At 41.7% G+C, this 288,358-nt stretch overlaps 4 long non-coding RNA genes across 4 annotated transcripts; 2 read left to right on the top strand and 2 right to left on the bottom strand.

The window, feature by feature from the left end:
* Positions 1 to 149,740: 149,740 nt before the first annotated feature.
* Positions 149,741 to 237,634, bottom strand: LOC115650063. Its single transcript, XR_003999995.1, has 3 exons — positions 237,495 to 237,634; positions 171,842 to 171,905; positions 149,741 to 150,492 (listed from the first exon to the last, which is right to left on the bottom strand). It is a non-coding gene; the product is annotated as an uncharacterized LOC115650063 (long non-coding RNA).
* A 2,485-nt stretch (positions 237,635 to 240,119) lies between these two features.
* LOC115650061 lies at positions 240,120 to 254,384 on the top strand. The gene is made up of 2 exons (XR_003999993.1): positions 240,120 to 240,291; positions 253,796 to 254,384. It is a non-coding gene; the product is annotated as an uncharacterized LOC115650061 (long non-coding RNA).
* Positions 253,925 to 268,378, bottom strand: LOC115650062. The gene is made up of 2 exons (XR_003999994.1): positions 265,820 to 268,378; positions 253,925 to 254,798 (listed from the first exon to the last, which is right to left on the bottom strand). It is a non-coding gene; the product is annotated as an uncharacterized LOC115650062 (long non-coding RNA).
* LOC115650060 lies at positions 258,238 to 270,151 on the top strand. Its single transcript, XR_003999992.1, has 3 exons — positions 258,238 to 258,629; positions 260,987 to 261,054; positions 269,647 to 270,151. It is a non-coding gene; the product is annotated as an uncharacterized LOC115650060 (long non-coding RNA).
* Positions 270,152 to 288,358: the final 18,207 nt, after the last annotated feature.

The following is a 288,358-nucleotide window of genomic DNA, read 5'->3' as shown; positions in this document are numbered from 1 at the left end:
ATTTGGTGGTTAGCCCCTCCAACCACTTGCACTGTTAGTGGCTACATTCTATTCTTAGCGTGCTAGCTCTGATTGAGCTAATGTGGATATGTCTCAAGGGAGAAACCCACAAAAGACAGAAGCAGAAAGTGAGACACAGACTGAATAAGCACTGATTTATGTCTGGAGTGGTATATAAACTAGGAAGCCATCATATGGAGTTGTTTGAGCAGTCTACTTGCTTGAAGCTGCTCCACACCTTACTTTGCTGTGGACCCAAAACTCTGGCTTCTGACCCTGGTTCATCCATGACTTTGCTACTTGCCTCCAGCCTGAAATTTGGTGCCTGACCCTGACTTCCTGGTATCTTGACCCAGTTTAGCCCTGACTCAGCTACTTGTGTCCCAATCATGAGTTGTTAATTGACTAGTGCATACAGGCTGCCTTTGACCTGGTCCTGACAGGGCTTCTAGATTTGGCATTGGCTAAAAGAGTTTTGGGGCTCAGAGCAAGGAAACTGTGTCCTTTTGTTTGATTCTTCTTGTGTTCAGGAAAACAGGACTTGGTACATTCTTTGTAAATAAGATTACAGCAAAAATATCTGTATGATCAATTTCTCCTCCTGACTGGAACAACCTGCAAGACTGAATTTTTGCTGCTCACGTCAAAAGGAGTAACAATATATAGATATATATGGTTCACGTATCTGCCTCTAGAAGTTCAACGAACGGTATCTACCCTCAGCCCACATACACATTCCCATGCTGTCCACATAAGGCACCTCAGAATAGCATGAGCTGCCACCATTCAGAGCTTGTCTACACTAGAAAGTTTTACCTCTAACTATACCATTATAGTTAAAGCAGTAACCGCCACCCCTAATTTAGATGGAGTCATACTGTTTTAAAAGTACCCATGGTTGGCCCTAGACCAAATGGCACCCCAGCCAAGAAGTGTCTACAGTGCCCCCATTTGTCAAAAATTCAAATATCTTATTTTTTTGCATTTGTAGCCCATTTCACAACTTTGATGCATGATTTGCATGCAAGTTATCTCTGTCATATAAGACAATAATTTGCATGCTAGTATCTGTAAATCTGTATTTATTCATGCCATATATAAGCAAATAAAAAGCTTCATTTCCTCTAAGCTTATAGAAATGTTTTAAGAATAACTGAAATATACTAACATCAAGAAATTGAACTATGCACCAACAGTGAATGGATAATTATTAAATAGTATTACAAGTAAATGACAGTCTTAAAATGTTAACCCTAGTCCTTTGGTTCAAAAAGTCATTTTTCTCATCTTTGGGATCACAAACTGAAACACAGCATCAGAGAGATCCAAAGATTGGCTAATGGCATTTTCAAACTATAAAATAGCAAGTGATGTCAGTCTCTCATTGGCCATCATCGACTGAAGATATATGTTAATGAGCCTGAGTGTTGAAAAACTATGCTCACCATTTGCAACTGTGACCAACAGCATGAACAGAATCCTCAAAGCTAGCCACACATTAGGAAAAGTGTCCTTCCACTCTGCATTATGAATGAATTGGATAGTGCTTCCTGTTGTGCAAAATGTGACAGATGTTGTCCAATTTGTCCAATTTGACATAGAGGTCTTTATCATTGATACCTGAACGTTCTCCATGTCAGCATCTGGTGAAGGTCTGTACAATTGTTCAAGAGTGTCTTCCGGTCCACTGGCAGCTTACTAAGGTCATACAAAATCCCGTGGGTCTTTTCATGGTATTTCATTTGTCCAAATATTTCTCTGATAGACACTCGAGCAGTGTCAACAAGCAAGCAAAAAAACTCCCTCTTGAATTTTTCTTCCAAACTTCCCATCACGTCAGCTCTGCCCTTGTTACCAAACTGTCTCTTCTCTTACTTTTGAAATAGAAAACAGAAAAAAGAAGTGGAAATCATTCAACTGTCTTGAGTATTTTATTGTATATCTCAAAGAAGGGCTATGCACTTCGCACTCCATTTTCTCTAAGTTTAAAGAGACTATAGAAGACATGATATGTCTCTGAAGGCCAAACTTGGCCCATGGTCTGATATAGATTATAGTTCTCAATCTGTAAAATTCGGGGCTTTGCCAATTTTGTAGTCTGTGAAGAAGAAAAACACACTCAAGTGTTCATATAACGTCATTGTGTAATCATAGTTAATATAAATTGGCATGCCACTGAGGATTATGAAACTACCAGTAAATATGTCTATCAATGTTGTTTTTTATCATTTTTGATACAATAGAACATTTTTCATCTGTCACCAGTGGGGAAATATTTATAGCTTGTATGTTAGAAAAATTAGACAGTGTTACCAGCACTCAATATCTTCCTAACCAGCCAATTTTGAACCATTTCTATTATTGTCTTTGTAGTCACTCTCAGACATCTGTTAATGTAGGATAGTTACCAAGGTTTATTCTTATGAAATATATAGAATGCAACTTCAAAGAAAAAGTTCATTTATGTGATATATTACTTATTTAGAAGATGGGCTGGGAAAGGACCCAAGCCAAAAAAAAAAAAAAAAAGAAAAAAAGCTTTTCAAACCCGATTATTATAAAGGCCTGATAGCATGCTACACACTAATCCTCCTCACAGGACAAACACAAATCCTTAATGATGACTAGAGCTGGTGAGAAAAATTTGAATGAAAAATGTTCTTTTTTATTATAATTTGCCAGTTTGGTGAAATCACAATCTTTCGCTGAGATGGTTCAATTTTGCCAAAGTTTCAACCGAATGTAGGCAACCAAGTAGACTGCCACCTGGACTCCTTGGGAGTAAGGAAGCACAGGGCTTCCAGGATGGACAGCTCTAGGGCAGCTGGCCAGGTGGACTGCCCTGGAGCCAGGACTCTATCCCCTTTTGTTGAGAATTTCTAAATTTTGGGGTTTTGTTCAAAGTCAGAATGAAATGATTGAAATCCTGTACTAAATGGAATTATCCCTCTCTGACCATCTCTAATTACAACTTCATGTTTCCTTCACAACCACCTAACACACCACACACACACCCTGTTCAGATAGGTTAGTGCTGAATATTTGTTCAAATTGCCGAGGTTGTATTTAGTAGTGGGGTCATACTGTAAGGAGGATTGTGTATTGTGTGTTTCCTTATTCTTTGGAGACCTGAGGAAGATCTCAGTGCACAATTTATCACTGGCACTGGAAAAGTGCTGTGTGGGCAGGGTAAGGTTAGGAGGAATCCCATAGTTTGGTGGTTTTGTTTTTGTTTGTTTGCTTTTAATGGTTTGCATTAGGTTTATGTTATACTTAATGATCCTTAACTCCTTCATAAGGTAGTGTTTGTGAGAGCAAGAGGGGGAAAGGGCCGCAAACATTGTTCTACAAATGTGTGTGCTTCCTCAGGTTTAATAAGAGTTCTTACTTAAGATACCTGCAAATTTTTCAAGGCTTTAGGATAGATACCTTGAGCCAAGAGAAATTCCTTTTTCGGTTATGTTCTATACCACATCATTAGGGTGATCCTTTACTTTCTGTTGTTTCCTTGGTAGTGCATGCTCTATTAATGTGGCATAATCTAACTGGCATGCATTATATCTGGGTTTTTTCCATACCTAGATCAAGAGGTGACAGTTACTCTCCTTATACTGTTCCCACATACTACTTAAAATTATATCTTTTCTACACTATGTTGCTCCTCTATTCTGATCACTGTTTTATGATGTACAGGCATTCTGAGAAAATAGTTTCACTGCTGTTAGAAGACTGTCTCTTGGCCTTCTGACTGAAGAATAGGAAAGCAAATAAAAATGTTACAATCCTCCTGAGTGAAATTACTAGCATTAAACTTCTGTGAGTTTTTAATGTCTTTACATGTGAATTCAAGGGGGAATAATCTCTAAATAAATAATATGTTTATTGTTGAAAGAAAAAAATTAAACTAAATTTCAAGACTCTTTGATGACAACCAATATGTTGTTAATATAATCCAGAAACAGCTCTGGTGGCATTGGCTGATGAACACTACCTGGGGATGGAGGAATCTGGGTGACTATGCTGAAGATCTCTCTGCCGTTATTTTCTTAGTTGTTTAAAATAATGCCTGTATTGTTAAATTAGGATATGCCCCTTGCCATAACATTCATTGAGTGGAGTGATGATTCACTGAAGTGGAATATCTTGTCTGTTATACATATGATGACTGCTTATGAATTTTTGGGCAACTAACCTACAGCTCAGTCAGTTGGAGAGATGGGTTCTTGGGAATTGACCATGAGGTGGCATTGATGAATCTGCAGACCCTGAAAGGAGTCTTTATGAAAAAGTCCTGTAGAATTTAAAAGAAAATGATAATCTTGCTGTAGTAATTTTAAAAATCCATACTGTAACATTTAAAAGAAAATTAAATCATTGCATTAAAATTTTATAGGATGGTTCAAAATAAACCTACAGAATGGAGGTCATTCTCTATTAAATTGTGCCTCAAATTTTCAAATGCAGGTACCTACACTTAGAGTCCTAAATCAAAATTGGGGTTCCTAAATAAATCTGGCCTAATTTTCAAAGGTGCTGCCCTAAGTTCCTGCTGAAGTCCTGCTCACTTATAAGTTTTACTATATGTTTCTAAAATGAAATAGCTTGTGTCTGTCACATATAATGACTGCTTATGAATTTGTGGGCGATGAACCCACAGCTCAGTCAATGGGAGTGGAAAATTCTCAGTGCCTCTCAGGTTCTCAGACTCCTCTTTTCATTCTTAACAGCTTTAGTCTACTATGTTTTCTTAGAGAGTTCACTACCACCATTTTCATTTTTAAACATGTGTACAGTACCTTCATACTGGTAAACAGAGGAGTTATTGAAATATTCCAGGTAAAATCATCCTTGTTAATTCTGTTCTTTTTGTTTGAAAGAATGTCATGGAAGTTCAATACAGCTTTTGAAAATTTCTTTAGGCTGTATTGGAATCCATGTCCTTTTGCTATGCTTAAAAAACAAAACAAAACAGGGCATTAGTATGAAGGGTTTTGTGCTATTTGGACATCTGAAACATCTGATATGCCCATGTTATTGTAATTAACACTATTACTCAACAGTGACCCATTGTAACTGGTCACAGGATCTCATTCAAGTGAGTACCTCTTCTGAGGCATATTGAAATCTACAGTTCTAAGCAAAACTAAAGTGCTTGCTCTTTTAAAGGATGTTTACAGTCTAGTGTACTCTGTACTATTACATTCTGACCAGTAGTCTGAGTTCCTCTCATAAAACAACTCATTTGAAAAAGCGAAATATTTGTGAAACACGCTGATCTTGTTTTGGGATTTTTTTTTCTAACATAATAAATTGCAACAGTGTTTTGGTTGATTTTCATGTTTCCTTGCTGTATGACTAAGTATTCGCAAAATTTCTTTTTCATTATCAAATGATACTTTTATATTTCAAGAACCTCCCACTATTGTGGTCCCCAGAGCTCTGCAACCAGTCTTACTCAGAGGACATTCCAAACCTTTCACTACACAGCTGCTGTTGACAGATAGCCACCCACACAGGGCCTGTGCCAAAACATCATTTCGCTGGCCCCCTGAACAGTGCATTGGAGCACTGGTTAATATTGTGACATCTGAATAACTGCTAAATATTTTTTGGCCTGATAATGGATTCACTTGCTTTGGTTTAACAGATCAACACCACTGGGTTTCATGGAGCTACTCTTGATTTCTACTGGTGAAACTTAGCTCAGAATCCGCCACAGATGGCTATTTATCATGCACCTTTGACCACCTGACTTGCACTCTGCTCGCTAATTCATTTCAGCTGGGGCTCCTAATAGTCCAGATCTTTGAACATCCACCATTTAAAGGAAGAAAAGAAAGATGGGGGAAATAAAAAAGAAATCTGCCCAAGAGAGTTTACTTCCTCTCCATACTCCTAGATATGGAATTTCTCCCTGCCATGAATGTCAGGAGGGATTTGATTATGGTCCTGGTAGGTCACAAACTATCAGACTTGGAAACTGTGATATTGTTATCCATGGAAAAGCTATTTTAGGTCACTTTTTGGAAGTTTCAAACATTGATTGATTCATTATAATTTTTTTCTTCCTCCAGAGCTTGATTTCAATGGGACTTAAACACATATTCAGAGTTCAGCATTGGTTTGAGTGCTTTTCTACATCAGGGTACATGGCTGATTTGGGGCACTCTGTGAATAAGGGAGTAATTCAGTCTTTTGTTTCAGTGTTATGTCTCTCCACCCTTACTCAGAGAGGGCCCCAGCTTTGTTCTTAGGTTTTGGAATCAGAATATATTTCTTTAGGCCATAATCTTACTAACTTTTTAGGAGGGAAACATGATTTCACGTATATTAAATTTTTTAAATGACTGTATATTGCAAAATTTACCACACTGCCAGAGATTAGCTCCCATATCTTTTAATGGGATGAGAATGAGGCTTTTTTCAAACAACTAACAAAATCATCCAAAGCCCAAGATTTGGTGGTGATGGGGGACTTCAACTATCCAGATATATGTTGGGAAAATAACACCGCGGGGCACAGACTATCCAATAAGTTCCTGGACTGCATTGCAGACAACTTTTTATTTCAGAAAGTTGAAAAAGCTACTAGGGGGGAAGCTATTCTAGACTTGATTTTAACCAATAGGGAGGAACTTGTTGAGAATTTGAAAGTAGAAGGAAGCTTGGGTGAAAGTGATCATGAAATCATAGAATTTGCAATTATAAGGAAAGGTAGAAGGGAGTACAGCAGAATAGAGACAATGGATTTCAGGAAGGCGGATTTTGGTAAGCTCAGAGAGCTGATAGGCAAGGTCCCATGGGAATTAAGACTGAGGGGAAAAACAACTGAGGAAAGTTGGCAGTTTTTCAAAGGGACGCTATTAAGGGCCCAAAAGCAAGTTATTCCGATGGTTAGGAAAGATAGAAAATGTGGCAAAAGACCACCTTGGCTTACCCTTGAGATCTTGCATGACCTACAAAATAAAAAGGCGTCATATAAAAAATGGAAACTAGGTCAGATCACGAAGGATGAATATAGGCAAATAACACAGGAATGCAGAGGCAAGATTAGAAAAGCAAAGGCACAAAATGAACTCAAACTAGCTATGGGAATAAAGGGAAACAAGAAGACTTTTTATCAATACATTAGAAGCAAGAGGAAGCCTAAGGACAGGGTAGGCCCACTGCTCAATGAGGAGGGGGAAACAGTAACGGGAGACTTGGAAATGGCAGAGATGCTTAATGACTTCTTTGTTTCGGTCTTCACCGAGAAGTCTGAAGGAATGTCTAATATAGTGAATGCTTACAGGAAGAGGGTAGGTTTAGAAGAGAAAATAAGGAAGAAGTAAAAAATCACTTAGAAAAGTTAGATGCCTGCAAGTCACCAGGGCCTGATGAAATGCATCCTAGAATACTCAAGGAGTTAATGGAAGAGGTATCTGAGCCTCTAGCTATTACCTTTGGGAAATCATGGGAGACGGGGGATATTCCAGAAGACTGGAAGGGGGCAAATATAGTGCCCATCTATAAAAAGGGAAATAAAAACAACCCAGGAAACTACAGACCAGTTAGTTTAACTTCTGTGCCAGGGAAGATAATGGAGCAGGTAATCAAAGAAATCATCTGCAAACACTTGGAAGGTGGTAAGGTGATAGGGAATAGCCAGCATGGATTTGTAAAGAATAAATCATGTCAAACTAATCTGATAGCGTTCTTTGATAGGATAACGAGCCTTGTGGATAAGGGAGAAGCGGTGGATGTGATATACCTAGACTTTAGTAAGGCATTTGATACAGTCTCGCATGACATTCTTATAGATAAACTAGGAAAGTACAATTTAGATGAGGCTACTATAAGGGGGGTGCATAACTGGCGGGATAACCGTACTCAGAGAGTAGTTGTTAATGGCTCCCAATCCTGCTGGAAAGGTATAACAAGTGGGGTTCCGCAGGGGTCTGTTTTGGGACCGGCTCTGTTCAATATCTTCATCAACGATTTAGATGTTGGCATAGAAAGTACGCTTATTAAGTTTGCGGACGATACCAAACTGGGAGGGATTGCAACTGCTTTGGAGGACAGGGTCAAAATTCAAAATGATCTGGACAAGTTGGAGAAATGGTCTGAGGTAAACAGGATGAAGTTCAGTAAAGATAAATGCAAAGTGCTCCACTTAGGAAGGAACAATCAGTTTCACACATACAGAATGGGAAGAGACTGTCTAGGAAGGAGTATGGCAGAAAGAGATCTAGGGGTCATAGTGGACCACAAGTTAATATGAGTCAACAGTGTGATACTGTTGCAAAAAAAGCAAACGTGATTCTGGGATGCATTAACAGGTGTGTTGTAAACAAGACACGAGAAGTCATTCTTCCTCTTTACTCTGCGCTGGTTAGGCCTCAACTGGAGTATTGTGTCCAGTTCTGGGCACCGCATTTCAAGAAAGATGTGGAGAAATTGGAGAGGGTCCAGAGAAGAGCAACAAGAATAATTAAAGGTCTTGAGAACATGACCTATGAAGGAAGGCTGAAGGAATTGGGTTTGTTTAGTTTGGAAAAGAGAAGACTGAGAGGGGACATGATAGCAGTTTTCAGGTATCTAAAAGGGTGTCATCAGGAGGAGGGAGAAAACTTGTTCACCTTAGCCTCCAATGATAGAACAAGAAGCAATGGGCTTAAACTGCAGCAAGGGAGATTTAGGTTGGACATTAGGAAAAAGTTCCTAACTGTCAGGGTAGTTAAACATTGGAATAGATTGCCTAGGGAAGTTGTGGAATCTCCATCGCTGGAGATATTTAAGAGTAGGTTAGATAAATGTCTATCAGGGATGGTCTAGGCAGTATTTGGTCCTGCTATGAGGGCAGGGGACTGGACTCGATGACCTCTCGAGGTCCCTTCCAGTCCTAGAGTCTATGAGTCTATAAATATTAAATATTTTCAGGTGTATTTTATTTGCAGTTGTTTAATATCTCTGATGTTGCTTTTAATCTAAACCAGTAGGGTTCCTCATAAATATTACAGTTGGCAGGCAAAGAACCAAAATGCAAAGATGAGGCATGAAATCCTCATCTACTTGGCGTTAATAGAAGTTTTGCCATTGCCTTCAGTAGGTCCAGCTTTCACTCAAGCTGTCTGTTTAACTTCTAGGGCTATTTCAATTTTTTGGCATGAAGCACCGTATTGTTCATTCAGAAATTTATGAAAACTACTTAAAACTTACCTGATAGAATCATAGACGTTTAGGGTTGGAAGAGACCTCAGGAGGTCATCTAGTCCAACCCTCTGCTCAAAGCAGAACCAACCCCCAAAAAATCATCCTAGCCAGGGCAAGCTGGGCCTGTCATAAACAGATAGTTAAGGGTTAATGTCTCTTTTACCTGTAAAGGGTTAACAAACAGGGACCCAAACACCTGACCAGAGGACCAATCAGGAAACAAGATACTTTCAAATCTGGGTGGAGAGAAGCCTTTGTTTATGAGTTTTGGGTTTGTACGTTGTTCTCTCTGAGTCCTGGACAGGACTAGAGGTGCAACCGGGTTTCTGCCAATGTCCCTGCTACAGTCTCTTATCTATTCAGAATAGTGAGTAAGAAAAAAAGGCGGTTATAGTCTTTTAATTTGCTTTTCTTATTTGCAGATGTGTACTTGCTGGAAGTAGCTTAAATTGTGTTTCTGCTGGAGAAAGCTTCTTTCTATTGTCTATAAGCTATAAAAACCCTGTATATTTACCATCTTGATTACAGAGACAAGTTTTATGTTCTTTCTTCTTTTATTAAAGTTTTCCTCTTTTTTAGATTCTAATTTATTTTTTGGTTATCTTTTGTAAAACTCCAGGGAAGGGAGTCTGCCCTCACCAGGGAATTGGTGGGAGAAAGGAAAGGGAGGAGGGAAGAAAAACCTGCTCTCTGCGTTTATCTCTGTATCTGTCTCCAGGGAAGAAGGGAGGGGAAAGGGGTGATTCAAGGAGTTGAATCACAGTGGTCTCCTAGTGTACCCAGGGCGGGAAAGAGCTGGGAGGAAGAAAGGGGGGGGGAGGGAAATGGTTTATTCCCCTTTGTTGTGAGACTCAGGGAATCTGGGTCTTGGGGGTCCCCAGGGAAGGGTTGGAGACTAGAGTCTATCAGGTGCCCTACCTAAGTCCTGATTGGTGGCAGCCTATCAGATCTAAGCTGGTAATTAAGCTTAGGAAAATTTGGGAATTATACTATGACAGGGCCTTAAAAACCTCTAAGGATGGAGATTCTACCATCTCCCTAGGTAACCCATTCCAGTGCTTCACCACCTTTCTAGTGAAATAGTTTTTCCTAATATCCAACCTAGACCTCCCCCACTGCAACCTGAGACCATTGCTACTTGTTCTGTCATCTGCCACCACTTTGAACAGCTTAGCTCCATCTTCTTTGGAATCCTCCTTCAGGTATTTGAAGGCTGCTGTTAAATCCCCCCCAAACACTCTTCTTTTCTGCAGACTAAATAAGCCCAATTCCCTCAGCCTCTCCTCATAAGTCATGTACCCCAGCTCCTAATCATTTTCATTGTCCTTTACTGGACTATCTCCAATTTGTCCACATCTTTTCTGTAGTGGGAGGTCCAAAATTGGATGCAATACTCCAGATGTGGCCTCACCAGTGCTGAATAGAGGGGAATAATCACTTACCTTGATCTGCTGGCAATGCTCCTACTAATGCAATATGACAATAGCTTTCTTGGCAACAAGGGCACACTGCTGACTCTTAGCCAGCTTCTCATCCACTGTAATCCCCAGGTCCTTTTCTGCAGAACTGATGCTTAGCCAGTTGGTCCCCAATCAGTAGCAGTGCATGAGATTCTTCCATCCTAAGTGCAGTCCTTGTTGAATCTCATCAGATTTACTTTGGCTCAATCATCCAGTTTGTCTGGGTCACTCTGAACTCTATCCCTACCCTCCAGCATATCTACCTCTCCCCCCCAGGGATAAGGGCTGTGTACTGGGTCTCAGGTTTCAATAGATCTTCATTCCCATTCCAACTGTGCACTGAACCGTTTTCTTCTTGAGCCTTACCAATGAATAAAGGTGCCCGTCCCTCGCTGTTTTCATCAGCAGTAGTGAGCTCTGCTGCCTGCATCAGAATAGTTTTCTGCTGCACTCTTTGCAAATTAATATAGGTGAATGTGGATCCTGCTCTGAGAACAGTTGCCTGGCCCGCCATCTGTGCCCAGGTGCTGAACAATATGTGGTCAAAGTACACCATCTCCACAACTTCCCCAGGAGCAACAAGAACATACCCCTGCAGCAGGAAATTTCACAGACACTGGAGCAGGTGGGCATTAAGTGGGAACTCATCAAGTGCTGGGAACTCATCAAGCACTTGAGGCTCCTGTATGAGAGGGCAAAAGGCTCCAACAGTTGCTCTGGGAGGGCTCATCGTACATGCCCTTTCTATGAAGAGCTTGACTGGGGGCTGTCCATGGATCCCAGTACAATGCCTAAATTGGTTCATGATCCCTTCGGCAAGCCCACCTGCCACTGTCCAATGGGATGCTGATCAAAGCCAAGGTGAGGAGGCAGCAGGGCCTGTGGAGGATGTCCTGGAAGATCTGGAAGACAAGAAGCATGTGATTCTACATCTCGATGTACAGGAGACAGTTGAGAAAGTGCCCCATGACAAATCTAAGGAGAACCACCCCGCCCAATCCCTCCCTGCCAATATCCCCTCTTGCTCTGGAACTAAATTCCTGCTGTTAAGATCCAGGGTGTTTGAAGTACTGTGCACTGACTTATCCTTTCCCATGCCACACATTGCTATGTCTCTGTGAGTTTGATCTGCAGTGCTGAAGCCAGGGCACTATCGCACCCCCACCCCTTTTCTCCCTCCATCCAGCTTCCATTCCACTGCTCCCCAAGCAAGACAGTTACAAATCAATAACTTTATTGATTTCTAGTGAACCACTATTATGCTACTATGTCTAACATAGATTATGAATGAAAAATCATTGTGCCCCTGCATCTGTGCAGTTCTTAACCAGCAGTCAGGCAGCAATGATCCTGGAGCTGTGCAGACTGGAGGAATTAAGAGGGCAGGTTGGAAAGATCCAGGTTTGGGTGGGATCATTGTAGAAAACTTACAACATTTAAAAATTGTTACTATCCCTGTGCCTGGAGTTTGGCCGCTTCTCACACTGAGCCATGCTTTACAAACAGGTGAGAGGAGGATACAGTCTGGTGGTTGAATAAACACTCTGCAGTGTCCCTTTGTCGAAGAGCGGCAAGGGACGTGTGTCGCTGATCTGAAACTTAAGGGAACCATATCCAATTGTGATGTGTCTCTTTCTTTCCCTGTCCATTTCACCATTGTTAGGCAGGCACAGGGCAGGATTTTCTGGCGAAGCAAGGGATGGGATGTAAGGGGCAGTGTTCATGGTTTGCATCTCCCTTTGCAAGGAAACTTCGTCAGATTGCTGAGAATACAATGAGTTTCCAGCTGAATTACCTCCCAGTCCTGTAAGCATATTTCAGCAAATTTCTAGTGTAGAAGAAACTTGAGCTGGGTCTTGAGTTTCAGCAGCAGTGCAAATCTGCTTGGTCTACTTTCAGAGACAGCCAAACCCCTCCATTCAACAATATGTAGAAGGTTAATCATTAGCAGAAACATCTCTCTGGCATAGATTGGCAGATTTCCTCCACAGGAATGGAAAGCCAGTTCTCTTTTCCATTCTAGTACCTTGAAAACTGTTCTGTTCTCCAAATTTTGGCCAGACTTCAAAAAGAAAAAATTGTGAACTGGTCATAGTCCCTCAGAGGAACTGCCACTCCTCCCATCCCTTCAGATACTATGGTCATTTAAAAATTTTACAAACCTTAGTACATTTTTTCATACCATCTAGCCTCTGTGCCTTCCTCATGGGCTGCAGTAAAGTTATGTTATATGTGAGGAATTATCACCTTCTTCCAAAGCAATATATATATAATGCTCCTATAGTGAAGCGGACAGGCCTCCCCCCTCCGGGGTTAGTGAAGGAGTTTTACAAGCCCCTTGGAGAGTGGAATCTAGGCTGCCCCACCCTCTTTACCAGAAGGACAGGGGTGTGGCTGGCAGTATAAAAGACCAGACCTGAAGCCCATTATAGGAAAAGCCTGCAGAGGGGAAGGATGTCCCGCTGGTTCCGGAGTAGCATGGAGCAGATTCCCCACCTGGCTCGGCCCACACTCTGGATGCGAATGACAACTGGCCCGGAGTCCCTGCTGCCGCTTACTCGGAGGAGCTAGACAACAACTGAATGTCAGAGGTAACCACCCCAGGGGAGGTAGGAAGTGGCTCAGGGTTAGCCTCCATAGGGCTGGCTGCAAAGCCCAGAGCACCGGCGTCGGCGTGTTGTGGACGGAACCCCGCCGACCCCAGGCCAGCTGATTCTGTCCCTGCCAGGGCCCTGGGTTGCGACGTGGTGAAGTAGGGAGGGCCCGCGTTCCCCTGCTTCCCCCTAACCCCCGAGTGGCTGACCCTCCTTCCTCTGCAAGGGCGTCTCGCTCTGAAGAGGAGTGGCCCCGGCTCTTTAAAACTGTTGTTTGCTGGCTGCCTGAGCACTGCAAGCCTGGCCCCCAGCCTACCTTTGAGACTGTAGTACTTGCTGGCTGCCTGTGCCCTGCCCAGGCAGGGCTGGCTTTAGTCTGATTCCCCGGAATTGGGCCCCGTGCCTAAGAGGGCCCTGTGCCTAAGAGGTCCCCATGCCTTAGGTGCCTTTTTAATTTTTTTTACATACCTGGCAGCGGTCCAGGTCTTCAGCAGCACTTCGGTGGCAGGGGGTCTTTTACTCGCTCCAGGTCTTCAGTGGCATTTTGATGGCAGGGGCTCCAGAGCGAGTGAAGGACCCTCGCTGTCGAAGTGCCACAGAAACCTAGACTGCCTCCGGGTATTCGAATCGGGCCCTGCAGTTCCTAAAGCTGGCCCTGCATCCAGGCTATAGCCAGCCCCTTAAGACTGTTGTTTACTGGCTGCCTGAGCCCTGCATGCCCAAGCCCTAGTTAAACTGAGACAAGCCTGAAGGTGGGCTACCGCCAGCCCTTCAGTGACCTCCCTCCTCTGAGGTGAGTGAGGCAGTGTTACAGCTACATAGTTGTCTTTGTGTTGGTAGGACTTTTGGCTCTCGAGAGGGTAATCATTCTACCAGGAGGGCTGGAGCAGCATCCCAGAGACAGCAGAGGCAGGCAGATAAGGACACTGGAAGAGCTATGTTACAAGGATGGGCAGGAGATACCAAGAGCACTTTGATTTCCTGTGACAGGAGGAGCAGGCAATTCAGCATGAAGAGACACTGATGAACCAGTTCATGGAGCAGGAGGTACGCCATGAGGAGTGGGAGCATTCCCTAATGGAGATGCTCACTGAACTGGTGGCCATACAAGTGCAGGGTCAGCCTGCTGCCAAGATAACTGACCCCGTCCATGATCCACAATACCTCCTCCTCTGGCTGCCACCTAGGGTGCTGCCTAGCTGAAGGATCTGCTTTCAAGGACATCCCCCAACCGCTCACATCCAGAGTGACTGGGAGAAGAACAAGGGACCTTCAGGACTCCTGGGACTTCACCCTCCACTGGCACCTGAAACTCCTTGCAGAAAAACCATCCTGAGCCTGAAGAGGATCCTTCCGGGTGTCTAGGAGGTGAATGATGAGCCTGAGGGAGTCCTGGAACCCCACTACAGGAGAAAACCCCGGTTTTCCCCAAGAATAATTTCCCCCATCATTTTCCCCTTGCCTGGTGGAGGACTAGAAGATGGGTGCAGATTCAGTAATATTTAACTAATGTCCCTAGTTTTATTCCCTTACTGTGTTAAAGATTTTTAGTTGACTTTTCTTTTAAACAAATATTTCAATTACATATGCCATCTAGTACTGTTTCTTTGCCTGCTGTATGGCCTCTCCCTCCTCTGAATGATGAACTGAAGATGTTTTCAGTTTGGGGTTTAGGCCCCACAATTCACAGCACATGAAATGAAATGGTGTATAACTGTCTGGTGCCATGATACTGCAAACACTTTTCTGTTTCTCCCCTCTCCTTCATGCAAATCTTCATAAGCTCTATAAGAGAGAGTTTTTCTACCCTTTGGTGTGGAACTCTTCCATGAGCAGCCTAAGATTACTTTCACTACCTGGGTTGGGCTGGAAATGCCATAAGATTATCTTCTTTTACAGTATTTGCCAACCCAAGCCAGAAAATACAGAAGCAAATAAATGTGGAAAATGAAAAGAAAAATAATTTTGTCCCTCTCGCAAAAAAAAAAAAGAAAAAGGGTGGCTGGTTTTATTCAATTTGAGTTTTGGGAAAATATCTGTGTCATTTTTTATTTAGAAGATCTGATATACTCTTCCCTCCTGGAAATGCTATGACATACTCGGAATTTAGAAAGTGAACAATTTCTTTACCACCCCGTTGTAAAATTTTTTTTTCCCTGTGGGACTGGCTTTTGTTTGTCAAACACAACCTCTGAATCTATGATTAAATATGCAAACTTTACCTATTTATTAAGTGACTCAGCTAGAAAAGAATCTATGCTGAAGGGCCTGCCAGTTAAGTGACATTTTACAGCTGCGATGATGTTTTTGAATTCTGACTTCAAGTCCGAAGTGCAACAGATGTTCGCTAAGATTCCTACTGTGATGAATTTTTATGGCATCATTTACATCCGCAAAGATTTCAAGTGAAATGAGCCCCCAAATCTCACTGTAGAGTGTTATGTACAGCCACAAGTTATTACTTGTTTTTAAGGAAAATTATACAGATCTACTAAAGTTGCTTTCTCCTTATTCCAAACTAATAGAATCTGATGAGATTCCTTTAGACCATTTCCAAAGCTAGCACTTAACTTCCATTAGATACCTATTAATAAGTTCAGAAAAGAGATGTTCCTTGTATCTTTGGTGAAGTAAATGCTATGACCCTTATTGATTAGCTTATTAGGAAAAAAAGGAGAAAAATTTTTCTTAACTGTCCTTTGGCTGGATTTAATTTATAGGGACTGGGACACAGAATTGTAGAAGGAAATCTATTTGAATAACCCAAGTAACTTGGTCACTATCAGCAAAATATTGTTGAAGTTACAAAGCAGTATTCAGCAGTCCTGCTTTATGCCAGGAAGTTACTGTACATCACTGCAGCAGGTGGAGAAGGGAATTAATTGATTTTATATTGTCAGTGCTTTCATTTGTGATAGCAGCAGCAAACAATTTGTTAGTAAAATCCACAAGAGACTCGGTGCTGGCTGGAACAAGGCAGCCTTCAAGGCAGCCCAGTATATGTAGATATGTGGCAGATGAAGTGCTGTTGTCTGCATTCAAATGTCTAAACAAATGGGCTGGAATAAAGTTCAAGCAAGTAAAATCTGAAAAATAAAGTAAGCAGGAAATTTAAGATGAGAATCTAGGGGATCAATATTTTTTCTGAATGGCCCTATTCCGTTTGTGGGTCCTCGAAATTAAATGGAAGAGTTAAACCTATAAATACAGAAAAAAAGAAGGATGGAACATAGTTGCTAGCAACTGGGCTATGAAAAGCTAAAGAATGAGAAAATTGAGACAATTAATTATTACTGCCAGCAAATGTTTACCAACACCTTTTCCCCAAGGGTTCCTGAAGAACTTTTTAGCTCTTGACAAACTGATGTACAAACTCTACAGAGAAGAGCCCAAGCCAGATCTCCAGATCCAAATACCCACACATTTGGGAAAGTGCATATCTAGCAACTGGTTCCTCTCTCTGTAATAGCCTAAACCACAACACTGGACCCGAACATGCCCCAAACTTTAGAGAAGATGAAATCTAGCTCCAGACCCAAACTTTGTGGCTCAGACCTCCTTCTAATGTATAGGGATAACTTTATTCTCTGCTTGTATGCAGCCGCCTTTAAGTTATGTATCTTCTGCAGTAGCAGTTCACAAGGATGGGCAAACGTTATGAAGCTTGAGGTTTTGCAGACCTCATAAACTATTTTGGGTTTTTTAAGGTAAGGAAACTGATTCAGATATTTTCTCTTCTAATTTAAACTCTTGTTTCTTTTGTGGGTGATTCAGTTGTTTGTTTAGTGCTATGTGAAAGCCTGTATTAGTCTTTGGGAATGGAAGAATAGAAGAACATCCCACAAAAGCTGCACTAGAACAAGAAGGTGTCCTACATAAGGGTTATATTTGAGGCACATTCTGCCCTCAGTTAATCATGGGTGTCTTAATTAAAGATAACATCAGCACATACCGGGTCAGAACTGTGGTCCACCAAGTTCAGAATCCTGTTTCTGATAGTGGCCAAAACTAGATACATCAGAGGAAAATGCAAGGAAAATGTGGGGGTAATCTGCCCATGATAAATGTCTCATCTTGAGTTCTAACAGTTAGAGTTCATTTTAAGCCATGGAATATGAGGTTTTATTTCCCTTCCAATACTCTCTGTTTGTTAGTATTAACTATTGTAACTCAGGATATTCATGTTAGCCACATAATCCATTTTGAAGCTTGCTAAAGTCTTTACCCAATGACATCTTGTGGCATTGAGCTCCACCGCCTAAGTATATGCTATTTGAATCAATATTGCCTTTTATCAGTTCGGTGTTTGTAACCTTTCAGTTTCAATTTCATGGAATGTCCCCTCTTTCTTGTATTATCCGACAGAGAAAACAGAAGGTCCTGCATTATCTTGTCTATATCAGTAATTATTTTATATACTTTTATCATGGTGCCTCTTCTTCATTTTCGTTCTGAGACAAACAATCCCAATTTGTTTTCAAGCTCTCTAGAAAGAGGTGTTTTTCCATGCCCATTCTTGCCACCTTTCTTTGACACTCCTCTAATGTTTCAATATGCTATGTGAGATGAGGTACCAGTACTGCACACAAAATTCCAGATGAAGCTATAGCATTCGTTTATATAATGTCATTACAATTTTTCTTATTAATCTACATTCCATTTCTTATTCATTCTAATATCTTGTCTCATTTTTTAACCACAGCTGTATGTTGCACAGAGATCTTCATTGAGCTGTCCACAATAATACCCAGGTTTCTTTCCTGAGATGATAGAGTTAAAATCTTGCAGAAGTTTGCAGGCCTACTCTAGCTATATTTCATTAGAATTTTAATATCTTGCCCCCTTCTCTGCTCCTTCTACATGATCATTCACAAATGCTGCAAGAAACCAACTGTTATTCGTGTTTTAGTTGAACTGTTGAACCTATGAAGTTTGAGAGGATTCCAAATTAGACAAAACAAGTTTGCTCATCTTTATTTGTAATATAGTTAATGTGTAATTAATGTGTAATGTGTAGTTCTTCTGTATGTTGTGTGCTGGGATACTGTTACCTGGGCATATAGAAATAGTCATATTAACATAGACACAGAGGGCCAGATTCTAATACACTTGTTATACTGGTGTGACTTCATTTCTTTCAGTGGAGTTATTCCTGAGTTACAATGGGGTGAGATCTGAAGCAGGCAAAGATATTTCATTTGAGTAATTTCAAACTTTTTCTGCAGCTGTATTTATTAAGGAATGAATCGTTGACATTAGGGGCACAGAGAATAAGGGGAGACATAGTTTCCCTGTGTCCCTGGTTCAGACACTAATACCCTTTACTAAATTCTTACTGATGCAAACTCCAATGAAAGCCAATAGCCAGTTTCCATAGGGAAAGGATATGCAGTATAAGATGTGCTGGATAATAAAAAATAGAAGCAAGTTCTGCTCTTTCATTATATCCCTAAAGAAAAGCTAGGTCAGGCACCTAGCACTGGATTATATAACATTTGGGAATTGAACCTTAAGCACAAATTAAGGCTGCATAAAGTTTGGTAAAGGAATCCTGACTGTGTGTATAAGATGCTTCCCTGATGAGTAGTTAGCAGCTTTGGTTTGTGTTTAAATTCCTCCTTCAGAACTCATACATCTATGAAACTAGTCTGGGAAAGATTCATTCTTATCACTAACTGATTATCTGGAACATGTAGGAGCACATTCACTTTGGAGAAATTCACTTCAAGAAGGAGCAGACAGTGGTGCCACATGGGGGAGACATCTGTAGATTATGAGAGTCTCCACAGTAAAACTGCCAGTGAAAGATGCAAAGGGGCCACATTAAATCAGCATAACAGTTGGGTGCTGTGGCCACATCACATCCTCGTCATACAGGTTGCACTCATTTTGCAGACAGATCCGTTGGATGCCAGATTTTTGCATATTATGCTACTTTATCACTTAGTCCTGTATCTTGACTCACTAACACCCCACAAGTAAGTCATAGTTACTAACCTAACTGATTAATTTAGCCTAGAGTTTTATGAGTTGTTCTTACTTAGATCACACCTGAGGACTAGATTATGCTGTCAGTCTTTAAATTGGACTGCCCACTGAAATGAATAGCCAAATCTGCTCTGAATATAATGTCACAGAATGGCTATGAATTTGGTCTAATTCCTCTGCACTGGTGTATCTGACAGCAGATCTTGGCCTATTGCATGGTTTATTTTAAAAATGAGTGGCATGTTGTATGAGAAAATTGTTAATAATTTGTGTTGCAGTGAACTCATTTAAGAACTGAAGTTTACTTCTTATTAGTTTAGGGAATGGGGTAATGTTTTAAATTCAGATTTGCCAATATGCAAGTTAATTATTGGGCAATGTTTATTACATCGGCCTGTGAGACAATAAATATTTTGGGGGGAGTTATTAAATACCTAGTGAACTAAGGCATTTGACTGAAAGTTGTTTTTACTGGAGTTGTGGACTACAACAAATTCCTTGAATCCACAGAAAGCATTAGTCATTGACATCTAAAGAGACATGTAATAAAAATATTACAGCTGTTTATTTGGGGGGCAGAGTAAAATGCCATGGAAATTATTTGTATTAAGCAACATGAAAAAGAATCTTCAACAAACCACAGGAACAGAGAGAACATTTTGCTTGTAGTGTAAGCCTTGAGAAGGTCTGTGCTGCTGCTCTCTTGGGGATCAGATCATCCATTCCATGTGATGTCCTCCAGGCAGGAAAAAGCTCCTGGAAAAAGAGTGACAGTGGGAAGCACAAAAACAACACCTTGTTCTTCTTTCCAGGGAAGGAGGGAGAAGTGAAAATTGGAGTGCAGGGAGCATGCCATAGAACTGCTGCTCTTCATCCCCACACTCAGGAATAACGGACATCAGAATTAGATGCTAACTTTTTATAAATAATGTGCTGAGGATTAAATACACATTACCTATTAACCCTCAACAAATATAATTGTAATACGTGACATTTCAATACAATATTTATCCCTTTGAGTAATACAGTTACTGTATGTTAATTAAATACCAGTGTGCTTTTGAAACCATGTGCAGATGTTTTCAGTAACTGTTGTTTAGCATACAGTTAGGGGGACCACCTATATTTCTAGGAAATAAAGACCAAAAGTACAGAAAATTCAGGACAAAGCTTTTTTTCTTTTTAATTTTTCCCCCCGAATACATATATTTATATTATGTAGCCTTTGAGCAGAGAGAAGGAAAAACATTGCCATATTTTAAATTACACAGAAGTCAGTGCTTGATTTGAAATGAAAGAGGTGCCTGGGCTCAAGCAGTTAGGTGCTGGGGATCAAGCAATATTTTTACATTCAGAACTGATGCAGCAAGTCCAGAAGTTCCAGGGCTACGAACAGGCAAGCCTAGAGGGGCCAGGGCTCAACCCTGGCAAGCCTTGGCACAAAGTAAGCACTGATAGGACAATTTCTAGAGCAAGATCTGATACAAGAAGAGAAATGTAACGTCCATCAAGTCAATTAATTCCATATCTTGCTAGATCAAAAGTCTGTACTTCACAGGCATATCTGCATTTTTAATAACATGCTCATGTTAACTTTTTAGGAAGTTTTTTCAAAATCAGTAAATGAAAACACGTGAGGCTTTTATACTATGGAAGAATTATTAACTCTTCCCCATTTTTTAATAATTCAGAAACAGTGTGAAGCTTTCATTTCTACCCATAAAAAGTTAGAGGGTAAATATAACACATCCCAGCATCCTCTTTGATAGTTAGATCAATAAATAAAAATAACCAATTCCCTATGTCTCTTTCTAGCCTGCCAAAGTAAATAGTTATTAGAATAGTACATCTCAAGTTAAAAGTAATGGAGCATTTTATTATCCTAATGGTATGGTCAATGTTACTGCAGTCATTAAGGATCTACTAACTAATCACAAAGTCCCTATAATCAGAGATTCTTCACTGGGTGAGAAAAAATCGGTAGGAGATGAGACTTGAAATATGTGGTTTCATGCCAAGAGTATATTCTTTCAAAACACTAGTTGTTCAAAATCTGGCGCAAGAGAAAGAAAAAAGAATTAATTGTATCATGCTGAATGAGAAAACTCACCAGTAGCAAAACAATCGCTAAAATATTTACTGCCTCTGTATCTGAAAAAAAAACCAAGATGAATTTTTTACTAGTGATCAAAAGTCATTGCTATGTAATGACCATTATGTCCAGACTGGGGTCCCAAATTAGGCATTTATTTAGGTGCCTAAATCTAATATGGATATAGATGATCCCTCCAGGTCAGTTTTGAGGCACAATTGGGGGCATAGTATAAGGGAAGAATATATTGTTCTTGTCCATGTTGTACTACTTCTGTGATTAAGCAGAAGTCTCAGTGTCAAGGACTATTACCTTTTATGAGCTCTAGTTGTGTTAACCAACAAATGTGTTAAAATATGTAGCTGAGTTAAGAACAATTCTCGTCTCTGGCATCTTACTAATGCTTTTTACTGTTTTGAGTAAACAATTCCTTCAGCTGAGTCATTTTGCCAGAAGTGTGATTCTGTTTTAAATATTTCCTGAAATGTTTTGAGTCATAGAGTTTTATGCCAGAAGGGACTACCAGATCATCCAATCTGACCTCTTGTATATCACAGGCCACTAAACACTACCCATCCACCCCCAACACCAACAGTTAGACCAAAGGTCTATAGGTCTCAGGAAACTAAACTACTGTGTATCACATGGAGAGACGGAGGTGTATCAGCATCTGAGGTTCCTACAATGGGGGGGGGGGCTGGAAAAACATTATTTCACATGAATTTTTAAAATAGTGAGTCCAAACCTTTAAAAACTGCATTTTTTCCCCTCTAACTGAATTTCATCCAACCCATCTGAAGTTTAACCAAGCAGTACATAATATATATTGCCTTTGGATGAATTGGCCCCTTTGAAATCAATGGAAGTTTTGCAATTGACATCAGTGGAGCAGGATTTCACCAAGGGTATCTGCCAAATGGGGCACAGGACTTCTATGTCCTGATGCCAGAGTAAAGAGAATATCTGGATGCCTATTAAGAAAGTGTTCATAAGTTTTTGTTTGAATAAAAATATGAAAATTCATTTCAAAGTGTATTCAGAACTCCTTTTTATTAGTTTTTGGTAAACAGTCACACAAGTGAAGTTTTGTTCACAAAAACATCCCCAGAAGGAGAAAATGTTGAAATACACACATAAATGTGTTTGCATGAGTCTGCATATCTGTTTGTGTAGCCATCTTGAAAGCTTTTTTCAATTCTGGGAGTAAAATGATTCATGGGATTTAGGTGTCCAATCATATTGTAAAATGACAAATACCTGATGCAATAGTTATGGTGAACAGTGGACACTCAGTCCAGAGGCTGCTATATATGTATGCATAGACCATTCATCAATCACTTTTTAATAATCTGTTAATAGAATCTGTATCTCAGGCCTGCACAACATACATATCAGGCCTGCGTGGGCTCATTGTGCGGCCTGCAGGGGGTGAGTAGGCAAGCGGTGGTGTGGGGCAAGCCAATGGCGGGCTGGCAGGCTGGCCTGCCAATGGGTGGGCGGGGTGACGAAGAGGCCAGTGGCAGGATGGGGAGTGTGGGTGAGCCAGCGGCAGGGAGCGGAGGCAGCAGCAGAAGGTAAGAGGCCAGCAGTGGGCAGGCAGACGAGCTGGCGGGGGGGGAGCAGGCAAGCTGGCAGTAGACAGGCAGGTGAGCTGGCAGCGTCAGTGAGAGAGGGGGGCTGAGTAGGCGAGCGGGTGGCGGGGGGTGAATAGGCAAACCGCCAGTGGGGGAGGGGGGATGACGAGCCAAGCAAGCGGGAAGTGGCGGGGGGCTTTATACTGGGGGGAGGGGTGAGGAGGCGAGTGGCAAGTCGGTGGCTGATCTGTTCTACTGATCTTGTCTCTCATAAAAAATTGGTCCTTTTTGCTGCTTTTCTCTGAGCTGGGGGTTGTCCCAATGCTGCAAAGAGGGTGTTCCCAAAGGAAGGTGCTTCCTTCTAACCCTCTAGGCCATCAGTATGACTGCTCTTCTTTAGTCAGCCCACTTGACAAGTTTGATTGTCCATGGTCTGGCATCCAGCCCCTCTCCACAGGTTGCAGCTCTCTGGAGGTGCCTGCCTTCCACGCTTTCCTCATTCACACCTCATTCATTCAACAGGGAAATTGATTACAAAGTAGGGGGAAGATCTTATTCTACTTCTAGCAAAAAGACATTTTTCTTTTACCTTAATTATACTACCTTAGGGGCCTGCTATAACATATTACCAAGGTTCAATACTGCTGTTTTGGTGGGGCAGCGCTAGGGAAGGAGGGTTTGTTTCCACGGGGCAGGCGGTGCTGGAGGCGGGGAGTTTTTTATGCAGGGCTGGGCAGCACTGGGGGAGGGGTGTTTTGGGGGGGATTGGAGGTGCTGGGGGGTGTTTCGGGGGGGCGGTGGGTTTCGGCCCTCAGCTGTTTTCTTTGGAGTAATATGGCCCTTGCTGCTTTACGAGTTGTGCAGGCCTACTGTATCTGTTTAGTAGCTAATTTTCAAACACAAATAAGGACTGAATTCATTAAACAAACTATTCTTTGAAAGTCATTTACCCAGTTTGTGGGGAGTCCTGAATAATGGAGAAACACTGTGTTTGGGATATGCATTGTAGATGGTACAGTAGCTGCCACAAGGTGCTGAGCACTCTAGCTCAACCCTGCATGGCACTTAAACATATGCTGCATTATAAGCCTATAAGTCGTCCCATTAAAGTGAATGGGACGATTCATGTGTTTACGGTGTAGCATGTACTTAAGTATTTTGCTGGACGAAGCCAGCATGCTCAGTATTTTACAGGCTCAAGCTGTAAGTGAGCTGGAGGGAGGAAGCTGCTTGAACCAGAGCCCTGAAGATCCAAGGTGCATTCATTTGAGCAGTTCTGAATATGTGTATTTTAATGGATTACCTAGAAAACTCAGTCATATCTCTAATTGCTACCATACTCTAATGCAAACAAACTGTCTTAAAATACTTAAAATACTCAGGGATTATTTTTCTGGTTAACATTTTATCAAACCAAACTCAGATTCTGAGTAGACCACGGACTGATGAACCCAAAAGCAAATTGTTAGCCTCTTGTAGCTATTGTACATAGTCTTGAATATAAACAACTGCTTACCAGATATTTGACTATGAGCATCACAAAGTTGCTCTTTAAACTGATGGTTTTTTATTATCCTGATCTGCCTCCCATGAGATGGTTCTAGAGGGTACCAAACCCCTCATTGTTACCAATGCTATATCGGTATTGACTTGTTTTCAGGATGTGATTTTGTGAATCACAGGAATATTGCAATACATTAAAGTTGCCAGGGAAAGGAATACCAGAGCCTTTGGCAGAAGAGACAATGAATAGGAGAGAATGTTAATTTTTATATAATTTGCAAATAAGAAATGATGACAGATATGCAAATATCAGTGGCTGGTTAGCAGAGTTTAGGGTCTTTGAAAACAAATACCCATCTATCTAAATAGCTAAAAGACATCTGTTTGCTTTGAAAGAGTCAAAGTTCCTTTACTAAAGCTGACACATGCAATTGTTGTCTTGTGCCTATAGCCAGTAGTTTTCCCACTGAATAAATGTTGAAGGCATTCCTCACATTCCTGGAGAGATGCTACTGGTGAGGATCCATCTATTGTGAACCTAGGCCACATCAATTATGTAATGACTCTCTCCTTCTTTCTGCAGAGTTTCATCAGAGAGTTGAGCTCTGACTTTGACATTACACAAGAGCACTTTCATGCCACTATTCAATGCTATTATTTGAACACAGACTCCATTCTCTCCCAAGCCCTAGGTAGGATTAGAATGCATTTAAACTTCATTTGCTGGGCTTTTAATGATGTAATCCTATGTACTCTAAATTTGGCAGCTACCCTTCCTGATTGTTTTGTCATTATTGTTTTTGTTGTAGCTGTCACACTGTCTGAAGTGGCTCAAGACCCTGAGTGCCTACCTCAGGGTAGACACCCCAAATTGGTGGTATGTTCTATAATTGGATTTCACTGACCCAATAACAAATGTGAACTCCTGGATCACTGTAACAATCTCACCATGGAGTCAGACAAACACCTTAGACTCTCTAGTCTATCTTGCCATCCAGGCAGACTGGACTTAGTGATGACTGGTCACTTACAGCATATTCAGGTTGCTTCCAGTCCCAAGAGACCAGTTGCATATCCCAGATCAATTGGTAGCCTACATCTTACACCAAAGACAACACCTGTAGCCAAGCCAGTAATAAACTGTCTAAAGATTTATTAACTAGGAAAAGGGTATAAGAAAGTTATTTAGAGCTTAAGGCAAGCAAACATATACACACATATGATTTACGATCTAAATCTTAAGAGTGACAGAGTTGTAGTTGTCTGTCAATTCAAAGTGTCTTCTGGGTGGACCCAGGAGGTAACCCCTGGGGAGCTCTGGCTTCAGTTTGGTTTCTCTGGCCCTGTGCGAGTTCAGACAGCAAAGAAATGAAAAGTCTTCACATCAACTATTTTGATTTCCCTCTTCCAGCGTTCAAAGCAATGGGAGGAGGTCTTCTGCACGTACTTCTCCATGTGGCAATTAACAAAGCTTTTATCTTATAATGGCCCATTTAAATGTTAATATTCTCCTGGACTGGGTGAGGGGGAAGATGATTCCCATGCCTGGGTTCACAAGTTCAGAGCAAACATTTTCAAAGTTGTAAAGCAAAACTTACATTTCATTATAGCATGGAATACAGATTTTACAAGTGATATTAATGCACACAGCAACTTATTTCATGGAGTCTAAACTCTGAATAGATTCTTGTAAGACTAATACCTATTTTGAGCAAAGCTAACATATAGAAGAACTGGTCTGGTCTTCAGCTATGAGTTTGTCAGTCCTTAGCTAATACTTGCAGTCTTGCCAAGAGCTGGCACCTGATTTGCCAGTGTCATGGTTGTTTTTTAATTAAGATGGAAGTTATTTCAAGCTGCTAAGAATTTCAGAAGTTTAAAGTTTTTCTCAGAAGCATAAACTATTAATATATATGGCTTTAGAAAGATGTCAAAGGACCATGATACAATTTACTTTAAAATATAATTTTTTATACAGAAAACATTTCACAGCAAATAAAGATGTCTAGCTTCTGCATGCTCAGTTAAAAAATTATTAATAATGTTGCTTAGTACTTTAATTTATTTTCAACTTCAAGGTGCTTCTTTACAAATACAACTTAACAGCATCAGGCTTTGATCCTGCATTTGGAGCCTGGTGGCCCTGTGGAGCGCTACTGATTTAAATAAAGGTTCTGAACAGGCATAAGGGCCTATTCATATGGATCCAATGGTATACTAATGCAGATAGGGCTTTCTAATTCCATGAAACCAATAAGGGAGTTGGGGGGCGGGGCAGAGGGGTGAGGGCTACAGCTGAGGGTATGAGCTCTGGATTGGGGCCAGGGATGAGGTTTTTGGGGTGAAGGAGCAGACTCAGGGATGGGGTGTGGTGGGATGCAGGCTCCGGGAAGGGATGCTGGGCTGGGGCACAGAGTTGGGGGGCCTGAGGGGGTGCGGGCTCTGGGAGGAAGTTTGAGTGCGGGAGGGGGACTGTGGGCTGGGGCAGGGAATTGAGGTTCAGGGTCCTGGCAGTGCTAACCGCTAACCGTGGCTCCCAGGAAACAGCCACCAGGTGCATGGGTGGCCAGTGAGGCACCTCGTGCTACCTTTGCATCTGCAGGTGCCGCCCCTGCAGCTCCCATTGGTTGTAGTTCCTGGCCAATCGGAGCTGCTTAGCTGGGATACAGGGCAGGGGCATTGCACTGAGCCTCCCTGGCTGCCCATATGGCTAGGGGCTGCAGGGACCAAGTGGCCACTTCTGGGAGCTGCGTGGAGCTAAGACAGGCAGGGAGCTTGCCTTAACCCTAAGCCCCCGCTGCACTGCCAACTGAATTTTTAATGGCCCAGTTGGCAGTGCCGACTGGAGCCACCAGGATGCCTTTTCAATCAGGCGTTCCAGTAGAAGACCAGACTCCTGGCAACCCTAAATATAGATGTTGTCTATTGTAACTTAGAAAATTTTAAGTTTAACCACAAACTTGCTTTAGCATTAGGTGTCGTGTATGATTATGAGCTAAAGGCATTAATATGTTAACCTATAGGATAAGTGCGCCACAATATTATGAGGGTGGAGGAGTTAGATTTGGACAAGGAAGGCTGGGCCTCTGAATGAATTTATAGAGCTGGTTCTTGTTCATAGACTGAAAAGGAAGATCTAACAGACCCTCACTAGTCAGACTGGACCATCACTGGTACAGCTCCTCTATCACCAGCACATTGCAGTTCTCAATACAAACTTCTATAGAAAAACATAGTCACTTCCTGGATCTCTGCAGTGCCAGCTCTCCGACACACACCAGGCAGCTGGAAACAGTGAATCTCCTGATGGCCCACAGGCTTCCTCACCAACCAAAGACATATCTCACTGTCATGCAGCTGGATGAAAAAGGCCTGAATCAGACTTCTCTACACCTACACCAAGTGCCCCAGAAGCCCATACATTTCAGTATAAATGAGATGATCAAACAGGATGCAGAGCAATCCTTTCTTTCAGGAATTTTAACCCAACACCAGCACCTGAAAATCTGAGTCTTAGAGCCCAAGGCAGAGAGCAAACTCTTCTCTGCTTGCACAGATTCCTCTTCTCTGAAGTTGCCTTGCTCAGCCCAAAAACTAACACCACAGCCTGTCTTCCTAAGAGTCAAAATTTGCTTCTGCACTCAGAAAATAATCTGGAAGACTGTGGGTAACAGCAACACCTGCTGATGCCTGCCATAACAATACTATTCATAATCAATAGTCCCTCCAGCTTTACATCCGCTACAGATGCTTTATTGAAGAAAATCCTGTTCTGTTTTAATGGAAGCGCAGCTGCACCTGAATAAAACTGCAATCACTGAACAGTTTTCCCTTTGTTCCTGTTTTCTTTTTGTCTAAGGTGAATATATAACAGGGAGAATCAATGAATGGCAGACAAGTAGGTAATATTTTGTAGACAAACATGCTAATACTGTGCCTTCATCTGCTTCCAAAATCAATAAAAGGGTCAATATTTTTGGGGTAAATGACCATTTTCTGTTCCTCAAATGGTTCATAATAGGGCTGTCGATTAATCGCAGTTAACTCACACAATTAACTCCAAAAAAATAATTGTGATTAAAAAAAGTAATCGGAGTTTTAATTGCACTGTTGAATAATAGAATATCAATTGAAATGTATTAAATATTTTTGGATGTTTTTCTACATTTTCAAATATATTGCTTAAAATTACAATACAGAATACAAAGTGTATAGTGCTCCCTTTAGATTATTTTTTTTATTACAAATATTTGCACTGTAAAAATGATAAAAGAAATAGTATTTTTCAGTTCACCTCATACAAGTACTGTAGTGCAATCTCTTTATCGTGGAAGTGCAACTTACAAATGTAGATTTTTTTTTGTTACATAACTGCACTCAAACACAAAACAATGTCAAACTTCAGATCCTACAAGTTCACTCAGTCCTACTTTTTCTTCCGCCAATCTCGAAGACAAATAGGTTTGTTTACATTTACGGGCGATAATGTTGCCAGCTTCTTATTTACAATGTTACCTGAAAGTGAGAACTGCTCTTTTGTAGCCAGCATTGCAAGGTATTTACCTGTCAGATATGCTAAACATTTATATGCTCCTTCATGCTTTGGCCACCATTCTAGAGGACATGCTTCCATGCTGATGATGCTCGTTAAAAAAATAATACGTTAATTAAATTTTGACTGAACTCTTTTGGGGAGAATAGTATGTCTCCTGCTCTGTTTTACCCTAATTCTGCCATGTATTTCATATTATAGCAGTCTCGGATGATGACCCAGCACATGTTTGTTTTAAGAACACTTTCACTGCAGATTTCACAAAAAGCAAAAAAGGTACCAATGTAAGATTTCTAAAGATAGCTACAGCACTTGACCCAGGGTTTAAGACTCTGAAATGCCTTCCAAAATCTCAGAGAGACAAGGTGTGGAACATGCTTTCAGAAGTCTTAAAAGAACAACACTCTCATGTGGAAACTACAGAACCCGAACCAACAAAAAAAAAATCAGCCTTCTGCTGGTGGCATCTGACTCAGATGGTTAAAATGAACATGGATCAGTCTGCACTGCTTTGGATCGTTATCGAGCAGAACCCATCATCAACATGGACACATGTTCTCTGGAATGGTGGTTGAAGATGAAGGGACATATGAATCTTTAGCGCACGGGTAGGCAATCTATGGCACGTGTGCCAAAGACAGCACACGAGCTGATTTTCAGTGGCACTCACACTGCCTGGGTCCTGGACACCAGTCCAGGGGGCTCTGCATTTTAATTTAATTTTAAATGAAGCTTCTTAAACATTTTAAAAAGCTTATTAACTTTACATACAACAATAGTTTAGTTATATATTATAGACTTAGGGAAAGAGACCTTCTAAAAACATTCAAATGTATTACTGGCACGCAAAACCTTAAATTCGAGTGAATAAATGAAGACTCAGCACAGCACTTCTGAAAGGTGGCCAACCTCTGCTTTAGCGCATCTGACACATAAATATCTTGTGACGCCGGCTACAACAGTGCCATGCAAATGCCTGTTCTCACTTTTACTTCTTGTAAACAAGAAGTGGGCAGCATTATCTCCTGCAAATGTAAACAAATTTGTTTGTCTGAGTGACTGGCTGAACAAGAAGTAGGACTGAGTGGACTTGTAGGTTCTAAAGTTTTACGTTGTTTTATTTTTGAATGCAGGTGGGTTTTTTTGTACATAATTCTACATTTGTAAGTTCAACTTTCATGATAAAGAGATTGCACTACAGTACTTGTATTATGTGAATTGAAAAATACAATTTCTTTTGTTTTTATAGCACAAATATTTGTAATAAAAATAAATATAAAGTGAGCACTGTACACTTTGTATTCAGTGTGGTAACTGAAATTAATATATTTGAAAATGTAGAAAACACCAACAATATTTAAATAAATGTTATTCTATTATTGTTTAATAGTGCGATTAATTGCCTGATTAATTGAGATTAATTTTTTTAATCGCTTAAGAACCCCAAGTTTATAAACTCTCCTAAGTTTTCATTCCTGTAACAACTCTGCCAAAGCATTAAGAAAGGCGAGCAGTGAGACTGTGAAATGAACGTTGGTTTGCTTACTGGCCTTTATGTCATTTGAGACATCAAGACAGCATTTAGGAGAGATTTTAAGCATACTGTCTCCACACAGAGAACTTGATTGTTTTGCCACATCTCATATATTATCATGTCATCCCGCATTATATGTAACATAAGAATGATTTTCACACTGTTTCTATAAGATGTAAGGCTGTGGAATTTGAATAAATTACCTTGAGCAAAAGCAAGCATTTCTACCCATCCCCACATTTCATTCTATGTGAAAGTTTACAATAGATAACATGCTGATGGGAAGATCTTCCAGAGTGTACTCAGGGGTGAATAATGAAAAGTTCCTGCAGGGGCCACCTTGCAATAATGAACTCCATAGAGCGGAAATTCTCTTTAGAGATGAGAGAAAACTTCAAAGATACTTACCCCCAAACAGCATAAATTGATTCAGTTACTGATTCTTATAACTAGACATAAGCAGTTATCTTTATAGTTCAGCTGACATATTTTCTATATACATTTCCACTACTACAGTTTTATTTATACTCTCTGTATTTCTTCATTTGAATGTTCCTGTGATTACTTTACTTTTCATCTTTATGTCCCACCAGCTGTGGGCATCCAGTGATACCATGCTATATGTCAGTTTCAAAGTACTTTGAAGTACTATACTGATTCATCAGAGAATGTATCCACAGTTGTAAAGGCAGCTGTAAATCCTGTAACATCTTGCCTCCTTCTGAGACAGACTAGTTTATAATTCTTTGTTAATGGTTTTTATGTTACAAACAGCCATTTCCATAGACCGAGACCAAAATATTCCTCTCTGATCTGATCTGTCTTTCTGAAGTCAATAGTATTCCAATTCTGAACATACAATATGCATTACAGATTTCCAGTACAGATAACTGCTGATCATAGAGGAGAACTGTAATAGTAAACCCCACAACTGAGCATTTTTAATAGTACTTTGACTGGAATGATTGTATGTTGCAAATGAATTTACTCCTAGAGATGTCCACAGTTTTCATAAAATCTTAAACCAGATGAAACTCTGCACTCAGTTCCACTGCAAAACTGAAAACTCAGACTGGGATCATGGAGGTATTTTCTGCAAGTCTTTAAAGTGTGCCTGATTTGAGTGTCAGGTCAGTACTGGCTGCAGGGCCGGTGCAAGGATGTTTCACGCCCTAGGCGAAACTTCCACCTTGCACCCTCCCCCGTCCCCGAGCCCCCACCCTGAGGTGCCTTCCCTCCCATGGCAGCTCCCCCCCTCCGCCCTCAGGCTCTCCTCCAGTGGCAACTCCCCATCCTCCGCCCTGAGGCATCACCCCACCCCAGCTCACCCCTGCTCCCCTTCCTCCCCGAGCATGCCCTGGCTGCTTCACTTCTCCCACCTCCCAGGCTTGCGGCACCTAAACTGATTGGCACCGCAAGCCTGGGAGGCTGGAGAAGTGAAGCTGCTCACCCCTGCCCCGCCTCCTCCCCAGCACGCTGTCGCTGCTTCACTTCTCCCGCCTCCCAGGCTTGCGGTGCCAATCAGTTTAGGTGCCGCAAGCCTGGGAGGCGGGAGAAGTGAAGCAGCCACGGCATGCTCAGGGAGGAGGCAGGATACAGGTGAGCTGGGGCGGGGAGTTCCCCTGCGTACCTCCCCCCACTTACTTGCTACAGGCGGCCCTCCCCACGCTCTCCTGCCCCAGCTCCCTCCTTCTAAATGCCAGCGGCGACTGGGGTGGCCAAAGATCCGGCCACCATGGTCACTGCCGAAGAAAATGCCACCTAGGTCACCTAAATGGTTGCATCGGCCCTGACTGGCTGTATTTTGACTGATCCTAGGCTGATTTTTGGTTTCAAGTGGATATTTAAAACTTGCTAGTTTTGCATACAACAACTTTCTAGGAGGCAGAGGTTCCCTATGAATTTTTCAGTAAATCTGAACCTAAAATTCAAAAGTTCAAACCTGTGCAAAGTGAAATAGAAAGTATAAGATTCTCATGGAGTGCTGCAAATGCAAACCACCACATTTCAATGACTTTCATAATTCCATCTTTTTTTCCTCTTTTTCTAAATGTTTATTTTTTAAAACAATGTGGACTATATAGTAAGTTCCTAGAAAAGGAACATACATACATACATACATAGTGTGTCTTTGGAAGTGGGAGAGGGCATGTGATGGGGTGTTCACCCCACACTTGCCCAGAAAGGGTTAATTTAGAAGCTGTGGCACTGAGCAGTGAATGGGAAGATGGCCTAAGAGTGCTGAAGGAAGACTTTGGTACCCTGGAAGGGGAAAATGCATACAGTGACCTGCCCAGAGGGCTGAGTCATGAAGATGCAGCAGCAGCTTGTGGCACAAGAGAGGGTCTTCAGACCGAAAGAGAGAGAGAGGCAGAGAGACGGCATGCAACTGTGGGAAGGGGCATTGGCCTCATGAAGCTAATCCCCAGAATGGCCAGGAGGAGGTGCCATCCTAGCTATGATTATAGCACCCGGTCACAGGGCAAAACTGTGAAAGAATAATATATAAAAGTGGAATCACTTCCCATACAATGGGTGCACTTTGAAAAGTCATTCTAGATCTAGAGATTACTAGTTTTTCTTTACAATCTCCAAAACCTATAACATTTCCACAGCTGGAATAATTATCTTTTTAAGTGTGCCCACTGTCCCTGCATATTAAACCAGATCTTGCAACAGGCCAAACTCCTAAATTACAAGGGGAATTGAGGGTGCTTCACACCACCAACAATCAGGCCCATACAGTCATTTATTCATTAAGTAGAATGTGGAAGGCCAAAGCCAATTCAAATATCCTTATCAACAGGATACGTCACTATATGTTAGATAGCTGAAACTGGAGGGCTCTTTAATTTAGCAATCAAAGGCATAACAAAATCCAGTGGCTAGAATTTGAAGCTAGCAAAGTCAAAATTGGCAATAAGACATCAGTTGTTAATAGTGAAGGTACATAGCCATTGGCTCAAGTTATCAAGGATAAACTATCCTTCATTTAGTGTCTTCAAAATCAAGATTGCATGACTTACTTAATAATAGGCTTTAGTTCAATCGCAAGTTTATTGGGTTTGATGCAGGAATCACTGGAAGAATTTTTATAGCATGTGTTATGCAGGAGGTTGGACTTGATCATAATGGCCCCTTCTGGCAATGAAATCTATGAAAACAAATATAAATGCACGGTGTGCTGTACAAAACATTTATTTAGGACTTTGGGTTCAATACTTGAAACCTAATTTACTTTTCCCCTTCAAATTCTTAAGGTCATTTACATCAGGCCAACTTCTCATGATTACATATATTTATAGTTTGACTGCGTGGTTGTCACTGGTCACATTTTCTAGGCTTTGCATTACTTTTTAAATCCCCCAGAGTCGTATTCATATTCATGTTTAACAACCTCTTCCTTCCGTTATGAGAATTTTCCATGAACCTGAAATTAAAAATATCCCCTCCTTCTCTCCACTGAAATGTCACAACCACAAATCATCCATCACAACTTCAGTTCGCCCCTTGAAAATTTTTTCTCTGCTCCTTTGTAGATGATGCAGTTTCAAACAAGCAGTTCAAACTTCATTTCTCCCCATTTCCCAGGAGAGGTAGAAAAACTCACCCCTCATACAAGAATTTCATTTACATTTTCTTTTCTTGCTTCAGAAGCTATGCAGAAAATGAGAACTCCTGCCCCCCCTCACACAGTTTAGCTCCTCTTCAATCATTTTTCACTGAGCTGTTTTTGAGCTATTTGTTTCTTTGAGAACAAGCTATGCTGCAGCCATACTCCCCTTCAATCTCTCTCTCTCTCTCTCATCACAGCATAGTTCACCTGCCATTTTAAGTTTCAAAACCTCTTTGTTTGCTTCTCTTTGTTCCCAAAGACAAGGAGCAGGCCTCTTGGGAACGGATGGAAACAATATGAGACCAGACTGACATATGAAGAAATACTGTGTAATGGCATTGTATTTAAAATGTAGTTTGTTAGCAATTTAATATCACGTTCCATGCTCATATTTACACTGTGCTCCAGGCTTACCTTCCTGAAGGCAGAGATACAGTGAAGTTCATCCCAAATTTTATATATCTATAATCTCAGTCCTAGAGGAGATTTATTATTTTGAAATATACTGTTTTTTCCCTTTATTACACTCATTTAGGGCCTGATCCTAGAAATACTTACTGATGTGACCAGTCTTAATGGCATCAGTGGGATGACTCACATATTTAATCTCTATAAATATAAGCAGGGCTTGCAGATCAGTGCTGTGGTTTCTATATCTCATATGCCTACTGCAGTTTGGGCTCTAATCCGACAGAGTTTTACTAAATTACATTCTGTAAGAAGCAAATATGTGATGACTGGGAGGTGATAAGAGAGGTTTTTTCCAAATGTTTGGGAAGATCACATTACTCACAGTTCTACCAAAGCATAGCATGCAGTTCTTTTCTAACAATAAGTATTTATTTTATGTTGAATGTGTTTCCACACAGCCCTCAGCCAAAGCATTCAGCATACTGTATAACTGCATAATGACAAAATATAATACAATCAAAATATAATAGTCAAATAATAATAATACTATAATATAAATACAGTGTCTTAAAATTCAAATGAAAGATACAAACAAAGGATCTCAATGAAAGAAGCAGCCTGGGAAGGGATAGTGGTAAAGAAAATAAACAGAGGGCCAAAATTGATGGCAATAGAAAATTACCTTGATATGAAAAAGTCTTGATATGTTTCTTAAAAATGCGAAAAGATTAACTGAGATGGATCCTGGGTTGGGAAAGCAAGTGCCACACTCCGGGGTCTGCAGGAAGAAGAATGATTCCCTCTCAGCCTAAAGCACAATGATGGGAACCTTAAAAGTCAGAGGTGTTAGAGTGCAGAAACCCATCAGAAAGAGGTCCAAGGAGGTGGCATTAAAATATTAGAATGTCTTCTCACACAATCCCATGCTTTGTATATACCAAATATGATCAGTTTTGTTTGCTATTTCTCCATTTTTATTCTTGCTCTATTTTCCTCTGAATGTTATGGCAAAATGGTTTCCATATTAACTGAGTCTGAATGGACCTGAGCAATACAATAGCTACAATGTAAGATTAAGGGGTGAGATTTCACTTCACTGATGTAGCGGGACTGTAAACACCATGTAAATGGCTGGAGAAGAATTCCTCTGGAGCTGACACAGTACAGAGTTGCAATCAGAGGTCCTGTGAGGGTTCCCTCACAAGTCCTGGCATAGAAAACATGTCTCGGGTAGGAGTGGAGCCCTTGTAGTGCATTCTGCTATTGGAATTCTGGGTTGCTGCAGGCTGCAGAACAGCCCATATTCAGTAAATCAGAGCAGCTACGGATTGCTCTACTTAACCCCAGGGGCTGCTTCCACCCCTGCTGCAGCCAGAATCAGGAGGGCATAAAGGTGGCTTTAAAGCCTCTTTTGCCCCTGTTTCGCTTGACTTGCCCAGCCTATGTATCTAAATGGTTGCTTGTGATGACTATACACATGGTGTAAAATAAGTTCAGGTATTAGCAACGAGCTCAAGCTGGAAAGTACAGTTCCATAGTCAAACTTCCTCAAAATTTAGGGTGTGTCGGTGGGTTTAGTCTCGACTCATTTCTGATAGGCAGAATCTACTAGTTCTGAGTCTTTGCTTCAATTGTTATCATTATTACTATCACTACAATATGAAGTCATTATGACAGGGTCATGTGGTCCAGCCCAAACATTTCTCATTTCAGTTACTTATCCTGGGCACAGACACAAAGAGAGAGGTCCTTGCCTATGTCATTTGCTTTCTGCCAACTCCTTTTTTGGTTTTGTTGTTTAGTAGAGCTGCTTGAGAATTGGAATTTTCATCCTACGAGACATTCCAGTAATCCAAAATCTGTTTTCATCCTGAATAAGGATAAAATATAAAAAATAAACCAGAATGTTCTGAAAAAATATAATTTCAAAATGTCAAAATAGTTCACTCAATATTTTTGATTGAAAGAAAACATTCAACATTCCCAAATCCAAATGAAATGAAATATCAATTTGTGTAACTCTGAGCTGTCGCATTGCTTCCTGAAAGATATAGTTTGGGTGCATCATGCTCCCATTCTCCTCTGTGGGCCAGGCTCCCAGCTAGCCTATATTTCACATGATGCACAGTGTTCACATGACTCCCAGGATGCACTACTGTGGCTCAAAAAGAGGGAAGATTGTGGTACCTCATGGAAGATGCAGTCCAGCTAAGGAGCCTAAACCATTGCAGAAAATGGGGGCATTAGACACCCTATCTATAACACACATAAGGCACCAATGTAGCTCAGGCAGACAGAATAATGTTGACATGAATCATAATATTTTGTTTTGATTCTCCTGACTGAAATTTGAAAAAAAAATTTTTGCACAAACTATTTTCCACTGATTTTTTTTTAAACAGGCAATTCCCAATGAACTCCATTGTTTCATTTTAAAATTTTATCCATTTATAGTTGATTAATCTTTTTACAGAAATAATTTTTTTCAGGAAAAATTGCTGACAACTACTGAATCTTTTCATTTTCCACAATATTTTTTAATCTTTGAAATGATCAATTATTTTTTTTACTGAAAAATTTAGTTTGCAGTAAACAAAACATTTGAAAATGATTTTCATTAACATTCTGTTTAAAAATGTGGTTCATTTTGATCCATATAAAATGGAAGCAACTTTACATTTTTTTTCCAGTGTTTTTACATGGTTCACAGTATGCACCAGTAATGAAGTAACCTATAGAACGTCTTGGTAAAAGAAGAAATAAAAGCTGATGGGCTGTGTCATGTCGATAAGCTTAGAGGAGGTGTCTAGGTTGAGCATATGTTACTGGTCCTCCTCCTTTCTTCATTCCAAAGCTGCACAATGTACAGGTCTGTCGCATCTTACTCGCATTTAACATGCGCGATTTCAGCTTTATGCAGTCAGCAAAAACCAAAAAAAAAAAAGAGAAAAATAAAAATTTGAATACTGTACCTGTAGTGTGGGTGATTCCGCCCGCCATTCAACTCAGTGTAATTTTGACTATATGCGGTTTTCACTTTATGCGCTAACCACGGAACGGAACCCCCACGTAAGATGAGACTCGCCTGTAGCAAGATTTTCTATTTTATGAGGTTTCTGTCCAGGCACTCATACCAAGAGTATGAAGTTACAAACTTCCAGTTTGTGAAAGAACAGCTCAGATGCTGGAATCAGGAGCAATCATCCATTTTAGGGAAGCTTGGATTCTGGAGCACATGGTGAAACCACCAAGGAAAAGTACCAGCTCATCAACCCACTGCAGGCCAACCAATCCAATGTGATTTAGTTAGGTGCAGAGCTGGATAGCTGTGATGAGTGGGTCCCTTAGGATTTGCAGGAATGAGGGAGGAGGAATGTTATTATTTCCAGGCAAATAAGCCAACTTTCAGATCCAGCCTCTGAGAACATTTACAAGAATTTTCTACAGGTTTCACCTCTGGGTTGTCGTCTGAACTCTGCTATGAGCCACATCACCTCTTCATTATCTTAACAGGAGCATAAAGAACACTCCCTTTATACTAACTTCCCCTCTTCACAAAAAATATGTGGTGGAAGCATAGTATACTCACAATAGCCTTTTAATGAGAGAGAAGTGTGGTTGTGTAATCTTATAGATTTTATTAAAATGTGCTTAAAGGTGCATTCACTTTGTTGAATCAAATTATGGCAGCGATTCCTGTCTGAGGATTGTTTATATGTCCCAAAGCATCCATAACTCACTGGGTTCAGCCATCTACAAGTGTTTAATTACAGACTGTCTGTTTCATGTAAAGAGTGCTTGCCAGCAGTCTTTTGGCAGAATATAGAATGAACTTTGTAAAGAAAAACTCAGCAGCAGCAGCAGCAGTGGGGAAAAGAATATCCCCAGGGTTCTTCATAGGTTTCCAGTTACCAGATCCAGCAGAATTAATATTTACAGGACAAAAGCATGTTAGGAACTGTGGAGATGTTGAACTGAAAGGCATAACGTGTTTTCCACTTCCATACCTAGTAATGCCTTACCATTTTGCAACACAGGGGCACGGAGCAAGGCAAAAAGAGGGAGAGAGAATACCTGGTCATTGTGCTTTTTAAAAATAAACAAAGCATCAACTTATTGGTAAAGCAAAGGTGCACCTCACACTTTACAGATGCTAAGAATCAAAGTAGAATGTGCTGAGTATCCCACACTAGAGGCTCAAGCTTGTCTGGGAAATGTAGATTTTTCACACAGTTGTTTAAATTGAACTGATCTATAGAAAATTTTGACTCTTTGATGAAAAAAGGAGAACCAGATTTTTTTAGATGAAAACTTTCAACAGAGAGCTGAACATTTTGATTTGGAAAAAAACAGTTGTGCCTTATGGGATTTGTAGTTTGGATGCCTCATGTCGTCCCCCTCCCCCATTCTCCTTTATGGGATGGGGTCCCAGGCTAGACTATCTCTCCCATTGCATGCCCAATTTTCCATCCAAAAAACGTTTTGAGAGAACGTTTTCTACAAGCCTTACCTCACACCCTTAACTCAACAGTTCAAAAATCTCTTTACTATTACCATGAACTGCTGGATGCTGCATTCCAACTCCCCAGCACCACCACTGCCTGAAATGGTGCTCTCACTTATAGGTCTGACCTTACTGATGTCACTAAATGAAAGCTCCTACTCATATGTTGACAGGAGCTAAATCCACCAAAATAAGTGGAAGCTTATTTTAAGAGTAAGCGATGCTGTCTTATCTCTGTCAGAAAGAGGGAGCACAAATCTGACATTTACAAAGACAGGGACTGAAAGAGGAAGCATGTTATTTCAATGCTTAGTAGCTTTAATTGAAGGCTGGACTAGAACATTTGACATGCTTTAAAGGGAAGGTTTGTTTGAAGGCTAAGGAGAGGAAGTTTACCAAGCCTGTAACTGCAAAGTTAGTTGTAATAAATCAGGATGTGAGGATATGTGCTATTTCAATCATTTTTTCCCTTCAACATATGAAAATTGGTTTCCCCTCTCACCTCCTTATATATATTTCCGACTTCTGGATCCAGGTTCCTCAAGGGCCACAAATAGAGCCAGAATGTGTCATTAAGATAAAGGCTCATTGTAGGGAGGAGTAAAGACCCTTACTCCCCCAGAGGAATCTCAAGAAGACACAGACTGCTGGAGCTCTGGGGTGCTTAATACGATTGAGAGGGTACAGTGTATAATCCCAGCTGTAGTGTGCGGAGAAGGAGGGGTAGATCCATAGCTTCACCTCTTTCCTGATCCCCTCTGTCTCTTCTGGGGTGGCTAGTGCCTTCATGTAATAGCATGAAGCAGTCCTTGCAGTCAGGATAGTGTAGGGACTGCAACTGTGACTCACCCGTAGGCAGAAAAGAGCTGGAGAAAGGGTGAGGATATCTCCTCAGACTCTCTAAGTCTTATGCACCCACACAAGGACAAAGCATAAATATGTTTCACAGAAATTAACAAGTAAATACAATATAACATGTGGGGGAATAGGGCTCTGAGTCCGCTGCTGCTAGGTCTTATAGAAATAAATACCAACCTAAAGTGTAGGGAAGAGTCAAATTGAAGTCAATGGACTCGTACTAAGAAAAGATGTTGTCACTCAGAAGAGATGTTGATTAAAGGCATGGTGCAACTAACAAGAGTTATACGAGCATCCCATACTCTGTCTGTGGAAGAAAAGCAAAGAAAACTTACTTAATAAGTATTTTTTAAGGCCAGATGCAATTAAATCTCTGGCTGGCAAGCTGAAAGAATGAAGATGGCCTTTTCATGTTCTCATTAAAAAGACATTAGAAAGGGTTGGGGATGAGTAATTATATTGAAGTTTACCACATCACTGATGTTCTCTACTGGAGGTTTCCATGAGCTCATCTGATTTCAGTTGGTGGTTTTGCTGAGTTCCCACCAGTAATATCTTAAGGATAACATAGCCCCTTACAGCACAATTCACCTGTTGGCACTTATGTTCCAGAATAAAATAAGTCAATGGTACAGAAAATGGGCAAAACACATGCAAAATTCACAAGATGTGGCTGCTAATAAACTCACTATATTACTGAATGCTTGGAGGATATGCAAAATCATCTTAGTATATGAAATGTATAGAATATAACTCTAAAATACGACCTTTGAAGGCTGTTTTTTGGAGAGCTAGCTAGCTGTTAGAGAGAGAGCTAGTTGTCTCAAGTATTGATATGGCCCCCATTACTACAGGATCTGAGTACCTGATCATCTTTAATGTATTTATCCTCACAGCACCACCTTGAGGTAGGGAAAGGCTATTATCTCCAGAGGCACAGAGCAGCTAAGCAACTTGCCCAAGGACACAGAGCAAGTCTGTGGTGAAGCATGGACTCAAACCCAGGTTTCCCAAGTTCTAGGCTTATGTCCCAACACTGAATCACCCTTCCACAAAGAAAGCAGTGCTGCCAGAGGACAAATATATGTGCCAAAGTATAGATTTGTCCAGTGCCATGACACAATTTTTACACTCCCGCTGAGAAGAAGGCCACCAGTCAAAGGGGCATTATCTTGTAAACTGGGTGTGTGGGTTTTTTTTCACAGGGTTCAAAGAGCCCAGAGAGAGCCTTGCAGATATTGGTACTGGATGAGAAATGCTCAGATTGGCATATATTTGAAATTACCAACACAGAAAATAGTTATCATTTTCTAAGACCAGTCAGTCTATGGTTAGAAGTACAGTAAAATCAGCTTGAGATGACGAAACCAAGGCAAGCAATAGATTAATTATCTGTCAGGCCTGACGAAAAGCATATATGAATAATTTTCCAAGGACATTTTTTTTAATGTATAATGTTAGACCCTTTATTCTCTTGTAATAGTACCATCCTGTATGCCAGGTGACTTGTGGCTTTGCAACAAATTAACATTGTATATGGATGGATGCAAAATGGAAGATTCTCCTCAGGACGATTTGGTCTCCAGAACCTAATGAGAAGTGAACTTGGCATTATAGGTAATACCACTTTCTTTGTGTCACATTATGGCCAGCAGTATATGCTCAAGCAGCAGAGGAAAGGATCATTTGGCTCCCTCTTTGTCCATTATGCAAGCTGCCTTCATCATGGGTTGTAGCATAGGGAGCGTGGAGCAGGAGCAAAAAGAACACTCCATGAGGCCACTGCTCCCCTCCTGAGCATATGGACAGGGAATACTTGACTCTCTTCTCCCCCTGCCACCCACAATGTGTCAGCCAGTGCAGCTGAGCCTGTATAGAGGAGGAAGTAAGAAGTGCCAGGCACAGGGCTGTGGCAGATCACTTCCCTCCTGGAGTATGGCCAGCCATGGTGCTGTAGATGCTGAACTGTGGTTCTCCAAGTCACAGTTTGGCCTCTGGTGTGCTTCTAGGACAGTGAAACTACACACAACCCCAGACACAGTGCTTGTGCTAACTCCAAAATCTAGCCTTATTTAATATAATTCTTAATAATTAATACAGTGTTGTTAGGTGTAAATGGCACATTATACTTTCTTACACTTACATTTTGTATTCTATTCAAGAACCAAAAGAGAGCTAAGACTTTTCATTACATGGTTGCTAAAATATTTGCCATTCATATCCTAAAATGTTATTAAACCATATTTTAAATGTCTCTTATTGTTTATTAACAAATATAGACTGTTGCATGCTTTGTGCGTGTGTCTTCTGGTGATAATTTTAGACTTTGACATGTCTGACATTGTCTTGTAATCAACACGTACATTATGGTAGGTTTATCTTTCTAGTGCCAGAAATGTAGGCAATCGATTCTGATGATACATTTTCATAGTTTCCTCTTGTGAGGTTGTTTTTTTTAATATTGTTTTTATAATAGTATCTTTTATACTCGAAACACTTCCCTCAATTCGTCCTTAGTATCCTGAAGATAAAAATGTGGAAGCTATAGCCAGCTGGACTGGAAAACATTGATATAGACTTTAAAGTGAAAGAAATATGGGCGCTATAGCTATGTATACACAACACAATTCATGGGCTGTGTGTGTATCCACAGTCACCAGAGGTGCTTTCATCACAAACTATTCTCAGGCTAATTTAATGCAGGCAAAAATTCATCTGTCACACCATTTGCAGGGTTGGCAATGGCCAGAGTGGGAAGTGGACTGATTATATTGCTCAATATCCTGCCATCAAAATTTAAGGCATGCAATAGGATGAGCACTGTCTGATGTCCAAGTCTTCCAACCTGGTGCATTGTCTTTCAGTCTCTTTTTGTGTGTGTTACTAAATGTATGGGTGTGCTTCTGACATCTAGATGCACTTAACGACAGCAAGCTTTGAAAAGTATTCACTTTCATCTGCAATTCAAGGCACTCATACTGATCAATGAGCTCTGAATAAATCCCCTTAATTAAGTCAATGGTACTCTTTCTACTGACTTTTGTGGGTTTTGGATCGGACCCTAAATATCATGGCTTAGGTTATAGCAACCTGAAAGGCCAATTCTCATGCCCTGTACCATCATGAAAGTTGAGATCAGGTGATTAGCTTTTGCTCACAGTCTCTAGACCTGAACATGGAAGACAGGACACTTTCAGCAGAGAGCCCTCATGTATGGAATTCATGTTCCCTTCTCGTCTGTGACAGCCTGACTCTGTTGACTTACAGGGCACAATGTAAATCCCATTTGTTTATTTAGGTTTTGTATGTGGTGAGAGATGGTTGTGAGGAGTCATCCCTGAACTAGAACCTGATTAAGTCATATGCAGGGATGAGTCATTCCTATGTGATCTGTAGGGGGACTTATCCAAATGGAACCAACTTTTGAATATTATAAGTCTCTGCCATCACTAATAATTATTGGACTTACAAATAATGTGGAAGAATGTATGTCTTCCTGGTCTGACATGATTAGCAAAGCAGTGTGGTGCAATAGTAGGGCACAGGCTTAGGCTGCAGGAGACCTGAGTACTAATCCCATTTTTGCCACTGACCAGCTATGTGATTTTTGGGCAAGTCATTTTCCCCTCCCCCACTCTTTTTCTGTGTTGGCCATCTAGACTGTAAGCTATTTGGGACAATTTGTGCCTCTCACTATTAGGCTTTCCTAATACTGATTTCAGGCTAGGCAGTTCTATATGGAAGTGTGAAATTTGGGCCTAGCAACAATCAGTTTTTAGACCACCAGCTTACAGTAATGTGAGTTTCAGGACTCTGTTTTAGGGAGAAGCTTGCCTTGTCTCACTCTGGTTTTGTTCTTATGGTGTTAAAGTTATGGCTGTTAAGAAATAAACTAGTGTTACATTACAACCTCCTATGCAGAATAGTCTGTCTTTTAGCTAACTTCTCTGTGTGTGTATATCATGAACGTAACAGCTATGTTTTGTACAATGAATAGCACAATGTAGTCCTGATCTTGGATGGGATTTCTAGGTCCTCTTGTAATACACACAATAAATAATGATCTTTCTCATTAACAAAGGAATGTAACAGAAAACAAAGAACACATTCTAGACGCTTGCCTGAAGGAGAGGAAGTGTTAATGCTGCCTTTGCGGTAGGCTGTGGTTGAACCCATTATGGAGATGCTAAGATACAATGTCTGAGTCATGTATTTGTACATCATCAAATGTAAACTGTTACTAAATAAATCTTATTTTCTCAGAGTCCCTTGGCTGATGAGGTAAGATTGTGGTGTCTGAGCAAAGTTTTTTGTTTTGGGCTGCCTGTGATTTTCATTTGGACCAATTCCACCCGCAACATTTTACTTATTTCACAGACTATGCCGTCACTGACAGAGGCCATTAAACAGAAATAAGGATGAATTCCATTTGGACAATATATTACACAACACAGAAGTACTGAATGCCTTCTGGGAAGTTTTAGCTATGAGGGTATGTAAAAGAGAATGGGAGTGACTTCCAGTTCATAAACAACACAAGACAAGAAGTCTGTTTTCTAACTGGTTCAAAAACTTTTGGTCATATATTTAGTACTTCTAGAACTAAAAGTGCTAAAATGTAACATGACTAAAACGGCAAGGCAAGCAATAAAAATTCCAATTTGACTCTAGGGATTGGTTCAGAAACATTGTGGTCAGAAATTTCTCTTTATCTGAGTTGCAAAAGGAGAATATACTTTGTTCTGAATGCATTTGGGAGAAATCTATTACCATTTTAAATTGGATTCAAGAAGAACATTTATAAGTTTTGAATCCTATTTAGGTTAGAGGCAGTTTAAATTTACCTTCCTTTAAGATCATGAGGATGGCTGAGCTGTAAGAGCTTTATGCAGTGTAGTTGTAGCCATGTCAGTCCCAGGATATTACAAAGACAAGGCAGATGAAGTAATCTCTTTTGCTGGACCAACATCCGTTGTCCAAACTATCTCTCATCCATAGAAGTTGGTCCAATAAAAAAAGGTTACCTCACCCACTTTGTCTCTGTAACAGCTTTGTCATTTTCCTGTAGGCTACTAGATGTTTTTACCTCTGCTCAGTAAAAATTCAAGGAATGATGCTAGCTTTTGGGATCTAGGAAAATAACTGCTGAAGCAGAAGCCTTGATTAATGGGGGTTGATGATCAAATAAGAATTATGAGCTGTTTCTGCCCCTGTAGTCAGTGGAGTACTTACCTACTCTCACTGCTCTGTGAAAAGAGCCAGGCATTTTTTTTTCTCATTCTGTCTTCCACCAGAAGACCCTTATGGATTAAATGGCCTTAACAATAAGGACTGTGCTGAAGGGAGTAGCCAACTAGGATCCCATGAACATCTGAGAAGTAGAGCAGGTGAAAGGTATTTCTTTCCAGGAGGACGTAATAGGACCACTGGACCCACTCCAGAAAATAAGTTGAGGGGACCTGAAATCTGGCTGTTAAAAGCAGCTTTGGGACAGTTCTATGAGACTTAGATCTCCAAGGAAACCTGTAAGAGTTGGCTCCTTGTGAATGGACCCTCCAGGGTCAGTTTGTGAACTGCATGTGAACTGAATCCTTCAGAGTTGGAACAGATCTAGCTTGTGCTGCCCAAATGCATTGATCAACACCCTGCTGGTTCTACTAACTCTTAGGCAGAGCTAACTGACAAATGTAATATAATCCCTCCTGAACCATGTGAAAAAAGATGCCACCTTTTGTCTTCCCCCCCAACCAGTGAAAGAAGAGTAAAGCAAAGTTCCACTGAACCCTCCCAAATACAGTATAAGGGAAGGGGAAGAGAATTTCCATCATCTTTCAGCTATGCAGTGGGGTGAGGGAGAGAGTGAGTGGAGGAAAGGGGATAAGTTAATTAAAGGGGGGGAGATAAAGGGGTATTGTGGGAAGAAAGAAAAGACTGAGATTCCTCTTTTCCAGCACATCAAAAACAAAAAACAAAACAAAACAAAAACTTACACACACCTTGCTGAAGCACCCAGAACCATTTGGACCTTATTCTCTTCTGACTTGCACCAGTTACATTTGTGCAGCTCCATTGACTTCAGTGGAGCTAGTCCTAATTTACACTGGTGTAATTAAAAGGCCCATAATACTCATGCTGCATAATAACTGCCATGTCAGATCAGAACAAAGGATCATCTAGTCCAGGATCCTGTTTTCAGCAACGGCACCTCCTGTTGCTTCTGAGGAAGGCCAACAATCCTATAACGCCCCTACTTACCTGTACAACGGTGTATATCTGGAATGGTAGAGAGGGGGAAATTCCCTGTTTGCCCTCCTCCTCAGCCCCCACAAGCAATCATTTTGCATCCTGATGTGTGAGGTAAGGTTCAGTTATCAATATCATTACTTTAATTTACATACTAAAAATTTTGTCAATGGTTGACAAATTTTGCAATCTGTTTTTAAAATGGGGCCACAGCACTTGTCTCAATGACTTCCTGTGGCTGTGAATGCCACAAGTTAATTATATCCTGCATAAGTCTTTCCTTTTATTGGCTATAAATGTACCCCCTTTGATTTAATAAGAACAACTTTAGAAAAGTGAGCCTGACAGACCAGGGTGTTGATAACAGGAAATGTAGCTCTCTTCAGTTTCTCAGTCTGAGTCTGACACAGGTCAATTAGAAATAACTACCACCATCATATGACTCTTTGTGGCCCTCATTAAATCTATTTCCTAGTTGACTACAATGGCAGTTGGATCAGACCCTAATAAAACTTCCTTCTTCACTGTACCTGTACCAAAAGAACATAAAATGCAAGTGTAGCTCATAGGCCAATTAACAGGGCATCAAGTGCAAATATTTGAATTTGTTAGCCAGCAGCAATACATTTGATGGGAAATTGGATCACAAAGAGAACATGCATTCGTTGGCACTACAACTGATTTAGTGATTAAGCCAAATTCACTGTTTCCATTCCTCCTCCTGTTGCTGTGAGTCACTATAGGATTCTCCAGCCTCTTCCTACACTGGGGTTTCACTGCTTTGGATGGAATTACATAAGCACAGGTGTTGCAAATTGTTTAGTTTTCGCAATCTCTGCAGCAGCCTTGCTTTGTTACAGTTTGTTCTGAATGGGAAAGGGCACAGAGGGTGAGAATCCAGCCCTAGTGCTGCTCAGTACTGTTCTGTAAACACAGGGAATTCTGTGATTAAATGACATATTTTTCTCGTGATACTTAGAATTCTATCTCACTAAAATGCATGATTTGTATTGGAATGGCATAGAATTCTAATAGTTAAAGATGGGAAGTGGCTGTTAGGCTAGATTTACATTTCCAGTTTGTCCATGAAATTCTGATAAATGCACATGAAAATCTGTATAAAGAGCTAGTTTTTGATCCTTGGTGCATGTTGTTGCAATAATTGCATGCATAAAGGTGGTGCTCATTTGATTACTTAACGTATTTGAAAATCCAGCCCATTACATAACCTAATCCAGCCCACTGCCAATGTGTGAGTATTCCTTGTAGGGTATTTTCCAGTGTTTTGTCTATGCCAATTTTTAGAATTGCAAGAAATGCAGCTTTTGATGCTTGGGAGACAAGTCATTATCTCACCTGTTCTTCACTGATTGTAGAAATGCATTCAAAGTACAAAGTTCACCTCTGAATTGGAGCTTTTGCAAAGAATGCTCACACTCAAAGTTCCAGTCACGGCCTATTACAGGGAGACACCACTAGGGTTGGCTCAAGTTTTGACTCCTACCATACTCAAAGTTAAGGTCGGGGGGTGGGAGGAATGATCTGGGTCTGAGGTTCCTGATCAGACACATCTCTAATTTACGGAACCTTTTAGCACATCTAATACCCACCATTCTTTCCTCAGTCCTCTCTAATGTGAGAAGTGTTACTGAATGACCTGTATATGTGTTAGACATTCTACTTCTCACTTAGTCATGGAGAAGGAAAGAATGCTCGTGTGACTCAGAGACAGGGAGGGGAAAGTAAGAGTCAGACTTCTGGATCAGGCACTCAGCCTGATAGGGAGGAGGATTATTAGTGCCGGTGAACATGGATTACTTTATCCTTTGCCTGATGCAATAAGAGTGGGTGGGTGGGTGGGTGACTTCCCCCTTGTACCTGCCTTCCCCCACAAAAACAAAAAATTCTGGCTCTGGCTATTATTGGCTCACAAACAGCACTTTGAACAGCTGCTTTGAGATATGGCTTTGCTAATCTAGTTACTATGCCACTGAAAAGGAGCATCAGGCAGAGAGAGAATAGAAATGAGTCAGCCCCATGCACAGTCAGGGATCCTCACGTGTGTGCTTTTCTTTGCTTTTATCTTATCCCTTTCATGCTGTATTGATGAATGGCATGCTCTAGTTGTTCCTGTCCTGTATGGTCTGGGAACTCACCATAGAAATCTAGACTTTCTCAGGAACTAGACAGATCAGGTTGACAATTACTGCTTTGATTTGATGTGGCTGTACCTAATGCACTGACCATCACATTAATGTGAAATGCATTTGACCGATAAGCATCATGAGGCAACTAGGTTTGATGGTCTTTCCTTACTACTTTGATCCTTCTAAAAAAGTGAACATGCCAACATCAGTATTATTTGTACTGATTTACACTTCATCTCAGGACAAAGTGCCAGATCCTCTGATGGTATAAATCAGTTTAGCTCCATTTGGCTTCAATTTGCTTATTCCAGTTTTACAGCTAATGACAATGTGGCCCGAAGTATAAAGGCACCAAGAACTTATTATTTTGAAATGCTGTGTATACTGTAAAATTCCACATCAGAACCCCACAAATGATATAATAGTATCAGAGGGGTAGCCGTGTTAGTCTGGATCTGTAAAAGCGGCAAAAAGTCCTGTGGCACGTTATAGACTAACAGCAGTATTGGAGCATGAGCTTTCAAGGGTGAATACCCATGAAATGCATCCAACGAAGTGGGTATTCACACATGAAAGCTCATGCTCTAATACATCTGTTATTCTATAAGGTGCCACAGAACTCTTTGCTGGTATAATAGTAGTTACAGCTAAAATTAATGGATTTTTAAACCAGAAGGGACTGTTATGATCTAGTCTGACCTACTACCTGAAAATGGACACAGATTTAATTAAAGAGTGTTACGTTTGAATCAAGCTTCTCAAATCAACTACTTCAGCATGGCAACCTTATGGAACGCCAGTCAAAAGCAAAAGGAAAATATCTCAATGTTAGTTGTAACTAGTGTATTTCATACACTTCCTGCTGGAAAACCACATTTCTTTTGCACAATTTGAATCAACACAGTGATATAACTTGCTATAGAAGATAAAATCCTTCAGAATAGTAGTCAAATCATTCCAAAATCTGGTTAAAGGTAAATTCTTTCAAAGTCTTCATGAAAATGTAAGTGGATTTTGTTTTTCTTTCCATATGTATTTTACATTAGTGGTTCTCAACCAGCAGTCCCAGGGCCTCTTGGGGGAGCCGTGAGCAGGTTTCAGGGTGTTCACCAAGCATGGCTGGCATTAGACTTGCTAGGGCCAAGAGCAGAAAGCCAAAGCCTTGCCATGCAGGACTGCAACCTGGAGCTCCGAGCCCCACCACCTGAGGCTGAAGTCAAAGCCTGAGCAAATTAGCTTTGTGATGCCCCTTATGTAATGGGACCCCGGACAATTGCCCTGCTTGCTCCCCATTAATGCTGGCCCTGGCTTTTATATGCAGAAAAAAGGTTGTGGCACAGCTGGGCTCCGGAGTTTTTATAGCATGCTGGGGGCCTTCTGAAAGAAAAAGGTTAAGAATCCCTGTTTTACATAATGTTCTAGCTTTACTAAGATGTTCTCCAAATTAAAAAAAAATCTTAAGAATAATGAAACACATTCATGAAGCATAATATTGAATCAACAAGAAATACTGCAAGCATTCTTTAGATTCTTCCAGAGACCTTTTTTTCCCCCTCTTGGGTGTGAAAAAGTGGGAAAATACTCTACCTAGAAGCCATAAAGTATGCAAATAATTCTTTAATAGGTTATTGGGCTGCACCTGCACACTCAGATTATTTAAAGTTCCAGTTACAGCAGAGCAGATTTCTTTTAATTGAAGATGTCTCTGCATTTTTAATATGTAGACTCTTGTAGTGGATTTCAGGCATAATTCCACCCTTTGTTAGTGAAAGCAATAACAACAACATAATAATTAACCCCTCAAAGTTCAGCTGGATTCAACACAATTTGACTTGTCCCTTGGTACCAAATAGATCTGTTTGCAGATGGTCTTTATTAGAAAAATTGATGGTGAGATTATTTCACAGCACTAATAATGTCTGGCCAATATCCTATAGGTCTTAATATTTACAGTAAATATTAAAGATGAATGTTCTCTTTAGGATCATCTGCCTGCATGCAAAAAAAAAATAATCAAGATACATGTACAAAAGGAGAAATAGTCAAAGTAGCTGCTGGGCAAATTAATAATTCTTTTTCCTTCTTAGATGTATTCTTGGAAAATTGCAAGGTTTTATTTCTGCATGCTAATAACCAGTATCTCACCAGGACAACTGGTTTATTCTATATAGCTAAGATTAATTGTATATTGTAGAACTGAATTTCTGTTGTGGACAAAATTGCTCTATCTGAAAGAATGTATTTGCCCCAAATACCACCACAGTACCATGGACAGACTGATAATTAGGTATTTTGCCACCCCAAGCACGGCAGGAAGGCTGCCTTTGGCAGTTTGCCTATGGGAGGTCCCCAGTCCCGCGGATTTGGCGGCAGCCTGCGGGAGGTCCGCTGAAGCTGTGGGACCAATGGACCCTCCTCAGGCATGCCGCCGAAGGCAACCTGCCTGCCACCCTCGCGGCAACTGGCAGAGCGCCCCCTGTGGTTTGCCGCCCCAGGCATGCACTTGACATGCTGGTGCCTGGAGCCACCCCTGATTAGGCATACAGTTATTGAACTTGCATGTATAATTTGACAGCCTGTTCACCTGAGCTCTTCAGTAAATTAGTGGATTTGCAGGTTCAATGGGTACATGCATATTTTGGTGAATGCACAGTTGTGGCTATATTTGAAAATCTGGCTGATCTTCATAATCAGAAGGTCAGCAGAAAAGCTGGGCAGAAAAATGTCAAGAATGTTCATGACAAATTCAAAAAGCTTGGTTTTTCTCTACTTTTTTTATTTTTTCAATGAGAAATCAAAATGTGTTATGTTTTTAAAACCAAATGTTTTCCAGTTTCTGACTTTTCAGTTATTTTTTTCCTTTCTTCCTCTCCCTTTATCTTTCCTCCTCTCCTTTTCTCTTTGTCCAGCTTGCCACATTTTTCCTTTTCCCATGTTGCCGCTGAAATAGGATTAAAAACAGAAAAGGGAGACGAGAAAGGAGGAGTGAAAAAACTGACTCAAAACCAGAAGTAACTTTCATTGATATGACAGTAGTCTATTAAAGAGATGTCTGTCTGTAAATATGCCAGTAGATGGAGCTCAAGAATATGCAGCATAGTTCATAACACACTAGGACCTACCTTATTTAATTGATCACAAATATTATAACTGCTCAGCAAAGTGTCAGCTCTAACTGTGCAGGGTGGGACCTGGTCCTGACTGTCCTCCTCTAAAGACAACAGTGCTTCATTACACGACATATAAAAGTTAATGTTTCCTTTTGGCTTACAGTTCTGGCTGCTTGCAATTTGTGACCTGATTCTGCAAGTACATATTTTTCAAATATCTGTAACACAATGCCAAGAAAAGAAATTCTATTTGGGGTTGCAAAGGCAAAGAACCAAAGGGAGTAATGTCTCCAAGTCTGGGTTTATACTATTTCCACGCTTCAAGCATCACTCATTTTGTTTCCCCTTCAACAGCTGCCGGAACTCCCCTTCAATGGACTGGGAACAGAGAAGATTTTTTTTCGCCATCTGTCCCAATTTGGGTTGGGTGCTTAAACTGTGAACTGTCCTGAGATTTAAGAACAGAAAAGTATTCTCAACTTCAGATTCTGTGCTTTGAGAAATGGAAACAGAAAAGCTCTGAGTACTTTCAAAACAGGTTGACTTGTAATCACAATCTAATCACCATAGTCTCTGAGAGATTTTTCTCTTTTGTTTGCAGTCCAGAGTCCAGGGTTCTCCTTCAAACTTTGATCATTACCAGCATGTTTCAGCTGGAATTTTGCTTTGCAGCTCACGTCACAGGCACATATCTATTCCATTACAGGTTAAATATTGACATCTGGAGACTCCCTCACAGAAATGCCCATGGAACAGGGCTCTGCAGGAGGTATGGAGTTACAGGGGAAGGGAGGGAAGAGACTGTCCCTGTAGACTGGGCAGTGATTTTTGCTTTAAATTCTGCAGATCCTATGTTATACTGATACACTTAATATAACAGAAACATAGGTTTTAAAGCCAAGCCTCTAGATCTAAATCCCAAGATAAAGGCTTTAATATATTGGAACCAGGCTTCAGGTTTGTATTCAGTTTTATCTTAGCACATCAAAAGAGCATAATTCTATGCCTTTGAAGCACAATTTGTTTTGCTGTACTATCATGCAAACCTTTGCCCAAATTCTGAGTGCATGATCTGTCAGCAGATGACCCTATAGTCATAAGCAGAAGGTTGCTTATTGAGATTCAGGGCAAACTTGTCCCCCGAGTACTACTAAAGCAATGTCCCCCCAGAGCCAGCTGACCAAAAATCTATTCCTTAAAGCCCCAAAAGATTATAAATCATTAGCGATTATCTTTGAGAACTCATGAAGGACAGGTGAGGTCCCAGAGGACTGCAGGAGAGCAAACATAATACACATCTTGAAAAATGGGGAAGGGGGAATGCTGACTCACCTATAATTCCTCAGGTCCTCTAACTTAGATATTTGAAAAGATACTGAGACAAAGTATTAAACAATCAATTTATAAGCACTGTAATACCGGAAAGCCAGAGAGCAGTGGTAGAGGGGAAATATATAAACCCTAGGCTAATTAAGGCATAGTTCCCTGTGGACTAGGGAGGGTGGCTACAGGTTAATTGGAGCTCCTGCAGTCAATTAAGGCCCTATCAGGAACCTAATAACCCTCCCTCCCCTCCCCGCTTCAGGTCCTTAAGGAGGAGGAGGAAGGTGAGGAGATTGGAGTCTGGAGGTGTGTTGTGACATTTGAAAGACCAGAGAACTGAAGTAAGAGACTCTCTTCCCCACTGTCTAAGGACTGAAGATACTCCACCCAAGGGGGAAAAGGTTAAGAACCTGCAGGGACTGAGAGGGGCTGGGGCTTAGAGTGAGGAGCAAACCTACTTTCCTCCTCTGCTATCTTCCTGGGCCACTAATGGGGCCCGTGGTGCCCTAAGAGCAGGTGCAAGGGGTGGCATTGTAGCCCCCTGCCAGGAAAAGTGCAGGACCCACCATACTAACACTGGCCATCTTGTCACCTAGAAGCTAATAGGGGTGCAAGAAATAGCCAACATGAGTTTGTCAAGAATAAATCATGCCAAACCAACCTCATTTCATTCTTTGACAGGATTACTGGCCTAGTGGATTGAGAGTAAACTGTAGACATAATACACCTTCATTTTTATTAAGGCTCTTGATGCAATCCCAAGTGATGTCATAAGCAAACTAGAGAAATATGGTGTAGATAACATTACTCAAAGGTAACACTGGACAACTGGAAAGATCATAGAGTAGTTTCAACAATTTCCTGTCAAATTGAGGAGATGTTTCTCATAGGGTCCCACTGGGTTCTGTCCTGGGTCAGTTACTCATTAATATTTTCATTAATCACTTGATAGTGGAGTGGTGAGTGTGCTTATACAACTTGCAGATAAGACAATGCTGGAAGGGGTTGAAAGTACTTCAGAGGACAGGATTGGAATTCAAAGTGACCTTGGCATCATGGATCTGAAATCAAGAAGATGACACTCAATGAAGACAAGTGTAAAGTACTATGCATAGGAAGGAACAAATCAAATGAACAACTACAAAATCTAGAACAGATGAGGCTGTAGTACCCTTGAAAAGGAGCTGGTGGTTATAGTGGATAAAAAATTGTATGAGTGAACAATGTGAGCACTTGTTCAAAAGGCTAATCACTCTGGGGTGTATTAACAGGAGTATCACATGTAATAGGAGTGCCACACTTTAGCAAAGACATGGCCAAACTGAAGAATCCAATGGAGAGCAACAAATGTGATAAAAGTTGTTAAGGGCAGTCATAAAGAAGATGGTGATCAATAATCTGCAGCAATAGATTTAGGTTGGATAGTTAAGCACTAGAACAGGTTTCCAAGGAAGGTTGTAGAATCCCCATCATTGGAGATTTTTAAGAACAAGATGGCCTAGATTTTCTTGGTCCTGCCTCAGCACAGGGGGATGGACTAGGTGACTTTGTAAAGTCCTTCCAGACCTAGATTTCTATGATTAGTAGTAAGTCTTTCAATTCTGATTTGATGGATGCTTACTGATCTGGATTCTTGGTTTTAATCTATCATGTACCTACTGGGATATCAATGGAGATATGGTGAAACATATGATGGACAGTCTCTTGGCTATTATTTAGTCAGCTTCACACTCTATCTATGAAATCAGTAACTCAAATATTTTCTCTTAAGTCATTTAATCTTTTAGAGTGAACCAGTGCAACTAGGTTTAAATATACCCCAAAGAACATTGAGGTTTTTATAATTAATGAAATGTCATTTGAAGGCAAGGACAGATGGGGATTTAGTTGAACTAAACATGGTTTGAATCAGCTCAAGTTGGTATGGGATTCAGCCAAAAATTGTTACCCAATATGATTGGGTTTTGATGGCCTATGTGAAATGAGTTGGTGATTTCAGTGTGAGTCACAGTGGATTGGTGTCCATATCGCCTTCAAAAACCCATAATTGGCACCTTTGTTGGCAGTGCTGGTTGAGAGACCAGGGCTAGATTCTGAACTGTATCTCAGTAAATCTGAGAAAGTGGGAGGCAGCATACAAACACATTTTCCTTCCCAATCTCCAGGATTACTGGGGCTTTATCTAACTCATCCCTGACCTGGGGGGAGTGGAAGGATGGTACAGAACCAGCTACACGGGGCCTCAATCAGGTGAATCCCAAGTTGCCCTAATTTACCATCCCTTTGCCTCTCTAGGATGGAGAAAAGGGAACGGCTTCAATAATGAAAACTGGCCTGGAGAATGAATTCAACTCTTATCCCTACTCTCTCGCCTTTATGTCAGAGTTGAGGCAAATTGGTAGGATAATAGGAAGATGACACTGCTGCTGCCCATGCAGTACCTTTTCTGCGTCTTCAATTTCCAGGAATGCGTGCCTGGAATATTTTTCAAGCACCACATCACTACTAAGAGAATATAAATATACTAAGAAAAGCAGCTGCAAGTACAATCTTCATCCTCTTTTATTCCTGGCCTGAATTTAATCAACTTCAGTATAAACTAGAGAATTTTCAGAGCTGAGAGAGAATAAGTACAAATTAGGGGATGAATTAGTGCTCTAAGTCTCAGTACTGTCTCAGGTTAAGCAGTCAGAGTGCTTTGCAGAGTAGCATTAAGGATGGGACAACTTAGTTTGCTTTATTTTGAAGCTGCTTGAGCAGTATTAGACTGAAAGGTTTATTAAAACTGAAACACCATTTGGTTATGTCTTACTAGGAGTGAAAAGGAGGGGAAGGTGAATGAAAATAATTTCTAATGAAAAAATAAGGTTAATACAGACTGAGAAAGCAGAGAAATACTTTCTAATGAAAAAATAAAAACATTACTTGTCACATCCTTGACAGAGTGTGTGTATAGATTACAGTGGTTCTCAAACTTTTTGGGGCTCAGGACCGATTTGTAAATGTTTATGGCCTGCCACGACCCAGTAAATAGTGTAGGTGGTGGAGATCAAGGAGCAGAGCTGTAACTAGGCATTTTAGCACTGGGGCCAGCATGGATATTTGCGCCCCCTGCCAGAATCAATGTGGGGGGCACACAGGGTCACGTGCCCCCCAGATTTATTGCACATGCCCAACCTAGACACCTCAGGTGGCTCACTGAGGTAATTCAGGGGGTGGGGATGGTCCCTCCCCAAGACCTGTGGCTCCTGCAGTTCCTGTGCTATGGGGTTTTGGCTCTTCCTGGCTGGGCTTGGCTCTTTACTCCAGAAGTTGCAACCTATGGGCTTGCAGCACCATTCAGGTTTGGCCCCTAGCCCCATGACCAGACCAAATTTGTGTGAGTGGAGTTGTGACCTGGCTCATGGTGTTGCAGCGACACTCAAATTAGGCCTACCCATAGTCCTGTCATCATGACGGCTGAGCAAATCTGAGTGATGCTGGGACCCCAGAGGTTGCAGTGCCAGAAACAGGGAATGAGCTCAGCCAGCCCCATGGGACAGGAGCTGCCACAGAGCCTTTGAAACATTCTGGCAACTCAGTTTTGGGTCCTGACTCATGGGTTGAGAAACCCTGGACTAGTAATCAGTTTAATTTGCAACACTGGAGATTTATATTATAGTTAGAAAGCTTTTTTCTAATATCTAAGGAGCAGGTTACCTAGGGAGCTTATGGAATCCCAATCACTGGAGGTTTTTAAGAACAGATTAGGCAAATAAGGATGGTCCTAGGTATAATTAATCCTGCCTTAGCACTCATAGACTTAAGGATCCTTCCAGCCCTTCATTTCTATGATGGCATGAAGGTGTTCTTTTATCCCTCATATGCAGTCCAGACTTCACTATAACTAGAAAAGATGTGTTTTGTGTGCCTTAAACTGAATAAACCATGGGAAAAATATAATTTTAAGGTACAGGAAAAACTTTCACAAATGTAACCTACAATAGTTTGGGAGTTTCATCAAATCTTGAACTATACAGTTCACCCATCCCTTGCAGCATGTTTTCAGATCTCTAAAGGTCCTGAAATGAATACAAATTGCATCGTTTTTCCATCTGGCAGTATCAAGAAATAAATGGAGTTCCTCAAGGTATACTTTGTGTATGTCTACACAGTTCCAAGTCAGGTTGAAAGTTGAGCACCGAAGCCTAGGAAGAGGGGTAGGTCCAACCTCCAGCCCAAGCCATAACTTCAAAGCATAGTCTATACAGCTACTTTTAGAGTGCTAACATGAGCCCTGCAAGATCAAGTCTGCCAACCCAGGCTGTGTAGTGTGCTTGTGTGGGCTGTATAGATATTCTTGGAGGTTCCAGCACTTAAGGACACCAGTGACCCAAACTCCAGAGTGCTACGTAATAATGCAGGCTCTGGGAACTCACTCTTTCATTTTTAATGTAAATGATGGGCACCACTTACCAATAATGATTCCATGCCATTGCTCTGGCAGTTCACTCAATTATGTTTTAATCTCCTCCCCACATCTAACTATTTCTATGAAAACATTATGGTCATAAAAGGTGAGGCTGGCTTGTTTCTTGTAGCAGCAAATGAAATTGACAAACATGCCAAATGCAAAAGATCAAACTGATAAATGGGATGAGCACTGTTGAAATGGATGCTGAAATCCATGGAGGTATTCTAGACTTACACTGCTGAAACTATGATCAGCCTTTGTCCCACTGTGTTCATTTTGAGGTGAGAATGTGGTGCCCTATCTCTTGAACATGCTTTATCAAACGACATGACAGAATGAATGAAATACAAATCACAAACTGAATGCTGCCTTTTTTGTAAGTTTCATTTTGCACTTTTCATCCTTGAATCATATTGAAAACCTAGGAATATTCCTGGATTCCCATCTGACTTTACACCAGTTTTATAGAGGTGTAATGCCACTGTCTTTAAAGGACTTGCTTCTGATTCATTCTGGATAGGTGAGAGGAGAATCAGGCCTATTAAATGCTACAGGGATAACTAGATACAGGATTTTCTTTTCACTAACTAGAACTGTTGGATAATGGCTCCCCTCAGAGGTAGCATAGAAAGCATGCACCAATTCAAAACCTGCCCTGTGCTAGATGTCAAACCAGGAGGGAAATTTTGTCCCATATCTGGTACTGGAAAAAATACTTACACCATTACAGGATGGAATTTTAAGAGACACTCTTACATAGTCTCTTCTCTTTATGGATGAGTGACTAACTATATAAAATCTGTCACAATTAGCCATGGAAAAGCACGTAGGATGCTAGAAAGGCAAAACCAGTACTGAAGTTTAATCTTTGTTTAGCAAAATATAATTGCTGACTTTAAAAGTGTAATGTCTGATGCTTATCTGATGCCTGATATTTCAACTGGCTTCATAAAACTAAACCTGAAACAAATCAAAATAGCCAATAAAAACTTAAATTGAATTAAAAGACCATTACTTGCAAGCTAGAAATTTTAACATTTTGACTAAGCCAATGTTTGTATTGGCTGAAGTCCAGTCTTGGCTATATTGTGTCTCTATAGAGCCCTGTCCGATCCCTTTAAGCTTATTAACTAATTTTCTTGCCTCAGATTCAGTGGTTAGGAAAAAAATCACATCTTTTACTCTACATCTGTTCAAGGGCCTCAAGTGGAGATCAGAGATCTTGCTTCCATTGTTCTCTTTGCGCATTTGAGCTGCACAAAAATGTTTTCAAACAATTTTTCTGAAAAATTACAGCTCAGGTGTTTTTAATTGCTCATGGCTTCAGCATAATGACTACTGTGGAATTTAGTCTTTGGATTCTAATTAGCCTATCTTATAGTATCCCAAGCAATATTCATTACATTAAGGTTCACAACTGTGTACAAAATTTGAATCTGTTAAATAGGTAACTGAGTGTCCATGGGTTTGTCAGAACATGCAATTATCCATTTTGTGTGTAAACATGGGCAAAAGGAGCATATGCCAATTTTACATGCTCATTTTCTTTGAAAATAAGACTGCATGTGTAAGTATTTTACTTTAACATGTTTACAGTTGTGTATATGCAACAAAAGTGTCAGCCATTTTGAAACCTACGAGAATTGGCTTGTGACCTAAGCTTTGTGCTGATTGCATAAGCTCTGGATAAACCTGTCACAGGTAATTTGGCATAATAGCCTGCCTGCCTCTACTTAGAGAAGTCTGAATAGCAAATGAAATGTACTTACCCTTGAAGACAATCCAAGTTTAAGAATATTTCTTGTCAGTGTGCTGGTACCTTTCATCGGAGGATTGAAAAACACTTACATTAAACATAACAAGAGTGTTTTGAGAGTGAAGGCAGGAGTATTTTGAATCAATTTCATGGCTATGTAAGGTGAAGCACAGAAGCTGGTATGGTGGAGGTGCTGCGCACCCACAGCTTCCACTCAGAAGGGTACGCTTATCCTCTCCACCCCACACACAGCAGGTTTGTCGGGGTTATTGCCATTCCCATGTGCTGCCATGGGGGATGTGGAACCTATGTGCAATGTGATCAGTGGAGGACAACAGGAGTTTTGCTTAAGAGTGTAAGCATTTTAACCTTAACTAGTTAGATGAAGGGATTTGCATAGTCTTCCAGTATATAAAGCTTTTAAAAATCAATGGGGTAAACTGTTCTCTGGTATAACTCTATTCTCCTGGGATGGTTTTGGTTCAAGGTGTCCAGGAGCTGTCACTAATCAAAATATAACCTATAAATTCCTTTGCTTTAAGCTTAATATTTTCATTCCTCTTACACAGTTCTTCAATCTCCTCTAAAACTTCTAGCAATGGTGGTTCAACCAAAAATTTGGGAAGCTATAGAGTGTGGATCTATATCTTAATTCAAATTTTCCTGAAAGCCACAGCCAAACATATCCCCTAAGCAAATGTTTTTTATGAACTAGCAAATAAGTCCTAGTAGCTCTCTAAAGACCTTAATATTGCTCACTTGATTTGGTTCACTTGGACAATTATTGTAATTAGTTTCTTTGCAATGAGAGCTGGTATAAAGTCTTACTGTAGTAATTCATGTGCTACAATCCTTGCAACACTTGCTTACAGGTATATCCAAAGCCTCCATTCTTCCTGGAGAGCAGAACTTGGCTTGGAACTGTGCAGACTCCTCAACTATAATTTAAGATGTTTTCCTCTATTCTAGATAACCTAGGGTGAACTATGCAGAAGGACACCACAAGGGGGCTCTAGCACTAGAGCTGGGTAGGAACAGGGTTTTGATCTCATGGGAAATTCTGTGATTTTTGTTTAAACAAGTATGCTAATTTGGGGTTATCTGAAACATTTCATTTTGATGAAATTGAAATATTTGCTCTGATATTGATCTTTTCCAAGCTTTCTGTCTAAAAAGCATTTACAAACAATTTTTGGTTTGAAAATCAGTTTGATACAAAGAACTGAAACCTTTCATTCCAAAAATGTTATAACTAGATGACTTTGACAAAAACAGCTTTTGAAAAACAAAACAAAACCATTTCGATGAAAAACTTTGGACTGGCTTTATATATCATCAAAATCCCAAGATTGATTTGGCTGTTGCCAAACTGGTTTCTAAAATCACACCACAAAGGGGAAAAACCTGCTCTTTGCTCAATGTCTTTCAGTCCACAGTCTTGCATTATTGTCAACCTACCTGCACGCAAAGATAGGTACCTGGCTGTAAAATGTAGCTAGACATCAGATTTTTGGCTTTCAATCCCCCCAGAAAAAAAGCCGCCTAGTAGCACAGTAAGAAAACCTTCCTCTGTAAATGCAACACAACCCTCTCCAGTCATTCTCGGTTATCTTTATCTCCTCTTTCTCAGATGTTTAATGTCCACAATAATAAATAATAGAATAAACTAATGGAACTGGAAAAAGGCATACTTTTTTTATTCCATGATGCAGCTTGTTTAGTCTTCATAAATACTATAAGGGCCACATAAACTGTCTGATTCTTATGAGTGTTTAGTGATGGGGAGAGGGCAAAAGATTCCCCTCCCGCCACTAACAGCTCTCACAGCTAACATTGGGTACAGGCAGAGTTGTAGTCCCTGTAGTCATTGGAGAAAAGGGACACTCCAGCCTTACTCCCCTGGGAATACAGGTCTCCCAGAAAAAGATAGAAAGAGACTGACAGGTGTCAGGATATGGACCTGCCTTCTCCATGTGGTGCCCAATACAGAAGAGTAAATGGTCCTACCTTACAGGATGTAGCAACAATTGTACCACTCTGTGCACATGGGAACTCCAGAAGGCATTGTGCATCCCTGACGCAAAATGCCTCCAGCTGATCCCCCTGAGCTAGTGCAGCCTGGCACCATGCCAGTACAGGGCTTTACCAAACAGGCAGTCTGGCCCTAATTCAACCGTCTGTCATCATAGAATTGTGTTCTAGAAGAAGAATCCGTGGCAAATGCAAAAATTTTACTTAGCTCCAGCACCAGACAATTTAATTTGTAAACTTTACCCAAGACCCAATTTTTCAAACCTGAGTGCCTAAAATTGGGCAGGAAACTTATTTAGGCTTCTAGAAAAAAAAGAGCCACTTCTATTTAGAAGTGTGGGAGGCACATCTGAAGCCAATGGTTGCTGTAAGTGCTTAGCACCTCTGAAATATCAGACCATGCCTATGCAAGTGATTCAGTATGGATTTATGAACCTAACTTTATGCATCTGGGTTTGAAAATATTGGTCTGGAACTTCTGGGTAAAATTTTCAAAAGCAGTTTAGTCCTATATATGCTTTTGAATATTTAAAGTTTGTCTGGCCAAAAGCTGGTTTGCCTTGTCTGAATTTCTGCATCCGAATTGTTTAGCTCAACAAGGCCCCAGTCGAGCAAAGCACTTAGCGCACATGATTAACTCTTGGCACAACAGCAGACCTATTGACTTGATTGCGACTACTCATATGCTTAAGTTACACATGCTTTGATGGATCATGACTCAGTTCCTGCATCCTCATTAAAGGTGTCAATGGCAATTAAGAGCTCTCAGCACCCCTCAGAAGGAGCTGAGTACCCTGAAGAAGCAGCCCCCACTAGTCCATGAAGGCAGCTCTGTCAAGAGATGCTCTCCTGTATTGCTATAGTAGTCTCAGACACACCAGCCACATACAAATAAACTGTATGCACCAGAACTCCTCAGAGCGCCCATGAGTCTTAAGAAAATTTGAACATGAATTTGCTTCACCATCCAATTTATATTTCACATCCAACTCATGAAATAAGTTAAACAAATGATTAAAAGGGTCTACAAACGTCTTTAAAATATATGTAGGATTCTTCTGTTTTTTAAAGATATATTTACAAACTTTCCAGCTAGCTTTACAGGCAACGAACGCAAGAAAGACAAGTAGATCAGAAATAAAGATAACCAGGAGAGCTTAATCTGTCACCCTCACATACAAAAGTTACTTAACCCGTACTAGTTTATCACTTTCAGTAGCTGTTTTGCATCTTTCCAGGACACTTTTAAAGGGCCAGATTCTGGCAAACTCTGCATACGCCCACATCAGAAAAACTAGTCAGGATTGTGAGGGCAGGGAGAGACTGGATTCTGTCTTTCCTGAGAAGTAGAGAAGAGACTACTCTACAAGCTTCCATCATGAAGTCTAATGTGGCATGAGCAAGTGATCAGGGAATGTAGTCTGTATGTTTAGGTATATAAGCAACTGTGGCCACAAGATCTTTGACAGCCTTACGGAAAGGAGAATACAAGTAAACTAACTCTTTACAAATGGCATGAAAAGTAAGGAAATATGAACAGAATAGTGACAAACTAAAATAATTTTAATTTAAGCAGAGTAGATCAGAGACACTTTGAAAGTAATCCACGTCATCAACTGGAATTCAACCAATCCTTCAATGTGTTTGGGTTTTTTGGGGGGATCCTTTTTTTTTTACTACATAATATGTATTGCCTGATTAAAATTAGTTTTGGCTCCGTTGCTATTTAAATTACATCCTCAAGAAATATTTAGGAATCTTTACATTTTATAAATTAAACCTATGGATGGGTAGCTAATTTCTTTGACTGCAGTCACATTTTCAGTTAAAATACAGGGCAAGATTTTCATTCTTCATGCTTTCTTTTTAGAAGCCATTATTTTAATACGGAAAAGTACAAAATGTATAGAACATGCATCCATTACAACTCTGAATTCTACAGAAACATTACAGAGCTAGTTGAGGGGGAAGCACATGCTGCAGTCAGCAATGGCCACTCAGGCCCACTCTCCTGGAGGCATATGGGACAAATTCCAGGCATAACACCAATGAAGTCAATGAATTTGCCCTATTATGACTAAATCAGTTTGAATGCCTCTGGGAGGGGCTGCTTTTGTGGCTCCTCCTCAGTGAAGCAGCACTTTACAAAGCAATAATCTTTCCCATAACATACACATATATAGGATCCAGTCCAATTCCCACTGACTTCAGTGGAAGCTGAATCTAGTCCATAGGGAAGATTAACTCCCCCAAACCCAATGAAAATAATTAAACCAATTACAAATCTTACTCCATTAGAGCTCAATCCTGCATTATCTTAAATGGGATTACACACATGCTTAAAGGTAATCATGTGCTTAAGTGCTTTGCTGGATCAGACACGGAGGCCTGGATCTACAAAAGGACTTAGCATCACAATGCCTAACTTTTAGGCACCTAGAAAATGACAGGAATAGTGCTGCAATTCACAAAGCCTGAGTTAGACAGCTAGGCTCCCTAGGCAATGAATGGGAAGGGAAAGGCACCTTACCATGCAATCCACACAAGTTACCATGCTAGGTAAGGAGCTGCCTAAACTAGCTAATGGGATATGCCAACAGAAGTGGTGTGTGCTAAGCCCTGCCCCTCTCCTGGAGATAGGTGCCTGAGTTCATAGAATATCAGGGTTGGAAGGGACCTCAGGAGAGCATTTAATCCAACCCTCTGCAGACAGTTGTGGGTTGTTGTTTTTTTTACCCCAGTTCCCTAAATGGGCCCCTCAAGGATTGAACTCACAATGCTGGGTTTAGCAGGCTAATGCTGATGTAGGGAGGCCTCTATCTCTGTTTAGCAATCCATGAACAGAAAGGTGTCTCCTGGAGTCAGGTGGCTTAGAGCCCTTAGTTAGGTGTCTGCTTCACTCCATGCAAAGTGGCCAGAGGAGGAGGAGCAGGTAGTGCTGGCATTCGCTTTATAACCAAGAGGTTAGACTCTTAGCTGGGATGTGGAAAACTCAGGTTCAATTCCTTCCTCTGCTTGTGTGGGAGAAAAAATTGAAATAGGGGTTTTCTGCCTCTCAGAGTGCTCTAACCACTGAGATACAGAATATTTCTGAGGTGGGGCTCTCTCAGTCTCTCCTGAAACTGTCCCACTTTAGATAAATAATGGAAGTGATTGGAGGAGCAGGACTGATCCCTGCACTTCCCACGTGCTGGCCCTCATCACTAGACTACAGAGTCATTCTCTCTCTGCCCCACTGACTATTTAAGTCCTTATCCATAGCAGAACAGTCACTGGATGCAGGAGAGAGTATTTTAAATTTCAAAGTGTTATTAATATTGGAGTCATTAAGATCACATTAATAAAAAATGGCAGTGTTTGTACATGCAAATCAGCCTTTTGTGAGCATTCAGGGCCAGATCTTCAGATGGTGTAAACTATCTTAGCTCCAGGGAAGTCATTATTCAGTGTCCTCAGTTTTTTGGTGGCCAAAATGAATTTGTGTGCTATATTTTAGGTGCAAATTTAAAGACTAGAATGAGTCAGTCCCAAAAAGCTGTTCTTGCTTAATAGTAATGTAGGCAAAACTTGCTGTTTAGGGACAATTATCTTTTAAATTCAAGACATCCAGATATATTTCTCTTCCCTCATTTATTAAGAATAGATGCATAAATCCTCTATTTCTTATAAAATCTGCTTTATACTGTTTCATTCCCACTTAAATCCTGATCCTTTGTGGCACTAATAATTTCCCCAGCAGCTAACTGTGAAGTCTCATGAGGGCTTGGCAACACTCTCACACTTCAAAACGCTGCCGCGGCAGCGCTTTGAAGTTTTGTGTGGTCGCAGCGCCAGCGCTGGGAGAGAGCTCTCCCAGTGCTGCACGTACTCCACCTTCTCATGGGGATTAGCTTGCAGCACTGGGAGGTGCGCTCCCAGCGCTGCAGCACTGTTTACACTGGCGCTTTACAGCACTGTATCTTGCAGCGCTCAGGGGGGTGTTTTTTTCACACCCCTGAGCAAGAAAGTTGCAGCGCTGTAAAGCGCCAGTGTAGCCAAGGAAGAATTAGAATGTCAGGTAGGAAAGAGCACAAAGGAACAGATTAAAAACTCTTAGAAAGCAGGGATCATGTTCTCAGGTGTATGTATATATATGCTGAGTAATAAAAACAAGCAAGAGAAATCTAGTATATACTGTAAGTAGGAGTGAATTATAAACAAATAACTCTCTAAGGGCTTGGCTACACTGGAGAGTTGCAGCGCTGGTGGTGGGTTTACAGCGCTGCAACTTACTCACCGTCCACACTTGCAAGGCACATACAGCGCTGCATCTCCCTGGCTGCAGCGCTGGCTGTACTCCTGCTCTGCCTGGGGTATAACGATTGCAGCGCTGGTGATGCAGCGCTGCTCCGCCAGTGTGGCCACCAAAAGCGCTGTAATTGGCCTCCAGAGTATTCGGGGGTATCCCAGAATGCCTGTTCAGCCACTCTGCTCATCAGTTTGCACTCTACTGCCCTGGCCTCAGGTGACCTGCCCTTTAAATGCCTCGGGAATTTTTAAAATCCCCTTCCTGTTTGCTCAGCCAGGTGTGGAGTGCAATCAGAATCTTTCCAGGTGACCATGCCTCCACATGCCAAACTAGCCCCAGCATGGAGCAATGGCGAGTCGCTGGACCTCATCAGTGTTTGGGGTGAGGAAGCTGTGCAGTCACAGCTGCGCTCCAGCCATAGGAATTACGATACCTATGGGCAGATCTCAAGGGCCATGCTGGAAAGGGGTCATGACCAGGACGCAGTGCAGTGCAGGGTTAAAGTGAAGGAGCTGCGGAGTGCCTATTGCAAAGCCTGTGAGAGAAACTGCTGCTCTGCTGCTGCCCCCACGACCTGCCGTTTTTACAAGGAGCTGGACACGATACTTGGGGGTGACCCCACTGCCAATCTGACGACCACAATGGACACTTCAGAGCGGGGAGGGGGGGAGAGGCAGGAGGAGGGGGGAGGAAACCGAGACTGAGGGTACTGGGGTTGGGGGAGATACCCCGGAGTCCCAGGCAGCATGCAGCCAGGAGCTCTTCTCAAGCCAGGAGGAAGGTAGCCAGTCGCAGCAGCCGGTACTTGGTGAAGGACAAACAGAGGAGCAGGTTCCCAGTAAGCGGCTTTTATTTTCAGGATGGAAATGTTTCGGGAGAGGAGGGGGGGTTAGGGCTGCATGCATGCATGCATGCCTAGATGTGGAATAGCCCATTGATGTGATCTATCATGTCACAGTAATCGGCCTCGGTAATCTCTTCAAAAGTTTCAGCCAGAGCATGGGCAATGCACTTGCGCAAGTTTATAGGGAGAGCCACCGTGGTCCTTGTCTCAGTCAGGCTAACGCATCCGCGCCACTGTGCCGCGAGGGGTGGGGGGACCATTGCTGCACACAGGCAAGCTGCATAGGAGCCAGGGTGGAATCTGCATTGCTGTAGAAGACCCTCCCACTCTTCCCAGGTGACCCGCAGCAGCGAGATATCTTCCAGGATTAACTCCTGTGGAAAATGTTGGGAGACTGTTCAGTGTAGAAGCCCCCTGCAGCAGTTTGCTTTCGCCAATGCACAGAAACCCCTGCACATCCCTGAAGCAATCAGTCCCCCTTACTCACCATTTCGGGCTCCTGTGGGTTATGTGCGCTCTGTTTGGTATGGGAAAAGTATGCTAAAGTGAAGACTGTAAACTCCTTCACTGTGTGGGAATAACTGTCTGGGTGAGATTATAAACAATGCTGCCTCTGTTAACTGTTGCCATTTTTGCCTTTCGAAAAGTATCCTTGACTACTCGACTGCCCATATCATCAACTGCTCAGAGGCTACAAAACCTCAGGAAGAAGCCACGAAAAAGCAAAGAAGACATGCTGAAAGCAGTTATGGATCACTCTGCAGGATTGGAGGAAAAAACTGCAGGACTGGAGGGAAAGGGAAAGTAGGATCAGCCAGAGAAACGCAGCGGCTAAGAAGAAAAGCACAAAGCAGTTGATAAGCATCCTGGCACGCCAAGAGGACTCTATCCAGTCACTCATAGCCATGCAGGCAGAGCACTACCGTGCCGGCCCCTGCCCCCATCCCAAAGGTCTTTCCCTTGTGCCCCAATGTCAGCTCCAAACCCCCTTCCCCAGCATCCAGGTTCTTACCACCACCAGCTGCCTCCAACACCTGTACATTCACCAACCAGCCCTGAGAACTACGACCCTTACCCTCTGCACTCAACCCCCATCACCATGCAGTATTTTCATCCTGAAGTGCAGCAGTCATTGCACAGCACTCCAGACAGGACATATTCAAACCTGTGACTGTACAGTTCACCACCCCACCCCCCTGCCCTTTTAGGTTCCCAAAATGTTGTGTGTCTGTCAAGAAAGTTATTTTCTTTTCAATAAATGAATTCTTGGCTTTGAAAACAGTCTTTATTATTGCAGAAAGTGAAAGATACTGTAGCCTAGGAAAGAAACAGGCACTGCAAATCAGCTTAGGAAAAACAGATTCCTACTAACATTGTAACCACTGCACTTCACTCCCGTGCAAGGCACCAAACATTAGTGTTGATTTTCAGCCTCAAATTCCTCCCTCAAGGCATCCCTAATCCTTGTAGCCTTGTGCTGGGCCTCTCTAGTAGCCCTGCTCTCTGGCTGTGCAAATTCAGCCTCCAGGCGTTGAACCTCGGAGGTCCATTCCTGACTGAATGTTTCACCCTTACCTTCACAAATATTATGGCGGGTACAGCACGCAGATATAATCGCAGGGATGCTGCTTTCCCCCAGGTCTAGCTTCCCAGACAGAGATCGCCAGCGCCCTTTTAAACAGCCAAAAGCACACTCCACAGTCATGTGGCACCGGCTCAGCCTGTAGTTGAACCGGTCCTTGCTCCTGTCAAGCTTCCCTGTATATGGTTTCATAAGCCAAGGCATTAACGGGTAAGCGGGGTCTCCAAGGATCATAATGGGCATTTCGACGTCCCCTACTGTGATCTTCCAGTCTGGGAAAAAAGTCCCAGCCTGCAGCTTCCTGAACAGGCCAGTGTTCTGAAAGATGCTTGCATCATGCACCTTTCCAGGCCAGCCTGCGTTAATGAAATGAAATGCCCACGGTGATCCACAAGCGCCTGGAGAACCATAGAGAAATACCCCTTTCGATTAATGTACTCGGATGCTAGGTGGGGTGGTGCTAGAATAGGAATATGTGTCCCATCTATCGCCCCTCCACAGTTAGGGAAACCCATTTGTGCAAATGTCCTGCACGTTCCCCAGAGTCACGGTTCTTCTTAGCAGGATGCGATTAACGGCCCTGCAAACTTGCATCAACACGATTCTAACGGTTGACTTTCCCATTCCAAACTGGTTCACGACTGATCGGTAGCTGTCTGGAGTTGCCAGCTTCCAGATTGAAATAGCCACCCGCTTCTCCACTGACAGGGCAGCTCTCAATCTCGTGTCCTTGCACCGCAGGGTAGGGGCGAGCTCAGCACACAGTCCCATGAAAGTGGCTTTTCTCATTCAAAAGTTCTGCAGCCACTGCTTGTCATCCCAGACTTCCATGATGATGTGATCCCACCACTCAGTGCTTGTTTCCCGAGCCCAAAAGCGGCGTTTCATGGTGCTGAGCATTTCTGTGAATGCCACAAGCAATTTAGTGTCATACGCGTCAGGTGACTTGATATCATCGTCGGACTCCTCACTGTCACTTTGGAGCTGAAGGAATAGCTCAACTGCCAAACGTGATGTGCTGGCGAGACTCATCAGCATACTCCTCAGCAGCTCGGGCTCCATTTCCCACAGAAATTGCGCTGCATAGAAACCGTTGGGAGAGTCACAATGGCGCCAAACATGGATGGAAAAACAGTGACTGCTGGGATGTGAAGCGATGCATCACGGGGCGTTGGGACAGGAAGCGGAATGGCCTGCACCCTTCCGTCCCCTTCCCACAACCCATGGCACCAAAATGGGATGAGGTGCTCTGTGGGATAGCTGCCCATAATGCACCACTCCCAACAGCGCTGCAAATGGCTGCAAATGTGGCCACACTGCAGCACTGGTAGCTGTCAGTGTGGCCATACTGCAGCGCTTTCCCTACGCAGCTGTACGAAGACAGCTGTAACTCCCAGCGCTGTACAGCTGCAAGTGTAGCCATACCCTAAATAGAGGTCTATGCTATCCTTAAAGCACGTGTAATGGAAGTTATGTGTGTGCATTAGGGGAGGAAATAGCATCTCAAAAATGTTTTCCATCATCAGCTCTTTGAGGTGGAACCTCAAATTGATAATCAGAAGGAACAGAGAAAGGAAGCAGTTTAAAAAATATAGAACCCTTGGAGCAAAAATATAGCTTATTTGATTTAATCTTACTACTGAATGCTTAAAAACTGGTGATGGAAGTTCAATCTAGAGAGAGAAAATTGAAGAGTAAGGCAAATACACAACTAAACGTCATCTGGAAAAGGGTATCATTTTCCCATTGTCTAATCTGGAGTGAAGCTAGACCACGCTCTCTTCTTCAAGGCACAGGTAGAGAAAACAAAAGACAAAGTTAGCACCCAGAACAACATACCGGAAGCCATAGACGACTCATAGAAGATCTCTCAAAGGCTAGAGACTGGGTCAAATCATGTGCCCAACACTGGACAAAACTATGACTGGTAGAAGGAAATGAGGAAAAGACTGGGGACTTCCATATCTTTATGGAAAGAGTGGGTCATGAGGGCTCTGACAACACATGCCCAGTCTGCGGTACTATTTTTTTCTAGTTGCTGGGAGTTTTTCTAGAGGACTTCTTCCAGCAAAATAAATATTGATCTTCTTTTTCCTTTTCAATCTTTCCATTTAGAAATGAATCTGAGGTTGAACGCTGTATCTGAAGTTTGAGAATTTAATGTTTGGATTTGCAATGTTAGATCTGAATCAGCCAGATTCAAAATGCAGAAGAAAACAATTTCCGCTTGTAGACTTGGAAATAAAAACCAGGCCCAGGGCTGAGCCTCCATGTTCCTAGCACCTTTCCTTTGCCAGGGGCCCCATTCACCACTAATGTCTTCTTGGAGGGAGGTCCACAGATTTCTACTCCTCTCCAAGGTTTTTCAGGGAGACACTGAATGACTGCTCCCACATTGCCCCTTTGAAGGAATGGAGCTGTCAGAACAAGTCACTGGCCTTTCATTTAGCAAGGTGGTAGTAGGTAGCTGGATCTTCTAGTCACCCCACAAGGGCTAGTCAGAGGCCGAGAGGAGGCAAATTCATATGCTGACAGGGTGAACAAGAGGAAGCATGATCTCTCTCTTGCACTGGGGAGCTCTGACTCAAGAAGCCAAATTTCCTCTTAGTCTGTCACAGAGCTCTCCTGGATAGGGTGGGTCTCACTTTTCCAAGCCAGAACACTTCCTATAAGACACAAGTGATCCTTATAAGAACTGTGTAGGGACCAAGTTCTCTTACTACTTCTGTAAATATTATAGGAGTTAATAATAAATTAAGCAAATATTTATGGCATTATAGCATGTGTACTCCCTTAGTTACCATTCAAAATGTTTTAACATTGTTGATGGAAATACTTTTACAACATCCAAAACATCTCAGTAATGACAAACATGCAGTTTATATTAGAGAACCTAAAAAAGGCCACATTGCAGTCAACATTCTCTAGGCACGGGTGATACAACAGCTTGGTGACGTGCACATTTAAGTATGGTTTGTAACAATCTGTGTAATTTGGTAAACAAGATAATCTTTCTCAGAGCTGCAGCAAGTAAGCAACTTACAGCACGAAAGCCCTGGATCAAACAGAAGGAAATGCCTTAACTCACTGAAATCTAGATACAGTGGATGAAATCTCCAGCCTATTGACATTGATGCAGGATTTCACCTGTACATGTAAGGATCTGATCTTGCAAACACTTACTTGTCTGAGCTAGAGGATCAGGCCCTATATCATGAAAAATTAGATAGCTGGAGATGAGGAAGTAAGACGTGTCTTCTAGTGGTTATAGCACAGGACTGTGACCTGCCCCAGGCACTCTGGGGTGGGCATCCTGCTCACAGCTTTATGATTATGAATCCTGCTTGCAGCATTTTCCCTAATTAATGTTGGCTGACTTCTCTCCGTTCATTAAAAGTTTCTTTTCTACACTCAGACTCTGTGCTTGCAAGTGGGGAAGTATTGCCTCTCAGAGGCACCCAGGGGTTGTACGTGATTTTCCCAGGTTGCTGGGTGGGGACTCAAAATGGTTCTGTGCTGTATTGTTGGAAAAGAACCCCTGGATATTGAACCCAGCCCTGGTTGCTGCCAGCTCCACCTGGCAGACGAGTTACATGAGAAATAAGTAGTTTTTATTGCCTCATTTGGGGTTTTACTGCACAGAAGGAAAGATTCCTTTTCAATAATAGTGCTCTCAAAGCCTCCTGCTATTCCCACTCACCTCTGCCTCTACCCAGGCTCCTATGGTGTGTGCACACAGCTTGTCCATGTACAACCTCACAGCTGCACTTTCAGGTACAAACATCTATGTACATTCTAGAACTTGTGCATATGCAAACATTGGTATTTTTACCCAGCCACATTCATTGGTCCTTAATAGCAATAGCTGGGGCATATGGGACCGAAGGGAGGCAGTGCCATGTTTTCACCCTTAATGGATATAGGAGCAGGAACACTCCCTTTGTGAGGCAGGAAACTCCAAGAAGCAGGTCGACTCATGAGAGGAAGAGTTTATAGAATCCAGCCCTAAGAGTGGAAACAGACAATCCACTCAGGAGCAGATTGTGACTTTGCATATTTGTATTGGCACAGGAACAGACCAGGAAATGAATTGTGACTGAGACTGGGACTCCACTTTGAGCCAATTTTTCATCCTGACATTAATATGCAGAGTCTGATGTATTGGATTTATTCAGTAAAATGCTATTATTTGAAAAATAGAGTAAAATTCACTAAACTAACACAATGGATCCAGTGTAGCACCTTAAAGTTAAATTTTACAGGTGATAATTGTTACTTTTCACTGAGCTGAGGTTGCAGATTCAGCAGAGCTCAAAAATGTGTTGGTGGGTTTTTTTTAAATGCAGATACAGTGTAGCTGATTCCCCTTTCAATTCATGACCACTTTCCTGACACCTTATACCCCTTCCCTCACCCTTTACTCTGTAGGATGTAAGCTTTTCAGGGTCAGGATATTTTTGCATAGCACCTAGCACATTTTGTAGGCTACTGCTTTGTTAATTTTCATTACTGTGAGTGGCATCGCAGAATGTTTTACCTGTAGTGTATTTTCCAGTGCTCTGACTCCAGTGACAGGACTTTGTCCACTTTCATTGGTTTGCACATCATTGCTGTATTGTTCATCAATTCAGATTAATTGACACCCCCTTTTGGCAGCCACAGCAGAGAGGGTAAGAGTTGAATGGACATGACCAGTGAACTACCTGCTCAGCTGTAGAGATACAACTGACAGGACTGAAGCTAATTGATGGTACCTATAAGACAGAACTGAATCTTATATTATTACTGCTCATATAGTGCCTTCTTCTGTGATTAGAGGACTTCAGTCTACAAGGCTGCCAATGCAGCATCTTTAACAGGCATATCTAAACAAAAAATCTATTTTAAATTAGAAAGGAAAAAATCATACTCCAATGTATTTTTATTGGTTGAATTTCATTATTCTTAAATTAGGGTTAAAGCAGACACGGAAAAGCCAGAAAAAAGGTCAAAATAAATATTGATGTCCAAGTTATAAACCCTTGAATATAGTGGTTTATAGTGGAATAACTGATAGATAAACCCAGGTAATATCATTTCATCTCCAAACCTTTGACACATTCTGTGGTTTTGGAATAGCAATAGAAAGAGCTCTCCTCTTCATTGGATTAATGGAAAATAAATATTGTGTTTTATAGTTTGTGTTACAAAACTGTGAAATGGTATGTTAGGGCTACTCTGCAGATCAGTGTTATCTGATGGAGAAAACCAGAACGTAAACAAGCTGACTGTTGCTCTGTGCTGTCAATCTGTTGGACTATAAATTTCTACAAGACTGTCTTCCCCATTCTTACAAACATCTATGATGGAAAAGAAAAGCCTCCTTTTGCATAATGGTTTTTATGTAAATAGTTCAGCAGTATTTAAAAAAAACCAAAAGTTAAGCAAGAGCTATTCAGTTTCAAATTCAATTCAATAAATGTCTAAGAAACCAGTGCCCATAACATGCTCTGAGCTTATGTCTAAGACATTGGGGATCAGCATTCCACCAGTTCATCATTAAAGTGCAAAAGGGTGCAAGCGTGGCTGCCACCAACACAGAACTATAATGTAGATAGCCACTGGTATTTAGATCCAAGCATGCACAGACACACACAGAGCAAAAACTTGGTTACCATGCACACGAAATTCATTTTAAGCAGTGAGTTATCTAAAAATAAGCTCCTGTTCTAATGTAAGAGTTTCCTTTGTTATATTTTATTAAGGTTAAAAAAACAAAATCCCACTTTTAATCTGAAAAAATTGTTTCAACTTCTGTAGTGACGTCAGAAAGCCAGCTTCTCCTGTGAACACATATCACATTCTTCTAAAGAACTGATCAGTTTCAAAAGGAAAAAATATATATTTTTGAAAATATCCTTCAGTGATTTTTGCCAGCTGCAGTATACAGAACATCTGCCCTCAAAGAGAATGCAGTGGTTTTTGGCAGCATCTACAAGTCAGTCTGGTTTTTCCAACCCAGAAGTGTTTTCCCTGCCTGATATTCACCTGAAATAGTGTCCTCAGACAGAAAATGCATGTTCAGTGTGTTTCTCACTCAGATATCATAAGAGGCCCATAAGAAAAAGATTCTGAGGTATCAGGGCCCCTGTGCCCCGAGTAGATAGACACAGGAGGGGAGATCAGGAAGGACAAGGATTCCCCACAATCTGGGAGTGATAGTGGAACGTGGGGCAGTAAGCATGGAACCCATGCATCATGGGTTGGGACAGTAAAGAGGGGGGGCAGTGAACAAACAGTAGGTTTGATGGTTGGCCTTTGGAGGATAGTACCCTGAGGTTCTCTCACAAGCCTTATTCCTTATCCCTGTAGAAACTGATTAGTTTTCTAAGGTGTCGAAAGTTTTAAAGCTTGTAAAAGGTGTTCAGATACCACAGTGATAATTTAACAGTGTAAAAGCCTAAGATAGATACAAGTTTAATGGCATTGTTACAACATTGTGATGACTACTATAATCTTCAGGGCCAACTGCTTTTACCTGGAAAGACTCCCCTTTCTAGACTCATAACACCTTGGCATTTCTTTTTTCCTCCTTAAGTGAGAAGACTCACAAAGTCGATACATATTTGCTGACATTAAATATACTTATTTTCTACTGATTGTTTCCTCAAATTACTTCTTGAATTTAATGAGCTCTACTAATATTTCCTTCTCCAAAAAATATTTTTGAAAATAGATTGTGGGGTTTTGTTTGGAGGTTTTTTGTCTTGTTCACCTAACTGCTCTCAAGGTCTTACTGTTTAATATAAACTGTCAGTGTAGTATTCATACACACCAATTAGGCCACAAACCTTAAGTTACAGTTTTATGGTGAGGGCTACTACTTCAGAATTTGTTTTTAATTTAAATTATTTTCAAAGCGGATGAGCTTTTGTGTGTCTTTTCCTCTGTAAAAATAACTGAGTGGAATTTTGTGGACTGTGCTATACAGGAGGGCAGACTGGATCAGTGATTTTCAACCTTTCCAGACTACTTTCAGGACTCTGATTTGTCTTGTGTACCCCAAGTTTCACCTCACTTAAAAACTACTTGCTTACAAAACCAGACATAAAAATACAAAAGTGCCACAGTGCACTATTACTGAAAAAGTTCTTCTTTCTCATTTTTACCCTATCATTATAAAATAAATCAATTGGAATATAAATATTGTACTTACATTTCAGTGTGATACTTGAGTCTGTTTTTCACTTGTGAGCCTTGTCTGATGCCGGAGCCCCGAGTTTATCAACCCCCAGTTGATAAACATTGATCTAAATGAGTCAAGTACCCCCTGCAAGACCTCTATGTAACCCCAGGGGCACACTTATCCCTGATGAGAACCACTGGTAGATGATCAGATGGTCCCTTCAGGCCTTAAAGTCTATGAATAGTTCCTAGAGACCATAACTAAGAGGAATAAGAGCAGAGGTGGACAACCTGTGGCTCCGGAGCCACATGCAGCTCTTCAGACGTTAATATGTGGCTCCTTGTATAGGCACCGACTCTGGGGCTGGAGCTACAGGTGCCAACTTTCCAATGTGCTGTGGCGTGCTCACTGCTCAACCCCTGACTCTGCCACAGGCTCTGCCCCCACTCCACCCTTTCCTGCCCCCTCGCCTGAGCCTGCCATGCCCCCCCTCCTCCCCAGAGCCTCCTGCATGCCATGAAACAGCTGACTGGAAGGAGGGGGAGGTGCTGATCGGCAGGGCTGCCAGTGGGCGGGAGACACTGGGAGCAGGATTGGGGAGCTGATGGGGGAGCTGCTGATGTATTACTGTGGCTCTTTGGCAATGTACATTAGTAAATTCTGTCTCCTTCTCCGGCTCAGGTTAGCCATCCCTGTATAAGAGGATTACAATATTTACTCTTCAATGAGTTAAACACCTACCTGTGAGCTGTGTTTCTGATATGAAACCTTTTAAGGCAATATCATCACATTCTTGAGTGAATTGTGTGTTGTTACATTAAGGTTATATTTTCATCCAATGATGATGGTAATTTCCAGACATCAATTACTATGCTAAAACAATAAAAAGGTTGAATTTGAGGTTTTAATAGCACCATTTCTCTCAGATTCCTTTAAAGAAAATGTTTGTCAAGTTCATTCACTTCCTGCAAACGTTCCTGCAGCAGAAGTTTTGTTCATAAGAATGCTTATGGAAAGCAACATTTTTGCAAATACTCAGGTGACTATATATTTGCTGAATGTTTCTGGTGCAAATAATGTGCAGTTATCTTAAAGCTCTGTGGATTTGGGAGTCACCCAGTCAAGGAGTAGAAATAATATCATTTGACTTACAATACACTACATGAATAGCAAACTGAGAATAGCAAATATCTGAAGCAAAATTCATGGTGAAGCACTTGCAAGCAATCTATAGGCTGAAATGTGTGAGAAGGAACCATTTGTCAATAAATTCCAGGAAAGGGACTACAGTTGTTAGACTACTTGTAATGAACAATTTATTTGTGACAGTGACATGATCTTTGTTATCTTAAAGGATGGATATTTTTTAGCATCCTGGGTTAGTAATTGGGGTGGGGGAGGGAGAGGGGAACGAAAGAAACAGTAAAGTTAAACCAGCAAAAGGGAATGAACACTTCCTCTTCTGGTGATCAACCAGATTTTGTCTTTTGTTTAATTTCTCTTTAGGCTCCAGCACTTGGATAATGTTTTGTTTGTGGAAAGTTTTTTTAAGTTTGCTTACCAGGCCATTTTTCTAGCTACTCATCAATATATGCCTTATTTATATGGTTCTATGTGCTGCAATACTTTTATCATAAAGGAAAATGTAAGTCAGATTTACTAAATAAACAGAATATTTTACATTGACAGTGAAAATGCTCAGTAGATCTCCTATTTCTTTTGTGCAGTGAAAGACACAAGTGTTATAATCTAATGTTAGTCCCACCGATAGCAATGGGGAAAAAGGGGTTAGCTAGTGGGTGACAACAAACTTATTGTATGTCTCTATACAAAAGCCTTCCCTCTGTATTGTTTTATGTTAAAATAGCAAGCCTCTCTAAATATATTTCATAGCTGATAGGGTTTTTTAAAGACTAAGTTTTGAACTTTTTAAAATTAGAATTGTAAAGAGATCAAGGCAAGATACCTTTTGATGAATGTCATCAATCAGTAAATGTAGGCCTTTGGACCCAGACTATCCATTCTTCCCAAAATGAGCTTGGCACAGAAATAGAGGGAACTGGCCAGATGTAGCTTTTAAGCAGCCTGGCTAGTAAGTAGCTCCAAGAGGATCACTGCAGCTGGGTGCATTCTGGAGCAGCCCCTGGAATCAGGGAGACAATCAGTTCCTTTGGGTCCCCTTACCCCTATCTGCTGTATCCAGCAGAGTCTGGGCACAGCAAAGGATTCAGCCTGGGAGTTTGAGGTTTTAGGCGTTGATCCTGCAAATAATTTGCATGTTGTGAGGCGGCTCATTGAAGTCAATGAGCCATCTCACAGTGCTTAAAGTTAAGCACGTATATAACTCTTTGCAGGACTAGGGCCTTGGTTTTAACCTTATAGGCCTAATGGACCAGGTGCCACATATCTCAAAACTTTTCTGACAGCCTGTGTACCTTCTCTCCTCTGGCTGGTGGAACTTTAGGTTTCCTGGACAAATCAAGGCAGATAGGGGCTGACCATATTTTTTGCCTCTGCTATACATGGGACCAAATCACTTTCAGTTTTTCCAGAGGAGGCCTGTAGAATTGGTGGCCTTTAGGAAAGGTGCTGAATATTTCTCTTGTCCCAAGTTCTGTGCACACACTAGTGATACAATAATGTTTATTATTGTTACATAGGATTCAAGAGGAGAAAGATGGAATAATTAATGAAATTAATAGTGTAATTATGAATAAAATGGCCAAATACTGATTTCTGAATATACTACACATGTAAAGGATTAAAATAGGAGACAAAATGCAGCATTTTTAGATGTTCAAGTTGTCAGCAGTAATTCATTTTAATGTAAATGAGAAAAAAGTAATTGAGAGGTAGGAACAGCATCTGCACTTTAAATGTGGAAGATTTACTAACTCTATGGCATGTGGACAGTTACAGTAAAGGGCTGTCCTAATTTGCCAAAGCCAGCATTTATTGCTTTTAAAGAGATGGGCTCTGTGGTGGTCAGCCCTATCAGATGGTCCCTGTCATATTGCAATGCAGGCAAAATCAATGACCAAAGGGAGGCATAAGCTCATTTATTTCAATAAAAGATACAGCAATGTCCGGGGAGGAAATACTGATAGGGTGATGTTTTAAGAAGTTAGGAGTTGCATTGTATAGTTGTTTTTACAAAGTCTAATTCTAAATGAGTGACCTGAACTGCCCTAGTTCTCTTAATATGCTTTCAATTAGAAACCTCTGAGGCTTCTAGTCCGTTGGAAAGTATTGCTAAGACATTCTTCAGTCCTACCTCTCCATATAATCAAGTTTTGTATGACTTTACTCAAAAGTGTTTAGCATTAGACAATTTGTCTTTTTCTGTACGTTGGAACATCTAATAACAAGTCTAGCTTAGCTCAAATACATGTGTGTAATGTGCTCTGCGTCTGTGTGGTTTCCAAGTCTCTGATAAGTTTGTGGCTGTTAGCATATTACAAATGAGTGTGGCAGTCACATAAATGTAATGGCAACTACAATGTCACATTAATGTTGCAGCTGTAACACTTGACAATACACAGTCCTTTGTATTAACTCCTTGAGTACCATACTGCAAGAAGAGGAAAAGAAATGATAATGTGCAGAGTGATGCACACAGAAGTGCAATGGAAGCCATAGAACAAGTTATCACAGATGTGGTGTCATGGATTGTACTATATATATGATAAATGTTAAACAAAAATGTGACTAAATGTGATCACAGGATGCCATATTCAGAGGGAACTTTAACCCAAATATCTGCTGGTAACAAATGCAGCCAAAGATGGTTTTTCAGTGACAGTTCCTAAGTTACACATGACAAATTCTTTTTTACATAAAGAAGAAATAAAACAAGAGAAAATGCAACTTTGGAAATACTTTTTAATTTCACTAACAAAAAGGAACTAACCAAGAAGATCAGAGTAATAGGGAAGTTTAGTGACCATGAGCTACTTTAATTCATTGTTTTGTTGAATGATGGCATGCTGCTTCATGGGAAACTGCAATTCATATGCCAGATGTCCCCATTCTCTCCTATTGGCTGGGCTGGCCAGCTACACTACATCTCCCCTGATACAATGCATTCTCCCCTCTTGGCAGGGTGCATCATGGCAGTCGCATGGCTACAAGTGTGTCATGGGAGATGTAGTTCAGCTAGGGAGCCCAGCCCATAAGGCAGAGCGGGGCAGCAGGCACCCAGACTATAACCCCCAGAAGACAATGTGCCACCCTAGGAAAATGCAGTTCAATGTTGAACTGACTTGAAACAAAATGTTTAGGATCCATTCAACAAACCAAAATGAAATATTTTGATTCAAGAATATTGAAATGTTTCACTTTGATGAAAAATGCCAATACAAAACAATTCACCACTTCTGAATCCAATTTCTTCTCAACTTTTGGTTCCATGAAAAAATTGATATTTTAACTTTTCATCCTGATTTTCATCCTCTAGTTGGAAATTCTGATTTTTGTCAGCTCTAGAAAATGCATATGCCTGGTGCAAGGAAACCTTTACTTCTAACAGGCAGAAGTTAGTCTTATAAGCTATAGAGGCCCTTTGTGGCAACTTGTTTTGTTAGTTTTATAGCAGAGACAATATTCCGAGTCCTGAAACCACTCAGTGACTTGAAACTAATAAAGGGAATGCAGTGGCAAAAAAACAAACAAACCTGTGTTGTGCAATTATTCTTTTGTACTGGCCAAAAAAACAATTGTTTTTTGGCATAGCAGGAATTGTGATAGTCTTCACATCTAAGTAAAAAATAGCTGCCTGAATAGCATTGTTTGTTCAGGTGTCACCAACTCCAAAATCATATAAAATATGCTTTCAATGACTCCTAGATCAGTAGTTATCAACCAGAAGTCCAGGGGCCCCTGGGTGGCCACAAGCAGGTTTGAGGGGGTCCACCAAGCAGGGTCAGAGTTAGACTCACTGTAGCCCTGGGCAGAAAGCTAAAGCCCCACTGTGCAGAGCTGAAGCCCGGGGACTGGAGCTCTGCCACCTTGGGCTAAAGTTGAAGTCTAACCAACTTAGCTTTGTGGGGCCTGCTGTGGTGTGGGGCCCCAGGCAATTGCCCTGCTTGCTACCCCCTAATGATGGCCCTGGATTTTATATGCAGAAAAACAGTTGTGGTGGGACAGGTGGGGAGGGCCTCAAAAAAATATGTTAGAACCCCTGTTCTAGATTGCTTCAAGCTCCAGATAGTGCCCAGTATAGATGAACATAGTCTTCTTGTTGGTTTTTGTAAGGGGAAGAGCATGACTTCTGAGCATACTTGAAGATAAGAATGTACATTTAAGATAGGAGGGAGCATCTAGAAGGTTTTACAGATCTCCCAATAGTCCTGGGTTTTGTGGAACTGCCCCACATTGATACACACAATCCCCTGTTGTCATAAACAGATAGCTAAGGGTTAATGTCTCTTTCACCTGAAAAAAAAAAAGTAACCTGAAGCACCTGACCAGAGGACCAATCAGGAAACAGGATTTTTTCGACTCTGGGTGGAGGGAAGTTTGTGTGTGAGTCCTTTGTTCTTGGGTCTTCGGTCTGCCTGTATGCTCTCTCGGCTATGAGGAGTGATTTCTATTTCCTGCTTTCTAATCTTCTGTTTCCAAGTTGTGAGTACAAAGATCAGATAGTGATTTCTATATTTTCTTTTGTATTTACATAGGTATAGTTGCTGGAGTGCTTTGAATTGTATTCTTTTTGAATAAGGCTATTTATTCAATATTCTTTTAAGCAAATGACATTGTATGTGTCACCTTAATACAGAGAGACCATTTTTATGTATTTTTCTTTCTTTTTATATAAAGCTTTCTTTTTAAGACCTGTTGGAGTTTTTCTTTAGTTGGGAATTCCAGGGAATTGAGTCTGTACTCACCAGGGAATTAGTGGGAGGAAGAAGTCAGGGGGAAATCTGTGTGTGTTAGATTTACTAGCCTGACTTTGGATTCCCTCTGGGTGAAGAGGGAAGTAATTCTGTTTTCCAGGACTGGGAACGGGGAGGGTGGAGTCCCTCTGTTTAGACTCACGAAGTTTGCTTCTGTGTATCTCTCCAGGAACACCTGGAGGGGGGAAGGGAAAAGGTTTATTTCCCTTTGTTGTGAGACTCAAGGGATTTGGGTCTTGGGGTCCCCAGGGAAGGTTTTTGTGGGGACCAGAGTGCCCCAAAACACTCTAATTTTTTGGCTGGTGGCAGTTTTACCAGGTCCAAGCTGGTAACTAAGCTTAGAGGTTTTCATGCTAACCCCCATATTTTGGACGCTAAGGTCCAAATCTGGGACTAGGTTTTGACTTGAGTGGCAGTGGTGGGATAGAATCCAGAAGCCAGTAGGAATATTATATTTTTCTTTTCTCTGCTAGGGGCTTTTTAGCAGAGAGAAACAGTTTGGTTTTAAAAAGGAACCAGAGAGAATTTTTTTTCTGCTCTCTCTGGCAGTTGTGGCTTGCATATTAAGCAAGAAACCATTAAGGAGCTGTTAAGGGTCTTTTGTCACACAATAGCACTCCTATTAGGAGGCAGATACCAGCACTATACTCATGCAAATAAAGTGGTTTTTCTGGTTTACTTTACATTGAAAAAATTAGCTAGAGAAAGAAAGGGAAAAAGACACTGTTGCTAGGCAGACCCCAGGAGGCAACAGAGAACCTGCAGTTCAGAAGATAAACACCGGAGGGCACTCCAACACAAGAAAACAGGAACCATGCCTAACAAGACAAAAATGGAGGCCGAAGAACAAATTACAGATGCCGAGCACAGGTGAGAGATGGAAAAAACCAAACAGGAACTAAAAATAAAACAAAAAGAAATGGAAATAAAAGAAAGAGAAGAACAGATCAAACAGGCAGCCCATAAAAGAGAACAAGAAGCCAAAAATGCAGCCCACCACAAAAAACTAGAAGAAGAAGAGGTGGCCCACCGCTGAGACATGGAAAAACAACAAAAAGAAATGAAAAAACAACAAAAAGAAAATGAAGAGAAGGAAAAACAGACAAAACATGAACTGGACTTAGCGCAAGCTGGACTGCATGCACCAGCCAATCCTAACAACCCTTCGCCAATTATGGTTCCACATCACAGGAAATTTCCCACCTACAAGGCAGGTGATGACACTGAGGCCTTCTTGGAAAATTTTGAAAGAGCCTGTCCTGGGTACCGCATCTCTGAAGACCAGTACATGGTAGAATTGAGGCCACAGCTCAGTGAACCTTGAGCAGAGGTGGCAGCTGAAATGCCTAAGAAGAACATGAACGACTATAAACTTTTTCAAACCAAGGCTAGATACAGAATGGGGATAACCCTGGATCATGCCCGTCGCCATTTCAGAACCCAAAAGTGGAAACCAGATGTGTAATTTCCCAAACACGCCTACTACGTTGGGAAAAATTATGAGGCCTGGATATCAGGACACAATGTTAAAACCTTGGAAGAACTGCACCTCCTCATACAAATGAAGCAGTTCTTGGATGGTGTTCCTGAGGACATCACACAGTACATACAAGATGGAAAACCCAAAAATCTCGCTGAGGCGGGGGAGATTGGAGCCAGATGGATGAAAGTGGCAGAAAGCAAGAAAGCTACGGTCAAGGGGAATGAATACCTCAGGGGGCACACCGACCATAAACCCTACAACCGAGGACAGCCAAAGACCCCACATACAACCCAAGTAAAGCCACAGATGCCCTATTCTTCCACCTCACCAGTCTCCAGTAACTCACCTCGGCCCAGTGACCCATCAGATGGAAGATGCTTTAAGTGTAATGAACTGGGACATATCAAGGCCAACTGTCCAAAGAACGCCATCCGAGTGCAGTTCATTACACCACCATCACACCAAAGATCCCCAGGCCCGGATGCCTCTCAAATACCCTTGGAGCGAAGGGAAAATTTGAGAGTGGGCGGAAAGAAGGTTACTGCGTGGAGAGACACGGGGGCACAAGTGTCAGCTATCCACCAATCCTTCGTTGACCCCAAATTCATCAACCCAAAGGCCAAAGTGACAATTTACCCCTTCATGTCACAAGCTGTAGACTTGCCTACAGCTCAACTGCCTGTCCAGTACAAAGGCTGGTCAGGAATGTGGACTTTTGCAGTCTATGACAATTATCCTATCCCCATGCTACTGGGGGAAGACTTGGCCAACCAGGTGAAGCGGGCCAAGAGAGTGGGAATGGTTACACATAGCCAAACCAGGCAAGCTTCCAGATCCATTCCTGTTCCTGAGCCGTCCACAGAGGCCCCGTCTGTGTTACCAGAGACCCAAACAGAGGTAGTGGACCCGAATTCCATGCCAACCCCTAAAACAGCCACAGCACCTTCAGACCCAGACCCAGACCCAGAACTGGAACAGCAACCAGCACCAGCAATTGCAACCACATCTTCAAACTCAACGCCAGAGGGCGCCAGCGAGCCAGAACTGGCAGAAGCAACAGACTGCCATACCCAAAAGGCTCAGCCAGAGCCTGAAATACCCTCAGGTGCACCAGCGGAGAGTGGTTCACCAGCAACGGAAACAACCCCATCACCTACATCGCTTCCAGAGGGACCAAGCCCAAGTCCACAGTCTGAGGAAGAACTGGTGACTCCAGCCTCAAGGGAACAGTTCCAGACCGAGCAGGAAGCAGATGACAGCCTTCAGAAAGCTTGGGCGGCAGCACGGAGCACCCCACCACCTCTCAGCTCTTCTAATCGATCCCGGTTTGTTATAAACCAAGGACTTTTATACAAGGAAATTCTTTCTGGTGGACACCGGGAAGAATGGCAGCCACAAAAACAGTTAGTGGTTCCAACTAAGTACCGGGGGAAGCTCTTAAGCTTAGCCCATGATCATCCCAGTGGCCATGCTGGGGTGAACAGAACCAAGGACCGGTTGGGAAAGTCCTTCCACTGAGAGGGGATGGGCAAGGATGTTGCCAAGTATGTCCGGTCTTGTGAGGTATGCCAAAGAGTGGGAAAGCCTCAAGACCAGGTCAAGGCCCCTCTCCAGCCACTCCCCATAATTGAGGTCCCATTTCAGCGAGTAGCTGTGGATATTCTGGGTCCTTTCCCAAAAAAGACACCCAGAGGAAAGCAGTACGTACTGACTTTAGTGGACTTTGCTACCCGATGGTCGGAAGCAGTAGCTCTAGGCAACACCAGGGCTAACTCTGTGTGCCTGGCCCTAACAGACATTTTTGCCAGCGTAGGTTGGCCCTCTGACATCCTTACAGATTCAGGATCTAATTTCCTGGCAGGGACCATGCAAAAACTGTGGGACACGCATGGGGCCCACTTGGTTGCCAACCCATACCACCATCAAACCAATGGCCTGGTGGAAAGGTTTAATGGAACTTTGGGGGCCATGATAAGTAAATTCGTCAATGAATACTCCAATAATTGGGACCTAGTGTTGCAGCAGTTGCTGTTTGCCTACAGGGCTGTACCACATCCCAGTTTAGAGTTTTCACCGTTTGAACTTGTGTATGGTCACGAGGTTAAGGGGCCATTACCGTTGGTGAAGCAGCAATGGGAGGGGTTTACGCCTTCTCCAGGGACTAACATTCTGGACTTCGTAAGCAACCTACAAAGCACCCTCCGACACTCCTTAGCCCTTGCTAAAGAGAACTTCAAGGATGCTCAGGAAGAGCAAAAGGCCTGGTATGACAGACATGCTAAAGAACGTTCCTTCAAGGTAGGAGACCAGGTTATGGTCTTGAAGGCGCAACAGGCCCATAAGATGGAAGCATCATGGAAAGGGCCATTCACGGTCCAAGAGCGCCTGGGAACTGTAAACTACCTCATAGCATTTCCCAATTCCTCACTAAAGCCCAGAGTGTACCATGTTAATTCTCTCAAGCCTTTCTATTCCAGAGACTTACAGGTTTGTCAGTTTACAGTCCAGGGAGATAATGCTGAATGGCCTGACGGTGTCTACTACGACGAAAAAAAAGATGGTGGCGTGGAAGAGGTGAACCTCTCAACCACCCTGGAACGTCTGCAGCAGCGACAAATCAAGGAGCTGTGCACTAGCTTCGCCCCATTGTTCTCAGCCACCCCAGGACGGACTGAACGGGCATACCACTCCATTGACACAGGTAATGCTCACCCCATTAGAACCCCACCGTACCGGGTGTCTCCTCATGCCCAAGCTGCTATAAAACGGGAGATCCAGAACATGCTACAGATGGGTATAATCCGTTCATCTACCAGTGCATGGGCATCTCCAGTGGTTCTGGTCCCCAAACCAAATGGGGAAATACGCTTTTGCGTGGACTACCGTAAGCTAAATGAGGTAACTCGTCCGGACAACTATCCAATGCCACGCACCAATAAGCTATTGAAGAAGTTGGGATGTGCCCAGTTCATCTCTACAATAGACTTAACCAAGGGGTACTGGCAAGTACCGCTAAATAAACCTGCCAAGGAAAGGTCAGCATTCGTCACCCATGCGCGGGTGTATGAATTTAATGTCCTTCCTTTCGGCCTTCGAAATGCACCCACCACCTTCCAGAGGCTGGTAGATGGTCTACTGGCAGGACTGGGAAAATATGCAGTTGCCTACCTCGATGATGTGGCCATTTTTTCAGACTCCTGGCCCGAACACCTACTACACCTGGAAAAGGTCTTTCAGCGCATCAGGCAGGCCAAACTAACTGTTAAGGCCAAAAAGTGTCAAATAGGCCTGTAGAGGGAAAGGGAAAAGGTTTATTTCCCTTTGTTGTGAGACTCAAGGGATTTGGGTCTTGGGGTCCCCAGGGAAGGTTTTTGTGGGGACCAGAGTGCCCCAAAACACTCTAATTTTTTGGGTGGTGGCAGTTTTACCAGGTCCAAGCTGGTAACTAAGCTTAGAGGTTTTCATGCTAACCCCCATATTTTGGACGCTAAGGTCCAAATCTGGGACTAGGTTTTGACACCTGTCCTGGCTGAAGTGGCTCCTGTCCTGTGGGGCTAGCTGGGCTCAACTCCCCACTCCAGGCATTGTGACCTGGCCTCTGGCACGCAAGGTCACAGCTCAGGTTTGGCCCTACCCCCTGCAACAGGCAGTTATCCAGGGCAAATATGAGTAAGTCATTTTGCAACTCCAGGCTTTCAGCACTACTCCATCAAATTTGGCCAAGCCACCCCCCATAAGGAGGACCGGGCCAAACCAGAGCAGTGCTACAACGCTATGTGAGGGAGGCCAGGTTGCAATGCCTGGAGAGGGGAGCCAAAACCAGCCAGCCCTGGGGCACAGGAGCTGCAGCAGTCACTGCTGCAGGACGAGTGTTGGGTGGGCTCACTCTGGCCTTCCATCCCTGGGGGCGTCCCACTTTAGCTACTGGAAATGTTGGGAAATATGGTTTTATTTAACTTGTTTTTTAAGATTGGAATCCAGCTCTGTAGAAACCTTTTTGTGACTTGCTGGAATAAGTCTTTAGTTAAATTCATAACAGCTGTGCTCTTTTTTCATTACACTAAACAGTATCTGCCACAAAGTTCAAGGGAAAATTGTCCATTTAGTGCATTGGGGTTTTTTGAGTAGGAGAAACCTGCTGAAATGCATCCTAAAACAATAATGATCCACTTTGGAAGGTCTTGATCAGTCAATGAATGGAAAATCATGACCCATCCGTTGTGGATTCAGATGACCCTCTTGCAGCCAAAGTGCAGCAGTTCAGCTGTACTAGTTGAGAGAGAAGTCAGGGTTTGCTGAGGCGAAATAAAAGGTGTACTCCGTCTGCATGGTGAGGAGCATTAAGGGCAGAACAAAGTGGGCTGGAGGAGAGGGAGGGCAAGAACTGACGGCTAAGGATACATCACTAGGTATAGTTGTAGAGTCTGTGGTACCTTGTCTACATGAGAAAGTTGTACCAGTTTAAATTGGTTTAAAATCACACTTATTTAGTTAAACCAGTGCAAACCCCTGTGTTGATGCTCTCATTTATCTTAAGAATAGTTTATTTTGGGTTACCTTTTGTTGATTACAAATCAGTTTAAGCTAAATTGATATAAACCACTCTTAAACCCAAATAAGGTTGTCTACACAGGGATTTTCATCAGTCTGACTGTTACGTCTTCACTGCAGAGTTAATTTGAGCTACCTACCCTTGAGTTATTTTCTTGAGTTAGCCTTACTCAAGTGATTGTGGCCATACTGCAAAATAACACGAGCTGCTGTGTCCGGATTGGCCCTGCACTCTTGTGTGTTGCGCTAAGACTTCAGGGGTCACATCCCATGGTTCTTAGTGCTGCAGTAAGCTGAGCTGCTCCATGAATTTTTTCCCAGTGAATTGTGAGAGAACTCAGCTTTCCTCACTGGCTACTCAGGGGAAATTGTGGAAAGAAGTGGTACATGAATGGCAATAGCTTGTTTCCACACTACAGAATGCTCATGTTAGCAGCTGATGAGTTGTGCCTAAGCAGGTTATAGCCTATGCCCGCTCTTGGGCCAGTCCATTTGAATTAAAAGCACCACTGCACTCAAGGGTTTTTGTGTGTGGATAGAACTCAAGTTATGGACAACACTGACATAATTAATTTTAACTTTTCAGTGAGGACAAGCTCTAAACCAGTTTAAAAACAGTTTTAAATTAACCCAACCCAACTTTCTCATCGGGACAAGCTTTGGCTGAAATAGCTGCTGTGAACAGCTCCTTTGCTGCTCCTGCCATTGCAGATCACTCCAGGCCAAGTCAAAAGTCAAGCTGAGTGCATATGAGATCACATTTACCCCTACAGTGTTCATCTGTAGGTAGTAAAGTGAGATTTAGAAGGCAAAGATTAAACCTTTCAAATTTTATTTTACCATCTGTATACAAGAACTGAGCAAATAGACTCAATGGCAAAAACATGAGTAGCTTATGTGTTAGGTTTCTCAACTGAATAATTTCCTTTAAATGCATGAAATTATAATCCAAAACAATCTCATTTTAGTATCACCAAAGCACAAAGAATGTAACATTAATGCAATGATAAGTGGAGATGGACAAAGGAAGATGTGTTTGGGGCAGGATTTGGGATCAGAGACTGATCGAGGGCCAAGATTTGGGTTTGGATTCAACATTGCTAAAAATCAAGTTAGTTAATCTTGTGAGACTTCTGACTCACAATGCTGGAGATTTCCCAAATCACGAGCAGCTTGCATAGCTATGAAAAGATCAACTCCAGCAGCCATTACTCAGAGAAAGATCATGTTGTTTTCAAATGGAACTTTTCCTAAGGACTGAGGATTTAGCCCTAAGTGCAAAATTGTTTTAGAATATTAACAGGGGCCAGATATGCAAGTGCAGCATGGGAAGGACTGTGAAAGACACCATCTGACACTTGCTGAGTGTGCCTTGGTAGCTGTGGACCAAAGGACATTTTCCCCCTTTCGCTCTTTTTTTTTTGTGGGGGGGCGGGCAGGGAGAATTCAGTCTTCTCAGTGTGGAAATAACCGCCATAAAGAAGTGAAATTCTTCCACTGGTGTAATTCTTCCCTATTCCCACAGAAGAGTCTGGGGTTTCTACCACCACCAAAACCACTGCTCCCCATAGAGTTATCCGCACAAATCTTAAGAAAGTTCTACAGGCAAGGGGCCTCCTGGCTGCTTGCCACTTCTGAATGATAAAGTACTTACAGAAGCCATGCTGCTAGGTTAGGTTAGGTTAGGTTAGGTCTCAAGCTGTTGGTTGGACAATGAAGAGGGCACCCAATGTATTATATACCTCTATGATGTTCCATCCTGAGCCAAATCTGGGGCATAACAGGGCAGGATCCCTGTGAGAGACAGGTGTCTGATGCTGTCCGGCCATCATGTTTTAAGTATTCCAGGGGGTCTCTTCCATTCTGCATTCACTGGGTCAAAGCTGAAGACAATTCTTGCAGGGAAATTGTTAGGTGACCATACCACCATAGAGAGCTTTGGGTGACTGTTTGTTTGAGAGAGCAGGATATGGTTAGTTAGAAAATGAATCTCTGCCAGGGGCTTCCCAAATCTTCTTTGTTGTAGATTCCACATTCCAGGCATCTAAGAAACTGCTGAGTGGGAAATAAATACACTACTGCGGACCATGTCACTTTTTTGCACTTGATAGGTTGGAACTGTATAAAATCTAATTTTATTCATACTCAAGATACCTCACTACTTTACTGTACATTATAGTGAGGTACTGGTAGCATAGTAATCATGCAAGCAAATGGAGTAGTCATTGGAGTAGTCATTAGAGTTTGGCCATAATTAACATATGGCATGTTATGGAGCCTATATACCTCATGCTGGTGCCGCAGACAAAGGGTTAACAATGTAACTGCCTACCTGTTTAGCAGCTTAGCTTACTGGTAGCCCCACAGCAGCTGTGAGGATAAAAGAGCTGCAAGGCAGTGGAGTGAGCTGCTACAGAGACTGGGGGACTGCTGAAAGAGGATCTCTTCAGCAGTCTGGTGAGAAGCTACCGAATGAACCAGCCCCCTAAAGAAAGAAGAGCAGGGCAAGAAGCTGGATGAAGACTACAGGGGTAGGAAGTAGCTCAGGGAAGAGCAAGGAGGACCAGTTCTGACTGTTCCAAACAAAGAACAATGTTTATGATAATTTTGTCTTGTACTGCAGTGTTGGGTATGACCCTAGAGATGAGTGCTACTGAGTTACACTGATACCTAGCAGGATATGTGACATCAACAGATCCACCTTCCTGGCTACAATAGCCAGCATCTTTCAAAACAGCTACCTCAAATACTCCAGAAAATCTAGCACCCTCATTGACTATTCCTGTTTGCCACTGCATATTTCAGAACAGCCTGGATCAATGATTTCACAGTCACAGAAGTCATCTACTAGAAGGAATGGCAAGATCAATTTGGCAAGATTAATCTTAAATGTCCTTTTGTTGCTGGTTATTACTGGTTGTTATGGATATGCTAGTTGTTTGACGGGGATTACAGAAGTGGTCGCTTAGACTGGGCCGGCTCCAGGCACCAGCTCAGCAAGCAGGTGCTTGGGGCGGCCAAGAGGAAGGGGCGGCATGTTGGGCTCTTTGGCAGCAATTCGGCGGCGGGTCTCTCGGTCCCTCTTGGAGGGAAGGACCTGCCGCCAAAGTTCTGTCGAAGAAGAAAGCAACGCGGTGGAGCTGCCGCCGATCGCGATCGCTTTTTTTTTTCTTCCACCACTTGGAACAGCAAGAAACCTGGAGCTGGCCCTGCTCTTAGAGTTGTGTAACTGAAGAATTGTCAAGGAATGTCTTTCTAATGGATATGTGCATGCAACTTAGCAAAGGAAAAAGGAGTAAGTCACAAACAAAACAGCACAGACACAAAAACACCTATATCCAATAAATCAATGCAATAATTTTCAGAAATGTAACACCATCTTTTAACCCCATCCCAACCACCTTTGATTATCTGAGGGCATTATTCCAATAAATACTCTGTAAAGTGATTTTCTTTTTAGACAACACTGAGGGAAGCAGTTGCAATGCCAAAAGCACTTAATTCTTTTTCACGATTAGCTAAATACCCTGGAGCAAATTTTATATCCAGAAAATTTCTCAAAGATTATTGTGGAAATGGTAGGTGAGCCATTACTATAAAAGTGCCAGTGACTTGTAACATGGTGGGTAGTGTTGTGCCATTCAGACATAGAACCGCATTGGCGGAGGTGTGGAGTCACCCCACCCCAGCATTGTCACAATTCCTTCTAGAGCTCCCTGGTGCCCAAAAAGCCATTCATTGGGCTACCCCTTACTAAGCTGGAGTGTACATTTCTTCTGACGTGCTCTGCTGAAGCTGAGTGCAGAGCCATGGCCTACTCTTCTCCATCCATTCTACATCCCCTAAAGGAGATTATCTCGGAGCAGTCTCTGTGCTCAGGAGACTAGCAAAACTGCAGTTGTGGCTGAAATCTTTGCTGGGAGGGAGCAACAGAGAAAAGACTCCACATTCCCTTTGCTTTGCACACCCAAGCGAAGGCCATCCACAGTCTGGGTCTTTTGGTAGAGAGAGTAGATAGACTCACTTCAAAGGCTAAACCTCCTGTGATCTTTCTGCACTGGGCCAATTTTTCTTTCACAGCTTTACTTACATACATTCTTATGCATATACAATTTTTGTATAATAGAGCCATGTGTTGACAGGGTTACACCAACTACTTCTGAGGTTCCATTTAACTTCACACTGCAACAAGAATCCTGGGCAACAAAACAAGGGGAAATGAGGACAGGCGGTCAAAAGCAAGACTCCTACAACTGCTGCCTTTCCAAGTTATGTGTGATATTGTTTATGAAGCAGCATGAGGATACTCATTTTCTGGCTTCTTTCATCCTGTCTGGCCTATGAAATTTGATCTAAATAACATTAGGCAAAAATATTATATTCTGATGACACTTTGCACCCCATCAAGGGAGAAAGGACTAGGAAACTTCTATTTTTGTCAAGTGTTTCTAAATTTAAAATCAATTGAATCATTTGTATGCCTGCTCAATCAAGAATTTTTTTTTAAAAATCACACTTTGTGGAGAACCACACAAAGCTAGAAGATCTTGGACTCTGATGGTTCAAAAAAATAAAAATAAAATAGCAGCAGCAATAACGCTCCCTGTAGCAGCACAGAGCTACCCCAGATTCAAAATATAATAAATACATCTTTGTTGTGCATCTAGGGATATGACTACACTGCAAAGAAAAATAGGCAAGGTTCAAAGCCTGGATCAATTGACTGGGGCTCATTGGGATTGGCTGGTGGAGCTAAAAATAACAGTGAAGACCGTGGCTCTCAACCTATGGCCTATGAGCTGCTTGTGGCCTAATCAGCACACAACTATGGACAATGTGACCATAGGTACTGGAACTAGAGGTGCTGGAGGTGCTGCCACATCCCCTGGCTTGAAGTAGTTTCCACCATATACAGGGTTTACAGTTGGTTCAATGGAGCTCAACACCCCCACCATACAAATTGTTCCAGCACCACTGCATGTGACTTCCTCAGGGCCATACAGGTAGTGTATATCCATATTGTGTGTGGATGAGGCCCGCACATAAAATAGAGAGCTGCATATGTGGCCCACACTGGTAAATAGGTTGAGAACCACTGGCGTAGACATTTCCTGCTCAGACTGGAACCTGGACTCAATGAGCTGATTAGAATTCTGAGTTGCAGCTGGAGGGATTAGAGTTAACTGTTCAGAGATCTGAGCTGAGTTGTAGCTGATTACAGTCAAAGAATTAATTAACAGTACAAAGAAGCCTTTTTTGTTGGTTATTTATTGTATAAAGGTAGCTCCCAAAGTACCCAGTAAAGCTTTGCACTATATACTGTACAAATGCAAAGAAAGATGTAGCCTCTGCCCAAATGCTTACAGTCTAAACCAATGGTTCTCAAACTTATTTGATCAGGCCTCCCTTCTTTGTGTCGTTTACCACTCCCCCACCCTCAAGTACATATATTGCCACTCAGCTCTGGAGGCAGAAAGGAGAACAGCAGTGGCTGCTGGCCGGGTGTCCAGCTTTGAAGGCAGCAGCACAAAAAGGTGGCAATGTGAAAAGTGATATTTGACTTAGTGCCCCATTGTACTCTTACTTCTATCCTGCTGTTGCCACCCTGGGGCTAACAGTCAGAGTCCCTCTGCCTCCAAGTGAGGGAGGAGAGCACAAGCCTAGACTGCCTGCCAGTGAGGGTGTCAAGTATAATTCCCAATTCTGGACCTTAGCGTCCAAAATATGGGTACTAGCATGAATTCCCCTAAGCTTAATTACCCGCTTAGATCTGATAGGCTGCCACCAATCAGGAATTCTTAGGGCCTGATACCCTCTGGTCCCCCCAAAACCTTCCCAGGGGACCCCAAGACCCAGATTCCTTGAATCTCACAACAAAGGGAAATAAGCCATTCCCTCCCCCCCTCCCTTCTTCCTCCCAGCTCCTTCCCGCCCTGGGAACACTAGGAGATCGCCTGATTCAACTTTTTGAATCACCACACCGAGAGGAGTGTTACCTTCCCCCTCACCCAGAGGCAATACAAGCTGCGTGAATATAACACAAAGAGAAAATTTATCCTTCCCTTCTCCCCACCAATTCCCTTGAACCTTAACTAGGAGAAAAAACTTAAAACAGGTCTTAAAAGCAAAACTTTTAATAAAAAAAGAAAGAAAAAAGTAAAAGGTTTATCTCTGCACTTTAGATGGTAAACAGTTACAGGGTCTTTCAACTTATAAACAATAGAAAGAAACTTTCTCCAGCAGAAACACCATTTAAGCTACTTCCAGCAAGTTCACATATGTAAATGAAAAAAAAACACAACTTAAAAGACTTTTCTTACTCACAATTCTGAATAGATAAGAGAGACTGTAGCAGGGAGATTGGCAGAAACCTGGTTGCACCTCTAGTCCCATCCAGGACCCAGAGAGAACAAAGCCAAACCCAAAACCCACAAACAAAGGCTTCCCTCCCATGAGATTTGAAAGTATCTTGTCTTCTGATTGGTCCTCTGGTCAGGTATTTGGGGTCCCTGTTTGTTAACCCTTTACAGGTAAGAGAGACATTAACCCTTAACTATCTGTTTATGACAGAGGGAATGAAAGGGGTGCGAGCTAGACAAGATCCTGAGCCTGGGCTGTCTCCCAGTGTGAGACTGAGAGTCGGGGGGGAAGGAAAACCTGAGCCTGGGTTGTGGCACTCTGGCTGTCCCCTTTATCCCCACCTCCCAGGTGTGCACTGCCCTTCTGCATGAGGCCCAGCCACCCAGGGCTGACAGCCAGAGCTCTTAAAAAAATAAAAAAAAATCACACACAGCTCATGTCTCCTTTGACATGTTCCTGCCCCATAGTTTGAGAACCACTGATCTAACCATTCAACCTTGGATATATGGACTCTCTACTCAGACCCTATGCCACCAGCACTCCCAGCTATCTCCGCGACACCACTGATTTCCTGAGGAAACTACAATGCATTGGTGACCTCCCAGAAAACACCATCCTAGCCACCATGGATGTAGAGGCTCTCTACACAAACATCCCACACACACATGGAATACAAGCTGTCAGGAACACCATCCCTGATGATGCCACAGCACAACTGGCTGCTGAGCTCTGTGCCTTTATACTTACACACAACTATTTCAAATTTGATGACAATATATATCTCCAGATCAGTGGCACTGCTATGGGCACCCGCATGGCCCCACAATATGCCAATATCTTCATGGCCGACCTGGAACAACGCTTCCTCAGCTCTCGTCCACTCACACCCCTTCTCTATCTACGCTACATTGATGACATCTTCATCATCTGGACCCATGGGAAGGAGACTCTGGAAAAATTCCACCATGATTTCAACAGCTTCCACCCCACCATCAACCTCAGCCTGGACCAATCTACACGGGAGGTCCACTTTCTTGACACCACGGTGCAAATAAGTGATGGTCACATTAACACCACCCTATATCGAAAACCCACCGACCGCTATGCCTACCTTCATGCCTCCAGCTTCCATCCCGGGCACATCACACGATCCATTGTCTACAGCCAAGCACTGAGGTACAACCGCATCTGCTCTAACCCCTCAGACAGAGACCAACACCTACAAAATCTCCACCAAGCATTCTCAAAACTACAATACCCGCATGAGGAAATAAGGAAACAGATCAACAGAGCCAGACGTGTACCCAGAAGCCTCCTACTGCAAGACAAACCCAAGAGAGAAACCAACAGGACTCCACTGGCCATCACATACAGCCCCCAGCTAAAACCCCTCCAACGCATCATCAAGGATCTACAACCCATCCTGGACAATGATCCCGCACTTTCACAGGCCTTGGGTGGCAGGCCAATCCTTGCCCACAGACAACCTGCCAACCTGAAACATATTCTCACCAGTAACTGCACACCACACCATAATAACTCTAGCTCAGGAACCAATCCATGCAACAAACCTCGATGCCAACTCTGCCCACATATCTACACCAGCGACACCATCACAGGACCTAACCAGATCAGCCACACCATCACTGGTTCATTCACCTGCACATCCACCAATGTAATATACGCCATCATATGCCAGCAATGCCCCTCTGCTATGTACATCGGCCAAACTGGACAGTCTCTACGGAAAAGGATAAATGGACACAAATCAGACATTAGGAATGGCAATATACAAAAACCTGTAGGAGAGCACTTCAACCTCCCTGGCCACACTATAGCAGACCTTAAGGTGGCCATCCTGCAGCAGAAAAACTTCAGGACCAGACTTCAAAGAGAAACTGCTGAGCTTCAGTTCATCTGCAAATTTGACACCATCAGCTCAGGATTGAACAAAGACTGTGAATGGCTTGCCAATTACAGAACCAGTTTCTCCTCTCTTGGTTTTCACACCTCAACTGCTAGAACAGGGCCTCATCCTCCCTGATTGAACTGAACTCGTTATCTCTAGCTTGCTTGCTAGCACACATATATATACCTGCCCCTGGATTTTTCCATTACATGCATCTGAGGAAGTGGGTATTCACCCACAAAAGCTCATGCTCCAAAACGTCTGTTAGTCTATAAGGTGCCACAGGATTCTTTGCTGCTTTTACAGATCCAGACTAACACGGCTACCCTCTGATACATTCAACCTTGTGCCTCACATTATGCTAGGTGTGAATTAATGCTACACAGTTCACGTTTTACAATGGATTATTTAAGAAATAATGCAATCTTCATAGTTACATCTTTCAGGCTTTATTGTATAGCAATAAACATGCACATTAATGGACCATCCTCAGACGTTTCAAAAAATTAAGTGTGAAAGATCCTTCCACTTCCTCCTTTCTCCTTCCAATCCAAACCAGATTCTTCTCCTTTTCTTTAACGCCATCCCCCCAAAAGCCTCCTACCTTAGAGACCTAAATCCTATAGTGTAATGTTTAGTGAATTATATCAGCAGGTCTAGCATTCCCCAGCAGATCTAAATAATCTGCGCCATTCAAACCTGGCATTCACTGGAGCTTTTACAGGGCATAAACAATCCAGAATGAGTTATGTATGCCTTTCAGATGGGATTTCAGAGCAGATTCGTTTTCAATAGAATAGTTGCCAAAGACCAGCAATGACTACTGGATACCATAAATGGCTGTAAATGCAATTAATGCTAGAACCCCTGTGATGATCATAAGAATTGCTGCACCCAATGGCTCAATATTCCATCTTGGCTAGTGTCCTGTCTCCAAGAGTGGCTGCTGCAGGATGCTTTGGGGAAGATGCAAAGCTCTTAGCAAAGCTCTCTACGGCACCTAACTGCAGTATTGTGCCATAAAGGGTTGTGGGATTTCATCCTGATGCCATCTGGTATCAGCTTGTTCTGAAGCATAAAACTGTTGAGCATAAAGCAAACAGTAGGTTGGAGAGATGGAATTTGGGTACTCCTCTGAAGTGATTGTAAAAGTTGAAATGTATTTAGTTTGAAGAAAAAGGTTAATAATTTGGCCCATGTCTTTTCATTCATACAAGCAACTGAGCATTATATTAAACTTGATTTGACTTAGCTCCTTCAGTTTTACTTTGCAAGTTTGGTTCAGAATAGCAGAAATGTATTGCCTTCCAGCCTTGTAGAAAATACAGCACAAAGAGTCTTGTTATAAATTATTTCAATAGGCCACTCACTTTCAGTCCAGCCAGGCACACCAGTCTGACCAAAGAGCACAGCTGAATAAATTATAAAACTCAGGAAATGGTTGGTGTTACTTGGACTTGGGCAAAACAGATCACTTCAGTCTTATCCTGTGAACTTGAAACTATACATCAGACAAGTCCCTCTTACACTTCTGAACTGAGTACTAAGGGCCTGATCCTGCATTCCTAATTAAATAGAAGTTTTACAGTGTCCCTGGGCTATAAAATGTAAGCCCAATGGGCCAGATTCTGACTAATGTAAATCAGAGATAACTTCACTGAAGTTAAACTGGTATAAAACTGGTGTGAGGTCAGAATTAGGCCTAAAGTGGTAGCTTTATACATATAATCTTCGCAAATTACTGAACAATCTTGAGAAATAATTGTAAATAAATTACTATAAACAATTATGATACACAGTGAAACCTGTACTGAAAACAATTGGGCAATCTCCTGCCTTAAGTAACTGCTCCAGAGTATCTGTAAATCTTTTTAGTGGTGCTCCATTTTTTAAGAAAACCAAGTGTTAGGTTTTTTTCTCTGTTTTTGTCAGTACCTCAATTGGTCACTTGAAACAGATTTCACAGCATTTCATTTCCCATCATTGTTATGAGAAACCCATTCTCCACTTCTAGAAATTCACACTGAGAATTCTAACAAATAAACACTGCATATACTGTAAAATGCCTTGTTGTAACTTAGCAGTGAATCCCCAAATTTGGGAGCGTTTGTCTCCGGGCCTTGTTTGGATTCATGTCTGTCATAAATTGATGTTTTCTGTTTCATAATCATTGGAACATAAAATTAGTTGACAAAGTCTTCCTGTGTCTCTCTGACTCCAGGGGGAGTTGTGGCCGACTCAGCATCTCTGAAAAATCTGGTCACTAAATATGCATTTAGGAGTACTCGTCAGCTTCCCTTGGCCTGAGGAGCCTGCAGCATTGTCTTTTCTCTTGGCCTCTCTGGCATGCTTTCAGGGCACAGGCTTTCTATCTGTTACCCCTTCGTGGAAATGAGACTACACAGCCCAGCTGCCCTTGGCTTCAATACCAGACTGCATAGTAGCTTAACCACATCTCTTCCCAGTGCACCATCTTGTGGGCACTTTGCAATTACAATGATCTCTTCTGGGGATATGATAGTTTTAAAAGAGAAAAAGAAAAAAGTTACACAAACTTTGTAAGGGTTCCCAAATCATAGGCGCTGACTCCATGAGTTCTCCAGGGCTGGAGCACACACAGAAAAACAATAGTGGGTGCTCAGCACCCACCAGCAGCCCTGCAGATAAGCACCTTCCCCCTTCCCCCCATGCCTCCCGCCTGCCAGCAGCCCTGCCAATCAGCTCCTCCCCCTCCCCACAGTGCCTCCTGCAGGCAGGGCAAGGGGTGGGAAGAGGCAGAGTCGGGGGTTATGGGAAGGGGTAGAGTGGGGGTGAGAAGTGGCAGAATAGGGCAGGCGTGGGAGCTTGGGGGAAGGGGTGGAGAGGGGGCAGGGCCTGGGGCAGAGCAGGGGTCAAGCATCCCCCGGAAACAGAGGAAGTCGGTGCCTATGTCCCAAATACTAATCACTCTTTACTTTAGCAGCACACAAAACATGCAGATCTAGACCAAATACTAAACACAACTTATACATTTCCCTGCCTCAGTTTTCTCACTATTCCTGAGCATTTTCTGGGGATAGCTCAGAGTAATCTAAGGAACCCAGGATCCTTTCTCTCTCCTGCCTTCCTGCATATGTCTTCTCTTCTGGAACATGGAGTCTCTCTGTCCTCTTTTCCATCTCTCTCTAAAATAGCCAGTGAAAGACCCTTTCTTTTAGAACCTCCAGCTCTTTTTGCCAGGTGACTTCCTACTCAGTCCCATCAGTGGTGCCAAGTCCTCTGTCATGAGATCTGTTGTTACCATCCCCTGGAGTTCAGATGTGAAAAACTGGTTTGCCCTGAACAGTACCCCTTTTTGTCCAAGGGTGCTCTATTTTACCGGACAATCATTGAAGTTTAACAACCTTCCATTGTTATCTCTGTGCCACCATCCTTTGAATTTTAGTTCAAGATGGAGACAGCCAGAAGGCAAAGACCAGCTTTACGATCAAAAGGGAGTTTGCAGTCTGACAGCGATACACAAAGGCTACAGCTATGCTTAAAGTTGGGGTGTAATTCCTGGCTCACTTAGGTATACTTGTGCTAGTGCTCATCTGAGCTAGCAAGCTAAAAATGGCAGTGTATCCACAGTAGCATGGGCAACAGTGGCATGGCTTAGCTGTGCCGAGTACATACCTCTGGGGTTCAGGACAGTTTGTATTTTGGATGGCTAGCATGGTGCTACCATTACCATTGTCCATGATACCATGGCTAAGCTACATTTTTAGCTTGTCAGCTCAGATGAGAGCTCACACAAGTATGTCTACACAAGCTGGAAATCACACCCTTAGCTCTGAGTGTAGACATAGCCAAAGAGTCCCCAACATCAAACAGAATTCCTAAATTGCACACAGCTCCCCAAATTGTCACACCAATCTAGCCACACAAACTTTCTTGGAATTGAGAGCAGTAATTTCTCAACTGATACATGAGCATAAAAAGCACTTGCCTCAACTGACTCTATCTGCCAGTTATGTTACAGGATTTCTATAGCACCTATCACCATGGTAGAGCTAAGAAAATCTGAAGAGAATTGAATTAGGTATAAGGTTTGGTAAATTAGACCTGTGCTGACACCAACCTAGCATAGCCTTGTTCTCTTAGGGACATATCCGTAAAGGGTAGGTAGCACTCTCCTTCTCTTAGTAAATTCATCTAGCGACTAGCAGCCAAAGGTATTGGGCTGCTCTAAGAAAATAAATTCAAAAGAGCCTTCCAACCTAAATAGGTGAAAGACACTGAGTCAGATGTGGGTAGAAATAAAATCAGAGGCTGAAAGCTCTTTGGGAAAAAATGCCACTATACAAGAAAGTAGGACAATCAACAATATCAGAAACAAACAGTAAGTGATGCTACTGTACATGCACAAACACACATGCCCTTGAAACTTGGGCCACAATGAATAATGTATTTACAAGGAACCCCAACAGAAGGACTCCAAGAGGATGTGAAAGGTCTAGGCACATGGAACAAAGCTAAAAGTCACATCATACAAACCACTCCTCCCCAGCAGGAAAAGAAAGATTTGAGAATGAGGACTTTCTGGTTTTGTTGGAGTGGTGGTGGGGAGTTGCGTATGTTTCGTTTCTTATTTTATTTTAGTTTTACATGGGATTTTTTTCTCCTGATGGTTAAGTTGAAAACAGCCAGACAGTGATGAGTAAAACGAATCACAGTCAAAAGGGAAAGGGGAAATATGTGCAGGCTAATTCCTGCTGTTTATAACAATAGGGATTTATCAGGCAATTTAACTTGACAGTGACAGCAATAGAGAGGATTTAAAAATAGCAAATTTGAGATTAGCAGGATGATCTTTGTTTTGGAGGCTGGAAATACCACCAGTAATTAGTGGGAGAGAAGGTTTCTAAATGATAAGGGAGATAACAGTGAGGCCCTAGAGAGAGAACTAGGGGTGGGAGGAAGAGATGTGATTTGGTTCTTTGGAAGAACAGTACTGGAGTTGCAAAGTGAGGTGGAACATAAGAAGCAAGCCACATTAAGGCTTTTTAAATTACATTTGAAACCAGTTGCAAACACAAGTATGGCAACTAAAAGTCATGTTACACAAAAGTGCTGTAGACTTGCTATGGAGGTAGCCTATATGGTATAGATCATTCTATGACAGGGGTGGGCAAACTACAGTCTGCAGACCAGATCCGGCCCACAAGCTGTTTCAAGCTGGCCCACGAACTGCACCACATGGCTCAACCCCACTCCAGCCGGGGTGCTGGGTCGGGGGCCGCACCACAAAGCTCTTGGAAACTGCGGCATGGCCCTGCTCCAGCTCCTACATCCTCCAATGGGAGCTGCAGGGGCTGTGCCTGCAGATGGGGCAGCATGCAGAGTCACCTGGCCGTGCCTCCATGTAGGAGCCAGAGAAGGGACATGCCACTGCTTCTGGGAGCTGCTTGATGTAAGCACCTCTCAGAGCCTGCATCCCCTGACCCTCCCCCCATGCCCCAACCCCCTGCTCCCCCTCCCACTCTCTGAAAATCTTGATCCCAGCCTGGAGCACCCTCCTGCACCCCAAACTCTCATCCCCAGCCCTACCCCAGAGCCTGCACCTCCAGCCGGAACCTGCACCCCTTCCTGCCCCATTGCCCCAGCCTTGATCCCCCTCCTACCCTCCAAACCCCTTGATCCCAGCCCATACCACCCTCCTACACCCCAAACTCCTCATCCCCAGCCCCACCCCAGAGCCCTCACCCCCTCTGCACCCCAACCCCAATTTTGAGAGCATTCATGGCCCACCATACAATTTCTCTTCTCCAATGTAGCCCTCGGAACAAAAAGTTTGCTCACCCCTGTTCTATGGCATACCATACTATGATTGCAATATTCTTTGTTTAAAAAAAAGTCCCTGTCCACACTGGGCACTGCAGCAAAGCTAAACTCATACTAGCTACAAGCATGTTTGGAAATAGTTTTCATGCCAAGTCATGCAAGAACTGTGCTGGTCAACATCTGTAGAACATTTTGGTAACTAGCACGTTTCTGTTCCTAGCATGGATAGGGAGGGCATTTGTGGGAATTTTGGTTGAGGTATGTGATGATGAGATCTTATGCTATTAAGGAGAGATTTTTGGAGGAAGGTGGAAGTTTTTTAAAACTGCCTATCCTTATGAAAATTACAAAGCTTTTCAAATAAAAATATGAAGAATGCTGCCCAGCTTACTTTAATTTTGTTCACTTCACAACAAATTCATAGTCAGAGATAGAAGGGACGTCCCATCTAAAAATATGTTGAATTTTTGTCTGTTTGCAAAAATATTTTAAATCTGTGTTTTTTCCAAACAAATGCTTCAGTTATGTTGTTTGTTTTTACAGTCAGTCAGCAGCCTAGAATTCAAGAATAACCCTACAATAATAAATCAGTATGCAGGAGGGATGGAAAGGTGGAAATGTAGTAAGGAAATGGATTTCCATTTGAAACATCCCAGAGGATTTTATAAAGAGCATGGTTTAAAAGACTGTACACCTTTTTAACACATTTTCTAAGTAGAAGATGAACTGTCAAGGAATTTTTCATGATATTTCCAGTCATGCATTCCTAAGACACAAATGTAAATTCCTCAGCAGATCACCTTTGTTCAGTGTGAATGCTTCATGTTGAAAGCTGTGCATGTTGTGGCCATTTATGGATGATTAAAGATAGCAACAGTTTTATTCAGTTTTAACATCCTACAGAGTGCATTGCCTCTATACTATAGTGACTACCAGCCTATTTTTAATGGCACAATTTGAAAGTGAACTTGAATTGCCAAAGTACGTGTTCTGTTGTGCGCCTCTGGTTAGCGGTGGTTCCGTTTTTGTGAAGTACACTGTATGTATAAAGACAAAGCTGACAGTTCATTTTGTTTTCAGTACACGTTGATTACCCTAACTCATCTAATGTAGCAATGCTTGAGTAGAGCAGTATGTGGTCATCTGAAAGAGCAATTGTGTTCCCCTTTTTTCCATTCAGTGGCCCAAATTCTTCCCTCATTTACACCCACTGTGCCATTAATACTACGGTTTTCAGGATTAACTTGGGGTTGGAGTGCATTTTAGGACCAAATGAATAGAATTAGTCACAAGTCCAATAGATACTCTGCAGATTTCCCAAATAGCCCAGTTAAGGTATCTTTCTTTATCTGAGCTATTCCATACCTGATTCTCGCCTAATCAGGGAAGGTCAGTCATATTATACTTTGCAAATATTGTGTGGCCATTTTGTGATGGGGGGCAGATAAAGAGACTAGATTGAGACCAACAAAGTCTTGTGCATTTGTGACCTTAAGATTTCTGACCCTGTATCCAGAGGTAGAAGACACTGCATTGAAGCTCTATATATTTCCTAGCCCTGTAATCAATGTCTTTTAACAGAGATTTTCTATAATGGATCTAGGGGATTACCATGAGAAAAAGTGTATTGTGTTGATCATACCATTGCGATAATATTAAAGATTTTCTTTTAAAATTTAAATAAAAACACTATTTAGTAAAATTGACTTTTGGGTATATTGTATCAGACGGGTAACCATGTTAGTCTGGATCTGTGAAAGCAGCAAAGAATCCTGTGGCACCTTATAGACTAACAGACATTTTGGAGCATGAGCTTCCGTGGGTGAATACTCACTTCCCCGGATGCATCCGTCAGATGTTATTCACCCACGAAAGCTCATGCTCCAAAACGTCTGTTAATCTATAAGGTGCCACAGGATTCTTTGCTGCTTTTTTGGGTATATTGACATTACATAAGAACATAAGAATGGCCATACCGGGTCAGACCAAAGGTCCATCTAGCCCAGTATCCTGTCTACTGACAGTAGCCAAGGCCAGGTGCGCCAGCGGGAGTGAACCTAACAGGTAATGATCAAGTTATCTCTCTTCTGCCATCCATCTCCATCCTCTGACAAACAGAGGCTAGGGACACCATTCCTTACCTATCCTGGCTAATAGCCATTTATGGACTTAACCACCATGAATTTATCCAGTTCTCTTTTAAACGCTGTTATAGTCCTAGCCTTCACAACCTCCTCAGGTAAGGAGTTCCATAAGTTGACTGTGCGCTGCGTGAAGAACTTCCTTTTATTTGTTTTAAACCTGCTGCCCATTAATTTCATTTGAGGACCCCTAGTTCTTGTATTATGGGAATAAGTAAATAACTTGTCCTTATCCACTTTCTCCACATCACACATGACTTTATATACCTCTATCATATCCCCCCTTAGTCTCCTCTTTTCCAAGCTGAAGAGCCCTTGCCTCTTTAATCTTTCCTCATATGAGACCCTCTCCAAACCCCTAACCATTTTAGTTGCCCTTTTCTGAACCTTTTCTAGTGCCAGTATATCTTTTTCGAGATGAAGAGACCACATCTGTACGCAGTATTCGAGATGTGGGCTTACCATTGATTTATATAAGGGCAATAATATATTCTCCATCTTATTCTCTATCCCCCTTTTAATGATTCCTAACATCCTGTTTGCTTTTTTGACCGCCTCAGCACACTGCGTGGACATCTTCAGAGAACTACCCACGATGACTTCAAGATCTATTTCCTGACTCGTTGTAGCTAAATTAGCCCCCATCATATTGTATGTATAGTTGGGGTTATTTTTTCCAATGTGCATTACTTTACGTTTATCCACATTAAGTTTCATTTGCCATTTTGTTACCCAATCACTTAGTTTTATGAGATCTTTTTGAAGTTCTTCACAGTCTGCTTTGGTCTTAACTATCTTGAGCAGTTTAGTATCGTCTGCAAACTTTGCCACCTCACTGTTTACCCCTTTCTCCAGATCATTTATGGTCCTGTATGCTTAAGTAATCAAGTTCATACTTTAGTCCACAAAGTATCGTTTTAGGGAGCAAAGTCTGGAGAAGGATCCTAGTAATTCAGCGAGTTCTGAATGTTGTTCTTTGTCTTCCGTTTGCGGAACTCAAACATCTGGCATGCCACATAACACCTCAGGCGAAACTGCCATACTGTACAGGCTAATCCCCTCCATCACTTCTTCAGTAGCTCAGTGTTTGTGAAAGAGCATAATGCCGTCTCACACTACCTCCATTAGTTTTTTAATTCACCAGTCTCATACATTTTCCTTTCATTGTTTACAAGCCTTGGCGTTTAAAATTTATGGGCCAGATTAATCGAGCAAAAATTTGTATTGACATCAGTGAGAATTTTGCCCTATTAAGGGCTACAGAATTTGGTCAAATGATACTACAGGTTAAACTTTCAAAAGAAATCACAATGGGTGGATCTACTAAAATGCATATGCTAGGTGTGCCTAGAAAAGCCCACATGTGCACATACCCACAAGTGGATATTCTTCTGCTTAAATCAGAAAATTGCACACTAGATTACCTGATTTGTTCATGCAGATGCTGTATCCTGCAGATGCAATAGCTGTTGGTGCTTTTCAGGTTTTGAGTAAGATGAATGCATGCTAGGGTACATAAGTGCCAACTCCGTGGGTGCTCCAGCCCTGGAGCATCCACAGGAAAAAATGGTGGGTGCTGAACACCCACTGGAAGCCCCCTATCAATGCCTCTCCCTCCCCCAGTGCCTCCTGCCCACCAGTGGGCCCCTCTGATGAGTGCCTGCCCCTCCCTCCCAGCGCCTACTCTCTGCTGTGGATCAGCTGTTTTGCTACATCTGGAGGCGCTGGAGTGGGAGGGGGAGAGGAATGAGGGTGCAGCGTGCTTGAGGGAGGGGACAGAACTGGGTGGGGAAGAGGCAGGGTGGGAAGAAGTGCAGTGGTCCATGATTAGGGGCCCTCAGCACTACTGAAATGCAAATAAATAAATAAATACCACTGGGGAAAACATGCTCAGTTATGAAATGTACAGAGCTGCTAATGTCAGGCCTGAGTCTACCAAAGCAAACAGTAACTAAGTCACCATCATATCTGCTCTTGGGATAGCGCAACTCTGCATGGCATTGTAAGGTTACAAACCACTCCTATCTATTCCAGGTGTTTGGTAAATAAATGCATTATATGCTTAAAAGTTATTTAGATCGGGGTGGCCTAAAAAAAGACATAAGGACTGGGCATCTGGACCCCAAGGAAACTGAGTTCTAAACCCAAAGTTGGGAAAACCCTAACTTTAGCTCATGTTCTGGAAGCAAGAGCCCAGCGCACAAGGTTTTTCTGAGCTGGGATGATGGCATGAAAATATTTGTGTTTCTAGTACTGCATGTACCATATGAACTTGCATATAATTGGCTTCAGTGTAGCAGGCTAAAATGTAGCCCATTTGGGTGGGCTCAGATGCCCGTCCAAACCATTCACCCTGCCCTAACAGGAGAGTCCACCCTAAAGTCTCTCCTTGATCTTGGTTAAGGATTCAGATAAGGCCTTTTGCTATGCCATTAATATAGTGCATCAATACAGATTGTCCAGCATTACACAGTTTGATTTAGAAAAGCATTCTTGTCACAGTTCCACACTGAAGGTTAATGTTAATATCTGAGGTGGGGCAGGTATGGAAATAGCTGGAAATTTGGCTCTGAAAGTAAAAGACTAAGAAGAGGAAGGAAAGGAGACGAAGCACTATGCTGAAGTACTGTAGATGATCCAGAGGCCGTCGTAGCAATTAACTCAATGAAGAAAGCAGCCAAATATTGAAACCAAAAATGTAACTGGACCTGATTTATTAGCTAAGAAAAAGGGAGTTTAATCTGATTTAAGATTTTTGGGAATTCAGATAATGTAATCAGTATTGATATGATAAAAATAGGTTGTTACAATAATGCTTATATAGAATCTGTCATCCAGAAGAATTTTTCAAAACCTGAGAGAGAATGTTTTTGAAGCAATTCACTTTCACCAGCCATCTCTGAGGGGAACATAATTGTCCATGTTCAGTCAGCTTGCCTCAGAAGTGATTTATATTTTTATTAATAGAAAGAAGTGACGAATAACTTCCTCCAATTGAAAATAAATGGATCTCTTAGGTAAGCCGGATATAACTACCTGAACTGGAATGTATGCAGCACACTAAGATTTCCACCCCTGCTCTTACAAAACATTCCATAGGGTCTTTACTAACCACAAGTGGACAAGTTGTCAGTTTCATCTTTTGGACTCCAATGACTGTCATCAGAGATTAAATTGGAGATCTTCACAGCTAAAAGTATCAGTCTGTACAGGTGTCATCTACACTACCGATTTATGTTGGAAAATCTACACCTCTGAGCGATGTAGTATACTGACATAACTTCTGGGGGAGAAGGAGTACCCATGCTGAGAGGTGACTCTCTCCTGTCAGCGTCAGTAGCATCTTCTCTAAGCAGTACAGCTGCACTGGTGCAATGCTGTAAGTACAGACAAGGCCACAGTTTCGGCTAAAGAGCAGTAGCTGGTGACTGTAAAAGACTCACAAGAAAGTGACCTTCGTAATGTGCTGGACTTGGAGACAATGAGGTGTTGGAACCTCCCAGAGATAATGAGGAAACAATAGTCTTTGTATGGGTGACGGGGCATTACCTTCAGGCAGTACTCCTGATCAAACACTCCTTGGCAAAATTATTGATATAATCTCACCCTGACATAACTGTATATCCTAGAAATCAAGGAATATTGAGGCTCTGGGATGCTGATGCTTCTGCATCACAACAGGATCTTGGGCCAGCTGTCTGTTGGGGGACTCGGTGATGCTACACGCTGCAGCAAGTACCACCCAGCAGGGTTTGTGTGGTAGCCCACCCCTACAGACCTCTTGATCGGTCCATGCAGGTATATAAACCAGGACGTCTTCACAAGGAGCTGTCTGAGCAATGATGCAGACTGCCCGCTTGCTTCTGGTCCAGACCTCGCCTTATTGTGACCTTGCTTGATCCTGACTCTACCACTTGATTATTGCTTGAAGCTTAGTACCTGACCCTGACTTCCTGGTATCCTGACCCAGCTTCACTCGACTCTGCTACTTAAGGTGAGCATATGTCCCGTTTTGGCCAGGACAGTCCCTTTTTAATCCTGGTCTGACTTTTTGGACAAAACTGGGCATTTGTCCCATTTGCTCTTGCCAACTGATCATCAGCCCCACTGTGAAGGAAGCTGGAGCTGGGGGAGGTCCATGGGCTGACAGTGGGGGGGGCTGAGAGGACCAGTCCCTCCACATGGTGGGGGGATCAAGGATGGGCAGTGGCAGGTGCTCAGGTTGGCCCTGGGCACCAGTGGGGAGGGGAACCTCAGGCTGGCCCCAGGTAGGAGGCAGGGAGGGCTGGGACTAGCCCCATGTGCAGGGCAGAAGTGGGCTGCAGGGGGGCTTAGAGGACCAACCCCACTGGCAGGCAGCAGGGGGGCTTGGACCAGCCCTGGATGCCAGTGGGGAGGGGATCTCAGGCTGGATCCAGGCAGGAGGCAGGGAGGGCTGGGGCTGTCCCCCAGCCCCGCAGGTGGGAGGGCAGTGGTGAGGAGGCTGGGGCTGGCCCGGGGGTGTCCTGTTTTCCCTTTGGGAAAATATGGTCACCCTACTGCTACTTGTCTCCTGAATGCAACTTGGTAACTGACTAGTGCACATTGGCTGCCCACAGCCCAGCCTTGACAGTAATGAACTCCCCCTCCCCACCTCCCAGCCCCCAACCTGCTTAGCCTAAGGTACTCATGGTGGCCTAAACCATGGAGAAGGCAAGCAACTGCACTGCATATCAATGGGAGCCTGTGCATTTACTTTACTCTCAGCTTCCAATACAGTGAATTTCAGTCATCTAGCCTGGAGGTGCTGAATACATGGATTACTGTAGCCAGGTCCCCATCCAGCAGGAAGGGACAACGTTTCTAGGCAAGCTGGAGGTGAAAGAAGGCATTTTCAGGGTCATGTCTTCACTGCAGAGTTCATTCGGGTACAGGCATCCTAGTATGGGCATCGAGGTTGTCCCTACCTCAGATGTAAACACTGCAAAACCACACAAGTATGTTCATTCGACTGTATTCACATTGGTGTGAGGTGCTGGGCCTTCTGGGGTAATAGCTCCTTGTTCTTAGCACTGCTCTAAGCCAAACCACTCTAGGAATCTTTCTCGGTGAATCATGGGAGAACTCATTTGTCCTTTTGGGCATATGAGAGGAATCATGGGACTACTGGGGGGTTATCAGCACTCAGGTGGTTTAGCCTGCATTCTCACTGAAAAGTGGGTTGGTTACCAGCCTGAGTGTAAGCAGCACTAGGGTTTTGGCTTAGAGCCCAGGTCCAGCTAGCTCAGGTGTGAAACACCACTACACCCTGATTTCAGTATGTGAATGAGAGCCAGTTTAGGGGCAATATCAAACTAAAAGCCCAAGTTAACTGGGAAGCGAAGACAAGCCCAGGGTCTGATTAATGCATAGGCAAACTAGGCACATGCACATTTGGTGAGTGTTATATCTGGAGGAGGGAGATAGCCACAGAGGGAGCATATCGAAACACACAGCTGTCTGCTGTGGTGGTAGCTTTATTGTTCTTGTCGCATAACTAATACTAACATGAAAATGAGGCTTTGGGGAGAGGAGAATGCTCAAACATTTAAAGCAACATGACAGCACAGCATGTTTGTTTTTAATTAATGTGGATTTGTGCAGGAACTGAAAGAACTTCACTGCTTTGAGTGAATGGCATTTCAAGCTGGTGCCTAGGGTCGTGGCACCAGTCACGTTTGGCCCAGCTGCCCCTCTCTCCTGAGTAGCAGCAGCAGCAAGATGAGCAGCTGGTCCCAGCAATTCCACAGCATGGCCAGACCAGCTGCAGTGACTGTGCTGTGCAGATGTTTGTTGTTCATATTAGAAAGTAGAGCCCCGGAAATGTATGTCTGCCTTGGGCCCAGTGATGGGTTGATCAAGCCCAAATAAGTACATAGATACTAACACTACAAAATAATCCAAACTTCATTACCAGTCAAAAGTGACCCCAAGGCTTTGCACCACTTGACACCCATGCAGAATTCACAAGAGCACTGATTTCTACATCATGCTGAGAAGTTAGCACTACTGGACTTCTCCTGGAGTGAAGACGAACATACAATAATGATAGGTGCCTTAGAAATGCTAGAGCTAGTTTAGATTAGACAGACAGCCACTCTCCCCTCCCCCTCCCCCACCTGCCCTTCCATGAGAGGGAAGAAGAAAATATTTAGGTCTTTCAAAAGTGGTGACTGATGTTTTTGATATGTCTCTCCTCCACCCCCTACTTGATTTCTGCAGCTGTAGAAGGGGTTGCAATCTTTGTTATAACCAAAAAAGTTGTACCTTCAGAGACTGTAGGACTCTATGGAAGTGGAGAGCAAGGAGGAATGAATGGTGATGAAGTTCAGGCAAAATTAGAATAAGCCCAAGTGCTTTCTGGATGCTTAATTGAACCAAATCACTAGCTAGGATGAGACTTTCAAGTGTGGGTGAGGACTTTTTTTTAATTAACAAATGTACTATCAGTTTGAGTGGAATATGTTAGTGTGTGAATGTGAGGGAGAATAAAAATCCATGGATGTGCTGGATTTGTCTCATACATCCCACTGAGCGCAAATGAAAAGCCCACCACATTACAGTAAGGGGCTGACAAAGGAGATGCTGTAGTCATCATGAACAGATTGACTATGAACAGGAGGCTGCCAAGCAACTCTCCAACACCACATTCTACAGGCCACTATCCTCTGATCCCACCGAGAAGTACCAAAAGAAACTACACCATGTGCTCAAGAAACTCCCTGCTACAGCACAGGAACAAATCTACACAGACACACCCCTAGAGCCCCGACCAGGAATATTTTATCTGTGTGATGTTATTGACATGAACTGTGACCATATAGAACATTGTTGCAACCAAGGTCCTATAGTTGCACCAAATCTTGTACAAAGGAAATCAAGTAAGGTGTCTATGGGAAGGTTGTAATTTGCTGGTTACAATTATGCTGTCTGTATGTGTGTATCATATTTGTATTTGAAGTTAGGAATATTGGCTACGTACTTGTATCTCAATGTGTTTGATTCTAAATAGCATCAGTGAAGCATTTGGTCAACTTCTTCAGAAAGAACTATTCTGGGTAAGTGCCCAGTCAAGAAACACTTAACTGACAATGGACCTTAGAAGACTCCAATCAACATCTGAGGAGCCTTCCTGGTAATGTTCAAGGTAGCATGTGAGCAATGGCCGCTGCCTGCAAACTGAGTTATGCAGCAATCAAAAAAGTGAACAGAATGCTGGGAATAATTAAGAAAGGGATAGATAATAGGACAGAAAATATCATGTTGCCTCTATATAAATCCATGCTATGTCCACATCTTGAATACTGTGTGCAGATGTGGTTGTCCCATCTCAGAAAAGATATATTGGAATTGGAAAAGGTTCAGAAAGGGCAACAAAAATGATTAAGGGTATGGAACGGCTTCTGTATGAGGAGAGATTGATAAGATTGGGAGTTTGCAGCTTGGAAAAGAGACAGCTAAGGGGAGATATGATTGAGGTTTATAAAATCATGACTGATGTAGAGAAAGTAGATAAGGAAGTTTTGTTTACTACTTTTCATAACACAAGAACTAGGGATCACCAAGTGAAATTAATAGGCAGCAGGTTTAAAACAAATAAAAGGAGGTATTTCTTCACACAATGCACAGTCAACCTGTGGAACTCCTTGCCAAAGGATGTTGTGAAGGCCAAGACCATAACAGGGTTAAAAAAAGAACTAGATACATTCATGGAAGATCTGCCCATCCTGGCTAATAACTATTGATGGACCTGAATGGTGTCCCTAGCCTCTGTTTGTCAAAAGCTGGGAATGAGCTACAGCGGATGGATCACTTGATGATTAGCTGTTCTGTTCATTTCCTCTGGGGCACCTAGCACTGGCTACTGTTGGAAGACAGGATACTGGGCTAGATGGACCTTTGGTCTGACCCAGTAGGGCTATTCTTATGTTCTGTTCTTATGACATGTGACTTGCCCATGTGTCTCCAAACTCCATCTTGCTGCTGTGATTTTCCACAGTAAGAACAAAGAGGCTTCCTTCCACATGGCAGAGGACATAAAAGGCCCCGGAAACCCCTCCATTTTGTCTTCAATCCTGCTTCTGACCTCTGGAGGAACTGTGCTTGAAACTGAAGCTCTGAACAAAGGACTGAAGGACCCATTCAAGCTGGGATGTTTGTACTCCAGAGACTTAATTGGTTTAAATCAGCAGTAATCCCATCAAGCCTGAACTAAGAACTTTGCAATTATCGTATATATTTGATTCCATTTAACCAATTTTAATTCTCATCTATATTTCTTTCTTTTTATGAATAAACTTTTAGATTTTAGATTCTAAAGGATTAGTAACAGTGTGATTTGTAGGTAAAATCTGACTGGTATATTGACCTGGGTCTGGGGTTTGGTCCTTTGGGATCGGGAGAACCTTTTTTTTTTAACTGGGGTATTAGTTTTCATAAACATTCATTCCCATAAGAAGTGGTGCTGGTGGTGATACTGGAAAACTGGAGTGTCTGAGGGAATTGTTTGTATGATTTCTGGTTAGCCAGTGGGATAAAACCAAAGTTGTCTCTGTTTGGCTGGTTTGGTGTGCCTTAGTAGTGAAGGACTCTCAGCCTTGGGCTGTGACTGCCCTGCTCTAAGCAATTTGTCCTGAATTGATACTCTCAGCAATGTCCCGCCAAAGGCCACTTTGTTACAATCTGCTACCCAAGATCCATAAACCTGGAAATCCTGGACGCCCCATCATCTCAGGCATTGGCACTCTTACAGTAAGGTTATCTTGTTATTCGGACTCTCTCCTCAGACCCTACACTACCAGCACTCCCAGCTACCTTCAAGACACCACTGACTTCCTGAGGAAACTACAATGCATTGGTGATCTTCCTGAAAACACCATCCAGGCCACCATGGATGTAGAAGCTTTTTACATCAATATTCCACATGAGGATGGGACTACAAGCTATCAGGAACAGTATCCCTGATGAGGCCATGGCACACCTGGTGACTGAGCTTTGTGGCTTTGTCCTCACCCACAACTATTTCAGATTTGGGGACAACTTACACCTTCAAGTCAACAGCACTGCTATGGGTACCCACATGGCCCCACAGTATGCCAACATTTTTATGGCTGACTTAGAACAATGCTCTCTCAGCTTTCATCCCCTAGTTCCCCTTCTCTAATTATGCTGCATTGATGAGATCTTCATCATATGGACCCATGGGAAGGAGGCCCTTGAAGAATTCCATCTGGATTTCAACAATTTCCATCCCACCATGAATCTCAGCCAGGACCGGTCCACACAAGAGATTCACTTTCTGGACACTACAGTGCAAATAAGTGATGATCACATAAACACACCTTATACTGGAAATCTACTGACCGCTATACTTACCTACATGCCTCCAGCTTCCATCCAGGACACATCACACGATCCACTGTCTACAGCCAAGACCTAAGATACAACCACATTTGCTCCAGTCCCTCAGACAGAGACAAACACCTACAAGATCTCTGTCAAGCATTCTTAAAACTACAATACCCACCTGGCAAAGTGAAGAAACAGATTGACAGAGCAAGGTGGATACACAGAAGTCATCTACTATAGGACAGACCCAACAAGGAAAATAACAGAACACCACTGGCCATCATGTACAGCCCCCAGCTAAAACCTGTCCAGCGTATCATCAACCATCTATAACCTATCCCAGAAAATGGTCCCCCACTCTCATAGGCCTTGGGAGGCAGGCCAGTCCTCACTTACAGACAGCCACCCAACCTGAAGCAAATACTCACCAGCAATTATACACCACACCACAGAAACACTAACCCAGGAACAAATCCCTGTAACAAACCCTGTTGCCTTCTCTGTCCCGATATCTACTCTTGCAACACCACCATAGGACCCAACCACACCATCAGAGGCTCATTCACCTGCACATCTACTAATGTGATATATGCCATCATGTGCCAGCAATGCCCCTCTGCCATGTACATTGGCCAAACTGGATAGTTTCCACATAAAAGAATAAATGGACACAAATCAGACATCGGGAATGGTAACATACAAAAGCCAGTTGGAGAACACTTCAATCTCCCTGGACAATCAATAACAGATTTAAAAGTAGCCATCCTTCAACAAAAATACTTCAAAAACAGACTTCAAAGAGAAACTGCAGAGCTACAATCCATTTGCAAACTTAACACCATTAATTTGGGCTTGAATAGGGACTGGGAGTGATTGGCTCACTACAAAAGCAATCTTCCCTCTCTTGGTATGGACACCTCCTCATCACTTATTGGGAGTGGACCACATCCACCCTGACTGAATTGGTCTTCAACACTAGTTCTCCACTTGTAAGGTAACTCCCTTCTCTCTGTGTGCCAATATATATTTATGCCTGTATCTGAAATTTTCATTCCATGCATCTGAAGAAGTGGGTTCTTTACTCACAAAAACTTATCCCCAAATAAATCTGTTAGTCCTTAAGGCGCCACCAGACTCCTCATTGTTTTTGTTGATGCAGACTAACATGGCTACCCCTCTGACGCTTTATAGTGTCTGTTTTTTTTAAAAATCTCCCCCTACTGCTTTTTCATAAGAAGAAAATAAAGTGTGTGCATGTAAAACAGCCTCCCTTCCTCTCCCTCCCAAAGGATGTATAAGTGCATTATATTTAAATTACAGTCTGGAGTTGTTTTTAATTTTTGGTATGAAGTAGATATTTATATGCATGTGACAGAAAAAACATTCCTGAAGACTTTACTGCTATGCTATTAGGCACCATGTCAAGATTGAACAAAGAGCTGGTTTAGTAGCTTTCTGCTCTGTAAGCTAGAGTGCATGGAAGCTTCCTCACTTTCCTCCATAGGTGACTTTGTGGATCTACCCTCCTTCTGTGCTCTGTGGCTTCTTGTTAGCAGCAGTCAGAAGAACTCTGAGCTTTGTAAATGGTTGCCATATTATCCCAGGAGATCATGGAAACTGGGCAGCAACCTGCCTTCTTGGCTGCAATGCTGGAGAAACAAACTGCTGGGTTTTAGAAACTTGATGTTAAAAGCACATCAACTCTATCATTTTTTCCATATCATTCCAAAACCTACATTTCTAATGTTAGCATTGAGTTCATCTGAAAATGTTAGGTTTGGTAAGAGCTTTCCTCATGTGTATTACTATGAAAAGAATTCACAGAACAATGTGGGAAGGGATTAAACACTGTACCATTCCAAATTCATTTAACAAATTAATTCCCTCTTAATATTTTATCATTCATATTTATTTTAGCTACTCGCTGGCACCAGCACATGGAGTGAGTTGTTCTGAAGTGTAGTTATAAACTAAAGGGATGTTTCAACTGCCCTCAACCTGGTATTGATACAGAAACGTTGAACAGTTCAAGTTGAAGATAAGGATTTGTGGAGGTAACAGTGTTATATCCTCAGCTATATGTTCCACCAGTAAGAGTACTCCTCTGGTGAAGAATGCTCCCATCTTGTGTTTCACTAGCTAAGTGCCTGGTCCCTCTATCCACGCAACTCCCCTGCCGGATGTAATGTTCCAGAATGACTCGGGACTTTCCTATTCCATCTGTGCAGAAGTTATCAAAGCATATTAATATTCAAATCCTACCCCAATCCTCTAAACTATTACCTTTTTCTAATTCAAATCTTTCCCTTAAAAAGTTTATTTTGAAATGACTACGTGTAGTGAGCACCCATGAGCATCCAATCCTGTAACCCCACCTTAGGAAAGCACTTGCTTTGATCTATCTATCTTCAGCAGGACACTTAAACACATGCTTAACTTTAGGTACATTCTTAGAATTAAGCATGAGTTCAAGTCCCATTGACTTAAAAACATGTTTTGACTGTTAGGTAACATACAAGCATAGAATTAGAAGGGTCCACAAGTCTAACCTCCTGCCAAGATGCAGGATTTGTTGTGTCCTAACCGTACAAGACAGTTGACTATCCAGCCTCCTTTTGAAAATCTCCAGTGAAGGGGTTTCCACAACTTTCCTAAGCAGTCGGTTCCTTTGTCCTACTGTTCTTACAGTTAGGAAGTTTTTTCTGAGATTTAATCTAAATCTGCTGTACTATAGTTTGAACCCATTGCCTCTTGTCCTGCCCTCTATGGCAAGAGAGAGCAACTTTTCTCATCTTTTTTTATGGCAGCCTTGCAAGTATTTGATGACCACTGTTATGTCCTCCTCGCCTTAATCTCCTCCTTTCCAGCTAAACATACCCAGTTTCTTCGGCCTTTGCTCATATGGCTTGCCTTCCATCCTTTTGATCATCCTTGTCACTCACCTCTGGATCCTTTCCAGTTTTTCTACATCCTTTCTATACATTCATGACCAAAACTGGACACAGGATTCCAGTTTTGGCCTAACCAGCATCAAGTGGAACAGTACTATCACCTCTTGCATTTCCCTTCTTTGCAACACTATTGCACTGCTGACTCACGTTGAGGCTGTGATGCACTACAACTCCCAGATCCTTCTCAGCAGTGCTGTAACCAAGCCAGTTATCCCTCATTATTTATTTGTGCATTTGTTTTCTCCTCCCTAAGTTTAGCACATTACATTTGTCTTTGTTGAATTTCATTTTGTTGCCTACAGCCCAGATCTCCAATTTATCAAGATCCTCTGAATTTTAGCTTTATCTTCCAAAGTGTTGGCAACAAGCCCCGACCTTTTTTTTTTGCTTTGTGCCATCTGCAAATTCGATCAATACGCTCTCTATTCCTACATCCAGCTCATTAATAAAGATGTTAAACAGCATCAGACCCAGAATAGATTCATCAGATGTAATAGAGCAGCTAGAGTGGTTCAAATGGCTAATCCACTCAGCAAAAAAACAACATTAATTGATGCAAGATTGTAAACTCTTTGGGGCAGGTAAACTTGTTTCATATCAGTCAGTAAAGCACCTAAAATATTATTGGTGCTATACAAATATAAATCATAATATACATCTAGATACTTGGTTTTCATAAAATAATTTGTCAGAATATGCACAGCAGAGGCCAGAGCTGAACAATCTTTGCTAGGTATTTCCTGGGTATAATGTAAATATTGGTGAATAATTCAGAAAGCTCTCTCTCACTCTTACTTTCATCAATTTGAGAACCAAACCTTTCAAGACATTCTGGAATGGCTAGATAATCTTATTTTTTCATATTTATGCTCTCTTGTACTTTCTGGTTCTGGCTAGGATCAGAAATGGAAGATCAAGCTATTCTTGTGATATTCCTGACTGAGGCCAGAAGCATAAGTGAAAGGAAACTTGTGAAAAATCTTATTCTTATTCTATTTTAAGCCCAATTTTACTGTATTAAGGGATGTAGATAAGCTTCCCAACTGAATACACATTCCAGAGGTTGAGTACATTTTTCCTCCTCCTCTAGTGCCCGAGCTAAGAATTTGCACCAAGACCAAATGATTCCGGTACTACTTGCCAACTCCAGGCAGTCAGGTAATTGTTCTTTAAGGAAAATTGCATGATACACCTACTCCTGATCTCTGCTTATCGACTTCTGGTCAGTAAGAGGATGAGTAGCAGGAATGCTGACTAATGTAGCCAAGGAATTTGACCTAGGCAAAGTTAAGCAAGCATCAAGATAAATGGTGGTAAATAACTTATTCTGACTGCACAGAAAAGTTCTGCTGCTACCCTCATACTTGGTAAGAAGCCTGACAGCCCACAAGCACTAGCAGTGGATCTCTGAACTACAAATCAGGGTCTAATTGCATCATCTTGACCATGTGAAGGTAGGATTAGGATTTCCTGTAGTTTTAGTGTCTGTTTAAGAATGGGTATCAACACCATTAACTGTATGTCAACACTTCTTTCGGTGGAATTTTTTTAAGACCAACAATATATTTCCTTCCTAAGCCGTAAATTAACAATTAATATTGCAATGGAACACATAGTTATTTATCTCAGGTTTAATGCAGTCTATGTTGATTTCATTATACGAAAATGCTTCACCTTGGCAATAAATCAAACTCATTCATTGTTGTATACCTTGGCATAAGTGAAAAGTTATGGCAAAAAAAAATTAAACTTTCTTTTGTAAAATTTAAATACCTCTGCCCTATACTGCAGACACTATTAATAACTATACATCTGGCACGCTTGACATTACTTAGCTTTAGGATTAAAGTAAAGAGAATCACAGAAACCATATAAAACCTGTGAATTTTTGTCAAAGTTTCAAGTGAACAGGTTAGAAGACTTCAAAAATTAAGCATTTCTGAAAATTTTCAATCAATACCCCCATATTAAGTGTTGTACATTTAGGAAGGAAATGTATTTTTGGTCTTTTAACACAAAACTGTGTAAAATGGCTCCATTTTTAGCTGCATTTTCAACAATATTAGCTGTACGGTAATGGCCAGAACTTCCATATTTTTTAAAAGGGAAAAATGCTCCATCATGTTGTGCCTATGATCTCACTGAATAACTGCATAATCTTCTCTCTCAAACCTCTGCCCTTTCTTTTCATTCTCAGCTTGGTTTTCTGTTTTCCCCCTCCTTCTATTGATGTGGACACAGTGGCAAAATGAGGACAGACCCCCTGAATGGAATTAACCAGCAGGCAGCAACTTTTATTAAAATTTAACATAGGGGAGGGGCGCTACCTGCCCACCACCCATACTCTCGTATGCCAGGTACTGAATTGGTTCCAGTACAGTGGTTACAAGGCTCCTTACCATATAACACATAACTAGCACCAGGATTACAGGGCTCCTTATCATATAATCCGTAATGTGGGGTTGCTTTCCTCAGCCTACCCCCTCAGGACTCAGCTCACTGAGTGCCAACACCCTCTTCCCAGCAAGGAGGACAGGGGGTGAAGCAGGGTGGAGACTCAGCCCACAAGGGCCATAAGGTCTCACCCTATCACATGAGCCCAAGGCCCATTACCAAAATCCCTGCTCACTTTATTCTCTTAACCACCCTGGAAATCGGTCTCAAGTTGCTACAAATAAACACCACCTCTCCCCACCCCCCGGTACTTTAGTTAGGTACTAAGCACATTCCTACTTCATCCACTGTGACTTGAAGGTGCTGCAAGAAGGCAAAAAACTTCCTGGTTCTCTGCCAAGGGGAGAAAAAATTCCTTCCTGACTCCCTAAACAGGGGATCAGCTAGACTTGCAGCATCTGTTAGGACAGGTTCCGATTCCTAGTTCAGGTGGGTAGGGTGGGCTACTGAGACGGAGCCAAAAGAGGCTCCACGTGGCCCTGCACTGAGCTAAATCCTGGGATCTGGGGAATGGTGGCTAATCAGCACCCTTCTCTCTCAGCTGTCAATTGGTGCCAGAGACTCCCAGAGGGAGAAGCTACCTACTGCCATTTGGCAAGTGTCTCCCTCCCTTGCTACTGGGTCTTTCCATGTTTTCGCTGCTGGGCCAAACAATTTCTCCCACCTGTAGATACAGGGGGTTGGCATTTATGGTCTGCAGTTAGATTGTACATTCTTTGGAACAATGAGCATATCTTTTTAGCAGTATGATGAGGTGCCTAGCATGCTAATGAACTCTGTAAAGTAAATAATAATTCATTAGATCATTTTACCGATCTAGAAATCAAATTGTGAAAATTTCACAGGAACTCATGAGATTTCTGGACCTCCCAATTTTGACTAGAGTTCAGAAATAACATAAACAGAGTATTTTGTTCTATTTTGGTACTGTTGACTCTGGGTTTATGAAAAATGCAAAGGAAAGAAAATTTAACTAAACTTCTTATAACTTCAGTTTATTTTGAGTTTTGGGCCAACATTGAGGTCATTATGTATTTTTTAAAAAACCATTACATCCAGACTTACTGGCAAGAAGGAGCCATAGGTGCAATTTATATTAAAAGTAAATAGATATTGACTGCAGCTTGGTAAAATTAAGCAGTTTGTATTTTCAGTGTTTTATATACACCTTTTTTCCATTTTGTTTCATGTGCATTCATACCCCCAGCCCCGAGTTACACACTGGAACAAACCTGAAAGCAAAACTCAGCCATTACTACCAAATCATGCTGAAACTGAGTCTTGCATGGTTTCTACCAAAATGCATAAAACCTCCCAGCCCTGCTCCACACTAGGCCCAAACTCACTTCAGATTCAGCTCAGGTTTCCTGAAAATCTAGATAGACTATAGAGCGGTGACTATATTTCTCAAAGTGAAAATGGAACACCACATGGGACTGGCCCAAGCTCCTTCTCCCTGACTACTGCCCAAGCCCCACCACGCAGGGCTGGCATCGCCACACTCCCCCACAAATGGTCCTCTACACATCATTAAGGGGCCATGCCCCACTTTTTGGGGGCAGAACTGGGCATTTGTCCTGTTTGCTCTTCCCAACTAATGATTTTTGCCAAAAAAAAAAAAAAAGTCGAGACGTCTGGAATAGGGTTTACGAGAAGAACTGTCCCAGCCCAAATGGGGTGTATATAACCATAGCAGAACCTAGCCCAAATCTGGGGTTTGGAAATCTAGCTTTGAATTTGATTATGAATGTTGAATGTAGCTCTAATGCTGCAGTTCTAATTTCAGAACCTAAACTGGAATCAGATGAAGATCACAATTACAGGGCTTTGTTATTGAGGCTCTTAGCATTCATTTACAAATTTTTTTGGCTTCAAATTATAAAAGCATAGACTTTAGAGAGGAGTGGCATATTAAGCAAAGAGGTCCATCTCCTGCCAAAGCAGCATTGTTCACTACACTATGCTTTCCTGGACTTCGTGCAAGCTACTTTTTGAATGACTCAAGCAATAAGACTTCCAGATCTCCCCTTGGGAGGCTAATCCACAGATTAATAGACCCTTACTGTTAAGAAATGTTTTCCTAATATTCAGGCTAAATTTGTTTTGTTCAGTTTCATCTCATTAGCTCTGGTTACACTCTTTGTATTTGCATATGAATATGGTGAGTCTTATACTCCCCATTTAAATGTCACCATTATCACACACTGGTATCTGAGATTTCACAGTTGTCCCTTATACTAGCAATAAAGAAAATGTGGAGTAGCTCATATTCCTTTGTGTCATGCCATGGGGTATAATATCACATTACTGTCACTCACAGTTTTTACATGGAGCGTAAGAACCTAGGTGCTTTAGTATTGCATGCTTCCAGCGAGAAAGAGATCAGCAGGAAGTTCAGAGATAAGAAAGGCTGGATTTTCCATTCCACTAAATTCAATCTGTGGGTGCCACTAGATTTGGACATAGTGGAGAATTAGGGAAAGAAATTCCCTGGTGTAGGCTTCAACCTCAGGCAAGTATTTAAATACTAGACTACCAAGGAACTTTGAATGGGTTCATGCAAGGAAGGACTTTTGAAGATACATAATTTGGTGGCATGAAACACAGAATCTATCATATTTGGATCCTGGGACCAAATTCAAATTGACCCACATATTAATGTTTATGACTTTTTGGGGTGGTATGTATCTCACTCATAATCCTATTTGCAGACCCAACTTTTATTAGAATCCAGTGCCCTATATGCAAAGTATTAAGTGGGTCTGACTGAGTATTTGCTCTGTTCGTTCCACAGAGGTTTTCATCTTGCCTAGTGCAAGCGCAGCATTGGGCACACAATCATAAAGTAATGAGCAGAATAGGTAGAACAGGGAAACCTAGTCCTGCATAGTGAGAGCACTGGTGCCTCCAACCTACTTAGATAAGCACCTCGTTATTGCAATGAGGATGAATGAATCCACATCTCTTCAGAAACACTTTCCCCACTTAATCCCCCCATTTTATTTTACCCTACATACCTGTTAAAAAGGGGGGGTAGTGAGTGAGTGCTCAATGAGGTTTGAGACTTACTTTGTTTCAGTAATAGAGTCTGTGCTCATTCCTTAATCTCATTTGAATCCTCCACTTGCATGCACCAATTTTGTGCACCCTGCTGCTGACTCTGGAAGGACATCTAGAATCCCAGCTGAGTAGCCAGTGAAGTAGCAGGAATTTGTCACCAGCTCCTCCACTGGTGCTCAGTGCAGCACTCTGCACTGCCATGTGAGACGCACTTGTTCAGTTCTTGTTCCTGTTGGCTTCCTGGGAATTGTTGGAAATGCTGCTGAGGCCTCATTCTCAGCCACTGTGAGAAGAAGCCTTTCACATTCTGAGACAGGAATTCCACTAATGGAAGATTCTCTGCCAGATCTTATCTGGAGGAATGGTAGCTGCCAGTAACGGACAGTTTTGAGGGGGTGAGATGTCAGGTCAGGGAAAGGATGGCAACTTTAGAGTGCCAACAGTGAGGAAGCTGAATCTTCCTCTCTCCTCCCACCAGAATATAGCAACAAATTTCATAGTTGGTGTGTTGCATGCTGAATGAAATAGAGGAATATATAGGTGCAGAAACACTAGCATGAGAAACTGAAGATAGCAATTCTTGTATTCCCCATAGGTAGGGTTACCAACTTTGGTTGGACAAATTCCTGGAGATTTCATCACATGACATAATCTTTAATTGAAGATTAATCTTTAATTCCTGGAGACTCCCAGTCAATCCTGGAGGGCTGGCAACCCCACCCACAGGCCTTCTTTGGGTACTGTGACTGGGAGCAGGGATCGCCCTTTGCACACTCCAGCCACTCAATGTAGACCCATATTTGGGCCAGAAAGAACCTATCTGTGGAAGTCTACTAAGTGCAAACGCACCCCTTCATGGCTGGGCCTGGTGCAGCAGCTTTTTCCCTCCTTTGGCATCCCCTATTGACAGCTGCTGTGGTCTTGCCTCTTCCTGTGACTCAGCCTCTGGCCAGGTCACTTCTACTCATGCCCCTCCTCGGAAAACCCAAGTCCAACACACCAATACTATGGCACATCGCATCAGAGGTTTGGTCCAACTTCAGGCTTTTGGAGCCTGTCATCATTGGGTGTGGGGTCTTCATGCCCCCATCCTCCAGGGGACTGCAGGGGAACCCAGGCCTGCCCTCTCCTCTGGATTCCAGCCACAGGTACATGGTATGAAGCAGATGAGATACATTTGTTTAGACCCTCTGCTGTATCCCTGCATTGTTTCATACTGTGGCCTGCAGATAGGCATTTCTCACAATCTTGTTCCCATGCCCAACTCATTCTTCTGCAAGTCCAAAACAAAGGAAAGCCAAACTAGCTGAGGAACCAAAAGAAACAAAAAGGTTCTGCATCACTTCTACCTGCCCCAAGGCTCTGGAGGCTCTGACAGTTAGGCAGCTCTAGTTTGGTCCTAACCCCCATGTTTTTCCTTCTTGACAGCTTCAATGCAGTCTCTGGTTAGGCCCTGGCCCCAGCCAGATATTTCTTCACAAAACTAGCTTAAGAGGCCTACTACCTTTCTGTCAGCCACCACTGAGCTGGGCTTTTCCTCTTTTATCATCACTGCAGGCTAAACACCTTGCACAGATATAATGGGGTAGGGCTGACTGTGCCCACAGGCTCTCATTAACCCCTTCCTAGTCAGTGTAGGATCTGCATACCCCCATCACACTGTTTCATTGTGATGAGCAGCAGGGCTAAAAAAGACCAACAATCAGCCATGCCAATTGTTACTCATTTCACATCAACTATCAAACCTGCCAAGTATCAATCAATTCATGCATTTGGCAAGCCTACCCATAGCTCAGAGATAGATGCTCTCCAAGGACACTTCGAACAAGGGTGGAGGTAGTAGGCCAAGAGTTCTGGTTGATGCTTTCTACAGTGTAGTGTTAATATGTCTGTGCAGTTCACAACCCTCCATTAATAAAGGCCTCAGTTCCTTCCCCTAGAAGGCTGGAATCTATCATTTCCTCCCAGTTTACAAATTAGGTAATAGAGGTTACACAAAGCCAAGCAAGGCAGAACTGAGAGTAGAACCTTGGGCCCTTAGTCACTCAGCTCCACTGACATTCAGAAAGAATGTGCCAAATTCAGTGTGCTTGGCTATGTTGTCTTCTATCCTACAATACACTGTTCCCACAACCAGGAACCAAACCCAGGAACCCAGCTGCCCAATAGTTGTGGAAACCACTGGCAAAGTATGTTGTGTCCCTTTCTAGGTACTGGTTTATGAAAAGAATAATGGCTCACTTCTATTACCAGTTAGCACTTTAGCTCAAGAGGAAGAAGCTTGTACTGTGGATGTGTAAATCCTGTGCTCAAAGCCTACCACTGACCCTGGCAGAAAAATTAGTATGCACTCATGTAATTAAAGACTACATCTTAAGATATATACACAAGTAAGCTGATGTCTTTCACCAGCAAGAAAGCCATGCAACTTTTCTGAGTTGTGCAGGCAAATTATTCACAAAGATTCAAATTTGCTCATTAAATAATTTGCATAATCTTTCATATATATATATATATATATATATATATATATAGTTACAAAACTTGTCAGCTATGAACAATGATTCTCTCAGATAGAAATCCTAAGCAGGAAGGGGCATGGGAGAAGGGAAGGGAAACAGCAAAGGTAACTATTTCTGACATAAGAACAAAACATTCAGTTAGAGGCCAGAGTCATCAACTGCCCTGAACTTTAAACAAATGACTATGCCAGTTGAACACTGGCCAGGTGGCAAGTGGCAACCCTTTTGCAGCTCCATATATACCCAAATGAACAAGTTTCTGGTGCCAGAAACCGAGAGGCCAGTGCCTTTAACACCACCACCCAGTAATTTATAGCATCATGGTTTGCGCTACTGTAGTTAAGGCTCTTTTAATGTTTTTCTTATAAACTCCTATTCTCAAGGGTTTATAATTTGGTCACTTACATTCCCTCAGTTCCAGAGCCTTGGTACACACAATGGCTAGCCCAGAACAGAGTTTTTAGACAAAATTTTGGGGGAAAGTGTTTGATAGTTTGTGAAAGGAAGGAAAGAAGGCATGGCTACTTAAAACTGTGAAGTTTTTGTGTTAGTATTTTTGTGTGTGCTCTAAATATCGAAAACTGGACTATATTTTTTAAAAATGCATTATTCTTCTCATGTGACATTACATTTGTTATGCTGAAACAGTTTATCTTAAAGTGGGGTACTATGCAAATTCTGGACCTTTTCTACTGATTTTTATAATAAATGCTCAGGAAAAAATACTGTATATAAATGTGTGTCTATGCTGCATTAATAAAACCCATCAGCTAGTTATTTGAAAACACACAATGTAAGAATGGGGGCTGAGGGGTAAAACCATATTTAGGAAGCTTCGGTATCTATTTACACTCCATCCCACCAAAGTATTCCATCCTATAATCTCCCTTTACCCACAGTTCCTTTAGTTCTTGTTGAAAATAGCATAAGGAATTTTAGCATAGGGGGCAGTGCCTGCTCAATGCTTTATGATTGCCTTTATGCAAAGCAAGTTGCATAGCAAACCATTGCCACATTCTGTGAATAGCAAGGAAAGTTGTGGGTAAGGGCAACTTCAAACTTAAAACCTAATGCAGCTCTCAGTTCCATGCCACAGCTCCCACTGAAGTCAACAGGAATTGCATAACTGAAACTGAGCAAAATTTGACCCATTTCTTGACATTAAAGAATTGGAGTACTAGGGATGCCTGGGGGCGGGCAAGTGGGGCAAGTTGCCCCAGGCCCCACAGGGGCCCCCATGAGAATGTCAGAGGCTTCTCCCACCTTCGTCTTCCCCCATCCCCCGGCACCTCAGTGGGCCGTGTCCAGCAGTGGCCCTGGACAGAGCTAAAGTGGCCTGGCTCGGGCAGGGCCTGAGCTCCTCCCACTCGGAGCTGAGTGGTAAGGGGGTGGGGCCTGAGCTCCTCCCGCTCAGAGCTGCGTGGTAAGGGGGGCGCTGAGCTCCCCCCATTTGGAGCCACGTGATAAAGGGGCGGGGCTGAAAGCTCAGGCCACGGTGGAGCTAGGCCACTGCAGCGCTGTCCAGAGCCGATCCTGGACATGGTGCACTGAGGCTGCGGGAGATGGGGGAGGCGGGCGTAAGCAGCATGGTAAGGGGCCCGGAGGGGTGGATAAGGAGCAGGGAGTCCCGGGGACAGGGAGGCAGAGGAGGTTCGGGAGAGGCAGTCAGGGGATGGGGAATGGGGGGTTGTATTGTGGGCGTTCTGCGGGTCTGTCAGGACTCAGCAAGGGGGTGGATAGGGGTTGAGGCAGTCAGGGGACAGGAAGCAGGGTGTGTGTGGTCCTGGAGTGGTTGTTTGGGAGGTCTCGGGGGGGCAGTCACGGGACAAGGAGCAGGATGGGTCGGGGATTCTGAGAGGGACAGTTAGGGGACAGGAAGTGGGTGGGGGTCAAATAGGAGGCAGGGCCAGGCTGTTTGGGGAGGCACAGCCTTCCCTACCCTAAAGCTCATTCAACAGTTTGAGGCTTGCAGACAGCTATTTAACACAAAGTGCCAAGCTGTTATCTTTTCCCTTAGGGCTATCATCCCTTTCACTTCTCAAATGCCAAGTTATAGTCTACATTTAATTTCAGTGCCATAGGGAGATTCATGTCAGGGGAGGGTAGCTTCATTTAAAATTAGAGCCAAGAGAGCCAAAATTAGAGCCAAGAGAGCCATGGGGGAGGGAGCACATGAGAAGAGCAATATCCTACACCACCTACCTCCTTCCCAACCCTACCAAGGGAGACCCCGCTCCACTGCATTCCCCAAGGCTCCAGAGGGATTAATTCAGTGGTTCTCAAACTTTTGTACTGGTGACCCCTTTCACATAGCAAACCTCTGAGTGCAACCCCTCCACTTATAAATTAAAAACACTTTTTTATATATTTAACACTATTATAAATGCTGGAGGCAAAGCAGGGTTTGAGGTGGAGGCTGACAGCTCGTGACCCCCAGTAATAACCTCGTGACTCCCTGAGGGGTCCCGACCCCCTGGGTTAATTTAATTTTAGCGCCCTGTGTCCATTCACATGCATGTGCTATTTTGAGTATTTCGGTTTTCACAACATACGCTCATCCCAGATTCTGGAACAAGCTCAAATGCTCAGTTCATGGAGTATGTACATAAGCTATACTAAAGACAATCCCACAGTAACCGTCTCCAGTTTGTGAGGGACCCCATGGAGCCAGTCTCTAGGAAACAGATAAATTCATGGTGGTTAAGTCCATTAATGGCTATTAGCCAGGATGGGTAAGGAATGGTGTTCCTAGCCTCTGTTTGTCAGAGGGTGGAGATGGATGGCAGGAGAGAGATCAATTGATCATTACCTGTTAGGTTCACTCCCTCTGGGGCACTTGGCATTGGCCACTGTCGGTAGACAGGATACTGGGCTGGATGGACCTTTAATCTGACCCAGGATGGCCATGCTTATGTTCTAACCTAAATGAACCCAAAGTTATGGAGACAGATATGAGTCAAGAAAGCCAGCAGAGTATCAGAAACCTGGAAAAATCTCTGACTGGATGGGCTCAGGCATTTGGTCACAAGCTGAGGTGGTTCAAAAAATTTGAATTTTTTTTAAGCAGAATTTTTTTATTGTTTCTTTAAACAATCAAACACAGCAAGCAGCAAATATTTGGCCACATACTTCTGAAACCCCAAATCATGTTCAATTTTTGGCAGACTAATTTCAGCTTTTCAATTAAAAAACCCACAACAAATTTTGAAGGAAAGCAGACATTGTCCGTGATTTTTTCTGCTTTTTAAAAACCCCTAGTTTTCAATCCAAAAAAAGTTTGGATGGAAAATATTTGTCCAACCTTTTAATGAGCTTTAGTGCCTTTTAGCACTAGCTGATGCTGAGAACCAGATATACCTTGTAAAGGTAACTTGAAAAGAATTTTTCTCAAAACTGGGTTTGTGCCGAGATGTGAAAGGCTTTTAAATGTTTATTTTTCCCAGGGCTGCCCGGGCGGGGGGGGAAAGAGACAAGTGGGGCAGTTTGCCCCAGGCCCCGCAGTGGCCCCAACAAGACTATAGTATTCTATAGTATTGCAACTTTTTTTTATGTAAGGAGCCCCTGAAATTGCTTTGCCCCAGGCCCCTTGAATCTTCTGGGCGGCCTTGTGGGGTACACTTGAGCTGGTTAAGCCAGCTGCAATTCCTTACCAGATATCCGGGTGCCCTTGCCCTCAGGCAGTTCTTAGTGTCACACATTTCTACCTGGATTTTCACTCAATGGACAGGAGTTAAAGCTAGGTATGGACATTCTTCACTTTTGCTTCTCATTATTGACCTGAATCCGACTGATACTGAGCACCCCCAATTTCTGCTTCGGTCAGTGGGGATGAGGACGCTCAACAGCTCTCAGGATTAACACCCTAGCATCTTAAAATGTGGGTTCTTCCATGAAGCTGCTGCTGCTGCTGCAAGCATTGGGAACAAGCATAAAAACTTTGGTTCCCCATCCACCACCACCCAAACTAAAAGAGAGCCTCACACAGGACTGGTAGATCATCAGAGGCAAATGCCTCCTGGGGGGGAATAGGGATTTGTAGCACAGTAGGTAGATCCTTTAAGTTTTAAGAAAATAAACTGAACTGAAGCTCTGAAACTATGAATGGTTACCCATCACTTATAATAAAATTAAGAAATAATTTACCACCACTGCATGACCAAAGCAATAATGTACAGTATGTTAACTGTGATGTGTAAATTTTTCATCAGTGACTTTGAAATATCTCAGCACATATTCCACTTGTTTTTCTCACTAAATATTTTAGTCTTTATGCATTTTACAGTTGAAAGAAACAACTATGCACGATTTGGAAGCCAAGTTGTCATAGGAGAGCACAATGGATGACCTTGAGAGAATGCACGTGTACCCACTGTAGCCATGAAAATATGTATTTGTGCTCAAAAGCCTTGATTTAGGAAAGCACTTCTTTTCAGAAAAGCACATCCCAACTTTTAACATGGGAGTAATCCCATTGAAATTAATGGCTGACTTAAAGTTACTTGTCATTAGTGTAGTGACGCCAACACTATCAAAAGACATACAGTTCCACACTTTGTTTTACAGTATGTTACAGGAAATGTGTATTAATCTTTTAAAAACAAGTTTATAGTCACAAGCTTCTGCTATTCCATGATGAAATGATTTGACAAAGAATTTTTAAATCAATCATGCAAACCATTAGAAGCATATGGTTACATAAAAAATATTGTTTACATAAATATTTCCACAGTACTACATTGTAACTACCATATATTTAAAGGCACCTAATATAAAGTGACACTGTACCAGACTCCTATTAAAGACTTACACTAATGAATACAGAACAATTGCACAGTATGGCTTGGTTTTCTTGTGCTGCCTATTAAGCAGCACCAAAGATACTTGCCTGTTCAGTTAAGGACAGAACGCTTAAGTTTCAGGTATTTATGAAAAAAAATTACAGATAAGTCCGAACAAAAATCCCAGAACTGAAACTCTTAAACTTTGGAGAGGTTCAGACCCAGATTTTGATCTGACTTTGTATCTTCTGCCAATCAGTTAAAATATATATTTAATAAAAATATTATGGGGGGGCAATCTTTGTCACACCCTCATTTTCATCCTTCCCACCTCCCTCCAGAAACAAAGTGATATGTACGTATGTGGAGGGCATGCCCAAGCCAGTTATTACAGGATTAAAAGACTTGCAACCTGATGTTCACTTTGATTTTCTGGCTGGGATCTGAAGGAGGGCCTCTATGATGCTAGCTTCCCTGTAGAGAGCATTCCTATTTCACAACTCACCTTGGGGCTTTTCCCTCATGTTGGATTGTTCTTGCATTTACACTGGAGCAGTGTGGGGTTTTTGATCTGTGAAGAATGGTACATGAGAATTTGGTCCTGTAGCCAATCAGGCTGTGGGTGGTCAGGGTTAGTGGTGGAAGCGAGAGTTCAGCTAACCAGTTAGAGCTGGGTCAGGGCAGGTAGAGTCCAGGAAATAAGCTGAGAATCAGTACCAGAGCATAGGCGGCGCATAACTCTTGCATTTGGGGAGGCTGGCCATCAACCCCAGAAGCTTCCTAGAAGTCGGAGGGGCTACTGGCGCCCAGACCATGGCCCCAGACTCTTCCCCCAAGGCTCTGCCCCTGCTCCACCTCTTCTTCCAAGGGTTCCCCCCACCCACTCCTCTCTCCCCCTCCCCTGAGGCACCCCCCTACCCGCCACTCTCCACCCACTCCTCTCTGCTCCTCCCCGAGATCCCTGCCTGCTCCTCCCTTAAATCCCCTCCCATGAGGTTCCCCCTGCCTGCCACTCTCCATCACCTCCCCCAAGGCCCACCCCCAGCCCGCCACTCACTCCTCTCCACTCCATCCTACCTTAATGGCAAGCAACGGGGGGTGGGGTGAAGAGGAGTGAGCAAGGGTGGGAAGAGGTGGAGCGAGGGCGGGGCCTTGAGGGGAAGAGGTCAGGTGGGAGTAGGGCCTCAGGGTGGATCCAGAACAGAGCACAGGAGGGGCCACAGTTTGGGCATCGGGGGTCCCTCAACATCTCAAAAGCTTCTGTTGCTGCCACCGCTCCACAGGTGGGCAGGCCAGCACACCTCCAAAGGGAGATGCGCTGCATCTGGCATTTCTTGCCCTGTTTAGGAAGGCTTAGCCTCCCCAAACCTCTTATACCTGCTGCCCATGTACCAGAGGGACAGAAGTTAAATGCCAGAGTCAGGGGGTAAATTGGAGTCATAAACTAGAGGCAGAGCCAGGGATCAGTATCAGAAAGACAGAAAACAAATGCCAGAACTGGAGAGTCAACCAGTTCCGTTTTGGGTGTCATATTTAAGAAAGAAGTGGACAAATTAGAGATTACCTGGAGGAGAGCAAAAAAATGACAAAAAGTTTAGATAAACATAAGCTGTGAGGAAAGGTTAAAAAAAACTAGGCATGTTTAGTCTTGAAAAAGGAAGACCTAGTAACGGTTTTCAAATATGTTAAGGGCTATTACATAGATGATGGTGATCAATTTTTCTCCATATCTGTTGAAGATAGAACAAGAAGTAATCAGTTTAATCTGCAGCCAGGAATATTTAGATTAATTATTAGGAAAAGATTTCTAACTATAAGGATAGTTCAGCTCTGGAATAAGCTTTCAAGAGAGGCTGCAGATTCCCTGTCATTGGAGGTTTTAAGAATAGGATAGACAAGCATCTGATAGATATTGTCTCTGTATACTTGGCCCTACCTCAATGCAGAGGGCTGGAGTGGATGACCTCTCAAAGTCCCTTCCAGCCTGTCAGGATTCCTTCCCCACTCTGAACTCTAGGGTACAGATGTGGGGACTCACATGAAAGCCCCCTAAGCTTATTTATCAGCTTAGGTTTATAGTAAGCTGTCACCACCAAGTGTGTTCCAAATCTTAGGGAAGAACCACTTGGAATTCTGCCTTTCCCCAGATATTTCCCAAGTCTCTAACCTTTCCTGGGCAGATTTGAGACTAATTCCTCCCTCCTCCCTCCCCCCCAAGTCCTTACACCCCTTTTCCTGAGTAAAGAGGAAAGGGTTGAGAGTATATCCTCACCAATTAGTCCTGGTGAACACAGATCCAAAACCCTTGGATCTTCAAACAATGAAAAAAACAATCAAGTTCTTAAAAGAAGAATTTTAAATAAAGAAAAGGTAAAAATCATCTCTGTAAAATCAGGATGGAAAATAACTTTACTGGGTAATCAGATTCAAAGAGCCCAGAGGAACCCCCTCTAGCCTTAGGTTCAAAGTTACAACAAACAGAGGTAAACCCTCTAACAAAGGGAACATTTACAAGTTGAGAAAACAAAGATAAAACTAACACGTCTTGCCTGGCTGTTACTTACAAGTTTGAAACATGAGTGACTTGTTCAGAAAGATTTGGAGAGCATGGATTGATGTCTGGTCCTTCTTAGTCCCAAGAGCAAACAACCCCCAAAACAACGAGCACACAAACAAAACCCATCTCCCCACCAAGATTTGAAAGTATCTTGTTCCCTTACTGGTCCTTTGGGTCAGGAGTCAGCCAGGTTACCTGAGCTTCTTAACCCTTTATAGGTAAAAGGATTTTGGTGTCTCTGGCCAGGAGGGATTCTATAGTATTGTACACAGGAGGGTTGTTACCCTTCCCTTTATAGTTATGACACAGCCCTACATTTCTATGATTGTATGATTATTTGGGATCCAGAAGGAATTATCCCTCCTTGGCAGATTGCTCCCTTCTGGTATTTTCTTTGGTTTGATTGCTTTTCTTCCTTTCTGTATCTGTGGAGTCCTTTCTTGTGTTGCTGTCACAATTTGTTGAGCTAGTTAGTGTGTTGCAAAAGCTGCTCGTATGATTTGGGGATTTTGTTGTAATTTTGTGGGTGAGGGTTTTGAAGTGGGTTCAAGTTTTAATTTTGACCAGTGTCAATAATCCAATCTAAAAATGCTCAAATGCACAAGCAGAAAGTCTACATGGGTGATAGCCCCCTAATGCTTGTCATTGTCTCAGTATTGGGTTCACCCTTTATCATGCCTAATTCTTTCCACAGAGACAGGGTGAACAGAACTATGGTTTGATGGCTATTTCATATTACTTAGTTTGGCTGGGGAGGGAGGATGCATGGTTTAACCATGCACCCTCAAGCATCTACCATGTTGTAGAGTAATCCACAGACACTTCATTTCTACTGGACACCAAATTAAATTCATATTTTCAGGTTTTAATCTGGTTTCTTAATAAAGTTCTGTCTAGAAACCGTTAACCATATTTATTTAAGTGGAAGAAGGGAGCGGTGGTAACTAACAACATTGATTCCTTAATATTAGAGACAAATAGCTTTGGTTTTTAAAGGAGAGTGAGGAATCCCTGCATAAGACAAGTCAAGAGTTATTGCACAATGTCTCTCTCAGATTGTCCCTCAGCATAACATACACTACAGTTAATTACTCATAAGTGGAGGCCAAGATGCATGTTAATAATCTTTCCATAATCCCTTTACCCAACAGACCACAATTTCTTGTGCATGAATAGGTAGATTTAGAATCAGTTATGCCTGCTGCCCAAACACTAGTAGTAGTAGTTTCAAAATGTTCAAATAACAATAAAAACGTATTGCAGCTTTTGATTATGCATTGTAACTTTTAACAATGGTGTGTTTTGAATTATCGTTTTCAAGTAACCATTCTAAAAATGCTAGGGGAAACAAATCAGAAATTAATTTGATAGAAGATGACATTCAGACAATGGCAAAGGGTATACATTATTAGAAGTCCACACAAGACAGGAAAATCAGAGTTAAGGCTAGAACTCAGTCCATAATGTAATTTGCTGTGTTTCAGTATATTCTACCGGGAGCTCTCTCTTAGATAATAGAGATTTTGTGGTCCTGTTGAAAGTTGTATGATGCTGTGACTTTGGGACTGAGTTAGACATTTAGGAATAAAATTATTTGGGCCAGACTTCACCAGCTTTACAGGCCTTGGTGTCTTTCCAGTAGCACTTGGGGCCCTGAAGAGTATCGTGGGGTTGCACACCAGGTCACTTGAGGAAGGATTATGTTTCTTGGAGGCACAAGCCTTCTCTCCTTCAAAGGCATGCAGGCTCTGCGCTTCACTTTACTCAGGCTAGTGCATATGTACCACAATTTGACCATTTATATTTCTTCTGATTTTTAAAACAAATTTGCTCTTTTTTAACGATCAGAAAAATGACACTTTTTTTAGCCCTTAGTTGTCCTGATGTGCAATAAGCTACGTACATTAGCAAGAACTGTACTTAATTGGATCCATAAACTTCCTTTAACTTAACAACCACACCCCTGATATTTTCCTTATCTATACAGACCATATGTTACTGGCTACTATATTTTTAAAAGCTAATTGTTTTTTAAAACAAAGTGTCCTCCCATCTGAGACAGAGGGAATAGATCAATTCAGGTCAGGGCTGTTTTTCTAACTTGGGTTGAACTGATAAGTCCATATCTATAGAATTGAGTAAGACTGATCTGATGCTAGGGTACGGTCAGTGGAATATTTTCCCTCCCTTTGATTTTCACTTGTGTAGCTTCACTTGTTTAAAATGTTCACAACCACAACACAGCAAAGATTATATTCTTGTGTTCCTAAATCCATTCATACAGCAGACATACAATATTTTCAAAAGGAAAATAATTGTTTGCTTATTTGGGAGGAGGAGGTGGCAGATTTCTAATATTTCTTGGTTTTCACTGGTGTGGAAATACCAGGAAAATAGCTTTTGTGTAATTCTGTTGAAAGGCAATATGTAAGATGTCCTAAAATGTTTTAGGGAGGAACTTGAATGAAGAGATTATTTCAACAAAAATCCACTATGTAGCATTAATACCTATAAATAATAGGTATTAATACCTTTCAACAATACTATGAGAGAGAAACTATTTTCATGGTATTTCCAATCCATTCAAAGGAACATACATGTAAAGAGAATTTTGTCCACTGAATCTTTAATAACAGCAATAATACATAAACTAAAAAGAGCCCAGTTTGACTTTCAGATTCCCAGGTTGAGTTTGCAGGCACGATAGTTTGAATAAACCAACTTTCTGTTTATAAACTGAGCAAATGTCACATGCAAGCTATTGAGACACAGACTCGAAGCACTACAATGCTATTTACGGAGTTGCTTATCAGATTAGAACTGAACTTTAAAACCAAAGGCTTCCCATTTGTGTTAAACTTTTTGAGAGTGGCACAAACCAATAATCCTCATAACCCAAGCAGTAAACAAGTAGTATGTGTGGGTGAGACCCATGTTTAGAGGCATATGAACTTAATTATACACATATGGCTCATCTGTATTAAGGCCACTGTACAGTATTACAGGTATCTGCAAGGCCATAGGGAGGCAGGGTGCCACTTTGTTGAATCTATATATTATATTCATTAGCTTTAGAAGTAGCAGGGGCAGTTATTGCCCTTGTATGTATTTTATTCTGCTGGCAGATAAATAGAAAACTTCAGTGTGCAAAAATAACAAATCAACTGGTGAAAATAAATCTGATACACTACATACAGTTGCACTTCTGCAATGAGATTTGAACAAGAGCGGTTTAAAGGTCTTTCATACAGTGAAATTCTGCCAAATAATATGAATCATAAAATTCACCCTATGTGGCTTCTGGGCTATTTTTATTTATGTTTACATAATGGCCACTGACTGGCTGAGATAATGGAATCTGGTGTGTATCTCCAGGTCATGACAAACACAGTAGGATATTAGTCCTTTCTCCATACCATTTGTTGTTTTGTTTTACTTTGCTTACCAAATGTGACTGAACTTTAGAAACAGCCATCACTTCAGAGTAAGCTAGTAAAAGGGTCAGAAGCAGCTGAGTTTCAAGTGAAATATGCTGACTCTTCAAAATACTATAGATAATAACAACACCTTGAGTGCTTAATTTGTATCATATACTTGTGACTGTTTCAGTGAGGAACAAAGTCCCTGCAGGAACTGGTTGGTCAAATAAATTATAGTCCTTCCTTAAGAGCAAGTAGAGTTTTGCTATTACAAAGCTAGGATTCTGAAATATGGTTCTGAATGCTGTGGTTCTCCATCCCACTTGTGCCAGGGTGGAATTTCGCTCTCAAATGTTTCTCTTGTTCTCTGGAGGGTGCCAGATATTTTTTTTTGTCTGCAAAAACTATGGCAATTGCTGGCAAGGTGGCCTCTCATATTTCAGACAGACCTAATTTGAATTATCTTTGATATTATTAATTTTAAACATTGATGAATTTGGCACTTAATAAAATTTGTTGAAAACTGAGATCATATGAGTTCTACATATTTTATGTCATTTTCATAAGCTGTGATAATTGTATGTTACACTATTATAAAAGTTTGTTTTCTCTTTCTCTTTTTTCTTCCCATAACCTTTATGATAATGTCAGGTCAAATGCAAATATATAGAATTTCTAGTATCCTTAAGCTGCATGTCTCAGTCTGCAAAGTTTGCAGGGTGATTGTTATGGCAGTATTAACATGTTAATAGATCCTAGAACATGGTGTGACACCATGCCATCTCCATATTCACCATTGCCACATAATTATGTGTTTTGTACAAAGTATGCCTTGTGAGGTATTGTTCTAAAAGTCCTGATCTGCTAAACATTAATATCTCAGTGGATTGTATGTGCTATCATGATATGTAAAGTTATGAAATCTTGCTATGTGTGGGTGACTAAAGTTTGATGTGAGGCTGGAAACACCCAAAGCCAGCCTTTCAGATACAACAATGGAGTAGCCAGACAGTGTTAATCACTGTAATCAATGGAAGAATCCACTAACACAGGAACTCTGTATAAGGAAGCCTCCTCAGAGGGAGCACGGAGGCAATGAAAAATGTTCGGCCAAAGGGGGTTCTCAAGGTTCCTTCACCACTCTGAACTTTAGGGTACAGATGTGAGGACCTGCATGGACACTTCTAAGCTTAATTACTAGTTTAGATCTGGTATCGCCACCACCATCCAGAATTTCAGTGTCTGGAGCACTCCCTGTCCCCCCAAAACTTTCCCCTCCCTGGGCAACCTTGAGAAACTTCACCAATTCTCTGGTGAACATGGATCCAAATCCCTTGGATCTTAAAAACAAGGAGAAATTAACCACCCCCCCCTCCTATCCCTGGTGAGTCCAGATCCAATCCCTTTGGATCTAAAAAACAAGGAAAAATCAATTTGCATAAGACAGGCTACAAAGAAATAAACAAACCTATTTATTCCTGTCTAAAACTTACTACTCTGATAAGAGGCTGGTTCCTTGATCTTTTCACTCCGGCTGAAACTGAAAACTCTAAACAAAGGAAAAACTTCCCTCCTTCCTTTTGAAACATCTTGTTTCCACCATTGGTTCCTCTAGTCAGGTGTTAGCTAGGCTAGGTGAACTTTTTAATCCTTTACAAGTAAAAGAGGCATTAACCCTTAACCATCTGTTTATGACAGGCCCCCCAAATCTCAGACAGTGTGGAACCACACTGGCGGTGATTTCTTCCTAGAACTTTAGAATAAACAGATGAATAAAACACATGCACCTTTACATATACTACTAAGTATGTAAAACTAAAAGATTTTTCACATTCCAAGGACAATTTAACCAGTTAACTCTGGGAAACTTTCACGGGAGAGTGCATCAGCTACTTTGTTAGAAGCTCCTGAAATGTGTTGAATTTTAAAATCAAAATCTTGGAGAGCTAAACTCCATCGAAGAAGTTTTTTGTTGTTTCCCTTGGCAGTATGAAGCCACTTTAGCGCAGCATGGTCAGTTTGTAGCTGGAAACGCCATCTCCAAACGTATGGGCGTAGCTATTCCAGGGCATAAACAATGGCGTAGCATTCTTTTTCACTGATTGATAGTTTCCTGCTGAGAAACACGACATGATGAAATTCTTGATCTGGTCCTTCCTGCATTGAAACTGCTCCTACACCACGCTCAGATGCATCTGTGGTTACTAGGAATTGTTTGTCAAAGTTTGGGGCTCTTAGCACAGGGTCAGACATGAGTGTTGCCTTTAGCTGATTAAAGGCCTTCTGGCACTTATCAGTCCACTTAACTGCATTTGGCTGTGTCTTTCTGGTCAGGTCTGTTAGTGGAGCAGCGATTTGACTGTAGTGTGGAACAAATCGCCTGCAATATTCAGCCAAGCCTAAGAAGGATTGGACCTGTTTCTTTGACTTTGGGACAGGCCACTTTTGGATAAATCCCCTACAGGCCAAGGTGGATGCTATCATTCCTTGACCCACCTGGTGTCCAAGGTAAGTCACTCTGTTTTTGCCTATTTGGCACTTTTTAGCCTTAACAGTTAGTCCTGCCTGCCTGATGCACTCGAAGACTTTTTCCAGGCGCTCTAGGTTTTCTGCCCATGAATCAGAAAAAATGGCCACATCATCGAGGTAGGCAACTGCAGATTCTCCCAGTCCTGCTAGGAGACGATCTACAAGTCTTTGGAAGGTGGCGGGTGCATTTCGCAGCCTGAAGGGAAGCACATTAAATTCATACACCCCTGCATGGGTGATGAAGGCTGACCTTTCCTTGGCGGGTTCATCTAGCGGTACTTGCCAGTACCCCTTGGTTAAGTCTAATGTAGAGCTGAACTGGGCATGTCCCAATTTCTCCAATAGCTCATCGGTGCGTGGCATTGGATAGTTGTCGGGAGGAGATACAGCATTTAGCTTACGGTAGTCAACGCAAAAGCGTATTTCCCCATCTGGTTTGGGAACTAGAACCACAGGAGATGCCCATGCACTGTTAGAGGGGCGGATTATACCCATCTGTAGCATGTTTTGGATATCCCATTCTATAGCAGCTTGAGCATGAGGAGACACCCAGTAGGGTGGGGTTCTAATTGGGTGAGCATTACCTGTGTCAATGGAGTGGTATGCCCGTTCGGTCCGTCCTGGGGTGGCTGAGAACAATGGGGCAAAGCTAGTGCACAACTCCTTGATCTGTGGCCGCTGGAGACATTCCAGGGTTGTGGAGAGGTTCACCTCTTCCACACCACTCTCTCTTTTTCCTTCGTAGTAGACACCTTCAGGCCACTCAGCGTCATCTCCTCCATGGGCTGTAAACTGACAAACCTTTGATTCTCTGGAATAAAAGGGCTTCAGAGAATTAACATGGTATACTTTAGGCTTTAGGGTTGAGGTGGGGAATGCCATGAGATAGTTAACAGCTCCCAGGCGCTCTTGGACCGTGAATGGCCCTTCCCATGATGCTTCCATCTTATGGGCCTGTTGCGCCTTCAAGACCATTACCTGGTCCCCTACCTTGAAGGAATGCTACCTGGTATGTTTATCATACCAGGCCTTTTGCTCTTCCTGAGCATCCTTTAGGTTTTCTTTAACAAGGGCTAAAGAGTGTCAGAGGGTGTTTTGTAGGTTGCTTACAAAGTCTAGAATGTTAGTTCTTGGAGAAGGCGTAAACCCCTCCCATTGCTGCTTCACCAACTGTAAATGGCCCCTTAACCTCGTGGCCATACACAAGTTCGAATGTTGAAAACCCTAAACTGGGATGTGGTACCGCCCTGTAGGCAAAAAGCAACTGCTGCAACACTAGGTCCCAGTCATTGGAGTGTTCATTTACGAATTTACGTATCATGGCCCCTAAAGTTCCATTAAACCTCTCCACCAGACCATTGGTTTGATAGTGGTAAGGGGTGGCAACCAAGTGATTCACCCCATGAGCTTCCCACAGGTTTTTCATGGTCCCTGCCAGGAAATTAGTTCCCGAATCTGTAAGGATGTCGGAGGGCCAACCTACCCTGGCAAAAATGTCTGCCAAGGCCTGGCACACAGTTTTAGCCTTGGTGTTGCTTAGAGCTACTGCTTCCGGCCATCAAGTAGAAATATCCATGAAAGTCAGTATGTACTGCTTTCCTCTGGGTGTCTTTTTTGGGAAAGGACCCAGAATATCCACAGCTACTGGCTGAAATAGGACCTCAATTATGGGGAGTGGCTGGAGAGGGGCCTTGACCTGGTCTTGGGGCTTTCCCACTCATTGGCACACCTCACAAAACCAGAAATAATTAGCAACATCCTTGCCCATTCCCTCCCAGTGGAAAGACTTCCCCAATGGTCCTTGGTTCTGTTCACCCTGGAATGACCCCTGGGATGATCATGGGATAAGCTCAAGAGCTTTACCCGGTACTTAGTTGGAACTGCCAACTGTCTTTGAGGATGCCAGTCTTCCTAGTGTACACCAGAAAGAGTATCCTTGCATAAAAGTCCTTGTTCTACAACAAACCAGGATTGGTTAGAAGAGCTGAGAGGCGGTTGGGTGCTCCGTGCCGCCACCCAAGCTTTCTGAAGGCTGTCATCTGCTTCCTGCTCAGCCTGGAACTGTTCCCTTGAAGCTGGAGACATCAGTTCCTCCTTAGATTGGGGACTTGGGCTTGGTCCCTCTGGAAGCGATATAGGTGATGGGGTTGTTTTAGTTGATTGTGAATTGCTTTCCGCTGGTGCACTATGTGATATTTCAGGCTCTGGCTGAGCCTCTTGGGTAGGGTTGTCTGCTGGTTCTGCCAGTTCAGGCCAGCTGGTGCCCTCTGGCGTTGGAGTTGTAGATGGGTTTGCAGGTGCTGGAGTCAGTGCTGGCAACGGTTCTGGTGCTGGTTGCTTTTCCAGTTCCGGTTCTGGGACTGGATGCACTATGGCTGTTGCAGTTGTTGGCAGGGGATCCGGTTCCACCACCTCTGTCTGAGTCTCTGGTAACACAGACAAGACCCTTGTGGATGGCTCAGTAACAGGGATGGGTGTGGAAGATTGCTTGGCCTGGCTGCGTGTGACCATTCCCACCCTCTTGGCCAACTTTACCTGGTTGGCCAAGTCTTCCCCCAGTAGCATGGGGATGGGATACTTGTCATAGACTGCAAAAGTCCACATTCCTGACCAGCCCTTATACTGGACAGGCAGCTCAGCTGTAGGCAAGTTTAAAGATTTTGACATGAATGGGTGAGTTGTCACTTGGGCCTCTGAGTTGATGAATTTGGGGTTCACTAAAGATTGGTGGATAGCTGACACTTGTGCCCCAGTGTCTCTCCACGCAATAACCTTCTTTCCGCCCACTCTCAAGGTTTCCCTTCGCTCTGAGGGTATCTGAGAGTCATCTGGGCCTGGGGATCTTTGGTGTGATTGTGGCATAATGAACTGTAATCGGTTGGGGTTCTTGGGGCAGTGGGCCTTTATATGTCCCAGTTCATTACATTTAAAACAATCGCCCAGCTGACTGGTCACTGGGCCGAGGTAGGCTGCTGGAGACTGGTGAGGTGGGACAATAAGGTGTCTGGGGCTTTCCTTGGGTTGTAGGTGGGGTCTTGAAACTAAATCCTATCACAGGGGGCAGCCCAGTTTGCCCCTTCTGATATTCGCTCCAACTGCTAGTAGGTTCTCTTTTCTGCCACTTCCACCCATTTGGCTCCAATCTCCCCCGCCTCGGTTACAGTTTTGGGCTTCCCATCTAGGATGTACCTTTCTATTTCCTCAGGAACACCCTCTAAGAACTGCTCCATTTGCATTAGGAAGGACAGCTCTTCCAGAGAGTTAGCACTTGTTCCTGATATCCAGGCATCCCAATTCTTTCCAATGTGGTAGGCGTGGTGGCTAAATGACACATCTGGTTTCCACCTTCGGGCTCTGAACCGCAGAGGGGCATGCTCAGATGTTAGCCCCATTCTGATTCTGGCCTTGGTTTGAAAAAGTTTATAATCGTTCATGTGTTCCTTAGGCATTTCAGCCGCCACCTCTGCTAAGGGTCCACTGAGCTGTGGCCTCAGCTCTATCATGTACTGGTCTGTAGGGATGCTGTACTGATAGCAGGCCCTTTCGAAATTTTCTAAGAAGGCCTCAGTATCATAACCTGCCTTGTAGGTGGGGAATTTTCTGGGAAGGGAAACAGTACCTGGAGAAGGGTTGTTAGGGTTGGCTGGCACATCCTGCTTAGGCCTTGCTAATTCCAGGACCTGCTTGTGGGCCTCCCTCTGGATCTCCATAGCCCTCCGGTGGTCAGCCTCTTTGGCTTTCTCTTCTTTTTCCTTTCTCCTCCATAGCTCTTTTGTGGGCAGCCTCATCTCTGCCCATCTGTCTGTCATATTCCTTTTGGCTCTCCTCAGCCCAGAGTTTGGCTAATTCCAGTTCCTGTAGTAGGATTTTTTTTTCTTTGCTTGACATGTTTCCCTGCTCTGCCTGAGCTATCTTGGTTTATGAGGTAAAAAAAAAAAGAAAAGAAAAGAAAAGAAAAAAACCCACAGCCTTTAACTGGACTTCTCAGAATGAGAAGAGAACAGAAAAAACTGGTTTGTAACTTGTCTCTTGCAAACTGTTAATTATCCTCCAGCTAAGCCCAGCTGGGAATCCTTTCTAACAAAGCCTTGTTAGAAAAACCTTTATCTGTTTGCCTTCAGGGTATCTTTCCTTCACTGCTTCCCCAGCATCTCAAAGGAGGAAAAAAAACCTGGCTTTTGGTTCCTAAAAAATCCCTCACTGCTGCTCACCATGTCAAGGTTCCTTCCCCACTCTGAACTTTAAGGTACAGATGTAGGGACCTGCATGGACACTTCTAAGCTTAATTACTAGCTTAGATCTGGTATCACCACCACCATCCAGAATTTCAGTGTCTGGTGCACTCCCTGTCCCCCCAAAACTTTCCCCTCCCTGGGTAGCCTTGAGAAACTTCACTAATTCTCTGGTGAACACAGATCCAAACCCCTTGGATCTTAAAACAAGGAGAAATTAACCACCCCCCTCCTTACCCCCCCCCGATCCCTGGTGAGTCCAGATCCAATCCCTTTGGATCTAAAAAACAAGGAAAAAATCAATTTGCATAAGACAAGCTACAAAGAAATAAACATAAACCTATTTATTCCTTTCTAAAACTTACTACTCTGATAAGAGGCTGGTTCCTTGATTTTTTTCACTCCGGCTGAAACTGAAACTCTAAACAAAGGAAAAACTTCCCTCCTTCCTTTTGAAACATCTTGTTCCCCCAGAGGTTCCTCTGGTCAGGTGTTAGCTAGGCTAGGTGAACTTTTTAACCCTTTACAGGTAAGAGAGGCATTAACCTTTAACCATCTGTTTATGACGGGGTGGACCCCCTATGTCACGTGCATAGACTTTCCAGCAAGCTGGAAGAAACTATAAAAGATGAGGAGTGACATCATGATTTGTCTTCACTTCCCCACAACTCAACACCTGAAAGAACCTCTGGAATCAAAAAGGACTTTGAGCGGGGAAGGGGAACCCAGGCTGCAAAACAAATGCCTCCTGGACCTCAAGAATCCGTAAGCCTGCGTGTATCATCAGTCAGGGTGAGATATTGCTGATTCAAATACTATCTAGTTTGTATGAGTCTTAGTTTATGATTTTATTTGATTTCCTAGGTAAGCTGCTTTGATCTGTAAAAAGCGACAAAGAGTCCTGTGGCACCTTATAGACTAAGCATTGCTTATGCTCCAGTACCATAAGGTGCCACAGGACTGGGGGGAGCAATAGCTCAGTGGTTTGAGCATTGGCCTGCTAAACCCAGGGTTGTGAATTCAATCTTTGAGGGGGCGATTTAGGGATTTGGGGCAAAAAAATCTATCTGGGGATTGGTTCTGCTTTGAGCAGGGGGTTGAACTAGATGATCTTCTGAGGTCCCTTCCAACCCTGAAGTTCTGTGACTTTGTCACATTTTACAGATCCAGACAAACATGGCTACCCCTCTGATACCTGCTTTGATCTATTTGTTATCATTAATAATCACTTAAAATTTATCTTCCTGAAGTTAATAAACCTTTTTAAAGTTTTATCTTAACTAGTGTGTTTTAGAGCGATGCATTAGGGAATCTTAGCTCTGTTAACAAAGGCTGGTGCTTATCTTCCCCACACCAAGTGGGGAGCGGACTAATTAACGAGCTTGCACTGTACAGAACCCTGTGCAGTGCAAGATGGTATCATTCTGGGTTTATACTCCAGTAGGGATATCAAGGCTGGGGAGCTGGAAAATTGGCTGGTGCCTCCATTGTTGGTCCATGAGTGGCTTAGGTAAAGCACTCAGATGACTCAGTTGGGTGTGTGGTGCCACCCGCTGTCATGTTGCGTGATAACAGGGCCCGGAAGAGCTGATTGTATGTCTCCAGCAGAGCACAGTGAAAGGCCAACCAAGCTGAATGGTTTGGGGACACAGGGTTCCCAATGGCTTCCAGGCTTCACCCTGGGGGCACATCCCATCATATCCCTTAGTTTTAAGGTTATCAACAGAACTTGCAAGTGCCATACAATGGGAGATATGTATCTACCAGTTCAACCCTGATAGCTAAGAAGAGCTAGTGAAATGATTGAGATAAAATGAGGATTGATCTGAATCTTTACCCACTATTTGAATTTATTAAACTTGTTCCCCCATTATTTTTCACTCGCAGGTGTCTTCAAAGAGGCTGCTTTCATGGTATCTCTGGCCCATCAAGAAGCTGGAGGTACCAGGAATCTCCTCGGAAATCTATTCTCATGACCCCTTGTGCTATTTTTATTTGCTTGCTTGGATATAACCTAAAACCAAAAAAACCCCCACATTTTTAGTCAGAATGACTCAAGCAGAGAGAAGAGACTTTTCCTGGTGATAAACTCAACTTCTAAACAAGGCACATCTTTGATAACACAAACATAAGATCAGCCATACTGGGTCAGACCAAAGGTCCATCTAGCCCAGTATCCTGTTTTCCAACAGTGGCCAATGCCAGTTGCCCTAGAAGGAATGAACAGAACAGGTAATCATCAAGTGATCCATTCCTTGTTACCCATTCACAGCTTCTGGCAAATAGAGGCTAGGAACACCATCCCTTCCCATCCTGGCTAACAGACATTAAAAACAGGTTATTAGAGATGGGAGGACAGAATCTCTGACTTCCCCCATATGCACACAGGAAGTGGCTGTGGAGACACTATAGCTGCTATGATCCCTTTTCCCAGAAGGATTTGGCCAGTGGATCTATCTGCCATGCTCTTGCATCTACAGCCCTTCAAATTTCCTTCCATGGGAAATTTCTTCCTTAAAGCTAATGAGGGGATTTAGTCTCACAATGGGTTTAATCCTTGTGAAGCACGGTTCCATAGCACACAGGATATGCAGACTCCCTACACATTCTGCCTCTTGGTTCTGCTTCATATTTGGTACATATGCATCTGTATATGTGTGGGGGCAGGATTTAGACCTTCCTAAAGGAAGGGAACTTTTCCCATAATTTTGTTAGTGACCTGTTAGCTAGCTAAATGTATTTATTTGGTTTTTATGAGGATGATTATTATTATTATTTCAATTGGTTTTTTAAGTGTGGTTGCTTCTTTTGTTTTGTATTTTCAGTTTGAGCATCCAGTTACTGTGGAAGCCATTAAAAACATAATTCTCATCTGTTACCACAAATATATATCCTAACCTAATTTTAGGAGGAAATAGCGGTAATCTCAGTTACCTCTTATGGTAACTGTTGGCAACTGTTGACTTTTTAATGGCAATCATTATATGTTTATTTCAAGTAGCTTCCTAAACATAATGTACTCTGTAGAGTAAATTCTGAAATGAAACCCCAGCTGGAAGCTATTCTAGTGTGTAATTTAAATGTATTTTCAGTAAATGGTATATTTGCCTTCTGAGAAAAGGCAGTGTCAGAATCCCTTTGTGTCATGAATTTTTTCACTTTTCAAGATTCATGTGTGTCATATAATGCATTGTTTTTGTTTTGTTTGATCATTTTGTGATCTTTAAGAAGCTAACAAGTTTTTTTCATACTTTAATAAGAGCTACTATGGGCCAAATTTATCTCTTCTTGGAAGTCCACTGAATCGGTTTTTCGTGTTTAAAATTGTTTAAAATTAATCAGCATATTGTTTGGTTTGTTGCTTTATGCCTAAGTGATAGATCATAAATGGCAATTTTTACTAACACTTTCCCTTCCACTATAATGAACCATTTACTTGCTTTTCACCCTGTGAATGTCCATCACATTGTGCTGTTTAAAATAAAGACAGCTGTCTTTTGGGTACTGAGAAAGATTAAGCAACTGTTGTCTAATATTGTCACCTTTGTAGAGGAACAATTAATTCCATGTGGAGCAATCCCAAGTCTGCTGATGTCAATGGAAAGGCTTCTATTGACTTCATGGGCTTTGTACCAGGCCCTACGTATCAAGTGGTGCCCGAGGTATCCTGCTGTCTGCTTGATATTGCCATCCTAGTTTCTATTTATCCTCATTTGGAGTGATGGTTCCCTTTTGGAGTTGCTTCCCTAGCTATATAAAAATACCCAACTATTTAGAAACAGCAACCTCCATATATGACTTCTCCCACCCCAGAAGCGGAAATCACCTTAATTCATCTTGTTTTTCTCTGAGGACAGATGCTCTGCCAGTCCTGAACAACTACTGAAATAAATCCAAAAGCTTTTCCCAAATGACACCCATCACTGCTGCCTACACACACATACGTGTATGTAAAGTACAAAGATTGGTGACTATGATTTTTGCTGCCAAAACCAACATTATTGAAACATTCCAGATTGCTAAATATCAGCCTATATCAGATAAACTTTAAATGAATTGTAGGAGAGACATTAGCAGGAATGTCAATATCATCAAGGTAATTGACAGCTTGATAAACTCAAACTTATTATCTGTAAGCAGCATGAGCTTATTTACTGCATTATGAATACCTTGTTGGAATAATAAAAACTGCTTGTATCTCTTATCTTTCATGACTGACAGCTAATTTCAGTGTTCTGATTAAATTATAATGCTAAATACTGGAACAAGACTGTTTTACATTTTTGACATAGGATCAAATTTAAATATTCTACATGTAGGCTCGGTTAAATACCAATTAGTTTGAATATAAAATACCTGCAGAGAACATTTTGCTGAGTGGTATTCATCCAAATCATATTATGTTCAGACTACACACACTGGAGATTTTAATCCACCATAATAATAAGAAATCGATCCAATGATAAGAGCTTCTAAACATTTAGAATGAAATCCAGAGGTCACTGAAGTCAATGGCAAAACTCCCGTTGACTTCACTGGGCCAGGATTTCACCCTGAGGATTACGTCACCTGCCACTGAAGTGCAGCTGCCTGCCTCTGAGATAGAAAGCCACAACACACAACAGTAATCAGACAAGAACATGAAGAATATTGTATCAGATCCAACTGAAAACTGCAGGGGGAACTTAGAGAGCCAGAATGTAAATTACCCGAATTATATTTTGGCTGGGGTATTAGGGTAATCAAACCTACTCTTAGAAAATTTTACCATGGGACCTTCAGGGTTGCAAGTAATCATGGCCTTGATTTAAATTTAAAGCTAAAAGATAGCATCCTGCTGGGACATTAGTTCAGAACTGATTCAGAGGCAGGAGTGACACCTACCGAATTACCAAAACCACCACCTACAGCACCTAAATGTTCTGAGGTCTCTCATCCAATTATTTATCCAGCATAGCTTCTGTAATGAGTCTCTCTCTCAACTTCTTCTCATCATCTCATGAAAGGTCACTGGGACCAGAGTGAAAGCTTCGTGATAGATAAATTTGCCATCCTGTGAGGTGCCAAGTGCCTGCTGTGAGGGGCTGAGCACCTCACTTACAGTAAACTTCACTGGACATAAGAAGCATGGGAAGCACACCGTACCTCACAAGCCTGAGCCCTAAATCTTCTTCAACCTTTCACTCTGCTCCTAGCAACCTTCCATGAGATGATGAAAACAAGTGGAGACATGGACTTTAATCACATAAACATACACGGAATTTCCTCTTTGACAACCACAAAGTTTTACCATCCAGCCACCTAAACATATTTATGGAATATAAGGAATCTTTATTTTCGTTCTTTAGGCTTTAAAAATAAAGAACCTTATATAAAAATATACAACGGCAACGCTGTGTTTCACACTATTCTAAGGCATCTTACATAGTAGCATCTGCAGCCTGAACATTTTAGGGATGAGGAAATGAACCTTTTATTACTTTTACTGCATTTCTTCAAGTGCTGTCAAACACAGAGCACAGAAGGGCATTATATGGGTAAAGCATAGTATGTGAGTCCAATTATGAGATCTTTGGCAATAAATATAATTGACACCTGATAATTTCATAAAATTGTTAAAGATAATCAATTTACAAAGCATTTTTGACTTTTTCCATTAGTAGTACATGATCCATTTTAAAAATCAACATAAATGGATGGAATCTAAATTTATTTTTAAAGAAATTATTACCATGGTGGATTTGTGGAATTTTGCAAGATCTGGTTTTTAGCTAGGAAATGAATGGCGGAAAATGACAATAGCATTATTTTAAAACATTTGTATATATCTGTACAATGTTTTTAAATTATCAGATTAAGATTATTTGGGCTTTATGTCAGGGAGAGAAATTTCATTCTAATGCATTTTAAATATTACTTGCCATTGCAAGGGTGATGAAAATACTGCCCAGCTGGCTAATAGTTCTACAGGAATGATTATTAGACCACTGATTCTAAAAAGACAGAAAAAAAAGTCTGATCATTTGTCTTAGAACTCCATGGGGTTTAGAATGTTTTTAAGTTATTCAGTACAAATTCAATATTTTATTTTAGTTTAATGAAGGAACCAAAAAGTTTGGGTGGGGGAAAAGAAAAGCTTTATAACCCTATTAGATTAATTAGGTAATTGTTAATGCAGTCCATTATTATTTACAAGATTATTCTAAAGTAGAGTATTCAGGAGTGATCTTTCCTGATATCATCATCATCAGAATGGATAATGGCATGTATACAAATTCTCTTTCGCTTATAACTACCATAAATGGCTGTGCATACAGCACACAGAGTTGTTACGAACAGAGGGCCTGATCTGATGTACACCTACCTCTGGGTGCCATGCTTCTTGATTTCAATTGAATAACTCCACATAATGAGCATTACTCTTGCTAGTAAGCATGTGTAGGATTAAGCTAATGTACGGGACCAGAAATGACCCAGAAATCTCCTCTCCAAAAATTTGCTGATCCTCCAGATACAGGTGTGGATCTGAACTTTGTGGTCCACGCTCCTGTATTTTCAAGACCAAGCACAAAATGGCTTTGAATACATAAAGTATATATAACTTCCAAAGACAGGCTATCGACTAAAAAGATCAATTCAACTCGGTGGTAGCAACTCCTCTGATTCCTCCATGTGTTCTTTTATAAATCATTTATTGTAAATGCAACAGCTGCACAGAAAGTATTTTTCCTAGGATTGGGAAAGTCATTTTATATTAGATAGAGATAAGACTGACCTAAACCATACCCCGACCTTCACCTCAGGGCAACTGATAAACATTTAGATACAAAGCCATGAGTCATGCAACTGCAGAGAAGGGTAAATCCAGCTGTTACTGGTGGGCTCTGAACCATATCCTCTCAATCCAGGCTACTACAATGCCAAGTGTCTCAGCTGTCCTACTCTAGGAAAATGTAACGCACATTAGCCCACTACAAGGGCTGATTGTATCTATACCTCTTTTTCGCCTTTCCTTATCCCAGCATCCCCTCCTCCCAAGAGAGGAATTTCACTCATATACTTCCCTGTGCCTCCCCTGACTGTCCTGCACTTGTTCATTTAAATTCTTCCCTCAACCTGATCATACCCTCCACGAGGGGAACAGGTAAAGTTAACAAAGCTCTTTTTAACCCTTTCAGGGCTTGTGGGGATTTTAGAAACCCCATCAGGCAGATACTACAGTCAGAACACGTACACATGTATTATTTCTTTGTAATTATAATTTGTATCATGTGACCACACAAAGGCCCCATTCAGAATCAGGACCTTGTTTTGCTACATGCTGGAAAAACACACAAGACGACCTTGTCCCAAAGAGTCTACCACTAACTTTGAAACAAAGCTGCAAGAAGTCAGTGTAACAAGCATAGGAGAGAAGGGGAGGAAGGATGAGCATGATATGATCCTTTGTGGCTCAGTAAAAAATGCTCTAAGGTGCTATTGCACAGCAAGGAGTAAAGAGAAATGATAAAAATCCTTTGTTATTTGGATTAAACATGTGTTTTCAATGTAACCTGGTTAGCTTGGAAACCAACACTGCTCAGTTAATCATTTCTGGTTAGCATGAGATGACTCCTAAGGCTTTACACTCTACCTAAATTGAGGCCAGGACTCATGAGTTTGGACTAACACATTACATTGTGCTTCCTTTCTCCAGAAGTACCATAATAAATAACTAAGGGCTCTCTAGTCACAAGGCTGGTGTAAGAAGGAGAAAATATACAGATTTCATGGAAGTATAATTTTCCTGGGTTTATTGTAAGTTTGAGTGAAAACATACTTTGGCTCCCTGTGTCAATAATTTCAGCCCAAATGACAATTTCCAACTCTGTTGAGAATATAGTTTTAAAAGCAAATAGCTTAAGAGCAAATGTTAAGAAGCAGGTTTCAATCAATATTACAGAGGTCTAGTCACTCCTTGTTTATGTATAATTCAGGAGAAGTTCAATATGTGGACCAAGGAGAGAATAGACTCATATGCGTGGAATGGCCACTGACCTTTAGCAAGAAGCCAAGTATAAGGCAGGTTGAGAGCAATAAGGATGCATTTAAGTATAACTTTGAGGAAACAAAAGGCAAACTCCTAAATGAATGAAGTCACTGTTTCTTACTCCTGCTGGGCTCCTGCATAGACACACAAAAATTGCACACCATTTGCTTTAAACAATACCCCCACTCCATCCCTCATACATTGCTTCAGTGCATGTTTTTGTTGTTTTTTTGTCTTTTGATTTCCCAAATAAATGGAGATATCTCCAGGGTGTATTCTCATAGGTTCCACTGAGAACAAATAGAGACAAACAAGAGCATTGAAGGGAAGAATACGCCCTGTGGTGTAATATCAAATGAAGTCAACATACCGGTAAACCATTATTATGATAAGGGAAGGGAAATTCATGATGAATCCCAAATGCCAGGTGCAATACAGTAAACTGGCATATTCAGGCATTATTCAGGTTATTCTACCCACCTTGCCTGCGCTGTATTTTGTCATTACTTGATATTTTCTACACTTAATGTCTCCAACTCCCTGAGCTGAGTGTTGGGCTATAAAAGAGGTTTTGTGTTTTCTGTCTGTAAAATTGAACACATGTACTGAAACCATATGGCTAATTTATTCAGTATGTTTTTAGAAGTGCTCTGGTTTTTCCTCCCTCAATGATGGTTAGAGAGGCGTTCTGTCCTACCAGCCTAATCTCTCCACTCCAACCAGTTGTGCAAACATGCCTCTTAGAAATTAAAACCACTGGAATGGAATTGGAAAAGGTTAAAAACACACATCATTTTCAGTATCTCATCATTTGTCCTTTAATAGTATACATTTTGTAGACGTATTTGTGTATACAGTACAGCCTCATTTACACAGCCCCCACCCACTCATCCACTTTACCAAAATTCCCTTTTAACCAGTGCCCCCCGAATAAATCACATACCTAGTTGATCACCATTTATCTACATGTTTTTGATATGTCTGCAATATTTTCAATTAATGTGGTCAAAATCTGTATATGGTTTGTGTGTATTAATGTGTATATACAGGTTGGCCCAGACCTGCCTTCTGCCTGTTTTTACCCCCCAACTTTTCCAGGGGAGGGGACAATTTAGTCTCTGGCATTTACTTCACTTGAAAATATCTTATTAGGCTACAGCAGTTTATAATCTATTCCTTAAAGAAAAGTTCTAAATGTAAAGATCAATCCTTAGAATCATTTAATTTTTCAGCATAATATATATTTTTTGCTTTCCAGCTACATCAAGTAAAATAAAAGGAAGGAAGAAACCTTTTATCATCTGTTCACACATGTAGATCACATTTTTCTCCAGATATGACAATTCAGTGAAACCAGTCAACCCAAAGAGGAGTGGGAAGGAGACAGAACTGTAAACCTGCCCTTTTCCAAGAAAGGGCAAGCTACACATCCTTCAGAGGGATAAGCGCTGGCAGTAATTCCCACATGCGTAAGGCATGCCTGAGAACCCATGGATGTCCATGAAGCACTGTGCCTTCCACAACTCTCATTTGGGAAATGCAGGTCCTCTACCTCCTCAGTGAGCACCAGTGCATTAAAGGTGGTGGAGTCCTACCTTTGTGCTATATAGGCCCTTTCATCAAAAGATCTCATAGCTGGAAAATAAAGAAGAGAGATGAGGGACAATTTGAAAGTGGGGGAGCAGGTTCTAAGCAATCTTCAACTGTAAAACTGTGCATTACATTCAGAGTGAAAAATAAAGAATTTTTAATGACTGTTCTAACTATTAATATGTAAAATATTGGTTCATGAAATCTAACATAACATATAGAGTCAAATTCATTGCTAATTTAAGTGGGTGCATCTCAGTTTAAGTGAATAGAGCTGCACCTGTATATACCCATGTGGTATAGCAATATGCTATGGCTTTACCCTCCTGCTTTAAGTACTTTACAATATTTTACTAAGGGCTTGATTCTCAAAGGAGCTGAGCACCTATAAGTTCCTACAGTATCAGGGGAGTTATCAGCTGGTATCTACTTACTTAACAGATAAGTTTCGGTATTTGGACCAAAATGTAACTTTAGTTATACCTGTGCAATCCCGCTGAAATCAGTGGGATTGCAAGGATTCAGCTGAGGTCAAAACATGGCCCTTACATCATAACTCATAACATAAACATGGCAACAGTCTGAGCTGCAGCCCAGACTTTGGTACAATGAAGTACTAACTAAAAACTGTCATTTATTAGACTTAAATTTTCCAAAAATACCCTCTTTAACCAGTTTTCTTCTATTGCTTGCTCACAACCAGTACCTGAAACATTAGGCTAGATTAATCCCTGGTGAAACTCAATTACCTTTAATAATGTTACACACCAGGCATGTATTTGGCCTCTTCTCTACTTTATAGTCATTAATTCATGGATCTGATTTGTGGGAAATATTAGCTTATTAGTTCTGAGTCATCTGAGTTCCTAACAAGTGTGTTTTATCCTACAGAATGTTCCATATGCTGTAATTTGAGGACATAGAAAGTGGATCATAAGGCAAACGGCTTCTCCTCCAGCTGGTAATAAACCAAGCTTGTTTGTAGAATATTTGGGAGTTGGCTCTTGATTGAAATGTAGTGCCCTACTCTCCTCCTTTCCCAGCATTGCTTTGAAGATGTTTATTTAAGTTACAGTTTTTCTTTGAATTCTGTATCAAAGGAGGACTTCAGTATCAAGGTTAAATATAACTTTAAGCAAACATGGTAAGGATTAGGGGCCCGATTCCACAACACTTAAATCAGTAAGACTTTTGACATTGACTTTAATGAGAGTAGGACCATATCCATGACAAACTAGTTTCATTTTAAGATTTAAGATAATTGATTTTAAAAATTAAAACTGAGCACGGCACTGTCTTTAATTTTATTATTATTCTTTAATGTGAATCTAGTTCTCCCAAAAGATGTCTAATTAACAGCCCTGACGACTCAAGTTGCCTGTGTATCTATAGAAAAAGCAGAGAGGCAGCTCAAATTTCCCTAGTGCCCTGCCAATGTGACTCAAGCCCAAGCCACAGTAAGAGATTAGTTCAGTTTCCAGATCAGTCCTGGAACTCTCCACTGAGTCTGCCAACAAAGATGCCAATTGATTCTAATTCTGATAGTCCTTTCGTGATGTGGTCACTTGCCCTCAGGGAACAGGACTGAGACCAACTGGTGATAACAGATTTTGGTCATTACTCTGATAGACTACATTTCAACTGGCAACTTAGATGTGAGCGGCTCCAATACACACACACACACACACACACACTTTCTCTCTGTCTCTCCTGAAAATTAATTCTTTGTAATACAAAACTTCACAGGAGTTTAGAGATTCATCTTCATCAAATGATAAAGATCAAAGGGTGAATCCTGCTCCTACTTAAGTTAATGGGATCTTGTTATTGACTTAAATTGTAGCTGGAATGGCCCAAAAGTGTAATTTTTCCAGAAAAAAATTTGATATGAACAAGGAAGGAGCCCTTAAAGCACTTATGGAAAATCTGATAGAATTTAATACAAAATAATAGCATTTATATCAACTTATATACACCTCTACCTCGATACAATGCTGTCCTCGGGAGCCAGAAAAATCTTACCGCATTATAGGTGAATCCGCGTTATATTGAACCTGCTTTGATCCACCGGAGTGCGCAGCCCTGCCCCCCCCAAGCACTGCTTTACCATGTTATATCCAAATACGTGTTATATCAGATCACGTTATATCGAGGCAGAGGTGTAACAAAACACACTTAGTTCTCTTAGCAGCCTGAAATTCCCTGAACTTTCCTGCATTGCAGTATGGGTCCTAAACTAGAAAAGTTTCATAATGAAACTACCGCAACTAGCATGAGACATATTGCAATAATTGGTTTTCATTAGAAGTTGAAATTTGAAGCAAACCAAATCTACAGGTTAAATTTGCTGATAGTAGCCAGTTACATGAAGCCCTATTGTTCTACAGATCTACCAATTCATCCAAAGAAAAGGAATTGTCATTATAGACCAGGATCATGGAGCTGTATATAGATTTTTGACACACAATTGTGTGATTTTCTGTCAGCCAATAGCATTAGGAAAAGATGTCCCAAAAATATTGAGGATCTGAGCCAAAAATACTCTTGAGTCCTATGCACAAATGCACATGCACAGTCACTATCAAATGCTTGTTTTCATCCTGTTGTGACACGAAGATTCTGTGGCTTAAATTAAACTGAAATAGTGGAAGTGTTTATAAAGAGTAGAAAAATAAGAAATGAAGATGACAAAGTTCACTTGCATTTCTGTCTCCTGATCTGCATGGTAAATTGCAGGTATTCCAGATTTTATTTTTATTTTCCCATTTAATGCAGAGTGCCAACTTGTCTACTAAATATGCCTGCTACTAAACTAGGTGCTCTGAATAAAGCAGTAAATATTGTTGCTTCATGGCTTTTTATTTCTGTGATTGGGTGGGTGTGCACATGGAGTCTACATCCTCTACTTACCTGTGGTATAGGTACAGCATAGGTAGGAGTGGTGGATGCTTCCACACGCTACCCTGCAAGGAGTACCTCAGGTGCTGAGATGTTAATTAATCTCTATAGCTCATTCCACTGAAACTGACAGAGTTGCCCATTAACTCCTATTCTGGTACTGCCTTTTGAGATGTGGACACCTGTCCATTTGGAACTGACTGGTCTGAGACCATTATACCTACTACCTTTAGAGCCATTAATATTATTAACCAGTAAGTATTAAAGGAAAAGTTAAGCAGACTGCATTTAAATCCTCATTCTCCCCCTACAAGGGAATAGCCTATATATCCACTAGATATTTATACATTCTCATTATCGGAAATTCTGAATTCAGAGTTTCAACTCCCAGATTCTCCTCTGAATGAATCAGTTGTGCGAAGTGGCTTTGCTACTCACTTGTACCATGGAGAGTAAGGAATTCCACCTGCAAAAATTGCAGATCCCAAGATATGTGGGTCTGCTGGAATCAGGGGAGTTCTGTTTGGGGAAGGATTGTTCACAGGGAGTGCTTGTTATTATATGATGCAGTCCCATTGATTTCAGCGAGACTGCTCCCAGAAATAAGGGCTTTAGGAGAAGGCTCCATGTTTTATATTTTTTATAAAGTGACTTATGGGATTTATATCATTTATAACTAGTTGCCCATGTTTTCGTAAGTCAATATAAAACCTGGAAAAATTAAACACACAGAGTACTATACATTTAAAAAAAAAACTTTAAAATTAGAATTTGAATGGACCAGAGTAAGTGCATGAAATCCATCTTCCATAGACTTTTCCTTGGTAAGAAATCATGTTTGTAATGTCTTAAATATATTAGTTTTATTAGCTGTATCAGGAGTTTCACTGAAGCAGTACAGACCAGTACATATTAACGTTTATAAAAGAAAATAGTGTGCACAGGCTGCATTCAAAGAAAACAGCCAATTAATTAGACAGTTTAAACTAGGGCTGTAGAGTTCAGCAACTCTCCTGGCTGAAGCAAAAATCTAAAGTACAGAGGCGAACACATAAAACATGTCAACACTAATGTGTGATACACAAAGACCAAACACTGTGCAGAGACGTGCTGGAGTTTAACTGAATCATTTGTTAAGTATCAGAGGGGTCGCTGTGTTAGTCTGGATCTGTAAAAGCAGCAAAGAGTCCTGTGGCACCTTATAGACTAACAGACATTTTGGAGCATGAACTTTTGTGAGTGAATACCCACTTCGTCAGATGCATGTAATGGAAATCTCCAGGGGCAGGTATATTATATATATACACACACATATGCACATATATACACACACATATGCACATTATATATATATATATATATATATATATATATATATATATATATATATATATATATATGCAAGAAGCAGGCTAGAGATAACAAGGTTAGTTCAATCAGGGAGGATGAGGTCCTCTTCTGGCAGCTGAGGTGTGAAAACCAAAGGAGGAGAAACTGGTTTTGTAGTTGGCAAGCCATTCACAGTCTTTGTTTAATCCTGAGCTGATGGTGTCAAATTTGCAGATGAACTGAAGCTCAGCAGTTTCTCTTTGAAGTCTGGTCCTGAAGTTTTTTTGCAGCAGGATGGCCACCTTAAGATCTGCTATTGTGTGGCCAGGGAAGTTGAAGTGTTCTCCTACAGGTTTTTGTATATTGCCACTCCTAATATCTGATTTGTGTCCATTTATCCTTTTCCATAGAGACTGTCCAGTTTGGCAGAGGTACATAGCAGAGGGGCATCGCTGGCATATGATGGCCTATATTACATTGGTGGACATGCAGGTGAATGAACCGGTGATGGTGTGGCTGATCTGGTTAGGTCCTGTGATGGTGTCGCTGGTGTAGATATGTGGGCAGAGTTGGCATCGAGGTTTGTTGCATGGATTGGTTCCTGAGTTAGAGTTACTATGGTGCGGTGTGTAGTTACTGGTGAGAATATGCTTAAGGTTGGCAGGTTGTCTGTGGGCGAGGACTGGCCTGCCACCCAAAGCCTGTGAAAGTGCGGGATCATTGTCCAGGATGGGTTGTAGATCCCTGATGATGCGTTGGAGGGATTTTAGCTGGGGATGGTATGTGATGGCCAGTGGAGTCCTGTTGGTTTCTTTCTTGGTTTTGTCTTGCAGTAGGAAGCTTCTGGCTACACGTCTGGCTCTGTTGATCTGTTTCCTTATTTCCTCGTGCGGGTATTGTAGTTTTGAGAATGCTTGGTGGAGATTTTGTAGGTGTTGTTCCGTGTCTGAGGGGTTAGAGCAGATGCAATTGTACCTCAGTGCTTGGCTGTAAACAATGGATCGTGTGGTGTGCCCAGGATGAAAGCTGGAGGCATGAAGGTACGCATAGCGGTCAGCAGGTTTTTGGTATAGGGTGGTGTTAATGTGACCATCACTTATTTGCACCGTGGTGTCTAGGAAGTGGACCTCCCGTGTAGATTGGTCCAAGCTGGGGCTGATGGTGGGGTGGAAGCTGTTGAAGTCGTGGTGGAATTTTTCCAGAGTCTCGTTCCCATGGGTCCAGATGATGAAGATATCAATGTAGCGTAGGTAGAGAAGGGGAGTGACTGGACGAGAGCTGAGGAAGCGTTGTTCCAGGTTGGCCATAAAAATGCTGGCATATTGTGGGGCCATGTGGGTACCCATAGCAGTGCCACTGATCTGGAGGTATATACTGTCATCAAATTTGAAATAGTTGTGTGTGAGGATAAAGGCACAGAGCTCAGCAACCAGTTGTGCTGTGGCATCATCAGGGATACTGTTCTTGACAGCTTGTATTCCATCTGTGTGTGGGAAGTTTGTGTAGAGAGCCTCTACATCCATGGTGGCTAGGATGGTGTTTTCTGGAAGCTCATCAATGCATTGTAGTTTCCTCAGGAAATCAATGGTGTCACAGAGATAGCTGGAGTGCTGGTGGCATAGGGTCTGAGTAGAGAGTCCACATATCCAGACAGTCCTTCAGTGAGAGTGCCTGAGATGATGGCGCATCCAGGATTTCCAGGTTTGTGGATCTCAGGTAGTAGATAGAATAACCCTGGTCAGGGCTCTAAGGGTATGTTGATTTGTTCCGGAGTTAGTGTAGGGAGTGTCCTGAGTAGATGGTGCACATTTTCTTAGTATATTCCTCAGTGGCATCTGAGGGAAGTGGCCTGTAGAATTTGGTATTGGAGAGTTGTCTGGCGGCCTCCTTTTGGTAGTCAGTTCTGTTCATGATGACAACAGCACCTCCTTTATCAGCCTCTTTGATTATAATGTCAGGGTGGTTTCTGAAGCTATGGATGGCATTGCGTTCTGCACGACTTAGGTTATGAGGCAAGTGATGTTGTTTTTCCACAATTTCTGCCTGTGCATGTCGGCGGAAGCATTCTATGTACAGGTACAGACTGTCATTTTGACCCTCAGGAGGAGTCCATGTGGAGTTCTTCTTGTGCTGTTGGTGAGAGAGTAACCGTGTATCAGTGGGCTGTTCAGTGTTATCCTGAAAGTATTCTTTGAGTCGGAGACGGCGAAAGTAGGCTTCCAGATCACCGCAGAACTGTATCATGTTAGTGGGGGTGGCAGGGCAGAAAGAGTCCTCGAGATAGGACAGACTTTTCTTCTGGGCTGAGCATGTGGTTGGATAGATTGACAATATTGCTGGGTGGGTTAGGGGTACCACGTTTGTGGCCCCATGTGGCAGGTAGGAGTTTAGACAGCTTACAGTCCTTTTTCCTTTGTAAAGAGGTGAAGTGAGTAATGTAGATCTCCTGTCTTATTTTAGTGAAGTCCGTTTGTATGGAAGTTTGGTTATTTATGAGAGTCTCCAGGTTGGAGAGCTCTTTTTTGATGTTTTCCTGTTTGCTGTATAGGATGCTGATCAGGAGATTCCTCAGTTTCTTTGACAGAGTATGGCATAATCTCTCACTGTGGTCTGTGTAGTATGTAGATAGCAGTGAATTTTTTACCTTCAGTCCATTTGGTATGATGTCCATCCATTTGCATTTGGAAAGGAAGATATCTGTCTGTAGTTGTGCAAGTTTCTTCATGAGGTTGATTGATTTCCACTCCATACGGCTAAATGCAGTGCCTTGCATGGTGTCAAGTATCAGAGGGGTAGCCGTGTTAGTCTGGAATCATTTGTTGCCTGTGAATATCTAAATTTCTATAGTGGGCCTGCAACTTCAAAAAAATGAAATTTAACTTAATCTTAAACTGATATCTTGAAATATAGAGGGACTAATGATGCTTCCATAATTAAGGTCCAGTTTTGCTTTTAAAACAGGAGTTCATTCTCTGTTATATATCAGTAATATATAGTGTATCCTCCCTTGACTTACAGCACTGATTCTTTGAGTACATGTTTGATTTTTGTAAGAATTTACCAGAAAATGTGCTAATTAGTTTAGAAGTGAAACTTAAATTACAATGGACATATTAAAAAAAAGTGTGTGTGTCTTATCCTTTTTTGCATCTTTCTACCAGTTTATTAGTTACTCTTCATACTTTCCATATAGTTAAAACTCATTGAAAACTAGTGTATATGCAACATTTGAAGAAATGTGGAAAAGGGACCCTGACGGCTCCAGTCAGCACCGCTGAAGGGGCCATTAAAAGTCCAGTCAGCAGCACAGCAGTGCTAAGGCAGGTTTCCTGCTTGTCATTGCTCTGCACAGCTCCCAGAAGCAGCAGCATGGCCCCCTCCAGCTCCTACACATAGGGGCAGCCAAGGGGCTCCACATACAGCCTGTACCCCAAGTGCCATATCTGCAGTTCCCACGGCTGGGAACTGAGGCCAACGGGAGCTGCAGGGGCAGCACCTGCAGACAGGGCAGCATACAGAGCCACCTAGCCATGCTTCTGTACAGAAGCCAGAGGGGGGACGTGACGCTACTTCTGGGAGCTGCTTGAGGTAAGCGCCACCCAGATCCTGCTCCCCTGATGCCCTCCCATGTCCCAACAACCTGGGACTGAAGCTATGCTGCCTTCTATGTCACAATGCAGGTTACTTTCTGTTTAACAATATTTTTAATTTAATATTTTCACTGCTAAATATATTTAATTGCAGATGGATGGTTCAGAATCATTTTTAATTATATCTCTAGCCCTCATAGTTATGAAGGAAACAATGAAAATACTGATGCAATGCAAAGAGACCAGCTCCACCCCCCCACCACACCATGCAATCCCACAGTTCAGTGTCACCCCAAACTAACCCCTTTCTTACCTAACTCCCATTTTTCTGCTCTTCCTCTCTCTTATCATGTTTCCACTAATTTCCTCTGTCTCCACACACCATCTCAACTCCAACCAATAATATCCCTGCTTTCCACATACAAATCATTGCCTCATGGGACTACTCAGATTCATAAGGTTGTCTGCATGTGTGTCTGCAAGACTGGAGTCTAAACCAAATTACTTCCTAAAAGAATCTGAAAAACACTAGAATCAGGGAGGGGAAAAATTCCTGAAGGGCCCATTTAAAAACCAATTAACAGATTTATTTGAATATACTCAGAAAATTCATTTACTAATCACAAAGCAATGGTATAAATAGGAGAAATTAATCGAGAAATTTAGGCTTTGTCTACACTGTCCTGCACTTCGAATTATGGGGGTGTGAATAGCATCTTGCTGCACTGTAATTCCCCTGTGTGAACGCTGCAGGCACAGACAAAAAGGCTCCTAGTTAACATTAACATAATCCTGTTTGTAAAGGACTATGGGGCAGTCTGAACTGCAGGGCAAGGTAGAGAAGCCCTCAGTCCCTGCTTAAAGAGAACCTTAATGCAACTTAACTACAGAACTTCTATGATGCCTCTATAATGAAGGAAGAATTATTCTAAGATATTTTTACCTATGGCAATTGTACTGTAGTCCTCTTACAAAATGACATTAAAATGGACATATGAGGGTGTCATAAACAGATAGCTATGGGTTAATGTCTCTTTCACCTGTAAAGGGTTAACAAACAGTGACCTGAAAACACCTGACCAGAGGACCAATCAGGAGACAAGATACTTTCAAATCTCGTGGAGGGAAGCCTTTGCTTTGTGGGTTTGGCTTTGTTCTCTCTGAGTCCTGGATGGGGCTAGAGGTGTAACCAGGTTTCTGTCAATCTCCCTGCTACAGTCTCTCATCTGTTCAGAATTGTAAGTAGAAAAGGCGGTCATAGCTTTTTAATTTGTTTTCTTTGTCATTTGCATATGTGTATCTGCTGGAAGTAGCTTAAATTGTGTTTCTGATGGAGAAAGTTTCTATCGTTTATAAGTTGAAAGACCCTGTAACTGTTTACCATCTAAAGTGCAGAGATAAACCTTTTACTTTTTTCTTTCTTTCTTTTTTTATTAAAAGCTTTACTTTAAGACCTGTTTAATTTTCTTTTCCCCTTGTTGAGGTTCGAGGGAATTGAGTCTGTACTTAACTGGGAAGGTTTTGGGGGACCAGAGGGTATCAGGCCCCTAAAAATTCCTGATTGGTGGCAGCCTATCAAATCTAAGCTGGTAATTAAGCTTAGGGGAATTCATGCTAATACCCATATTTTGGACTCTAAGGTCCAGAATTGGGAATTATATTATGACAGAGGGACACTAGGGCCTCATACATCAGCAGCAACCCCACACGCCAGTATGACGGCACAGCATAGAGTAGTACCTGAAAGGTAAGCTGGAACTAAGCAAGTCCTGCAGAATGATCAGAAAGGCAACTCAAAGTGCTTTTCATACCTAGAATTACATGATAGGTCTTCAGACAGAACAGCACTGGATTAATCAGAAGAATAGGAACATACCTGTGTGGTATGTCTGCCACTTACTATTTTTCTAGATTTGTTGAAATTCTATTTCTTAGTGGATGTACAGTAAGCAAATCATAGAAAAGTTCAAGTATCAATTTAGCATTCCAGAAAAAAAACACAACAATCTGTGACAATGAGTCATTGCTGGCCACTTCTGAATTCCAAGCTTTCCAGTTATAGAATGACTTCAAGCATATTACTTCCAGGCCCCACACCCCTACACATACGGGAATGGATTGGTAAAGAGAGCATTACAGATTGCAAAGAGAATTCTACAATAACAAGACCCAACATTAGCTCTCTTGATCTAGACAGCAGCCTCCATGTCAGCCACTGGTATAAGCCCAGATGAGCTGCGTATGTATCAGTAGATCAGAATAATGCTGATAAAATTAACAGTTCATTCTAAGTTGCTCTGAATAAAGGATGTGAGATTGAGAGATGCCAGTCTAAGAAGTCTCAGATAGTTGTCTTTAACCATTGCTATTTAAAGCTTATTCAAACAAACCCAATGATTCAGTCCTGATAAAATGGCATGAAAAATAAAATTGGAGAATTGCAGCAGTTCCCACTGGATTTAGGTGCATTATGAGGTCTTTCATGGATCAGACTGATCAAGATACCCAGTACAGAAGAAATAAGCAGCATCTTCAGGTTGTTTCAAACCCACTTGAATTGTCATGTGATCCTAGTATCAATCAATCTCATACCACAGTCTTGTGAAAGGAGACAGTCTATTGAATAAGAGTCTTAAATCTATTGAACAGGCCATTACAATACTCAAAACACTTCTACAGACCAGATGATAAGCAGATATGAGTAAGTGGTGAAGCAGATGGCTCAGCTGGCTCTATAATTTACTGTTAAATATTAATTCTTGCCTAAGAGTGTTTTTACAGAATAGAGATGGTTCATAGAAACAAAGAAATGTAGGACCTCAAGAGGTCACCTAGTCCAGTCCCCTCCACTCATGGCAGGACTAAGTATTATCTAGACCATCCCTGACACTTATTTGTCTAACCTGCTCTTAAAAATCTCCAATGATGGAGATTCCACAACCTCCATGGGCAATTTATTCTAGTGCTTAGCCACTCTGACAGTGAGGAAGTTTTTCCTAATGTTCAACCTAAACCGCCCTTGCTGCAATTTAAGCCAATTGCTTCTTGTCCTATCCTCAGAGGTTAAGAACAACAATTTTTCTCCCTCCTCCTTGTAACAACCTTTCATATACTTGAAAACTGGAATCATATCCCCTCTCAGTCTTCTGTTTTCCAGACTAAAGAAACCCAATTTTTCAATCTTCCCTCATAGATCATGTTTACTAGACCTTTAATCATTTTTGTTGCTCTTCTCTGGACTTTCTCCAATTTGTCTGCATCTTTCCTGAAATGTGGCACCTAGAACTGGACACAACACTCCAGTTGAGGCCTAATCTATGCAGAGTAGAGCAGAAGAATTACTTCTTGTGTCTTGCTTCCAACACTCCTGCTAATCCAAACATCATTCTGGGATGTGTTTCTTGCAACAATGTTATACTGTTGACTCATACTTAGCCTGTGGTCCACTATGACCCCCCAGATCCCTTTCTGCAGTACTCTTTCCTAGGCAGTCATTTCCCATTTTGTTTCTCATCTTTTTCTCTGGCCTCTGACTTGTACACAACAGGCCATGCACAAACTGGTCCTTATTTTTAGTGGTCAGTGAAGGTGTTATTGTTGCATGGCCTTTCCATGTTCCAGAATCCTTTAAGAATATATGGAGATATACTTATCTCATAGAACTGGAAGGGACCCTGAAAGGTCATCAAGTCCAGTCCTCTGCGTTCACTAGCAGGACCAAGTACTGATTTTTGCCCCAGATCCCTAAATGGCCCCCTCAAGGATTGAGCTCACAACCCTAGGTTTAGCAGGCCAATGTTGAAACCACTGAGCTATCCCTCCCCCCTCCACTATAAATGTACCCTCTTAAAAACATCTCTCTAATACTCAGAAAGCTTTAACACTATTTCCAAAACAAGGATTGCAGCCATCTTAAAAGCTACATGTTTAGGAGAGATGATCCAAAATATAAATTAACCTGGGATGCTCAGTTTATTCAGCTGATGATTGGTCAAGCATAACCATATGTTTGTGCTCTTTGTACTGTCCCATCTGCAGGGCCAGCGCTTCCATTTAGGCGACCTAAGCGGTCGCCTAGGGCACCAGGATTTGGGAGGGCAGCAGGCTGCTCCGGTGGACCTCCCGCAGGCGTGCCTGCGGAGGGTCCACTGGTCCCGCAGCTCCGGTGGAGCATCCGTAGGGACGCCTGAGGCAGGTTCACCAGAGCCACAGGACCGGCGAGCTGGCCCTGCGCCTAGGGCACCAAAAACCCTGGCACCGCTCCTGCCCATCTGCCCTCCTTGTCAGGAAATTAAAACTGAAAGGATACCAGAAGAACAATGCTGAGGAGTAACGTAATGCCCTTGTTTCTTGGGTACTCATTTATACCTGTGCAAGATAGAGCAATGTTTTTCACCATCACAATGGTAGCACTCACTTGGCACAAGAGCTAATGATTACACGAAATACAAGGAAATGGAGATTTGGGCTCAAAGAATATGCATACACTCATGGAGCACACAAACACACACAGAGAGCTATCTTATGAGTGTAACAGACCTGTCATCCTGTTCTTGTTATTTCTTTTGCTTGTGTGTTCAGGCTAATAATGGGAGAGGTTATTAACACTGTAGTACTGCAAGAGCTTTGCAGGATCTCTTTTAAATAGTTCATACTTAGGTCATATTCCAAATCAAAACAGGGAAGATAAGTTTGGGGTGTCTTGATCTTGGAAGCAGCTATTAAGTCAATATCGTTGCCAGTAATTCTCCTGGCACCACTGAAATCACACATTTTGCATACATTCAATTAAATTAAAGAGTCTTTATTCCAAACAAGAAATAGCTCATTTTGTGAATAACTGACTAAGGTAAGTAAGACAAATAGCTGACTAAAGCAGACCCAGTTAAAATAATAATTCTTCCAGTCAATGAGATTGTATATATAGCCTACTTAACACAATATACTTTGGCTTCCAAGAAAAGACAAACAACTTTACATGGTAAGAAATCCCTTAAGTAAGCTAGTGATACAGAAAGCAAGCCCAGTGCTTTGCACTAAGCAGCAATGTGTGAATTTTCTATTCAACACAGCAACACTGGTCTATTTATTTCATTTATGTGTATACTTAATAGTAAAATTATGCAGCTTTAACATATCGTAGTTACTCTTTATGGGTCTGGGTCCTGAACAAAAATATTTCCTTTAGATTTTATTTGAATAATGCTTCTTCAGGTGAACTCTGGTAAATGCCATAAAAATTATAAATCTGGAAACCTAGGAACTATAGAAAAGGGAAGGAAATTACCTCAGTTTGGCATGAGGTACAATATTACTTTCTTTAAATAAAATGCATCCTCTGTCCTCACTAACCCCATATAGGATAATTTAACATTTCATTGTATTCTGTCACTTAGCCTTGCCCATTGCCAGACACACAAGGCAGCTCATATTATAGTGCCTGGAGTTACAAAGAGCCTATGTTTCCACTCACTATTTTTCACTTCCCTTGGAAAGCATGGTAGACTGGCACCTTTTTTTCTTTCATCATAAACGCTCTTTGACTTAAGGGAAGAAAAATTGCACATGTAATTAAATGTGTACAGTTGCAGGTAAATATATGGCATTTCATAATATTTGTCACCACAGTACCTTATTTAACAACCTAATCTGGTATATCTTAAATGTGCAACAATAAGCCCAACTTTAGAAAAGACTTGTGATCCAAAGCCTTACTGGTGACAGGTGACATGCTTCCAGGTAAATTCCAGTGAATGATGGGATCCAGTTAAAAAAGAATTAAAGGACAATTAATTAATACCAATTAACATGGTTTTATGGAAAATAGGTCTTGTCAAATGCATTTGAAATAATTTGTATGAGATTACAAATTTGGAGGATAAAAGCCATTCTTTTGACACAATTTATTTGGAGTTCTACAAGGCAGAAAGTGAAAATGAGATTCAGGCTTCTAAATCAGTCAGGAGTTGCAACACTGAGCACAGTAATGTCTAAATTCTTTTAAAAATCTGGATGTAAATGTCTACTTCCCTTTTGAAAAGGGTATTTAAGCTCCTAAATCAGTTAGGTGTTGCAACCTAACTAGGTGTTGCTGAGTTCAGCAATGTCTAGATCCCTTTAAAAATCTGAGCCTTAGCCACTGACAATTTGGATTGGCATTATTTAGAATCAATGGAGAACATATTAAAAACTGGCTAAGTGTTAAATCTCAAAATATAAATGTTAATGGGGAATCATCATCATCAAATGAGTTTTCGATGGGCTCTCACAGAGATCTGTGCTTGGCCCAATACTTCTTAATATCTTTGCTCAATGAAATATTAATGATCTGGAACAAAACATAAAAATGGCTGGTAAGTTTGAAGATGAGACAATGATCAATTAAGTAGTAAATATTGATAATGACAGGTCAGTTACTATTATTATTGGGTGGTTTTTAAGCTGGTTTCATTGAAAAAAACATGTTGTAATACAGCCAATGCATACTCATGCATCTAGGAATAAAGACTGTAGCTCATACAGACAGAGTGGGAGACTATGTCTTGGAAAACAATGATGCTGAAAAAGACCTAGAAGTCATCACAGATAATCAAATGAACATGAGCTCCAAGTCCTGGTTCCACATTTTTAAAAGGTTGATGAAAATATGTTGAAATTGAAAACCCTGAAAAGGGTTTAGAAAAGAGTCACAGGAATGATTTGAAGTCTGCAGAGCCTGACTTAAGTTCAACTAATTTAACTTATCCAAGACAAGGTTAAGAGCTGACTTGATCATAGTCTATAAGTACCTACCTACACATGAGGATATCAGACAGTGGACAGCTCCTTAATTGAGCAGATAGAGACATAACAAGATCAATCCAAAGTCAAACTGGTAATGAAGGAATAATTTGTGTATTTCGTAGCTCTTATTTTTGACCAAATCTTCATAGCTCAACTCTGAGAGGAGACAAGTATCAGTCCTCATATTTTGGAGTTAAGGTAGTGAGAAATTGCACAAGGTCAACTCAGGCAGAGCTGGGAAATTTTTCAAAAGCCAATAGGACTCAGGTTTTGAAGGACTAGTTTCAAAAAGAGACTTGGGTACCCAACTGCCTCTTCAGGCACCTATGTCTTATATTTAGGTGCCACCTAACCCTACCCTTCCATAGGCAATTAATTTTCCACTGGTGGCCATGAACAAAGTTGCCAGGTCCTGAGGCTGCCCCACAGCTAATAGACTGCTCAGATCCCTCACTCACACCTAAACCTCAACTGGATTATCAAACTAGACATTCCTTTGTGCCCTGACAGGGAGATAAGCAATCTGGTAGGCATGCCCTGAGCATGCCTAACCCACACAAAAGATAGCCAATGATGAACAAGTAAGAAATGTTGGGGGCTGGCTGTGTCCCCTAGAATATCCAATATCCCAGTGGTTCAGGCACTCACCTGAGTTGTGGGAGACCCAGGTTTAAATCCCCACTCTGTGTGATTTAGAACAGGGACTTGAACTGAGGTCTCCTATATTCCAGCGGAGTGCCCTAAGCATGAGGATATTGAGTATTCTGGGTGGAAGGTCTCTCAGTCTCTCCTGTTGAAGCTGTTCCACTTTATATAAATAATTAAATATTCATTGGAACAGGAACCTCATTCGTCAATGAATGCTCCAACCATCATGTGATAGGATCAATCTCTTGCTTTCTCTCTGTCTCAATGAATATTTAATTATCTATACAAAGTGAAAAAACTCCGAGAGACTTAGAGAGACCCACCCAAGAACACGAACAGCCTGATAGGGTATTTCCATGGGAGACCTGGGTTCATATCCCTGTTCCATATCAGACAGAGCAGGAACTTGAAAACAGGTCTCCTGCATCTCAGATGAGTGTCCAAACTACTGTACTGTTGGTAATAATGGGGTAGGCAACCCTCTTTTTTCATGAGAAAGGGCTGACTTGGTGTAGGCACCTAACTCCAGCTGAGAATCACAAATGGAGATGGGCACCTCCCTCTGGCCTGTCAGAGAGGAACTGAAGTAACTTAGAGGATCTGTGCCCTACGGCTCATCCCTTCTCTCTATATTTCACTCAGGGCTAGCTTAGGCGGCTCCCCACTCAGCTTACTGGCTTCTGAGAATCCTTTTCCTGCGCACCTACTTCTCCCCATACAGTGCCTCGTCACCTAACATGGGGATGAGTATTCCACTTGGTCAGTGGTTCCCAACCTTGTTCCGTCGCTTGTATAGGGAAAGCCCCTGGGAGGTCAGGCAGGTTTGTTTACCTGCCACATCCACAGGTTCGGCCAATTGTGGCTCCCACTGGCCACAGTTCGCTGCTTCAGGCCAATGGGAGCTCCTGGAAGTGGCGGCCAGTACGTCCCTCAGCCTACGCCACTTTCAGCAGCCCCCCATTGGCCTAGAGCAGTGAACTGTGGCCACTGGGAGCCGCAGTATGCAAACCAGCCCAGCCCACCAGGGGTTTTCCCTCCACAAGTGGCGGAATAAGTTTGGGAACCACTGCACTTGATGACAGGGTGCGTGGAAGTTAGGCTTTGCAATGCCAAAATTGCCTTTGTGAATCTAGCCCAGAGTGCCTACACTTTTGAAAATGGGCCTTAGCCTCTTATCTCACATGTACTTTGGAACATTTTACCCACAATCTAATGTGGAACTACACAATCTGTGACAGACAGTATATGATTATATGAAAGCTTTTTGAAAATGGAACAGTTATCACTTCAAGAATGAATGTCAAGAAACACTCACATCCGACCCACTTCTAAGCCCTTGAACTGAGGTAAATGTTCAGTGATTATCATCCAAAAGATGTGCACATGCTCAACAAGAAACCAATAAGTTTTAAATCTCCCAGATTACTCCATAGCAGCAAAACACCTTCACAGAGAAATGGGCTAAAATCTTATTTCTCTCCCATTCATCTGTCAGTATTATTAAACTTCTTTGTATAGGAACTCTTATATTGGTTCTTAGAGCCATGAGATTTGCTAGATCTTTTGTTTTCTAATCACACAGAGAACCTCATCCTGCTTTCACTGAGATCAGCAGGACTGTCATTGAATTTTTTGTGAGAAGGACTGAACCCACAGACTTGATGGTAGATTTAGAGGTTGTTGGGGGGGTTTAATTAGGATTTGTACAAATGAATAATTACAAATATTATAATTATACATATTTCCTAGTATTATATCTATTGCAAGGGTCAGCAACCTATGGCACACATGCCAAACACAGCATGCAAGCTGATTTTGAGTGGCACGCTGCTGCCGTCTCGGCCTCCAGCCCCACTCCGCCCACCACTCTCCCCTGCAGGGGCAGGAGGCAGAAGCTTGGCCCTGCGGCAGCCAAGCTTCCTCCAGTGTGCTGCTCTCCTGCCCCTCCTCCTCTCCTTCCCTATGCCGATCAGCTGATGGCCCTTGCGAAGGTGGGGGAAGAGTGTAGCGTGCTCGCTGTTCTGTAGAGGAGGCAGAGAAGAGGTAGTGATGGGGCCTTGGGGAAGGGAGTGGAACAGGGCATATCCCTTCCAGCCCCCTGCCATGAGTCGCTGAGGGCAGGGGGCTTGGAGCACCCCCACGAGCCGAGCACCCCAGCCTTCTGCCCTGGCCCCTGAACACCCCACACACACCCAGCCTTCTGCCCTTCACCCCCACAGCCCCCATCTCTCTGCCCTGAACCCCCCTCAATACACCTAGCCTTCTGCCCTGCACCCCCTAGACCCCCAAGCCCTCTGCCCTGACCCCTGAAACCCCCCACACCTGCAGCCCTCTGCCCTGACCCACCCCCCCCCCGATCTGGGGTCCCAGCTGCCAGACCCTTGCCAGCCGGGGTCCCAGCCGCAGGCCCTGCTCAGCCTGCTGCCAGCCTAGGTGAACAGAACCCCCGGCTGGCAGCGAGCTGAGCAGGCTGACAGCATAAGATCAGCATTTTAATTTAATTTTAAATGAAGCTTCTTGAACATTTTGAAAACCTTGTTTATTCTACATACAATAGTTTAGTTATAATATAGACTAATAGAAAGAGACTTTCTAAAAAGTTAAAATGTATTACTGGCACGCGAAACCTTAAATTAGAGTGAATAAATGAAGACTCGGCACACCACTTTGAAAGGTTGCTGACCCCTGATCTATTGCTTAACTTTTCTAACAAGAAATATTCACCTCTCCCTGAACTCCTCACTAGTCTATGTGGATGATTTATCAGTCCAAAATGTTAAAGTATAAAGTCTATCTGACAGATTCCGGTGAGAACATATGTGCTGTAATTTTGCTGACTCCCTAGTGAAGGACAGCGTTCTGGCAAAGCCCAAAGGTTTATCAAAACACAGTGATAAATCCCAGATGTGATTTCAGCTTTTAGTACTTTCTATTTTGCTAATGTCTCCTAAAGCACTGGTGTTGGGTTTTTATTTTTTATTTTCCAAATTCACAATAAATTGGTCTGACTTCTGGTACCTGGCACAGTGGCACACTTCCTCTCAACAACTGTAAGCCTGTCCGAAAAACAGAACAACATCTTTGAGATGGGGTGTTTATATGGGCAACTTCCAGTCACTGCAGTGGATGAGGCCCCACCTTCAAAGAGGTTTCAGACCAGTGCTCACCTGATGAAAGCATGAACTGTTTTTGGTTGACTTGACAGCTGAGCTGAGCTGAACTTGAAGAAGCAAAATGTAACACACATGTAAATGTTTTTGTAGCTATTGGTGTCAATGTTGCTGCAGCTTTCCTTGGGGCAAGAGGACAAAGACAGCTGTGATAAGACCTTGCAGAATCCACAAGTAGCTAAAGGAGGTCTAGCCACTAAACAGATTTACATCCACAGGGCTGAGGTTAAAGAAATTAAATGAATGTAGCCAAGGCATGTTGGTTTATGTACTGGATTGAACTATATGCTGCACAAATCCATATATCTATATCTATATCTATATCTATACACACACACATATATATACACACACATATATACACACACACACGGGGGGGAAGTCAAAGGACCAACTGGTATATGATGGATGTGACCTTAATATGCTAATTCATAGGAAAGTGGCAAATTTTATTCTAGATGTGCCTATGTTGAACATGCAGCCTTTCCAAAAACCATATTCTGTATAGAACTTGCCTCTCAGACATTCAGCTCATACAAGCTTGATTTCAACAAACTTCTTCTGATCACTACAAGAGCAGATTCTGCAGACTCAAGGACCTTGTGATCTCATCTTTTGTGACTGAAGACCCCCTCAGTGCCAACTGGCAAGGGAATTACAAGAATATCCTGACTCTATTATGTATATTCTGGTTCACCAAAGAATGTTATGTGCAGCCTTAAATGAAAGCCTGAGTCACTAGTAATTAATGTAGTTGTGAAATCTATGTACAGATACAATGCAAGGAGATATGTATATATTCTGAAAATATATTTTAAAGTCTGTATGAAGGCAGAGATTAGTATAGCTCTAAATCTCGTCTTTTTCAAAAACAGAAGTTGGTTCAGTGAAAGATATTACCTCACCCACCTTGTCTCTAAACAAGTTTTCTGTCAGAGAAGGGATGTTTATACACTGGTCTCTCTGTTGAAATGTAAATTAAGTATTGTCTCATTCATATCATCTGTCTTAACTGAATACATATGAAGTATTATAAGAATTTCAGAAAGGAACTAACAAGTATAGAAACATAGTAGGAAAACAGTACCTAAACTTGAGATACACTTCAAAGGTTTGATGGACTATATTTGGGGAACAAAAATGACATCCCATCATCCTACATTATTGTATGTTCTCACTATAAATATATCTCAGTGCCAGGGTACGAAGCAAGGTGCTTGTCTTGAGTTGAATCATACATGGTGTGTACACTGTTTCCGTGGGAACTGCAGACCTGATACTTGTGTGAGAGTTCAGTGGATAAGGGGCTGGACACTACTGGGAAATGCTTCAAAAGACTCTGGGACTACAGTATAGCTATTGTTAACGTAAAAGGTAAAGTAAGGGCTGGCACCGCCCAGAGGAGAGTGCATGGGTGGCTAACAGGCTGGTGGTGTCAAGAAACTGACACCCAGTTAAGCATAAGCCAGTCTCCCTCTCACTGGAGGGAGAGTGGAAACAAGGTGACTCACAGTCCTGGGTACCTGAGAATCATCACAGTCTTTATATAATTTCTTTCAGAAGACTGCTTGCACACACACAGGCTTTTACTGAATTACAGTGCCAAGTCTGGGAATTCCTTTGAAATAATACTTATGAATATTCACAAAAATCAAACATCCTCATGATGAAAAGAAATTCACTCAGCAACAAAATGGAAGCTAACAAACTGCAAGCGAATATATTAGATTCTGTTTTTAAAACCTAAGGCAGGAAACCTCTCACTCTTCATTCCCTAAATGGAGAAGCTGCATTCTGCTATCTCTCAATGAAGACCCAAAGGAAAATTGTACCACCCTTCTATTTCCTTTCCTATCAAGGAAGATTAATTTGAGCTTTGTGTGATGCTTACTCCTATTATCAAATCCCCATCACAATGGTCATAGATGGAGATTAATACGCTGTCTTTCTCCAGTTCTTTTATTTAACCGTCCTGCTCACATTATGCACCTAGGTTAGCCATTGTCTCCGAGGTTCTTTGATGCCTGTTTACAAAGTATATACATCTTGCTCTTTGGGTGAGCAGCCATTATTCAAATTCTACATATTTGTTTTTCCATTGCTGAAAGCTACTTTCAGTACAGGGAAGGGCTCTCTCCATGGGCAATAACTTTGTGAGAAGTATTCATATAAAACTCATTCATTCAATTCTTAATATTTTTGACATAGAAGTTTTTCATGTATTTTTCCAAGATACATTGCCCCAGGACATGACGTCTTCCCTAATGATGGGAGATTACCAGCATCCTGAGAAATCAATTACAGATGAAAAATATGGTTCACAAATTTAAGTGTGTTTATTGTGAGGTGAAAGAAAAATAAAACAAATATTAATCAAACAAACAAGTGAAAGTGGAACATTTGAGGCCCTGGTGTGAGACTTGTATCATAAATCTGAGGTGTTTGGCTGCAGTGCATATTCCAAAATAACTTCTTCCCCAACCTTACTAACTTGTAACAGAGCTTTGCTTACTACCTGGTTGTTCAGATTGTCTTGTTTCCAGGTTGACCTAGGTTCTCTTTTTTATAGTTTTTTTTAATCTTTGGATATGCAAAACATCCACCTTACCTCCTCCCTCTCCATTATTCAGTCACATTCTCTTGCCTCTGTACTAGATGCCTGTCTCCTTCCTATTTGCATTACTGTAATGAGGGTGTCACGCTGTCTGGAGTGGGTCATGACCATGAGTGCCAGCATTTGGGTAGATTGTCAAAACCAGGGCAGAAAGCCCAAACTGTTTGTACATTCTATAATTAGATTTCACCAACCCAGCAATAAGTGTGAACTCCTAAAGCACTATAACAATCTTACCAGACAGTTCCCTTGGGCATTCCAGTCTAACTTGCCAACCAGGACTATGTGAAAGATGGTCACTTTACACCAAAAATCACAATGATATTCAGGTAATTCCCAGTTCCAAAGGACCAATCACTTACCCCAAGTCATTTGTACTCAGATCTCAAACCAAAGACAATGTGTGTAGCCAATCCTGGGATAAACCTAAATTAAGAAAAGAAATGAGAGTTATTTACAAGATTAAAACAGAAAACATACACACACACGAGTTACAGCCTTATATTTAAACAGGTAATATAAGCTAAGCAGCATTATGTGTCCTTTAGGGCTGATCCATGCAAAGCAGCATGGGGAATCTTTACCCCTTAGAGTCCAGGCAGCATAAGTAGATCTAGGCAATGTAAACACTACAGCTTATGTTGTGTGGCAAGGCACCTTCTCAGTTTCCCCAGCCTCTGCTGCTTTTAGCCCTGGTGAGACAGGCTTGGGTAATGCAGTCCCCCTTGGGACACAGGGGAAGTCTGCTCCCCATATCTCCACCAGTCCTATTTAGAATATTCTTTTACTCCCTTGTGGGAGAGAGTACTGCCTCTCCTCCTGGTGAGGCTCGCTGTCTTGCTGCTTCTACACTCCTGGCAGCAGGGCAGGGCTGGGCAGGGCTCCTCTCTCTCTCTCCCTCCTAGGGAAGGTTTTAAAAAGGTCTCAGGCAGCCCTTAGTTGAAATCAGCTGATACTAATTAACCTCAGGTAGCTCCCCCTCAGCTGATTCTAACTGCAAACTTGGTAACCCTTTCTCAATTGAACCTGATGGACCTGTACTTGCCTCCCAGTTGATAAGGAGGAGGGCCTTTTAACCCTCTGGGACTGATTCCTACCTCTCCCTTGCAGCTGTCTGTCCTGAGTTTATCACAGTTAATACAAATTATGTCACTCAGAGGTGTGAATAAGACACACTTCTGAGCAACATAAGTTACACTGACTTAAGCACCAGTGTGGACCCCACTATGTCAGCAGGAGAGCTTCTCTTGATGATATAGCTTATGCTGCTTAGGGGGGCAGTTTTTTCATGCTGACAGGAGAGCTCTCTCCTTTCAGCATAGAATATCTTCACCACATGCATTGCAGCAGCACAGCTGTACCGCTACAGCTGCATCACTGTAGGGAAGGCAATCAACAGACTATTTGTCCTTATGATGTCTAACAATGGTTCATTTCGTTTCAAGGGCCCTCTTGTCTGCAGGACCAGCACTTTACACCAATGAATGCTTCTTTTCTTGTTTGGTGAGTTACACAATTACCCAGGTTTACAATGCAAATGCTCCCTATGACATTATACCATAGAATACAGATATTATAAGTAGGATTAATATATGCAGCATCCCCCAAGCTTTCCATTAAGTGCAAATACTAACCACATTCTTATAACATTAATATCTATTTTACTGTATCAACCCACCAGTGAGCCAGACTGGTTTCCAACCATGCATTTGTCAGTGTTCAGTGAGGCCCTTGGCCTTGGCATGAGCTGACTCCTGACTTGCCAATGTCACAAAGGTAATATGACCTAGGTAGATATTTTTTATTATACACATTTACTAACTTCAATGGCCTTCAGCTAGGGATAATTTAGAGGTGGATTTGGGGAAATTTAACCTACCAATATTCAACTTTTTTTTTAAAGAGAGGATGGATAACTTTAGAAAGCAGACAACAGACCATGCCTATGAGTGGTGAGTAAATACTATTTCCCCTATTCTCCCACTTCAGGATACCGGTAATTTTTTTTGAAGTCAATCCTGTGGTGGGAGAATAAGACCTCGGTGCCCAGTTAAAAACCCATTGACCCCTAATTGAAATTCCCAAGTTGGCCACTCTACTGCACCCTGCTAACCACTTTTTTAAATGTATGTCAACTATATTGAGCCAGCACTGAGATGACCAGAACAGGCTACTATGTAAACTGGTGTGAGAAACCATGTGACTTGCCATGACACACTCAAGTGCTGGACACTCCCTATAATTAACAGTTTTGTTATATCAAATTGCAGGAGCAGAAACTTTGTGTTTCCAGCACTCATGCACGGTAAACATGCCATGGAATTGCAATCTGTTTTCAAACAACAATCCATCATATACATATTATGGGAGGTAATGCAGGGCGTACACTATGGCCAGATACTCCTTCCATCTAGCAGCATCAGTCACTACATAATATAAGATGCTTTTCTTGCACGTTGCCTGACTAGGCATTGCCCCAGACTGTAACTGGAAGTGTCCGTGTATACAACCAACTTCAAATCCTAGTCTGAGTTTGTAAAGATATAAAGTGTTGTAAAGTCTGTTTCTGGCACCCAAATATTGGATTAAATATTCAAATGTGTGAATTCAGCACTTAGTGCACCTGACATAGGGCCAATGTGGCTCGCTAGAGGCCAGACTAGCCTCCAGATTTGCAGTGTCTGGCCTTACAGATCTACCATGTACTCTATTCCCAAGATATAGGGAATCTCTGGCATTTACCCACTTTAAAAGTGAGCTCTGCTGCTTGCAGCTGATTCAGGGAGTTATTCAAATAAGCAAGATTCTCCTCCCAAGTTTGGCTGAAATCCATATGATTTCCATCCCTGATTTCAGACAGAGGTGTATTAAAATTTATTCTTATCAATGAGTAACATTTTTTTATTTTGTGGTTGACTCCTCTTGAATATAATTTGCACATTCTGAATGCATGAACAGTTGGCCTACTCCAGATTTTTTAAAGGCAAAGGATCATGTCATTTGGAAAGTAATTTATTGTGGATATACAACAAGGTCTGAGATTTGACCTGTGACATCAATAACAGAATAATTGAAGCATCCTTAATATAACTTTTCGTTGAACAAGTGCCTAGGTTAGTATGCAATTATGATTCAGCATAAAGAAATAGTAGAAGATAGACTTTAGGTGTATCAAGAAAATGCTATATTTCATCATGAGAAGATATAGAGTATTATTCTGATCTCATTTGCACTGGGATAGGTTTAGAATAATTCCACTGAATTTGATATAGTACGGCAGTATATTCCTGTGTAAATGTAAGGAAAATTAGACCATTATTTCAACATTTAACGTAAGTACAACTTCAGCAAAACTTCTTCCATGCTGCTTTTTCATATCCCTTTTAATATATGTTTGAATATGCAGGTGAGAGAACTCCAGTAAAAATGCCAAAGAGCTGGCTCATTTATTTGCTTTCTTGTTATGAATATAAATGTTTAACTTTCTATCCTCACTCTTTTTTTCATTCTCCCAAAATCTGTGACAGAGTTGGACTATATTACTTCAATTAAGTTCTTTTTATAAAGTAAAATTTGACACAAGCCATCTTGTTTGTATGTTTGACAGTTGGGAGTAAACTGTTTTGTTAAACACTCACTAAATACATGTTGCTGCTTTTTTTTTTTTTATTAAGCTGATGAGGGAGCAGAAAATATCTTGCTACCAAAAAAAGTGTCAAGTTTCCAAAATAAACTAAAGGAACACTCCATTTCTATGACCTAGTGGATCACAGTCATATGCTTTAGAGCAAGCAAGTTGAATGAAACTATTCATTAATTACAGATACTGTGAAAATGTGAAACACAGGGGGATCGAACTCTCCTCTCACATCAGTTTTACAACAGCTCCATCGACCTCAATAGAATTGCTACAGATTTATACTATTTTGTGAAAGAGAAATACTGGAGCCTGGGGAAGTTCTGAGTCTGAAGGATGTGGCTGCAGGATGAGGGTGAAAGGTAAAAATGGAGACTGAAGGAAGTGCTAAGGATGGGATGCAGTCTGAAGGCAGGAAGAGTAAAAGTAAAGGGACAGTGTGAAAGTGTGGTCTAAGAGAGGGATAAAGTTAAGTATGGTGGGTAATAGAGAAAGGTAAGTGAGGTGGGTATGAGAAAATTCTCTCTCCTACACTAAGCTAACAATCTAGCCTTCACCTTCAATTCCTAGCCTTTGCTTATTACCTCATAGCTGCAATTGTCTCTCTCGTGATTATCTTTCACTCATAGCCCAGGCCCAGGGTATTCTCAAAACCTGTGGTTACTGAATTTGTTACAGGATTTATGCACAAAATGGTGATCCAGAAACTATTTTTAAATATTTTTTTCTGGGCCATACAGAGGTGGAGGGGAAAAAATTAAGGTGGGTGGTGTCTTTATGAATTCAAAAGACCATCTGACACAACTGAAAACATTGCTTTTCAAAAAATGATTTAAAAATATTTCTCCTGGAAACTAAAGGAAGTACTTCATCCAGAAAACCTCCCACAATAGTCAGTTGGCTTCAGAAGAGCAGTTATGCTAATTTTGAAAACTACATCTCCAATTCGTCAGTCAGTTCCATATGCCTGACTTCTGTGCCCACACAGAGTCCCACTGACTAGATCCATTTACAGGATTGGGGCCCATAACTTTGAAACAGAGGGATTTCCTGCATTAAGCAGAAGTCTCAACACAACCTTAACTATGGATGTGTTACAGTTACCTGCATAACAACTACAGGGCTATTGTATTGATGACATTTTCAAATTTAACTCAATAAAGGATGTATTTTTTAAAAATGTAACTGATGCTGACACAAAACTTCCTGTCTGCTGCACCAGGCTGCCACAAGTTTGAGGTTTCAGAGTATATGGTTACTTATAACCTTCCCCCCTACTTCATGCCCTCTGCCATCTTTACTCCATTCCCAATCACCCCACTTTCTATCACCTTGCTTTTAGCATCTATCACCTTCAACTTTAACCCCTCATGCTTATCTCTATCGCCCTCTGAAGCTTGACAGGTACCCTAGTTAAAAACTGTAGTTTATCATTTCCTTTCTTTAGTCTTAAATGTCATGCTTCACATTTAGAAGTACTGACTAGAAGTTCAATGAAGTTATTCGTAAAGATCTACTGTGTTTACATTAGCAGTTGCAGTGCTTGCTGCCAGTTTGTCTCAGAAATGGGATGGAGAATTAAGTCTTAATGAAGGCTGTAAGCTCTTTGGTGCAGGGACTTCCTCCCACTGTGTGTTTGTACAGCACCTAGCACAATGGGGCCCCACAACCAGTCATGCCTTTTGGAATGATTGCAATAGAAATAACAAACAACTGTAATATAATAATGAACACAGTTATTTGCTGGGTGCATTTTTAACCGTGTAAACTCTTTATCACAATTATTTGTATGTGTTTATATATCTGTTTGTATTCCAACAGCTTTGCTTCATACCCTGTATAGTCCTACAGAGAAGTCATAATACTGCATGTGTGATATCCCATTGAGTTTTCAGGGATTCAATTAATTCTTTAGCATATTTTTCCTACATTTTGGATGTTATATAAATAACAGACATGGGTTAAAGTTGCAAAATTCAGAACTAGATTCCAGGCTAGATTTGCAACACCCCTAAAGTTCAAAAATTGTGAGCTCTAGGATTTTAGTTTAGCCCATTATAAATTCTACCACTGCAGTTAACAATAGTGGCAGAGCCAGGACTACAATACAGGACTCCTGGTTTCCAGTTAGATATGGGCCATTGGTAAAATTTCAATCCAAATCTAGTATCAGAGGGTAGCCGTGTTAGTCTGGATCTGTAAAAGCAGCAAAGAATCCTGTGGCACCTTATAGACTAACAGACGTTTTGGAGCATGAGCCTTCGTGGGTGAATACCCACTTCCTCAGATGCATGTCCAAATCTAGTTTCCCATAGACAAAGTGTAACCTATATTCCATAACTTTTTCTTTGTGATCTGCTCCAGCATTATCACCACAACCTGAGAGACCCACTTAGATGAACAAATGACTTGAACTTTAAACTGTGCTTTCAGTAGTAGAGAATTACTATTCTGACATTATTGATGTGCAAACAGCTTCACAGCTTGTAGCAGCCTCTTAAATGAAACAGTAACAGTAGACCCAGGGTGAAGATGAGGTTATATTTAAATAGTCAGAACTTCAGGAATAAAATCTAGACATTTCTAAACATTTCACTGTATCCCAATGATATCACCCCTGGAGTTGGCCTGTCTATTTCTATTGTCTTTAATGGGTGCTGTAACAGGCTTAATTATCAAGGAACTTTCAGATATGCTCTCTCTCTCTCTCTCTTCCCCTTTCAATCAGTCATGCACACACTTGGTTCATTTAACATTGTCTTTTAATTCCCAGCCCACTGATTCTCAACAGTGTGTAGGCACAGCTGTGCTTTTAGCTTTAAGCGTATTAATCTTTGTAGGTGCATCTTTTCAACAGATTTCCATTCCATTAATTTGCAACAAAGAAAGAACTAAACTATTTGCCTCAAACTGCTCCATTTTTGTTTTCTCTATCATCCACCTGCAGGTATCACATCATACTGAAATCCCAACTGTAGAAACCAGTATCAGAACAAACATAAAAAAAACATGAAGTAATGAGAGGGCCCTAAAGGCCCTGGCCATTCTGAGACACAGAATAGTCAGTACAAGTTGTTGGACAGCAGTGTACTTAGGCCACTATATTTTAGATACTTTGAGACTAGAAAGCCAGTCTCTAACACTGTCCTTTGTGTTTTGCCTTGACAACTCTTGGATCAAATTTACAGGGTTTTTTATAGTGATACTAAATATTTTAATGCATGCTAGCATGAGTTACTCAAAATGGGGAAATACATCCCATTTCATTCTTTTTTTAGTCATCACTAGCTTATAGTTTCCTGTGTCAGTTATTCTTGCTCAGAAACCAAAGTATGCCTGGAATTGTAATTTGGAAAAATGTTGTGGACTTGTGGTGGATATGGCATGTAGTCAATGCCATCACTCTCTTAATGGGCTTTGTCATCTCCATATCAAGTTCTGTAACAAATGCTATTTGATCTGCAACAATCCACAGCACTTTTCAGAAACCAATTTAACTTCCTTGGGGCCACATATAATGAACTGCAATATATAAAATCTATTCTGATTATAATCAGATTACAATAATATCTGGCAGATATTTAACAACCTCAACCCTAGAATAAAATATGGTGTATGATATTTTTCTTGGAAAAATATCCTTAGCTCTTTAGAAGCCATGATTTTGGATGACTACCTCTTTTCAACAACAATGAAATCATGGTAATCGAAAACATCACTTCAGTTTGCTGCAACCAATTTACCATCTCATGCAAAGCAATGAGGGATTGCACCAAATTGATGGATCTATGCCAGGTCACATCAGCTAAGGATCTGGCCCTGAGTTTGTGATCTGCTGGCAGAGACAAAGGCAGAGGTGGATGTGAATGCCGCTAGTACTCAAATAGTATGGCATTGTCTACACTACAAAGTTAGGTCAACATATGCCTCTTAGGTCAAGTTAATAATGTACAGTGACAAAGTTCTTCCTCTACCTTGGTGTGTCCTGCACTTATTGGCAGATTTGCTCACCTCAGTGATCTCCTCCACAGCCTGGATCAACTCCTCCTGTGTCTGATCAGGAGTTGGGAGGTTTGGGGGGAACCCGGGCCCGCCCTCTACTCCGGGTTCCAGCCCAGGGCCCTATGGATTTGCAGCTGTCTATAGTGCCTCCTGTAACAGCTGTGTGACAGCTACACCTCCCTAGGCTACTTCCCCAAGGCCTCCTCCAAACATCTTCTTTATCCTCACCACAGGACCTTCCTCCTGGTGTCTGACAATGCTTGTACTTCTTAGTCCTCCTGCAGCACACCCTCTCAGTCTCAGCTCCTTGTGTCTCTTGCTCCCAGCTCCTCACACACACTTCCTCTCCTCTGGCTCCTCCCCATCCGACTGGAGAGAGCTCCTTTTAAAACTTAAGTGCCCTGATTAGCCTGCCTTGATTGGCTGCAGGTGTTCTAATCAGCCTGTCTGCCTTAATTGGTTCTAGCAAGTTCCTGACTACTCTAGTGCAGCCCCTGCCCTGGTCACTCAGGGAACAGAAAACTACTCACCCAGTGACTAGTATATTTGTCCTCTACCAGACTCCTGCACCCCACTGGCCTGGGTCTATCACAGTACATGTCTACTGAGTACCTTCTGTAGACCTAAAAGGCTTGTAAAGTCGATTTCTGTACTTCCCCTCCGTGAGATGCATAGCACTTCAGTCAACAACCACGTGTTGACATGGGGATAATGTAGACACTGCGCTGTGTAATTAGAAGGAATTGGCCTCCAGGAGGTGCCCCACAGTACTCTGCTGTGACCACTCTGGAAAGCACTTTCAACTCCACTGCACTTCAGCCAGAAAATAGCCGCCCACCTGTTAAAGCCCTGAGAATTTTTTAATTTTCATCTCCTGTTTGATCAGCATGGATAGCTCGTCAGCACAGCTTGCCATGGGTGCTCAAGGCTGCAAATGTGCTCCAGCATGGAGCACACAGGAGGTGGTGATCATATTGCTGTGTGTGGGGAGAAGAGTCTGTGCAGGCAAAGCTCCAAACCAGCAGAAGAAAGGCTAACATCTCTGCCAAAATTGCGCAGGGCATGGGGGAGAAAGGCTACACCAGAGACACACAGCAGTGATGAAAATAAAGAAGCTTCAGTAAGTGTACCAGAAGACAAGGGAGGTGAACAGTCACTCTGGTTCTGAGCCTCTTTATACTATCAGAGTGATGTAATTGAGAATCAGACCCTCAGAGTGATGGAAAATTGGCTCAAGCAGCAAAATCTGAATCCAGCTCTAGATTTCCAACACTCCAAAGACTGGAGTCATTGAGATATGGCTTAGCTCAATATAAAGATAGGGGTCACTTACAAAATTTGGATGTGGATTCAGTTTTAGTGCTTGCTGTCTGCCCCATCCCTTTCCCCACAAAGTTCAGGGACATTCAGGACCAAGTTCAGGGCCAACTCTTGTAGAGACTGATGTTAAAGGGAAACCATCAATTTGATGATCACATTTTGTTCCTGAACATTTTGTACCCACTATAATTACAAGATTCTGATAGAAGTTAGCTCACACAAAAAAATTCTATTTTTCAGATTGTTGCCTTTTCTGCATGTGACAACACTTTCTGTGTAGTCAGTTATTCTGTTCTCTTCTAGTCAGTTTCTCTCTTCCCGAAAAATTTCTTAATTGGAGAACAGAATTACCATATTATGGAGAATGTTAAGTACCTTAACTATAGTCATTGTTGCCCACTCCGCACTTAAATGTTTATTACATGTATTACAGTAGTGCCTAGAGGCGTCAATGAAAACTGGAGTCCTGTTGTGCTAGGTGCCATGCAATTATACAGTAAGGAAAATATTAAAGGATATGTGCCATGCAGTGCTATTCAGCATGCATATAAGGACTTTTGGTTTAGTACACATTTAAAAAAAAAACCTCTGGTGTCTGAACCATCACAGTCACTATGTTCTGTACGATGACCTGGTTAGGCAGGAATTCTTGCTGGACTGAATTGAGAGTAATCAAAATGCAAAAAAGATTTAAAGCTGAACTTAACAGGAAGTAACTTATGTTACCCCATCCTTGCTTAACCCAGTACCTTCTTCCTCTACTCATAATTATTTTTCTACTGACCTTCATGATTTTACCACTCAGTGAGCATTGCAGATTGCTCTTCTCCTGGCATGTTTGGTAGTCCAGAAAAGAGACAAATGTCAAGAATATTTTTCCTCATTAACTTTTCTATTAAAGCATTCTTTATTGAATTTGGCTGGAAGTATCAAAAGAGCCTAAGGGAGATAGATGCCTAAGTCTCATTGAAATAAATTTGAAACCTAACATATTTGGAAGTTGGTGCTGAGTTCCTACACCTTGCTTTTATGACGCACAGTAAAGAAAAACAATTTTGTTCATCCTTCAAAGCACTTTCAGGTACTAGGTGTTTATATGTATATTTTCCTAGAAGAAGAACTAACACTTTGGTAACCCTGCAAGAAAATAGGCTACAGGAAACAATCTTTTTAAAAAGATGGGTGTGTGCAACTGCTTGTTTATTTTGTACACACAATGACTATTCTTGTGTGTCCAAACTATACAGTCACATAGATTAGGTGTACAATTGCACATACATTTTGTGTGCCCAGCTTTTAAAGAAATCAAATCCAAGATCTCTGACTCCTAAAGTCAAAGAGATAGTTGAAAACCAGGGAAGAATTACACTGGAAATGGAAATGTGTGCACTTGCATAAGAATATGTGACTCTGCTGCAGTCAAGGGAGTTGCTTCTGCTCTTTTCAAGAAGCAACAGGCTTCTTTGGTCAACAGGCTATATATTTTCTACCTAGAGAGGTTCAAATGCAGTTGTTTGGAACACAGTTTCCTGTTAACAAGTTTGCAGTTACCGTAGCACGTCAAACTCATGTTTCACACACAATCCAATCACAAATACCGCACACCTGAGGAACTGATAAAGTTCTTGGTAAAAGGAAAAAAAAACATGTGGGCTGAGTCACTATAACTGCACCTGCAGTAAAACAAATGTTATTTTTTCCCCATTAACAAAGGAGGCAAAACCCTCTGCACGACGGAGCTATTCACTCACTGCCCCTCTCCTAACCAGGTTCTATATTCACCTATATTCTATATCAGGGATCGGCAACCTCTGGCATGCAGCTCACCAGGGTAAGCACTCTGGTGGGTCAAGCCAATTTGTTTACCTCCAGGGTCCACAGGTTCAGCCAATCACGACTCCCACTGACTGCGGTTCACCGCTCCAGGCCAATGGGGGCTGCGGGAAGCAGCACGGGATGAGGGATGTGCTGGCCGCCGCTTCCCACAGCTCCCATTGGCCTAGAGCAGCAAACTGCGGCCAGTGGGAGCCACGATCAGCCAAACCCATGGAAGCGGAAGGTAAACAAACTGGCCCGACCCGCCAGGGTGCTTACCCTGGTGAGCAGCGTGCCAAAGATTGCCAAACTTCCACTCCCACCTCCTTTGTATTGTTGTACAGAGTCTGACCAGAATCCTAATGGGGAGCATAGTCTCTGCTTTGCAAGACCTAGAAAGTACAAGGGGTAAGGGCAGAGCCAGCACTTTGCCTGTGCCTTCTACACACCAGCCAGCAATGTTGGCCAGATAAAGGGAGAGACGTATGTTGTAACTTCTTCAATAGTAATACAGCAGATGGGCCAATGTGTGCTACCTGGAATATCACAGAAGATAATTTGGTTATTTAAGCCAAAAAGCCTGTTGGGGGCTCTGGATGCTGTGCATTCCCTTAGCGCTCCTTCTAATACACAGGATGATGCCTAAAGGATAACATAAGAACAGCCGTACTGGGTCAGACCAAAGGTCCATCTAGCCCAGTATCCTGTCTACTGACAGTGGCCAATGCCAGGTGCCCCAGAGGGAGTGAACCTAACAGGAAATGGTCAAGTAATCTCTCTCCTGCCATCCATCTCCACCCTCTGACAAACAGAGGCTAGGGACACCATTCCTTACCCATCCTGGCTAATAGTCATTAATGGACTCAACCTCCATGAATTTATCCAGTTCTCTTTTAAACGCTGTTATAGTCCTAGCCTTCACAATCTCCTCAGGCAAGGAGTTCCATAAGTTGACTGTGCACTGTGTGAAGAACTTCCTTTTATTTGTTTTAAACCTGCTGCCCATTAATTTCATTTGGTGGCCCCTAGTTCCTGTATTATGGGAATAAGTAAATAACTTTTCCTTATCTACTTTCTCCACATCACTCATGATTTTATATACCTCTATCATATCCCCCCTTAGTCTCCTCTTTTCCAAGCTGAAAAGTCCTAGCTCTTTAGTCTCTCCTCATATGAGACCCATTCCAAACTCCTAATCATTTTAGTTTCTCTTCTCTGAACCTTTTCTAGTGCCAGTATAACTTTTTTGAGATGAGGACACCACATCTGTACACAGTATTCAAGATGTGGGCATACCATGGATTTATATAAGGGCAATAATATATTCTCCATCTTATTCTCCATCCCCTTTTTAATGATTCCTAACATTCTGTTTGCTTTTTTGATTGCCTCTGCACACTGTGTGGATGTCTTCAGAGAACTATCCACGATGACTCCAAGATCTTTTTCTTGATTCGTTGTAGCTAAATTAGCCCCCATCATATTGTATGTATAGTTGGCTTTATTTTTTCCAATGTGCATTACTTTACATTTATCCACATTAAATTTCATTTGCAATTTTGTTGCCCAATCACTCAGTTTTGTGAGATCTTTTTGAAGTTCTTCACAGTCTGCTCTGGTCTTAACTATCTTGAGCAGTTTAGTATCGTCTGCAAACTTTGCCACCTCACTTTTTACCGCTTTCTCCAGATCATTTATGAATAAGTTGAATAGGATTGGTCCTAGGACTGACCCTTGGGGAACACCACTAGTTACCCCTCTCCATTCTGAGAATGTACCATTTATTCCTACCCTTTGTTCCCTGTCTTTTAACCAGTTCTCAGTCCATGAAAGGACCTTCCATTTATCCCATGATAACTTAATTTACGTAAGAGCCTTTGGTGAGGAACCTTGTCAAAGGCTTTCTGGAAATCTAAGTATACTATGTCCACTGGATCCCCCTTGTCCACATGTTTGTTGACCCCTTCAAAGAACTCTAATAGATTAGTAAGACATGATTTGCCTTTACAGAAACCATGTTGACTTTTGCCCAACAATTTATGTTCTTCTATGTGTCTGACAATTTTAACCTTTACTATTGTTTCAACTAACTTGCACAATACTGACATTAAACGTACCGGTCTGTAATTGCCGGGATCAGCTTCTAGAGCCCTTTTTAAATATTGCCGTTACATTAGCTATGTTCCAGTGGGTACAGAAGCCAATAAATATAGCCCAGAGTTTGTGCCTGTACCTTCTATTTCTTCTCAGGTTACTAGAAATTATTCCTTCACAAATCATCTGGTGGCAGAATTTCAGGAGAGTTTGGAGCTAATTCTCCTTTTGCTTTTATTCGCGTATATCAGGAAGAATTCTATTGAATTCAACAGAAGTTATCAGTTTAAAAGTAGTGTAAGTGAAAGGAGATTCTGGCCCCTTATCTGTATGCAGCCAGCAGATTTGATTGCACATTTTTACTATACATATGCCCAGATACAGCTTGCGGTATCTATTATTGTTCAAGCACTTTCATCCACTACCAAGCCAAGAAATGATGTTAACTATTAACATGGGCATTCCATTATACATGGGGTAAGAGAAACTGGAAGAAAATCAATTGTAGAGGGAGCATATGTGGGACCAAGTACATTAAACAAATAGTGCAGTTTTGGTCTAGCTGCATTTTAGTTTATTTTAATATGGGCTGCAAAAATCCACATCAGGTAGAAAAAAGTGTCATTTCCAAAACTTATATTGGTCTCAAAAGAAAGGGCTATGTGCTGTTTACTGTTGACAAGCAACATTTGCACTCAACAACCTTTCCCCAGTGAACTGGGATATTTTCCCAAGTATAACTGATATACAACCACTTTTATAAAGGTACAAATTCTCCTCTAAAATTCAAATGTAAAATTACTGAGTGTGACACAGTCCCCAGGAGAGAGAGACACTAATTTATATGCAGATTATCTGATGATCACAGTCATGTACCCACAGACCGTTGCCAATTGCAGATTTCTTGTCACAGTGAGCTGTTCCTATATGATAACATTTGCAAAAATCACACAGTGTATAAATAGGTTTGGAAGTATTCGATTTTTATCCATAAATGTCAATTTCACGTACATACAGACCAATGAAAATCAAAATTGCTAATCAAAATTTATATATAGGCAAAGTAAGAAAAATACTAATGGAGAACTTATTAGTAAGGCTACGATTTAGTCATGGGTATTTTTAATAAAAGTCATGGACGGGTCATGGGCAATAACAAAAATTCATGGACTGTGACCTGTTCATGACTTGTAATATAAATACTCCTGATTAAATCTTAGCGGGGGGGCACTGCACTGGAGGCCCCCAGAGAGAGACGCTGCTGATGGGGGAGGGAGTGCTGCAGGGGGGGCCCCTGGAGGAGCCGATGCTGGGGAACCTGGGGGGTCCGCTTCTCAGACAGGGCCTGGGGCCAGTGGCACAAGCTGCCGGGGGGGCTGAGCAGCAGCTGCTCCGGCCACCCCTAGGACCATTGCTGGGGGCCGCCAAGCTGCAGCTGCACCCGCCACCCCCAAGACTGCTGCTTAGGCAGTCCTCAAGGCCAGTCGCTCCCACTGCTGTTTGGTCGGTCCCCGGGTCCAGCTGCCCCAGGGGAGCACCAGCAGTGGCCGATGCAGCGCCATCCAAGCAGCTGGCTGCGAAGCCACTCCAGCAGCTGCCAGTGTAGCTGGCTCTGGGGCCACCTGAGCAGCTAGCTCTGGGGCTAACGGCTTGGATGACTCTGGGGTCACCACACTGGCCCCTGCGGTTGCAGAAATTCACGGAATCCCTGACTTCCATGACCTCCATGACAGACACGGAGCCCTAGTTTGATTTAAGGAGATTTTCTTTGTATATTTTGCCATGTGATGTTAACAATTTGTGTTTTAACAGTTATAAAGCTTTAAATTTTTTAAATCTTAATGTGTGCTGGAATAAATATTGTCTGGCCCCCTCCAATAATAATCCACAATTGACAAAATATAAATTGATAAAAATTGAAAAATGCTTACAGATAAACATTGATACTATCCAGTGAAATGGTAAAATACATATGGCATTTTGCCAAGCCTATGTATAAAGAAACAGTACTGTCTGTTGAATGAGATAGAGCATAACATGCCTGGGGCTTTTCTACATGGTGCATTATTCCCCACCAGAGGGTGTACATTTTAGTCTGCTCCAGGGTCTTGTGCACTAACTAGCCCTTTGGATCCTGCTGGTGTGCACTAAAAGTTCCCCCGTGTGCATTAATGTAGTCCTGTTCAAATGTAGTCCCTAAGGAGCAAAGGGAACTTTTAGTGCATGGCAAGAGGCTCCCCATGGGCCAGTTAGCGTGTGGCAGACTAAAATTTACACCCGCCTGGGTGTAGACTAATGTACTGTGTGGACACGCCCCTGGTCACTAATAGTCCCACACCACTTTCCACATTACAACACAGAAAATTGGAATCTGCCTAATAACTCCCCTCGCGGGCGCCACTGGAGAAATTATACTTCACAGCTCTCCTAAAATTTCCTTGAAAATGATTAGGTCAAATAAACTCAGTGCTGATTGACACGTTGTACAATTACACCTGACATGAAAGGGATTGTGCAGAATGTCAGTGCTGGATTTCTCCAAAGTCTGCAAAAAGAGGCCCAACAGATCAAATTCTTCTACTCTCACGTCCACTGACAGAACCCCAAGGAAGTTAACTGAGTGGAACTGAAAGAAGGATTTGGCCTTAGGAGTGTATTGTTCAGAAAGAGAAGTGGACCTATTATTATTAGCCACACAATATTAAATATTGAACTGTAAGATTACAAAGCATGGATGTTTTATTTTAGCCAGACATGTTTTCGAAATACCAAGAGCAGTTTGCTTACTGCAGAAACCCTAATCCATTTTATACACACAAAAATGATGTTCTTCAAAGTTTATCAGTTGGCAAGATAATTCCTCTTAAAAACAGAAGTTCAGCATGAATGTGACAGTGCAACAAGCTATGTGGCAATAACAGTCAGCCCAAATATTTGTTACTGCGTACGCTGCTGTGAAATAGGGCTATATACACTGGAAGTAGTGCTAACATTATCAAACCAGCCCCAACCAGTCAAAGGCCTAATGAGGTGCAGGGTCTGAATGATGTAGAGTGAATGAACTAAATGAAAATACATTAATAACTGTGGAACTGCAGTTACTAGCTGAGATTTCCCCCCCCCCTTGCAACATTGAATCTGAATTTCACAAAGCAACATTTCTTAAACCAGCAGGGTGAAATAATAGGAGATTTGTTTGGAATAAAAGGTACTGCTTATGTGAATTGAACATATGGAATAAAATAAAACACAGGCTACATTTGACCTTCAGGCAAAATGAAAAGGATGAATGTAAGTAGGGGGAGAATTTCAACGAAGATGAGATCATTGTCTGCAATTTTATGTAGCTAAGCTCTCTTCGGAGACAAACACGTGCCACATGTCACTTAAGAGGTGGTTTCAAATGGATCCATATTTCTAGCCCCCCTCAGAGTTGTGTTTGGCAGTGTGTCAGTTTATATTTTATACAAAATGCATTGAGCATACTGCATGGGCAATTACAATAGTGGTATCAGCAGTGTTTGTACTATCAGAGACATGGGCAGAATTTATACTAGACTAAAAACTTATCTCTTGGCACAAATCTGCAATCTTGGCAGCTGAGTTCTCTTTTAAAGGGGGAGAATATTCTAATCTTCCTCTGGGATAAGGGATCTCTTTTACTGTCCTCACACACTAAAGTGGTGCTAGGTTTCAGTTGTAGCCATGTTTGTCTGTATCAGCAAAAATAAATAAATAAATAAATAAATGAGGAGTCCTTGTGGCATCTTAGAGACTAACAAATTTATTTGGGCATAAGCTTTCGTGGGCTAAAACCCACTTCATCAGATGTATGAAGTAAAAAATACAGGAGCAGGTATAAATACATGACAGGATGGGGGTTGCTTTATGAAGTGTTAGGTCAGGCCAACGAGATAAACCAATTAACAGCAGGATACCAAGAGAGTAAAAATAACTTTTGAAGCAAAAAGACAGTGGATCATTACAGACAGTTGACAAGAAGGTGTGAGTAGGAATAGGGAGAAATTAGTATTGGGGAAATTAAGTTTAGGTTTTGTAATGACCCAACCACTCCCAGTCTGTTATTGAATGACCAGAGAAGTTGAAGTGTTCTTCTACTGGTTTTTGAAAGTTATGATTCCTGATGTCAGATTTGTGTCCATTTATTCTTTTGTGTAGACTGTCTGGTTTGGCCAATGTACATGGCAGAGGGGCATTGCTCGCACATGATGGCATATATCACATTGGTAGATGTGCAGGTGAATGAGCCCCGGATGGTGTGGCTAGGTCCTATGATAGAGTCCCTTGTAAAGGTATTTCCCCTTTCCTTTCTGACAGGCATCACAATACTGGGCTCCAGATCCCACTCTTTTCCTGCTGTTAGTCTTGGTGAGGGAGTCATTTGGGAAGAATTCTCTTTTCTCACTCTTCATTCCTTCCCTATTGTCATCCTGTCTGTTTGGATTTTTTCTTGTATTCAGCCATGGCTCCTTCCCACACCATTCCTGGGCTGTCCTCCTTTCTCCTCCAGCCCTGTTGCTGCCCACTGTCACTATCCTACATCCCATTTGCTCCCTCTCAACCCCTGCTCTCCCTATCCTTCATCTTGCTCATGCTCTCACACCATTTGTTCAGCCCAAAGCTTTTTTTATTATTATTTCTATTGATTTACAGAGGCCACCTCAGGACACCACCTCCTATATTCATCCACAGGTTTCCCCTCCCCCCTACTCCATTTGAGGGCAGGTCTCCACAAGTCCCACAAGTCCCTCCTGAGTGAAGGGAGGCAGCCAGAAATCTAGTCTCTTATAAGCAAGCCCAGAAATATTTGCCCTTGCAAGTTCAAATCTCTGGAGAATACCTCGTTGAACTTCTGAAGTTTAGTTTTGCATGGAATTTGTAATAACAGGAAAGAGAAATATACAGCCTTTCAATGCTTGGAATGGCCAAGTGTCATGTGGTTAGGAAAGGTATGTCTGGGATTATCGTATAGCTGTTACTCAACCTAGACACAGAGGAGCTTTGTGCGGTGAGTTGAAGCATCTTTAGCAAGGCAGAGCAAAATACAGACATACGGCTGAGGCTGAACTGGTTTAGACTGACACAGACAAGTTACAATCCTGAGCACAAGACATTAACATTTTTTCTGTTAGCAAAATAAAACCCCAGTGTCGGCCGTCTTCAGACTAAACTTTTAGCACAGGGCAGAGCTTCTATTCCTCAGGACCTCAATTTGGAGAGTCAAGGAGGAAATCTGTGGATCATCATCATTAGGCAGAGGTCAGTTGCTCTCTTTGTGGAGCTAGAAAGAGGGAAAACCTGCTTGTTTTTCCCATAATGTTTCCATTCTAAGCTACTACATTATTCTCTGAAGTTTTATTAGATTTCTAGCCATAAAATAAAGAAAGCAGGGAGGGGGCCTTAAAAATCAGATATACTACTCATGTTTCCAAACACTGGCATTGAGACAGAATTATTGTGAACAGTATAAAAATATGTTCTTATACAGAAAGTAGAGAAGTGCTTTCTATTCCTGGGGACCTACTTCCAATTAACTTAGTGATACCAGAGAGTACATGCATCCGACGAAGTGGGTATTCACCCACGAAAGCTCATGCTCCAATACATCTGTTAGTCTATAAGGTGCCACAGGACTCTTTGCTGCTTTTACAGAGAAAGAAAGTGAGTCATAGAAACCTGACTGGAGTAGGAACAAAATCTCTAACATAATAAGGAATAACAAAAAGAATTTTTCTGCTGAGATGTGCCTGAGTAATCAAATTTGTGCAATACTTACAGTGAAAAGAAAGGTTGGAAAAATCCCAATTGTAATTTAGGAATTTAAACAAGGGTGATTTTTTTAAAAGCTATCCTGAAACCATCTGAGCATTTTCAAAGCCAGGTTGGAGATGAAAGTCCAGATTTTTAAAAACGTATATAGGTATTGCTGTCCTCAGCATTGCAAAAGTGCCCAAATCACTTTTGAACATGAGAATTAGGCTCTTAAATCCATTAGGCTTTGTCACACTGATCGCAGCACTATCTCAATACCTTTAAAAATCTGGCCATGTTGCTTATTTGGTGAAAATTATGCAGGCAGAAAATGGCACTCAAAAGAAAAGAAACTGGTCAATTTCTTATTTCCATATGGTACAGAACTGACCCACACTTCTGCCCCCAAGGATGCATGTGGTTTATATTTTATGCAAAACCTTTCTCAGCTGGAACCCATAAGATCAGACCTTCAAGGATCAGTTTATAAGGGGCCTGTAAATCATATTATTGTCAGTAAGCAACACATCATTGTACATAAATTTTATGTAGGCCAAAGAGTTCAAGCAAGAGATTTCCATGGAGATCATAAGGTTTGACCACATGGAGCAGCAATGCGTACTACTGGGGTGTGATTTCTAAAGCACACTAATGTATTGTGTACTAACTGATCCCTGTAGACCTTGCTGGTGTGAACTAAAGAAGTTCCCTAGTGCATTTTAACCTAGTACTGTTTCAAACAGGATTCCTTTAAAGCACACTAGAAAATTTTCAGTTTCTGCCAGCAGGATCTACACAGACCTGTTAGTTATGTCCTGTGTCATACACAGAGAAGGTCAAAGATGACAAAATCTAGCACAGACACAGAGATCAGTTGCATATGGCAGAGCCATCACCAAATTCTTGCCAACTTGTGACAGAGACTTCATTATTACCATCAGCAGTACCAGTAAGTGTATTACACCAGAGAACTCTAGTACTTCTACAGACATACATATATCTGAGGAAGTAGAGGAACTAGTTACAGTTATCTACAGATACCACATTTCAGCAGGTTCAAGAAAGTGACCATGGGAAACCAAGAAAAAGATAATCAAGGGACTTTTTCACACCAGTCCTACTCAACTAGAGAGAGACATTCACTTACCTATCCTAACAATTACTTATTAGTTAACTAAACTAGACTATACTTGTAGCGCAATTTATTCTGTGCAACAATAAATTTTCATGTCTGTGAAGTAATGTATTGGTTCCTAAAAACAATAATTGGAATTTATCTCTCAGCTCCTTGTTTTCTTCACAGATCAATGAAAGTTCTAAACACCCGTTCCACCTGTTCAGAGGCCTTCATCTAGTCACAGGCTCCATTACACCACCACCATAAACTCCAGTTACTCTTCCCCATCTCCTCTTGCTTCCGACAACAAAGTAGAAACAAGATAGCCCCTTTCCATCAACATGTTCTTCAATGGCCAGTGCTCCACATCTGGGCTCTGGTAAATTGAGAAATATGTAAAATATTGAGAACTACATGCACTTAGTTTGCCAGGAAACCTCTTCCCCCTCCCCTCCATGTTTAAAAGATTTTATGAAACTAAAGGGCCAATTAATTCAGCCCTAGTGTAAGCAGAGGACACAACTGTGTAAAAGTCAAGGTTCTGATGACAAAATTCACACACATAGTATTCTGTACTATTAGCCTCAAATATTACAAGTTATAGTTTTGAGAAGGTTACTACTGGCTTCTAGAATATTGTGTATTTCTAAGGGCAGAGGAAGCAATTTCTCCATGTGACTCAATTAAATGTTACTTTAGTAACACAGAAGTGGAGTTCTCCACTGATGGATGATATAGAATATTTTCTTAACAGCATCCGCAAACTACCCATTCAGTAGTTTCTCTGGAGAAATTGGCCTATAAAAGACAATCATAACAGACAACATCTTAGAAATGTGGGGCCAGAGCTTCAGTTCATGTAAATAGCCATAACTCTGCTGAGGTCATTAGAACACTGAGGATCAGGCCTTTATTCTTTTTTAATTGGGTGACATGGGGGACTTTTTAAAGGGGATGCAGGGCCCATAAAAGATAGCTAACTGATAACCCTAGAAGCTGAAGTCCTTTAGTTACCCACACACAAGGCACAGCACAGGCAGTGCCTGCTTCCACCACACTCCTTGCCAGTGTGCCTCAACTCTGAAATGGGGGAACCACCTCTAGAGTATGGGATTAGCTCAGATTCCTTTCTTGTTCAGTCCTTGGCCCCTGCTCAGACTGCCAACAACACTGCCAATTAGTGTCAGTTATGCTGATGGCTTTCTGAGTGGTTCAACTGAAACCAGACTGAGGTCACCAGCTAATTTTATGTCAGCCACCGAACAGCAATGACATACAATAAGTTTTGAAAACAAGGACTTTGAACTGGTATCTAAGAAGTAAAAAGCATAGTATTAGGTTTATATGTTTTAAAGTGTGTTTTTAGCTGAGCTTGATGGATCAATTGTATTGCCCATGAAACCCGCCTCTTAATTTTATTATTGATGTTTCCATATGTTCTTTATTTATCCTATTGAGTCTTTGCGTTTTCAAATTTATAGAAGAAAATTCAACACAATATTTAAATCACACACACATGTTCCTAGAGGTCTTATCACTAAGTTATTCTAAACATTTTTAGCCAAGTAGCTTAGTCATAGAGGAAGAAATGTCATAACACATTAAAAGAGAAACCCATAAAAATCTTTGTAGTCTAATTCCTGTGGGAAAAAAAATGTTCTTATAATTCTTGCAGTATACTGCAACTCCAAAGCTCCATCTAATGAGTGCTCAGTCTATATAAAGTCATAATTGTTTCTGTTCTGACTGCCTTTGAGCTCATGTGATAATTCTAATTCATAATGTGGCAGTATCATTTTTTATAAGTATAGAAGTTTTTTGCAACAAGATACATTGATAAAACTTTAGTCTACAACAGATTTCTACACCTGTTCAATGCTGAAAATTCATTTTTTCTATCTCAAGTCTGAATAACTGGGCTTTATGCAAGTGAACTGGAGAGGAGCAGGAGCTGGGGAGCTGAAAAATAATACCATCTAACTCAGGGCCAAGGAGGATACAAGTTATAAAAGTGTTTGGGGGGAGATTGTCTGCTTAAATTCCAGTGAAATTTTTGTGATTCTCTTCACTTAATGTGTCAGTCAAGACACAACCAAACAAGGAGAAATCACTGAGAGTTCATCTGGCAGGAGCTGAAGGCCTGCAGACAGAGCAGATGCAGATTTTGTTGTCTGGAATAAGTTTTCTGGGAGACCCTATTTCTCATAAGCCACACAGTAGCAGTGAGGGGAGCTCAGGAAGCTCTTGCTGTCACCTCCCAGGGCTGAATTCTCCAGAACCACTGGCAGGACACTTTCAGCTGGGGGTCCCTTTCTCTAGGATCTGCTTCCCTGGTGGTCCAACAGAGTCCAAGTCCATCAAGTTCCAGGATACAATTAATTTACTGGGTTTATTACCTGTATGGTTTTGTTTTATTGTTTGTTAATGTTGATCATGTTGCTCCTCAGAATGATAGAGTTAACATGATTGAGAGCAGCAGTAGTTCTTTAATGCTATCTATCTCTCGTAGTTATGCAAGATATACATTTTTAGTTGCACAGTAAGCGCTAGTGGCAAAGGCTATACTCACTTGGTAAAATTAGAAAAATTAAATTCAATTTAATTGAAGACAGTGCTAATGCTGGAATACTGAGTGGCAAGAATAGGAGATGCTGGAAGGGCACTATAATCAATGGAAGGACTAAAAGCTACAGTGTGTGCAGCAGATAGTATGTAGGAGGAAGTTGTCTGTGATGCAAAATTAACTATTGTTCAGGGCCACAACAAAACTGACTCCTGCTATGCGCTCTCCAGCTTTGTGAATACCACTCTGACTGTTAAAATCATAGCTCTTGTAGGTCAGTCTGTTTTAATTATTGAAAATATTGTGTCCATGGGCTTGAATTCATGCATTGTCAGTTATGGGAAATGCGTGAGCAAATTAGATGCACAAATAACCATGCAATTTACATGAACATGCGCAAGCAAATGGGCCACTGTGGTATTAATACCTTTATTTGTGTCTGGCTATCCTGGAAAAAGGAGAGGAGACACTTGAGATAGTTTAATTAGGCCACAGTTTTATTCTTCAATGTCCAGAAGTACCTAGCAGATAAAAGTGTACAATACAATTCCATAAATCATTTCAATATATATCAAGAGTGCTTCCATCAGTCCTCCCCCTTACTCATCATGCTGGGACGTCACCATTCCCCCTCTTGAATGAGGATTAAGTTGGGGGGCTCCCTGTAATACCAGTCATAGGCAATCCAAGCCCTCCATTTCTGAGCCTTTAAAGAATACCTCCTTTAAATCCTTGACCAATCAATTTTATCTGATCACTGTATTCCTTCCCTACAGAGTACCTGCACTGGACATCTTCCCCATGTTGACATAAGGAGTTGTGATGTCATAGCCTAACTCCCATTTCATATTCACCCCAACTAAGCCCCTCACTCACCCACTGTGGGGAAGGCAAAAAACCCACTTTGCCTTGGCTAATCTGGCAGCACCCCCCCACACACACACAAAAAAAATCCACTGTGGAGAAGGCAACAAAAAACAAAACATTTTGCCCTGGCTAATCTGATGGCAAGGGAAAAATTCCTTTCCAGCTTCCCAAGAAAGGAGTGACTAGCATGGTGCCCATGGCAGATCCTGACAAAACCTGGTATTTCAGCATGTCCACAGGTAGGTGCTGCTTTGCCTGTTCCAGGTAAAAAGAGGGCTTTCCCCACTCTGGCATGACCTATATAGTCCCCCTTCTCTTCCAGTCACCTTGGGAGGGATGGATCAGTGTCCCCACACTGACCTGGTCTACAGTAAAAAGTCACTCCCTGGCTCTCTAGCCCTTAAAGGGGCACACACCTTTTCCAACAAGCCAGACAACAGCCCCCAGTGCTTAATGTGCAGTGAGGTCATTTTAAAATGCTTAGTGGGATAGCCTCTGGAGGATCATTTTTGGGATGTTTCCAAGGAATGCATCTGTCATCCAACCCATTTGACGATAAATACATTTAATGACATATCTGAGACAGAACCAGAGCATAGCTCCGAAAAACATTTACCTTTACAATGCACAGTATCAATAAGATGTATTATAACATGTACAATGGCGTAGTCAAAACTGTACATATATCTAGAATATATTTTACAAAGTTCTCCAATAATACTTCTCTGAATGGCCAAAAATGTGAAGATTTTTTATTATAAAAAACACCCCACAATCTGAATTTCAAAAATAATTCTATGACACAGTTACAGTGTCATTCTAGTGTACTATGATGTTAACACTCCTGGAAGTGTCTGCTTAACCCATAGATTGAGATGGGCATGGCCATTGACTTTGTAGCCATATGTGTGGTCTTGACTCAGGACCAGTGCTTAGCGCAGTGTTTGCAGCAGAGATACCTAGAAACCTAATGTGGCACCCACTGTCTCCACCATGGGGGTGAAGGGAGTGTATGGTAGCCTTCTAAAATGGAAGTGGACATTAGAGAAAAAGCTCAATTCCAGGAACTCCAGGAGCCTAGATACCCTTTGGAGCAGAAAAAAGGAGTGAAACTGAACCAAGCTGAGTAGTGGAGAGGGGGCACTTCCCAATCTGGCTTCCTCCTCTCTCTCCCTGAGTGCATGGATCTGTGTGCTATGCCGTTCCATGAGTCTCCCTGTAGCACAAGTGCGTAAAAATCCAGACCCAACATAATGTGACAACTTGCCAATAGGACTATAGTGGGGACCACAGTTGCCAACTTTCACGCAGTAAATAAGCGACCAGACTTTCACAATAAGCCAAAAATCAAGCTAATCCCATTTCAAAACAAGTCAATCCCTAAGAATCCCAGCACTATGTGACTAGATCCCCCCACCGTGCAGTCTGGGACTGTGGTGGGCCCTCTGTGCACCCCTGACTCTCTCTCTCCCTTGCTTGCTCCTTGCCCCTGCTTGCCCCGTCAGGGTTTCCTTGCCACTCTGAACTCTGGAGTACAGACGTGGGGACCCACATGAAAGACTCCCTAAGCTTATTTCTACCATCTTAGGTTAAAAACTTCCCCAATGAACAAATCCTTTCCTTGTCCTTGGACGTATTGCTGTCACCATCAAATGATTTAGACAAAGATTCAGGAAAAAAGACCACTTGGAGTTTCTATTTCCCAAAAAAATATCCTTCCAATCCCCTTCACTCACTTTTCTGGAGAGGCTTGAGAATAATATACCAACAAATTGCCTTTAATAAAAGTACAGACCAGAATCTATATATTTAGGATGCTAAAAATCAATCAGGTTCTTAGAAGAACTTTATAATAAAGAAAAAGGTAAAAGAAGCACCTCTGTAAAATCAGGATGGAAGGTAATTTTACAGGGCAATAAAAAGATTTAAAACACAAAGGATTCCCCTCTAGGCTCAACTTCAAAGTTACAAAAACAGGAATAAACCTCCCTCTTGGAATAGGGAAAATTCACAAGCTAAAACAAAAGATACTCTAACACATTTCCTTGCCTTTACTTACAGTTTCTGTAATTTTAGATGTATTATTTCAGGTATCTTTATAGGAGCTGGTTTACCTGCTTGGTCTCTCTCTTTGTCCCGAGAGGGAACCAACAAAGAGAGCACAAACAAAACCTCTCCAGTCCTCAGATTTGAAAGTATCTTCTTTCCCCATTGGTCCTTCCGGTCAGGTGCCAACTAGGTTAATTGAACTGATTAACCCCTTACAGGTAAGGTGATTCTGTACCTCTGACCAAGAGGGATTTTATGTTACTGCATACATAAAGGTTTGTTACCCTTTCTTTTATATTTATGACACACACTCCTTGCCCGTGCTTGCCAGGAGCTGATCAAAAAAAGAAGCAACAAGCCAAAAACTAGCCAACAAGCAACTCACAAGCCAATTAAGCCAAAAACAAGCCCAATTTCTGTGATTGTTGTGGGTTTGGCATGTCTGGTGGGGATCTATTTGAAAATCATCCCAATCTAAAGCTGCACACCCTGGGAAACATATAAAACAAATACATTTAGATTAAATAGATTACCACCATCTTTATTTCAAGCTATAACATTTTAAAATGCATATACAGAAGCTCAGCACCCTGACAATAATTAAATAATGGTAACAAAACCACCTAGCAGCATAAATGCTAATATGCAAATAAATTAACCTGTCAAAATTCTCAGAGAAAATTCTTCTTGTGCCCTATTTTAGCATTCCACTTTGCAAAGAAATTGGTTACTCCAATTAGAAGTTAGAGGGAGGTAGAAAATAGGAGTTAAAATAGAAATTAAGACACAACTTCCATTAGGTAGACATTAACTGTAGCCTCAACAATAAAATAGCTAATAACTAGGGAAGGGACCTGGTGAGAGTTAACACAGCTCCAAGCTATATTAACCCCCAACTGGAATTTGGAATCAGCAAGAGATAATGGCAGGGAAAGCAGCTAGTTCCTTAAAAAAAAGTGCCACAGAAGTTAAGAGAGTGATAAATCTTTCTGTAGATTTCTTTTTAAACATCCCATAGAATTTAATAGAAAACTATATTCCTGACATGATTCTGTAGGATGGTTTATAAAAAAGAACTCTATGTAACTAAGATCATTCTCTATTAAATTCTATAGCTTTTTAGAGTAATTTTGGAGAATCCTATTGTGTTTCTTTAGAGCCTCATCGATTTTATTCCTAACCAATTCATGGCACTTCTCCATGAGGATTCCCTCACTCTGCTACTTCCCAACAACAATGCATTTCCCAGCCACTCCACAAAGATCAACCACATGGAGGGCTGATCTAGCCTTTGAGTAATGACTTCAAGATTTGACTAACTGTTGTTTTAACGTTATGTTATTTTGTGTTACACACAAGCCTTCCTCTCATCATTAACTTTGGCTTGGGCACTTTAAAATTGATGCTTAGAATACTTACAGTATAATTTACTGGCCAAAAAATATATTTTAGTAAAATATCATTGCCCAGTTTGGCGGCTTTTATTATGAAAAAGTAAGCAATAAAAATGAACAGTAAACAAACATAACTAAACCAATGCAAGGTCCACCCAAAGAAAGATTAACCCTCTCACTGAACAGAGCAGTATATTATAAAGCATTGAGGTATAAGGAATTTTACTAGAGGTTAACTATGGCTGTATAATATCCACATAGATTATTCTATAGTAGTAGTAACTTTTTATTACATCATATTTCATTCCCTTTTTTGCTGGCCATTTACCCGCATGTCTTCTAGAATCCTTTAAATAACATTGCTTGCAAAGCCAGCCAAAAAGCTGCTCTTGATTCCAAAGAAAGTTAAAGAATTTATAACCTATTTACTTTCCTATCCCTGGAACCACAGACAGTGGAAGTAAAATCTAGACATTTGCAACTCAACATGAGGTATGGCAGGCTAATTTAATCAGTAATATCAAGGTTTGAGCCAGTGACCTCAGAAGAAAGACATCAGACAGATGCCGAGCCACAATTGAGAATGCCATTTCACTGTATTATGAAAAGTTCTTTCAGAGTTTTGTTTTCATATGTGTTGCCACCCTGGCATACAGCTCAAAGAGAGCCATGCACATTCATAGTCCAGACTGAAATTCTTTCTCCCCACCAAGACGCTGGCAGGCATAAATGTAGACTAGTGCTGGGCAACCATCAAAAGAGTCAGAGGTTTGGTTCAGACAGTCTGTATTCAAAAGTTTCTATATTGATCTGAACCTTTTATCTGCAAAACTCATCTGAAAATCTCCACGAGATTTCTGGAACTTTGATCCACTCAGTCTGAAACTCATGTGGAAATTATTTTTCATGAGTATCTCAGTACTTCCACTTCCAAATTGAGGCAGGAAATGCAGAGGCACAGTAAAATGAAATAAATTTCAGACAAATAGTCCTCCAAATATTTTTAAACCTCAGTGAAGGTCAATTTGATCCCACTTAGTTTGCCTACTCCTTGTTCAGCTGCTGCACATGATTCATATTTTACTAGCTAAAATGCATGGATTCCGAGCAGAACATGAATGGTTTTTCAACATCATTGTTAATATCACTGTCAGGTCTCTGGCCTATAAGCTGTCAACACTACTGCTTCCTATACCTGATACAAAAGAAGGGAAAATATCAGCATAATCCTTACAGAAACAGAGCAATAGATCCTTCTCACCAGAGCACAGCATGGGAGAGATATTTTTGGTCAAAAGACTAATAGATTTATGAGATGAAATTCTGGCACCACTGGCAAATCTCCCATTGACTTTGATAGGGCCAAGATTTCATTTATGGTGAACACAGAGAACTGTAGGCTTATCACAGGGAGTCAGGCATGCTTTTAGGTTGACCAGCAGCTTTTAAGGTTGACCTCATGCCCTAAATGATTCTGGACCCAAGTTGTTTATTGAAAGAAATGTAACTCAGTATCAGCTGAGCCCACAAAGAAAGTTGATCTTGTGGTTTACTTGGAAAGCAGTAGATTCATACCAAGGGATGTGATTTTGATGCACAGAGAAACAATTTGGCTGATCATTCAGTAAAAGAAGGAGCCCTTGCTGGGATTCCATGGCAGTGGAAGTATCCAGAGGAAACACAATTACCAGAGGTCTAGGTAATTATTAGGCAGAAAGCATACCAGGAGTGATCAGAACCAGAGATGCAAACTTACTTTATACTGGTGTGTGTCTTGAAAAAATAAGCAACCAGATTTAGACATGTAGCAGCTCAAGCCAGAGATGATGCTCTCCAGAAAAGGGTTCAAAAGGATACAGAAGCACATCCCATTAGCACTGAATACTCAAATTCCAATAATCAGTTGAGAGCTAAGAGTAACCAAAAGACAAGGCTCAAGTTGACTAAGGGTCCGTTGTTTTATATTCATGACAGAGATCAGAGACTGATTGGTGGTCCCTCTTGAGTATTGAGGGATCATGTTTCAAACTGTTCACAATGAGCCATATGCTGGGCAGTGCAAAGATAAGGCTAATTATCAGACTCTTTAAGAAGTAGGATATTAGCTTTATATGTATCTAGATTACACTTATGGTGGTCTGGCCTGTGATATGTTCTGTCCATTACAACCTAACCAGAAAGGACCCATGCAGAAAACAATTAACTTTACCTTGGAGGCATCTTCAGATGGATTGGATAAGCTTACTAGAGAAATCTAGAAAAAGATAAATGCTTCCTCTCTCTAACCTGTTTGTTTACCAGAGGGTTACAGTGTCTCCCCGCATCTGATGAAACTGCAGGAATAGTTGCCCTTTTTTGCTGTAAAAGTTTCCTCAGTGCCTATGTTTCTGGCCCGGCCACGCTCACGGCTGCCTCAGGCAGGAGCTTGGATGTCTGTCTCCCACCTAAGCTCTAGAATGAGCCTGAAGCCAGGTGGCATTTTCCCCACCAATCTTGCCTGTGGGGCCCAATCCAGAGCTCAGAGCACCTCTAATTCCACACAAAATGGCTGGGGTGGGGGTGGAAGTAGCATCTCTTATAACCTTTAGCCCAGTGGTTAGGGTACACACCCAGGATGTGGGAGAGCCTTTTAATTCCCCCCCTGCCTGATTTGAACAGGGATCTCCCATCTCACAGGTGACTTCCTCAACCCCATGGACTAAATGTTATAAGAGAGACCTCCTCCTTCTGCCTCCAGCCACCTCGTGTAGAACTCGGCAGGGCCTAAGACACTGTCTCAATAAATGGCTTAGGCACATAAGGCATCTGACTGCAGGAGAAGGGTTCCCAGCTGTGGTTCACAAGCAGAAACAGGCACCTCCCTGAAGTCCAGACTTAGATGCTGCACTCCATGAGAGGATAGGGCTTAGGACTCACCCCTCATCAGCATCTCCTATTGGCTAGCTTAGGCAGCTAAGCCAAGCATGCTGGCTTTTATGGATCACTTTCTTAGGCGCCTCTCTATCCCCATTCATTGTACAGAGAGCCATGGTATCTAACTTGGGCTCTGTGGATTCATGATTTTCAAGGCACATAAAAGTAGGGCATTGCACTAGATCTTTAGCCCAAATTGCAATGGATTTTTTTAAACTGATGTTGGATAAACTGATCATCTCACAGGATGGAAGTGTAATACCAGCTATTATTCCACCAAGAAAATTATAACGTAGGGCATTGATCTGACAAACACTTAAGCACATGAATAACTTCTGTGAGACTCAAAGGTGAACTGGAAAGAGCAGATTAACTGGTTATTATCCACACAGGTCCTTAAAGCAGAGATTCTCAAATTGTGATCCGTGGACCACCAGTGGTCTGCGAGCTCCATTCAGGGTGGTCCCTGGATAGTTTCCTCTAAAGTGCACGCCTGAGCAGCCGCACATGAAAGAATGAAGGGCCACCCACCTAATTAGTGGAGCTGCACAAGCATAGCTCCACTAATTAGGTGCCTGGACCCTGGAGAAGATGAAAATGTAAGTTAAGGTTATGGCCTTGGGGTGAATAGGAGGTAGGTAGGAGGGTGCAGTGGGGTGAGAAGAGGTGGTGAGGGAAATTTGGGGCGTGCAGGGCTGCGGCAGCCAGAGAAAGAAGTGACTTTCCCCAGCTCCAGGACTGTGGCTGCCAGAGAGAGACGGCCTTCCTTCCCAGCATCAGCTCTGTGGTTGCTGTGGTGGGAGAGAGAGGGCACATCCATTGCATTAGAAAGGTATGACTATGGATATTAAAATATGAGTTGTGTGCTTTTATTTGTAGAACAAAAAAATTAATCATTATTAAGGTTTTTTAATACTGTACTTTTATCCAACTAGTTTTATAATAGTTAGCTAACAGTACAAATAACATTTGGAAAGATCCTTAAGTGGTCCAACGAGACCCTCACCAATTTTCAAGTGGTCCACACAAAAAAAAAGTTTGAGAACCGCTGCCTTAAAGGCTCTGGACCCACATTGCTTGTTGAAAGAAGTGCAATTCAGTATCTTATTTTATTAGAACATTTAAACAAACAAATATAAAATCAAGGAAACATATCACCAAAGCTAAACTATTATTAAAACTATACATTGAAATAAAAAAACAATACAACCACCAAAATATCAAAACAAATCAGCAATTTGAATTGGAGTTAAATCATAAAATGAGTTAAATCATCCAAATAGTTGTAAAAATAATCAACCCTTATAAGTTCTAAAGAGGATTCTATGAAGGTGGCTGTTCATTTAGTTATAAACCTCACCTAGAAAATTATACCACCTCAATTAGATGTAGGATTTAGGATTGGTTAGAAGCTCAATACTGGAACAAAATTAACATCTGAACCTTACAGCAAATTAAGCTTCTTCCTTAAAATTCTGCTCTTATATGGTAGTGTAACGGCACAACGACTCACCCTGTGGCGCCTCCAGGGAATTAGCTTTCCAGCCTCTGGAATGCCCTCTGCAGGCCGGCATCTTGCCTTGCTGCTGGCTCCCAGGTCCCTCCCAGACCTCGGTGCCCCTCTACATAAGGGTTTCTGCCCCTGCACTACCTCAAAGTCCTCTCTGGGTCTCCCCTGCCCAGGGAACCCCTAACCCCCTATACCCACCTCACCTCAGTATATGGCTACTGCCAGTCACCATCGAGCCCTCACTGACTGGGGTGGACTGCAGTGTACATGCCATTCATCACTGGTAAAGGGGGGTTTGGACCTGCTGCCTTCGCCTACCCCAGGCCATCCCTCTGTAGCCCCAGTACGTGTCCTGGCCTTTATCAAGACCTGCGGCCTGGCAATTCTCCAGTCTTTCCCCAGCCCTGTTCCACTCTAGGTACCTTCCTCAGCTTCTGCACAGCCAGGACCTTTTCCCTCAAAAGCTAGAGGGAGAGTCCTCCTTAGCTCCTGGCTTCTCTGGCCTTTATAAGGCCAGCTATGGTCTGATTGGCGCGTGCGCCGAGCTGTGGCTGTTTCCCCAATCAGCCTAGGCTTGCTGCTCTCCTTGCTGCTCTCCCTAGCAGCAGCGCTCACAGCCTCAGCCCTGTCCCAGGGCTGAATTCAAGCCCTTCAGGGCAGGAGCGGGTGATGAACTCTTTCTTTGCCCCTTAACTCCTGTCCTCTCTGTGATGGGTTCAGTCCTTGGGACTGTCACCCGATGTGCTGGAATTACCTCTGAGCCCATTTTCCCTGCCAATATGCAACTCCAGAACCCTGCCTTCTTGAGCCAGACATGCTAGCCTGCTGCAACACAGACCAAGGTCTGGTCCACGCCCCCAAAGCTGCAGACTAACCAAAACTGCTCAGCAGGTCACCTATTTCCAGCACCCAGACCCCTAGTTTCCAATGGGATTCAAACCCCAAATAAATCTGTTTTACTCTGTATAAAGCTTATACAGGGTAAACTCATTAATTGTCCGCCCTCTATAACACTAATAGAGAGATATGCACAGCTGTTTGCTCCCCCAGGTATTAAATCACTTACTGAGTTTATTAATAAACAAATGTGATTTTATTAAGTATAAAAAGTAGGTAGGATTTAAGTGGTTTCAAGTAGTAACAGACAGAACAAAGGAAGTTACCAAGCAAAACAAAAAACAAAACACGCAAGTCTAAGCCTAATACATTAAGAAACTGAATACTGGTAAATCTCATTCTCAGAGATGTTTCCAATAAGCTTCTTTCACAGACTAGACTCCTTCCTAGTCTGGGACCAATCCTTTCCCCAGTATAGTCCTTGTTAGTTCCAGCAGGTATCTTAAGTGAAAATCTCATGATTGGGACCCTACCCTCCCCCTTGTTCTCTTCCACCCCCTTTTATAGCTTTGGCAGAAGGCAGGAATGTTTTGTCTCTGGATTCCCACCTGTCCTTCTTAATGGAAAAGCACCAGGTTTCAGATGGATTCCACCATTCTTTCTGGGCTGGCTTACACGAACACAGGAAGGCTTGCAAGTAAACAGAGCCATTTACAACCTATTGTCCTAATCAATGGGAGCCATCAAGATTCTAAACCATCATCAACGGCCCACATTTTGCATAATTACAATAGTACCTCAGAGTCAGACGTTATATTTCTAGCTTCAGATACAAGAATCATACATACATACAAATAGGATGAACACACTCAGTAGATTATAAACTTTGTAATAATACCTTACAAATGACCTTTTGCATAAATCATATTCCAGTTACATCATATTCACACTCAATCATATTTCCATAAAAAACATTATGTAGTGCAACATCACACTTCCTCCTCATCCCACAGAGATATTACAATTGACTTTAAACAAAACACTTTTGATAAGCAGAAGTTTGACAACCTGACAATTTCTAGTTTCTCAGAACCTTTAAACCCAGAACACGCTTTCATGAATATCTTAACAAGGCAATGTTTAGGGCTATTTAAACCTGGGGAACTTATTTTTGGCACCTTCCTAGTGTGGACTTTACAGACTCTGCCATTGCCATGGGCTCTCACACACATGCGTGCACGCATCTACACATGCACTTTCACTCCCTAAAATTAAACAATATAAAAAAGCTGGGACGAGCTAATAAAAAAAGACAAAAATAGAGGACAATTAAGACACTTACAATAACAAGGGGGAAAACAGGCCAGCAGTCCTACACTTAGGAACAATGCTGTATCGTTTTTAACCCATCTATTGGCACCATATCTGTTAACTATTTAGACACACAAAGACATCTCTTTTATAGATCACTCCTGTAACACACGTAGAGCTTTCCAAACAAATAAAATGGTCATGTCTGTATCTCAAAGTTTACAATCTAAAGCCTCAATCCTGCAAAGACAGACACATACAGATTATATTATACGCATATCATATTTATGCACCATTTCAAAACTGGGGCCTAAATTAGACACAACACAGTAGGGAACGACAATTCACAAAGATTGATAGTGGAGGATGGTGTGATGAAATGGGGATTTTCCTTTGTTATGTTGTATGTGAGTCTTACTGTTGAGCCTATGCGAGTTTTACTGTTTTGCATGAATATTGTGTGTATGTGCGCGCCTCAGTTTCCCTGTGTGCTGCACCAATACCTCAATGGTAGGAATAGGGGTGTGAGACTTTGGCTGAGACCTATGGGACAGGTGAGGCTGCTCCAGCTGCCTGCACATATGCTATGACCTGTGCCTTTTTTGTAACCTGAGACCCAGGAGGGGGATGCAACCAGGTGACAACCAGGTGACTCTTTATCCATAAGCAAGACAAAGACAAGGAGGAGGAGTAATGGGGGTGTTGGAGGTCGGGTCGTTGGACGCTGGGCAGTCTGCTTGGGGGGACTGGAAGAAGGGGAAGCCAGGCCGCCTGGCCCAGGACTCTCCAAGATGGAGTTGGATGGAAGTCACTGATTTCTGTGATAGCAAGCTTTGTTCTCTGCTGTGTTCCTGTCAGCTAATAAACCCTTTTGTTCTACATGCTGGTTGTAGAGATTGTCACTGCTGACTGAGGAGTTGGGGTGCAGGGCCCTCTGGCTTCCCCCGGAGCCCCACCTGGGTGGACTCACTGCAGGAAGCGCCTGGTGTGGAAGGGGATGTTGAATGCTCTGAGGTCAGACGCAGGAAGGTTGAAGCTGTGTACACTTCTTGCCATGGGGACAGTATGCTCAGAGAAAGGGGGCAGCACACTCGCAGAGTCCTGACTGGCTTCGTATGGACCAGTTCCAGAGCACTGGCCCAATGACTCCATGACAGATGGGATGAGGATTATAATACTGAACCACCAGGAGACAGGCTTCTTTTTACTTAAATATGGTGTTGTTTACTCCTTTTGTTAGATGATTTGTTAATGTCCCAGAAAGCTCAGCAATGTCATTTTCAATGAAAAACAGCTTATACATGGTAAGAAGGGTTTCCTGCTACATACACTCCCAGACCACTGTTAGATGTTGACAATATAACAGACCCGTATTGTGGTTGCTTAAAATGGCTCTCTTTCTGTTAACTATAGTGCTCAACCTATCCATCTCACACCACAGGATTAATTTGTAATCCACATTATGCAATCCCTTCTACTAGGGTTACTATTGCTACAACTTGCCTGCATAACACTACAAAAAAAATGGAACAATTCTGTTTTGTTTTTGTTATGAATGTCGAACTCATATGCTGTGATAGTTCCAAGCAAGAACAATGTATCCAAGAAAAACACAAAATGCAATGGGGATACACAGCAGGTACACCTGCCTGGGAGTTCCAGGAGCAGTGCTAGGAGGCTGTAATTCAGTTCCAAATTTTACAGGATAGGGTTGGGGTGTGGATTTTTTGGAAAATGTGCAGTGATGATTTCAGAGCATTGAGATAAGTATATTATATCGTCCTAAACAGACAAGAATAATCTCTGTTCTTCTACTTTTAAAGAGTTTTAAGAAAAGCATGGTTGGGATGATAGGATAGTCAGTGACAGAAATTGAAGTTGGCTATTTATTTGTAGGTCACACTCTGTACAAGCAGCTGCAGTGCAAGCTTTCTCCCACTATCCTGTCAATTACTTTAGCCATGCTCCCCCGAGAGAATGAGTAATCTTAGTGTACTCCTCTTCATACAAGCATCAAGCATAGGACAAACTTCAACACTTTTTCAAAAAAAGGAAAATACTAAAGATGGGCTTGCATGAAGCCCTCAACAATGAACCTGAAGTTTGGATATGGCTCCACATTCAGATCTCTGCAGCATGAGCCCCATTCTCGTAAATATTCTATAAACAATTTCAAGGTTTCCATGGTAGACTGAGTGTTATGGTTCTATAACTTACAAAATAGCTGCTCTCTCTCCCAGGAATCACTGTATATAGTTTAAGGGCTAAGGAGATCAAGGGCAGCCAGACAGAGTAGAGCAATGAAACCAGTCTCTAGGAATAGTTAGATAATTGTATATGTTGGATTTAAAAGAGCCCTATTATGCATAGCCCAAAAGGTTATCCTTTTGAATCTAATCTTGGCAAGGTAACATTAAGTCTTCAAAAAAAAGCACCTACAGACAAAAATCAACTTCTCATCAAGCTTATAAAATCATGATTGGTTTGGGTAGACTCCAGGTTAAAATGCTCTTAATAGCCACAAAACGGATGTGCACACTGATCTTTTTGGCTACTGGCAGAGTATAGGTTCAAACATGCTAAAGGCTATATATTGCCCTCTATTTATCTGCCAAGTTCCTGTTGATGTCAGCTCCCATCACAGGAGTTCTTCACACAGTTCAAGGGCAGTACATGGCTGTAAGAAAGAGAAACAAACACTCAAACTCATCTAACATGAAAACTTAACTAAACAATGTAACCGAATATAAACATTCAGCATATGGAACAAAACCACGATTCAGACATTGAAAAAAAGTGTAAAATGCACAGAGACCTTAGAGAACATATAAAAATGAAAAAGACCTCAAAGTCTTTTATAAAGAAAGGTGAGTGTAATAATACAAAGCAACTGGAAAAGCAGCTTCCTGATCTGAGCAAAAATGATAAAAAAAAATTGCCTTTGTTACGTTACCACACTAAGAACTCTTCTCTATGTTACAACTTCTAGCTGTTAGTAAATGAAATCTCAACAGAAGAGTTAGAAACACTTTAAGTGGCTTAAATATACATAATTAATCAGAAGAGGCCAGTTATGTGATTGATATTTAAAATATATTTGCTAAGGTTTAACAATTAAGTAATTCATTAGCTGTCAATCATTTATTTAACAATATCGTACTTAAGATGGTTAATCCACAGATTTGTCTCCTTAGTTCTATTCCAGTCTCTATCAGATATTTGCTATGTACCCTTGAAATGAGAGCTATTCTCTATGGGCCTCAGTAAATCCATCTGTAAAACCGGGAATTATAGTACTTGACTATCTCAGAAGAATGGCGAGAGAATCTCAATATATGCTTATAAAGTGTTCTGAAATTTTTAGAAAACAGCTAAGAGTAGAGATAAATATATTAGAGACTGTGAGGCACTCAGATATTATGGTAACAGGGCCACAAAAAAAATTTAAGATAGAGGTGTTTAATAAATGCCAAGTGTTCTCTTCATTTACATGTTAAATATCAGATAGCTGCATATGTTCTCTTTTTAACTCACCACAGAACTGAATAGACAGTAGAAATGGGGGATAAAAGCTGACAAAAAAAAAAGAAAAAAGAATCTCACTATTTTAGGCTTCCTTCCATCCTGTAACTAACTTACTTGCAAATGAGGCTGTGTGCATATGTAAAGCCCTGCAAACCAATAGATGAAATCATTCACAGGCAATAATACCTAAATTTTTATACAACACCACAGATGATGCAATCTCATGCAACAAAACAGAAGTCCAAAGATTTCATTGCTCTAGACTTGGATTCTTAGGGGTTGATTCGAAGTTCACTGTAACTAGTGGGTATCAGGCCCTTATTTAGAGTGGAAAACAGTTTTCTCAGTCCAAGAGCATTTTCTATATTTCAAAAGTTTTCCCCCAATCTGGAATTGGCATAAAAAAATTGAAAAACTGAATTTTTTTTCAGAAATGGATAATCCAAAGAAAATGTTGTGTTAATCAAAATGTTTTGTTTAGATAATTTCAGACTGTTTTGTTTTGATCTCAATTTTTTCAAACTTTGTTTTGTAGTATAAATTAAACTAAAATTTTGAAAACAAAGTAATTGCAAACTGAAAATTGAAACAGTTTCAAAAGTATCAAAAACTAACATTTTGATAATCTCAAAACATCATTATGAAAAGAAATTCAATTTGGGAGATTCACCAAAAACTGATGGTTCAGTTTTGATGAATCAGCATTTTCCTATTAAAAATAAAGTAATTTTGCTGGAAAATTCCAGCTTTGCCCTTATTTTCTAGAGCTGCAAGCATCAGTGTCTGCCACATCTCCAAGGGGAAGGATCACATTTTGTCCCACATATCATCCCCTATCAGGAAGTATATGCACATTCTTTTTTGCAGGAGCAGTTAACCTGAAGAAAGCTGTTTATACACACATACCCAACTCCCTCTCATGTTTCCACTCTGACAAGTGCAGATAGGAACTGCTACAGAGAAAGAAATCAAAATGAAATCAGATAGGAGAGATGAAGAGGCAGAGGAAATCCTAAACTCTTTCCAGTTAGTTTTGCAGGAAATACCTGCTAGAGAGAAAGAAAGCAAGCATGCACTTCTGATATGGAGGAGGCAGGAGTGAAAGCTTTTCCTAGATAAACTGGAATTGAGTGTGTGACTTTCACCTGCCAACGAACCACAACTTAACAGGAAAAAACCCTGAGATGATGCACAAGTAGAGAAGTCTCTCAGTGTAATAGACATAGTCACAACTGGAACTTAGTTACAACAACCAACCCAGAAAAGGATCAAAGTAAAAAAAGGGGAGAAAGAGGAAGTTTTCGGAGCGGATACTTAGATATTCTCTAGGCAGGTTGTGCATGCTCAGGAGAGGGTTATGAAGACCTCTCAGCAGCAGGGACAGTGCATGGGAGCAAATTTATTACAAACAAAACTTAAGAGTGATCTTTTTTAAATGGCTAGCTGAATATTTCTTAGCTAGCCTTGCTTAACATTGCTTATATGATCCATTAGTGACACGTCTTCCTCAGTGCCTGATCCACGAAGGATGTGCATCTGGTGCAGCTCTCAGGGTTTGTCTATATGAACACTTAGTTCACAGCCAGTTGAGATGTAAATCTATCCTGCATCAGTGTGCCATGCACTAAGTGTCCATATGAACCTTGCTGCTGCACACTACAAGTTCTGGAGTGTACCCCACTTTGAAATGGGAATAGATTTAAGTGCACTAGGGGACTTTAGTGGGTGGCAGTATGGTCCACATGGACAGTGTGCGGTAGGGTAAATGTTCACCCTGGCTTACTGCACTTAAGTTGCAGGTAAGGATTCTATAAAGCTCTGTGAGAGGAGGCATGAGCCTGGGAGTGAGAACTCCTAAATTCTAATCCCAGCTCTGTTACTGGCTCACTGCATGACCTTGCACCAGAGAAATTGCTCCTCTGTGTCACAATATCCTCACTTGTAAGCTAAGAATTGATTAAAGTACTGTTCTATGAAAAATTACTCTGTGAAAATGGCATCATGGTGTTCCATGCTTACTGCCTCTCAGAGGATTCCAGATCACATTTGTACGGTTTCTTTTGTAAAAGGGCCACTCAGTGCACATGAATCCTACTTTACTTACTGTACTGCAAGTTGGGAATGTGCTGCTTTGTTTAACAACATAAAGAGTGTGTGCGATGGTGCGGAGGAAACTGACTAAACAGGAAGTAAGAGCACCATGGAGCATGGCTTCACCTGTGATACTCTGAGTAACCCAATTAATCTCTGGATGACCACTTTACTAGAGGTTCAAGTTCCTTTTTTCTATCACAGGGGCCAACACAGGGCTCATCTGTTGCATACTGCTGCAATGAGAGCTCTTGGGAACATTGTCCCCCTGGCAGGCATAATACCTCCAGTAAACACCAAACTTGAAGGTGAGGTGTGCACCTCTCATACACTCAACTGCATCCCCCTCCTTTAGATAGCCTCACACAGTGAGATAGTAGAAACTACAACTGTGGCCTACTTGTGTCATGTGACAACAATAATCACAGAAAGAGTCACTTTTCCCTAATACTGAAAAAGAAACTTAAGGAACTTTATTAGAATTGAGGAAGCAATATTATCCTAAATGTAGCTTGTCTCTCTGCTTTACTGTAAAGCTTCTGTTTCTAACCTTTGCCAGTCCCCTCTCATGGCTGTCTTCCTACTGCACTTCTAAAGAAACAGTAAGCATGCCCTCACACAGCCCACTCTGGGCACCCGCCCAAAGAACAGTCATATCAAGCCCTCAACCCAAGATCTGTGTGTCAGGTTGAGTTCTTCCTTATTCGTACACATTCATCACTCAAAGATTTCACAAGTTATTATTTATGTTCATTATGGTAATTCCTAGCAATCAACTAAGCTCAGGGCTCCATTGTGCTTTGAAGTAGGACTATTACTCTGTACCGGGCAAAAAGCTTACAGTAACTTTGGGTATTTCTACACTAGAAGTAAACAACCATGGCTGACCCAGGTCAGCTGACTCACTTGTGGGGCTCGGGCTACAGGGCTATTTAATTGTGGTGTAGACTTTCAGTCTCAAATTGGAGCCCAAGCCTGACTGTCTACATCACAACTGAACAGCCCCATAGCCTGAGCCCCACAAGCGTGAGTCAGCTGACACAGTCCAGCCTTGAGTGTTTAATTGCAGTGTATTCATACCCTTTGATAACATTCTGTTGATTATGTGAGCCAGCAGAGATTCCAGCTGTGTTGGCTCTTCAGTGTTTATAGTGAAAACTTATCTTAATTGCTAACACAAGCAGAGATAAATAGAATACTTGTGCTCATTTACATGCCAGGGCTTACAGAACACATACTTTTTCAAGTTCACAAACACTTGAAAAGACAGTTCTGGTGCTGGAGTTTTGAGGACAAACCAATGGTTTATAGTACCTTTATGTCCACCAACTTCTTTTCCATAATGTGTTTTGCAAGCTAGAGATAAAATAGTGAAATCCCTCTATGTGTCTATTACTTAAAAAATTAAAGAAATAAATTTTATTATCATTTTGAAAATGACACACCTTCCAGACAGCTCATTTAGAGACAAATGCTGAAATCCTTATTCAGTTCTTACATAAGAAAAACTTACTGAAATCAACAGGAGTCTTGCTAAGCAAAGACTTCAGAGTTTGGTCCTTGGAGCAGTTGAAATAACATGTTTAATTACTGAAGCAGCAGCGAGAAAGCAGCAATCAGAGTCAGCCAACATAATTACTTCCTTCAAAGTCTGCCATTCAGGCAAGCAGTTCTACTACGTCCCTTATATTGGTGGGTAGCAGCCTTCAAAGGACATTTGGATAACCTACAAAAACCATTTAGGCACATTCGATTAGAGCACAGATCTCACACCAAACTAAAAAAAAAAATTAGAGTTTCCGCTGTATAAAGAGAAAAGGAAAAATAAAGTGAAAAAACAAGAAGAGCAAGAGTTTTCTGTAGAAGGGAAAAATAACCAAGGAGCATATAGGTATAGCAGCAGTAGTTCTCTTGCAGACTTGCCTTTATTCCTTTTCCTTTTAAAGTGGAGGATGTTGCCTTTTCATTTTCTTTCTAAACTGCCTCCTAATTTGCTCTCCATAATTCTTTTAATCCTGCTCTTTTTTCATTTTCTATTGCTTTCACCTGTGAAAAGAGGAGATATTGAGATAAGTGTTCAGTGCATATGGAGAAATGATGACATCCTTAAAGGTACGTCCACTATTCAAGCTGAAATGTGCACCTTCTGCTTGAATGTAGACATGACTTAAGATTTTTCTCCTGCTACTATGCAGCCATCTCAAGAGGCTGAAGGAAAGCCTAGGACTTGCTAAACAGGATCTGGACTCCAACAGCAGTCAGTTACAAGATGCGTCAGACGAAAGCACAAGAAAGCACAAGAAACTTACTCGTAGAGGAAGTTTCTTCCTTACTTTTGTCAGTCAGCAGCTGGCTTACACTGCCTGTTACTACTACTTCTGCTCCAGCTCATTGTACTGAGTCTTGCTACCATCTATTTGTTCTGTGTTTGTCCAGCATCTAGCAAAAAAGGATGCTAATCCATGACTGGGGCTCGTACCATAATACAAACAGACCAAAAGAGCCACTATGGCATAATACAAGTACTAATTCAAAGCTCCAACATGATGCATTGTAAAAGCTCCTGGCCACATATCCATAGTTTTATATTTAAAGAAACAGAGCACATGACTCATGCTTTGGGATCCTCCTGGATGCTCTACTAATAATACTTAGCACTTTTCATCAGGGATCTCCTTCTAAGTAGTGTACTAGGTGTAACCTAGAGTAGAAAAAAGGATATTTTTTTAATTGCTTTAGCTAATTCAGTTTGAAACACTACTTAGCACCTCACATAGACAATTTAACATCTTTAAAACCCATGTTAACTGTAAATGGTAGGCTCCAAGGGAGCCTAGGTCCTTGATTTAGCAAGACCAGCTAACATTTTTAAAGGTGTTAAATTCTGCTAAGTTTCAACTTGTGTTAGCTAACAGAAATTTTAAAGACATTTTTACTTACTCTAGACAAAGTTTTAAATGTAAAATCCTTAGTCCGTTGAACTTAGCAGGAGTTTACCGTTGACTTCAGTGGATCCAGAATTTTCCCAAGTGACTAGAGGAAGATAGTGAAGAAACAGTTCTAACTTAGGGAATGATCAAGGGGTCTGAAATCCAGACAACTTGGGTTCTAGACTTGATTGTGCCAGTGACTTGTATGACCTTGGATAACAGGCCATGCCTCAGTTTCTGTAAAATGGGGATAATGGTACTTACGCATCTATGAAGCCTTTTACAATCCAGGGATGCAAACAGATGCTCAAATAATAATTCATCTATTTCTTTAACATAATACATGTATCAAGTTACTTTTCAGTGGTGCATAAGCATCATTAGCCACATTTTACAGATGTGGAACTGAGGTACAAAAAGGTTAAGTGACTTGCTCAAAGTCAGATAGTAAGTCACCGGGAATAGGACACAGACATCCTGATTCCTAGTTCAGACTCTTTTCCCTGGATTTTCCTGCCTTCCATCTCAAAAGGCTGAGAGAAAGCTTAAGACTTACCAAACAGGATCAGGCAAGTGATCTATCTAGCCTAGAAGATGTTTCAGCTCATTTCAATATGTGTAGGAATAGGCAATATTTCCCTTGGTTCCTTTGCAAATTTTATAAGACATGAAAATATTTATAAATTGTATAAGTGTTGCAAAATAATAAATTCCAGGAGCCAAAATTCTTACCTAAATCCAATGAAATTTTTGAAAATTCATTATGTTCATGGTGTCTTGGTAATTATAGGTATGCTTACACTTTTAAAAATATTAATATGCCAAGAGCAGTGCACACACACACATCTATATGAAGCATGAGAGGTCAATTTCATCATCCAGGGTTTATTTTGCAGCATGCATGTCTCTGGATCTTTTTCTATAAGGTAACAGCACAATGAGAAAGTTCACTTACAAAACATTTAAGTATCAAAGAAAGTTGTTATACCAAAGTATAGCACTACTGTCCAACACATTAATACAAGATAAAATCTGGATAAGTCAGTTAAGGAGGTGACACTGGTTAGGGGAAGCTAGGATTCTAAAGATAGAGTCCTTGTGCCTGGACACCTATTTATTATTCAAATAGTATATCGCCATGGAGCATCGGAGATTGTATCTGCTACAAAATGCTGGGCAAAGCAACCGTCTTCTATGGTGACCCTCGTGCACAAGGTGTTGCTTCAGATGTTCTTGGCACAAGTAGGAGCACTCAGTTTGGGATGTGTATTTGTTCTCTGATAAATTAGTGTAATTATTTCAATGTGTTTTATAAAATAAATGTGTTCGCTCTCAAAGATATATTGTATTTGGAATTCTTCCCTCTTTCAGTTGCAATATCAGCCAGGAGGAAACATAGAAAAACAGAGTTCTTTCATTTAGACAGCCAATGGGCAGTTGGCTAAACCCAAAGCAGTAATGTAACTACTTACAATTTTTTTGCAGCTGTGCTTATTTAATAGATGGATAGTATTTCACCACTATGTATAAATCTGGATATTAAATGGCCATGCTGGTGCATTATCTCATAAGCATTGACAAGACTCAGTTTGCTGAGATTCCTGTGCTCAAGAAACCTACCAGTGGAAGACCACTGATTTCAAGTAGAATTAGACTTGGGTAATAGATGCTGTAGCTTGTGTAGGAAGGGTACATAAGTTATAGGGAAGGCATTGGCTTAGACTGTTTCCTGAAATGAATTTTTCAGAACAGTCAGACTTTGTCTGCTATCCCTACAATTTTTAATCCACATTAATCACTTTCAAACTGTGCTTCTTTTCTTAATGTGATTTGTGTCCACACTAAAATAATTGAAGGAAACAAACCCTTTTGTGATAAGCCCAATGGAGCACAGACAAAGCGTTACCCATAAAAGTGGTTTAGTTTAAAGCCATGGTTTAGCTATAGTAAGAACAAGCCCTCCTGGTTTTCTGCAGAAGGATCATAGTCTGTTCTTCAGGTAACCCCACATTGCACAATGCCAATGAAATAAGTCCCTGATCATGCAATGACCAGAGGTGGACCCTTGCACTTGGAAACCCAAAGCTGCTCTAAACTATGTCAGAGACAGGAATGCTGTAAAACCAACCGCATGGCTTCTTTAGCTACATCTTGTGTTTACTGCTATAACTGAGGATTGAGCAAGAAAAGACGGTTACTCACCTTTGTAACTGTTGTTCTTCGAGATGTGTTGCTCATATCCATTCCAGTTAGGTGTGTGCGCCGCGCGTGCACATTCGTCGGAAAACTTTTACCCTAGCAACTCAGTGGGCCGGCAGGTCGCCCCCTAGAGTGGCGCCGTCATGGTGCTCGATATATACCCCTGCCGGCCCACCTGCTCCTCAGTTCCTTCTTGCCGGCTACTCCGACAGTGGGGAAGGAGGGCGGGTGTGGAATGGATATGAGCAACACATCTCGAAGAACAACAGTTACAAAGGTGAGTAACCGTCTTTTCTTCTTCGAGTGATTGCTCATATCCATTCCAGTTAGGTGAATCCCAAGCCTTACGTAGGCGGTGGGGTCAGAGTGAAATGTGGCAGAATGAAAACTGCTGAGCCAGAGGCTACAGCATCTCTTGACTGTTGAACCAGGGCATACCGCGAAGCAAAGGTATGGACCAAGGACCAATGGAGCTGCGCGACAGATCTCGTGGGTAGGAACACGAGCCAGCAAGGCGGCAGATGAAGCCTGAGCCCTGGTAGAATGCACGGTGATGTGGCTTGGGAAAATATGAGCCAAATCATAACAAGTGCGGATGTACGCCATCACCCAAGATGAGATGCTCTGAGAGGAAAACAAGCAAGCCCTCCCTTTGGTCTGCTACCGTGACAGAGCTGGGGCACCTTACGAAATGGTTCTGTCAGCACAATATAAATGCGAGCACTCCACAGATGTCCAGGGAGTGCAATGGTTGCGCCCATTGCGTTGAGCTGTGGGAAACATGAAAGGCCAAAACCACCTTAGGGAGGAAAGCCGGGTGCGGTCATAACTGCACCTTGTCTTTGTGAAACCTAGTGTACGGCGGAACCACCATAAGAGCTCTGAGCTCGGAGACCCGTCTGGCCGATGTAACAGCTACGAGGAAAGTTGTCGTCCAAGACAGGTATAGCAGAGGGCCGGTCACGAACGGCTCGAATGGGGGAGACATAAGTCTGGTTAAAACTAGGTTGATGTCCCAGGTTGGGGCTGGGCAGGGTGCAAGCGCTCCAAGCCCTTGAGGGACCTCGAACCCATAGAGTGTGAGAACACGGAACATCCACCTTAGCCTGGCTGGAAGGTAGAGATGGCTGCCGAGTGTACCCTCAGCGATGATACCGCCAGGTCCTGCCGCTGAAGGCCAGAGGCAGGCCAAATAGAGGGGATCGAGACCTCAGTAGGAGCAAGATCGAGCGTATTGCAGCTGTAGAAGAAATGCTTCCACTCGGCCCGGTACGTTGACCAGGTGGAAGGCTTCCTGTCACCCCGGCTCAGTTACGCAGCAGCCACACCGTGAGGTGAAGAGGCTGCAGGTCCGGGTGATGAAGCCTGTCATTGCCCTGAGTGATGAGGTCTGGGTGGGGTGGCAGGGTAATTGGGTCGGTTATTGACAGGCCGAGCAACGTGGTATATCAGTGCTGCCTGGACCACTCTGGAGTGATCATGATGATGCGTGCTCTGCCCCTGCGGAGTTTGAGCAGGACCTAATGAACCAGTGGGAACAGTGGGAAGGAATAAAGGAGTTGGCCTTTCCACGGCATCAGGAATGCATCCAAGATCGATCCCGAGGAGAGACCTTGGAAGGAGCAGAACATCTGGCATTTTCTGCTCTCGCGGTGAGCGAACAGGTCTATGTGAGGAAACATCTCCACTTCTGGAAAGCAGAACACCTCACATGTGGCAGAGTGATCACTCGTAAGACAGGAAAGACCTGCTGAGTCAAAGCGCCAAGACATTCCGAACGCCTGGGAGAAAGGACGTCACCAGCTCCATCGAGTGGGCCATGCAAAAGTCCCGGAAATGGATGGTCTCCTGACAAAAGGGGGGAGGACCATGTCCCTCCCTGGTTATTTATGAAGCACATGGCCGTTGTGTTGGCTGTAAACACCGAGATACCATGGCCTCGCAGCTGCCGCTGGAACCCCTGGCACGCCAGGTGGACTACTCTCATTTTTGGGGCATTGATGTGGAATGCCAGCTCCCGAGAAGACCAAAGGCCTTAAGCTCGGAGGTGACCATGAGCACTCGAGCAGAGAGATGACGCGTCTGTCGTCAGGGGCAGTGAGGGCTGGGGCGGATGGAACCGCATCCCTGCCCACACCAGGGAGGGAGTTAGCCACCACTCTAGGGAGCCTAAGGTGCTTGAGGGAACGGTGACTACCATGACCATTGGCTCCCTGTCCGGGTGGTACGCCGAGGTGAGCCGGACTTGGAGAGGACGGAGGCGGAGCTTGGCGTGTTTGGTTACAAACTTGCGGGCAGCCATGGACCCAGGAGACTGAGACAAGTACGAGCCGAGGTCGTTGGGAAAGCCTGCAGACCTCGGATGATTGTTGCCATCGCCTAAAACCGCAGTTGTGATAAGCAGGCTCCGGCTAGGTAGGAGACCAGGATAGCCCCTAGGAAGTCCAACCTCTGCATGGGAACCAGAGTGGATTGCTCTATAGTAATCATCAGGCCTAGACCTGTGAATAAGACCGTGACGATGCCCACGTGCTGAGTGGTTTGTGTCTCGGAGTCTCCTCGGATAAGCGAATCGTCCAGATACGGAAAAACGCATATCCGACATCAGCGAAGGTAGGCGGCGACTATGGCCGTAAACCAGAAGTACTGACGGTTGGCTAGAAAGCGGAGGTATCTCCTGTGCGGAGGGAAGATGGCGTTGCGAAAGTACACGTCCTTCATATCGAGGGCGGCATAGTAGCCCCCAGGAGGCAAGGATGGAATAATGGTTCCCAGGGATACCATGCGGAACTTCAACCTTATCCTAAACTGGTTGAGTCCGTGCAGGACTAGGAAGGTCTGAGACCTCCGTTCGAGTGGGGGACTAGGGCATAACGGGAGTAAACCCCTTGCCCCTTTCGTCAGTCGGCGTCTGCACCTCTTGTACGAGGAATTGCTCGTGAGAGGGGTTCCTGAAGGGGGACAGGGCTGGAACAAATTAGAGGTGGTACCTATGCTCCACCGTGTGCAGGACCCAGTGATCTGAAATTAACTGGGGCCACGCCAGGAGAAAGCGGGATTGGGATCCCGGCCTGTGACTGGTACACCGCCCTCAGGCGCACCTTGAAAGGTTCGTCTTTGGTCCCAGTGGTAATTGCGATGGACCTTGACCTTGGCTCTTTAGGGGTCCTGACGTTCGTCTGCGACCACCTTGGCCTCGCCGTTTGCCAAAGTCCTGTCTCTGGCTAGGCACAGAGTATGGTGGCTGGGGACAGAAAGGCCTGCGTTTGGTCGCTGGCATATGCATGCTGAGAGAGCGCATTAGGACCCTATTGTCCATCAGGTTTCGCAGCCTGGGGCTGTCTTTGCCGCGAAGAGGCCTTCACCAACAAAGGGTAAATCCTGAATGGCATACTGCAGCTCCGGCCGGAGGTTTGAAACCTGAAGCCATGAGATGCACCTCATGGCGACACCAAAGGCCAGAGTCCTGGCTGCTGAGTCTGCTGCGTCCAACAAGGCCTGGAGGGATGCTCTGGGTACCTTTTTCCCCCGTCCTCCAAGATGGCAGCGAACTCTTGGCGGGAGTTTTGAGGGAGAAACTCCATAAACTAAACTACCTTCACCCAGGTGCTATAATTATAGCAGCTAAGCAAGGCTTGTTGCTTTGCTACCCAGAGCTGCAGGGCCTCTGCAGAGTACACCTGGCGGCCAAGCAGGTTCATTCGCCAAGCCTCCTTCGGTTTCGGGGCTGGCGCCCGCTGGCCATACCAATACCTCTCCTTAACAGACTGAAAGACTAGTGAGCAGAGAGGAGAGCGGACAGACGAGTAGTCGTACCCCTTAGAGGGCCCCATACCGGGTCCTCTACCTCTGGGACCTCCTCCACCTCAGGTTGTCGAGGGGCGTATCAGAATCGTGGTCCTGAGCATAAGATCTGCGCATGTGGGATGACACGGATGCGTGTCTGGATGGCCATGGAGGTACTAAAAGAAGGCACGGGCAGAGTCTCTGACTCTATCGGACCTTGCCCAACTCGGCACCGGGGACCGGCACCGGGAGGCATACCGGTACCTGGAACAAGATCCAGACCTGCAACCAGAACGGTGCCGGGAGGTCGACCGAGATCTCGAGGCTCGGGGAGAGGCTACAGGAGTCAAGGTACCTGTCGCGGTGCCGGGAGTCGGAACGGTGCCGATAGCGGGTTGGCAAACAGGATACCGACCGGTGCGGCGAGTGCGACCAGTACTGATGAGGAAAACAGCACCGGGACTGCAAGTGGTGTCGGGTGTGCCGACGGGACCTGGAGTGTCTGCGGGACCGTGATCATGAACGGTGTGCTCTGCTGTGCTGACAGAGGATGTCATATGAAGAGACTGTATTACCCGCACCGGCGGTGCCGGGGTCAGGCAGCATCGACTCTGTCATGGCAATGAGATCCCTCGCCGTTGGTAATGTCTCCGGCGTGGAGGGAACAGCAGGCTCAACCACAGTGCATACTGGGGAGCTGTCAGGCACAGGATTCGACGGCCCTCGTGGAACCAGGATCGACGGTACCGAGGTCGTCAGAGCTTCGGTAGGTGTCGGTGCCGGGCGATCCGACTTAGACGAGCTCTCTGGCTGCGGTGCCGTCGGCACGGAAGCAGCAGGAGCAATAAGCTCAACCACGGCGCGTGCCGGGAAGCCAACAGGCACTGGATTCGACGGCCCTTGTGGGACTGGAATCGATGGTGCCGACGTTGTCGGTGCCTCAGAGGTGTCGGTGCCGGGCGATCCGACTTAGGCGAGCTCTCTGGCTGTGGTGCAGTTGGCACAGAAGCAGCAGGAGCAGTAAGCTCAACCACGGCGCATGCCGGGGAGCCGTCAGGCACCGGATTCAACGGCCCTTGTGGGGCGGGATCGACGGTGCCGACGTCGTCGGTGCCTCAGCAGGTGTCGGTGCCGGGCGATCCGACTTAGACGAGCTCTCTGGCTGCGGTGCCTTTGGCACTGAAGCAGCAGGAGCAGTAAGCTCAACCACGTGTCAAAGTTAGAATCAGGACTCACAATTTGTCAGACCACTCTGTTTATTAGCGCAGCGCTCCACCAATAACATTCAGAATATGTGAGTGGCCATGCAAGGCCCAAACAGTCTTATTTATACAGATAAAAGAGCGGGAATTAGACAAAGGGACAAAGAAAGCAAAACAGGAAAATTTACCTGGGGCACAGCATGCATATCCTATTTCCTTACTAACTGTTATCGATTTAAGGCTAATACTTCACCAATTGCCCTCAAACGGTGCAATTGTTCTATGTTAATGTCTGTATTCCTGACACCTGGATTGCAGCATTCCAACAGTTTTGCTTAAAGGTACAGACAGCATTTCTTTAATTCTTTCTATTTTTACTATATAATTCATTCTACTTTCACACACGGCGCGTGCCGGGGAGCCGTCAGGCACCGGATTCTACGGCCCTTGTGGGACCGGGATCGACGGTGCCGACGTCGTCGGTGCCTCAGCAGGTGTCGGTGCCGGGCTATCCGACTTAGACGAGCTCTCTGGCTGCGGTGCAGTTGGCACAGAAACAGCGGGAGCAGTAAGCTCTACCACGGCGCGTGCCGGGGAGCTGTCAGGCACTGGATTCAATGGCCCTGGGGGACTGGAATCGACTGTGCCGATGTCATCGGTGCCTCTGCAGGTGTCGGTGCCGGGCAATCCGACTTAGACAAGCTCTCTGGCTGTGATGCAGGTGGCACGGAAGCAGCAGGAGCAGGGGGCTCAACCACGGCGCGTGCCGGGGAGCCGTCAGGCACCAGCAGGAATCGTAGGCTTTCTCGACCTCGGAGGAAGGGAGCGGTGCTGAGTCGACTTCGGTGCCGGCGACGGCCGGTGCCAAAAGGCCTTGGCAGTACCGGCGGGGTCCGGTGCCGAGGAGGCGCTTCTGCCTGCCGCTTGATCATCGCTTGGCACCAAAGGTGGAGGGGTAAGTGAAAGTCCTGCTCCTTTTTGTTCTCGGCTTAAAAGCCTTGCAAATGGGGCACTTAGCTGTCAAGTGTGATTCCCTGAGGCACTTCAAACAGGAGTCGTGTGGATCTCCCTTCGGCATCGGCTTCTGGCAGACCGAGCCCATTTTAAAACCCGGTGAGCCGTGCATGGGCTCCGGCACCGGGTTCATGGAAGGGGCTACTTCCTGAACCCCGCTAACTATTACTAAACTAACTATGTTAGCAAAGAAAAAACGTATAACTATACAAATATATATATATAAAAGGATTATAACTGCATAACTATATACGAGAACTACGAGTATCTAGGGAAGTGGAGGTCAGCTAAGCCGCGCTCCACTGTTCCAATGACCGACACGGGCGGTAAGAAGGAACTGAGGAGCTGGTGGGCCGGCAGGGGTATATATCGAGCACCATGACGGCACCACTCTAGGGGGCGACCTGCCAGCCCACTGAGTTGCTAGGGTAAAAGTTTTCTGACGAATGTGCACGCGCGGCGCACACACCTACCTGGAATGGATATGAGCAATCACTCGAAGAAGAAACCCTCTTTTTTCCCGGAACCAATACAAAGAAACTTTAAATACATACAATCTCTTAAATGGCCAAATGGAGATCCACTTCCCCGCCACCCCCTTAGGAGCTCAGCTCACAGGGCCTTAAGATGCCACTACAACTGCTGGAAAAAAAAGGGGGGGTTCTTTTCTGTTTGTCACATTATTCACAAAACTCTGCAGAGATTCCCTAGTTGCTGATTTGGGGGCACAAACTGTCACACAGAAAGGGTGGCTGTGTAAAAATTAGATGGAGTTGAAAGAAGAATTTTTAACAAATATTTTGTGCATTGACAAATTCACAAACAAAAAGCCATAAACCAGGATTTTCTTGACTGTATTCATTGTTTGAAATTAGTCACTGAAAAATTTCTGGCAATTCTCAGTATGTTGTGAACGTTCAATATTAGACAAATTTTGTTCGTTAGTTTGATTCAATGTGTAGGTCACAACTGCCTGATTGGCTGAGCAGAGACACGAGGTTGGTGAGGGAATATCTTTTATTAGACCAACTCCTGCTGGGGAAAGAGAGAAGGTTGTGAGCTCCACAGAGCTCTTCTTGGATGAGTGTAACCCTTAGAATAAGGTTCACATACTTGTGATTGAAAGTGAATTTTGAGTTTGCAACTAATATGCACCAATACTCATGGCAATAATCTTATTTGCTAGAATACTTATGTAAAGGAAATACAATGGGTATGCAAAAGGGCAAAGCAAATTAATTTTTAAAATGTGAATATTCAGACATATATGGAGTACTTCCTATGCCTAAAATTAGAGTTGAGCACAAGCTGAACAGTTCAGCTACAGATCATTATTTGGAACATTCCAATGTTTGAGCACTTTTGGATCAAGAGTCTTGATGTGGCTCATTAGAGAGGTAGGCTTCGGTCATGAAATTTCAGTCTGGATCTGGATTCTGGACCCTCTCCTCAAATCCTGAAAGTGTTCAGATCCATTATTTTGATTTGGTCTCCATCTCTAGTGAAAATGGCACTTATTGAGTTTTATGCAACTATCTGCTCCCTTTGCATCTGGAGTCATATTTTCTGACAGTACTTTACTGAAAAAAAAAGTTTTACACCTTTTAGCCATGCAAAGCCAATGCAGCTATGGGACAGCGAGCTCGATTCTATTCTGGCTCACACATCATCAACAGAACTATCAGCCTATGCACAATATTTATAATTAATGACATGTTGAGATACAGAAAGAACACACTTTCAGTTTCTATCTGAGTTTGTAGGGAATTCAATCAGAAAAGTAAGCATTTGGATCTGGAAGTAATTGAAAGAGCAAATATGGACTCCATGCTGTCAAATTTACAGGTGATTATTGAACTTTAAGGCGAACTATATGTTTATATCATTCTCTAGAGAGGAGACAATTGATGCGAAAACATATGGTCTGTACAATGAGACACCCTCTTCTAACCACTGCTGGTATATATTTATTTAGAGCTGGAATGGTAATTACATATATGGTTCATTTTGATTGAAAAATGTTTCCTCCTTTTCCCTTTAAAAGCCTTTAAAAAGGGTGATCATACCAAGTCTGTTATTACCAGTGGTGTTCTCTTTTTCTCAATACACATGTGGGGCTGCCAGCTCAGCAGAAAGGTTTTCTTTCCTGCCATTTCACAAAACACGCGCTGAAAATTTAAGACTACACTGCAAGAGGAATTTTGAAAAGGATTATTTTAAACAAAATTCCAAACAGGTGAGTGTAGGGCAGAAGATCAGTATCCAACAATTAGCAGTAGAATTGGACATTACTCTTGGCACATGCTACTTGGCATTCAGACACTGCATGAAACCCTGCACACTTAAAATCAACAATTTCACTGGGAAACATTTTAACCGTCTGGAGTAACTTGGGTAAATAGGTCAGAAGAGAAACAATTCTATGCGAGTAACAATGCCTGGATGCTGCAGAGCTTTGCAGGCCTGATTAGAATTGCAAACTGAACAGATCAGACAGATTGTGCATTGGTGCACAGAAGAGAGCACTCAAGGAGTCTGTTTCCACATTCTTGCCCCACACTCTTTGTACTCCTAAATACACAGCATTAGAACACCAGAGTGAAAACACCTCTGCAGATATCAGCCTCTCCCAGGAGGATGGACAGGTTCTTGACCATACCTTGTTCAGCACAGGCACAGATGGGATTGAACACTGAACCTTCTCTAAGGGTTCATCTACACTATGGGATTATTCCGATTTTACATAAACTGGTTTGGTAAAACAGATTGTATAAAGTTGAGTGCACGCGGCCACACTAAGCACATTAATTCGGTGGTGTGCATCCATGGTCCGAGGCTAGCGTCGATTTCTGGAGCACTGCACTGTGGGCAGCTATTCCGTAGCTATCCCATAGTTCCCTCAGTCTCCTCCGTCCCTTGGAATTCTGGGTTGAGATCCCAGTGCCTGATGGGGCAAAAATCATTGTCGCGGGTGGTTCTGGGTAAATGTCGTCACTCATTCCTTCCTCCAGGAAAGCAACAGCAGACAATCATTTCACTCCCTTTTTCCCTGGATTGCCCTGGCAGATGCCATAGCATGGCAACCCTGGAGCCTATTTTGCCTTTTGTCACTGTATGTGTACTGGATGCCGCTGACAGAGGCAGTACTGCAGCGCTACACAGCAGCATTCATTTGCCTTTGCATGATAGCAGAGATGGTTATCAGTTGTTCTGTACCATCTGCTGTGCCATTGTAAATTGGCAACGAGATGCCAGTTATCTGTCATTCTGTACTGTCTGCTGCTGTCATATGTGTCCCCAGCTGAGGTCGGCCAGGGGTGCAAAGACAAAAATGGGAATGACTCCCCAGGTCATTTCCTTCTTTATGTTGTATCTAAAAATAGAGTCAGTCCTGCCTAGAATGAGGCAAGTGTACTAGAGAACCAGAGAGCAAAGCTGCTCCATGTCAGATCCCGCAGAAATGATGAACTACATGCCATTCTAGGAGGTTCCCCTGCAACAACCACACCCGTTACTTCCCTGCTCCCCCAACCCTCCTGGGCTACCATTGCAGTGTCCCCCCTTTTATGTGATGAAGTAATAAAGAATGCAGGAATAAGAAACACTGACTTGTTAGTGAGATAAAATGAGGGGGAGGCAGCCTCCAGCTGCTATTAGTCCAGGCAGGACATTAAGCGGTGCAGGGGAGAGGAGCCCAGCATCTCGCTGCTATGATAGTCCAGGCAGGACAGAATCTTTTCTTTACACATGAAAGGGAGAGGGCTGATGGAGCTCAGCCCCCAGTTACTATGATGAAGACCATTACCAGCTGTTCTGTACCATCCACTGGGAATGACCAGGAATCATTCCTATTTTTACCCAGGTGCCCCCAGACAGCCTCGCCCGAAGCCAGCCAGGAGCACTCATGGGCTGATGATAACAACGGATAGCAATCATATTGTACCATCTGCCACCGGGGAGGGGAGCGGAGCGGATACTGCTCTTCACTGCCGCAGCATCGCGTCTACCAGCAGCATTCAGTAGACATAGGGTGACACTGAAAAAAGTCAAGAAATGATTTTTTTTCCCTTTTCTTTCATGGGGGGGGAAGGGGTAAATTGACGAGCTATACCCTGAACCACCCCGGACAATATATTTGACCCTACAGGCATTGGGAGCTCAGCCAAGAATGCATATGCTTTTCGGAGACTGCTGGGGACTGTGGGATAGCTGGAGTCCTCAGTACCCCCTCCCTCCCTCCATGAGCGTCCATTTGATTCTTTGGCTTTCTGTTACGCTTGTCACGCAGCACTGTGCTGTGGACTCTGTATCATAGCCTGGAGATTTTTTTCAAATGCTTTGGCATTTCGTCTTCTGTAACAGAGCTCTGATAGAACAGATTTGTCTCCCCATACAGCGATCAGATCCAGTATCTCCCGTACGATCCATGCTGGAGCTTTTTTTGGATTTGGGACTGTATCGCCACCCGTGCTGATCAGAGCTCCACGCTGGGCAAACAGGAAATGAAATTCAAAAGTTCACGGGGCTTTTCCTGTCTACCTGGCCACTGCATCCGAGTTCGGATTGCTGTCAAGAGCGGTCACAATGGTGCACTGTGGGATACCGCCCGGAGGCCAATACCGTCGATTTGCAGCCACACTAACCCTAATCCGATATGGTAAGACCGATTTCAGCGCTACTCCTCTCGTCGGGGATAAGTACAGAAACCGATTTAAAGTGCCCTTTATATCAATATAAAGGGCCTCGTTGTGTGGACAGGTGCAGCATTAAATCAGTTTAACATTGCTAAAATAGGTTTAAAAGCATAGTGTAGACCAGGCCTGTGAGTGCAACAGTGGCTGCACTCCCATGTGCCTGCCACAGTTCCATGAGATTGTGTGCCTGCCTGACAAGAAAGAGGCACTCTTGTACTGCTCCAGAACAGGACTCTGGTTAAATGCTACAACAGCATCCTGTGTGCCTCAATATACAAAGCTGAGTTGTATTCCACAGGTGAATGTAGGTCACTGATTTTTAAAAATATTGTCCAAAACTTTTTTAAACAGATGACAGAACTCAGATAGCTCTGTGTAATTACCACTCTCAACTTCTGAAAGTATGGTCAGAGCCCAATGTAACTCAGAGAACACCCAAGCATTAGTCAGCTCCTAAGCCCACTCAAAAAATCCCTTATGAAAAAAAAATCTTAGAATTTAACAATGAGTACACCAATATGATTCTGCAATAACTACTTTGAAAACCTACAGAATGATCTCCTTTTAGAAGATTTTTTTGGATCACTGTAAAATATTATAGAAGGATTTTTTTCAAATTCTACAAGAGGATTCAGAATGAGTATAGTTTCTCTAAAGGTTTCTATTAAGTTATATAGGACTTTTCTGTAGGAGATAAAATAGAACTAAACATGCACAAACAGACCCAACAAAACACCAGCTAGAATATTTGACCTGATGGTGGAAGCCTGACTTCAAGATGAACCTTCACTAGTTGGCTTTCCAACAACTATCATAGTATTACATTTTCATGCATCAATAGCAAGCCCGTTAATATAAACCAGAAATGGTTTCCATGTGTTTTCAAATGTCTTCATTTCTGTAGCATAAATTGCTCTCAAGAAATGTAATCTGAGGCCCTGATCCAGCAAAGCACTTAAGTACATGCTTAACTTTATGTACATCAGTAGTCTCATTGACAAAGGCCTAAACAATGTAGTCTTGCATTCTGCCTATGCTGGGGTCTTTCCACTGTGGCATAGATGTAGTTTGACCTCTATATTTAAAGGAGGGGGCAGCTCCAGTCAGGCCAATGGGACTGTGTGGAGGGAACAAATTCCACATCTGCCTGAGACTTACACTTTGGTGGGAGCAATGCCCCCAAACCTCCCAAACTACACCCATGCCAGTGTCTTGAGGCGATACAAATCTATGACACCCAAAAAACAAAAAACAAAACAAAACAAAAACAAACAAACAGCATAAGGCCCTTTCCACCACTTTGTAGGGATGGCTGGGGGACCAGTAGTGGAGCATCTTGCAGGGCACCCTGGCCACCTCCTACACACCATTGGAAGGGTTTCTGCTCAGGGCCCAGATAGCCTGAGATGGAAAGCTAAGAGGCAGCAGGCCAGAAAGGCTGCAGAATCCACATTTACACAGATCCAGTGGATCAATCAAACACACCACACAAATGTCCCAGCAGGTAAATGGTAGATGTTACTCTTCTGTACTCTACCCAGATAGGGCTCTATTACTTAAGTTTTATGTGGGTGGAATAGGCTGCATCTTTTATCACCATTAATCCCATCTGAATCCATGTGCTTTGATGAAATGTCCTTCAGCTCAACCATATCAGGTAATACACCTGGACTTAGCTTAACCATTAAGTCCACATTCAGAGCGGTGATATACTATTCTGTCATGTGAGAACAGCCAAAATGGGAACTAATTAAATCCACCTGCCTCCCCTTGTTACTGCCTTTCCTTTCCCAGTCTTTTGTCCTCTCTTCCTTTATCTTCTCATTCTCTTTTGCCTTAACTTGACCAATATACTTTTCTTGAATAATTTGTTTACTTTGTCCTCTCCTATTCCTCTTAGCTTCCTTTCTTCCACTTCTTTCTAACGTTCCCTTTTCTTCTGTTATTCCCCCTTCCTTTTTCTTAACCTTTTCACTCTCATATGTGCAGTTCTCTCTCCTTTCCAGCCCCCCTCTGATTTTCCTCTCCTTCCTAGATTGTGGATATTACTACAACTACTGTTTGTGAAATCAGGTTGCACTCTAATAGTTTGTCCTTCCAGAGGTAATCTTTCCCTTCAGTGTATGACAGCTGACTACTTCTGGTGATGGTGACTCAGAGTAGGGAAAAGGCACCAAAAAAACAAAAAAAACACACCCTAAATTTAAAAATGTTAATATGCATACAAACTGTAGTTACCATATAAGGTAAATCATATACATATAGGATATGTAAAATTAAATACTCTACAGTATAGAATGTCTTCTACTTCAAGCAGAAATCACTGAGGGCACAGCTTGTACCCTCAAATTTGGTTCTTCTACCCTTACTGTAGCCCTGAAAATATTTCCATTTTGGTAGAAAAAGCTTATCCAGTTCTCTGAGTCCAAGGTACTTTACACAGCAAGTCCATGAGTCACTTTGCAGTCAACTACTTGTATGAAAAACACAAGTTTGAAAGCCAACCTTCTTTTAAGTTTCAGAAAAAGTGCTTCAATACTCATGTTTTCAGTACAAAAACTGCCACAGAAGAAATAAAACAAAACCTCTCCCTACAGCAGGATTGACTTGAGGTAATCATAGGGTACTGATCTGATACTGGCACTAAAGTATCAGCCATCATAAACATAGTAGAACACACGACTTTTCACACTCTCAGCCAAATCTAAATAATCCTTTGCAGTCCTAAACCATCTTAAATAGAAAACATCCCACAGATGTTGGCATATCTAGACAAGCCAAGCTGTGTTAGCTACTTTGTATGACCGGATATTTCAAAGCATGGATGTCCTCACTTCTAAGGCACCCCCTTGGCTTGGGCACAGTGTTGCAGGGGACTTAGCCTCTTGCTCTGGCCTGGTGGCCATTTCCTTGGCCCCAGATGGCCAGTCCCAGTCAGCATCTTCTCCTGACTCTCTGTTTGGGTCTTCTACTGCTCAGCCCTCCAGCCAGGTCAAGTAACAGTTGACTCCCCTTTTGGGGGATAAGTGAAGGTCCAACATGAAATTCACAGAAAATGTCCATATTTATAGTTCTTCTGCCCTCTCAGGCTTGACTGAAATCCTCTCTTTTCTAGCCCCTTCAATGATTCTCTTAAACAGTTTCTTCCCCAGCAGGATTCCCCCACTGCTTCCCATTGCCAGAGACTGAAGCAGTTTACCTCTGAGGATCTCTCTGCTCTTTGTAGGCCCTATCTTAGTGCTTCCCACTCAGAAGCCTACTCTACTCCCTGTGGGTATCTCACCTGGACCTTGGCAGACTCTTCCTAGAGGGGAACTCCCCTTGTTCCTCTCTCTCGGATATTCCTTTATCTAGTCCATTCCAAGCTCTGTTTAAGAAGGGCTCTCCCTCCTTCACAAACATAGCTACAAGTACTGCCGGAACTAGGATGGCACCACAGCCCCTGCTTTGAGATAGTAATAACAAAAACCAAATACATAGTTTCCATCATTAGCATTCCAACTATAAAAATTATTCTAGCACCCCTAACTGCTGGGGTCAGTCTTCCAATAAAGCCCCATTACACCCAGCTGGAGTCACTAATTAGCCCTTATGTTGCCAGCTTATCAATGAAGCTGAAGCATCTCTGCTAATTCAAAGGCAAGGCTTAGCTCAACTTGCCTCAAAGCCACCTCGGGGAGGAGGGGGAATAACTGAGAAAAAGAAAGGACCACAAAATGCCAAGTTTTAACTGTTCTGGAGTCACTGGTTAGGCACTTGAATAGAATTGTAAGGCTGAACTGATCAGCTGTGATCTGCTGGAATCTTTGGTGGAAAAACCAAAGGCACTACGATTAATACCATTCTGAGACTAAACACTAAAGCTATGAGACAACCTTATAAACATAGTAAACAGAGTTGAGAGATGTTCTATCCCACACCATTGTAGGAGATTATTTGAGATTCCAGGCCTCTCATATTATATATCACACACATTGCTATTGTACTGTGTGACCTATGTTACCCTATCTGAAAGGATAACTTCCCTTCTCTCTCCAAGCTAGATGTCTACAGACCATAAACCACCGGAACTAACACAAAATACTGTGTAATAGCTAGATAATATCTGAAGAATACATAGGCTCACACACCAAGGATATGGAGTATCCAGTCTGCTGCTCAGAAATTTCAGCTGTGCATGAAATGTGCTGCAGCTGTCTCTCTTGTGGGACTCTGTGATCATCTCTACTGCCATGTGTCTCTCAGTTAAATTCTGTCACTTGGTGTGCCTGAAGTGTGTGGTGGAAGCTGTCAAGACACTAGCCAAAACAGTGAAAGGGGGAAAAAAAGTATCTTTCCATTAAAAAGAGAGAGAGAGAGAGAGGGAGAGGGAGAGAGAGAGACAAAACTGTAAAAAGCTTATTAACATTCACATTCTGCCCTATGCCATTTGGTTATAGGAGCTTTCATTATTTAATAGTGGGAGAAATATGAACTGCTATCCAGCTAAAATGAAACACAGTTGCCTTAGAAAAAACCTTCTTTAAAAAAATCAAATAAAAGGTGCTGATTTGAACATTCATAACATTAAAACTACCAAAAGGATTTTCCACAAACATGGCTTGTTTTATAGATCTCACTGAGATGTACAAGTTTAGTCAAGCCTAAAGACTGTGGCCCTGTTCTTGGGTTGCACCATAGAGCCAAAAGGGAGCCATGAAGTCACCTCTGTTCTCCTTAGATCCTGAACCATCCCTCAGTGTAAATTATAACAGTGTAAGGGTTGCTCTAATTTACATCAGCTGCCAATGGTCCAAAGGGGCTGCTCTGGCAACCAGAAATCACCAAGGCTTAGGGGAGTCTCTACGCTGCCCCAAACTGTCACTCAAAAAGGAGATGGCATAGAAGCTGTTATTCTGGCTCTGTGTTACCAGAGGTTCCTCCTGTGCTGGTGGGATTGGGGTGATAATTCCATGGCTGGCTGGGCCAACTTTAGGATCATGTACCAGTGTGGTACAAAGCAGCCCCAGGACAGCTGACAATGGGGATCTGTTACATCAACTTGTATATAAAGCTGTGTAAGACATTAAAGTTTCCATTGTGTTAATTGGCAGATAATTAAAACAAATATTGATAGAGTGACTCCATGCTGAGTAGAGTAGAGTTATTATTGAGGTTTCAACCCTAATTCTGCATTTCTCAACTTTATGGTGCTCTGTTTCTCAACTTTATGATCTGTTTATGTTTTTTGGGTTTTTTTGCAAAGATTATACATTAACATCTACATACGTATACACATGCGTGTATGTATGATACAATTATAGAGGTTCTTCCAAGGACAACAGCGACATTTCACCCCTCAATGCCCCTCTGTTCTTTCTGTTCTTCAAATGCCCACTTTGGAATTACTTTCTTTAGCCAAGGAGAAATGGATGGTGATTTCTTTGGAATCCATCAATGCTAACCACTTATTTGGGATACCAGAATGCTCTCTCCCATCACTCCCTTCTCCTCAACACATATGAGGCTTCAGAGTTAGGTCTTGTCTACATGGTGTGAACGTAAACTGAGATAGTTGTATATCCCATGTGGATATACCAGAATAAGTATAATAAACTAAATTTTAAAGGGGGTGGTTTGCCTGGGAAAGGGTTTAAGCTAAATCAAAAAAGCCATTCTTATTCTGGAATAAGATTGTCCACATGGGAAATTATACCTGTATAACTACACCTATTAAACTGTTTAATTTTCCTATATACACAAGGCCAGAGAGAGTGAGATGCTCCAGACCGAGGCATCAGAAGCATGCAGATGACAGAATACTTCGTCTTATCTTCATCAAATTCAAATAGCATGGTTTCCTTTTATAACTGTCTGTTTTGAATTTTAGATCATTTTTGTGAAAATAAAATTAAACTGTTTCTTTAACAAAAGTTTTACCAGGGCTGTCAACAATCAACTGAGTCACTAAGCACCCATCTAAAACACTGAATTTTATGGAAGTCTGGTCAGTCCTTAAAACTCTTTGGAGCAACTAATTATCTCACATTAAACTTTCAAAAAGTTTGGCCATACCTCCAGCCATCTTAGGAGCAATATTGACAAGTTCCAAAGTAGTCAAAAGAGCCAACCTCCAAAGCATCCACTCCTGCTTGACTGAAAGAATTTGTAGTTAGAAGAAGAACTCAAGATAGGTGCGGCTGAAATAAAAGGAATCTTAGGGTATGTCTAGAGTGCAATTAGACACCCGCAGCTGGCCGTGCCAGCTGACTCGGCCTTGCGGGGCTCAGGCTGCAGAGCTGTTTAACTGCAGTGTAGACTTCCAGGGTTGGGCTGGAGACTGGGCTCTAGGACCCTGCATGGTGGGAGGGTCCCAGAGCTCAGCTTGCAAGCAGAGCCTGAAAGTCTTCACTGCAATTATACAGCTCCACAGCTCAAGCCTGAGTCAGATGGCATGGACCAGCCACAGGTTTTTAATTGCACTGAAGACATACCCTTAGGGGTAATTAAAATACATTAAAGTAGGACCCTTCCCATCCAACAGGGAAAAAATGTAGAACACACAGACAAGGGTAAAAGCTGGGTTTTCTTTGGAAAGAGAAGGAGGATGGTGGTGGTGGTTTTTTATTTCAGCAACAGAGTTAGGCAGCTGAGTCTGCATGGATACATTCCTTCATCTGTGCAGAGCCAGTGGCAAGGTAGAGGGTCTTAATCTCTCCAGTTTCCTTTTCTTCAGTTTCTTGCAGTGACCGCAATGCTTTTTGTTTTCTCTGATGACATTCTAAATTAACAGATTAATGTCATTAACAGAATAGTATTGGCATAGTTTTATACCATTTTTGTCACTTTCTTCTAATTCCAGGTGTGCTTCAAACACTCAGTTTTATCACTCAAATATTTTATTTCAAACTATAAAGAATTTGGAGGTGAGAAGTGCTATTTTAGTAGTTTCAGGAATATACATGTGAGGGTTTTATGTGGGGTGGAGGAATATTTCAGCTCATAAAGGTTAAGGAACTGACCGAAGTGCAAATTTAAGTCCAGGAAAAGGTGGGTAGCTGCCAATGACATAAATACTGATCTAGAGAGAGTGCATCACTGTAGGGGCTAGAAATGAGGATGAGTGTACGGATTTGGCTAAAACTAGAAACCTCACCTATGCATTCTCTTGATCTTTGGCCAAACCAAATCAAGCCTTCTCTTGAAGTTGATTGCGCTATTTGCTTGTTTAACAATATAATATATTCCATGTAGAGACTGACATGTAGAATTTTCCTTGTATACACAGCAAGATATTGAGCAAATCAAGACTGCTCTCAAATTATAACCTTCGTACACTGAGGAATATATTACAATTCAGTTTGATCTCCTGCTAGTTGTCCCTCTTGATCATCAGAGGAACTGAGATTGCTCAACTCCCACTACAGTCACTGAGGTTATGTCTACACTACAGTCTACGTCGACAAAACATATGTCGCTCGGGATGTGAATATTCCACCCTTTTGAGCGATATGAATTACACCGATATAGCACTCGTGTGCACAGCGCTATGTTGATGGGAGAGCTTCTCCCGCCAACATAGCGTCTTCCACTCACAGAGGTGGGTTTTTTATGTTGATGGGAGAACTCTGCAGTGCTGTATTATAAACATGACCTGACCGAGGTTCTGGTTTCTGTAGCAGTTGAGGATACTTAGCATCTTTTGTGGTCAGGCTATTTGAATGTATCTATACTGCAGTACTAGTACTGAAATAAAATGCAGAATAAATGGAAGATTAAGCTATCAGAAGAGATATGAGACTAGCCCAGTCCAGAAGCTAATAGGAACCAAGCAAGTCATAAATAACCTGATCCTGTAAATGACTAAGCACATCTCCTGGGAAGTACAAGTGTTCTCAATACCTATTGATTGCAGTGGAAGTTCAGAGCACACAGGCACTTAGTACTTTACAGGATCAGGTCTAATGATAATATTAATAAGGGAGGGGACAGAAAATGGAGACACACAATTCTGAGAACTCATTCGGTGATTGGAGAATACCCCCTACCAAATCCACTGCATAACATTGAAATAGGCACGAGCAAGCCTAAGGAATGTCACGTGTTACCAACAAAGTTCAGTAAATCCAAACTCCTCCCCATGCTCTGGAAATGCGTCCCTAAGACTGCATGATGAAGTCCTGAATCATGGGCTTTTCTGAGGCTAGCACACGGGGAAGCATCCCATCCATCTCATTGACCATGATGCCATAAGGCCCACCCACTGTTAGTGCTGTGCTCTGTAGAAACAACTGCTGCTCACCTGAGCAGGTCTGGATTTTCATTCCACTCAAACTATCTACCTGGCCCTACACTGAAATTTATCCAAGGGCCAAATATAGAAGTTCTAAGAGCTAGGTAGTATTACAATTACTACACCATGTTTACTCAGGCCAAGCTCCCATCCAGGATCTGGAGTCAAGATCTCAGTGTATTGAAATATTTATTTATTTTAAACTCAGTTAAATTAATAGCTCTTGTTTAAAATCAACTGTGAGCTGATGAAAAGTATGATTTTTATTACCATATTTTCTAACAGCCAATGAAGGTTGTTTGAAAAATCAAGTCATTCAATGCTTCTCTATACTTCAGGACATTAATAATGTAAAAAATACCAGAAATACAGTATCCATGGTAACAAACTAGTAAATAATTAAATATACTCACTGCCATGGAAACAGGACTGAGCCAAGTGAAAATTGAGTATAATCTCCTAACTATCCCTCATTACAGCAGACAACCTTGGAGTTTAGATCCGTTCATTCCATTTAGACAATGTCCTACTTTGAGAGACTCTAATTTATTACCACCTACCACAGTGTGCTTCTATAGCACTTTTCATTGAGAGCATCACAAGGAAAACAAACCAGCAGATAAAAACAACACTGGAGTGCAGGGCTCTAGCACTAAAACCATTAAATGCTTAGAGCTAAGTTAAAAAAATAAGTTTTCAACCTCGATTTTTGTTTTAAATGAAGGGAGAGAGGAATAACAGTCTGAACCCCACATAATTCCATTTTAAGGGAATTCCACAAATGAGCAGCATATGGTATGATAGACTTTGTCCCACCAAATCTGTGGGCAGTTAAAGGTTTTCTTCAGGAACTCTCCAAGCACAGTCTAGAATGTAAGGAACCAGCCACACCAATGTCTTGTGTTCATATACTAAGCAGTATCACTGTTCTCCATTCTCATGGACACAGAGTCCCAGGTGTGTCTATTAAACACAAAGACATACTATAATTTGTTTGTAGATATTCCAATTCAGCCAGTTATAGCCACATTCCGAAGATATGAGAAAACATACCCACACACTACGATATTGCCACCCTATTTTCTTTCAGGTATGGAAGCGAGTGTACTGTATTCCCCCCACAAGCTGCAAAGAATCTGCTTTCATTTCCGAGGTTTTGTGTAGTACATCAACCAAAGGTAAATCAGACTGTGAAATCAGTGGTTCAACCTTTGTAATAGATTCTGTTCAGGCTACAGGGCCAAAAAATGAGAGCTATGATACCTACTGGAAGGAAACCAAAATAACATTCATGTCCTTCTTTGGGTTTCCAACACAAGACTAGCCAATATACTTGGTTCCGTGCATTTAATTTAACTGTGCATGCAGAGCACTGTATGAAATCTTTAAATCACAATAAATAGTGGAATCCATAGTAGAGAAAGCATTTCCCACCTTTTATTACTCTGCTTTTTTTAATAAACTTGATTTGAAACAGAGGCCATTCAATTTTCCACTTACTCATAAAGGCAGCAAAATTGCCACATGAACAACACTTGTGGGTCTTCATGCATAGACTTTGGGCTGAACCATGACTAGCCAAGGAAACAAATATAATGAAGAGGGGGAAACCACAAAAGAGAAAGTTAGCTTCCTGATACTTTGTTCTGCATGTTCTGTAACATTAAACCAATTTAAATAAAATGAACTAAATGTCAAGGTTAATCTCACCTTTCACTTAAAAAACAAAACTATCCCTGTTTGTTGCAAACATAACATCTGACATGGTGATTTTTCCAGGTTAGTCAAGGTGCCTCTACATGATACCCACTGCTAGCCTTTGGGGCTCACACAATCCAAACCTATGAATTACTCCATTTTGGAGTGTAATTGCAGAAAAATCAGTAGTTTGAGAGAAGAGGGGAGACAATTGCTATTCAAGCATCTTTCGATGATACAAGGCCTTCTGCAAGGTCCCTCCTGCCAACAGGTGGCAGCCTGCCAACATGCCAACTCCTCTGCTGAACTATTCATGTAATTTCTGGATGGTGGGAGAGGCAGCATGGTCTAATGGACTAAGAGTTAGGGCTCCTGTATTCTCTCCCTGGCCAACCTCTACCCTGTGCTCTTAATCAAGTTTTTCTGGCTTAATTTTCCTATCTAGTAAGATTAATAATACTCAGCTGTTTCTTTGTGATAATTAATTAGTGTTGATAAAGCACTAATTGTGATGGAAAAGGAATAGGGACAACTACAGAGAGGCAATGGAATACAGGCAGGAATAAGTGATGAGATAAAGATGATAGTGTGGGCAGAAAGAAGAGAAGGGGAGCAACAGGTAACGGACAACATAACATAGAAGAGATCGAAGGCAATAATAGGATGGAGTGAATAAAAAAAGAGAAAGAATGAGCAGGAAGACGACATTGCTCTTCGAAGAAAAAGAGTGAATAGAAGAAAACAGCAAAAAAATAAAAAATGAAAATAGAGATTAACAGACTGGGTCAGATATGGAAGAACAGAAAATGGAAATAAAAGAATTAAAGAAGACAGACAATTTATAAGTTAAGTGATTTAAATCTATTTATGTTCTTTTATTTTATAGTACTTCCCTGGCATAATTCCACTAAGTGTGGGAATTTTGAGATCTTGTGTTATATTACACTGGATTCTATACAGTAGTTAGATAACTGGAGAAAAAAGACTGAGAAATAATTTTAAATTCACGGTATGCACAAAAAGTCCTCCAGCAGAGGAGCTCCCAAATCATTTGAAGACCTTCCCCTTGACAGAGTTGTTTAAATATTGGCAACGTAAGCAGATGGGCTCACTTCTGCACCAGAGAAGGCTGCTGGTGGACCCAATAATCCCATTTTAAATTTATCTAAAAGGAGTTAATTACTTCTGGGGAGCCCCAGCAAGGAACTGCCTGACCCTCTCCAGAATGCTCTGACTACTCAGAGGTCTAGTGGTGTAATTACAATTGGTATACCCATAAGCAGAGTGCTTCCACTAATATTTTCATTATAATTGTATATATGTTTAATATCATTATCCAAAGTTTCAACAGAACTTTGTCCATTCAAAGTGCTATGTAAATGCTAAGCACTATTTCCACTTACCCCACCAAAAGCTACCATCATTCTACTTCCATCTTCAGACTGAGAAACCGTGTGCTCCTGGAAATATTTTACTTGTATTTCAACATTGAGTCTTACTTCTCAAAACAAGAGAGGAAAAGCCATTCCCTGCTTTTGCATCACTACAATATCAGTCTCAACAGCTGTTTTTCCACTGCACGTGCACAGTTAAGCAAAAATGATCACAGAAAAAAATAAACCTGGCCCCTTTCCCTTCCTCCACCTCTTGCTTCTAAAAGTCTCATCTTTTACATAATTGATTAGCTTTATTTAGCTGAATGTGTTTGCACAGCTTTGGCAAGCAAATGTGTATTTTTTCTGCTCAAGCTGGAAGGAACAGTTTATGTCAAGAGTTAAACAGCCGCAGAGCCCCTTGAGATGGTCTACATCCGATAGCTATGGTATGTACTCTGCTAAACCTTAAAACGGTACGCTATGCAGCAGGCCCCTCTGAGGATATGGCTATGTAAACTATCTTACAGAATCTTTTCCTACCTGAATTAAAGGCTGAGTGTCTCCAGGCACAGTACCAGCAATTCCTGTAACTGGAAAAATTGCTGCTAGAAAAGATCAGCAACAGGAAAGTATTGAAATGAGTAGGTAATCCAAACATGTGCCTGAAATTCCATAGTTAATAGTGTAATTAGCAAAAATAATCTTGACAATGCTTTACTGTTAGTTGCCTGTACTGTTGTTTATGTTGTTGTGATGCTCAGGTTAATATGTACATAATCATGCCTTAAATCCTGGAAGTTTAAGGAATAATGAAGTCCATCCTCTGCTATACTTCCCTGTTTATTTTACCACCTTTTACAAAAGGAGAAGGCACCAATGACAACCACATAAGTTCCACATGAGTGGCAGTCCTTGCATTATAACAGGTTTCTTTTGAGACCTACGAATTTCAAGTTAAGATAAAAAGTTATGAAGTAAACTGTACTTGGCTAGTACAAGCCAAATCCTTCCCTAAACCACCCTAGTGCCGCACCATGAATTTGGCCCTACAGTTCTGAACCGCCCAATGTAATCATAATAAGACTACAGGGTTGTTATCTTATGCACAGGACAGATACAGTCATAGAACATCCTCAGAACAAACATTATATTCACCAAAAAAGTCGTTCAAAACTTGATGGAAAAATCAGTTTCAATAGAATTATTTATTTCTCTGAAAGATTCAAGATCAGTAATAAACATTTGTGCTCTTCCTCCCAGGTGGTTTTAATGTGGGATTGTGCAGGATTCAATCTTGTCACCTCTTGTACCCAGTGTGTATGAACCATCATTAGGACAGATGTTTTCAGCTAGTGTCTATTTTCAGCACATTTCTAATCTGGATCACATTTTTTATCTTAGTATTAGGGTGAGTTAACTCATTTGCTAAACACATCTCTTTATAATCGGATAAATTATCAGTTTGATTATACTCTGCTTCTTAATTTAAAAGCTACATTTCATGACCATATTGCATGCCAGGAAGCTTTTTACATACTTTTAAAGGACTGTATAGTAATGTAGCACCAGTTTTGTCTAGACATCCAAAATACTGAATATATTTTTAAAATGTCAAATGTCTTTTTAATAGCAAATCTGCTGCTTGTTATTCTACATTCCGATATTTTATTAGGTTGTGTACTGGGCTATTACAGCACTGCATCAGACAGAGGAGAAAAGGGAAATGAATAGGAGAGGGTGGGAAGAACTACTCAGCATTAGGATATATAGTGCATAATATAAACCCATTCATAATCTGACTTTACAAAATCCAGTCCTCATTGTACCATCCTAGCTCTGGCAAAATTGCCAGTGTGGTTACTGAGGAAAGGGCTCTGTGCATCAGTTAAAAAAGAATTAAGTTACTATTACTGTAAGATGAACAAAAAAAGTTATAGAAAGGAAATAGCCTAGCACCTACATCAATAGGCCAAAAGGAGACAAATTCAGTCCTTCAAAAAATAACTTAGAAACAAATTATTTATACTACTACTCTCAGAAGAGTGATTGTAATTTGACTCTCAAAAACAAAATAAAAAACAACCAGCTCGCTCATACAAGGTCAAGCAACATGAAAACTTGCAATAGCAAATGACCAGCACACATCATATGCACAACTATGAGTTTTAATCACAAAAAGAAGAAAGATTTTTTACTTTGCCAAAATATTAGCTATTTTTGCTATGCGTTTTGCTTTTCTTTGGTTCCTGTTTCATTGCAAGTAAAAAACACACACAGCTGATCACAGAATGTGATATACAAAGCTCTGTTCTAATTATTTTCTATTGTAAAACACCATACTACCAACATGTAGCTAGTAGCACAATAATGGGAGAGTCCTCGGGTATAAAACTCCTCTGGAACCTAAGATCTCTCTTAAGAGATCAAATCCTGCAGTTCTTATTCAGCCAAATCTCTTCCTGACTTTTGTTAGCGTTCAGTCTGTATTAGGTCTGCCTAAAATTGCATGATTTGGCCCAAGGACTCTCTCTCATCTGTTGTTTTCAACTGCAGCAACTGTGTCATATAGATAGAGTTCAGCCAAATTCTCATGCTGTTTATCAGTCACCTCAGATCATGTGTCCCCTCTTCTTGATCAAGACTTTCAAAAACAAATTTGTTCTAGGCAGACTGACAATCACCAGATCTGGAGACCTATTTCCCTGTGAAAGTTGAATTTCAGAGATTGTCCACTACTGGTATTCTTCCAGAAAGTAAAGTCATTATACATGTTTCCAAAGATACCCTTCTGAAGCCAAAAATGTAAGATTGTGGAGCAGTGACTGTGAGTACAAGGGATTATATTTTAGAATATTGTTCCTGAGCATGATGTGCCCAGACATATAGAAAGTGGCTACTTGAAGCACTTGCTTCATACTGTTTGTACTTTGTAATACAGTGGACCTTATTGTAAGAGACATTGCTATTAATGCTATGTTTGTTATGGAGGGATAAAGGTACTCTGAAGAGGGGTCCATCATGATTAAAGCTGTGCAAATACATTTTCACTTAAAAAAAATGTTTCAGGTCAAATCTAAAACTAAGTTGTTGGCAAGCCAAAGAGTCCCCAAAATTAAATGTTTCACTTTGATTTTAAAGAGCATGGAATTTTTTAAAGATAGAACTGGAGGTAGTTTCATAACAAGAAGTCCTTGCAAACAGAAAAGTCAAAATGTTTCATTTCAACTTTTTAGATTGTTTTTGTTGTATGGCTTTCCACATGAACAATTTAATGAAACTCACATGAGTCGTAAAATGTTTCATTATCACCAAACCTATATTTTTTGCCAAAAAAAGTTTTTAACAAAAAAATTTTCCCAGCTCTGCTCATGACACAATGAAGGGACAGAATTAAGGTTGTCTTGGCATGATTTGTGGGAAGTGTTATCTTAACTGTGCATTTCCTGGTTTTCTTAAATTTCTGTCTTGTTTTTTCTCTTAAAGCTAAAGTATTTTTTATGAAATATTAGGCTGCACCATAACTCATCATTCCCTGATTTTCAAGTCTCACTTTCCAGAAGCTTTGGGGAGCAGAAGGCACTGCTGTGAGCAACCTTAATTCCACCTGTTTTTATAAGTGACTCTCTTTCTTTAACTTGTGTCTATACCAAAGTCTCTTTCTACAAATCAGAAAATTGTTCAAAGCTAATAGCCATTATTCAGTCTCTAAAGCAGCCAGAGTCAGATCAGCTGACCCATTGATTTCAGAAATATCATTCTACTCCAATGCCAGTGCTAGAAAAGGAAAAAGGCCATTGGGCAATGGAAATCTACTACTGCTCACTGAACTGAAAAGGTGAGTAAATCAGTACTCTATAGTGTATAATGTCCATAGACAGCGTATACTGAAACAAAAGCAATCTCTGATCACAAAGTACTATATATATTAGCTCTGATGGTTGCAAATAAAACCTGTAGCGCAGTATAAAACAAAGCAATGCTGTCTTCCTGAATTTTTAGGCAGCGAAGCTGGTGCTAGACACCTTGTCTACAGATGAAGACAAGTCAAAACTTTTAGCCACTTTTCATCTGTATGCTTTCCCGTTTGCCATATCCTCTTCTTACATATACATCTGATATTATATCAATGACCATCCCTTGGCCAGAACTGGTAACTACACAGCAATCTGAAGACTTATGACTTTTACTCTTTCCTTGAAGTTTACTGCAACATGCTAATAAGAATTACAGCAAATGAAAAATGATGGTATTTAGTATTACTAAAGTAATGACTTAGAGGCCAGTTTTGAAAGAAAGCACTTCTGTGTCGACAGTATACAAAGATGAAACTTAAAAGCGTGACCCTCATATTCTGTGCTCAGACATCTTTTGCAGAGAGAACTGGTAAAAGGAAACATAATGGCTGGATAACGAAGTGACAAAGATGCGTCCCCACACTCCTGTCCATTGCTGAATGATTGCTATGCCAAAAATGACTATTTGTTTACATTCACATGCCTCCTTCTTTACCCGCTAAATGGATCTTCCTCCAAAATGGGCATTGTTTCTTGAATTTGCTGTAGGCTTTGACCTATTAACTTTGCCAGGCTTGTGCAATATTTCTACTGAATAAAGGGGGAAAGAAGTAGGAATCAAAAGGACACTTTCTTCTAAGGCTTGATTTGTGAATTTTTTGTTGAAATCTTTAGTTTCAATTGGGCAAATTCTGTATCTGTTGGAGTAAGACTCCCATAGATTTCACCAGGACCAAGAATTAGTTGAACCTCAATAATCTAGGAAGCACAATTTTGGATGTTTCATCCAGCTCTGAATGGATGTAAATTTTCATCACAATAGTCAGGATTTTTCAGAACCTATTTGATATTAATTCTTGTATTCTGCAATGAAAATTTACTCATTATCTAAGCATTTTGTCTTTGCCTTCTCCTTAACATTTCACTGCACAGTTCTCAGACTCGTATGACTGATAAGACACAAGTAGCTCACTGCCTAATAAAAGTTAGTGCTGCAGAAACACTGGGAGGAACTGAAAGCTTTAACAGACAACTGAAAAGAACACATGGAAGCATGGCATGTAGCCAATACAAGGCCATTTTTAGAATGTATAGATACAGCACACCAGGAAATTATAGACTAATTATTACAGTTTTGCATTGGTTGTGGGAAAAGTCTTGGAAATGGTTTTAAAAGATCAAATGGAGGAATGGTCAAAAAACCACAACTTGAATTAAGGATAGACAACCTGGTTTCAGGAAGGGAAGGTCATGCCTCACTTACTTGTTAGAATTATTTGAGCATGCTACTGCCAGTACAAACATGGGGAATGCTGTGAACATTGTATACTTGGATTTTCAGAAAACACTTCACAAAATTCCACATCAGAGATTACTGTCTACTGTGCAAAGCCATGGCTTAATTCAGAAACGGTGAAGGGGGCCTCATAGAAGTGAGGGGCTGTCTAACGGACAGGAAACAAGACAAGCTCCATTAACCTTGGGAGAAATTTCTACCATTAAGAATCTTTCTAATAATCCTAGATGAGCTTTGCAAGATGGAATGGATACGCACTTTCATTTGGAGAGAACTCTAAGGAATTAATTACAATTCATTCCGATTCCACAGAAAGACTTCCATTGTGATTTATATCAATGAAGTACCTGGGCTAATGGATCAAAGCAGTTCATTTTAACAAAAATACAACTCAATCCAAGATTAAAGAAACTCACCCTCTGAAACTCCTCCAAAAATGAGATAAAAATATGCTTGCAACATAGTTTCAAGAAAACAGCTCCTCTAAGAAAGGTGAGAAAAGTGGTGTACACCTCTTTTCTCATTCAGCTAGAATAGATACGGTACCATATAATAGGTAAGGTATTAGAATCTTTACAAAGATTACTTCACAGACATGTGGTCTAGTGGTTAACAATGCTCTTCTACCTAGTGGAGGAAGATATGCTGTTACAGTATCACCTTCTGACATGTGGACTTGTATTTACTATTTCCTCAGGGAATGTCTATCATAAACGCATTTAATTTCAGTACCATGATTTGAAACATGAGTATGCTATACTTCATTTTGTACTCTTGATCTAAATCTTGGGCTGTGATGATACATGCCAACAGTAGGATGAACTTTTTCCCCTCATCAGAGCAACAACAGACATTCTAAATATACTGCTGTAAGACAAATTGCTGAAGTTGGTACTGTGTAGTGCAGCAGTACTTATGCCAAAAAAACAAAAGCAGTGCCTTCTTTGCAGTGATTTTAATAATGATTTGGGTTGGGTTTGGATTTTACAAAACCAAACCCGAAGCTGAGGTGGTTGTGGATTCAGGTTTCATTTAGTTTAAACCACTGTGGCTTAGGGAAAGGTGAAGCAATTGCTCAAAAACAGTTCTGAGTTTGGCTTATTTCATTTTATTGGCCATTCCAAATAAAGATAGGCAAAACAGAGTGTGGCTTTGGTTTACCAAACCTCACTCTGGATTTTGTTTAGAAAAAGCAGAGATTATTGCACATCTGGGTTCCATTTTATCTGAAACAAGCGATTGTTTTAGACAGGGTATCACAATCCTTGGGTGGGCTGCCCTTTCTGAGGTCCACAAGTAGACCCTTTCTGGCCCCTGACTCCACTTCACTTTGGGGTGGGATCTAGCAATCCAACCACTCTCTGACTGGGCCTCTGGGTTACACTGCCCCTAGTTGCAGGGACAGCTCTAGCTTTTTTGCGGCCTCAAGCACAACAGGCAGGTCGCCTTTGGGGGCTTGCCTGTGGGAGGTCCGCTGGTCCTGTGGCCATCAAATCCACAGGACCGGTGGACCTCCTGCAGGCAAGCCACTGAAGGCTGCCTGGCTGCCACCCTCGCAAGAACCAGCAGGGCACCCTCCACAGCTTGCGGCCCCAAGCACGCGCTCGGAGCGCTGGTTCCTGGAGCCATCGCTGCCTGGTTTCCAACCTCTTTGCTTAGCAAGCCCAATGGCCTTGGCACCCACAAGATTTCTCATTCGGGAGCTTGTGGACAGGAACAATGCACAGTGACCACAGAAGCAGCTTCCCAAAACAAAGCATGAATTATTTTTCCGAAAGATACACAGAGCCAGAGAAGGGCAGATCCTATTGTTTGAAGGAATGTTCCTTATCCAGGCCATTGTTTAACCTTTCCTGCCTGATTTCTTTTAACTACCCTTTTGATCAAGCTAACCATTGAGTAAGGGTAATATCACAGAGATGTGCCCCTCAGTGTACCTCTGGGATATTACCCTCCCTGAATGGATAACTAAATCACGGTAAGATAAATAATAAGAAGAAAGGTTTAAAATACTGGAACACTTCTAGCTCCCATGCAATTGGTGGTTTTCCACTTCTCTGTTAAAATGATATCACCTCTCCCTTCTAAATCCATGCAGTCTTATTAGGAATGATCTCCACTAGTCTCAGTTTTCAATACCATGGAAGAAAATGGATACCTGCAGGACTCACAGTGGCAGTTTTGAGCCTAACGAAAGAGACAAAAAAAGAACAATTTTTGGTAGACTCTGACTGTAGCTCTTACGTTCCATTTCACATCTCAAATTCTTAACCTGTTTCAACAGTGGCACTCACAGCTTTGGTCCTCAGTACAATTCTTCTTTCTAGTCTCCCATCTCACAAAAGTGGAAACACAGAAGGTAAAGGACAAGAGGTGATAATTACACTCAGGCTGCTGTTTTTTTATAAATCTGCCTGCTAAAATCATGTGCTTTTTTTTAAATGTGCATACAGCATTAGGCAGGTTCCTCTGTCTTTCAAAATCATGAGTCACTCAGGGCACAAAGCAGCAGGTATTACAAGAAGATTGTAAAGTTAAAATAAACATGAAATGGATGTTTAAAAGATGGGGTGCAGTTCTTACATTTGTTAGGGTAAAACAGTAGGCACATTTTAAAGTGGGCACATTTAAAAAGTTCATTCCCGTATTAGAGGTATTACTGATTCCAGGCATGTTTCATGTATTTCAATGGGGAATACACTACAGGAATCAGTACTATCTTTAAAGCCAGAATGAACTTTTAAGTGTGTCCACAGTATCTCAGACGTGTAGTGCAGAAGCTGGGCTTGATAATTTGTTTTCATGCCTAAATTTTAGTTTGTTTGCAGTGTAGGCATGTGTCTGTCATTCAGTTACCAATCTGAAACTCAGACCACTATAACTGACCAATTACTCTCCTAATGTCCATATATGCAGTAGAAATTGGTCAAAGAGATAGTATTCATAACTGGCACTGGATTAGGCACAGACTAGAATTTGGCCAAGTCATAAATAAAGTTTTGGACTCAGTTGTATTGAAATTTAGTCAACTATTTGGGATGTATCTGGTAAAAATGCTCTCTCTTTACACTGACAATGAGATAGGAAAGGGCACTAGAAAATGTGCTATAAGAAACATTCTACACTAGAAGTGGGCTAAAATACAGGACTTAGTAGGTCTTGCCTTCTCTAAATTTTTTGTTTCTGAGAGTATTAAACGTAAGGCTTCCAGTAATCTGAAACACAAAACTTACTCACAAGTTGGTTGATAGAAGGTGGGATAGGCATAAAATGAATGAGTTAAGCCATTGCAGAGATTCCTTTCCAGGGAGGAGAATCAAACAGTTGCTTTGGTGCACTGAAGATATTTGCAAGTTTGACAAGGGAGGGGTCCAAAACTTGAAACACTTTTACATAGTGAAATGAGGAACATTCTACAAATCCTTCTTTAAAATCAATGTTAGCAACTTGAATTGGAAGCATAGGTCCAAAAGAGTTAGCTGTGACATTATAAGCACTTTGTAGTTCCCAGAGGTAGTTTGATGCCTTTGAACTAAAAACATGTAGACATGCTCATTAAAGACCAAATCCAGGAAACCAGCATCCCCAGCAACAGATCTGCTCCATGATGGCTGCTTCGACCCAATGACCTGAATCTCTTCTGCCTTGAGCTCTGCACATCCATCTGGCCTGTGCCTTGCTCCCGTCAGCCCCTTGTACACAGAGAGTGTTCAAAGACCTGGCTCTACACCATGCATTAAGTACATAACCTCATGTCAAGCTTCCCAAATCTAGTCATCTTTCCTTCGCATAATAGAACTATACCAGTTCCACTGCTGGGGCCAAAAGAAGAGGAGGAGGTAGGGGCTGAATCTGACTCTGACTCCTGATACTTGCAGTCCTTGCATACCCCGAACTTCCTCTGAAGTCAGTGGGACTGGGCCACACAAGAGACCGTGTTGAGACACTAATTCCTTGTAGACAGAACTGTCATATTCAGTCTAGTACATTTGATTTCTAGTAGGATTAGTTAAGCCTTTCTATAAAAACAGATAATATAGTTTGAATGTTTAGTTGTAACATAGTACTTCTCTATTAAAAAAACTGTTTTCCACTAAAATTGCTAACCAGATCCATGTATTATATTTTAAAAAAGGGGGAAAAAAGAACACATGAAACAGGAAGAGACTGTGAACAAGACTATAATCATATGAGGTTCTGGTGACAACAAAAAGACCTTGAACTTTGTTCTCGTAGCTAATTATGATGTTATCAGAATATTCAATGTACAGTATATATAGGTCTTTGCACTTCAGGATCTATCATTTATTCTATATATTAACTTCTAAAACTACAAACACAATGTAACGTAGTTATTGGAAAAGGCCACAATCCCTGGCACGGCATGTATGAATGCCAAGCCTGCTGCTTTTTAGATCTGAGACACTCACAGAAAACAACTTGTTTTCACAGCAGTTCCATAAAATCAGTTAAAAAAGAATGATGTTGATTGAAGGTGCCTTGGGGTTACAGTTCATTTTAGCTAGTACAATACTTCTGACATATAGAACTTACAGCCTCAAAAAGTTTGGGAAATATTAATTAATACCAACCACAATACCCAGGTAATAAAAGGAAGTCAGTCCTAATTAGAGTTACATCTGTGCTACAAAGTTTAGATTCATCCCTAGAGTTTGGCGTATTCAGACATGACTCCAAGCCTACTTCTACTATTAACATACCAACATTGCACATGGAGAAACAGATACAGAGCACTTGATCATGATTCCAATTTCTCTAGTGTAAACCAGGAGTAACTCCACTGAAGTCAGTAATAGAATTACAGTGCTGTAAAGCAGTGTAAAATCAGAAGCAAGACCAAATGACTTGCCCAATTTATGTAAAGGAGCATCAAGAACGCAAATGTTCTTGACTCCAACTCCCTATATCAAATCACTAGATCTTGTTACCTCTCCAACACCTCAGTAGTATACCTCCGCTGCGGCTTGTGCAGGTGACTCAAATCTTGGTCCCTACGTGTACAGAGAGCAGAATCATATTGGGTCTCATGAAAGAGGATCCTCAGCACTTGCAGAGAAGGGACAGAATTTATTCCCACCTTTTGGCATGTTTTTCAAAGCAAATGTACAAAGCTGAGAGGGAAAAAATAGACTATCCCTTCAAATGCCCAGGTGATGTGAGTGTTACAATGCTTATATGTTCTATGTCTCACACTTGCCTCCTTTTCAACAGCACATTTTTCCCTCCATGGAAAGCTGTGATTTTTTCTCACTGATTACAATTCATCCAGCAACCTCTGTCCAAAACAATCAGATCATTTGATTAACGGAGAATTTTAGCAACTCCCCGTGGAAGACAAAATTTCACATGCAGTCTAACAATTGCTAGTTTATAAGCTCCTTGAGGCCCTATTTACTTATGTCTGCGGAGCACATAACACATTTTGGATGCTATTGAAATAACACTGTTATGCAAGCGATTACGTGGTTCAATAGGAATAAATCCATAAAATAATACAAGCTTTGGGTTATTTAATGTAACTGTGAAAGGCAGCTCTCTTCATGATGGTGTGTTTAAATTGTCAGCTTTGGTATGACAAGTAATGTTTAAAATGATTTTCATGTAGAGCTGGGAAAATATGCTGGCTCAACAGCCCTGGAGAAATCCTCTTTCCAGTAGTGGCAGTGAGAGATTCCCCATACCTAATAATGTGCTTCAATTTTACTCTGGAAGAACCATCACTATAACCAAGAAGACAGTTCAGTCTCCTGGCCAATTCAGTGACCAATATAATGGTGATGATTATTTGTACTGCACTAGTCCCAAAGAGGCCTTACTCATGATCATGGCCCAATTGCATGATCTTTTACAAACACTTTAATGTTTACAACATGTGAGCTTTACACATTAAAAGTACTGCCCAGGCTCAGAAGAGCTTATAAACAAACACATAATGATGCTGGGAAAGTTGAACGCATTTACCTAGCTGCTGAGCCTACCAAAAAGGATTTCAGGGAAAACAAAGATGGTCTTATGTGTAAGGAACAGGACTAGATCTGAGATCTGTGTTGTAGTCCTAGCTCTGGCACAGACTTCTTGCGGGGTGTGTACAGACAGACATCACCAGTGATTATTTCTTCTAATCCTGAGCTAAGGATGTGCAGGTATTTCAGTACCAAGTATTTATATATGTGCAATGCCCATTCAGTGACCTATTGTGGTGCAAATCCCAGAAGTGCTAGAGTCTAAGCCCACTCTCTTTAGAGGCATTTGAAAAAGTTGTCATGATCTTCAATGAGAGCAGGATTGGCCCTTAAAACATCCAATGTAATATGGGCAGTCACATTACATCTGGAAAAGTTCTCTCTCTGAGCAGAACTCTGGGAATGATAGCAAGAGATACACCATTGCTGACACTGTAAAGAGAGAGGGCTATTGCCAAATATCTCCATTTTCTTTTATTCATAGGCATTTCAGTGGCCCTCATCATAGGATCTGAATATTTGTTTTCTAAGTGAGCCTCTCCCCAGGGTCTGTCAAGTACATCCAAGTTTGAAGGTATCAATATTTCCACAGGGGTATCCCAGCATCCCAAATCCTGAGCCACATAGTCAGCATAAAATTTGTTACTGAAATACTGCAAGTATAATGGAACTTCATCCATTTGCAAATTCAGTCTGGCTCTTGTAACTTCTGAGTGTGCTTAGGAAACATTTTAAAAAACTTAAATCACAGGTTTTCTTGCCCCCAAAAACCTCCAATGATCACACCTCAATTTTCCGGTATATTGCTAAAGAAAAATTGCATTTAAAAAGAAAAAAATCATTTCAATAAAAAAGTTACATGTGGCTTTTAGCGGGGAGACAGGGTCTAATAATTATATTTCAAATATTTTATTTACATTTTTCAGAAGATTTTCTGTTACCTTAGGGATTCATTTACACAGCAGAAACACAGATCTAGTGTTCCCGTGGTATTTCAAAACCAAGATGGTGGAAATACCACAGATGGCCAGTTCTCATTTTAAAAGCAAAATCCCTAAATCAATTAGCATTTCAAGGCCTGTGGAATTAAAAGGCAAAGAAAAACAGTAAACACTAATAGAAATACCAGCCATATTTAGCTTTAGATGAATACTATTACTTTTATTAATACATATTGATGTAAAAACATAGCTGCACATAGAACTCCACAAGAAAAAGAAATCCCTACTCCTGCCCCTTGGAACTTAAAATGGAATGATTTGATCCTGAACTCCCTCAACTTCCATTAACATCAGTAGGAGCTAAGGGCTGATGGCTCTCATAAACTGATTTGCTTGGCACCTGCCAGGATCAGGCCATAAGTCAGAGAAAGAACACAACAAAAAATGACAAAATCCCCTAATGGGCAGGAGTAGATATGGTATAAAGGGAAGGCATCTGTGAACCCATGGGAAGGTAGAAATGCTTTGGAGGGAGGAGACGTTCCCATAGTGAGTGGATTGATGAGCTGATTAGTTAAATTTGTTTCTTGTTGGTTATTTGGAGGGCTGGATGAAAGGGAGAGTATTTTATGTTTATTTTTATTCAATTAATATTTAGATTATCATTTTAAATTATATTTGGTGGATTTTCATTGGAATATTTGAAAGAAGAAATATTTTCAGATTAATTCAGGTTCTTGTGCATTCTGAATGTACAGCCCAAGAAGTTTTTCCAGAGTTTGCCAACACCAGTCAACCTTAAACACTATTACCCACGACAGACAATGGAAAGGGGGGCAGGGAGGGGTATAGTTATTGACCTCAACACAAACAATCTTCAGGCAGCAGCTCCAAAGTTGGAATCTTTGGACTTTCACTGGCACTGCTCACTGGAGTCCTAAACAAACAGTCTGCACACTGCAGACTGGACTCTGTGTGCTGAAGAACCCCTTATGAAAATACTGCTTCTAAAATGACCTATATTACATAGTAAGGTTCAGCGAATGTTTTCCTTTAATTTTAACTGTGTGTTGGTGCCACCTACCGGACTATGTTGGTACTAATGTCGGCATACATTCCCAGCTATACCTGTCTCAATTTTGTTGGCTATTTGAAGAATCAGAAAGGGACCCTTTCCTGGCAGAGGTGCAGCTTCAAAATTATTTGAAGGAGGAGCTTTGGGGAGACCAGAAGTGAAAATACAAGATTCCTCAAACCTGTCTGAAGTGGATATCAGTGGTATAGTTAAAACTTCAAGGGAATATGTCCCCTCCTAGCCCCCTCCCATCCTTCCAGTGGTTGCTTCTTAGGAAAAGGAATAGAAGTAAAGAAAAGTAGGGAAAGTTTCAGAATATTAAAATAATTACTGAAGACTATTTCTCTACTCCAAAAATGAGCAAAATTGGCAGGACTCCAAACTACCCATTGACTGAAAAACCATTTTTTAAACATGATTAATACCATCAAGTGGTATCACTATCATTCTGACATCTGATAAGTAGCACTGACTTTATATCATACAGATAGTAATATGTGACTACATCTTTGCAACAGCTTTTTGAGAACATCTGATAATCATAGATATAAGAATTTACCCAGAGAAAATGAGTTAATTTTCCTATTTTAGAGATGAGGATCTGAGGCACAGAGAGATTAAACAATCTGGCTAAAATCACGCAAACTCAGTAAGAGCTGGGTAATCAATCTTGGGTCTCCTAGTCTAGTGCCTCTATCATAAAAACAGTATCATGAAAGAGATTAGCAGCCATGTTGTTATACCTCACCTGCTAGGCCAACGAATTTAAGCAGCACAAATAATGGCAACTCAGAGGTCTCAACTTTATGTTTCCTTGGCGTAAGTAACTAGATAACTCAGCAAAAGGGCAACAGGGTACAGAGTCTATCATTTCTTGGTCAATCCAGTCCAGGTTAGAAGTAACTGAAATTGTTACCATGTAAAGGTTGTTTGAGCAATGAACCACAACAGGGATTGGAAGTCTACTCCCAATTTTGAATAGATCCACTATGTCACTTTAGGCAACTCACAATATGTTTGCCTCTGCTCCCTCATCTATAAAAACATACCATTGATAAAAGCACGATTAAGTGCTTTGAGGTCCTTGGATAAAAGAGTTCTGAGAAATGAGTGTATGGTCTTAATGTAACTTCTAGTACACAGGTATTCTCATCACAATTAGCACCTTTGTTGGCAGTCTCAACAAAACGACCAAGAAGACTGACTGAGCATAGGAAATGAACTCACCCCTAGAAACTGTCCATCTCAATAAGGGTTGAAGAGAAGGTAGAAGTTTGCATTGCTGATGTACGTACCTATATGTGGATAAACATAGAATACCAGCCTCTAGTGCTTTTGATCTGGTACTATTTATTAGCCCTAAAGTCACTTTTTTTTTCTTAAGGAATTAGTGCCTCTAACCAAAATAAACTGAAAAGTGGCACAAAAAAACCACCCATCTCATATGCAGACTGGGAAAGCATGAGGATGTGTGAGTTATGGAGATCCAGATGCTTTCATTCACATTGAATTTTGAGTAAACAGTAAATTGAGCTGAGGATTAATTAATTATTTTCAGCTGAAGGAAGTGGAAAATTTTGCAGAAATAAATCGGATAAATGAGGTAGCTGAAATGCAATTTAAAAAAAAAATCACACACACGCCCGCAAGCTCCAAGAAAAGCTGGAGAGCCTTAGGTTCCTTACTTTATTTTCCTCTTGCTTTTCAAGTGCAAATATTTTAGTATGAATTTTACTGCCCAGGAAAAAAATGTTATTTCATGAAGATTATATTGGAGATGCATCTCCTTCCTCTAATCGCATGTTATTTCCTTAGAAAAAAGATCCAGCTGTTCTTTTCATTCAAAAAGGAGTAAATCCATATACTAATTACAGCTAAGACAAAACTACAAAAGTTACTTCATTAAGCTATCTTCAAATCACCAGGGCATGATGAATTGCATCCTAGAATACTCAAGGAGCTGACTGATGGGATATCTGAGCCATTAGCAATTAGCTTTGAAAAGTCATGGAAGATGGGAGACATTCTAGAAGACTGGAAAAGGACAAATATAGTGCTCATCTATAAAAAGGGAAATAAGGACAACCCAGGAAATTACACACTAGTCAGCTTAACTTCTGTACCCGTAAAAATAATGGAGCAAATAATTAAGCAATCAATTTGCAAACACCTAGAAGATAATAAGGTGATAAATAACAGTCAGCATGGATTTGTCAAGAACAAATCATGTCAAACCAATCTGATAGCTTTCTTTGACAGGGTAACAAGCCTTGTGGATGGGGGGAAGCGGTAGATGTGATATATCTTGACTTAGTAAGGCTTTTGATTCTGTCTCGCATGACCTTCTCATAAACAAACTAGGGAAATACAACCTAGAGGGAGCAAAGAGTCCTGTGGCACCTTATAGACTCACAGACGTATTGGAGCATGAGCTTTTGTGGTTGAATACCCACTTCGTCGGATGCATGTAGTGGAAATTTTTTACGTGCATCCAACGAAGTGGGTATTCACCCATGAAAGCTCATGCTCCAATACGTCTGTTAGTCACCACTATTTATTTAAAACTTTTTCTGTGAGTGTAATAACACACTTTAAAAGTGCTGATTTGTCAGAACCTGAAGAACGAAGGTGTCTATTTTTCCATAGATCAGATACAGCACAGGCAGCAGCAGTGAACACCCCTTCACATTATTCCACTAATATACCTCATCCCTGGCCTAGAGGGATGAGGATGAGAAGATGAGAAGTTAGTTCGGTCTCCATGGTCCATTCAGTCCCAGACTTCTCTGCTAAAACTGCTATCAAGTGTTAATTGAATAGAGAAGGATGTTCAGGATAGCAGCTATCCACGTCTAACTGGATCAACAAACCCATTGCACAAAAGTCACCTGACAACTATTAGGTGTTAACATCTTTCAGTTACTGCTGACTAGGGTGGAATTTGAACTGGTAAATTAGACATGAAAGGCCACTGGTAACTAATAGAGCTGGTCAGGGAATGTGTTTTTTTCCCCACAGAAAAGCAAATATTGGAGATAGACTGGCTGAGGAACCCAACCTACAGAGAAGAATAAGACCTGAGGCACCTGAACTACAACTCCCATGAGTCATTGCAGCAGCATTTCAAAATGGTTTTTTTTTTCCCCCTCATTTGGGCTGAAAGCAGATACTTGGAAAGTTTTGTTTAATCAAAAACCTACTATTCCTTTGAAAAAAAAGTTCTGATGAAAAATTTTCAGCCAGCTCCAGGAATTAATACACTGTAGACTATTTTTTCCAGTTTTAATTTTCTATTATATGTATTGTGAATCTACTGTTCTCTCAATGAGTATATCAACACAAAGGTCGCATCTGAACTTCCCTAAGCTCAGAGGCATTTTGGTCTAGGCCAGACTTTGTTTAATAATGAGTGAAGTTATGTGCACTTAACAAGAAGAGAACATATCCCCTAGCTTGAATTAATATCTAATATGCATCCTATTTACTAGGGTTTATATGAAACTAGACAAAACTATTTCAAAATATAACTATGCAAATGATTCATTCCGACTGAGCTGTGGGAGGTTAGAATGAAAATCCTGTGCTCACAGTGAGCTCAGCTCACCAGCAGGAGAAAAAAAAATCACTGTTTAAGGGAGGGCCCCACAGCTTTATACCTGCAGTTCAGTTTCTGCAATCCATCATTTACATTACCTTGGGAAATGGAGGATTAGGAAAATCTTGGGGCAAATTTACAATGAACTGTGAATGCTTCCTGTCCTGTCCTCCCTGCCTCAGCTACAGCTGGAATCTAATAACTCAAAATCAGTTATTTCCTGGCAAAATAATATATTTCTACTTACAATTATTCTTTCTGGAGAACTGAAATGGTACTATGGAAAGTGTTGGATGATGAGTCTCGTAGGTTGTAAAATCTAAGTTCATTCTGATCCTACATTTAAAACCAATATTTACCTTGCCTCTGAGGAATTTTAATCATTTCCTTTCCTGCAGCAATGATTCTTTAGAGAGAGTTCTGGACCTGGAATGGAAGAGGGAAAAAATTCAAGGAAAGATAGAGAATTCTACATAACTAAGGTCTTTGTACAGTACTACAACAGGTGTCTGAAGAAATATTCCTGCAAATACACTGCAAATATCTAAAGAAGTCAATTAGGAGCCACATCCTAACGTGGCAGCTAGTTAGGTTTAAGAGAGCTTACAGCCTCTCACTTCATGATTCCACAAATAGGACTATCTAATGACTTAAGGGGAGGGCAGATCATTTTTTATAGCCACATGGCATCTCAGTGCTTTCCCCGTTGTGTACCTGTACTGGTACTGTCAGGGGCACTCTATGTTTTTTGCCGCCTCAAGCATGGCAGTCAGGTAGCCTTCGGCAGCATTTCTGCGGGAGGTCCACCAGTCACGCAGATTCAGTGGCAGTTCTGCAGGTGATCTGCCGGTCCCACACCTTTGGTGTACCCACCGCTGAATTGCTGCCAAAGCTGCAGTACCAGCGGACCTCCTGCAGAAATACCGCTGAAGGCTGCCTTGCTTCCACCCTCATGGTGACCAGCATGCCGCCCCCCCGACTCCTGGCTTGCCACCCCAGGCATGTGTTTGCTGCGCTGGTGCCTGGAGCTGCCCCTGGGTACTATGGTGCACGTGAGGCTAATTTCCCAACCTGGAACATTCCATACCTTTTTCAAAAGCAGAATAAGACAGAATGCATCAAATTTTTCAGTACCGTTGTAGTTTACCAGGTAGCAAGCATCAGCCGTCACATTTATTCATCAGTCCTGAAATTACTTTAGTTGGATATCAGCTTATGGGTGAAGGGCTACAAACATTGCCATGGACAATCAAATCTATCATCACTGTTTCTGTCTAACATATTCAAAATATAAAGTGGGGAGTGGAGAACTTGTTTTGTCAAGTTTAGGACCCTCTTAATAATAGAGTTCTATACTTAGAACTTGAAGTTAGGAAGAAAAAAATCATTTGAGGTTTCAGTTCTACTCAGCTCATTCCATTCAGGATTTCAAGCGCAAATGGGTCTCTCTACTTCATGTCCCTGGTTAGTTCTACAAGTAAGGCAAAAATAACTTTCAGGCAAGAATCACTATTGTTTGCATAACACAAGATTCCATTTAGCTACAAATACATGGATGAGGAAGCAATTATATTTTCCCTGAAAAACTGTGGTTTAATTTAAGAGAAAAAGTGTCTGGCAAAACTCAAAAGTTTAACGGAATTTGAAACTAAAAACTGAAAAAAAAAAACCTAGAGGTTTTGCAAAGCCAAAACACTATAATGTTCTCTCATCCCTAGCAATTAATTATGCAACATTTAAAGACAAGTCTTGTGAGTAAAGCCTTTTGCAAAAGATTACATGCTATGGAAATATAAAATAATAGTAATACTTATCAACTACATAGTGTTTTATATATTCAAAGAGTTGTACAAACAAACCAAGAAATTCATATTTTTCTGAAAAATCAATTCTGATCAATACCAAGTGGAAATTAGTGAAGAGAAAAAAACAGAACCCTGGTTTCAAGCACTCAAGTTTTTCAAGTGTTAAAATCTGAATCTGGATTTGAATTTTCCAGTTGGCCCAAAACTTTATGAGATAAAATTCTGCAGAGTGAGCCCATATATAAGCATGTAAACAGTATCTGTGTGTATGTTCTGTTTGTGTACATTCAAGAAAGCTAGATATGCTAGTTGTTTTTCTTACATGTACGTTCAGTAGTTAGAAAAGTAGAAGTCAATATAAAGTACAGATGAAAACTACTGAACCAGCTCCAGCAAGAACTAACTCTTAGTGGTACAAAACAACATCTAGTTGTGCTCAGATCCCCTTACTCGGGGAGGGGGGAGGGAATCTATGTAGGAAACAAGATGTTCCATAAAGTTTCCCATTTCAGTTTGAGATCCCTGCTCCAGCACTTATTCTGGCCACTTCATATTTCTTTAGGCCTCATACAATAGTCACACTGAGAAAGGGATGACTGGAAATAACAGGAAACAGAAAGAAAAACAGACCCAGGGTAGGACCTGGGGAAAAACCTCTTTTATCACATCAGTAATCCAAAGATTCAGGTCAGGGGCCAAACCCCATGCCAGGTACAGACCATTGTCAGTTCAGAGAAGGACAATAAAACCCATCCCACTTGAGTTCTTCCCTAGGTTTTCCTTAGGGAGGTGTGAAGAATTTCTCCCATTCACCAGACTTTCAATTCCCCCCCCCAGCCCCCATACGAGTCCCCAGGATATGCTTTATCTTGGGGAAATCTGGCCAGGCTTTCCACTCACTAAGTGGATGAGCAACCTGTGGCCTAAGCATCACCTAGGGAAGCCCCACTGCTCCTCCTCTCTTCTGAGCAGGTTATAGCTCTCAGGCTTGTAGAATCCAGTTTTCTCCAGGCTTACAAAAAAATGATCCTTGACTTTAACAAGGCCCCCAACTTTCTAAAGGCTGCTTTCTCCCCTTTATCAGTATTTCCCCTCCTGATTATTCCATCCAGGTGAAGGAGTCTCCTTCTATCCATGACATTTCTAACAGGAGCCAAATGCATCCCATCTTTGCAAGCTTGGCCATTAACCCCTTTGAGTCCTAGCCCTGTGTGGGCTTTGGAGACTCCATTACAAAAATTAGTTTCTTAATTAAACAATATAAGGAACGACTGATCTAGATTGAGAACAGCTTAAAGGTGCTTAGAAAAATCACTGGGATTCACAAAGCCTGAGTTCAGTGCCTAGGTGCCGAATATTATGAATGGGGAGAGAGAAAAGTGCCTCAGAATGGGATTCACAAAAGCCAGTACAATAGGTGGCACCTCACCTAAACTAGCCAATGGGAGTTATGTGTGTGGTCCTACCCTTCTCTTGGAGACAGGTACCTAAGTCCAGGCTCCAGTAAGCACCTGTCTCCTCTTGGAATTTTCAGCCGCAAACCCTCTCTTGGTGTTAGGTGCCTATGCCATTTTTAGCAAGCAACTAATCCTTCTCTCTTGCCTGATGATTCTTTCATTATTTATCCACAGCAGAACAGCTTCAACATTGGGCCAGAAACAAAGAGACAGCAAGCATGAGAATAAATCCATAACTTGGTGATCAGAGCATTCACCTGGGAGGTGGGAGACCCAGAATCTAGTCCCCTAGCTCTCTGGGTGATGGGTGAAGCATCCCCTTGGGGAGGCTAGCCTCCTGCATCACCTCTTCCGGCCAAGGCCACACCATGGCCTGGGATCTGAGCTTGGTCAGGGCAACGGAGGGGGGAGAGAGCTCGGCCCCCACTGGGACCGTGGCAGAGCTCTCGACCCTGGCAGAAACTCCAAGCCCTGAGCCTGTCACCCATTCCTCTCCTTCCCCCACAGCCCCACCCCTTCCCCATTGCCCTGCCCCCAATCCCCCTTCCCCCACATACCCTGCCCCCTACTCGCTCCTTTCTGCTCCTCCCCCACTGCAGCTCCTAGTCCGGAAAAGCTCTGTGCCCATACTGAGGAGATGTACTGTAGTGGGGGGAGATTTTTCAAGAGGCCCTCAATTGGCGATGGCCCCTGGGCACAGGCCCTATGGGCCTTTGTGGTAATCCTCCTCTGCCCAGCTGCCCCCAGCAGTGTAAGGTTTGCCCCCAGCCTCCATTATGCTCTGCCCAGCCCTGGCTCCAAAGATTTTTTAAATTATTTAGCCACAGTGGAACAGCCTCAACAGGAGAGACTGAGGGAGCCCCCGACATCAATATATCCTACAGCCCAGTGTTTAGAGCACTCACCTGAGAGGTGATAGATCCCTGTTTAAATCTCCCCCTAACTCTGCTGGGCAAAAGAGGAGGAAGTTGAACCAGAAGTCTCCTACATCACAGGTGAGTAGCCCTACCACCAGAATAGAAGTTTGGAGGGAGTTCCTTCCACACTGGCATTTTGTGTAAGCTTCTATATAGGGGCCCAATCTGGCAGGCAAGCTCTAAGCCTGCTTAACAAATCAAACCCTGCAGGTGACTTAGGCCTATCTTCCCCTTGTTTATGCATCACTCAGTGTAGACTTCTGGGCTCATGCTGGAGCCCAGGCTATAGGACCTTGCAAGGTGGGAGTGTCCCAGAGCTCGAGCTGCAACACAAACCCAGAAGTCTACACTGCAATTAACAAGCCCCACAAGCCTAAGTCAGCTGGCACAGGCCAGTCACAAGTTTTTAACTGCAGTCTAGAAATACCCTAAGAAATGGGCTAAGTGATAGAATCTCAGAACACATCACCATAACTAAAGGCAGCAAGGTGAGAGATGCAGATGCAGCAGCAGCAAAGCACCTTGTCGTCCAACAAATCCTAGAGCTGTGAGTACTAATACCTGGGCTAGGTGATCGTGGCCCTGTAGGACCAGACTGGACCGGACCAAGGACAAAGTAGAGTGGCAGAAGCAGCGGTGACAGTGGTGAGCAGCAGTGGAGACATTGCTTGTCCAACCCTTCCCCTTCCAGGATGGAAGTTAACCCCCTGGAACACACCCCTGGACTCTGGCAAGCCAGGAGTGGGGTACAGCATAGGGAAAGAGAGAATGGTATGTTAAAAGGATATTTTCACAAGGTGGTAAACTGAGGCAAAGCTCTACTGCCCAAGATACTGTGGGGCAGGTGTTTTACTTATTGTTTGAATACTTGAGTCATTGTTGCAATGTTCTCCCAAATTACTGCTGTGTCCCATGTCCTCTTAATAAAAGTTGTATTTTGTTATACACTGACTCAATGCTTAGGAGTGAGAAAGTTTTGCCTCTCAGGTGTGCCCCAGGGTGATGGTTAGTTTTCCCAGATTTTGAGCAACTCTCCCCAATATGCCCCACAGCAAATGATGTCCCTGGAGAAGAGCCACAAGAACAACTAAAGCATTTGAAAACAAGCTTTAAGTTTATAGTGATACGCTAAATAGATTGAACTCCTTGAGTCTACCAAAGAGAAGGTTAAGGAGTGATTTGATCACAGTCCATAAGTACTACATGGGGAACAAATATTTGATCATAGGCTCTTCAGTCTAGCAGAGAAAGGTATAAAAATATTCAATGGCTGGAAGTGGAAGCTAGACAAATTTAGACTGGAATAACGCTTTAAAAACAACAACAACAACAACAACACCACACACACACACACACACACACCAGTGAGAGTAATTAACCACTGAAGCAATTTAATAAGGGTTGTGGCAGATTCTCCATCACTGGCAACTTTTAGGGAATTATTTTGGGGATGTCCTATAGCCTGTGTTATACAGGAAGTGACTACAGGATCATAGTAATCCCTTCTGGCCTTGGAGTCTATGAATCTATGATATCTGTAAAAGCAGCAAAGAATCCTGTGGCACCTTATAGACTAACAGACGTTTTGGAGCATGAGCTTTCGTGGGTGAATACCCACTTCCTCAGATGCATGTCTGATATCTGGTTACAGTTGCCAGGGCTGTCAGCCAAACCAATTGCTATAATTCAAAGAACCTATACAGCCTTCCCTTTGCTAATATCGTTTTACTTTCCTATTTGAAGATACTGCTTACAATGTAGGGAAAGGTTTACAGTCAAGAATTTGCAAGCCTGCAATTAATTTGCAATAGGAGCTCATCTAGTTTTCTAGTTACAAAAGCTCGTAAAATAAAACAATAGTTATTCAGAGCTGGTATTATTCCAGACAGGAGTGAAAAGTGAAGGCAACATTCTGTAGTTTTATAAAGATGTTTCTTGATCCTACCAACTACCTTCAGCTAAAAGGACAATTTCCAAATAAGCGCATATTACAGTTAAGTAAAAAAAATAAATAAAGATACTCCACATCTACATGGGACTCCCCTAAATTCTCTTTATTAAACCTTGGGATCTCAAGTAGATAAAGCTCTACCATACCAAATCCATAATTAAGGTTTCTGATCCTTCTCTATTTTGGGGGATTTATCTAGAGTAAATTATGGCTCCTTCTTTAGGAAAAACTTTAATTTTGCCAGTGCTTTTTAGAAAAGTTTGCCTTAAATTATATTTTAAAATGGCTCCTTCTTTTGTCCCTCCATGCTAAAGAGACGCTCCCATCAAGTACGGGAAATTTTGAACACCTGCTGGCCTCTTTGCAAACAATTCTCAATACTGCAAAAGTTGTAAATTTGGGATATTTCTGGTTAATCTTTTAGAAGAACTTATCCCTAAATTTATGCTGCACTCTTAAAAAAAAATGTTTTTATTGGTTTCAGGGGGGAAAAAAATCTACCCACAATACACAGGCAGACTCATTTGCAAGAAATGTGCAGAAAAAAAACAGGTAATCTAATTTTCAGATTTTAAAAGGGTTTATTTTGTGCAGAGTGGCTTCCTTGGTTCCAGATTATAAATTACTAAACTGATAGTGAATTCTAAAAAAAATAAGATACACTAACATGGATTTTTCACATTGCACAGTTAGCTATATGCAATGTATATACAACTCTAGGTTGCTGGTGGGAATCTATTCAATATCAGAACTACAAGATTTAGAGACACATTCCAAAAGACTTTTGTTCAATGAGGTGACAGCTTCAATTCAGTCTCTAGTGGCTAGATGGCTCCTCCTTTAAAAAAAGCCATGTTTCTAAGAATAATGAGTTGGGTGAAGTCTAGAAAGAGTGCCTGTGCTGCTTTGTATTCTTCATTGGAGAAAGGCCTTTCCAAATTAATATGTAAGGAACTGAGCAGATAAGTTTGATCTGACTTCCATAACTGAGAGCCCTCAAATGAAAATATCCTGTGTAGAATTTCTTCTGGTTTTTGTAATCTACAGCATCCTCATTGACCCTGAGTATCGCAGAGAGTCAAACTACTTGTCAGCCAATGCAGAGAGATCAAGGACTGAATTGGCATAAAGGTTCACTTAGAGTTTCCACTGGTACCATTGGGAAATGTGTTCTGAAATTGCCTGTACAGACTCAGCATCTGAGTGTATTTTGGTCACACCATCTGCTTACTCAGGCTGTGAACCCTTTTCCAAGATGTGTACTACAGAACATCTTGATTTTTCAGATCAGCACTGGAGCAAAAAAATTGCTGAGAAAATGTAATTTTGGAAGGCTGCCTAGACAAGTCAGACATGTTTTATCATTTTTTTAAAAAGCATACTCATTCATGAATGGGAAGCCCACCATCACACCTGTTGTTCTCTTTTCCAGTATTGAATATAGTTATTTGAATTATATTTAATGGAACATTTTCCAGATTAGAAATAGCATGCAAAAGTCTATACAGGCAATTTCAGAACACATTTCCCAATGGCAACAGTGCAAACTCTAGGTAGACAAGACTCAGGCATTATTACTACCACATTTGATACAACCCTGCTCAGAATAGATGGAGATAGAAATGTCAAGTCCTGTCTAGCGTCCATAAGATTCCAGGAATGTCACTCTGAAGCCTAGAATATCTGTTGAGTCAGTGGGAGGTGACGGAAACACCTACAAGCATGGCTGAGAGCTCTTTTCGTTGAGAATATCAGGTTCAATTTTCACCGGGATTTGCTGTTTTTTAACATCCAATTTTTAAGTTCAGTCATTTGACTGACTTACAAATTACACCCACGCAGTGTAGTTATAGTAAGGTATGTATCTATGCCATGCCAAAGGTCCTAGGACCACTGTGATATCAGAGGTAACTCAATCAACACCACTCTTACAGGACAGCTAACCTGCATGCAACAATTCCATTGCTTGTACAAGTGAGACTGCACAGATGGTGGATTATTTGGCCCAACTCTCAGTTCTTCAAAACCACCCACACAATACAACCAGCAATCACAACAAACAGAAGCACACAAAACCCCTCACTGCAGCACACACCTTTCATTCACAGCCTCCACAAAACAAAGTCTCCCAGCACAACACGAATATTTGCCCACCTTCACTCATCTTTACCACAGAGCCATAAACCTGAGTATCAAAGCCACAGGTCTTTGCTAGTATTACTGTAAGCTCTTTGGGGCAGGGACTATCTTTTTGTCCTGTGTTTGTAAGACACAGAGCACAATGGGGTCCTGGTCCATGACAGGGGCACTATGACTAATAATAGTAATAAATCACTTTCCACCTATGAAGCTGGACCCATTTGGTATTACAGATTCTAATATTGCCAGTGTTAAGGTGACTAGATGTCCCAATTTTATAGGGACAGTCCCAACTTTGGGGTCTTTTTCTTATATAGACTCCGATTACTCCCCACCCCCTGTCCCGATTTCTCACACTTGCTGTCTGGTCACCCTAGCCAGTGTAGATGCAGCCACAGACTGCAGGATATGGTGAAGGAATTGTGCACATTAATGGCTGGTCTACACCATACAGAGGAGTTTTGCCTTGAGAATCCTTCAGTATGAACTTTCCATTGTTCGGCACCATCCCATACAGTGGAAACACCAAATTTACCCTAATGCGTTGCACTTAAGGGCAATTCCTGGGAGCTACATAAAGTGAACAGTCTAGCAAAAGGTATTATTTGTTAGGGGGCTAGAGTTCTGTCTCATATGAAGCAGCGAGATGACACACCAGTGATCATAAACAATTTTATCCAAGAGTAAAATTCAAAATAAAATGCCTATCTGGTACATTTGGAAAAGAGTATCCAAATTATGCTGCATTATCTTGACACTTAGCAATTACGTAACTTTTTATTTTTAAAACATTTTAAAGCCATTGATGATGTGGACACAGTGGTGAAATGAGGACAGACATGCATGGAATTAAGTGGCAAGCTGCAACTTTTATTAAACTTTAAACACAGGGGAGGGGCTCTACCCACCCATCATCCATACTGTCCTATACCAGGCACTGAATTGGTTCCATTGGGGGTTACAGGGCTCCTTACCATATAACCCATAACTAGCACAAGAGTTACAGGGCTCCTTACCATATAACCCATAATAGCTTCTTACCATACAACCCTATCCTCAGCCTATCCCCCAGAATTCAACTCTCCTTGAGTCCTAGCACCTTCCTCCTTCTGAGGGAGTCAGAGGATGCAGAAGGGTGGGGAGCTCATACCACGAGGGCCAAAAGGTCTGACGTCAGTGCATGAAGGCCACAAGGCCTGATATTTTGGTGATGGGTCTGGGAACTCTTCACTTTATTCTCTTAACAACACTAGAAACTGGCCAGAAGTTGCAACAAATAAACAACACCCCAGTATCTCAGTCAGGTACTAAATGTGTTCGTACTCAGCCCACTGTGGCTTGAAGGCTTTTTCAGGAAGGCAAAAATCTCCCTGGTCCTCTGCCAGTTGGCCCATGGGAGAAAACATTCCTTCCTGACTCCCTGAACAGGTGATCCACTAGACTTGCAGCATCTATTAGACTAGGTTCGCGTTCCTAGTTTGAGTGGGTGGGGTGGGCTGCTGAAGTGCAGCTGAAAGAGGCTCCACATGGCCGCCATGCTGGGGTAAATCCTGGGAGCTGGGGAATGCTGGCCCCTCTCCCCCAGCTGGCCAATGGGTGCCAGAAACTCCAAGAGGGAGAAGCTACCTACTCACCTTGGGCAAGAGTCTCCCTCCCTTGCTGCTAGGACTATCCCCTTTTCCTCGCTGGCCCCATCAAGTTTCCCCACCCCTTAATGTAGGTGGGTGGCATTTTACTAATCCTCATAGCACCGCTGTGAGATGTGGGCTCCATTCTGAAGATGGGAAATGGAGACAGAAACTAAGTAACTTACCCAGGGCCAGCCAGAGACAGGATGTCAAAATCAAAATTAGAAATCAGGAGTTCCTGTGATCAGACCAGTGAATTACTCCTCTGTGCACACATATCCATAATGCACACAGTGGAGGTATTGGAATATATTCCAGTGGAGATATTGCTCTCAGAGCAATGTGCATGCATGTATTTTGGGTTTTTTAACAATTTGATTTATAGCAATGGTGAAAGTTTCATGGAGACAAACTCACAGTTGAGTAAGTATGAAAGGTACAAGCCACTGGCTGGAAAGTCTTTTAGTGTTTAATAATCCCTGGCTTGAATGTACTTGGCTGAGGGTGCTGGTCATATCTGAAAACAGAAAAGTCTGACACAAGAATGTGCTCAGGAGACTATTCTGACTCTAAGCAGTTTAGACAAAGAAGCCACTGGTTAATACCAACCGAGCTAATGAGTAGCCAACGGGTAACACTAACTGAGCAGTTGAAGAGCCAGTGGGTGACATCAGTTAACACATTTGTACAGATTGTACCTACTGGACAGATTAATTTTGTAGAGTGCTGTGTTCACTTTTCTGGTAATCAACAGCAACCGTGCAGAACTTGTTAAAAATCAGAGCACATATCATACTGCTCTGATTTCTAATCCAAAAGGTGAACTACCACCGATATGATGCAAGCCACCTAGTGCTAAGGCTCAGTTCTTAACCCAGCTAATTAGATGATCTCCTGCTCTGCTGCACTGCTTAGTAGCATGGGCCTGTCTCCACGTCTCATTGAGTTGGCTACAATCTTACCTTTTAGCTTGTTATTTTGGCTTTAACTGCAGTTTACTGATCTGATACATCTTTGAGGTTGAATTCAAGATTAAAATAATCTATGAGCATTTTAATTATCCTTGGCCACCCACATGCAGTTAGCTCTGAATAACTCTATACATATGCTATAATGCAATATAAATATCCTCATTCTTCATGCATTTCAGTTTTTCCAGATTATAACCTTTAAAACACACACACACACACACATGTAGAGCTGGGACCAGGGAAGTCATTTTTCACAAGAAACATTCATTTCATTTCCTATACAGTAGGAATCACTACTGAGCAAGCATTCCTCCATCATTATTTTTCCTCTTAATACAGCTGCTGGATTTAAAACAAAAATGCAACTTCTCTAGCCACAAAAATCCAACAAAAAGCAATTGAATCCTCAAGAGTATTTTGTTACATTGACTTAAAATTCAGTATTAACAGTAAAGCAGTGTGAAAAATCAGATCTGGCAAATCAGCAAACAAGGCATCCAATGTAAATTTGAGACCTCAAATCCCATGTCTAATGTACTGCACACATTATCGGCGATTGTCAGTTGCTGTGCCACTTACCTGTTAGAAATTCCCAGTAGTAAGGGTAGATGATTCATACATCGTTGGATGGTTCTGGTATTCTGAAACCGTGAAAGAAGAGGCATTGTCAGAGAATCTGGCTGGTCAATGGAGACATACTGTAGGTTATAGAGAAGAACAGAAGCTATTCCACAATAGACACTCATAGTTCCTCAATGTTATGGCCCACAACAACTTTTATCACAAGATGTGAACACAATAATTTCTTATAATGTTTCCACTTAAATGAGCAGAAAATTTTACCACATTTGAAGCTATTGCCTTCAATGAAATAATGGATTACTATGAAAGGGATTGTTCTAAAAATGAAATTATTGGCCTGCCACATTTCGTGTACTTGTTGAAATTGACCACTTCCCCCTCAAACCCAAAGTAGAAAAAAAGCATCTTCCATGGTGACTTTTAAAAACAAGTTTAAAGTTGATGCAGTGAGCTCATTGCATTTAGCTATTTGTTTTGGACACAACACAACATTTTTCTGAATCATGAAGATCTCATTTAAATTTTCTTTTTACCTTATGATCTATTATGTTGTATTTCATTATGCTGCAAACTTTAAAGAAAAACTGTTATACAGGGAATCTGATGCTTTCTATGTACAATATCTGATTTGAATGTATTGTGGTAAACAGAATGAGAGTGGCTAGACGTGTCTGAGCTCCATTAGATTTTTCATTCCAAAGTATTCAAAGTTGTTTTTTTAAAAACTGTTTGGCACATTTCAAAAAGTGCACAGTGGGACAAATTCATCATCCTGAGTACAGCTCCACTTATTTTAAAGACGTTATATCTAACATGGATTTGTACATCGGGAGGAAGAACATATTGACTCAAGCCCCTCCCAAAAGCCTGAAAATTTTCTTCTGTGTCCAATACCATCCCAAACAGTTGGACTACTTCCCCTACCAGCAAGTACAGACCAGAATAATTATAGAACTGCAGAACTGTTCTGGCTAGATTTCATGGACCTTTGGATCCCCATGTGCAAGGGAACCTCCACATGTGACTCTTCCTCTCCCCGTGCAGGGGAAAGGGAGCATTCAACTACTTCCACGGCAGAATTCCCGCCTTCATGTTGGAAAGGCATTCCTGTCAAGTCAGTGAACAACAAAGCTACAAGCTTAGGTGAAGAACCTTAGGGATATAACAGCAATCACAGTGGTGCTGTCTGCAAACCTTGGGGGATTATGGCAGCATATTTAAATCTAGTGCTACAGGGGATATTCCCATAGATTCAGTGTCAGTCTTTTCTTTAAAACTGACCAACTTCAAAGGCTATAAAATTGCTAATAGTTATACTAATCAGCAGCACTTTATGTGATGCTCAGATCAACACCAAAGGCTTTGAACACACAAACAAGTTCCCTAATCATATCCTACCATTGGTGACTAATTCACCTCTTCTGAATCCCAGAAAGTTCAGCACCGCAAAGCCTCTTAACCAATCCTTATTTTCCAATTCCATGCCTCCCGTAACGAACCTAGTTGCCCCACTGAACTGATCAAGGGAATATAGTATCACCTGTAAAAGCACACTATTTTCCAGAAAGTCCTCATTTTCTTATCCAACAGGCTATCTGAAATTGAAACCATCCCTTTATTTTCTGTTGTCAGCCTGTGGTTTTCAGAGAAAGGTAGAATATAGTGGGGAAAAATCACAGGTATGTAAAATTCTTATATGACTGCCTTGCAATGCTGTCGATTCATGCATTAAAAGCTCTACCTTCTCCAATATTTTTTTAATTTACAGTATTTTATAATCCAAAAAGAAAAGGTTTCATTCCCCTCCGAATGAACTCCATTAAACCACGTGCAACCCCATTAAAGTCAAATGGGTTGCAACAAATCTGGTCCTTCATTTATCAAACATTTTCTAATAAGGTTTCCCTGTAGATGTTTTATCACTTTCAAATGGCTGCAGTTAAGAATATGGCTAGAACCTGAGCAAATCAATCTTGGACCTCTTTCCCCTGACTGTGAATTTTACCAAATATATATAAAATAGAGATTACGAATACGGATACATTTAAAATGTGCAGCTCTGTACTGAAAAATAAGATACCTGATGAGAAAAACTCTGCTTTATTTCAAAACATGATTTTCTTTATTGTGACTGTAAAAGCTGTCCATGTTCATGTGTCCATTGTTGAGCTGCAATAAAAACAACAAAATTGAATATGAAATACCACATTGAAATTCATATAATAGAATTTGAAAACTGCCTATTAGGTCATCTAGTCCATCTCCTGCCAGTACAGGATTATAAAACAAACAAGAAAGAAAGAAAAAGAAACCAAGCCCGGAGAGTTTTTCAGTGCTTTTAGTAGAAAGTAAACTTTTTCACTGTAACCATGATGCATTTATAAGTATGTCAGTGTTCATTACTACATTTATTTTCAAAAAACATGAGTTACCCTCTGCCATCAATTTAAATAATTTCTTAAGTTGTAATATTGTTTACACTAGTTGACAATAAAGAGTTACATTTTTATTATGATCATGGTGCAAAATTGAAAACAAGCCCATAGTTCAGGGGAATTCAATAACACTGGGGGTGATAAAGGAAGAAAAGGCTTTTAACTCTTGGTAGCCTATTCATATCCCCTTCTCCCGCCAATAGTGACCAAATGTCATAATCATCTAATGACTCTTCAGTGCCTTCAGTTAAATGAGTTGTGGGTCTTAGGTAGGGTGACCAGATGTCCTGATTTTATAGTGACAGTCCCAGTTTTGGGGTCTTTTTCTTATATAGGCTCCTATTACCCCCCACCCCACCCCCACCCCCGTACCAATTTTTCACATATACTCTCTGGTCGCCCTAGTCTTAGGCTTGTTCCAATTGGAGATATGTCCATTCCAAAAAAACATTACCATGACTGCTACGGATTGTCATCCTTTTTGACAGTCTCAGAAGAGTTGCCAGGAACTGCATAGACCTGGAGACTAAACTGCAGTCTCATAACAGGAATCAGGAACATTGGTGAAAGTATGAAGAGAAGCTTGCATTGCCTCTGCTCTATGGATAAGCTGCTTGCAAAGCTGCTAGTTTGGCGGAAGTGTTCTGTAAACTTTTCTGTTCTCTATTTTTGGGGAGGGGACAGATTATGTAGTTGTATGATGATGAGGATGACACTTTTTCTATTCCATTAGTATTTCGGGAGGATATTAAACCGCAGCTACTAAAGTTAAACATTTTTAAATCAGCAAGTCCAGCTAACCTGGATCCAAGAGTTTTAAAAGAGTTGACCAAGGAGCTCTCTGGACCATTCATGTTGATTTTTCAATGTTTCAGAACATTGTTGAAGTTCCAGAAGAAAGCTAAAGTTGTGCTAATATTTTAAAAAGATAAACAGGATGATCTGGGTAATTACAGACATGTCAGTCTGACAGCAAACCAAGGCAAGATAACAGAACAGATAATATAGAACTCTATTAATAGAGAATTACAGGATGGTAATATAGTTAATGCCAACACAGTTACCCATTTAAAAAAAATAACATGTAGAGCTGGAACCAGGGAAGTCATTTTTCATAAGAAACATTTCTTTCATTTCATGTACAGTAGGAATCATTACTGAGCAGGCTTTTCTCCATCATTATTTTTCCTCTTAATACATCTGCTGGATTAAAAACAAAAATATAACTTCTCTAAGCATGACAATCCAACTCTACTGAAGTCAGTAGAGCTACATGATGATCTTGGACCATTGTTTTTATTCTATTTATACTGGCATTATTGCTGCTGCTCCTCTGTTACTATTATTTATTCCTTATATAGCCCAATAAATGTGCATGATGTTTTACAGACTAAGAAAGATGCAGTCTCTGGTCCCAAAGAATTTCTACTTTATGTTAAGACAACAATAGTGGGAAAATATGGCAGAACAGAAAAGGGTTGAAATAGGATGAGGATGTCATCATGCAGTCTCATGGGGAAGTTAGTAAATGTGTCTAAAAGGTAATAAGAAAGCTTTTGTTTCCTGGATTTTTTTCTACTACTGTTTATAAATTAATAATGTAGCCAGCTGTAGGGATGAACAGAAAAATATATTCATTGCACACAGTAGCATTAATGCAGCTTTAAAGGTGAGGAATCGAGCACTCAAAATCAATAAATGCAACAAGAAAGTTAAAAGCTCAACAATAAGTCTGTGCTTCTGTGCTTATGGTTTAACATATGATCCTTCTTTATGTTGTTATAAATTATTTCTCAATTAATACAATCTCTAATATACTGCAAAGTGCAATATCTTCTACAACCCCACATATAATCAGTTCCAGAATCTGTAAGCTTCAGTGAAATCTACAGACTTATATTCTACACTAATGTCTGAAAGTTATGTGCTAGATTCTTAGATGGTGGAAATCTGTACAGCTCCATTAAAGTCCATAGTGCTTCAATGATTTATCCTTGTTACAGGGCTGATACACCCCATGGGGGCCGGGGAAAGGTGAATCACAGCCAAGCTGTCAAGTCTGAAGGGCTGCCCCACATCTCGGGGCAGTGCTGCCTACTGGCCAGAGTCAGTACTACAATCCTTGCCATCAGGACAGTGCGGCCTACCAGCCAGAGTCAGTGATAAGGCCTTTGCTCTCAGAGCAGTGTGGCCTAGTGGCCATAGTCCATAATACTGGTCAGTGGTGCCATCACCCCAGGGTGAGTGGTGGCCATGTTAGGGGGACCTGGGCCTGCCCTCTCCACCGGGTCCTAACCCAGGGCCTTATCGGTGACAGGGTTGCCCACCACCAGCTTGACATGGCTCCGGCCAAAACACGCCAAGCCTTACTCTGGTTCTGTAACTGTTTCCCTGCAAAACTTCCTTGGGTTACTGAGGTGTGTTGTCGTCCAATTCCGACAGGCTGACTTCTGCATCTTGGAGTGTGGGCGTTTTTTCCTCAGGAGCTTGCAACACACCTCCTTTCCCAGCAGTAGTCAGCCCAGACTGAGCTGCTCTGCTGGCTTTTATATCCAGCTTCCAGCTGGTGCATGCCCAGCAGAGCCGGTGCGGGCGAGGCCTCCTCAGCTAAGAAAGAAAGGTTAACCCCAAGTGTACCAATGCGGGGCTGATACAACCAGTTACAATCCCCATCTGATTAGTTCACTAAGTGGTCAGACTATCAGAGTTGTATCCAGTAAAGAGGAAACCAAATAGTCCATCTAGTTTAGCCTGTCCTACTTTTCTTAAGGATAAATCCTGACCCATATCTAGAGCTGTATAAAGGAGGAAAAAGAATCTGTTCACCCATGTAGCAGCAGAGAAGGATCGTCTAGCATTCTGTTGAGTGTGAGAATGGGGACCAAGATGGTGCACCTGAGGATGCACTAGGACCTCTAAGTTAGCATCAAACTCATATCTGGCATAAAATAATATTCAAGAAATTCCCATTCACTTCAATGGAGACAGAATTTCAGCCCATCTCTATGTTATCAGAAAGTTTCCCTCACCATGTCTGTCCACATTTTGATGAAGGGAAGACTGAGCATTGGAAGATATGCTGGTAAAATTGTCTGAGTCCTAGCTACACTATAAAGTCCATTGCTGCTGCTCCGAATCGAACTGCACTGGTGGGGAATTATGGCTATGAACTTCACTAATGTGGACTAGGCTAAAGGGAGTCAGTGGCAGAGCCAGAATCATTAAAATTGAGAAGTTTCTGGTGTCTCCTCCTGTGCTCAGACCACTAAGTCATGCTTCCCTTTCAGGATAGGTTTTCACCATTCCAGTAGTAGCAATGTAAATCCTCACTGATTCATTCCAGAATCAGAACAACCTGGATAATATTCAGGAGCAGACGGCTTTTCATATCAGTGTGACATCCCAAATTTTAATTGGCCTGTGGGAGATATACAATGAGACCATGAGAATGATATTGCTGGTCTATCAGCATTTAGCCACCACAGTGACATGTGCCCTTGATAACATACATATTTTAGAGATATGATCCCATGCTCCCACAATAAATTTCTCATGGTGAGACTACATTTTCCAGTGTCCTCTGTCCCCACCATATTCTAGTGGTCCTGATTATTATCTAAACTATTTTCTTCTCCACTTGTAGCAGTTCTAGAGCTCCACATCACATTTCAAAAAATAAAAACTGCTGCACAGGACTAGTTTATAACAGCAAGCCCTCTGCAAATAAGATTCACATCCAGTATTTCTAGCTCACCCCAGCTGGAACTTATTTGCCAGAGTTTGAATTTCTGGCAAGCAGCTCACTGAATCTGAAAAGAAAAATACCATACACAACACACACACTTCAACAAAACACAAGGCTCAATTTTGTCAGTAGTGCCAATCAGCAGAAGTGATCTGAATATCTTATCTATAGTATGTAGATTGGTTCTGTGCTTGCTCAGAGCCTCACCACACAAACGCTCAGGCTGAGCTGCTGCCAGCATCTCTCTCTCTCTCTCTCTTAATCTGTTCCTATTTTCATGGGGTCTGCCCTCTGGCTTCACTCTTTTTTTTCAGCACTTTTTGTCAATCCAAAATATGTAGACGCTAAGTTAAATCACTCATTTTGTTTATGTGGCAAAAAGTTCAGAATCCTTGCCGAGAAAATGTTCTTGGCCTTGGACACAGCAGGCTCTGAGATACCTCCATCTGTTTTAAATATGCCACAAATTGTAGTATGGAAACCACTGCGCTCCACTGGTAGCCAATTTGCTGAATAAACCTATATTAAAAAAAATACAAGGGTGATTCAACTGCAGACTGGAGTTTTTTGTATTTTTATATCATTTCATTTTGTAGGAATTCAGTCCTTTTATGGAAGGAGTTTAAATATTTGTTGTGACTTAGTCCTAGTCTACACTAGGAAATTAGGTCACTGTAACTACACCTCTCAGAGGGTGTGTGAAAAATTCATACCCCAGATCAATGCAGTTAAACAGACCTAACCCGCCCCCCACTCTCAGCATAGGCAGCACTAGATTGATGGGAGAATTCTCCTGTCAACCTAGCTACTGCCATTTTGGATTTGTGAATTGATGTAATACAATTGGGTAGAAGAATAATATTCTAGGCAAGAGGGTCTCTGGAGCATTGTCTCTTTTTTAATCTGTTTGTACAGTGCCTAGCACAGTGAGACCTGATAATTTACTGGATACAGGAAGTGCAATATAAATAAGAATAAATTCAATTTGTTGATGGTTTTTTAAATTCTACTATTGCTTGAAAAAGTGATTTGCTAGAACTTGGGCAAGTAGTTATCTCCTCTTTATAACTCTCTTGCCCCTTCCACTCTGTCTGTTTTGTTTCTACGTTGTAAGATCCTGAGGGCAGGGATTTTCTCTTACTATGCAGGCATAGAGTACCTACCACAACAGGGCCCCAATCTTAGTTGGGACCTGAAGACACTAATGTAACTAAATAAATCCTGAATATGGTATCCATGTTTTTCACTTTGGCCAGGGATGAGCCTTAAAGACAGCACCTTAAGGACAGCATCCCAGGAAAATATAATCCTACACACTTGTATGAGAGTTACACCTCAGAAGAGACTAGCTGAAAGATATTAGAGGAAAGAATGCAGTGTCTGTTTTTACTCAATTTTACAGATAAACTGACCTAAGCACAAAGAGGTCAAGGGACTTGTTCAAAGTTGCATAGTAGTGTACTAGGTCTGGAATCCAGGCTTTGCCTGGCTCTCAATCGATTGTTGTAGCCATCATATTGTAACTGAATCATAACAATCACATTTCTAAACAAGTATATAAGACAAGTTATTCACAGTATTTCAAAACATACCACAAGCAGTTCCCTGGGCTAAGGTGTTACGTTGCAAACTGAGAGTCAGATTCCCCACTGCACTGGATTAACATCCCCCCTGATTCCGAAGACCTCTTGGTCCTACGTGCAACTTAGTTGCTGTGAATTGGGCCCGGCTTTATAGCCAGCTGAAAAACTCCATGTAGCCAGTTAAGTTGGTTTTCCAGCTCCAATGGTGCAAAGCATTCAGATTAAGGGAGGATTTGTCCCTCAGTCGAGTAACATATCTTGGCTCCTGTAATGAGGAATTGCTCTTTTGTGACTTTAGAGCATAAGCCCCCTAGTACAGTGTGTGTTTGATATCTAAGTTTCAAAGGGGCATTAGAACATGACCTGCTGGTACTTGTGCTCCTAGTTTCCTGATTCCCAGTTGCAGCAACTCTATGGGTTGGGACAGCAGCTGCACTTTTACCCTGAGACCTTAGAGGATATTAATGGCAACATCCTCTAGCAATGGTGGTTCCATGGCTATTCTCAGGGAAATTCCATAACTTACTACCAGGAAGGTTTTAATGTGAGGGGAAGGTGAGAGGTAGTTATGCCATACTCCCAAGTCTCCCTGCTTCCAATTTAAAGAGGAGAGGGGAGGCAAAATTGAGACAGTGTTTCCACATACTAGTAGGTTTTTGGCATGTCCCCTCCTCTTCATCATTATATACAGAACAGTACAAAAACAACTCTCAATCAATATTTTTATTGCCACTGTAATTAACATTTCTCAAACCACAAAATATTCTTCAAAATTATTTTTAAACTGCATTGTTGTTTTCATTTCCTTACTTAAGGCTGCTCCCCTGCAGCTATCATCTGCTTCAGCTGCCACTGAAATAAATCATTGCTTCAGTTTGGCAAAGTCAAATGACTCTGGCAGTTTGATCTGGGTTGTGGCTGAACCTGTGGTGTTTACTGATGTGGCCTTCTAAGGAGTATGGAACCTTCAAATTATTATTATTTTTTTTTACTACAAGTTGAATTTTGCAGTGAATTGTTAGTGCTCCATAAAATCAGGAGTTCTTATATGCGCTAGCATTATATGTAAAAAAAGGCAACTCGGAGCCAAATCCTGGCTTCTTTGCCACAGGTCAGGGTGAGAGCTCCATGGGCCCTCCCTTCCCCTTCCATGTCAACACAGAGGGAAGCTGAAAGCCCAGTGTTTATATATCCTGATCACAGAATCCAGGGAAATCATAGGCCTGAGGATGAGAGCAGGGCAAAATTCTCCTTCTTGCCAGGTAAATGTACCCAAGCTCTATTTCAGATGAGCCATCTCCAGAGATGAGAGTTCAATCTCCACACACACACCCTTCAATCTTTGGTGTCTCAGCAAAGACTGTCAATTAATGCTACTTGTGATCAGGACAATTACTCTACTACAGACTGGACCAACACCACAAATTCATTATGTATAGCCCACCAACCCTCAGGGAGCAGCACTTTTAAAATTGCTGCTGGTCTGGATTCTGAGGATACGGTTGAAAGGTTTAATATTCCATTATCAATTCACTGAGCTATCCAGTCTCTCTCGCCACTCTTAATCATACCGATGGTCGCACTGCCTCGCTATGCTGCTCCATAAGGAAAATCACATGGTAGGGTGCCTAACCTCTCTGCAAGTGAAAAAGGCATTCCTTGAGCTCTTTTGAGGGGGCAAAGACCATCTGTGAGCTCTTGCACTGATTTCCCAGCCAAAAAATAAAACAGTCAAACAGCCCTCAGTCAATTGTGTTCTCCTTCTCCAGGGACACCTTTACAGGAACTTACACAAAAGCCAAAACAGCAGTAGCAAAAGAAAGGCATCAACTGCCTCCCCAGGCATACAGACCTGCAGGTAAAGCTGCAACTCACACTTAGCTGCTTCCCCTGTGCTGTCTCCCAGGCAACCGTTTATATTTCCAGTACTCCCTCTGGCAGATCAGGGTTAATTGCCTTTAGGGTCTGAGATAGGGCACACTCTTGAATCTGTCACACCATCTTTTTTGTTATGTAGGTATACTACAGTGGCTAGCACAATTTGGCTCTAGTCTCTGACTATGACTTTAGGCAATTCTGCAATAAAAATAAATAAATAAGACTGTTATATTTTAATATCAGGGTAGTAACTCAGGATACCAGACTGGTCACACTAGGGGCTCAGGGGTTTTCATACCAGTATCTGCTGCCTAGATATAATGATTGGCACCCTATAAATACTTAAGACAAACTCTTTCCTTTATTCTGACCCTCCTTTATCGTCATTTAAAAACTCAGTCCATTTGCAATGAAGCAGTTGTATGTGTTGCACTGAATCTGCCTTCAGGGCAAGTAAACAGCTTTTTAAATACCTTGCATATGCTTGGGGGTGGAGGGAGGATCACATTTATTTTTAATTTTTAACCAGCATATAAAAATTAAAATCATAAGTTTTTTCTACAGAGGACATATTAAATTAATATGAATTAACAAAGCAAAATTGTACATTCCTAGATTTAGTGTCATGAAAAAACTGCAATTATTCATTAGTCAAATATTTTTAAACCAAACAGTGAAGCTGGACAGTCTATCTAACCTTTACTTCAGTGAAGTGGCATTCCTGTGAATTCATAGTTTCCTCTGCGTGTCCTGGTATCAGTACTGCATTGTTCTCTTGCCTGCAGCAACCCCTGCTGTTAAAAACAAGACTGAAATTGCCAATTACTTCTGCCCAAAAGCTGCTCTAAAGCTAACCACTAACTAATAGCTTAGTAGTTCAAGGTTACTCTAATCTCATAATGAAGTGTATTTTCTTTCTTCAACAGTTTTTTCAGTGAGAAATCTGCATTAAAAACTGAACTGATCCCAGTCACCAGAGAGCTGAGATACAGATGCTGTTTAAGTGTCCTAACATTCCACCCAGAGCTGGGTTAGTGCCAAAATTCAGAGCTAGAGCCATTTTGCCATCTCTGCCCCTCTCCCCCCAAAAAATAGAACTCAGCGGTATTCAGAGAAGAGGCCATTAAAGGAATAAAGGCCAGCTGGAAAAAATGGAGATTCAGATTCTGAGTATAGGAGTGTATGGATGGGTTTTGGTTCAGTTTCACCTTTAATTGCACCCATGCTGACACTTTGAAACTAGGTTTACAAAGTAGTTTTTATGGTCTGTGCCAGGTCAGTTTACTTCAGAAAATGGATACCTATAGAAAACCCAAGTATTGTTTTGTGTTAGCTGGGCTAAAAGCTTAAACAAAAAATCATGTACTATGTTTTATTAGGAGATTGTTTTGACGCAGCACTGGGTTACAACTTTTGTTCCCAGATTTTATAGAAACTGATATCAGATTTAGCACTGCTCCTTGGTTTTTAAAAAAAGGTATTCTATATTTTTCTGTGACTAAGGTCACTGCATGTCACTGGGCTCCACAAAGCATATTGGAATCAAGTCCGGCCCAAAACTGACTTCTGAGCAGACTGTTTTTCTTAAGTCATGATCTATTTCTGTCTTTTATACCCACATAGATTAGAATCTATTTTAGAATGGAAGCATATATCCACAGTTTGGTAAATTATGCCCCCAAAATAATACAAGAAATCTACAGATGACTTGGCAGACTCTCTGAATTCCATGGAATTCCACCAAAACTAGGTATACTGGAGCAAATTCATCCCTGGAATTACACCAAGGATGAATTTGTCCCCCTGTCTGTAGCATTTTAACTTCATTAATGATAATTAAGATAATTGTTCTGGTCACATGTATGTGATAATCCAAAGTGGGAATGAATTTAGGTCTTATTCCAAGGGGATGATAGAAATGTAAGGTATTTCTCCACTCTGTCTTTCTCTGTATTGCTGGAAGTGACTATTGAGGGCCTCCCTCTTATATTTTACAATATTAAGTTCTGTTCTCATAAAAGGGTTAAATAACGGTCATTCTTGCAAGGCCAGCTCCAGGCACCAGCTTAGCAAGCAGGTGCTTGGGGAGGCCAAGGGAAAGGGGCGGCATGTCGGGCTCTTTGGCAGCAATTCGAAGGCGGGTCCCTCGGTCCCTCTTGGAGGGACGGACTTGCCACCAAAGAAGAAAGCAGCACGGTGGAGCTACTGCCGATCGCAGCTTTTTTTTTCCTTCTTTTTTTTTTCCGCTGCTTGGGGTGGCAAAAACCCTGAAGCCGGCCCTGCCTTCTTGTCTAGTCATATTCCTTTTTCATGGAAACCTCCATGCATACAGTACAATAGATATTATTTTGTTTATCATTTTTTGAACAAAGTCTATCCCAAAATGCTTTACTGAGTTATACAATAAATCAGAGCAAAAGAAGAAATTAACAGGTATAAGGAAGGGAAAAAAGATATGTGTTGACTTGATATTTTAGAAGAAATAGAGGACAGATAAAGCAGAGGGGCATGGCACAGGAAGGGTGTTCCAGATAGCAGAAGCTGTACAGGAGAAGACTTTTTCATCAACATATCCAGCCAGTAGGAAGGGATAGAAAGGTGGAACAAGTGCTTCTGACTGCCTCCATATTTTTGTGCGATATGCAGCTTTGCTCTTGGCTATTGTACTATGGCCTGTTTCTCCTGCTACCAGGGTTATTTAATGATGTCATCAAAAAAATTGTCTCCTGAGATTGTCTGAGAGTCCCAAATATTACAGAACAAGAGATTTGATATTAGCAATCAATGTTCTTTATCCTCTTCCTGCCCTGTGGATATTCTCCTAAGCTTCCTTGTGCATTAAGCTGAAAAGTGTATGTCCCTTGTACGTAATTAAGTAACAATGGTTAACTGATTCTAAAGCTGGTTGGGAATTTTTCAATGAAATGTTTTTTCACTGAAAAATGCCAGTTCATCTAAGCCAAAATTTTGCAGAAAACAGTTTCAAAGAAACTTTCAACGGGAAAGTTTCTCAGGTCCAGGATGGAATTGTTGGTGTGAATGACAACCCAAGAACAGCTAATTGCCTGGATGTGGGAGATGCAGGGGCAAGTCACTGCTCTTCTTGATTTGGTCCAGGAGTTGAACTGGGGGTGAGTGGGAGTCTCACAGCCTGGATGAGCACCCTAATCACAGAGCAAGAGAGTCTTTCTTTCTGGTCCACTGAATATTTAGTTATTTATACAGAGCAGACCAATTCCAGCATTTGAAATTGAAAGAGACTCAGGTAGAGCAAGGACTTGAACCTGAGTCTCCCATATGCAAAGTGAGTAGCCTAATCACTTATTATGGGGTGAGGCTTTCCCTCCCTGTCCATTTATTTAGGGGGAGAAAAAAACACCCTCAGATGGTCTCAGATTCATTCAGCATCAAAATAAAAGCAAATTCCAAAACCTCAAAATTTTTCACAAAACAAAATTCTTGTCTTCTGGCCAGATCTACTGATTGTTCTGACTGTGATTCGTAGACATCTTAATGGATTGAAATTCTATTTGCCTCCTATTATAAAGTGTTGCCAAAAAAAAAGCATATAAATTGAAATGCACTAGGAAGTTTCAAGACTTTTTCTCCTCTTTCTTATAAAAGACAGCAGAGAACTTTAATTAGTGACCACCCTCCCAATGAAAGCCTGAGAAACCACCCTTTGTGCAAAACATCCCTGTGCAGAAGAACCCCCACACCTCTGAATGCCATATTTAACATTTAAGACTCAGGTAAAAGCACAAAACTTCTCCAACATTTTCTCAATGGAAAAACTTTACAGGACCGTGGGAAATCTCTGCAAAGTAAACTGGGGAAAGAGTCCTCTCCATCCCATAGAGCAGGATCAGAGTCACACAGAGACTATTCTCGCCTAATGGGCTATTCTTGTCTCCACAGAGAGGAGAAATGGAGGATCTTTACATTGGTAGAACTTCCCTTCCCTTTGCACGTCACACAAAGACCTGCCACAGAGCTGGGTTCTGAGCTATCCTGTGGCTGTATAATCCATGTGACCTCATCAAACTTTCCTCTCTAACTTAAGCAAGAGTCACAATTGTTGCATAGCCAAAGGGATCTCCATATCCATACACCTAAGTAAAGGAATTACCCCAGTAGGTTATGTGGTCCTTAAGTGATACCTTAGGCCTTACATAACCTTTCTCACTGTGCAGATCTTCATTTAAAGTCTTGAGGCTACATCCCCAAAATACTGCAGGAGATAGTTCACCCCACAGGATAGCATTGATCCAAAATTAAACTGGATAGTTAATTAAAAACAAGCATTGGTGAGAGCCAGTAGTCTACACTGATCGTTGATATTTGTTTTAGATTACATTTCTTTCAGGTTTGTCATTAAGACCTGTACAAATAATCCATTTTCAACCAGTTGTGACCTATATTTTCTTTTCCTTTTCCTTTGTTTTACTGTAACAAATACATGTGATGATGTCTCTCTAGTAGCTAGGCCCAACATAGAGAACAGCCTACTACTTAACTGTCAGCTAACAGAATTACTCCTTCAGCTCAAGTGGTAGGGGGTTCTGATTTACAGCCCTGATCAAAAACTCATTGAGCCTTTCCATTGACTTCAATGGACTTTAGATCAAGCCCTTGCAGCTGAATGTCTCTGCTTCAATCCCACTGATGAGTTCAGTGTCTGTAGGTCTAGGTGGACATAGATTACTACATAACCGTGTAATGGGATATACCTTCTATGGGTTTTCTGACTGGCAGCAAAGTATTTAGTAACCATTCTTTCTCCTTAAGATTGAAAGTTCAGCACTTGGGAATTTTGTTTTTCTGAGAACTGCATGAAGAGAAGCTGAATTTCATAATGACTCTCTAACCTCTGCTGGCTGGCTTATGTTAACTTTTCCATTACCACAGCTTCTCAAATCCTTTCATAACAATAGTGTATGATTGTGCAGAAGGAAGCAGGGGAATTTTTTACAGTGAATGGCAGTTACCAGCCTTGATGATACTAGTAAGTACTCTAGAGACTGGAGAGTACTTTTACAGAGAGTCCCAGCCCTGAAGAATCAGTACGATGGGACAAATTTGGCTGACAATAAACATGCGAGAAAATCTGCAGGCAGCCTTGGAAGCTGAATGTCAATTAATCCTTTCCCAAAAGGTTCACAGAGATTCTCCACAGTCTTCTGTCACTGATATCAAAAAGGAGTGTAAAGGGAAACAATCATGAGGAAAGTGGGTTTGTCCATGTATGTTTGTGTGTATGCATATCTATATAATTTGTATGTATGCTGATTATCTGGCTTATCCATGGTCCCTCATACGGTTGAGTAACCTATTTATTATGATTAATTTGTTTATTTTTTCCCCAATGTACTTTTTTTTTTATTTAGTTACAATTGTTCAACACTTTCAGCAAACATACTTGAGCCAATGGGTTGTATGCAAACTTTTCACTCCATGACCAAGATCCTCTCTGGTCCAGCTGAGCTATAGTCAGTTAGGACCTGAGCAGACGGGGGACAAAGGTGGCATTAAATTTTATCCTGGGGCCAGCTGGGAGCTGCCCTAACCTATCTCAATAACTAATGGCCCCAAAGAGCATTTCTGGCAACTAGAGAGCAACTGGGTGTATGGGAGGCCTGCCCAGGCTACACTAGAAATGAAGAGGCAGGTGGGACTCAGAGCTGGCCAGAACATTTCATTTTGCTGAAAGAGTTCATAGAAGATTTTGTGGGTGAGGGGAGGAAGGAAGAGCAGGCCACAAGCCCTTTAGCTTGGTGGTGCAGGCACTGACCTGGCACATAGGAAACCCAGGTATAAGTCCCTAGTCTGTGTGATTCAGAGCAGAATTTTGCATCCCAGATCATTCTGAATCAGAGCAGGAATTTGAATCTGGGTCTCCCACATGCCAGGCCTGTGCTCTTAACACAGACATTTTGATTTGAAAATAGACATTTCCAGACAATTCCATGTTCATGAAAGGATTTGATTAATTCCAATGCAAAACCCAACCAAATTTTGATACCTTGAAAGTTCCCATGAAACAGAATTGTTGTCTTCCTGTCAGCTCTAATGGCCTGTGGGTCTCTCTGCTGGTCCCGGCAGTCCCTTCTAACCCTATGATTCTTTGTCATCAGAAGTTTTCCCTACACTGAATTAATCCCTTGACAACTAGATCCACCAAGTTTCAGACTGCTTTGTACAAGTGGCCCTACTTGAAGGAGTCTTACTAGAAGTAAGAACCAGACTGTGACAAGGTAAAAGCAGCAGCCTGGACAGGGTTAAGAAGTCTCTGCTAATCACATGTTTAGACAGGATATATAAGGAAGTGAAAGCTGGATACAGGGCTGCAGGGGATGGGTATGTCCTCTTCCCCGATTGATGGAGGCAGGAAGAAGCCTCTTAGGGGCTATGACTGGTGTTTGCAGTTGAGTTATGTTGTGTTGTGTTATTTTGTTTTGATTTGCAACCTATGTTGTAAACAAACAACACATCTCTAAGGGTCTTATAAAGGAAGCTGGCATGAAATTTGCTTCCCTTCCCTTTCTAGTGAAACAGCTCAGTTGCATACACCAGACTTATGTCTTCCACTGTTCATGGTATGTGACCAATTACCTATGTCACATGGTATCAATTCTGCTCCCTGATTGGAGGACAGCTTTTATAAACAGAGGTGAGTACTTCCTGTGCACATGGCAGATACTTGTATTTACCTACAAACATTCTTGTTCATGCATGAATATAGGTGTTGCATGAAAAACAGCTTTTCCCCAAATATACATGTGTGTCACATTGTCTGGAGTGCCTCATGACCAAACTGGTGGTGTGTTCTGTAATTAGAATTCACCATGGTAGTAACAAATATGAACTCCTGGATCACTATAACAGTCTGACCATGGAATCACAGATAGTCCCCTTAGACTCTCCAGTCTAACTTGCCACCCAGAAAACTGGACTTAGTAATAAATGGCCATGTACACCAAAGATCACACCACATTCAGGTTGCTTCCAGTCCCAGGAGACCAGTCACTTACCCCAGATCAATTGGTACCCTAGAACTCCTGTAGCCTATCCTGTAATAAACTAAACTAATCAGAGGTTTATTAAGTATGAAAAAGAAATGAGTTATTTACAGGTTAAAGCAAGCAAACATATACACACGAGTGATTTACCATCTAAATCCTGAGAGTGACAGAGTTGTAGTGATCTATCAGTTCAAAATGTCTTTCAGGGCACACCCAAGAGGCAGTCCCTGCGGATTTCTGACTTCAGTTCAGTCTCTGGCCCTGTCTGAGTTCAAACGGCCAAAAAGATGGAAAATTTCCCTGTGGCTTTGTTTTATTTCCTTCATTCAGCTTCCAAGTCCAAAGGATGAGCTTCCTTGCACTAGCATTTCCCAGGTGTGATAGGGTCATGAACCAATCCTTTGTATTGTGATGTTCCTTGATGACCCATCTGATTTTGATAGTTCTTTTGAATGGGGAGGGGTGACTATTCCCAGGCCTGAGTTCCCAATTTAGAGCAAACATTTTCAGTTATAAAGCAAAACTTACATATTTTCTTATAGCACGGAATACAAGCATTGCAAGTGAGTTTAATGCATGCAGCAACTTACAAGCATTTCATAGAGTCTAAACATTTGAAACATTCTTATAACATTAATATCTATTCCGAGCAAAACTAACATACAGATGAACTGGTCTTGCCTCCAGCTATGAGTTTGTTAGTTCTTAGGTTTTTGTCCAGGCTGCTGGCATAAGCTATTTGCATGAATGGTCACAGAAAAGCAAACAGAAGGGATGGGGATGTGACCAAATTAAAAAATCCCTCATCTAGTGTGACCAGATTTCCCGAATTTATAGGGATAGTCCCGCTATTTGGGGCTTTGTCTTCTATAGGCACCCATTACCCCCGCCCCCTGGCTCAGTTTTTCACACTTGCTATCTGGTCACCCTACTCTCCTGAAATTCTGTGTGATTTCCTACACCCACAATCCTCCATAAATCATGAAGGATACACCTACAGCAATGCTATATTAGTGAAATATTCTTCCTTTTTCTCCAACAATGGGAAAAGCACCACAACCTTAAGCAATGCCAACTTATGCTAAGGCATTTGTCCTTCTGCCCTTAGGGCAAAGTTCTCCTCTCAGGGCAGATCTCAGTTCCAGTATTCTACCTTCCCTGCATGCACACAATTATTCTCAAGTTGTGATAGAGACATTAGATAAAATTTTGGGAATAATTATATATTATGAATACTCATTTGGAAATAAATTTATCTTGGTTATGGATCATAAACCTCTGATAAAGATAGCAGGTACAAAGGAAGGTAGTATTTAAAAGCACTTACACAGATGTCTATGTTACAAGAATTGCCTTCGAATGGGAGTATAGTTTTCCACCCTTTCCAGTCATAAATAGTCTCTGACCAGAAAGTCTAGCTCCAAGGGAAGTCAATGAACTGTGATCCTCTATTCAGATATTTCTTCCCTAGCAGCAGCCAGGATAGAGAGAGTGGCTTTAATCTTAGTTGTATAGCAACATGATATCCAGTATAAGCCTCTGAGCAACATGCTAACACTGATGCATGATATGGCACTAGTGCCTCTTCTGTGCTTTGGACCTGTCAACATTAGGCCCATCGTTTCTGATCCTGTATTTACAGAAATCTATGGCTAAACTAAAGAAGAGTTCAGTATGAGCAGGATCAGGCCTACAGTTTGTAAAGCATTTTAATATCCATCGGGAAGAAATCAAATGTAAGATAGTAATTATTATATCAATAAAAATACAATGATCAGTTATTTATCTTGTGTATTTATTTCTTTACATTTAAATCCTTTTGAAAGATGTGAATGCACAGCTCAAATCCTGTCTAAGGGAAACAAATTAGAGTTAAGTTCCTATTTGTTTATGGTAGCACTCAGGAAGTGCTAGGTACTTTCCAGATATTGAAAAAGGGACACTCTCTGCTCTGAGAGGCAGTCTAAGGCAGACAGACAAAAAGATGGCAATTAAGGGATGCTGCACAACATATAGTACTTTTTTAATGTAAGACAACTAGAAGTAAATATTTTTGTCCATTTGAAATATTTCAGATAAAGAGAACTTTAATATCAGCAAAAATGCAGAGGAGGCAGCTTTATATTTCCCATTAATGGTAGTTTCAGATTTAAGCAAAGTTAAATTTCTACCAACCAGAGTTCTGAATAGGCATCAAGATGCCAGCTTCCCAAAATAAGCACTGCTAAAGTAATCAGACTGGAGCTAATGTATTGAAAAGTTTAGCTTTCAAGTTAAAAAATGTAACACCAAACCAGAGCAATGCAGGCTAGATATAACACCACTTTCAGCAGCATACAAAGGATGACAAATAGGCTCAATGGCTGCCTTGAAGGAAATTTTTGACTTCTTTGTGGTCTCTCTAAGCAAAAGGGCACATGCTGGAAAATGACTAGCCCTGCCACTCCCTTCCAAAAAGGTGTGTTTGAAAGGCTTTGTGCTAATGAAATCCATATGGGCAGCACACTGCTGGGACTATTTTTAGTTTTGTCACCCTTTGTGTTTTGCTATCTTACTAGATCATATTTCTTATCTTTCTATTACCTACAAACATACTATTAAATTCTCCCTTCCTCAGTTCAGTACATTGTTAGAAGTCCAGAGTTTAAAATATTGTATGAAACCATAAGTCATTATCAAAGTATTTTTATACAAAAGCAATGATTTTCCTGCCATGCTTTTTCTGAGAAACATAATTCTGATGCACTTCCTTTAAAAGATAATCTTCTGAAAAAGAGACCATCAGGGCATGGTATAAGTCTCACCCGTTCAACTTCACTTGGCATAAGAACTTTCTAATCAAAGACTATCTAGGAGATGATAGCATGGGTGGAAAGCCATGTTTCCATTAGGAGGTAATCCTGACAGTAGATAAATTTGTCTGAGAGCTCCCAGATTCTACAGTGATAAGAACATTAGAAATGTATGTGATCACATATTCAAATAATAATGCAAACAAACTATTGCACAATGTGCAAAATGTCACAAAAACAACCACCGCAATTGGTACTATCAGCAAACTGGTTGGCAGCCACAGCAGGTAGGCCAAGGACTGAATGAACTCAGAGGTGCTCCCTCCAGGTCAGAGTACAAATATGCTGGCTGTGCCCTGTGGGAAATTATTGTTGCACTGCAATAGTATGTGATGTGCCTAGCAGGATAATGTGCCAAAATAGCTTCCTTAAACATGTTTTTGTAGTAGCTCAGTTGGTGCAACTTTTGCCCCCCCCCCAGTCACTTCCTACACTAGGACTTCAAAGCTGATGTAGGTCTGACACTACAGTGCAATAGCAGAGAGGTACTGCTCCATTAGGCTTTGTCTTCACTAAAAAACATTAAATATGTAATTTTACAGTGGTGGCACCAGCAGTGGACACTGCTGTGTAGCTAGGGCACACGATGCCATCTAACTTTGTGCCATGCTTTCTCTATAGCTTCCACTATTGCTGCTGCCAGTAGAGCTGCACTGATGGAAAACTATGGTTCTGAATTTTGTCAGTGTGCAGTGAACCTTTGAGGTAGCATGCTTACAATTAAGGCTTTGATTAAAGCAAGATCCCTTCTGATCACTTTAGTGGCTGTTAATGTGGAAGCTGATGAGCCAATGACATTTCTTGGAAAGAGTACAGGATAATTCTTACCTTAGAATTCCAGTCGAACAACCCCTCTCTGAAAAACAGCTTCTAATGTCCAAGGCTGTGTGTGAGCTATTGTTGAGTGAGATTTGGATCTGTAATAAAGTTGTTTCCATGTTCACCCTGGAGATTTAATTATTTATGTATTGCTGCTCACAATACTAAAAAAAACATTATACTCCCTTACCTCTTCTTTTTATTGCTATATCCCTGATATTTAACTGTATAGACTAATCATTTATAGGGAACTCCTCTTATTTTATTGCTTTCTAAGGAAGAGCCAGAAAACATCCTCACACAGCTGTCTAAACGTGAATCATTTTTTAGCTAGAATGTTCTAGGACCTCCTAGAAATAGGTGTATACAGTTAAGATCTGCCCATTTTCACATGACTCAAGGTTGAGGTACCAGACAAGATTCATAATGGAAAAATTCCAGTCTTACATAAGCCCACAACAGTATTTAGGTGGACTTGTCCCAGTCCCATGCACATATGCACACAGAGTTCAGTTAGTGGCTTGGGAATTCCTTGGATCTTAAACTCAAGCTCATTTTTGTTCTATTGAATATGTTTATTAACTGCATTCCAACTTGAAATACCTCTTTCCTGCTTGGCTCTGCTCTTTTCAAAACTTTACATTGCTTGTCTATATTACAGACAATAGTCTAACTGTATTCAGTGGTAAGCAAAGATTAAACACATCAAGAAAAAATAGATTTAGAAGAGATCATTGTGTACTTCACTGTTCTGTGTAAGCTCCCTTGGAATCTGGTGCAACAAAGGGTCAAATATATAAAATCTGCCTGCTTTTGTAAAAGAAGATCCAATGTATTCATGCTATCCTTCAGTGAATGACACTAAGCTGTTTTCTAATTATATTTTATGGTCTGCAGGCTTTTTGTGTATTCAGTTTGTGAAGGGCTGCCATATTTGATGGAGTGCTGCTTCTAGTCCTTTTATAGCATTCCTGCCATGTGTTAACAATAGCTCTCATACTCGTAATTTTATGAAGCTCTCTGGGGTGAAAGGTACTATACAAATGCAGGACATTACTAATATTTAATACCAAGTCCAGAAACTCCAGAAAGATTCTTGCACATTCAGATGCTGCCAACGATGTTGGCTTTTTATTTTGTTTGTTTCATTGTTGTTGCTGTTGTCATAACATTTTTCCCAGATCTGGACCTTAGCGTCCAAAATATGGGTGTTAGCATGAAAACCTCCAAGCTTAGTTACCAGCTTGGACCTGGTAAAGCTGCCACCAACCAGGGATTATACAGTGCCTAGCTCACTGTGGTCTCCCCAAAACCTTCTCTGGGGAACCCCAAGACTCAGATTCCTTGAGTCTCACAACAAAGAGGAATAAACCATTTCCCTTCCCCCTCCTCCCCTCCAGGTGTTCCCTCCCTGGGTTCCTGGAGAGATATACAGAAGCAAGCTCCGTGAATCTAAACAGAGGGACTCCACCCTCCCTGTTTCCAGTCCTGGAAAACACAAGTACCAAGAGAGCTAATCTCTCCCCCACTCCCCTTCACCCAGAGGGTATGCAAAGTCAGGCTTAGTAAATCTAACACAAAGAGATTTTCCCCCTGACTTCTTCCTCCCACCAATTCCCTGGTGAGCTGCAGACTCAATTCCCTGGAGTCCCCACTAAAGAAAAACTCCAACAGGTCTTAAAAAGAAAGCTTTATATAAAAAGAAAGAAAAGGACATAAAAATGGTCTCTCTGTATTAAGGTGACAAATACAGGGTCATTTGCTTAAAAGGAAAAAATGAATAAACAGCCTTAACCAAAAAGAATACAATTTAACACATTCCAGCAACTACACACATGTAAGTACAAAAGAAAACAATATAAACCTATGGTCTTACTATCTTTGTACTTACAACTTGGAAACAGAAGATTAGAAAGCCAGAAGATAGAAAAATCACTCTCATAGCCGAGAAGGCACAGACACAAGACAAAGAACTCACACCCAAAACTTCCCTCCACCCAGTTTTGAAAAAGTCTTGTTTCCTGATTGGTCCTCTGGTCAGGTGTTTCAGGTTACTCCTTTCCAGGTGAAAGAGACATTAACCCTTAGCTATCTGTTTATGACAGCTGTTGCTCCTGATTTGTTTTAAATCAGCATATGATTTGGAATCTCCAAGATCATATTTAAACTTGCCAGCCAATGTGGAAAAATAAGTAAATAGGT

Source organism: Gopherus evgoodei, chromosome 4, assembly GCF_007399415.2.
Source record: "Gopherus evgoodei ecotype Sinaloan lineage chromosome 4, rGopEvg1_v1.p, whole genome shotgun sequence".
In the NCBI taxonomy this organism is placed as follows: Eukaryota; Metazoa; Chordata; order Testudines; family Testudinidae; genus Gopherus; species Gopherus evgoodei.
The sequence above is the reverse complement of the archived record's forward strand: the minus strand, read 5'-3'. Positions and strand labels throughout refer to the sequence as shown.